The 223,461-nt window shown below is 34.1% G+C and overlaps 12 protein-coding genes and 2 long non-coding RNA genes across 14 annotated transcripts; 5 read left to right on the top strand and 9 right to left on the bottom strand.

The window, feature by feature from the left end:
- Positions 1–1,481: 1,481 nt before the first annotated feature.
- LOC106143523 (catalase) lies at positions 1,482–6,129 on the bottom strand. Its single transcript, XM_013345636.2, has 3 exons — positions 6,112–6,129; positions 3,747–3,842; positions 1,482–2,918 (listed from the first exon to the last, which is right to left on the bottom strand). The coding sequence occupies exons 2-3, from the start codon at positions 3,840–3,842 to the stop codon at positions 1,482–1,484; spliced, it is 1,533 nt and encodes a 510-aa protein (XP_013201090.2). The 5' UTR covers positions 6,112–6,129.
- An 856-nt stretch (positions 6,130–6,985) lies between these two features.
- LOC106143551 (dnaJ homolog dnj-5) lies at positions 6,986–25,697 on the top strand. Its single transcript, XM_013345673.2, has 9 exons — positions 6,986–8,705; positions 9,298–9,464; positions 9,853–9,970; positions 10,781–10,934; positions 11,687–11,811; positions 12,708–12,810; positions 13,940–14,041; positions 15,253–15,356; positions 21,535–25,697. The coding sequence occupies exons 1-9, from the start codon at positions 7,156–7,158 to the stop codon at positions 21,659–21,661; spliced, it is 2,550 nt and encodes an 849-aa protein (XP_013201127.2). The 5' UTR covers positions 6,986–7,155; the 3' UTR covers positions 21,662–25,697.
- A 444-nt stretch (positions 25,698–26,141) lies between these two features.
- On the bottom strand, positions 26,142–31,947 carry LOC106143577 (pre-rRNA-processing protein TSR1 homolog). The gene is made up of 10 exons (XM_013345706.2): positions 31,746–31,947; positions 31,402–31,672; positions 30,359–31,103; positions 29,724–30,044; positions 29,234–29,425; positions 28,489–28,755; positions 28,110–28,199; positions 27,422–27,529; positions 26,613–26,733; positions 26,142–26,317 (listed from the first exon to the last, which is right to left on the bottom strand). Exons 1-10 carry the CDS (start codon positions 31,840–31,842, stop codon positions 26,160–26,162), a joined length of 2,370 nt encoding a protein of 789 aa, XP_013201160.2. The 5' UTR covers positions 31,843–31,947; the 3' UTR covers positions 26,142–26,159.
- A 1,162-nt stretch (positions 31,948–33,109) lies between these two features.
- On the top strand, positions 33,110–39,989 carry LOC106143544 (protein transport protein Sec61 subunit alpha). The gene is made up of 10 exons (XM_060944918.1): positions 33,110–33,283; positions 33,426–33,493; positions 33,722–33,787; positions 34,392–34,602; positions 36,113–36,274; positions 37,001–37,096; positions 37,420–37,586; positions 37,898–38,038; positions 38,561–38,809; positions 39,502–39,989. Exons 1-10 carry the CDS (start codon positions 33,277–33,279, stop codon positions 39,763–39,765), a joined length of 1,431 nt encoding a protein of 476 aa, XP_060800901.1. The 5' UTR covers positions 33,110–33,276; the 3' UTR covers positions 39,766–39,989.
- A 2,829-nt stretch (positions 39,990–42,818) lies between these two features.
- LOC106143543 (midnolin homolog) lies at positions 42,819–47,474 on the bottom strand. Its single transcript, XM_013345663.2, has 5 exons — positions 47,108–47,474; positions 46,897–46,984; positions 45,239–46,725; positions 44,858–44,945; positions 42,819–44,696 (listed from the first exon to the last, which is right to left on the bottom strand). Exons 1-5 carry the CDS (start codon positions 47,305–47,307, stop codon positions 44,268–44,270), a joined length of 2,292 nt encoding a protein of 763 aa, XP_013201117.2. The 5' UTR covers positions 47,308–47,474; the 3' UTR covers positions 42,819–44,267.
- A 2,735-nt stretch (positions 47,475–50,209) lies between these two features.
- Positions 50,210–70,942, bottom strand: LOC106143554 (ATP-binding cassette sub-family D member 3). The gene is made up of 15 exons (XM_060945061.1): positions 70,741–70,942; positions 69,771–70,028; positions 68,443–68,512; positions 67,412–67,509; positions 62,441–62,621; positions 60,244–60,313; positions 58,560–58,654; positions 57,918–58,035; positions 56,212–56,309; positions 55,553–55,745; positions 54,967–55,093; positions 53,982–54,156; positions 53,356–53,529; positions 51,886–51,990; positions 50,210–51,024 (listed from the first exon to the last, which is right to left on the bottom strand). Exons 1-15 carry the CDS (start codon positions 70,845–70,847, stop codon positions 50,890–50,892), a joined length of 2,004 nt encoding a protein of 667 aa, XP_060801044.1. The 5' UTR covers positions 70,848–70,942; the 3' UTR covers positions 50,210–50,889.
- A 1,902-nt stretch (positions 70,943–72,844) lies between these two features.
- On the bottom strand, positions 72,845–74,994 carry LOC106143542 (heat shock protein 68). Its single transcript, XM_013345662.2, has one exon. The coding sequence runs from the start codon at positions 74,903–74,905 to the stop codon at positions 73,001–73,003; it is 1,905 nt and encodes a 634-aa protein (XP_013201116.2). The 5' UTR covers positions 74,906–74,994; the 3' UTR covers positions 72,845–73,000.
- Positions 74,995–77,244: 2,250 nt separating this feature from the next.
- On the top strand, positions 77,245–79,136 carry LOC106143510 (uncharacterized). The gene is made up of 3 exons (XR_001228893.2): positions 77,245–77,574; positions 78,401–78,513; positions 78,835–79,136. It is a non-coding gene; the product is annotated as an uncharacterized LOC106143510 (long non-coding RNA).
- A 10,737-nt stretch (positions 79,137–89,873) lies between these two features.
- On the bottom strand, positions 89,874–92,914 carry LOC132901954 (uncharacterized). Its single transcript, XM_060945320.1, has 2 exons — positions 90,590–92,914; positions 89,874–90,492 (listed from the first exon to the last, which is right to left on the bottom strand). The coding sequence occupies exons 1-2, from the start codon at positions 91,626–91,628 to the stop codon at positions 90,098–90,100; spliced, it is 1,434 nt and encodes a 477-aa protein (XP_060801303.1). The 5' UTR covers positions 91,629–92,914; the 3' UTR covers positions 89,874–90,097.
- A 22-nt stretch (positions 92,915–92,936) lies between these two features.
- On the top strand, positions 92,937–114,631 carry LOC132901955 (uncharacterized). The gene is made up of 2 exons (XR_009656956.1): positions 92,937–108,776; positions 108,820–114,631. It is a non-coding gene; the product is annotated as an uncharacterized LOC132901955 (long non-coding RNA).
- Positions 114,632–118,422: 3,791 nt separating this feature from the next.
- LOC106143557 (uncharacterized) lies at positions 118,423–165,066 on the bottom strand. The gene is made up of 3 exons (XM_013345681.2): positions 164,935–165,066; positions 141,802–141,829; positions 118,423–120,734 (listed from the first exon to the last, which is right to left on the bottom strand). The coding sequence occupies exon 3, from the start codon at positions 120,675–120,677 to the stop codon at positions 120,222–120,224; it is 456 nt and encodes a 151-aa protein (XP_013201135.1). The 5' UTR covers positions 120,678–120,734; positions 141,802–141,829; positions 164,935–165,066; the 3' UTR covers positions 118,423–120,221.
- Positions 165,067–168,509: 3,443 nt separating this feature from the next.
- LOC106143555 (calreticulin) lies at positions 168,510–175,539 on the bottom strand. The gene is made up of 7 exons (XM_013345679.2): positions 175,379–175,539; positions 175,112–175,216; positions 174,388–174,623; positions 172,491–172,688; positions 171,338–171,547; positions 169,676–170,014; positions 168,510–169,038 (listed from the first exon to the last, which is right to left on the bottom strand). Exons 1-7 carry the CDS (start codon positions 175,464–175,466, stop codon positions 169,018–169,020), a joined length of 1,197 nt encoding a protein of 398 aa, XP_013201133.1. The 5' UTR covers positions 175,467–175,539; the 3' UTR covers positions 168,510–169,017.
- A 3,021-nt stretch (positions 175,540–178,560) lies between these two features.
- On the bottom strand, positions 178,561–184,768 carry LOC106143511 (guanine nucleotide-binding protein-like 3 homolog). The gene is made up of 9 exons (XM_013345624.2): positions 184,593–184,768; positions 183,803–184,092; positions 183,160–183,349; positions 182,597–182,821; positions 181,907–182,090; positions 181,062–181,284; positions 180,343–180,450; positions 179,480–179,647; positions 178,561–178,927 (listed from the first exon to the last, which is right to left on the bottom strand). The coding sequence occupies exons 1-9, from the start codon at positions 184,609–184,611 to the stop codon at positions 178,598–178,600; spliced, it is 1,737 nt and encodes a 578-aa protein (XP_013201078.2). The 5' UTR covers positions 184,612–184,768; the 3' UTR covers positions 178,561–178,597.
- Positions 184,769–186,172: 1,404 nt separating this feature from the next.
- Positions 186,173–222,160, top strand: LOC106143546 (uncharacterized). Its single transcript, XM_013345667.2, has 4 exons — positions 186,173–187,250; positions 212,160–212,218; positions 219,965–220,165; positions 220,411–222,160. The coding sequence occupies exons 1-4, from the start codon at positions 186,437–186,439 to the stop codon at positions 220,600–220,602; spliced, it is 1,266 nt and encodes a 421-aa protein (XP_013201121.1). The 5' UTR covers positions 186,173–186,436; the 3' UTR covers positions 220,603–222,160.
- Positions 222,161–223,461: the final 1,301 nt, after the last annotated feature.

Raw genomic sequence — 223,461 nt, forward strand, 5'->3', positions numbered from 1 at the left:
AAAGAATAGGACCACTCCATCTCGTTCCCATGGATGTCGTAAAAGGCGACTTAGGGATAGGCTTATAAGCTTGGGGTTCTTCTCTTAGGCGACGAGCTAGCAACCTGTCACTATTTGAATCTCATTTCTATCATTAAGCCAAATAGCTCAATGTGGCCTATCACTCATTTCAAGACTGTTGGCTCTGTCTACCCCGCAAGAGATATAGACGTGATTATATGCATGTATGTAAGTTTTCCATATTGAATGGACATACATACCCACTACAAAATGTGAACTTCAAGCAAAAAAAGCTGTTGTATTTTAAGCTTTCGTATCGAAATCCTTCTCTACTAGCCACACGCGTCAAAACATTTCAAAATACAATGAGCAATTTAGTCGGAACTTGCAATAAGTAAACTTTAACCAACATTCTTTGGCGTGCTTATGCGCAACAGCTATTTTTCAATTTACAATACGCTATTTAATTTTATTTTTATTTACGGAATCGAAAGACCTATAAATAGTAAAAAGTACACATAAGTCTGCAAATTACTGTTGAGAAACGAAGAGAGAGAAGTTATGACATGTGTATGGCAAGGTATGTCTTGCCAACATTCGTGAATAGATGTGATACGTAAGTAACCCGAAAAGTAGGTAATAAACATTTTTGGTCTATGCGTAAAATACTTTTTTTTATATAATTATTGTGTATTGAAAAGTATATGCATATGAAGTGTCAGTACTTACCTCAGATTTACACCTTTCGGGTTCGACTCATCATTCATTCAGTCATTCAGTTTGTCAGTTACCTATTGATTTAATATGTACTCTATTTCCATACAACAGGTTTTAGAGGTCTTAAGTTCTTTTCCTACATACATTTTTAATGCGATAATCATATTCTTATGACACCTTTTTGGTTTAATAAAGCGAAACCTACCTATAACAATTTCATTTATTTTGTATAATAAACGTTTGCTCACGAAATTTGCTAAGGGGTCCTGCCAAATATTTAAAAAAAATCATACAGGAAAAGTTATTGTTAAAATTTTATTTTACCTAGCCATGTATCAAGATTGAGGTAAACACTTAGATGAAATCATACGTAATGCTGTATAAATACTTAGAAGTAGAAAACAATAATAATAAAAAAAGTTGGGCATGATATATGAAGTTTTATAATAATAATAACTTAAAAAACAACAACATTTTGAAGTCCTAAAACGTAATATAAATAAAAAAAATCTACGGAATTATCTTCTAACTAAAACTAATCAATAATTATTTATATTAAATTAATTAATTTAAAAAATATTTTAAATCACATGTTGCGCAAATAAATAGATAACAAGAGTTTGACAAAACTCTTATAAATAACCTGCTTCCCTTACTCAAACCAGTTTCGTGTATAATATGTGTAAATTATTTTCATTATACTAATTAATTGCAGTGAAACATTATATGTAAGTATTTCTTTAAGTTTGTTACTTATAAGTTAACTAATCATCCCAGTCAAATTTAGTTCTATTCACAGCTAAGCCTTCTGCTATTCTTTGACCTAAATTAGGATGAATTATTGTAAACAGCTTGACCGCCCTGTCCTGCAAGAAGGAAGCCGCACTACCTAGGCTATACAGAATGTTCTCCACAAACCTAGTTCTTTCATCAGTTGTCATCTCGTTCTCATACATATCTCTAGCTTGATCGAAATTATTCGGATCGTCCTGATAAATCTGAATCAAAGACGCCCTGTACTTATCCTTATAAGGAACAGGACCATTGAAAGTGTTAGGATAATAATTCGGTATATCTCTTTCGTTATCTTTCACTGGAGGTACACCATCACGATTGTAAATCAGAGGTTTGGTTTGAATGGGACAATTTACAGGTATCTTATTAAAGTTTGACCCTAAACGATAATACTGGGCATCTCTGTAGGCCAAACGACGAGCTTCAAATACTTTGTCAGGGCCTCCCAAAACACCAGGAACAAGATTAGCTGGACTAAATGCCAGCTGTTCTATCTCAGCAAAGTAATTTATAGGATTCTTGTTTAAAACAAATCTTCCTAGAGGTCTTAATGGATACTTGTTAAGTGGAAGCACTTTAGTCACATCAAAGACGTCAAACCCAGCATTTTCTACTTCATCTAAAGTAAGCACTTGAATACTGACTTTCCAACCAGGGAAGTTTCCATTGCCAATAGCATTATACAAATCTCTAGTTGCATAATCAGGGTCTACCCCAGCTATTTTTCTAGCTTGTTCTGATCGTAAATTCTTGATTCCCTCCTCTGGCGTGAAATGGAATCTGACGAAATGCTTCTCACCATATTCATTGACAACTTCATAGGTATGAATACCGAATCCAGGCATATGCCGGTAACCATCTGGTATACCACGATCGCCAAATACAATCATAAACATGTGTAGACTTTCTGGTCGCAAAGTCAAGAAATCCCAAAGCATATTACCGTCAATTAAATTCGTGGCTGGGTTTCTTTTCTGCGCTCTTACGAATGTCGTAAATAACAGGGGGTCTTTGTAAACATACATAGGAGTGTTGAATCCTACAATATCAAAATTTCCGTCTTCAGTGTAGAATTTGACAGCGAATCCTCTGGCGTCTCGAGAGGTGTCGATGCCACCTTTTTCAACAACGACTGGTGAAAATCTCGCAGCAACAGGAGTACGCTTGCCGACTTGGCTGAAGAGTTTGGCTTTGCAAATGTTTGTAATATCGTGGGTGACTTCAAAGTAACCGAAGGCCCCTCCAGCTTTGGCGTGGACGAGTCGTTCAGGGATTCTCTCCCGAACGAGATGCGTCAGAGAGTCCATAAAGTATTCATTAAATATGAGAGGAGAATTAAGTGTCACAGTTGCGTCGATTATGTCGATGGGAGCTCCGGCGCTGGTAGTCATTATGCCAACAGGTCCCTGAAAAGTGCGAAAATTCTAATTTAAATAAATTTCATTCACTGTTTGGTTTCTGATCTACTTCTTCTACAATAACGAGATACTTAGTCAAAAATACCTATACTATGCAATAACAAAAACTCTAAATGGTAGTGAAAACAGCATCATAATACATTGCGCCATTTACACCATTTACTTGCCAACTAAGTAAACGGTAGAAAGTAACAGATATTGCGAATTTGTCATTGTAAAAGTTCATTGACATTCAATCTATATTTGGTTTTATCTGTGCCTTTACTCTGTGTATTCAACTCACAATATTTTTTAAATACGAATTAAGATTAACTGCAAAGGTTGCGGAGGTCTGATGGGAGTCGCTTCGTGTAAAAACCTGACTTACCCAATCCATCGTTCATGGTCAAAGGCATACCCCGGTCTCCTATCCAAAGTGGTGAGGATGTAACTGGGACTAAAACCAGGAGGAATATTATGTAGGAGCGAAATAATTTGTCATTAAAATCCTGTGAGAGTGGAGACCATAAAAACATTATCATCATCATACTACAACCATAATAATACCTACCGCGTTTTACTTGAGGCTTTATCTTCTAGGGTTTACTTACACGAAGGTACCGAGATGTCACTCAGTGACCACGGATCATTGCATAATGATTCGAAACATCCAAGATAAATTAAAGGTACGTTACTGGCGCGTTTAATACCTGTATTAAATATTTATATAATGCAACACAAAAGTTTAAAATCAGTTACACGAAAGTTTTTGATGCGGTCAATTCACATCTACAGCTATTGTGTAACAAAAAAAAAAACAACCAAGATTCCACTAACCTCAGTTTTCTTTTTGAACATGACGATCTGCTGCCCAGCCGGATCATTCTGTACCTTCGCGGCTACCACCACAAAACTCAACACCAGCAACAGCATCTTGGCACTCTCACACTACCATCTCATAACAACTGTTATATAGTTCTGTCTGCACTCTTTATACTTCGCTCTGGTCTGCGCACGCGACCTTGCTCGCCAAGGCAGGCTGAGCCAGTTTCTCGGCAAATTTTATGGAGGAAATAGATAAGGCTGGAAAGAATTGGTTTTGATTCAGGGATTTGCGTAACCGAAAACTTAGGAGATGTAGAATCATAGTATTATCTTTTCTTTTTTGTGATGTGTGATTCATTTTATCAGAGTGATATCAGAATAGGGTCACTTTATCCCTTGCCATTCACGTCATAGACATAGGCTATGGGAATTATCAATTTCTTAACTAGGTTCAACGAAGAGAGACATATATGGTTATATCTCAATTCTATAAGGGAGTATTTGCCCCGGTAGTGTCTGCCCTGGGTCAATTTATGACCACGATCTAGAAGAAAGTCAGATTACCTACTCGAAGCTGCATTTCTAAGAAGTTAACAGATATAAATCTTCCATCTTCTTCGTATATCGACAAATAATATGTATTATTTAAAACTAATTAACACTTATTCAACGATACACCTGCGAATACACCTACTATTTATATAAGTCCATACTATAATATTAATAATATTATATTATTAATTTTCTATGGAACCTAGACATTACAAAAAAAAAATAATAGCATTGTTCCTAACAAGCTGTCCCCTAAAATGTCAAGCAAAACAACTGAAACAAATTAAAATTACTTACATTAAAATCCAATCAATTAAGATGTGTATCCAGGTTTCAAAGCCTATAATTCAATTACCTACATAGGCTACCTTAATGCGCAAGATTAGGTTAATTATGTAATTATAAAAGCGTATAATTATTAATTAAATATCTATAAGCAGACTTGGTTATCGACGTGGAATCTCCTTGGCTGTGCTGGTTTTCAAAGTGTTCGTCACAGTCTGATGATTAAACAGTTAGTGACGAAGTAAGAGTCGGAGAGGTTTTTTTGCCAGATTTTTATTAGGCCGGGGCCACACGACTGAAATAACCGCAAAGGTGGGTACACAAAGTATCTACCAAGTGGATTATTTTCATTAATCACCAAAATACCTATATAAAATCCTACGTAAATAAGTGACGGAATGGCAACGGTCATTACTGGCGTAGAACGCTGAAAAAAGGGGTACTCGATTATACATAGATATAATCACGTCTATATCCCTTGCGGGGTAGTCAGAGCCGTCAGTCTTGACAAAACTGAAAGGCCGCGTTACGCTAGCCACATGATGGAATTTAGATTCAAATAGTGGCAGGTTGCTAGTCCATTGGCACCAATAGAAAAAAGAATAGGAACAATCTATTTCTTCCCACGGATGTCGTAAAAGGCAACTAAGGGATAAGCTTATAAACTTGAGATTATTTTTTAGGCAATGTGCTAGCAACCTGTTACTATATGAATCTCGTGGTCTATCAGTCTTTTCAAGACTGTTGACTCTGTCTACCCCCACAAGGGATATAGACGTGACTGTGAAGGTATGTACATATGTATGCTAGTCCATCGCATATATGAAGAATCCAAAGTTTATAAGCCTTCATTTGAATACCTTACTTAAGGAGACCGTATTGATATGCACTAATGTGTCTACTACCATATCTCATATGACATCAATAGAGAGAGTCAATATCAGCAATACCCATTGGCGTACACTTGTATTACAATAGTAATTTATCCACTGAAACTAAACTGAACGTCGTCTTAGAGTGTTTTCAATATTATTGACTCTGGCAGCCTCGTAGACAATAAAGAGTGAAGTTATGTGAACTGCAAAATACGAAAAGCATTATACAAAATAATTTACCGGATCCTTAAAATCTGAGTTTCCTTAAATTCTGAGGTAGGCAAAGACTATTGATTTCCACTTGCAACGATTCCTTGAAACCTTTCCCGCTTCCTCCACTCTCATTAATAAATCTCATTTGGATAACGCATTTAATTCCACGTTTTAGTTGTTTATCTCTGAATTTTGGTCATATTTTTAAAGAGCAAGAGGGCAGACCTCTCTTTCTCTCTCTCTCTCTGTCTAGATTTCTCTCGATGGTCCCGATATCTAGTTCCAGAAGAACCCTCCTTTGGATATGTTTTTTTTTATTTACTTATTATACCTTTGAAAGGATACAAACAAATATGTCATGTGTGTGTTTGTCGGCAGAGAAAAAAAACCTAATTTTTTAAGAAAAAGAGCATTCCAAATCTCTAATAAAAGGTGAATAAGAGAATAAGGACATATCTAGTCAGTTTTAACGATAATCCAATATAGGTTTGGTTGCCAAGCAAAGTTTACGGAGGTCAGACGGGAGACGCTTCAAACAGGTTAGTACCTATAAACCTGATTTATCCATGGCGTGGTCACAAAAAGGACCCCTCCAAAGAAGTGAGGATTCATTCATACATATAATCATGTCTATATCCCTCGCGGGGTAGATGGAGCCAGCAGTCTTAAAACTGACTGATGATAGAATTGAGATTCAAATAGTGACAACTTACTAGGCCATCGCCTTAAAGAAGAATCCCAAGTTTATATCTAAGTGAGGATGTGAGCGGAATTAATGCCAGGCTGGAGGAAGAATAATAAATATTTAAAAGAGGCTTGGTTTTGGTCTATTCCTTGAGTTGCGAAAGTCGTTCTTTATGAAAACTAATAGGTTTCATTTAACGAGGTAGGTAGGTATATTAGACAACAATTCGGACTTTGATGTAATGCAACCAGAAAAACACAGATAATGATAAGTACGAAATTAAAAAGACCTTCCTTGGCCTAACGATAAACAAACCCCTCTTTGTGGCGAAGTCGGAATAATAATTATTTTTTCTTTTTAATTTCGAAAGAACGTATTCTTATACTTACCTACTTACCATACTTACTTATAGAAAATTTTCTCTGGGAAAATAAATTATTCTTTAAAACTTTTTACCTGTAATATGTACATATAATACTTACTTAATCATTGATTAATAAACAAAATCAGTAGCTGATGATGATGCCATCAATAATGCTGAATCTTAGAATACGTTCCATTATCCATATTATATTCAGCCATAATTATTTGATTAACTGTCAATGTCAAGTCGTCAACAATTATTATTATCTGTGCTCAAAATAATAAAAGCGTCAAATCGTCAATAAATTTTAATTCCACGTTTTAGTTGTTTATCTCTGAATTTTGATCATATTTATAAAAAATGCGAAATTATTGAGTGATATCAAACATTTTTTTAACTGACCAGTTGGTTTAAATGTTCTCAGTGCGTTAGAAAAACTAACCAAACATGCCAAGGTCGCCGAAGGATTCTGCAAGATACAATGATGCATGGAATTACAGTGCGGAAAACGGTGAAAAATGTGCACCTGGTGGATTAAATGAAAGAAAACAGACTCCTATCTCGTCGAACTCTAATGTTATGAATGAGAACAGTATGTATGTCAATGCAAATTACGCTAACGATATGTATGCAAGCAAGCGGCCGTTTAACGTCTTAGCGGGCGATTCTTCACAGAATAAAGACGAAAAGTTGGGATTTAACAACGTTCAAAATGTTCCTCATTGCAACCTGCAGAATTACAGCAGTGCTACTCTCAACTGGGGCGATGGCCAGTCACTTAAAGTGTACGTACATTATGATGAGAATGGGCAGCCGCGTTTAGTGCCCATGTCTGGTCAATACGAACTATTCAACCATAACCAAGGACTGCGCGATATGCCTTTACAATCCCCGTCTTCCCCTCTTTATGCCATGAATCAAGAATACACACCCAATAATAATGTCTATGTGCCTATAACAATGCCAAACAACTTTTGCCCAGATACAAATGAAACTAATAATATTCCAACATCAAATTACCTCCAAGATATATTGGGAAATCTTGAGCCCAATTCCACAGGCACATATTCTCCATTTGGTCAAAACTATCCTCTTAACCACCCTGATGCTCCTTCTTTGAACATCCTTTCCAATTCTGGTATGGAACCTAAACCTGGAATGAGAGTTGAGAATTCTCCTAAGAGGAATGAGAATAGTCCTCTGGCTGATACGAGTACTAAAAAACGTATTGTAGCTGAAGTCAAACCTATGCGTCCTTCTTACTCTGATGTACTGGCTAAAAATACCAAAAATGTTTCTCCTACTGAGACTACACAGAAGGCGAAACCGCATAATGTGGAAGCCAAGCTGTCAAACAATAAGTCTAACTCGAAGCCTGAAAAGCCCACAATAAACATCAAGCATAATGATGAAAACAAACATAAAAATGATAAGAAGTATCATTCAAGTACAATTTCATCAGGCAGTGAATCGGGCGACATCAATACTGATGATATCGAAAAGTCTCAAAAACCCAATAAGAAATCTAAAAACAAGCGCGGAAATATCTCCCGCAAATGGTCTTCTTTGGATGACATAACTAACGAAGAAGATGGAAACTACGAGCGTACCAACGAGAGCCAATTTGTTTTTATTGAAAACCAGGAGAAGCCTAAAAAGGAGAAAAAAGATAAAGCTAAGCAAAACAAGACTGTTGTTGAAGATGTGTTCAAAATTGAGGAGGAAGATCAATCTGAGTTTGTTATCCAAGAAAACCAGGCTGATGGGGCTAAAGCTAAAAAGAAAAAGGAGCATCGTAACTACCACAAGGCAAGCAAACCTGCCGTAGACAAGAAGAAGACTTCTCAATCAAAAGTGCGCAGGAACAAGCCGGGGTACTTGGGCATGGCTCAGAATTATTTGGAGCACTGGGGAGGCGCTTCTTGGAAAGCCGTGGTGTGGTTTGCGTACCTGCTGTCAGATATATGCCATATGAGTCTACATCTATCATTTGACTTGTAAGTATTGTAACAATTCACTATCTGGGATTTTTCATCTTATTGTTTTTGTGGTGTTAAAACTCTCATTCCTTAAAAATTGAAAAGGTTATGTGTTAATCATTCTTATCTTCCGGTACTTAACCCTTCTATCTCTTTCCCATGAAATCTCGTAAAAAGCGACTAAGGTAATAGGCAAATTTATATAATGCAGCTTTTACCATGACCCAATATGGATTATGTTCCCCTGTAAAGGTTGCAAAGGTCAGACTAGCTGCATGTGATAACATGACTAACCCAATCCAGGTTCATGAATTAAAAGGCACATCTATATCCCTTACGGGGTAGATAGAGCCAACAGTTTAAAAAAGACTAATAGGCCACGTTCAGCTGCTTGGCTAAATTATAGAATTGAGATTCAAATAGTGACAGGTTGCTAGCCTGTCGCCTAAAAGAATAATCCCAAATTGATATGCCAATCACTTAGTCGCCTTTTACGACATCCATGGGAAAGAGATGGAGTCGTCCTATTCTTTTTTCTATTGGTGCAAGGAGTGATTGTGTAAAAATTGGCTACAGACATCACTTTCAACATTACATTCCTCTTACTCAGATGCACCTCTGTATTCACACAAACCTACGTGAGTTCACAAGCAGTGTGGCGCAGCACCAAAGACTGGCTGGCCAAGATCAAGAACAACAAATATTTGGTGTACATCGACAGGAAGTTCGGTCACACTAGGTTCGCTTTCTGGAGGAAACTCAAGTGGTTTAAAACAGGTACTATACATATATTATTTGTTTTTCATTTATTCGTTGTAAGTATATCTGTTTCAAATATCTCTTTAATTTATTAAAGGGAATTGTCTGACCGCTTTCAGACTTTTTCCACATGTATGAAAGCATATTAGCGGAAAGTGCAACTAGGAACATGCAAAGATGAGGGATTTCAAAATATTTTGCAGTATGTTATTTAAAACCAATTAAAATTAAAGCAGAATAGTTTTAAACAAAAGATTAATCAAAAAAATACTTTTCTAAAATTTAAACTCATAAGATTTGTAATAAAATATACTAATTAATCATTACGAATCTTTGGCTCTGTTCTGTATTTTAATAGTTGTAATTCTTAAGATATAAATTAAACAAATGTGGTACTATTTTTCAGAAACGGAGGCAGAATCTGGTAATGATTCGACAAAACTAAACGCAAACATACCACTACCGGCCACTGGTGAGGAAGCTATGAAACGACTCTTGGCATGCAAAGGAAAAGATCCTTACAGGTATGTTTTACTACTTTCTTTGATGACTTTACTTGACGTTGTTGCCGTGTGGTTCCCAGTGCCAATAAAAAAAAGAATAGAGCCACTCCTTCTCTTTCCCGTGGATGTCGAAAAAGGCGACCAAGGGATAGGCTTATAAATTTGGGATTCTTCTTATAGGCGATAGGCTAGCAACCTGTCAAGCCATAAAACTGAATGGCTATGTGTAATTATGTTGATGACTACTTTTCACAAGATATTTTTAAATGTGAGGAATAACTGAATTAGCTTCAGCCTTGTCATGCTATCTCCCTAAGGAAACGAATCACTGACAATGATAGCAGGCTTTACTAATTGTACGTCTGGTTTTCCCTGAAACTTTTCTCTGTTTACATATACAAATAACACAACAACACAACAACACATGATCACGTCTATATCCCTTGCGGGGTAGACAGAGCCAACAGTCTTGAAAAGACTGAATGGCCACGTTCAGCTATTTGGCTCAATGATAGAACCGAGATTCAAATAGTGACAGGTTGCTAGCCCATCGCCTAAAAGAGGAATCCTAAGTTTATAAGCCTATCCCTTAGTCGCCTTTTACGACATCCATGGGAAAGAGATGGAGTGGTCCTATTCTTTTTTGTAATAGTACATATACAAATAATATTTTTTATTCTTCTTCAAAGATATTTTGAAGGTGAAAAGCATAAAAATATGTATGTTATTTAAGATACAACGGTTTGGTACTGTTTTTAACATCCTGATATATCCGTTTTACTCTATAAAGGTGCATAAGATGTGATAATAATAATCTCATTATATTTCCAGTATTCTCGGTGTGAGCGTGACATGCACGGACGAGGAAATAAAGCGTTATTATCGCCGACAAGCGTTCCTAGTCCATCCTGACAAGAACCAACAGCCGGGTGCCGAGGAGGCGTTCAAAATACTGCAACATGCATTTGAACTTATCGGGGAGCCGGTGAATAACTTTTTTTGACAAATTACACAGATTGACTTTTGATATATATATATATCATTCACTTGCTCATTCACATTGTTTTGTTTGCATAGCAACTTGTTAACCACATTACCACGCCAATGTTATCAATTTAAAATCTATGTGTGTATGTGTAAAAATGTGGATTATTGATGTCTATATTAAGTGTACTACACTAGCCCGTGTAGCGTAGCACGCGCGATGCCGTTTTTAACGCGCGATAAATTATTACTATTTCGACTTTTTTATTATAAAGTTAATCGTAACAGCTATAGCTATATTTTTGGCACGATAATAAATGCGTCGCGCGTGCCTGGGGCTGATACAAGTCTGCACAATAAGCTTATCGTTGGTCTTAAATTTAATAACTAACATGTAAAGAAATATGTGCTTATTAATTTGTGTACTATTTCTATAAAAAAGAATAGAACTTCTCCATCTCTTCCCCACGGATGTCGTAAAAGGCGATTAAGGGATTGATTTATAAAACTTGGGATTCTTCTTTTAGGCGATGGGCCAGCAACCTGTCACTATTTGAATCTCGATTCTATCAAAAAGCCAAACAGCTGAGCGTTTCCTTTCGGTCTTTCCAAGACTGTTGGCTCTGTCTACCCCGTAAGGGATATAGACGTGATGATAAGTATGTATATAAAGAAATATGCAGAATTAATGATATATTTGAACGATGTATGTATGTATGTATGTAAAGAAATGAATGATATATTCGAACCCAGGAGCGGCGGGAAGCGTACGAGCGGCGCGCGGTGGAGTCCCGCCACGCGGAGGCGGCGTGGGGCGAGCTGAGCCAGCTGTTGGCGCAGCTGCACGACAAGATGGAGTTTGCCGCGAACACCATCAGGTAAATGTTCAAACATTTATTTATCTTGTTCGCCGCGAACACCATCAGGTAAATGGGGATGTTGCGAGGGTAACAACTATGTGTTTGATGCGAGTGAAGTATGCAGGGATCGTGATGATTGGAAAGATGTAGTTTGTGCCTACTCCTCCGGGAAAGAGGCCTATCAGGGCTCCTCTCTCTGGAGCCCTGACTACCGAGAGTAAGGGTTCTTGCCTTCTGTCGATGAGTCATTGTACAATATTTTAAAATATATATATATTATAGTGTAAGTATATTTTAAAATGTAAGAAATAAATAAGTTGAATAAAATAAATAATAATAATATTTTTTTATTTTATTTGGACAATATAGATAATTTGTATTGTATTAAGTTGACGTTGTTGAAGAAAATGCTGCAGTGCAGTTTGTTACCGCTTCATCTGCACTGACGCTTTGGAAGCGGCAGTAAACTTTGTTTTAAGTAACTTATTCAACGTCAACCAATGTTGTGAAACCAAAAGAGATGACAAGTATTAAGTGACTAGCTGTGCCCGCGACTACGTCCGCGTTTAATAGTTATTTTGGGCATCATTGAAGCCCTCAAGGATGAACAATTTTTCCCGTTTTTTTTTTTCACATTTTCCATTATTTCTTCGCTCCTAATAGTTGCAGCGTGATGTTTTATAGTCTTAAGCCTTCCTCGTTAAACGGTCTATCCAACGCAAAACTCAATTCGAACCAGTAGTTTGTTTGTTTGTAAACTCTTTATTGCACATAAAAATGAATGTAACAAAAATAGAACTACATAGAAAACAAACAAACTCTTCAGCTTTATAAATTAGTATATAGATATGAATTATCCCATAATAATGAATATAATTTTAGAATTTAGAATGAAATGAGTATTGTCGTACCAGATGCACGAACTGCGGGCGGCGCCACAAGCGCGTGCTGACGGCGCGGCCGTGCTACGCGGCGCGCTACTGCGTGCAGTGCAAGATACGGCACTCCGCCAAAGAGGTCTAGTACCGACACTGTCAGAGATCGGAATAGGTAGATTGAATTGGGGTCAATGAACTGAAACGTATATATTAATATGGACTTGGACATGCCTCCGGTATTGAGGGATTTGTAAATTATTAAGATTTTTTTCCGGAATTTTTACAAGTGGGATGAAGAATGTATTAGTGGTAGCTGTTTTATCGCGACTTCGTTCACGTAAATTGTAGGTCCTATGTTACCCGCGGACAATGTAGTGTACTGTAAGTGTAAGTACTGAAATGGAATCCCGGAATAGAGGCTTATCCATGTTATGCTTTCTATGGTAATTCATGATGCAAGTACATAAAATCAATCTACCTATTCCGATCTCTGGTCATTATATTGTTTTTTTTTTTATTGTAATATCTTTGTAAAGGTTAGTTGGAAGAGATTGCTTAGCGATAAGTCCGCATTTGCTCAACATATTCGTAATGTATGTTTCTTCTACACATGTATCATTCATGTCTACACATGTATCATTTTTATAGGCATTAAAGATAATTTGTATTGTATTGTATCTTTATTGCACACAAATTTACAGTTAATAAAAATGATACATAGTTATAAAATAAATTACTTATTCTATGAAGGGATCCCAATTATTTTTATTTTATGATTATTACTTTATTTTTCTTTATAATATGAAGTATGAACTAATTACATATTTCCATCTTAAACCACGAAGGGTTTGTCTGGCCCCAATGAAATATGTTTACAATTACTTATTGAAAATAATAAATTTTATCATTGTAACTCAGATTTAAACGTCCGAGATGTACGTTAATGTACTACATGCTTGCATGAAGAGAGTTATGAATGTGGATGAAGCGAAGGAAATATGCAGAGACCGTGGCAAGTGGAAAGAGGTAGTCTCTGCCTACCCCTCCGGGAAAGAGGCGTGATTTTATGTATGTATGTTCCAAGTATGGTCTACGAGTGCAATAAGAGAGGATTTCTCAAAATTCCTGCGGGAACAGGAAAAATAATAAATTTTATCATTGTAACTCAGATCGAAAAGTCCGAGATAAAATAAATAGTACCGTACTATTAAGTGCTCGTTCAAATACCCGTAGGTGCTTATAAATAGTAATATATATTTATTGTACAGGGCGACATCTGGGCGGAGTCGAGCATGATCGGGCTGCTGGTGATGTACTACGCCTGCATGGACGGCGCCGTCTACCAGATCACGCAGTGGGCCAGCTGCCAGGTCAGAGTCGCACTTTTGTTCTTTCACATACATAGTTGTGTGAGTGGAGTACACGCCTGTCACCCTTTCCATCATGTCTCCTATCTCGGGTCTGCTGGAAGAGATTTCTTTTGAAATAAGCAGAACCTTTGTAATTTTGTTTCTTGTGTTTATCAGTCTGGATGTTTTCTGTGTACATAAATTAGTAAATAAATAAATACATATGGTCACGTCTATATCCCTTGCGAGGTAGACAGAGCCTTGAAAAGACTGGCAGGCCACGTTCAGCTATTTGGCTTAATGATAGAATTGAGATGATAAATAGTGACAGGTTGTTAGCCTATCGCCTTAAAAAATAATCCCAAGTTTGTAAGCTTATTCCTTAGGCGCCTTTTACGACGTCCATGGGAAAGAGATGCGAGTGGATCTATTCTTTTTTGTATTGGTGCCGTGAACCACACGGCACTTGTTCTTTTAATTTACTTTATTGTCTTCTTATTATCTCTTATTCTATCATTAAGCCAAACAGCTGAATGTGACCTTTCAGTCTTTTTGAGACTATTAGCTCTGTCTACCTCGCAAAGCACATAGACGTCATTATATGTATGTATGTCTTCTTCTTCCTCCTAACTTTAGTACCGGCTGCATCCTCACCTCTATGGAGGGGAGCCCGGGGTATGCCTTTGACCATGGATCCTGGATTGAGTTCAAGTCCCTTGCTTTGTAGACAGAGCCGATCAGTCTTGAAATTAACGAAAGGCCCCGTTCAGATGTAAAGAGGCTCTGTAATGGAATTGAAATTCAAATAGTGTACCAGTTGCTAGCCCGTCGTCTACAAGAAGAAACCCAAGTTTATTGGCCTATCCCATAATCGCTTTTTACGAAATCCTTGGGATCCTTGGGATATGACGGCCTCTGTGGCGCAGCCGTAGTACGCTTGTCTGTGTCAGCGGACGTCCCGGGTTCGAATCCCGGTCAGGGCATGATGAGAAAAGAACTTTCTCTGATTGGCCTGGCTCTTGGATGTTTATCTATATAAGTATTTATTATAAAATAAAGTATCGTTGAGTTAGTATCTCGTAACACAAGTCTCGAACTTACTTCGAGGCTAACTCAATCTGTGTAATTTGTCCAAAAAAATAATAATAATTAATATTGAATGGTCCTATTCTCTAGTGCCGGGAACCACACGGGCCCAAGATTTTTAATATAAATTACTCGTTTGTTTGCAGAAAAAGAATTTAAAACAACTGCGGCCCGATTGCCACGTGGTGCAGTACCGCATCGTGCTGGGGAACAAGGCGACCGCCGACACCGAGCCCAGACCCAACACTGGGTGAGATATGGTCACGTCTATATCCCTTGCGGGGCGGACAGAGCCGACAGTCTTGGAAAAACTGAATGGCCACGTTCAGCTATTTGGCTTAATAATAGAATTGAGATTAAAAATAGTGACAGGTTGCCTTAAAAATCCCAAGTTTGTTAGCCTATCCCTTAGGCGATTTTTACGACATCCATGGGAAAGAGATGGAGTGGTCCTATTCTTTTTTTGTATTGGTGCCGGGAACCACACCGGCAGAAACAGTAACAGGATGAAAGATACCCCATGTCTTACTCAGTAATATCAACTAACGTGTGTACGTTACTGTAAAAATTATAAAGATTGGTCGACTAGATAAATTTTGAAGGCTAGCTTTTGCGTGGGGCATCCCAGCCGTGGGATTTTCCAAAAAAGTAACCTATGCAACAGCCATAGGTTTTTTCTGTCCCTGTTCCAAAATATCACCAAAATCGGTCCATTAGTTTTTGAATTTATTCGATATGTAGGGGTGTATACACTCAGGCATTTGCGCCAAATCAGCATTCCTGTAGCCGATAGCTAAGTAGAGCCAGTCGTCCCGTGTCGGCCTACCGACCAACACAACACACATAACCTGTACTTCTATACTCTGTGTAATTTGTGTTATGTGAACTTTATCTTTCGTTTTCTCTATGTACTGTATGTGCTAATTATAATTTCGGTACCAATATAAGCGAAGCTTTCGTGAACTGCATTGAGTTGTTTTACTGGAACACTAAATCCTTCTAAACATTACCTGGAAAGTGATTACCTTAGAGACAGTGAAGTTAATCATTCGATATAGACATAATAGTAACAGACTAACAGTGGTGACACCCGTGTGCAGTAAAGTGACTTTCAGTGCAAGTAACGTTTGGCGGGGCGACTCAATTTCAAGCGTCGGTAGGTTGACTCACACTCGGTACCCTTCAGTTCACTCTCTGCGGACAGTGAAAAGTAACGAAGATGTCGGAGGAAGATAAACCGGAGGTTGTATTGATTTCTGTAGCGGCGCGCATTTCCGAATTTTGGACGGACCAGCCGGCGTTGTGGTTTATACATTTCGAAGCGGCAGTGGCTCCTCAAAAGGCCAACGATAACGCAAAGTACCAATTACTCATTGCTAAACTGAGCAAACAAGTTATACAGCAAGTAGCAGCGTTCTTGGAGACACCACCTGAGGACAAGAAATATGATGCTTTGAAAAAACATCTACTAGACATCTATGAAGAATCAGAGACTAAACGCATTCAAAAACTCATGGGCGAGATGCAGCTCGGCGATCAGAAACCCTCACAACTTCTCAGGCGTATGAAAAGCTTAGCAGGAACGCGCGTATCGTCACAGACGCTGCTAGTTTTATGGCAGAATCATCTCCCGACGGCATTGCGAACGGTGTTAGCAGCCACCACCTTGGAAGATGCTGACAAACTCGCAGAGGTAGCAGACAAAGTGATGGAGACGACCCGACCAATAGAAGTGGCAGCCGTCACACAGGAGCAGCAGTCAAATCACCTATCTGAGGCCATAGCAAAGCTTACTTTAGAAGTCGCAGAGCTACGACGAGGGAAGTTTAACACGCGCAGTCGCAGTAGGTCGAATCAGCGGTACAGAGGACGCGGTTATGGCCAAAGAAGAGATCAATCTGGTACGAGAAAAGAGAACTACCTATGTTTCTTCCACTACCGGTTCGGGAAGAAAGCGAAGAAATGTAGAGACCCCTGCGCATGGAAGTCGGAAAACTAGCAACCGTACAGTCGGCGACGGGAAGCTGTATCGAGGGAACAAACCGTCGGTTGTGTATCACGGATAAAAATAGTAAGCTAAGTTTTTTAATAGATACAGGTGCCAATGTGTCAGTATTGCCCCCCACGGCTAATAAACGCAGTTTCATGCACGATTCAAACGATTATGTTTTATTTGCAGCCAACGGGACTCAAATAAAAACCTATGGTACTCGCACATTGACCCTAGATCTTAACATAAGGCGCGAATTACGTTGGACGTTTATTATAGCTGACGTTAAACAACCAATTATAGGAGCAGACTTTTTAAGCCACTATAAACTGATAGTTGATTTAAATAATAGGCGTTTAATCGACACGCTAACAACTCTTAATGTTATTGCCAGTGTTCAAAGTTGTATTAACGCATCTGTCACGACTTTATCCGAAAATCATCCGTATCACGATTTACTTAAACTTTTTCCAGACATAACGAAACCCATGTCTTTTAAAGAACCTCCACAGCATTCAGAGAAGCACTACATCGAGACAACTGGACCACCGGTTCACGCTAGAGCAAGACCGTTACCGCCAGATCGTTTGCAGAAGGTAAAAGAAGAATTTAAGTTAATGGTAGAATTAGGTATTTGCAGGCCATCCAAGAGCGCGTGGGCAAGCCCACTGCATATCGTCCCGAAAAAGAATGGAGACATCCGGCCATGTGGTGACTATCGGCAGCTAAACGCCATCACCAAACCGGACAGATATCCCATTCCGCGCCTGCACGATTTCACCTACGTCCTGGCAGGTAAAACATTTTTTTCACGTATCGACGTAAATCGATCTTATCATTTTATACCCATTAATGACGACGACATCGAGAAAACAGCAATAATTACCCCATTCGGACTTTTCGAATTTACGAGAATGACCTTCGGACTACGAAATGCAGCGCAATCCTTCCAAAGGTTCATGCATCATACAGTCTTACAAGGGTTGGATTTTGTATTCAGTTTTATCGATGACGTCATCATAGCAAGTACAAGTGAGGCAGAACATAGGGAACATCTTCGACTATTATTTGAGCGTTTAAACAAGTTTGGATTAACAATTAATCAGTCTAAATGTTGTTTTGGAGTATCGGAACTAGAGTTTGTTGGTTTTCACGTTTCGGCACAAGGAATTCGACCTCTACAAGACAAGGTACAAGCCATATCAGATTTTCCTAAACCTACTAAGGTTAACCAATTACGACGTTTTTTAGGCATGATAAATTTCTATAGAAAACATATTCCACATGCGGTTCAAAGTCAAGCTATTTTATCTCAATATTTACATAACGCTAAAAAGAACGACAAATCTCCCATCAACTGGACGCCGGATGCTGACGCAGCGTTTCAAGAATGTAAGTTACAGTTACAGAATGCGGTCACGTTGTCACACCCGAGCAGCGACGCTACGCTAGCACTGTTTACAGATGCATCGGACACATGTACCGGAGGGGTTCTACAGCAACTGGACAAAGGTGCGTGGAGACCCCTGGGCTATTTTTCTAAACGTCTATCAGATACTCAAAAGCGTTACAGCACTTACGATAGAGAATTGTTAGCGATTTATTTCGCCATCAAACATTTTCGTAAGTTGTTCGAGGGAAGGCCGTTAACGATCTATACCGATCATCGTCCATTGGTACACGTTTTTTCGAAAATAGGTACAGAGTCAGAAACACCTCGTCGAACAAGGCAGCTTTTGTTCATAAGCGAATTCACAACGGACATACGACACGTAGCAGGCAGCGATAACGTGGTCGCCGACGCGTTATCGCGCGTCGCGACTATTTCCTGTCCCACAAGCATCGATTACGAGCAACTAGCTGAGTCGCAGAAATCTGACAACTACCTAGCGCAGCATGAAGCAGGAAACGTAAGTAGTAATAATGTTGTAATCAAACGTATACTTTTACCCACAGTTAAAAAAGAGGTGTATTGCGACATTTCAACTTCAAAAATAAGACCATATTTGACGGAGGCGTTCAGACGTTTAGCATTCGATAGCATACATGAACTTAGTCATCCTAGTATACGCACCACGCGTAAAATGCTATCGGACAGATTTTTCTGGCCTAACATGAACATTGACGTAGGCAGATGGGCAAAAAATTGTGTCAGTTGCCAAAAAGCGAAAATCACCAGACATACGATTTCAGAGTATGCCACATTTCAGCATGCACAACGCTTTGAACATATTCATGTAGACATAGTAGGGCCATTACCTACATCACCAGACGGATACAGGTACTGTGTAACCATCATAGACCGAGGTACACGGTGGCCTGAGGCTATACCAATCAAGGATATAACAGCAGAGACGGTCGCCAGAGTCATCTACGACAACTGGATAACCAGGTATGGATGCCCGGTCCGACTTACGACGGACCAGGGTCGACAGTTTGAAAGTCAACTATTTGCAGATTTGCTTAAAGTTTTAGGCATTAACAGGATAAGAACAACCAGCTACCACGCGCAGGCTAACGGCCTTGTCGAGCGTTGGCATCGCAGTTTAAAAGCGTCACTGATGTCTCGTTTAACCAATCAATCTTGGGTTGACGAGCTTTCGACAGTGCTGTATGGTTTACGCGCAGTAGGGCGCAGCGACAACGGCATAAGCGCAGCTGAGTATACTTTTGGAAAAACACTAAGGCTTCCGAATGATTTTTTTAGCTCGTCGGAAACTATACTTGACGACTCGTATACGTATATAGAAAATATTCGTCAGTCAATTGATAAATTACGGCCAATTTCAAACACTCATCGGGATAATCGCAAATGGTTTGTGCATCCGGATCTTAAGTCATGCACACATGTTTTTGTTAGAGATGATACGGTGAGAAAGCCTTTGAAAGCTCCATACGATGGGCCATTTAAGGTAATTAGGAGGAACGAAAAAACATTCGAAATTCAACTACCAAATCGCCGTTCAGTAATTTCGATAGATAGATTGAAACCGGCATACTTAATTAATAGCTCAGACGTGCAAACACAGGCGCCAAGTATAGTTATCGACACGGGTAAGCAGATGTCGCAACCTAGCATCGCGACTGACCCGGCAACGCAGCGAGTTTCACGCAGCGGCCGTGTCATCAAAAAACCCGTACGTTTTACTTAGAAATAGTAAGTATTTTAGGGCAGATATTTTTTTTCCTTCCGCAAAGATACTTTCTTCGGTCACAGTCATAACGCATCTTTGATCAGTTTCACTACTGCAATAAATATCTAATAGTCAATTTTTTTATTCAAAGACATTCATTCAACATGGGTCAATATTCAACTAAGTTAGAGGAAGTAAATTATACGCAAAACAACATAAATCAAGTCAACGATATGAAGTCAAAAATGGATAGTTTTAACGTCATTTTGATCTGCATAAGTGTCGGTACAGTTTTATGTATGGTTTGCTGCATTTATTTTTGTTTCGCGAGATGCACTAAAAGTACGAAGAACTGGTTGAATAAACGATTGACAGTATCTTTGGAGGAAGCCATTGAACAGCGATCATCACCAGCGCAGGCAGAGAAAGGTAAACACAGAGTGATTATCGCGTAAAGCTACCTACACCTGTGTCTGGAAATCGTTCAAGTTTATGTAATTTTAAGACATTTTTTTTATGTATCGTATTTTTTTTGTAGTCGCGATAAGTCCTTAAAACCCTGGCATTCTAAATTATAAATAACTTGTGATCATTGTAAAATTGTAGTCATAACATATTGTTGAGATCCTATCGCTTTGTATAATTTAATTCGTAGTTCAGCGCAAATATAGAAATAACAGATGTGGAGACTTGTACACAACATTTTTTTAACTATTGTAAAATTTGTCGATTTTTGTGTAACAAATTTTAGGAGGGGTGTGATGTAGGGGTGTATACACTCAGGCATTTGCGCCAAATCAGCATTCCTGTAGCCGATAGCTAAGTAGAGCCAGTCGTCCCGTGTCGGCCTACCGACCAACACAACACACATAACCTGTACTTCTATACTCTGTGTAATTTGTGTTATGTGAACTTTATCTTTCGTTTTCTCTATGTACTGTATGTGCTAATTATAATTTCGGTACCAATATAAGCGAAGCTTTCGTGAACTGCATTGAGTTGTTTTACTGGAACACTAAATCCTTCTAAACATTACCTGGAAAGTGATTACCTTAGAGACAGTGAAGTTAATCATTCGATATAGACATAATAGTAACAGACTAACAGATACAAACAAAATTACCAATCTATATTAATATTACAAAACTGAAGAGTTTGTTTGTTTGAATGAACGCGCTAATTTTAGGAACTACTAGTCTCTTTATATGGATACCTCAGATTTTGACAAAAAGTTTGTTTTAAAAAACTTTAGCTTACTACAAGGAGGTCTTACTCAAGTAATGTTAAACAATATTATTTTCCAGTCACGATCCGAACCTTGAAGAGTTTCTCAACAACTTATACAGCAAATCCGGCGCCAACAACGTCCCGACCAAACCTCCAGACTCGGGCGATGCTAAGAAACGTCGCAATAAAAAACCCAAAGCTTAAACAAAAAAAAAACCTTTCGCGTCCATGTTGGCCCCAACACGCAAATATTTGACGTACGTTAGCCGAACGTTTGGCAAATGTTCGATGATATACATCTAGTTAGATACTGCATAAAATATGTACTTCTATTACACACACATACCAAGATTTACATGTATACCTAGTAGATACCCGAAAATAATTTTTTATTGCAATAAGTACAATCGTCTTCAAAGATGACACCCTTTCGTATAAATACTTTAGAGGAGTAATGTTTCTCTACAGGCGACAGTACGTACATACATTTGCCACATTTCTGCCCCTAATAATATAGATCGCCGATGTTGGGATGAACCATTCATAATCCCTACTGGTTTTGGCATATTTAAGATTAAAATAAATCATGAATGTATTCTTTATTGTAGTATTGGTCTATCACGGGGTAAAGAATCCTTGGACTTAAAAATCCACACAGCACGTAAAGGAAGAAAATTGCACGATCTAACTAGATGTATGTCTATGGTCAGTACGCTTGAACAAACTTGCACCAACTAAACGTTGTTACCTGTGGCTTGAGAACTCTTTTACGTATGAATTATGAACAAAGAAATGTACATTATGTTTTTACATTATTGTTCTGTAATATCCATTACTTACATATGCACTCTTAGCAAGAACGCAGAATAGGAAAATAAAATTATCTTTAACCGCCTTCAAAAGAAAATATGGTTCTCAGTATGTTTTGCGTAACCGATTTTGATGCGGTTTTCGGGAAATTATTTGTTACACTTCGGAAAAAGTTTTAGAGTTTTATCTGACTTCGAAAAAGGTGAAAATCGATTGGAGGCCGTTCTCTATTTTACAAAATTTATTTCAATTACAATTTTTATTGTATGTACCGTGAGAACCGTTAGTGTTATATGAAGAATTATACTGTAGTTACAAAACTATTTCCTTACTGTGTGACTGAATAACTGTCTGGGTCTAACTAACCACTGGGTCTAGAGTCTTGAAATTTGCAATATAGATTCCAAGTGTGGTCTACGAGTGCATTAAGAGAGGATTTCCCAAAATTCCCGCGGGAATAGGAATTAATGGGATTTTTCGTTTGACCGGCCCGGCCGACATCGTCTATTATACATATTTATCAGTTGCGAATTCAACTTTAAAATAAATTAATTTAATTACCGCATAATGAGATTATTCCAGTATTAAACATTATACTATGTAGTTATTTAACAAGATAAATATATAAACCGAAATAAAAATTTAAATAAATGTGTAAGTTATGAATAAGAAATAATAAACTAATACATAAAAAGTCAAAAAATAGAATACCAAAAGGGTTCTCAAGTTATTGGTACATAATAGCAAAATCTGTGAAAAACCTGCCTTGCAAATTGTATAAATAAATTTATATCCCATTAGAAAATATAATGGTTGCCAATTGAGGTGTGAATTTAATATATTTTCCTGAAGTCCTGTCGCTCATTTTATAGTTTCAGTTTAAGAGCTTTGTAAATCTTGTTCGCAAACTATAATTTATACTTGAAAGTATTTTAAATAAAGTAAACAATCATCTAGATTAATTATGAAAAACCCTTTTACCATAGTAAAATTAATAATGAGCGACAAGTAAACTTAAGGCGAATGAAATAATTTCACGCTTCATACATATAGCAGTTCAGTATGAGACACTCGAAGGTAAATGAAAGGTTAAAAAAAGCTAGGTTTGCTGACGTACCTATTAGGTTAAAATCTTAACGATTGGCTTTTCAGAGCCTCTCGACTAACATTATTAATTTTCGTTATACTTTTATTATAATAATGATAATTTTTTATTTTTTAAGTTTGTGATAGATAGTCAAGTTTCGTTTTAGGGTGACGACTAAACATGAAAAAAGAAATGCATCGTATTTAATTTTTGTATTGATTCCGAGTTGTTTCTATTGATTTTATTTTCCGAGTCAAATTCGCCGCTGGATAGTAATAGTGGATCCAGTAGAATTTCAACGGTGACATAATACCACATACTAAATGTACAAGCTAAATAAAAGATTGTTCGGATTTCTATAACTAAAACGGAACTGTTTAACTTACTAAATAAACTAAACGCGTTAATGAAACTACTATTGAATAGTGTTGCCATAACAAGAAATCATTTTGTATTGTGATTATACATAGGTTACCTTCCTCAAAATGAGCTCATACCCTCATGACCTCGAATTTTGAATAACCAAGATAAGAACAACACATTGTCGACGTTAAGTATACATCTAACTATCCTAGTAGTAAAAAATCATATTCACGTCATCTTGAGATTGATAATCTATGATTATACCTACAGTTTCACAGCTTACTAAATAAGTGTTTAAGCTAATCAAAAATCTACCATCGTTCCCTTTACTTTTCATTTAGGTTTAATATCACTCGAATTTCAACATTATAATAAGAGATTAAAAAGTCAACCTTACCACTAATGTGTTAAGGTACTTTTTGACAAAGCAGGTACTGCTTATTTGGCGTATAAAATACTCTATGACCAGAAACAGAAGTAGTAATTACACTAAAATACTGTCTAATCACACCAAATAGTACAATGTTTTGCATTCATTATATTATTATTGATAATGATCTAATTGTTTGTATTAATTATTATTATTAACAGTTGCAGAAAACTGTATGCGATAAAATGTTAGGTTAAAAATTTATGATTGAGATTGAAAGCAAGAAATCATGATCTCAAATAGACAGCAGGTCGATATACTAAAGTAAAAGTCATGAAAAATATCTAAAATATTTTTTTCAGCAACACCATAAAAAGGGCGTTAACTACGTTTCTTTTGTTGCATTGTGTTTACAATTATTGTACATAAGTATTTTTTGTATAATGTTAAAAATAGCCATTGCTATATATTTGTTAATGCAAGGAAGTTTAAGGCTTTGCCACATAACGCCCGAATCTCCAAGCTCATTTTGAGCAAAGACGCACTCAACCAACTTACTTTATACGTCACTTTTAATATATCGACCTGCAGGGTTACTCATTACTGTTAACAAGACTTACACTCTTAATTTACCTCTCTCTCTCTCTCTGTTGCTTTCTGGTTAACTCCAGATACAGAAAAGAAATGGAAGATAAGACGTATGCCTTGTCAACGATAGTGAATAGCGCATAGCATATAGCTTGAAATCTGTGACAGCAGGATGGAACGATAACTATGACGTAGGTGCGAAAAGGACAGGCTATGAAATGTATGGATTTGACATCTGTCACAGAGATCATTACATTGCAGACTCTAGAGCCAACATCACAATTACAAATAGTTTTCTGCAACAACTGATCACGTGTAGTATTTTAACAAACAGTATGTCTAGTCTACTTGGATTTTAACGATTAGCAACTGTGTTAGCCTGTAATTTGATTTAACAATTTTATATTGACAATTATTACCGTGTTCGCTTGTTTTTGACGCTAGATGCTTAAATGTGTTTTTGTTATTATGTTACCCTGTAACTACGCTATGGTCACTTTTAATTGAAGAAAAATTTAAATTAATGAAACTGCTTAATGCGGTATTTGCAATCAAAGTCGATCTTATTATGAGAAACTACTTATCTAACGACACAAAGTTCTTAAGTTTCGCTCTTCAAACTGTTTGATATCTAAAGCTATTATCTTTTGAATTTTCCATTCTTATATTTTCTGTAACAACTCGCGATTCCAAAATCAAAACTTGAGTGTCGTTAGATTTGTCTGTGTTATAAAATTACCTGCCCCATAGCATGGCAAGCGCGACGCCTTTTTTATTGCGCGAAAACATTTACGGGAGCTGGTTTATAATTTTTTTTCTGCTATTGTATTAATTCGTTAATTTTGTCATTAAAACTCCATTAATATTTTTTTTATCATGTTTGTAAAACAAATACTGCATGTGATTGTAGCACTGCCTTCAGAGATTATTGGTTTAAATGTTAGGCTAGTAAAGAGATTGCTGTCTAAAGTTCACTGTGCGTAGGCCTTCGCGCTTCATGTGTCAATAAAGATGTGGAAATATTCTTGTGTTTTACTCACTTTGATAATCTGATTTGGTACTGTAATTCATTTATTTACAAACACAAACACTAGAAATAGTACATAGGTTAGATTCTGCTTGTATCTAAAGAAATCTCTTTCAGTAAAAATGAAGAGTTCTCAAATTCCTTATTTTCAATTATATATATTCAAAGTTGGTACTCTGATTACGCTACATAAGCATTCCGCGGCCGCCGTAGTGTGTTTCATGTGGCAAAAATATGAACTATGTATGATGGCTTAAGTTTCAATTTCCTTTACCCCATTACGAAATATCTTCTATCCGCGCTGTGCGGATGCGAGCCTGAATCCGTCTCTATGGTGAAAAGAAAGTTCAATAGTTTCAGGATTCAAAAAATTTTTTCCTGTAGGTATATTTAAAATACAGCAGCAGCAGGTTAAAGAAAAAAAAACATCTATTTAATTTTTTTTCTAACTTTATTTCTACGACTCCATCGTATCTACACTCTTGTTGTCTCTGTCTGTCACTATACAATTTTCGTAGGTCCATTTCGGGAACATTCGCTTGTAAAGGTTGAGAAGCACTGTGTCCTGCGACTTCAGCTGCGCGTCGAACACGCATTTCATGTGGCCGTGAGTTCCTGAGAAGAATTATGAAACAGTTAATTTGTGTTAATTATTTTGGTTAACGATAAAAACTCACTTTTCTTGGATATCGTAAAAAGCGACTAAGGAATATTAATAAAAAAGTAATTATAAAATTTGGGATTCCTCTTGTAGGCAATGAGCTAGCAACCTGTCACTATTTGAATCTCAATTTCATCATAAAGCCATACAGCTGAGTTTTTTTAAGAACGTTGGCTCTGTCTACCCCGCAATATAGACGTGTATATATATATATTTACTTATCTATGTAGGTCGAAATATATCACATACCTAATGGTTCCTTTATGTGTCCCGTGCGACCATACTTAGTTCTCAGTTTGCACGGCTTGAAGTATTGCACGTCTTCCCGGTTGAAGAACATGAAGCGTATCACAGCTGATCTCTTGTGTACCTGTCGCAACATATGAAAACGTATGAAGAAACTTTAAACTTTGACTTTACAGTGGCATGCAGCATAATCATTGTTCATAAGAAAAAGCTGAAAGTGGCCTATCATTCTTTTCAAGATTGTTGGCTCTGTCTACCCCGCAAGGGATATAGACGTGATTATATGTATGTATGTATGTATAAGAAAAATTAAAGCTAAACCAGGGATTAAGTTTTTTTTTTAATAAGATAAAGCCAATATATGTACATGCTTACGATTAAAGTACGTTAACTTAATACTTAACAATACTAATAAATATTGTTTTATAAAAGTTATGAATGTGGATGAAGCGAAGGAAGTATGCAGAGATCGTGGCAAGTGGAAAGAGGTAGTCTCTGCCTACCCCTCCGGGAAAGAGGCGTGATTTTATGTATACATGTATGTGATATAAAGGGCGGCGAATGGCGCGCAATTCATTGCTACAGTCAGAAAAACTAAGATATATATAAAACTAGAGGCCGCCCGCGACTTCGTCCGCATGGAAACCCTATCAATCCCGCGGGAACTCTGGGATAAAAAGTAGCCTATGTGTTATTCTGGGTCTTCAGCTACCTACATATCAAATTTCATGGTAATCGGTTCAGTAGTTTTTGCGTGAAAGAGTAACAAACATCCATACAAACTTTCGCCTTTATAATAGTAGTAGGATTACCTTGTATGGATGTCCAGAAAGAACAATCCTCTTTACAACGAGCCTGTCGGGGTTGCACGACAACAACACTCCCGATGCTAGCAACTGCAATTTAGTATTTCTTTTCTCCTGCAAAAATAATTGAATTGAATACATTTTTTTTTTTTTCAAAATTTGATACAAGGTTGATACCTTGTATTTACTATTTGACGTCACAACACTTTAATCTAATAATCATTTATTTTGAATGTTATTTTGAGTGCCGTGTGGTGGCCGGCAACAATAGAAAAAAATAATAGGACCATTCCATCTCTCTCCCATGGATGTCGTAAAAGGCGACTAAGGGGTAGGCTTATAAACTTGGGATTCTTCTTTTAGGCGATGGGCACTGTCACTATTTGAATCTCAATTCTATCTTAAAGCCAAATAGCTGAACGTGGCCTATCAGTCTTTACAAGACTGTTGGCTCTGCCTACCCCGCAAGGGATATAGACGTGATTATATGGATGTATGTATATTTTTTTTTTTTTTTGAAAATTAGATAAAAATTTTCACTTTTTGCCGTCACAATACTTAAATCTTATAATTATTTATTTTGAAATGTAATCATGAAATTGAGGCAAATATGGCCTCAAGCTTTGCAGCTTAAATTAAGCATTTTTAATTTTGAATGAATATAACTTTATTGAACAGAAGAAAAATATCATACCTTGAAACAAAGAACTGTTGAGGGGCTAAATTGGATTGGAGCGTAAAACGAAGCGACGCAAGTGGATGCTGGCTGGAAGAACCTCTCGTACTGCAAAAAAAAAGTAATTCATAATAATTATCACAGAATTATATTCCTTCTAACACACGAAACAGAACACTTTTTTCTTACCTACTGTATTTTATTTATATGTAACTTTCTTTAACTATCTAATTCTATGGACACAGAGAAGAAATATGCAAAGTTCCGCAGAACTGAACTGTCGTTTCTATTTTTATTTTTTTAAGTAATTCCTAAACATATGTATATAAATCTACGAAAACTAACAACATCATTAAATAACATAATAATTAAAAATTTAATGCTATATTTTCCTCACCTTATGTTTACTTCCATTAGTGTGCTGACTGAATATCGGATTCACGATGAACCTCCTATATCCCACTTGGAATATCAGCCTCTCTTTGCTCTTTATAGGCTCGTCACTTGCGCCTGTTCTCTTCAGAACTACATTCATAAGGGACATCTTATGTTCGTGAGGAAGAAGACCGAAGGCCGCTAAGGGAGCGTTGGGGTTTGAAGAGTTGAAGGCGTTCCACAGGTCTTGGCGGACGTCTTTAACGTGGACTGTTATGTAAAATCCGTACTGTAATTAGAAATGTGTAGGTATATTTAAAGATGTTAGACCTATTAATGCTCAAACAATTCACTGAAAGGTTTATTACGTTAGGTTGTTACAACATGTGCACCTGTTATGGAAAAACATGTGTGCAAATTCTAAAGGCACAAAATATCTTGTAGTCCCCATATTTAGATTTTAAAATTGAGACAACATACCTACAGGAACGAAAAGCACAAAACACTATGGTATGTTCAAAAGCTTCCATAATATAAAGTATTAATACATACCTACTTAAAATAACGCCTGTTTCCCACAGAAGCAGGCAGAGACTACATCATTAGACAGAGCCTACATCTTCAGACAGAGACTACATGTTTCCACTTGCAGGGCTCTTCTTTCGAAAACTGCCACATTCAAATTTCAACCCTTCACATTCATAAGTGTTTTCATGCAAGCTCGTCGGTTTCATGTGATTTAGTTACCATAATAAATTAATTCTTACCATATTAACAAGACTATCCTCATTCTCCTTAAACACCCTCCTCCTTGTCCGCTCGTAGTTCTCAAACTGGAATATCCGCGCGAAATCCGCCGGTAAATTCTCTTTGGGGTCCCACGGGGATGTCCTGAACGACTCCAAACCTCGATAGCGCATGAACCGCTCCCTTGCTGGCAAGTCTCGAGGTGTATCGACCTGGATTTGAAAATTCATACTCTTATTTCTCTTCTGTGTGAGAAATTTAGACTTGTCTAGTGACAGGCAGAATGTAAGTAATAACATGTAAATCTTAGCAAGGACTAAACACTACTTATTAAATTTTAATTATCATTTTATTTAAATTCAAGCAGAAAATTTTCTTGAATCCACCTTCGTAGCTGACCTTTGACAACTACATATAAAAGAACAAGGATGTTTTTCTTGTTCAATACACAGTTATGAAAATGAAATTTTTGATTGTTTTTGGCCAGATCAAAACACCAATGATTTTTACCTCATCTGGAAACTGTTGATCTTCCTTTGCCGCTACCAATTTCTGAAGCATCTCCTGTTCTTCTTGAGCATCAATTGTAGCATCGTACTTCTCATCACTTATCGCCACTTCAGATTCTGTCACAGATTCAAAATCATTATCTTCTTCAGCCTCTTCCACATCTGAGTTGTCTTCCTCGCAAGACATGAAGTCTTCTTGCTCTTCCCCATCACTGTCACTGCCTTCTGAAGCATCCCCTTCCGCATCAGATTCGACGATCCAGGCAGCTTGGTAGTCTGACCAGCCTTTTGGAACTTTCACTTTGAGCTTTTTTTTCTTAGTCTGTAATCACATATTTATTTACTCAAATTAAAAAAGTACTTTTAGTGAAAGTAATAATAGAAACCAATAAACATTTGACAATGAAAATTTGTGCTAAACATTTAGATTACACGAATTAAGTTACACTGTAGCAAACATCACAAATAGTTTTATGGATATCAATCCAATTAAATTATGGTGATAAACATTAATAATTAATACTTATGATTTACATTGAATAAATACTTTTTTTGCAAAATTCCAAAAGTTTTTTAGCATTTGTAATTGATTTTCAGTTAATTGGCTTTTCACAGTAAGATTGTAAATAACTTTACCTCCAAGTTAGCTTGTTCTATTTCTTCCTCAGTGGGCCAGGTTTGTTCGGCATCCATCGGATCCGGTATATTCTCAGAAGCCAAACTCTCTTGTTTAGCTGGATCTGCTACTTGCAGAACAGACACCTTCGTGACTTCTGCATCCATAGCATCTACACCAGACTTTCCATTTTCTTTACCCAGATTCAATGGATGAGGATCTTCAAGGCCATCAATCCTAGACATTTGGAAGTCACCCAGTCCAGTAATATGGATCAAACCATTAACATTAAGTGGCATTCCTCTTAAGTAACCACTAATTTTTAATGTACCATTTTCACCCTCTGTATCAGGTACATACTCGACTTCTTCAGCTAACATGTACGGCCTCTTTTCTCTGTGATGTAAGATGTTACGTTTCTGATTGCCAATCCTACGTAAAACATTCAAGCCATCTGAACTTTTGTCCAATTGTAAGACTTTTTCATTTGGCAGCCATTTGGATATGAGTTTTTGTACATTTTGTTTTTCTGATGTTCTTTTTTTGGGGTGTACACCTTCTATGTCCATGGCAACAACCACTGGAGTTGGCATGCCCTGGGCCATAGATAGGGCAAGGACCTTTTCCCCCCATTCATCAACAGGTTCATCAAGGGCAGAACTAACATAAAGAACAGTGTCTGCAATTTTCAAGGCATCCAGTAAAGCAAATTCATTGTGAACTTCAGGACAAATAAATGAGAAGCGTTGTTTGAAGTTTGGCAAACTGTAACAAAGATTAAATTGATATGAAAAACCAAATAAGTGGAAAGATGCAGTCTCTCTGTCTACATAAAGAGATGTGAATTTATGTATTTATGTATATATGAATAACGAAAAACTTGAAAAATGTACTAAGGTAAGCTAGTACCTAGATAATGTTTGTTTCTGTAAGTAACTTCTTTGTTTCTTACCCACATTATACTTGTTATTTGAAATGAAGACTCTCAAGATTATATTTTGTCATATAAGAATTCCTTGCCAAATACTTTAAGAGGTGCACTACTACCCTTGTATTAACTTACCTGACGTGCAGGATACCATTTTCTGACTGTGTTACAACCGCACCTTCGGAACAAGTCTTCAGAATTACAAGAGCGGACTGCACATCCAGCTGAGCATTTAGAGGAACCACGCAAACCAAAAACGGAGGAAAGCGACTGCCACCTAAAGCTCGCTTTTTGGCTAAAACTTCCTCTCGCTTATTTTTACGAAGCTGCAGCGCTTGATGCCGACGCTCGTCTTTCTTAAGCACGTGGCGATTACGTCGGACATACTCCTTAACATTGACCTTTCCTGCAAAAGAAATAAGATTTCAGAACAGGGCCAAAACCTTTATCAAAATGTAGGTAAATAGTCCGGACATAACCTTTAACAGCCGCTGCAATCCCGCGCTTAGAACGATGGCGAGATTTATGTGCCTTATTGCTTTGCTTTAGTTGGCCAGGACGATGAGCTTGCTGCATTGTAGGAAATTATTTTAACTGTGTAAATTACATGTATATTTATCTACAAAATCAAAACACACATGGCATGGCAGAACGAAACCGACTAATACAAATTATATGATGTGACACTTGTGACAGGACACCGACAATGACAGTGACAATTTGTGATCGTTTATTCATCATAATTGCATAAATTCACGAATAATAAAATATAGTCAATAGATAAGCGGTCTCAATTAAGTCACACAAAATCGCTGAAGGTAAACCAAACGCTGATAATGATACTGAACCTTAATTCATATGTATCTGAGAGTCATAAAGTATAAATGAAAATAAATGTAACTAATTATAAATCTACATACATACATAAAATTACGCCTCTTTCCCGGAGGGGTAGGCAGCGACTACCACTTTCCACTTGCCACGATCTCTGCATATTTCCTTCGCTTCATTCACATAACTCTCTTCATGCAAGCTCGGCGGTTTCGGGTACTTTTGACCTGACCCTTCACCAGGACGTCCTTAATTTGATCAAGATACGTTCGTCTAGGTCTTCCCACTCCGACCTTTCCCTCCACACTCTCCTTGTATATCTGCTTAGTCAACCTGTTTTATTCATCCTCTCCACATGACCGAACCATCTCAACATATCCTATAAATCTAATGAATTGAAACAAATAAAATAATTATAAGTAAGATCGTTTGACATATTCGTAAACATTTTCCACTGACAGGTCATACGATCTATAAAATCTGATAGCGTGCCCAAAATAATGGCCGCATTGCCCCTTTAAATTGCAACACTTATTTTTTGGGAAAAGCTCTTTTTGCCTATCATGACAAATCTTGAAAGAAACGGCCCCAACGGTCCTAGCGTTTCCTCTGCAAACGGCACAAACAAGTTGCCTATATCGAGACTACTCTATTTGCGACGCTTGTGATATTCCGCCGATATTGCTGCGCCACATACGTTCTCACAAGTCTGTCATTCCATCATCGCGTAGTAGCCATTGGCTCTAAAGCAGCCGCTACGTTCGCGCTTTCAAAGGTCAATTGTACTGTGGCGTGCACTGCGACCGACATCATCAGTAAGATAAGCCGTGGTGGCCGATGCTATTGACTTTATCTCCACAAGTATCCGAGGTACCCCTATTCCCAGTGAATGCACGAGGACTATGCATAATAATCTATGTACTTGGAAATGCATGAATGCATCATTATTAATTCAATTATATTTTAATTATCTGGCAACATTACAAACGCCAACATCACAGGTCACGTGACATGACGTTGTGGACGTGTCATTTGTGGACAGCTCGTTGGCGGCGTTGCGCAGGCTCTTTCTTGCTAAAAGTCTTAGTGGAGTGTTACTAATGAACAAAAGTTGAATGGTTTTACTCGATTTGATCAGTTGATAATTTAGTTAGGATAGTTAAATCGCAATAAATCAAAATGGGAAGTGAGTATCCTTCGTATTTATATCTAAAAATAGTAATAAGCTAGACGACACGTATTTGTGTAATTTTGAGCATTTCTCTCACTGAAAAGTCACTATTATGTGTTAAACGTGCATTTTAACGTTGTTTTATTCGCGTTTTCAGTAAAATTCCTCGAAGTTATAAAGCCGTTTTGCAGTATATTGCCGGAGATAGCAAAACCTGAGAGAAAGGTAAGACCAACATTTCCTTCTTTATTTGTATTTTACAACCCTTATTTATAAATAGATCATCTAAATAAACTATTGTGTAATACCTTGATCTGTTTTATCATTATTTTTATGCATAATTCTTGAGTGAAAGTAACATAACCCTATCCAAAATGTATGTGGAATAAGTAACTGTACTTCACAATGTTTGTCTTTGCTGAACGATTTCTAACTTGAAACTTCCCTTTTCAGATCCAATTCCGGGAGAAAGTATTATGGACTGCAATCACACTATTTATTTTCTTAGTATGTTGTCAGGTGAGTGAATAGTGCCACATATACCAATTATTATCTTGTACCCATATGTTTACTTTAGTTAATTATAGTATTTACTTTAATTACATTTACATTTACTCTCCATCACAATAGTTCCTTTATCCAATTGAGTAAAATTTAATATTTATATTTTTTTGTTTCCAAACTTTAAACATACCTAATACCCTACATAAAGCAGACTGGTGGCTCTGTCTACCCCGCAAGGGATATAGACGTGACCATATGTATGTATGTATAAAGCAGCAAAATAAAGTAATTAAGTAGACCAGAGCAAACAGTCCTGAAAAGTCTGAAGGGCCACATTCAGTTGAATCACTCAAAGATATATTAATCATATTAAACACCTTAGGAAATTAGTCTCAAATAAATGAAAACATTATGTACAATTTGTTCTATAATTATTTAATCTAAAATTTAAATAGAAAGAACCATAATCAGTGTTACTTCATGTTTGACATTATAAAATAAACCTAATGTTAAAATAAAATTATTACTTTATTTATAATACCTGGCTGTTATCACATAAAATTTAAGAAAACTTTTTATTTCAAAAGAAATGTCTTTAAAAAATACTATCTTCTTCCAGATCCCCTTATTCGGTATAATGTCTTCGGACAGCGCGGATCCCTTTTACTGGATCCGTGTGATCCTTGCCTCAAACAGAGGAACCCTAATGGAACTTGGTATCTCTCCCATTGTCACATCTGGACTGATCATGCAGCTGTTAGCTGGAGCGAAGATCATTGAAGTTGGTGACACTCCGAAAGACAGGGCTTTGTTTAATGGAGCACAGAAATGTGAGTATTTAATTTCTTATTTTAAAATAATTATTTATTAGAAAATTCTCAAAGGCCTTCAGCTTGAGTCTTGAGAATTGTATGAAATAGACAATAGATGTTACCAGAACACCAGAGACAGCTTTACAATTATTGTACACTAGCTGTTGCCCACAACTTCGTTTGCGGTAAAATTTCACTGACAATCTCAATACATTAAAGTTGACCCCCTGTATGGCCCTTTAGAGTGGTGGGGGGAGAAATGTTTTTTTACCAATTTCTAAGTAGGACCAAGCATAACACACCTGAGGAAAGCGCGTTCAAATTGGAACAATAGTTTTTACAATAACAAACGTTACAATTACAAACATACAGACAGGCAGACATAAATTAAAAAATAATATTTGTTGCTTCTGTTGGTCTTCTACAGATTTTCCATATCGAATTTTTGGCAATATGTTTCAAGTAAAGACATCTGTCAGTTACTATTTTTTTTTTTTTTATTAAATATGTATTATAGATAAGTAAAAACAATTTTTCTTCATAAACAAACTTTTCCTCCCTTTTCTGTAGTAATTTGAATCTGTTCAGTAGCTTTGGTTTCAATGTTTCAAAAGATTAAGGATTTTAACATTTGAGATGAATTTAATAGTTAAGACGACGAAGTTATTTTTGAATGAATATCCTTGGTCATGACAGCACATTGCCAGTGTGAACTAAGTCTGGCACATTGCCATTTTTTGTATGATAAGGAATTGACAATGTTACTACTAATCTCAAAAGTACTTTCACTTTATAGATTGATGATTAAAGTTGTTCATCCCATATGGGGTAGATTTAATGATGGAATTGATATTCAAATAGTTACAGGTTGCTTGCCCATCGCCCAAAAGAAGAATCCCACGTTTACTAGTTAAAAATTAGTTAAAATATTTTTTCCCCGAACATTTGTTAAATTTTTTATTGGCCATAGAGAAATGACCAACCCACAAGTCTACAATACAAAGTTTGTTTATATACATATATAAGCCAAATAACATAAGAGGCTTTTTCTTTACGACTACATCTGCCCAAAGTACCTGCAACTTGTCTTTAGTGCCCCTTTAATTCTGTTTTACTTATTTTGAGGGGTAACCGTATGTTACGCCTTGCATGACCATGCCATCGCCGAATCTTGTATCATGCATGAAGACAGCTAAATATTTATAAAAATAATGAAATAATATTTAAACGATAACCAGTAAAATTGAATCACTTAGGATAAAGATGACATCTGCAGAAGTTATTTAACTGTGTCGCAGATGACTACGCCCACCTCCAGAATAAAATACATTATATATGTATATAATGCGTCTCCTCAATCATATGAATAATTTAATCACAACAAATACATATTCTTTAATGATTACTATATCGTGTGCGAATGTGTTGCGTGAAAGCATGTAGGTACCTGTGAGTGTAAATCCTAAAAGTCATGGTTTCTACACTTCTCCTATATATCTCAGATAAGTAAACTTAATTCCTATTTCAGTATTCGGCATGGTGATCACCGTGGGCCAGGCCATCGTGTACGTAATGACAGGCATGTACGGGGAGCCCAGCGAGATCGGGGCCGGTGTGTGTCTGCTCATCATCATCCAGCTGTTTGTGGCCGGTTTGATTGTGTTGCTGCTAGATGAACTTCTTCAGAAAGGTTGGTTCTTTAAATATTTTTTTTTATGTTGTCTAGTTGTTATCGGTGGTAATCATTTAAAAAAATATTTTCTGATGAGAAACTGAATAGAACTGGACCAAGTGGAAAGAGAACTTGGATGACGGATCGTGGGCCCCGAAACACTTCTGTGGAGGGTGTAACCAGCTTTAACCACGAGCTGATAAGGACTAAGTTCCCCCGCAAAGGTTGCAGAGGTCAGAAGGGAGTTGCTTTATGAAAAACATGTCTCACGAATCATGGTCATGGTCAAAGGCAAACCTTGATATTCTCACCAAAGAGGTGAGGTTGTAACTGGGATTAATGTCGGAAGGAAGAAGAAAACTTGCCATAGATTGACATTCTGGTTTGAGCAGGGTTTTTCATTACATATTTAATATTGTTTTAAGTTTAAATTTATTTTTCACCTGTGTGGTTTACACACTGAACTGGAACCCAATAACGCGCACACACAACATAGTTATTATTGTAAACATAGTAAAACTAATTAAATATAATCAAAATGTGGTGTTACCAAAACGCCGAAGCACTACATAGATAGTAATAGATTGCCCAAGCAGACTCCAAGCAGGCCCAGAAACAAAGTGGTGGAGGTTGCAACTGAGAACACGTTAATATTTATTTATGAAGAGACTCAATGCCTAGATTGATATCATAGGCGTCATCTTGATTATAATAAGAAGACTAAGCGATTATGTATTATTTCAGGATACGGTCTCGGCTCCGGTATCTCCCTTTTCATCGCGACCAACATCTGTGAAACCATTGTCTGGAAGGCGTTCTCACCGGCTACCGTCAACACTGGTAATTACGAGTTTTATTTTATTTTTAAAATTCACATTTTTTGTTCAGACGATAAAACAGCTTTTCCTACACATAATACAACTAAATGTGAAGTTCATCAGTTTTTGTTAATTGGTCACTAACAATATATTTTTCGATTTTAAAAAGGGTTAGTTTATAAGCTTCTGTTGTAAACAAATATTAAATAAAATACCTACCTTTAAGTCTTGATAAAAAAAGTATATCTTAGATAGTTTTTGACCATTGAAATTTGTTAAAAAAAATTGTTTTCTATAATAATAAAAACACAGTTGTGTTAATGAATCGAATTTTTTTTTTGCCAGGTCGCGGCACAGAATTCGAAGGTGCAGTGATAGCACTGTTCCACTTGTTGGCCACGAGACCTGATAAAGTGCGCGCCCTCAGAGAAGCGTTCTACCGACAGAACTTACCTAACTTGATGAACTTGCTCGCTACTGTATTGGTCTTCGCTATAGTTATATACTTCCAGGTAAGACCTACGTCATAATCACGTCTATAACACTTGCAATATAGAGCTAACAGTCTTAAAAAGACTAAAAGGCCACGTTCAACGGTATGGCTTTATGATAGAATTGAGATTCATATAGTTCTAAGTTGGACCAAATCTCAGACACATCGGAGAAAACCACATCAAAATCGGAGCAGATTATTAAACATCAAATTTTTGGCTTCTGCTGGTCTTATATAGATTTCCCATATCTATATTTTACTTATATGTTTTAAATACAAAAGGTCGGTTACTATTTCATTATATGTATGGAGATATAATGTTTTCCACAGGGCTTCCGCGTGGACCTGCCAATCAAGTCGGCGCGTTACCGCGGCCAGTACTCGTCGTATCCGATCAAACTGTTCTACACCTCCAACATCCCTATCATTCTTCAGTCTGCTCTTGTTTCTAACCTCTACGTCATTTCTCAGGTGAGTGTCTTGATAATAAATGTTTTTTATTTTAATATTGTAAGTGAAAGAAGGAATATATATCAATCATAGAAATAACTTTTTAACCATCAAATAATTAAAAAAGATTTGCATGGTGGGGTGTTTTTGAAATAAAAAATGATGCTTATGGTTCATACTTGTTTATTATCGATCGAGTTTATCCTTTTTTAACCAGATGAGAAGCAAAGATAACAGAGGACTGAGGTGTTACTCTTGAACTTGACAGTCCATTAATAGTTTTATTTGGATTATGCCAAATTTTCTCATTTTTCTCAAACGATTTTTTTTTGTTTTGTTTAACAGTATTTCCATTATTGGCCCTTTCAATAAAGAAAAAAGTATACTATCTATGAAAACTCTTCTGCTCAAGTCCAACATGCGAATAAATTTATTGGTTTTCCAAATTTGAACTAAGCACTATGAAAGCTCTTCTGCTCAAGTCCGACACGCGAACAAATTTATTGGTTTTCCAAATTTGAATTTAAAGCGCGTTTCCTCCAGATGCTGGCGGTGAAATTCAGCGGCAACTTCCTGGTGAACCTGCTGGGCGTGTGGGCGGACGTGGGCGGCGGCGGGCCGGCGCGCGCCTACCCGGTGGGCGGGCTGTGCTACTACTTCAGCCCGCCCGAGTCGCTGGCGCACATCGCGCACGACCCGCTGCACGCCGTGCTCTACGTCGTCTTCATGCTGGGCTCCTGCGCCTTCTTCTCCAAGACCTGGATCGACGTGTCCGGCTCCTCCGCCAAGGATGTGAGTTGTGCCATTGTTGAACATTGGATTGGGGTCAATGAACTGAAACGTATATATTAATTTGGACATGCCTCCGTCCGGGATTGGGGGATTTGTAAATAATTAAGATTTTTTACGGAATTTTTACAAGTGGGATGAAGAATATATTAGTGGTAGCTGTTTTCCCCCGACTTCGTTCACGTAAATTGTAGACCTATGTTACCCGCGGACAATGTAGTTTACTGTAAGTACTGAAATGGAATCCCGGAAAAGAGGCTTATCCATGTTATGCTTTCTATGATAATTCATGATGCAAGTACATAAAATCAATCTATCTATTCCGAGCTCTGGTCATTATGCTGTATTATATATATGGCAACAACTGAGTTGCATTAATACGTCCTCCGTATAGAAAATATATCTTTGTTGATATGTGTATCTAGCCAGTTAACAGAATTGACGTCATGCGTAACCGCGTACAGAGGCGCATTTAAAATAATGACCCCGCGTGCAAAGAGTAAAATCAGTTATATATACCTAGTTCTTACAAAACATTTTCATTACAATTACCCAATTTGTCCAATAAGAAAGAAGATGTCGTACGAAGTGATAGCATTTTTAAATGCCTAAACGAATTTAATTATCGAAAGCGCCAACATTGATCTACTTTCACAAGTGAAAGTGCACGATTACGACTCACTTTTCCTTCACAGGTGGCGAAACAACTGAAAGAACAGCAAATGGTGATGCGCGGACACAGGGACAACTCCATGATTCACGAGCTCAACAGATACATCCCCACCGCGGCCGCTTTCGGAGGCCTTTGTATTGGCGCCTTGTCGGTACTGGCCGACTTCCTCGGCGCCATCGGCTCAGGCACCGGTATCCTGTTGGCCGTCACAATCATCTACCAGTACTTTGAGATATTCGTCAAAGAACAAGCCGAAATGGGCGGGATGAGCACGCTTCTATTCTAAGGAGAAAAACTCACGGATTGGCCGAAAATTTCAGCCAATACGTAACTAAGTCGCGTCGCGGAAAACGCTGCGCAGTAATCGATTTCTTTTCTATTTTTCGTAACGAAGTTATCTGCGCAGCGTTTTACGCGGCGGAGTGGTGTTGTGTGCGTGGATACGCGTGTGTGGGTTATATGCTAATTTATATGAGATGAACTTTATAATAAAATAATTTACGAGAAGTACACACGTTGTTTTTGTCGATGCTCCGCTATAACTCCTTTCGAGCAAACTTTTTTAATACTTTTATAACTTGTTGTTCTTAGTTGTTAAGTAAATAAAATCCAACTTTGTTAAGATTAGTCTTACAAAACTTAATTATTTACTTAAGTTCGCGTTGGATTAGACTTTTTGTAAAAGACATTGTTAAAGCAGGTTTATTTGTATATATTTTGTGTTGTGAATAGTTATCGTCGAATGCATATCAAAATTAAGCACATATTATATTCTGTCGAGTCGAATGTCAGAACGAATATGTGGCCACATCGCAACCCATGACACGACCAGTAAAGTATTTATACCTAATATAAATTAGAACATTTTACAATAAATGTTTTTCTTTATTTCTAAAAACCATTCACTTTTATTTTCCTTTGTATTTTTAAGAGTGAAAATTATCGAGTGAAACCAAGTAATAGTTTTGTTATTTAACTTTATTCTCCTCACTAGACATGCAAATACAAGACAAAAGAAAACAATTCACAAGTTTCCCTCAAAACCTTATAACAAAACGTCTCACGACTAAATATAGTATTGGTAACAAATTTTTATATACAATAAACAATCTGCGTGCGTTGTAAGGGAAGGTCAATATTTTATCTGATAAAAAAGTATGCAAGGGGGAGTTGAGTGTGGAAAATAACTGAAGTTTGAACCAGATTGGTAAGAGATCGAACAAAACAAAAATGGGTACCTACCTAATCAAGGCAACATTTCTCCATACAAACGTATACATTATTTTCATCGAAGTTTGAACTAAAAGCTTTTTTACATCATACAAGTAACAGTAATTTCTTATGTAACAAATATTTTTACTAAAGCCCATAAGTATTTGTTTTTTTTTAATGACGTAGTGTATATACTAATCTACGTCATTTAAAAAAACTTTCGGTTTAATTTCGTATATTTATATCGAGTTACAAGTGTAGAGTTTATATCGAGAAATGTTTTAAGTATTCCATCTTCAGTGTATCTAATTTCATTGTCTACATTTCTAAACTTTGTAAAGGGAACTTTGAAGAATTTTTCGACCAAAACGAAGAAATGAGATTATGCAGACAATAGGATTAGACGAGTAAATAGGTTAATGTGCCATGAATAATGTACATTTACATTTCGTGAGCTTACTGATAAATGGCACAACATTAACGGCACCTTACATTACTTAGGACCATGTCTACCATTCCAAAATTAGGTTGTTTTAATGCCTTTTATCAATATTTGTTTGAATATTGTCATATTTTTTTAATAATCATATTTGTATCCTTTTAGATTTGTAGTTCAGTAAATTATCAAACAATCCATATCCATTTTAGAAGGTTAGACATAAGTCCAAATAGGCACTTTGATTAGGATCACCCGAGGAAACTTATTGCTTTGATTTATAATTTGAAGTTGCTCAAGCTTACGCTTGGTCCCTTACCATTGTGGGATTAGCATTTGGCAGTAACGTGCTTATTTAAGTTCTTCAAATAACCTAAATCCAAAGTTTTCGTAATTTTATAAAATTTTGAATTAACGACTGCAAATAAAATTCGAAATATATTACTTCTACTCTGGTTTATATTGCAACGTTACGGAAGACTTACTACAACAAATTCGATTCTACACACGTTTGAGAGCTTTTAGGGTCATGCAGATTGCATTCACTGGGCTATCGGGCGGGGGCGTGAAAATTAATACAAATTTTGAGAACGTAACCATGAACTGATTAGTTGAAAGGATGACAATAATGGACTTTCAATATTCTGTACAAAAAGTTTACTCGTCTCCACTGAAAAATATGTTCTCATGTTGTTCGATGTTACGTCGGATACAAAATGGCCGACGTAAATCTAATCAAACTTAGCGATTTTACGTTCGAATAATTATCACCTTCAATTTTGTGTGCCCATATGGTACGTCGATTTCCTTACGTTATCTGCACAACCCTAAGCTCCTTTATTCTATTAAACTCGGACTCTGTCAATCAAATTATCTTTAAATGTTAATATAATATTGATGGTTCTACTTCAACCAACTCTAAATTCGTTAACAGGGCAATATCGCTTTGAAAGAGCGTAAAGAGTAGTGTCGTTTCATTTCACCTCACGCAGCACTCGTAAAGATATTAATCCATCTTAGTTCATCACACTCAAGAGATCAGTCTCATTTTCTTAGCCAGGTGTCATCAAACCAATAAATTCCATTTTTCTAACAATACAGAACACATCGGATCGGATCGTTGAATATTCTTGTTATTTGTATGCACATTCGCTGCAGGCGCGCGTTGCCGCACTTGTATGAGTGTTCTACATACAAATACTAAGAAATACAACCGTCGTCGTATCACCGACTTGGATTCGCATTTCGGGTCGTATCACTCAGAACTTTGATCTCATTATAACGGTCAATAACAGTTAGAAATTAATCAATATCCCAAGCAAAACTATTCTATAAAATTTGAAACTTAACTTTATTTTGTTAATTCCATACCCATTTCTGTACTCCGTGTGAGGATTTCTAGTGATTATATTTCTAGTGCTCCAAGAATAAGTTCACAAACAAATCCTGTATTGTTTCTAATTCAACAATAAAATATTTTTCATGTAAATCGATTGGTGAAATCGTCAATAAGAAGCACTTTATCACTATTTTGCATAATAGTTATATACACAGCTTAATATTTTCTAGTGCTTCAATATTTGTTCTGTGGGATAGTGTTGTATTCATTACAAATTTGTGTAGGCTAATTTTTTTTTGAGTAAAAATATTTTTCAACTGTACAACCTTACTAAAAAACTAAACGAGATATGTGTGCAATGAAAACATTTATTAATTTAACAACAAATTTGAGAAGAAAAATAAAAATAACGAAAAGAATTTAAACAACAGTGCCAATCTACCTAATAGTTTGGGATATAATGTAACTGGAACATTGTGAAATTTCCATTGGTAAATTAAAAACTAAAAGTTGTTTACAATTTTTATCGGTATGTATTTTCGAGGCATAAGAGCAATTTGATATGAACAACTTTAGTGTGCTATATTATTAGTTCGGTTTTTAGTATATCGTACCACAGATAATATTAGTTAACTATGTGTTTGAGAGGACAAGAAATGCGCGATACTGCGTCGTCATAGTAACAGACAGATTATCATGATAATAATTCTATATATCTGTGAATATGCAGAAATAAATTAAATAGCAATAGTACGGAACCCAGTATGAGTGAGCCCAACCCGCAATTGATCTGTTTTTTCTTTGATAAAAGTTGCTCATACAGCTCCACAAGATAATATAATTTGACTCATTATATTGAGTTCCAGAATAATCTGTTAAAACAATTAAAAAGCAAAATGAGTAATATCAATACAATGGGCTAAAATTTCGAAACGTTTATCGATTGTCAAAAATATTAAACTAAGTATATGCAAAGTATTTAAAAAAGGTGACTGAACCAATAATATAATAAAATATAATCTAAAAAATAACAACAAAAACCAATTTCAAGCCGCACCAGGCAACTATCGCAGGACTTACTTAACTACAACGCTATAGTGATTTGCTAATTATCAATCTTTATCATTTGTACATGCGTATAATAGCACTTAAAATATTACCGCTACGATTACTTCTATGATCCGAACTTAGTCAGAATGGTAATTTAGAATGTCGTTGGCTGATCCATATGTAAACCTGAGGCATACATGCGTACCCAAGTCTACCTCCATGGGTACCCTATACAAAAACAATAGGCTACGTAATACTTCACAGTTACAAAATAAATTCATATTCATTGATAAATGTGAGAGAAAGTACCCATTCTTTTCAGAGTTGCAGCAACAATAAGCATTTGAATATATTCGCATGAAGCATATTCTGAAAGCTGAAAGTACATTTGAAATCACCATTGCAAATGCTTTTCGTATAAGCAATACATGGTGTAGTACTCGGATACACATGAAGGTTTCCAAATGCAGACAGGTTACAATTCTATACAGGCCTCCTTTAAGATATATCACACCTAAACACAATCTATCACTTTTTACAGTCACAATAATATGTTCACTCGGTTTAGGTATAAAACTATTTCGGAGGGCTTTAGTCTAACAATACAACGCCTACGACAGGAGACATCTCGATGCAAATTAATGCGCGCCATGCCGTCAGCTCGCCTCGCAAACACTGAAAATTTTTAATTTCCATACAAAGCAGCAAGACGACGCACCGTTAGTCTAGGGTATTACGTTAATATTGCGTGTTAAGCAACCGTTTCTATCTCCTCTGGGATGGGGGCGGGTTTGTCGGCCGCGGCCAAGTTCTTAGTTGGCAAATTGTAAGGCATGGTCTTCAATTTCCGCGCCTCGCGTCGCTGTTTCTTTTGCTGCATGACAAGCCTAAGTTGTTCCAATTTGCACTTGGTCTTGGAGTTTTCCAAGGCTAATATTTTGGCCGTGTTACACTTCTTGCACAATTCGCCAGACACGGACTTGGCCGAGCAGGACGGGCACACGTTGCGGTGCAGCCGGCCGCAGCGGCAGTCCCGCTGGTCGCAGGCGCAGGGCTGCGCGGCGGACGTGGACGGCGGGTGGCCGTCGCACTGGCCGTACGAGCAGGAGGGCTGGCTGCAGCCTAAGCATTTGTTCGATTCTGATTCTGTGTTAGATGAGCATGAGCGCTTGGTGTCCTTCTGAAAAGTTAAATTAAGTTTGAAACATTTTTTTTTGTAAATAGATAACATATTTCTTTTACTGTTTGTTTCTATATCCTTGAATTTATTTATCAACATAAAATAATTACTGAGACAAATCAGCTCAAGAACAGCAAATTACAATAATTATCAATATTTACCTGTGCCAATGCAAGAGGCGGCGCTGCACACAATAAATCATTCAGTATGTGAATGATTGTGGATATATCCCTCTTTGGTCGGCCATATCTGAAATTTCATATAAACTTGATTAGCTAGATATTCAGTTTTCATGTTGACGTAGTACTGGATAAATTTTATTTAGTTTATTGATTAAAGTTTCATAAATCAGCATAAAAATATAATTATAGGTAAAGTAAGGCAATACATCTAATAATTCTGACTCTCAAATCCTATAATGAGTACACAGCATCTAAAAAATACATCCAAAACCATCCAAAAATAAAGAATACAAGAACAATGAGAATGAAGATAACAAACATTATACAAGTTAGCAAACAGTAAAGTAAATTGATAATTACCTGTCTTGAAGTGCAGGATTCAGTGTGCCAGAAAAGGTCCCTGAATATATTCCTTTGCCATGATGTTTCATGGACTCTATCACAGCTCCAGGGCCAATTTTAGTGCGCACCGTCTCCTCTGCAGCTCTGAGATCAATCTTATTCGTCAATACCTCCTTTGACAGCTTCTTTAGCTTCTGGGTTAAGTTCTTTGATGCTTCTATGAGAGCTTTAGTATCTACAGGTGGCGTGGGTGACGCCCTTTGTGGTTTTTTCGGAGCATCAGGTGCTCGGAATGGAATCTGTTTTGAAGTTGAAGGAGTGGCATTATCTTCCACCTGCCCATTGCTTGGCTGAAGGATGAGTTTCCTTGAATTAGTAATATAAGGCTCCGTCCTCGATGTAGAAGGCTGAACCAAATTGCTATCCTGTCTATTCTGCATCCTTTTCTTGTGTTTGTTAACCACAGACTGCATGAATGCTTTCTGCTTGTTTTGTCCAATAGGGTGCTTGAATTTAGAAGTCTTGTGGAGTAAATATTGAAAGCGCTTATTCTTTAGTGGTTCATTTATACTCTGGAAAGATGGTAATGCTCCAGTGGTTTCCTGTGTCCCGTGACTGGTTGTAGCCAGGTTTGAGATCTCTCGGTCCATCATAGATTCATCATGTTCTTCAAACAAACCTTTATCCACAGCACTGTTAAAGAGATTCTCCATAGGGTATTCATCTATAGTGCTCTCGGCTAGGAATGAACTTTGATCAGTGAAATTATCACTATCATCACTAAATGAGCTATCAGGGGTGCTGGAGGACGTAGAACAGGCTTTGTCACAAATGGCACTTGTGGAAGGGATCCCTTCATTACCTAACTTATTCTGTGATAACAAATCTATCAAATTACTTTTTACACTGTTCACAAGGGCAGCATCCCTGCCTTCGGAGGTAGATACATCTATAGGACTAGACACCAAATTAGATAATGATTTAATTGGAGATTGTTCATTTTCTAATGATGTATCAGACAGATCTGAAAGTGTACAGTTTGTTGTGTCCATGGACTCATCTTTTTCTGGACTACTTTCAGGTTTTTCAGCATATTTCTCTTCTGCCATTGATTTGTAAAACTCAAAAGCATTCTGCAAAATTTCCAAGTCCTGTTTTTGCAGAACATGTGTCTGTGGTTCTGGCTTTGTATTCTCAGTTTCCTCAAACATTTCATCATTGTCTACTGGTTTTTGTGGGGTATTCTGAGGGCTGGGAGATTCCCTGGTATCACTTTTGGTGCGAGTTGCTGGAGTGGCGCTCTTTGTGGGTGTAGATGTGCGAATGGACCGAGAGGTGCTTGAAGCTATAGAATCAAGTGTTGATAATCTCAGCTGGATCAACATCATGTGGTCACCTAACCTCATTGTTAAATTTAAGGGTGATTTCCCACTCAGGAAATCATTAACCTGTGTGTCATTTAGGGATTCTAGCGCCTGCATCACAGAATTTTCAGGTCTTTGACTCTGGAAACAATGCAATCAGAAATTAGGGAAATAATTTTTAATTTAGACAATAGAAGCAATATAAACAGTTATTTATGAAATAGCGACAATGATTAGTTTCACATTGTTGTGAAATACGTGATTATCGTGAGGTGTTAAATAATTTCGAAATTCCAAGCAGCCATAACATACCAGGAGGCCTGTCTCCACGCTTGGCAGCAGGATGACGCGTGACCCGTCTAGCAGACCATTCTCTTCCAGAGTGCCATCCCTTAGTTGTCTGCGAAAGCAAAACTTCAAGTCAATATCGCAGAGTCAAAGGACGCGGATGCGTCATCGTATCGACGCAACTTATTTCCGTGATGTTTGACAATAGAAGCTTGGCGTCTAATGTTGCACTTACCTTTCGCGATGCAGAAGGCATATTCGATCTTTAGACACTTTCAGCTTCTTTGAAACCACTTTCTTGAGGTGCTCCACTGTATTTTTACCGTTCAAACTGATTGAAAAGTTACCACCAGTTGTCGTTTGTATATTCAGCGTTATGTCTGTAGTTTGGGGCGAGCCACACCCGTACACTTCTGTTCCAGTAGCACGTTCCATATTTTCCACATAAATAACACTAGAATTTGCTATATATCACGGTTTCAATGGTACAAGTCTTATCTTATATTACACAGCTACTTTATTGCTAAATAGAATTAACAGGGTCACACGCCAGACCCCCGGATTTTGATGTGGCCGTCGGTGTGACCAGTCTCCTTCGCGATATCGCGTTAATTTTTTTTTACAGCCAGCTGATGCGAAGCGAAGTAAAACGTTCCGTTATAAAACAAAATTGATTATGTAAATGGAACCTTAGAGGACCTGTTTTTAAAATTATTCTATAAAAACACAATATTTATTTTTTTACCTAAAACATATCATATCGACATTTTGTTTTGACAAACAATGTAAGATAATTGAGCAAAGTTAAAGTATTATTTTACGTAGTTTTCGATTAAATTGTGTGAAATGGATTTTACCGTATTGCTTACGTCACGAAGGAAAGAAAGCTGCATTACGCGCGAATTATAAACGTTAAATGCCACGCTTGTCTTTACATTTTACTTCCGAATAAATAACACGTGAGCAGACAGTTTAGTTCAGTCCAGTCCAGTCACAGGATCCTATGCTAAAAGGGTTTATATGATTTTACCACGTAACTGGGTAGAGGTAGGCTGGTAGAGGTCCATTACAAAGGAAAAGTCGCCACCATAATAAATATTATGTGGTTGGTATATTTTTAACCATACAGTTATAACATGAAAAATGTGATTTTTGGCTGCGTACACATTAAGTCCACACTGGGCCAACGACCGTTGGCACGCACGATGGTTTGCTCATGTTGCCATTTTATTGGGTCCAAACAGGGCCAACGAAGGCTAGCGAACTCCGAAGCCCTTCCTGTTTCGGAGTTGAAATCCCGCTTTTGACTATGATGACTACATTACGCCCATGTTGCACTAAGACGGTATGTACAATTAATTGTGCCACACAGTGCCAACAACACTCATGCCGTCGAAACTCGAACTCCGATAGCAATCTCCTGAGAAAGGACACACAAGCGATAAAGAAAACAAAAACATATCCTTAACCTTTATTTACCCAGCACCTGACACGTAATATACAACAAACCAACGACTATCACAGCATTGTCATACAAAAATATTATTATTATAATAATGTTTAAATAGCAATCGACTTCAAATCTAATAGTACGCCTGGTAAATAGTATTATTTTTAGGGTTCCGTACCTAAAAGTTGGAACAGGACTCTCTCAGTCTGAACTTATTAGGAGTGAACATGCAACGTGATATGTATTGACTGCGTTGTGTAGTGCTACCGATTTGCGCTTGATGGCGTTGTTATAAAATTCAAATAACCGCATGGCTTTTCTTCATATTTTTAATAATTTTTTTCTGTCAATTTAGGTACTAACGTAAATATATAAATAAATATTTATTACTATAAAGATGGCACGGAACCCTTCGTGCGCATGTCCTTCAATAAAATGAGAGATATTCGCCCCTAGCTAGCTTTAAGTAGGTACTTTTATTATTCTTTAATATATTTTATTAATTTTTTTCATTTAAGTTCATAATACATATGAAATCGACGGCTACTTAACATAACACAGAGTTAAAGAAACTAATTACAGTTTCAACAAAGTATTTCATCAAATGATTTGTTCACTTTCTTTTATTCTATACTAAATGTCAAAACAATAAACTAAAAAAATAATGATATTCAACTATTAGTACATATAGGTAGTAGGTAAATTATTATGATAAATCATAAGGTTGGATTGTTTATCATTATATTATATCACATCAAATACATAAATTTGTGATCACATAATACAAACATAGTTAAAGGACTGTAGACGGAAATAACAAAAAAAATGCAACCATCTTAAAATTGAACTAAAATATTTAAAGGTAGTGATCAGGATCAAATTATATATATAAAAAATATACCATTCTAATTCAAAACAATATAAATAAGTAAAATCACACCCTCTTCAGTGGGGTTTAGTGTAATAAATAATTATTCTACTAACAAAAGCAATATCAGATAAAAAATTTTTCATCATATAGGTATTGACATTTTAGTAAATATTTTTGTTTAAATTTTTCGTTGTACGAAATGAAATAAAGGTAGGTAGCTATATAATTAAACATATTATGACGTTAATAACATAGTGCTCTGCACTATAATTCTTAATATAACCTTATTTGTTAGTTATAAGCATCAATTTGCCGAGCATTTAGTATTAAATGTTTAAGGGTTAGTATTTCATTTATTAAATATATTTTGTCTCATGTACATTCCACGGAATAAATTGGGCATGATCGACAGTCATTTTTTGTTATTTTTTTCCACTAGTTTTTGCTTCATTTTCTCACAATAAAAAACAAAATCATAACACGGATTTATGGCAAATGAAAATGATATTCAGATATCATAAAAAATAATCAAATATATTTAATAAATGAAATCACTAACTTTATTTAAATTTCTACATAGTATAAAAGTAAATAAATTGTCACTTATTATAACATAAAACAAAAATACATATAAATTTTTCAAATTTAATTTTAATAGAATTCTGCACATTGCCGTACAAATATTTTGTACAATAATTAACGATCACAAATTAGTTTATAATGATGAAATTAAATTTCAAAGAGCCTGGTATTTAATAAAAATGCTTATACCGTTGGAGACTTGATAAATTGTATTGGTCTACTTAAAAACTAATAACTATCCTACACTTGATATCAAGAATGTATGTTATAATTAGCTTATATCCAGGAATAGTTTTCAAGAGGCTTTGTGTCAATTGAGGATCCTACTAAATCTACACTAATAATATGAGGAAATATTTGTTTGTTCTTAATCGAAGAATTGTAAAACTACTAAACCGATTTTAAAATAGTATCGGTGCGATTTCTGTTACCACATAGAGATTTCCCGATCACATTTTCAGGTGTTGGCTTAAGTTTGGCGTGGTTCTGCTTAAATAGCATGTATGTAATTACATTTTGCAAAGTGGTGCAAAGATTATACAGTTTTTACCATTCTTACAGTCGACCGGTGCATGACACCGATCATTCAAGTAGATTTTCGATACCCACATTAGAAATAAGTGTTCAGGAATGGGTAGGTCAGGTGACAAAATCTTATTACAACATTAAAGTATTTTCAAAGCCACGGTCGTGAGGTAATTTTATGCGAATAGCATATACAGCGACGAGTGCTTGTATCTATGCCATATTTTTTTTTAAAGTAACTAAACACATGTAACGATTCAACGTGTAACCAAGATACAATCTGGATATGATTCCATGTCTTATTAAGGTAATAAGTTAATTCCCCTGCCAATGAAATTTCTAAGAAGATCTATTAGAATTCCGTGTGGTTTTCGGCACTCTACAATTGACCATGGATATAATAAAAGGCGAATAACGGCTTTTACCATGATCCAATATGGGTTAGTTTCCTTTGAATTTGCGGAGGTCTGACAGCAGACACTTCGTGTAAAAACCTGAGTCACCTAATCCAGGTACATCAAATCGGTTCAAAAGGCGCATCCCGGACTCTCCTCCAGAGAGCTGACGTTGAATTTGAGTATAAAAAAAATCACGAGCCAAACTCCTGAGTGTCCTGGTCGATTTCCCCGAAGACGTAGCCTCCTCTGCCGTCCATTTGCAAGTAATGGTCGTGGTGTTTCCACAGGGACTTGCGATGCGACACCGTGAATAGAGAGATGCCCATCTGGGGAGGAAGATAGTATTCTTGTATTATTTTCTTGTACCATTTATTTATATACATACATACATACAGTATAACATGTCATCCCGGTACTCCAGTTCAGAAAAGTGAGGATGAAACATCACGTCTATATCTCTTGCGGGGTAGACAGAGCCAACAGTCTTGAAAAGACTGATAGGCCACATTCAGCTGTTTGGCTATATTAGATATATTATTGAGATTTAAATAGTGACAGGTTGCTACCCCGTCAGTTAAAAGAAGAATCCCAAGTTAATAAGCCTACCTCTTAGTCGCCACGGGGAAGAGATGAAATCGAATGGAATAGAATCTTTATTTGCTTTTGATAAGGTTTTACACAATTGTCGTATTCTTTTTTCCATTGGTTCCGGGAACCGCGCGGCATCATACACATACATATACATATAATCACGTCTATATCCCTTGCGGGGTAGACAGAGCCTACAGTCTTGTAAAGACTGATAGGCCACGTTCAGCTATTATACGCGGCATCAAAAAACAAAATAATTTAATAACAATATTTTTTTTGTGCCGTGTTCCCGGCACCAATAGATAAAAGAATAGGATCACTCCGTCTCTTTCCCATGGATGTCGTAAAAGGCGACTAAGGGATAGGCTTACAAACTTAGGATTCTTTTTTAGGCGATGGGCTAGCAACCTGTCACTAGTTGAATCTCAATTCTACCGTTAAGCCAAATAGCTGAACGTGGCCATTCAGTCTTTTCAAGACTGTTGGCTCTGTCTACCCCGCAAGGGATATAGACGTGACCATATGTATGTATGTACAATAATTTTTGTTTTTGTTATACAATACATAATAAATAAATATAATAGCTCCATCGTTACCTCTCTGCAATACTGGTACATTTGCCCTTCGACGTCCACCGACACGGCGCTGGTGCACTCGTCGAGGATCGCGAACTGCGGCTCGTGGTAGAACAGCCGCGCCATCTGGCGGACCATGCCGGTATCACTATCGCTATCATTATGCTATCACTATCACTACACTAGCTGTGCCCGCGACTTCGTCCGCGTGGAATAGTTATTTTGGGCATCATATTTATGTTTGCAAACATCCTCCTCGGCTTTATCAATTATAGCTGTTAATTGTTATGCGACTTGGCGACGACTTGGCCCACATCATTACCCGCGACGGAACGGAGACCGTATAGTGAGATGAGAGGCCTTTGCCCAGTAGTGGGATCTTACAGGCTGATACTTTACTTTACTTCAAAATAGTGGAAAGCTCGCAGATGGCCGACTCATTCAACTTTCACCTGCATTGTTGACGTTTCCCGTAGGAAATCCGGGATAAAATGTACACAGTGAAAGAATTATTCAAATCGGTTCAGTAGTTTCTGAGATTAGCGCGTTTAAACAAACAAACAAACAAAACAAACTCTTCAGCTTTATAATATTAGTATAGAAGTATAGATAGCATAAAGCAAGGTCGTTGCCCGCGTCTGTCGCTATGTCTGTATGTATGCTTAGATATTTAAAAGTACGCAACGGATATTGATACAGTTACATACATACATAAAATCACGCCTCTTTCCCGGAGGGGTAGGCAGAGACTACCTCTTTCCACTTGCCTTCGCTTCATCCACATTCATGCTTCAACTCCCTTCATGCAAGCTCGGCGGTTTCGGGTACTTTTGACCTGACCCTTTACCAGGACGTCCTTAATTTGATCAAGATACGTTCGTCTAGGTCTTCCCACTCCGACCATTCCCTCCATACTCTCCTTGTATATCTGCTTAGTTATATTAATAGGTTAGAGTGATTCTAGAGGAAAGTTTATACGTGTAAATGTTACCCGTGCGAAGCCTGGGCGGGTCGCTAGTCCATATCCATATTCATAATAAAATAGTAACTGACCGATGATTATACTTGATAGATATTGCCAAAAAAAGTCGATATCTATTTGAGTAACAAAAGCCAAAAATATAATTTATAGAATTTCTATATGTGTTAATGTTTGTACTCACAAAACGCGAAAAGTATTGATTTGATTTAAATGTGGATGTCTAAGATGTGTTAGGCTTGGTCCAATTTAGAAATACAAGGGGCCAGCTTTTTCAGTGAATCATTGCGGCGAACGAAGTCGCGGGCAATAACTTGTCATAGTCTCTTTATTCAGATACGATATAAAAAAGAGAGCGGAATTACGTTAGGTATGGTTTCGAAAATAGGCCTGTGTTTATGAAACTTAAGTGTGTATTAAAATTAAAAAGCGAACAGCTATAGCTAGCATAGTTTCACGAGCATTGATGCAAGAAAAAGACAGAGATATAAAGACAAAGACAGACAACTCACAGCTATTCGTTGTTTCTCCCCGCCGGACAGCACGTCCATCCAATCTTCAACGGCGTCCCAGCCGCCGTCCCTGGTCGTGAGATACGATAGCTGAACGATCTCCAAGAAACGATTCAATTGTTCGTCTGTTCGTCCGCGCCGCAACATCTCCTCACGCGTTTGGGGGTAGATCACCTGTGGAAATAAAAAAAATATTTTTATTAATTAATTAATCTTCTTCCTCCTGGCATTAGTCTCGGTTGCATCCTCACCACTCTGGAGAAGAGTCCGGGATATACCTTTGAGACTGGGTTGGGTAAGTCAGGGTTTTTATACGAAAGGACCCCCGTTTGACCTTCGCAACTTGTTTGGCTTAATGATAGAATTGAGATTCAAATAGTGACAAGTTGCTAGCCCATCACCTAAAAGGATCTAAAGTTTAAAAGCCTATCCCTTAGTCGCCTTTAACGTCATCCATGGGAAAGAGATGGAGTGGTCCTAATTTTTTATTGGTGCAGATTGTAAAACTCAGGCGAGAGTAATGTCCATCTCGATGCCAATCTATTGGCTCTGACTATCCCTTAAGAGATGAAGATGTGACAAATTCATACGTTATGAATCTCCAGTACAATAGTAGGTGCACTAACCTGGTCTCTCAAAGTGCCAAGTGTCATATACGGTCTCTGCGGCACATAGAACAGTTTCCCTTTGGGCGGCTTGGTCAGAGTCCCACCAAATATCGGCCACAATTCGCCCAACTGGCGGAACATGGACGATTTGCCGCAACCGTTCGGACCGCATACAAGTACGTTTATGCCTGATCTGTGAAAAAAAAATTAAAGATGTTTAATTTTAGTCCAGTGGCTTAATAATAATTAACTATCGTTTCGAGAGTGATGGTTTTCTATGCAATAGTATAGACAAGTAAAGACATTATTAATTTATGTTCTTTATACGTAGAATACGTAGTAAGTCACCCTTGACCAAAATATAACATAAGTACTACCACATTTACCACGTCCGAATTTGGAAATGCAGAGTGGTTACCGGCCCTTAAGAATAGAACCACTCCACATCTTTCCCATGAATGTCATAAAAGGCGACTAAGGGAACGGGCTAGCAACCTGTCACTATTTGAATTTCAGTTCAATCATTGAGCCGCAACAGCTGAAAGCAGCCTTTTAGTCTTTAAGACTGTGAGCTCTATCTACCCCGCAAGGGATATAGACGTTATTATATCGCTTGCGGGATGTATCTCTGTATGTATGTATACATATAATCACGTCTACATCCCATGCGGGCTAGACAGAGCCGCCAAAGGATATAGACGTGATTATATCGCTTGCGGGATATATCTCTGTACCTATGTATGTATACATATAATCACGTCTACATCCCTGCTAGACAGAGCCGCCAAAGACTGAGAGCTATAATTGAAGGACAACATCCTCACTTGACGCGGGCTAGACAGAACCGCCAAAGACTGAGAGCTATAATTGAAGCACAACATCCTCACTTGACGCGGGCTAGACAGAGCCAAAGCCGCCGCTATAATTGGTGGACAACATCCTCACTTGACGCGGGCTAGACAGAGCCAAAGCCGCCGCTATAATTGAAGGACAACACCCTCACTTGACTTGGAAGCTCAGCTCCCTGATGAGCACATCGCCGTTGGGGGTGACCAGCGGCACTCGGTCGAAGCGGATCAGCTTGTCCTGGTACACGATGCGGCCCGCGCCCGGGGACAGAGTAGGGGGGCCTGGGGGACATTAATAAGGACATTGGATCCCAACTAATTCTAATTCAACATTTACGTCAATGACTTATTTTCTTACATGTATGTACATATAATCACGTCTATATCCCTTGCGGGGTAGACAGAGCCAACAGTCTCGAAAAGACTGATAGGTCACGTTCAGCTATTTGGTTTTAAGATAGAATTGTTATTATATATGTACTTATTTTCTTTACAAATTAAATCTTACCTAATTAATATGGAACTTTCTGAACTAATAAAAAAATGAATGGTCGACCATGGTCCTAGTATATGTATATTCTTTGCTGGACCTCTTCTAAACTAATGAAATATTTTCATTTTCTTCAAGCACAGCTCTCTATTGCGTAAACCTGGCTGTTAGCTAACTTCATTCATCATTCATGTTATAATATTGATTAGGATAACATTTCTTATTAACAAATGAATGGTTTAAAGTCATACCGTTTCCATTCTGAGCGTTCCTATCGACCATGGTCCTCGTATATTTCCCGCGTTGGACCTCTTCGAGTACGGTTCTCAGTTGCGTCACCCTGGCTGTAAGACCGGCCAGTTTGTTCATCTCCCTTCCTGATAGAACAAGACGGCCGATACCTTCAGCCATTTTCACCATCATACGACCGTATGTGTAGTAGTGCTGTGAATTAAATGTTAGATATTATTTTTAAGGTATAAGGCAAGAAACTAGTATAAAATGTAGCCGTTTAAAGGTCCTTAAAAAAGTTTTAGTTCAGCACAAAAAAGTGCTTACCTTACTGTCCAAACAAAATGATTTCGAATTCAACGCAACACTTTTCTGAATTACCTACATTAGTTTAATCGGTAACAGTAAAAGAAAACACCGCCAGGGAAACTAGCAACTAATAACCATATCTACTATATGTACTATGACCTTAGGTTAAAATGTTCGGTCCTGATTACGAAATCAGAGTGAATGCTTCGTATAATCACATGAATTCGATTAATTCATGAGTTACCCGCTTCTGCCTGCTTCGTTGTCTTTGGCAGACAAACAGCTAAACGCAAGATGGTGAATATTCTTAAATCTATCGTGGAGAAGCAATTTAAAAAAACAAATGCGTGTTTTGCAGTTATACGAGTACCTTAAACCTGTCATTTTCAGTGCCCGTAGTGAGCAGGTTATGATCCAATGCGAAGAATGGCCTCGACACTGCGTAGAAACCAACCGTGATTGCCACATCTGAAAACCACAATTTAAATTTATTCAATTAATCATTTTTTCTTTAATAGCGATTCAGAATGTCTTCTAATGTACGGCATTAGAAGACATTCTGAATCGCTAGTATTCTAAAAAGTATTTGAATTAAACAAATACAACTTTATTCTTCACCATCGCCACTCAAGATACGCATAGATCCTTGATTGTGTGAGTGAAATTTTTACTAGAAGCGACTCCCATCTGACCTACACAACCTTTACAGGGGAACCTTAACAATATTAGATCAATCATGGTAACACATCCAGTTGCCTGAATGTGCAGGTTTCATTACCATGTTTTCCTAACCGTAAGAGCATCGGGAAGTATTATAATTAATGTAATGTCGTGCCGTGTGGTTCCCAGCAGTGCCGTGTGGTTCCCAGCACCATTGCAAAAAAGAATAGGACCACTCCATCTCTTTCCCACGGATGTCGTAAAAGGCGACTAAGGGATAGGCTTATAAACTTGAGATTCCTCTTTTAGGCGATGGGCTAGCAACCTGTCACTATTTGAATCTCAATTCTATCATTAAGCCAAATAGCTGAATGTGGCCAATTAGTCTTTTCAAGACTATTGGCTCTGTCTACCCCGCAAGGGATATAGACGTGACCATATGTATGTATGTATGTGTAATGTCGTGATGTGTATTTACGAATTAGACTTTTGGGATTAACGAAAACTTCTTTTATTTCTGCACATTCTCATAACTTGGGATTCCTCTTGTATGCGATGGACTGACGCTATTTAAATATCAATTCTATCATAAAGCCATACAGCTGAACGTGGCCAGTGGATTGTTGGCTCTGTCTACCCCGCAAAGGATATAAACGTGAATATATGTTTGTATATATGTATATGTCCACGGGAGCAAAGTCTAGGGAAAAACACGTGTGTAATATGATCGATCGCGTGTGTAGATAGATAACTTTAGTTGGAGTTTACGATATCTCGTGATAAACATACATAATTAAAACTAAACACGTTTTATTTATATCGCCCTTAATACCTACTGATAAAACATAAATCGACATAAATATATTTTTAAAGGTTGTTATAATTTTGTCGCCTCTGTGTAATTATTGTAAGCGATTTTTTTTTTGTTATAGTTGATTTTAATGTGTTCAACAGTTTTGAATTCAATTTTAAAATTGAATTTCATTCATATGCTTTAGATTTTATCTTTTCTCTAGCTAATATATTATTAATCAATAACATATCTATGAAACAGACATACATGTCTAAAAAACTTAACTTGGAGAAAGCTCAATAAATAAATAAATAAATATATATGGGACAAATAACACCTCCAATTCCAAAAGCAAGCTTAAACAGCGATACCAAATAATTTTCGCCATTTTAGTAATATATACAAAAACTAGCAACGCCCCCCAGGGCGCTAAAGTCCCAACTTTGTACCATACCTCTAACCGTGTATTTAATTTCATGAGAATCCGTCCAGTAGATTTTGCGTAAAAGACATAAACGCACATCCACATCCCTATAAACTTTCAAAAGTAAGTACAGTACAAAGGCGGTTCATATTTATAATATTTACTCAAATTTAAATCCATCTGCGATATAATTACTCACATTTAGCCACGATATTGTCGATGAAGCCCATAATGACTCTAAACTGTAGGAACTTCCTCAAATGCCGAGTCAGCTTGTAGAAGCTGGCGAGTAGAGTCAGCTGTTCTCTATGGTTGCCCTGGAATTATACATTACGTACATACATATAATCACATCTTCATCCCATGCGGGGTAGACAGAGCCAAAAGTCTTGAAAAGACTGATAAGCCACGTTCACCAGTTTTGGTTTAGAGCTGGAATTATAATCATACCTACATTGGGAACCGGGAACACGCAGATATGAGCGAGAGAGAGAGTGATTATTCCATATCTTTTTTTCTAAATATAAAGAAGACACCAAACCAAGTCGAGTGTTATGTCTACCTTAATTAAATACCGTAATGTTGATGCCATGTTCATGTTTTTGAACGTTTGATATTGATAGCAACCAAATCATTTATTTATCTTTCTACCGAGGCGGGGTCTAGAGATTTGAAATTTGGCATGCAAGTTTCATATGTGGTTCAAGCGTGTGTACTAAGACAAGAACCGTTATAAGGGGGATTTTTTATGTAAATTGGGAACCGCGGGTGTAATTTACTTTTTCTTTAAAATCGTTCCTTCCATCCAGAGTACATTATTGAGTTGGTGGACTGAACTTACCTGATAGAATGCGATTTCCTCCGAATTAGTAATAAGTCTGGCGTTAACGTATCTGAACTCCCCTTCTAGTTTCTGTTCTTGAACTGTCATTTTTGCTGAAATTGAAATTTATAAAAAATTATGCAAATTATATGGCTTGATTGGTAGAATAAATTGAGAGCCTGTCACTATTTGAATCTCAATTCTATTATTAATGGCCTATAAGTCTTTTCAAGACTGTTGGCCCTGTACATCGCAAGGGATATAAACGTTATTATATGTATGTACGTTGTGAATAATAATTAATAATCATTCGTCATATACTAATATTAACTCGTACAAATTTCTATGTATTAAATGAATTTATTGACTTTTATAAGTAGACTAGCTGTGCCCGCGACTTCGTCCGCGTGGAATAGTTATTTTGGGCATCATATTTATTTTTGCAAACATCCTCCTCGTCTTTATCAATTATAGCTGCTAACGTATTAGATGTAAGTATTAACTGCACGCGTATTAGAAAGAACGCTGGTTCGCCGTATTAAATGTTTCGCTGCAAATTGCTTATAACGACTATATCTCAAAACCTATTCGTCTGATTTATATACTGTAAATGGCAATTTTAGTCTACATGAAAAGCCGAAAGTAATAAACATATTTATTTGGATAAGGATTAATACTGAATTAAAGAAAATTGGTTTCAAAATAACTTATGTTTATAATGAAATAATAATCTTAAAAAATGAACATAAAAGTGGTTATTGTAAGTAAACCTTAAGAGATAGATATATGCTCTCGCGGACTTTTTTGTGGCAAAAAATGAGTACTTCACAGCTTTAGTACAGTGTTTTACTATATATTTGTTGGTTTGCGCAGCGTTCGCGTGGAAAGCTCGCAGATGGCCGACTCATTCAACTTTCACCTGCATTGTTGACGTTTCCCGTAAGAAATCCGGGATAAAATGTACCCTATAGCCTTCCTCGATAAATAGACTATCTAACAGTGAAAGAATTATTCAAATCGGTTCAGTAGTTTCTGAGATTAGCGCGTTTAAACAAACAAACAAACAAACAAACAAAACAAACTCTTCAGCTTTATAATATTAGTATAGATAAATTTTTAGCAAAATGTTAAAAAGTATACTGGTGGCAACGCCTGGTAATATTATTATTAAGTAGGCACAATTTATTAAGGAATTAATTTCCAAAAAGAAATTGGGCGCGAGAAACATGTAGCGAATATAATATACTTACGTAATAAATTAACTGTAAAGATACATTATTTTACACTCTGTGTCAAAATGTTCAAACAAATGTTATAATATTTTTATGTTATTACTTTCACGTGTGGTACCAAGAGAAAAAAGAATAGGACCACTCCATCTCTTTCCCATGGATGTTGAAAAGGCGACTAAGGGATAGGCTATAAGCCTAAACTTGGGATTCTTTTATTAGGCGAGAGGTAGAGGTTAGCAACTAAAGCTGTCACTATTTGAATCTCAATTCCATCATTGGGCCATACAACTGAACATAGCCTTTAGTTTATTCGAGACTGTTGTCTGTTTCTATCCCATAAGAGATAAAAACGTGATTATATTTATTTATGCGTATGAAATATGAAAGAGAAAGCTTCACACTCTTTAATGAAAAATGACCCCTTGTTCTTTAAAATGGAAGCTATGAATTATTATACAATAGATTTATACCTGTCGGCTTTCTCAGGAATGTGAGGAACATTCCAGATACAACTAGGTATGCGACCATGATGCCGGGTGTCTGAAAACAAAAAGAAATATTATGTGAATATAAATTCTTAAATCAACATTTCTATAGCTGAAATTGTCATTAAGATATGTAATTATAGCGACATTATCCGCTTTAGAAAGATATGAATTCATGAAGTGACAACAATGTTTGTTTGATGAAAACTTCGAAAAGTATTCGTATATGTATATAATCGAAGGCCCATAAATGCTTAGGTTCCGTCGTATTTATGTATAATGAAAATAAGAAAATAAGTGCTGGGAATCAAACCCAGTAAGTGCGAAATAGCGATCTACTGTGTGTGATAACCAACAAGAGAAGGTCAGGATCCTTTGAGCATTTAATTAAAGCGTTGAATATGTACATTAAAATTAATTACTATTATAAAAATAACTTATAAAACAAAAAAAAAACTACATAATCGGACACGTCTATTTGCGTCATTGTAAGTATTTAATTTAAGCAATTCGTATACGTATTCTCACAGTTATATAAGTATCAAATATTTACTTTTTTAATTGGGAAATAATGTTTTTGTTTGAAAGTTCAATTTTAGACGCAAGTGTTAAGCTGTGTCCGAAGCTTTCATAATGTTAAGCTAGCTAAACTAAATATACTTTTAATACGTCGGGGAGTTCATTGTAGAGAAAGTTTTGAAAAAGTTTATGAAATTCATTGTTCAGTAGGTTCGATATTATTAAGCTTTGCGACACATACTATGTGGCAAAGCTTAATAATATCGGGACTTTGGCACTTATTATAATAAGTGTTTAATTCATAATTGGTATTCAGTTTGTCTACTAGTTATTTTAAAGTAAAAAGTAAAAGTAAAAATCTTTTATTTTCTCCAACAATCGTACATGAAAATTACATAGGTTGATTATAATAAATTGTTGGTACCAACACCGATTGAAAGAGACTGGAGACTGATGAAGGCAGGGCCTGTGTTACAGTACTCCAGTGCTCCCGCCTTTGGATGTGGTATTTACATAGTAAGGAAGACTTATAAACTATAACTATTGCCAACGCAATTTAATAATTGCTAATGTGAAATAATAATTAACAAGTCCAAGAAGTGCGAATACAATAAAAATAACTGCAATTGCATTAAACTATACACTACAGTACAAAACTATAAGGAAAAGAAAGGAAAAATAAATTATTGGAGAGTGAGCAATAAGTTTTCGGTATCATGATAGGTCAGCGTTAGGAGATATCTAAAAACAAGTAGTTTACATGAGTAATTTGGTAAAGGTTTTCATTTTCTTGAAACCCATATTGCGGTACCTTTTTAATTTTGGTACAAACTCCCATTAAGCTAATATAGTGTAGGAAGTTACGAACTAGTTATTGAAGAGCAAAGGTCAAGCAACTGTGACGTAACACACTTATTATGAACATTAGACAACTAATACACCTCATAAAGTTTATTTGCACATCAAACCGGTACCACAAAATTGGCTGCAAATGAATATTGACCAACAGACGCACGCATTAGATTCCAAAATCGTATTACCTATTGTAGTCTATAACGTCCATGATTGTTAGAGAAGTTTTATTAATAATGAGTTGGGTTTTCTGATTATACATCTTTTGGAAGGGTAGACAGAGACCATGTATGGGGAAGAGAGAATATCAACCAACAGACTCAGGCATTAGTCATATAATTTGAAAATTTGAAGACATTTGAAAATCGTATAATAGCAATAAATTATATTCTAACGTCCCTGATTGTTAAAGAAGTCCTTATAGAAATGAGTTGAGTTGAATAATAACACCTCTTTTTGTAAGGGTTAACAGAGACTACATCTTTCAACTGCCAAAAACCTTGTACCTTTTTTTAACGACGAATCTAGTCAGTTTAGGTTACGCTTGACCTGGCTATTCACCAGAATTTCACAGAATGGATCAAGTTACGTTCACGTAGGTCTACATCATTCAACGTTTTCATTTAGCTACACCTTCTATAAAAAGGGTTATATAGCCTGAATGCCGACATAATAACCTCTGTATTTTAGGTGAATTTATATAGAATATCCATAATCTGTCCAATAGACTGTTCCACATCCCCGAAAATATTAGAAACCTTTATTCTTATCATATCACACTTTAAGGTTTATAATTGCATGTAATACTTACAGATGCGCCGAGGTTCGTTGTCAGTCTGTATAGATATATGCCGATGTCCAGAAGTGGCTTGCTGATATTGCTGTACAAGTCTATGATGGTCTCGCAGAATTTGTCTATGTCCGTCGTCAAAACTTGATCGGCGTTCGCTATCCGATTGTCCAGATTCGTCACTTGGTAATAAGTAAAGCCTCTGAAATAGGATTACCATTCATTACACATCTATATCTACTCGTAACATGATCTTTATATCTATATAATATGAATATAAAATTAATATGTATCTCTTCCGTTACTGAGCGACGGAAGACAACTCACAGACCAAACCGCTTGGTTCAGAAACATGAAATTTTACATGCAGGTTCGTTATCATTTCCTAAAGAAGGTTATCAAAATTTCCTCGAGAACAGCAGAATTTTGCTTTTGACGCGGGCGAAGCCGCGGGCGCTCGTAGTTATATATATATATAAAGAATGTTGCCTAATTCTTATATCATTTAGTGGTGCACTAAGAGAAACCTTCGTATTTTTCGCGGGAACGCTGAAACTGAATAATTCTGTTATTGTTTCATTTCACGGGAATAGAGTCGCAGATGTATCGTAGTATAACTAAAGGTTTACTATCATACCCATCACTTTCCTTTCCAATCACAACTTGATTTTGCATGAATACAAATGACTGATCTTTTTTTGTACGATTTCTCTTGTTTATTACGGTACCTGATTTCAATAACAGGTTAATTTCTATAATGAGATTATGTTGTTGTGTTGTGATAAAATAAACACCTTGAAAAATATGGTCACATTCAAGATCATTTCTGTTGTCACGATAATATTACAGCCTAAATTTATTAACTGACCTTTTGCAAATTAAGTTTAATATGAACAGAGATTGTTACGAAAACTACGGTCATTTTTAAATATGCTTTTCTTGTATCGATTTTAATAAAACAAACAAAATGCAGCTTTTCACTTAAGAGGTATATGAATGTATGCATTATGCCGTAGAGAGCCCTAATGTGTACAAGGTTTTAACGAACGGTTCGTCAAATTGGAAAGTAAGTACATATACCTATGCTTCAACACATCAACGTGCTTTTTAAAATGACTAAGATCAATCATTTGGTTGGTCAGTAAACGTTTTTGGTTTAGTTCGGGAGTTTCGGAATGATATCACGGTAATGATACGAGTACATTAATTACCATTAGTTACATATTGATCAGCGTTACTCATGTAAATATTATTTTAAACTTTGCACTATTGATGACTTTCGCCCAAATTTCAGGCTGATAATGGGGCAACAGTCCGATAAATATGGATATAATTAATCTTAAGTTTAAAAAAAATATTGATCTTTGTATTGTAGATAATTTAAAGTCCAATTCTTTTATCACCTAAATTACGTAAACGTTTTGATTGTTAAACATTGCAGGTTCTTAAGGTTTATTAAACATTATTTGCCTTCTTCTAAAATTTAAGAGAAAAAAATTTAAAAAACGTACTTATATAAAAACATACATACATGTAGTCACGTCTATATCCCTCGCGGGGTAGACTGAGCCAACAGTCCTGAAACGACTAGAGAGACCACGCTCAGCTGTTTGGCTTAATGATTTTGACCAAATTCAATATGATTGACCACGAAATGACAAACTTTCATACCTTTTTTTATGTTTTATCATTTGTATTTATTACTATTAGGTAATTAACAAAGCATTTTAATTTTCTAGTAATTATCTAGTTACCTAGTTGTTTTCGAAATACTTTTATAGTAGCGGCTTGCTTGTATATGCCACTTTAATCAATAACTGTAAATAACTAGATAAAACTGATAGACTACAAAATTTATATCAGCAAAGTTCCGAATCTATGTTTTCAATAAGTTTTAAAATTGCAGTGTTTAACAATCAAAACGTTTACGTAATTTAGGTGATAAAAGAATTGAAGAAGTATGCATGGAACGTGGCAAGTGGAAAGATGTAGACTTCGGCTATACCGCTTCGGGAAAGAGTTGGATTTTATGTAAGTACCTAATTGATAAAAATTCATATGAACTTTGCTCCTCAGGCTATGCCTAACAGTTATCTGTCCAAAGTACAATTCGGCAGGCGTTTGATGGTCCGATAATTTCAAGGCTACGAAGCGTACCTTTCGCTCGTTATCTTGGCTTTTGTTGTATCACACAGTTATGGACTGTTTGCGTTGCCGGTCAGAGTTACGATGCTCGTTTCATCCTTAAAATGGCGCTCATTCTTTAATAAATTGAAAGTGTGTAGTAGAGTAACGGCATAATATATTTATTTTTTAAAATGACGAAAAGTTACAAGTTTAATTTAAATACATAGTCAAACAGACAGACAACAGTATTGAAATTACTGGTAGGCCACGTTCAGCTGTTTGGCTTAATAATATAATTGACATTGAAATAGTGATAGGTTGCTAGCTTAAAGAATCCCAAGATTATAAGCCTGTCCCGAAGTTGCCTTTTACGACAACCGTTAAATTTTTCCTGTAAAAGTTAGGTAACTATAACACGCCTATGTAAATTATAGTAAATAAATAGTAATTACAGATAAGATTACGAGAATCTGCGATATTCAAGGATAGTTTTCGTGTGTGTCCGCGACATTTCACCTTTCCAAACTTTCTTCGCCACAGGCAAAGCGGCGCAAGCGCAAATACAGATTTAATCTTATACTCGCAGCTGCTTGCTCAATAGCTATTCTATGTTTACATAGAACCTTTGCTTTTTGCGTGCCTATCTGTAGACTCTATTTAAACAAAATCCAAATTCTCTAAATCTCATGCTTTTACTGTGAAACTGACTAGCTTTACAAGGAAATCTGATGAAAAACATGTACATACATACATATAATCACGTCTATATCCCTCGCTAGGTAGACATGAGCCAACAGTCTTATAAAAAGACTGAAAAGCCACATTCAGTTTGGCTTAATTATAGAATTGAGATTTCAATAGCAAAAAAAAGAATTAAAACAAAATCTTGTGTCTAACACAAGTTTTATTAAACACGTCAGCTCAGCGGATTAGTCATAAAAAAAGGGACAAACAGACTGTTAATTCCGCTATTTTTAAATTAAGTAGTAAAGAAAACATTTTTTTTTGTCTGCTGTTTAGCATAAATACCATGAGACATCGCTCAATCATCACCAACTTTGAAGACTCATTATGCAAAATCTGTGTAAAGCATTGTCTTTGGGTGGATGAGCATTGTTTCTTTGTTTTATCTTGTGGCGCGGCTTTCAACTATAATCTAAATATACATATAAAACACGACACTATCTAAAATATCAATGCACAACCGAAACACTTAGAAAAGGAGTGTTCTAAGAGCGGATTTGTCGGAATTCCCGCGAAAGGGTAATCACCTAACAGATTATATTATAAAATTTGTCCTATTATTTGGGTACACCGCGGGAGTACTTAAGTCTAAATCTAAAGAATATAAAGCACCCCTTTTTTCTCTTACAACAATGTAAGATAGATATATTTCTGAGTGTGTATGTATGTATGCGCTAATTTCGGAAATTTGCGGACGGAATTAGTTTCCGTGTGGTTCCCGGCATCAATAATGCCGTGTGGTTCCCGGCATCAATACAAAAAAGAATAGGACCACTCCATCTCGTTCCCATGGATGTCGTAAAAGGCGACTAAGGGATAGGCTTATAAACTTGGGATTCTTCTTTTAGGCGATGGGCTAGCAACCCGTCACTATTTGAATCTCAATTCTATCATTAAGCCAAACAGCTGAACGTGGCCTATCAGTCTTTTCAAGACTGTTGGCTCTGTCTACCCCGTAAGGGATAAAGACGTGATCATATGTATGTATGTATGTATTAGTTTCTGTTTTAATTGTTGAAAAGAGTTTTCCGAGGAAGGTTTATCTTTAAATCCTAATCGTGCGAAGTCGGGGCCGATCGCTAGTTTAAATTATATTGCAGTATAAATTGAGTAAAATTTTTACTCCGTGATATTGTTCAGATTATTTTAGCTCAATTAATAGATAGTACCATTTTTCTCAATGGAAAACAGCCTAACTACTTAAATAATGCAATCTATTTTGATTCACTGTACCTATCAGAAAGAATTTGATGTCAAGTTGCGAAATGTTGCAAAAAATGCAAAATGCGAAAGTTGAATGTCTGTTTATGAACCTTGATAACATTTTCACTGAATGGGATTTCGTGAACTTGTGGTGTTAAATATATATAAGACTTAAATAATTAATAATATAGTAATAATTATCATTATATTTGTCTACATTTATGCATATATCACGTGTTTATCCCATACAGGGTACAATCTTAAAATTTCCATCCGCTGATAGAATAGATGACGTAAAGAAGAAATCTAAGAGTATCCTAATAATCTTAATTTTTAATCTTTTTTATACAAGCGAATTGGGATCGACCATGAAATTTTAATCGCCACCGCGTTTGAAGTCGCGTGCAAAAGCTAGTACCTATATTAATAGAGGCAAGAGTAATTTGTAAATTATTTTGAGACAATGCGAAGATCAGCAGTGTCACCCTCAACCATTGTTCGTTTCAGACGATAATGACTAATTCATGAAACATCAATGTTAGTGTACTTATTAGAATTGATCATAAGAAGTTTTCATTACCTACTTATCCGGAAACGAACGATGAACTTGCCACTGAATCATTGAATTTCGTAATTTATAACTGAACTTTTAAAATCAATTGTTACACGGTTATATATTTTTTTTTAATAAAAATAATTTCCGTTCTTTTGTCAAAAAATTATTTTTATCATATTTGTGCTGTGTGCCATTTCTGAATTGGGTTTGTAGAAGATATTACTATTAGAAGGACACAATCAGGACAAACGCTAGGAAAATTATGAATGAATAGAAAAATTATTCATTATCGATGATGGAATCGGCCCTTAAATATTATAATTTGTATGATATTTTTCAAAGGATATACTAATTATACTCACTTTAGATACTGTTGATACATGTGCAAAGTTAGATTGGTCCGGATTCTCAGTTTGGCTTCTCCTATGCTCCATTTTAAAACGTTATTGACTAACGATATCTGTAACAAGAGAAAGTTATTCACAAATTAAAATAGTTACTTAACAAACAACAGAATGTCTACAATAAACCTGACAAAATTGCTCTTCTGTAAGCGATGTTATAAGCAGGTTAGTGTGTAGAATCTTTCTACTTAAAAGTACATTAAAATAAAACCATTCGAACTCTTCATAATGAATATTATAGTTACGAGTAGGAGGTTACGAACAAAAGTATTTAAAACCAGTGCATCCAAAATTTCCAAGGGCGGTTGGTGTCAGACAGAAAGCCATAAGCCAAAGCTAAACCACAGGAATTAATGAAATAGATGAAATTAGCGATGTTAATTTGTTTTATCTTACAGCGGGCTAAGTCGAGGGCATTAGCTAGTTTTGCAATAAAGTTATATACTATACAATTGCGGTAACAGCTAGCAAAGCTACGTATAAAAGAAAATAATCAGCATTAATTAATATTCGTCGTGTGGTTCCCGGTGTTTGAGAATAGGACCACTCCATTTCTTTTCCATGTCGCTTGGGATTCTTCTTTAAGGCGATGGCCGAGCAAACTGTCATTATTTGAAACTCAATTCCATGATTAAGCCATATACAGCTGAACGTTGCCTTCAGTCTTTGCGAGACTGTTGGCTCTGTCTACGCCGTAAAGGATATAGACGTGATGATATGTATCTATGGATGTATGTTCATTCATTCATATGCCTATACATAGATATTATAACCACGTGATCTTACGATGATAGTGTATGATAATTTTTAATCCGTACATGTGAGGTTGATAGTGCATAATATAAATAAGGGGGGAAATGATATCTCAGTAATTAAGATTATTGTTTAAATGTCAAATAAAAATTATATATGTACTATGGCAGTACACCTTGGCATAAATATGCGCATACGCACCCCCTCTACTTGTTAATTATAAGGTATTGACTTACCATGGGCATAGCGATGAATAATTGTGTTAAAAATCGCTTGAAGTTGGGTAGATTCATTGTTATAATGGATCTGTAATAAAAAAAAATCTGTGAGTTTATTGTACTATTATTCATTTATACATTATTACATTATATACATACACACGTCCATATCCCTTGCGGGGTAGATAGAGCCAACAGTTTAAAAAAAAACTAATAGGCCACGTTCAGCTGTTTGGCTTAATGATAGAATTGAGATTCAAATAGTGATGACAGGTTGCTAGCCTGTCGCCTAAAAGAAGAATCCCAAGTTTATAAGCTTATCCCTTAGTCGCCTTTTACGACATCCGTGGGAAAGAGATGGAGTGGTTCTATTATTTTTTGTATTGGTGCTGGGAACCACACGGCACTGCACTGTACTATTAATTCATTTATACATTATTATATCATTAATTTATTTGTCTTACAGTATAACAGCCACATACCTACTTAAATAATAATGATCACATTTCATCAAACAGGTTCAGTATCAGATTCTGGGTTAATTTATTAGAATTAATAATTAAATCATAATTTAAAAGAAACATTATGTAAAATACAATAAGGTATAAAATTAATTTGAAATCCCAAAAAGTTGGAAAAAAATTAATAAAAAGTTGCATGTAATGACATCAATTCTTTTATTTATATGGGAAACTGCGGTCAGTTCGATACACTATTCCAGTTATGATGATAGATAATAAACATTATTGACTTTTCATTATATTGTATTAGTGAATAATCTGACAATGACACAGCATAGCAAATACAATACTTTGCCATGTTTGCATACAATACCATATAATGCGAATGAATTGTCATCTTTAGCAATTTAAAGTACATTTTAGTTCATTAAAATAATAATTGATATACAAAGTCAACGGTTATATAGTTACTGGCACTTCAGAATAATTCACTCTATCTCTTTCTTTTTTAGAATGCTTTTTGATTCTACTTTAAATATGGACTTGAAACATTGACCATCTCTCAATATCATTATCCTCCTGATACATACAATTTTTTTTAAACATTATTGTCTCTTAGTTAAATGGCCAAACCTGCATAATAATTAAACAGAACTAAAGTGAAAATTATGTTTTTGAGTTTAGTTCTGGTTACATTCTCTTCTCTCAGGAAAAGACTCTGGGTCAGCCTTACACCAGGATAATCGTACCAATCTTACAAATATTAGATCATGCCTATATATTTTCACTATAGATTTCCTCAAAATGATTTTCCTTGCTGCTAGAAGAAGCCTGTTATTTAGTTAATTAATTTAGAGTAGTCTTAAAAAAAAATCGGATACCTACCCCTCAATCAATGTTGTGTGCTGAATAAGCCACAAATCACACATGGACCTTGAGATCAGTGAGAATGCTATCAGCACCATGAGTCCACTTTCCTTGGACCAGAGCCCCGGAAACATAATCTTCCATAGTAACTTGAGTTCTGCCCAAAACCTCGCATCCACTTTTGCCTTTGGTCCTTTTTTGTCTCTCTCTTTAATCATGTATTGTATCTGTTCTTCTGGTGATAATTTTGTGACTCTTGACACATTTTTGCTTTTACTAAAAAAACAAATATTTTTTTAATTAGGTTACTACTTAAAGAAATGATTGAGTTAATGTTTAAAAACAAAACACAAATTTCTTTTATTTATACTGAATAAAGCATATTGACAAGTTTTAAACCCACTTTATAGGGTGGACAGTTTAAAAGATAAGTTTTTTTAAGTTAATAAGCAAAGTTTTGTACATATAGATTTTAAAGATGACAAGATATGATATAGTGAAACAACAAGGGTTCTAGCCCATATCAGAATTCCTGATTTTATTTACTTATTCCTGTTTTATATTTACTGCTTATAAGAAGTTCTATTAACATTAACAAGATAATGATGACTTGTTGATACATAACAAATTAATGTTTGTTCAAGTAGTTATGTGCAGCAGTTGTAGATACAGGATTTCTGAAGAGCTAAAAATTTGCAAAGTCAAAAATATACCTTAGTTTTCTTGGTGATGTACATACTATTTTTATTAGATAAATTGTTAACCAGTATGCATAACAAACAATTTTATCAAGAATATTTTGAAAACTTTCTTTTTTAGTCTTTTTCCAAGACAATATTATAAAACCTTCTTAGAAGACAATATTTATATATATTATTTATTCCATAGATTTAAACCTGTGTCTAAAACTTACGGCATTAATTATCATCGTTAAAAGTTAAGAAATTTAATTTTAGTCTATCGGAAAGTTACTCTCATAGATTGTTACCTTGAGTTAAAATAATTTTTAATGCACCATGCACTAAGAGCTGCTGAGGCAGCAAGCGCAATCTTCACATCTGTTCTTTGAGTAAACTTACTAAAATTCGGCGCCATTATTAGTTATAATTGCTTAATGAAAATAAATATTGTACACTTGGATAAACCGTACACTTCACTACGAGCACTGACTATCAATGACTCAACTCAATGTCCATGTCCAACCAGAGAGGATATTATCATCACTTGTCAATGTCTACGGTACGGACGTATGGATTTGAGGTACGAACACGGAGACGGAACTTTGACAACTTTGAAACTTGACTCTTCGATTTTTGGCTTTGATTATTCGTTGATAGGTAGGTACTAACTAGGTACCATTTACCTATGTAATTACTGGTACATAATACATAAAGTGTATGTTAGGCGTATTTTTCCTTTTTGGCTTTAGTACAATTTCTTTAGTATCGACATATTTAAAAATAATGCAATCTATGTCAATTGTCAACGCCAAGTGATGTCAAGTCAATGTCAAGTAAACAATCGTTGTCAACCAAGGTTGCCAACTTAGTGCTAATGTTACATTGAAGTAGAGCAGCCCACTAACAGCAATCAGGCGATTTTCAAATGATTGAAATGAATTTACTAGATGAATGTGCGCCTATGTCCTTAGTCACATTTTTGTTATCCATGGGAAAGTGATGAAGTGGTCCTTTAAAATTCTGGAACCACATTACAAGTGTTTCTACTTTTATGTAGTTAGAGATTGTGAATTAGAAGTTTTATTTTATTACTTTTGAAGAATTCTTTGCAAAATACTGTAAGAAGTATTATTTGTTGTAGCTAGCGTAAATAAATAAATTACATTTAGTTTAACCGTTAACTTTTCAATGAAGACAGTTGGCAAGGCAACAGAGTAGTGACGTAGTGACTGACACACTCCAGTGATTCGAATTTTGAACTCGAGTTCAAAAAGTTTTGTTTGTTTGTTTTGTAAATTTACAACTTGGTCTTGGGAGCACTTGGGGATTGTTTCAATAAAATTAAATATAATTATTAATTCGTATTGTAAACTTTATTTTTTTTGTGCCTACTAGAAACATTTTTGTTTAGACATTTGTTCGAATTCTATGCACGAGATGAAGATACATAATGGAGATACATACGGTATAGTTAAATTCTTTCAAAAAATTAAAATTGCCATTGTACATATTGAAATTGTTAAATTAATATGTTCAGAAGACTTAGTTTTTTTATGCACCAAATGACTCATTTCTTATTAAGTTTCTTGATGAGATGATAATCTGGATGGCATGGCACTGCATTTACAAAAGTTTTAACTATATATTTGTTTAACTATAGTTTGGAGAAATTGTATAAGTTTTATGTTAAAGTTTATTATAATTATTTATATTAAGGTTTTGCTTCCATATATTAATGTGAAATGTATTGAAGTCTGTCTCTCTGAATGTGTAATTTGTCCAAATTAAGAATAGAAAAATTATGTATGTAATGACGCGTCCGAGGTTTTAGATTTACTAAAACCACTGTCAGGTTTCAAATAAAATTCAGGAAATAATGGAAGACATATTATTACAGATTACACTCAGGTATCGGTGATCTTACCTACTGCCCTACTAACTTGGGCTACTGTTTATCATTACATGAATGCATTTCCATTATTGAATAATAATCTTAAAGGCATGGGCTCACTGCTGCACTGTGTCATGGATTTTTTTATTCATCAAGCTTTTGAATATTGTTTCAACAAGTTTTAGAATTCACATTACTTTTTCGATACCATGGTGCTGTATGTGCTGGTGTGGTGATATCATTGAAATAAGATTGACAATTATGCAGCAATCATTTTGGTTATCAGAGTGTAGTCCGGTAGGTTCAACCTACCATACTTACCAAATGATCAAAACTATTCCCTTAAGACTCTTATCAACCATTATCACCACATCATTACCACATTTATTTTTTAAAATAGACCCTAGTATTTGGCTATTCCCAGGACACCAAGGTCTTTCTTATTGGTGTCAGGGTGCAATTCATGTTCATAGACTTCAATTAATTATGAAATTTAATTAGAAATAAAATAAAACAAAAAGTATATTTTAACTATTTTATTCTTGCAGCAAGGTGATCATTTGTTGGTACACTTACAAAATACTAACTAAATAAATAACTATTTACAAAACATTTTAACTAGGAACTATCCAAGGTGGGACTAGAGATCATATTATTTGGTTCGCCTGTTCTTTGATTTAGTCAACTTCTTCTACTGTAGGCCCGGAATGTTGTTGTGACTGCTGTTGATAGTTGGCTCCGCCCGCTCCAGCGCCAGCTCCATGCATTTTACTCATCAATGGCATACACACCCTTTGAAGCTCCTTTAGCTTATGTTCATACTCTTCTTTGTCTGCCAGGGTGTTATTATCAATCCATTTGATGGCATCCTCACACTCGCGGCGAGCCGTCTCCTTGTCTTGTTCATTCAGCTTGTCTCCAGCATCGTCAAGGGCTTGTTTCACATTGAAGACATAAGACTCTAACTGATTGCGGGCTGCAACTCTATCTCGTTGTCTTTCATCTTCTTCCTTGTACTGCTCCGCTTCGGAAACCATCCTATCTATTTCAGCTTGTGATAAGCGGCCCTTATCGTTCTTGATTACTATATTCTTGCTTCGGCCTGTACTGTTTTCTTTTGCAGATACGTTGAGTATTCCATTGGCATCTAGATCAAATGTTACATCTATTTTGGGTACTCCACGAGGCGCTGGTGGTATACCTGTGAGGTCGAATCTACCCAGTAGGTTGTTATCCTTTGTCATGGCACGTTCTCCTTCGTAGACCTGGATAGTGACCGCAGGTTGGTTGTCCGAGTACGTAGTAAATGTCTGTGATTGTTTGCAGGGGATTTTCGCATTTCTTTCGACGATTTTAGTCATCACTCCTCCAGCAGTTTCTATGCCCAGTGATAGTGGTGCAACATCAACTAATAGAACGTCTTGAATCTTGCTGTGCTGTTCACCACTAAGTATGGCTGCTTGTACTGCTGCTCCATAAGCGACGGCTTCATCAGGATTTATAGATAGGTTCAACTTTTTGCCGGAGAAGAAGTTCTGAAGCATGCTCTGAATTTTCGGAATACGGGTTGAGCCACCTACTAATACAACGTCGTGGATAGAACTCTTGTCCAATTTTGCATCCTTTAGAGCTTTTTCTACAGGCTCTAATGTCCCACGGAATAGGTCCGCGTTGAGTTCTTCGAAGCGAGCGCGAGATACTCTAGTGTAGAAGTCAATACCCTCATGGAGTGCGTCTATTTCTATTGTCGCCTCTGTGCTTGAAGACAATGTGCGTTTAGCCCTTTCGGCAGCAGTGCGCAGTCTGCGGAGTGCACGCGGATTGGACTTCATGTCTTTTTTGTACTTGCGTTTGAATTCATCAGCCAGGTGGTTTACCAATCTGTTGTCGAAGTCTTCACCACCCAAATGAGTGTCTCCTGCAGTGGCTTTGACTTCAAACAGAGATCCTTCATCGATAGTTAGAATAGATACATCAAATGTTCCACCGCCCAGGTCGAATATTAAGACGTTGCGTTCTCCTTTCAAGTTCTTGTCCAAGCCGTATGCTAGTGCTGCTGCTGTGGGTTCGTTGATTATTCGCAGGACATTTAACCCAGCAATGGCTCCGGCATCTTTTGTGGCTTGTCGCTGTGAGTCATTAAAGTAGGCAGGAACAGTTATGACTGCGTCGCGTACAGTTGTTCCGAGGTAAGCTTCAGCAGTCTCTTTCATCTTTGTTAAGACCATGCTGCTGATTTCTTCTGGTGCAAATCTCTTTGTTTCACCTTTGAATTCTACTTGTATCTTTGGTTTCCCGCAATCATTAATAACTTTGAATGGCCAATGCTGCATATCCTGTTGAATTTTTGTGTCGTCATATTTTCGACCAATTAATCGTTTCGCGTCGAAAACTGTGTTGCTAGGATTGAGAGCAACTTGATTTTTGGCAGCATCTCCAATCAAACGTTCCGTATCAGTGAAAGCGACGTATGATGGTGTCGTCCGGTTTCCTTGATCGTTTGCGATGATTTCCACATTCCCATGTTGCCAAACTCCAACACACGAATACGTTGTTCCAAGATCAATTCCTATAGCTGGCATTTTTTTACTTTGTTTTGAATCACTTCAATAAAAACTCCTTCGAAAAGTTCGTTTGGTTTGGTGTTTCCACCGATTATTTCTTTGTCACTTGTTTTCAAATACTGAATGCCTTGGCGCGCTATCGGGCTGCTTTTATACCCCGAGTCCGCCAGCCAATAAGCTGTCAGAACAATCTCGAACGCACCAGATGGGCCAATCCACATCGTCAAGGGGTGGATCTTTCTAGAAATGCATTTATCGACGCCAATAAATGGCCTTGTTAGAAAGACAAGGACGTGTGTAGCTATATAGAAAGAGATGAAATTTAATGATGTTTCCATCTTGAAAAATGCCCCATAATTTGAGGAGACTGTTTAAGCTAAGATAATATTATTAATATTATTTTTTATAACATTAAATCATATTGTTTAAAAAAATCACACAAACAAATGTTCCAGTAATGTTATATTTAAGATATATTTTTTAACTTTGTTTTCATGTAATTTAACCATTATTTTAGTAAGTTGATAAATATAATTGTGTTTATGATATTTTATTCTATTTCAACTAAATTATATTTTAACAAAACATAAATTTTATTTTCATGCACTTAGATTGAAATTTTATTTAATTCATATTAAATGTAGAAACGAAATATGTTCCAGCACATTTCTTTTTCATAAACTAAATTACATACACAAACATATTCATATCTATATCCCTTGCGGGGTAGACAGAGCCAACAGTCTTGAAAAGACTGAAAGGTCACGTTGAGCTGTATGGTTTAATGGTGGAATGGAAAATTATTTTTTAATATTTCTTTTGTAGATCTTTTTATTATAAACATGTTATGCATTTACCCGCTGCTATATTAGTTATATTTATAAAATCTTCTCCAGACTTCCTTCTCCTTTTATAAAAAAGATTGGTTCAGAAGATAACGCGTGAAGTAGAACAAACAAACAAGCTTACTTTCGCATGTATAATATTATTTGGGATTGTCCTCTTGATCTTAAAAGATGTTGACTGATACTGATACAACATAAACGCATTTAAAATTATAATGGTCCGTTGAGAATTTATGATGTTACTATTGACATTTTAAAATTACATTAGCATAATTATGAAAGTAATAGCAGCAGTTACTAGATATGATCTAATTTAGTACAAAACACATTGTCCCTATTTCAACAGTTATCTATGAAGATAATAAATTACTGTAACGTGTTTTTATATTTTTTAGTTAACTTGGTGTAAAAGAAGTACGCACTTTGATTGGCAATAGAAAACTAATTTGTAAATAGAACTATGTAATTTTTCACTAAAGTTTTAGGGACTTCTTATTTTTAGTACGGAAACATTTTTCTGTAGACGTCTAGAATATTCCAATATTTAGTGATTAAAGACAGAGATATCTCTACATTTATCTCTTTCTGTGTTTATTATGCTGTCTGGAATATTCTAGAAATGGTAAGATCCAGTGCTTTTCAAACATTTTAAATGTTTGTGATTTATTTTAAGAAAGTAGTTGTTTATTGCAAAAAAAAAAAACAAAATCTTACAAATGTCAGTTAAGTATATTTATTGCAAAAAAAAAACAAAATCTTACAAATGTCAATAAAACAGGATTGATTAATTAAGATATTCACATTACATATGATAAAAGTATCGAGATAAATTACAAATGTGATAATTTTTTTTATAAGAGATAATTTAACAAATAATTAAAAAAAAATATTAGGAGTCGATCATAAAATAAAGTTTGTTTGCAGTATTTCTTAATAATAGAATAAAATTGATCAATGATTCCCAGTAGTCCCCTTTAACCTGTCCCCCAGGGTGACAACTAAGTGAAATTATATTAAAAATAGTAACCTTCTCAATTAATAATTCTAGCTTTTTTAAAGTGAAATACGCATCTGATTCTTTATTAGTTGGCCGAGTTTTTTATATTTGTAAATAGAACTAAGCTAAAATCTGAACTATATCCAAGGAAAAAGTTTACGGATGCAGAATTTATTAATTGCATCATTGATAAATTTTATTCTGTACTGTATATTGCTGTAGTTTTGTGTGTAATTTTTCCTAGTTTTCTTACAATGTGAAATTCGTTTTGGGAACCACTGGACAGCTGCGCGATGACGCTTCTGTTTGCAGCAGTGCTAAAGTGAGACAAATCAATGCTCAGTAGAGAGAGAGAGAGATACACTTAAAACTTAAAAAGTGTTTTCATTTTATATATCTTTGTCTTGCTCTATAACTGCAAATATTGTATTGTAGTGTATATATCTGACTCACTCATTGCCGCTATGGAATGTTCTAGAGCGATGACGACACGAAGGATATATAAGGGAAATACGGGGGGCCGCCCGTCATTCTAATTTCGTAGGTCTGATAGTCAGGTCGTTAATTGTATTTACTACATTTTATTAAGGAAGATTTTATATCCGTATAAAGCTGTGAAAACGTTGAAATAAAGTGCAAAAAGTTAAAATGTGTAGAAAAAATAAGTTAAAACACAAAGGCGGCAGTTTTAGAACACGGCTAAGGTATCAATTACGGCCAAGTTGAGGCAAACAAAATGGCGGCGTGTTCGCCGAGTTGGAAAGATTTCGCTAAATTCGTATAATCCAATACTGGTTAAGGAACATAATGTATAAAAGAAGGAAAATAGAGGATTATACATCGAGGTACGTAGTAAAATTTATTGTTATACAAGTATATTATTTAATAGAAATATAATTTATAGGAAAATTTTTGTGACGCAGGTAGTTCGACCTTGAGGATATTTCCTCAATTTGATCTTATTACATTATTCTACGTAGGTATTTGGTTGAAATCTCTTTAGTATATAAGATCTTAGTTTATCGTAAAATAAGTGCGAACGTGTTCGCCCTCGAATACCTACCTAGTTATTAGTAGCCGTTTATGAAATATACCTACAAGGGACCATTTACTCAAATTAGTTTTAAGTAATACATAGCCTATGTAGGCTAATTTTTAGTTATAATTTACTCTTACTACTCCTCTTAGATATTAATGGGTATCTAGATTAAATATAATAATTCGAGAGTTTTAACACACATGTGGGTTATTGAATACGATAGATATCCAAAGCAAATAGTCGCCATACTTATTAGGTAAATAAATTAGGTATGTTGCCTAGGCGTTCACATTTAATTTTTCGTGATATTTATTACCAATAGGTTTCATTTTAGTAAGAGCACGTACCTACGTGGTAAGATGAACTTTCAGCGAATGGTTCAAACATTAATTTAGGCAGGCAGTTATACGTTTCATCTATTCGATGGACCAACCTAGAAATGTCAAAAAAAGCCCTAGTACATGATAATTGTAGAGCTATAGGTACTTAATATCTCTCGAAATGTTATATTTGTTCAATTTAACCCTGTTAGTATAAACCATAATTACAGAAATTTATTTAATACCCACCTAACATAACATTCCCATTTCAAATGTGTTTTTTATCATAATTTTACTGTGCTAATTTTTCAGGAAAGAGTACCTACCAATGGTTTTACTTATACCTACTCGTTTTTAATTCGTGACGGCCTCGACAACTTCAAATCTTTTCTTCGGACATCATTCTATTATCGTGTTCATTCTTGGTAGGTAACCCAAGATTTCTAACGGTATAGTTCAGTTAACTATTACATATTTTATAATTTTAATTATTAAAAATAAAAATCACTTAAATATTTATTTAGGTATAATTTAATAACTGCTCAAAAAGATCGAGTAAATACCTATATAAAAAATATTTACTAATATTTTGATAAATAAACATCATGTAACTAAACGCGCAATAGACGCTAATACGCACACACGCATTGTGTGTGTTATAAATAACATACACTAGGCCATTTAAGAATTCATTAAGGAAAATTTGAACATCGAAGTACGTGATTGCATTGATATTTGATTTTCAGATCATTTATTTTAACGTTGGTGTTGAGGGTCCAAGCAGGTTCCAGAAATCGTTCGCCAAAGTAGATTCGAGTTAAACAAAGTATAAGTTTTCGTCATCAGTAAAAATAATTGTGAAAAATATTAAACATTAGTTTTTGAAGGTAAAGTAATTTTCTTATATTAATAATAAAAAATAACTATAAAATGTTAAACAGTTTTTGATAATTCTAATCCACTCAATTTGTATTTTGATATTACCTACCTATTAGGTATTTGTAAAAAATGACAATACATATTACAAATCTTAAATTGCCGTCTTAAAGTTATTATTTTCTTAAATCCCTAGAACCTTTTCAGATGAGTAATTTAGATTGCATCATATTTTCAAATGTCGTGAAATAATGGCGAAACGCGAATGATTTCATCAACGTAGTTAACTAGTTGCATTGTTGTTGATTTAAAAATTTAATCTTTGATCGGAGAAAACATTGCCAACAAGCACATGAATCCTTCGACGTCATTTATTTGTTTAAGTTTTCTACAATGCCAGTATGTTCTGTACCAAATTCGAAAACTCTTCCCGGAAATATAATTTTCACCTAGAAGGAAATATATGTATCTACCTAAATGCAGATCAATCATTACACGAATCTCCTATGGATCCAAGCAATTTCGAAGTTGCTTCAGTAGAAGTGCTGTTTACTGCTGACCTATTTTTGGAAATGACAGAATTAAAAAAAATGGTTTTCCTTCATTTCTTCTACACAAATGGATTACAATATTCTTCATAGACCTTTAACATACATATAATAAATTAAAAAAAAAATCTAGAGCCCAAGTCCCGTAATTTGCAATTATCACGAAGCTAATTGGAAAATTTGAAAATGACAATAAGAATAATTAGAATAACGTTTACTTTTTTATGCTCTTTAAGATGAATGGTTAAGTTAACAAAAGTTTATTACGTGATTTGGTGCTCTAATATTTAGTAAGAAAATCTAAAAGGTACCTATATGCAGCACGGTTAGCAGTGAAGCAGCACTATTAGGACGTTTTGGCAGTTTCGAGAGGCGCGGAATATTTGACTTTGGAAAAAAAAAACAGGTAAAAATATTTTAGGATTAATAAGATAATTAAAACCACGGATTATTGCTTATGTAGGTATATACTTAGGTAATTGTGCTACCTTTGATATCTGAAACAAATAAGTACATACGGTTCGAAACTTCACTATAGGTATAACGTAAAGTACCCAATGTCCGACAGACCACCAATGATCGACACATAAAAAGTAAAATAAAAAAAAGAAATACCTGGTTGACTGGAAGAAATCCCTCACAGGGATAAGTCCGCCCTTGTACGTCGTTATTTTTAATGTTTTTTATGTATTACTTATAAAGAATTTACAAACAAACAAACAAAAGGATATACTAATGTTGTGTATTTGAACGTAAACGAAGCATAGGTTTAGACAAGGTTCATCCAGCTCTCATTGCAAGTGTCACTTTTTACATTCGGTTATTTTGATAAAAATGGTGGAGCTTTAAATATCGACCGGCAGAAGTTTTTAACGGAAAGCCAGTTTTATTAGCGAAATCACTAAGGAAGTGAGTTAGGTTTATTGCTCATAACTTTTTTCGGTTTAAAGCTACCATTCTAAATTTTTAGGCTGGGTGCACGATTAATGGACCGTTAAATATTTGGTGTCCATAAATAGAACATGTCTATTACTAGATCTCGATTATTGGAACATGTCGAAAACCGGTTGTCGGTAAATGGATTTCTGCAGTTGAATATTAGGCCAAAAATACCATTAATATATATTTGTATATCTTGTAAATTTTTATATCACATTCATTTCTACTTTAATATATCATGCAAAATACCCTAAAATTTTACTCAAAACTTCAAAATATGATAAAATAATAAAAATAATACAAATATTGTAAAAATACTAGAGTTCGTGCGTTAAAGTGTCGATGATTGGGGGTTTTACCGTAATTAAGAAACACGTTCATACATAATTGTTATAAGATTCCGATGGACGACTTGTAAACTTATTTTTTTAATACGTACTATGTAGTTGTTATAGAGGCCTTACCAATAGCATAATTTGAGGCAGTACATACCTACACATCTGTGTAAACAATTTTCGTTTTAAACTGAAGTACCTATAATAGGTATGTACTTAATTGAAGAGTTGTTACATATTTGAAAGGCTCTACTATTATATCTCCTTATAGTAAGACGAGTGTATAAGCGATAATATTTTGGTAAAATAGTATTTATATCAGAACAAAATTTACTTCCATAAGCTAGGTAGGTGGGTATCTAAAAGAAAGTTGTCTTCATGTTCACTAGATTGAAAAATTGGTTTAAGTTGTATACGAAAATTCTGTTAAATCGAGTTGAAAAATCGGTTACATAATAAACTCGTTAAAGATATACCTATGTATTATAGATTACCTATACTGTTACTATTTATGGAAAACACAATAATATAAGTGAAACACCAGAAATACACTGCATATAAAAGTTATTATACGTACAAATTTAAGAGCACTACAGGTATAACGTAGGTACTTACGTATTCATAGGTAGGCAAGTACTTACAGTCAGTATTATACCTAGTAGCAAATTTAAATTTTCATTAATATTACATGCCTTTTACATATTTGCATCTCGTATGACATAGAAGCATTTAGCAAAAGCGTTTTTACTGCGTGGTTTCTTGCGATTTCTACTAAAAGATTATTAGATTTAAAGACTACTATTCTTATTAAACGTACCTATATGTTAAACAAAACAAGACCAATACTGGACTGAGTTTCTTTCGGCGTTTCTTCTCAGCAGTGGTCTTTCCGAAACGCTGGTAAATAAAAATAAACAATCGCATAAAAAAGAAAAACTAAAAACCGGTAATAAAATATAAAAAAAAAATCGAATTAAAATATTGCAAATTGAAAATAGTTTTACAGCATCCAGATATGTTATACGTTTAATTTAATATTTTGACTGGTAAAGGAAAAATCGTTAATATCCTGAGCGGAAGCGGAGGCCCGTTGAATAAAATCTTATAAGTTCGTCATATAGTTTAAAGGCATTAAAATATATTTAAACAAATTATTTTTTTATTTTGTTTTTAAAACAGACCAATACTGTTGAGTTTCTTTCGGCGTTTCTTCTCAACAGTGGTCTTTCCGAAACGCTGGTAGAAGTATTAATAACAACAGTTTGCAATGACAAAATATAAAATTAATAAATTAAAATTAAACTTTAAACAAACATACATTATAAATATAACAAATAAGAAGAATTTTACTTGGTATTTTGGAAAATAACAGTCGAGTGAAAAGTAAAAATACTTATAAAGTAGAAAAATAATTGAATGAAATACCAACAACAGTGTTACTGCAATTGATGTAAGACGAACAAGGAGAAAAGAAAAACGAAAGAAAAAGAAAGTGTTACTAGTAGCCTTTGACTTCGGAGTACATACATACAGTACATAAAATCACGTCTATTGTGTTGCGGATTATTTTTATTTATTATTAATATGTATTGATAAAAAAAATTCATTCGGCTATTACTAGCAAAAAGACAACCTACATAATTAAGTGCCAATATAGTTTTAGAAACAATTTGCGAAGAATAACAACGCATTTTCTAGAAAAAAATATTTATTTTAAAAACAAGAATCGTATCGGAATCAAAAGTTTACTAGCCATAAGTATGCGTATCGGAAAGTTGTAAGGTTAACTTATCGTAAAATCAATAAGAATAATAAGAATAAAAAATGATAATTTAATACAATAATATATAAGGTTGATAATCGAATAAGCTTTATTCTAGTAAGGTTAAAAAAACAAGAGTTTGAAGTATAGGTAAGCTTATTCCAGCAAGGTCAAGAAGCATAAGTTTACAAGTGTCGGAAAGCTTATTCTAGTAAGGTCGAGGAACAAAAGCTTAAAGTGTAAAATATTTAAAGAGTAAGGTTGATTGCAAGTAAAAGCTAAATGTTTAGAATATGAGAAAACCTATTCTAAGTTGAAAAACAAGAGTTTAAAATACCGTAAAAACTAAACAGGTTGATAAACAAAAGTTTAAAGTAATGGGAAGCTAATTGTAGTAAGATTGAGAAAACAAGAGTGCTTATTCTAGTAAGGTTTAGTAAAGCTTTTAAAAGGTTCACTAGGAGTCAGAGAAACTCATATTTAATGAATGTTTCAAATACCGGTAATTTAAGCTTATTCAATTAAGATTGAGTACAAGTTTTATAATCAAGTATTGAAAGAATCGTGAAGCCTTATCGATTAATGTTAATTACAAAATAAATAAACGAGAAACAAGTTTAGGAACAAATGTTCTGGAAAGGTAGAAAAACATAAGTCTGAAAAAGCTTATTGAAGAGTTAAAAATATTGGAAAGATTATTTAAGTAAGGTTGAGAAACAAGAGTTTAAAATATGAGAAAGCTTATTGAAGAGTTATTGGAAAGCTTATACAAGTAAGGTTGAGAAAAGAAAGTAAAAAATTTTGAAAGACTTATTCAAAATTCAAAATTCAAAATTTTTTATTCATTATTATAGGATATTATTATATCGCTTAATAATTGTCGTATGGTTTAACAACTTGGTTGACGTCAAATATATTACTTAAAAACTAAGTTTACTGCCGCTTCCAAGGCGTCAGTGCAGAAGAAGCGGTAACAAACTGCACTGCAGCATTTTCTTTAACAACGTCAACTTCACAATATTAAATTATACTTAGAATATAATGTGGACGGGAGAATACATTGTTCACGGGAGATTTATATATTTATGAGATTTAATATTGAAAAAAGAAAAATATATATATATATTATATATATATATTTTATGGATTGCCAATTTTAAAAAGATTTATGTACAGAGTGTACTGAAATTTTGATTTAAGTTCAAATTAAACTACAATTAATTACGAGGTTCCTGTGCCAAGCTCGAGCCAGATGTTTTTATCATTAAGGTAATCATCAGTCCTATAATAAGCCTTCTCACAAAGTACTTTCTTTACATACTCTTTGAATTTTCGGTAGGGCATATCAAGAACAGACTCCGGCAACCTATTATAAAATCGTATACAGTTCCCCATAAATGATTTACTGACTTTGCTAAGCCTATGAAACGGTATGACTAATTTATGTTTATTACGTAAATTTCTATCAGTTGTGGCACTAACTTTTTGAAAAAAAGAGGTATTTTTCCTAACATACATTATAAGATCAAAAATGTACTGGGACGCTACTGTAGGTATGTTTATTTTCTTAAAGAGTTGTCTTAATGAGTCTCTTGGTCCTAAGCCGTAAATTGCGCGAACGGCCCTTTTCTGAATTATAAAAATAGTTTGTATATCAGCCGCGCTACCCCATAAAAGTAAACCATAAGATAACAAGCTATGAAAATAGCTGAAATAAACAAGCCTAGCTGTAGCTACATCTGTCAATTGTCGGATCCTCCTAACAGCATAAGCGGCAGAGCTAAGTCTATTGGATAGTTTAGAAATATGAGCACCCCACTGTAGCTTTGCATCAATTATAATTCCTAAAAACTTTGTATTTTCAACAAATTCTAATTTCTGGCCTTCCAGTATTATGTCAGTATTGGCCTGCCTTACGTTTGGAAGGGTAAATTTAATGCATTGGGTCTTATTAGCATTTAAAAGAAGATTGTTGGTTGAGAACCAGATAGATATGGCCGACAGTATATTATTAACCGAACTTACATTTTCGCTATGGCGATCTAATTTAAATATTAAAGAAGTGTCATCGGCAAACAGCACTATACCCGCCTGTTTTTCCACCATAAAAGGCAGGTCATTGACATATACCAAGAAGAGGAATGGTCCTAAAATTGAGCCCTGAGGAACACCCATTGAGACGCTTGATCCGCTTGACTTTACTCCATTAATATCTACAGTTTGAAGCCTATCAGTCAAATAGGATGCCATTAGTTTAGTTGATTTGTGGTCAAACCCATATTGACGAAGTTTACGCAAAAGTGTCTGATGATCTACGCAATCAAATGCTTTAGAGAGATCGCAAAAGACTCCAACTGAATCCTGTGAACTCTCCCACGCGTCATAGATTTGAGTAACAAGTGCTACTCCCGCATCAGTGGTGGACTTCCCGGCAGTGAACCCATATTGTTGGGAATGGAAAATGTTATTGATTTTAAAATATTGTTGCATTTGATTAAGCATCATCTTCTCAAACACCTTGCTCAAAACTGGCAATATAGAAATAGGTCTATAATTGCCAAGGACTGTTTTCTCCCCTTTTTTGAATAGAGGTATTAATTTGCTACATTTCATTAAATTTGGAAAAATACCCTCATCAATACATTCATTAAATATAAAAGCTAGATCAGATGCAATAATATCTATGATTTGACTTATGATACTAACAGACATACCCCAATGGTCTTCAGACTTTTTCAAATTAAGTTGTTTGAACGCCTTTAATATAATATCAGAGTTAACATATTTAAATTTAAAGACAGATTTGATGGGAGTTGTGTTATTATTAAGTAGGGTTTCAGCGCGCAATGGACAAGAGTCAACGTCAGAAGTTAGCTCCACAGGGATTTTTGCAAAGAAATTATCAAAAGCATTTACTATGTCCTGAGTTTTAGAAATACTTTTGTTACCGGATGATATTTGTTTAATACTGTCTCTATCTTTGATTTTGCCAGATTCTTTATTAATAATGTTCCATGTTTCTTTAATTTTATTTGGTGCGTTGTTTATTTTACTACTTATGTGAAAAGACTTGGCTTGCCTGCAAACTTTTTTAAATAATTTTGAATAATTTTTGACATATTCTACAAAACTGGGGTCAAAATTGTATTGTTTCTGGGCATATAAGTCATATAACTTATTCCTACTCTTGTGAATACCTAATGTAGCCCATTCACTGAACTGTAATCTATTACGAATATTGACTTGTTTCTGCTTGAACCTTTTTGAGTATTCAGCAGAAATCATATTAAATAAATTGTTATAATGTTCATTAGGATTATTTCCAGAATATGTTAAAGTATTTAATTGATTTGCAATGTTTATTTTAAATTTTCTTATGTTTTTGGAAGAAAGAGGTCTACACATAATTTTATCATTATTTAAATTGTTTAAGGACTCTTTCTCAAAGGTAACATATTGACCGGTGTGATCCGAGGGCAATTTGTGAATAATTGATTTCCGTATAAAAAGATTATTGCAAAAAAAATTATCCAGACACTTGGCAGATGTAGATGTTATTCGGGTTGGTTCGAAAAAAACATACTCTAAATTATAAGATTTAAACAAATTAATAAATTGTATACTAACAGTTGATTTAACTAAAATGTCAATGTTAAAATCACCACAAATAATTAATTTTTTGTTACATTTTGAGGTAACATGTAACACTTGATCCATTATTTTTAAAAATTGTTTAAATTCACTGTTTGGGGGACTGTACACACAAACAATTATATGATGATCTAGCTCGGCACAGGTCACTTCGGCACACCGCTCAACCGAAAGTCTGGTTATGTCTGTTCGCTCTTTACAGCGAAGACCGCATTTGATAAATATTATAGACCCACCTCTAATTGCAGACTTTCTGTTTAAGCAGCTCACAATATTATAATTGTTTAGGCTGAACATCATCTCCCCCTCCATGAGCCAATGCTCAGTCAAACATAAAATGTCCACATTTAATTCTTCTAAAACTAGTTGTACTTCTAATTCTTTGCCGGGAAGACCTTGTATATTTTGATGGATAATTCTTAACCCTCGAGGGTTTCCCGTTGTATGAGTATTGTTGTTAGGTGGAGAAACAAAGAGTTAAAAGTATTGGAAAGCTATAAAAGTAAAGTTAAATAAAAAGATGTATAAAGTATAAGAAAGCTTATTGTTGTTAGGTTGTGGAACGAGTTAGAAGTATTGGAATTCTTATTATAGTATAAACTACAAAAATACTAGTGATGTCAAGAAACGAGAGCTTAAAGTATCTGAAGTCGCATTGTGGTATAAAATTTTAATATTAAGTAACAGGAGCTATAAGTATCGGAATACTTATTATAGTATAACGACTCAAGCAGTAGTAAGGTTAAGAAACAAAAGTATAGTATCGGAATTCTTAATATTAGTATGAACAAGTAAAATAAGGTTGAGAAACAGAGTTAAAATTTCGGAAAGCTTATTCTAGTAAGGTTGAAAAACAAGAGTTAGCTTAAAATATTGGGAAACATTACCTATCAAAGATGATAACAAAATAAAGAAACTAGTAACAATTGTATTGAAGTAAAGAAAATATTATTTAAATTAATAAGTTGAGAAACAAGTGTTCAAAGTATCGGAAAGCTTATTCAAGTAAGTGAAGAAACAAGATTTTAAATTATAGGAATCTTATTTAAGTAAGTTTAAGGTACGAGAAAGCTTATTGAAGAGTTATAATTATTAAAAAACTTATTTCAAAAAGGTTGAAAAAAAAGTGTAAAAAGTAAAAGAAAGCTAATTGTTGTTGGGCTGAGAAACAAGAGTTAAAAGTATTGGAATTCTTATGACAGCACTAGCGACTAAAATTTAGTAATGTCAAGAAACAAGAGGTTTAAGTATCTTTTTATAGTACTAAGTTCAAATTATAGTATAAACGACTATAATACTAGTAAGGATAAGGAACAAGATTATAAAGATCGGAATACTTATTATAGTATGAACGACTGAAACAGTAGTAAGGTTAAGAAACATAAAGTATCGGAATACTTATTATAGTATGAACGACTGAAACAGTAGTAAGGTTAAGAAACATAAAGTATCGAAATACTTATTATAGTATGAACGACTGAAACAGTAGTAATGTTAAGAAACATAAAGTATCGGATTACTTATTATAGTATGAACGACTGAAACAGTAGTAAGGTTAAGAAACATAAAGTATCGGAATACTTATTATAGTATGAACGACTGAAACAGTAGTAGGCAAGGTTAAGAAACATAAAGTATCGGAATACTTATTAAAGTATGAACGACTGAAACAGTAGTAAGGTTAAGAAACATAAAGTTTCGGAATACTTATTATAGTATGAACGACTGAAACAGTAGTAAGGTTAAGAAACATAAAGTATCGGAATAATTATTATAGTATGAACGACTGAAACAGTAGTAAGGTTAAGAAACATAAAGTATCGGAATACTTATTATAGTATGTACGACTGAAACAGTAGTAAGGTTAAGAAACATAAAGTATCGGAATTTTTATTATAGTATGAACAACTGATATACTAGAAAGGTTTAGAAACAAGAATTAAAAGTTTCGTAAAGCTTATTGTTGTTAAGGTGAGAAACGAGTTAATTTAAAAATTATCATGAAGCATTACCTATCAAAGATGACTACAAAATAAAGAAACAAGTAACAATGGTTTTTTAAGTAAAAAAAAAAATACTTTTGTATAGTTAAGAAACAAGTGTTCAAAGTATCGTAAGCTTATTCAAGTAGGTTAAGAAACAAGATTTAAAAGTATAGGAAATCTTATTTAAATAAATTTGAGAAACAACAGTTTAAGGTATGACAAAGCTTATTGAAGAGTTAAAAGCATTGAAAAATTATACCAAAAAGGTTGAGAAAAAAGAGTAAAAAGTAAAGGAAATCTTATTATTGTTAGGTTGAGAAACGAGTTAAAAGTATTGGAAGGCTCATTTAAGTAATGTTGAGAAATAAGAGTTTAAAGTATAAGAGTATAGTACTTAGTTAAAATATTGGAAAGCTAATTCAAGTAAGGTTGACGAACAAGAGTAAAGTAACGGAATTAATATTAAAGTATCAACGACTAAAATACTAGGAAGGTTTAGCAATAAGAGTTCGAAGCATCGAAAATCTTATTTTAATGAGATATTGTAAACAAGAGTGCTTTTTCAGAAAAAAAGCTTGATGTATCAGAATTCTTACTATAGTATAAACGACTAAAGTACTAGTAACGTTTAAAATAAGAGCTTAAACTATCGGGATTCTTATAATAGTATGTAACTATAAAAATTCTATTAAGGCATAGAAAATAAAAGTAGGGGAATTTTTAATATAGTATCAACGACTAAAACACTAGCTAGGTTAAGAAACAAAGAGTTCATAGTATCGGAACGCTTATTCTACCGATACTAAGGTTGAGAAACAAGAGTTTAAAGTATTAAAAAGCTTATTTCAGAAGGGATGAGAAAAAAGAGTAAAAAGATAATGTTTTAGGAAACCTTATTTTTGTTAGGTTAAGAAACAAGTGTTAAAAGCATTGGAAGGCTTATTCTATTAGAGTTGAGAAACAAGAGTTTAAAGTATAGGTAATATTAATTTGAATTTATAATAATATTTGAATTTATGTTATATCAACGATTAAATACTAGTAAGATTTAACGACTAGAGTTAAAAGTATAGAAAAGCTTATTCTAATGAGAGAGTGCTTATTCCAGTTAGGTTGAGAAACAAGAGTTAAAAGTATTGGAGGGCTTATTCTAGTAGGGTTGAGAAACAAGAGTGTAAAGTATAGGAAAGTTACTTGTTCTTAGGTTGCTAAACGAGTTAAATGTATTGGAAGGCTTATTCAAGTAAGGTTGACAAACAAGAGTAAAGTATCGGAATTTATATTATAATATCAAAGACAAAAATACTAGTAGGGTTTAGGGTCAAGAGTTTATAGTATCGAAAAGCTTATTCTAATTAGACAGAGAAAACAAGAGCTTAAAGTATCGTTATTCTTTCTCGTTTCTTCTTTCTTATCGGTAACCTATCACAAACTAGATTTGTTTTTCTTCGATTTTTATTTGTTCGAAAACGGTACAACGAAGTTTTAAATGCCAAATGGGTTCTTTACCATATTTTCTGTTTATATAAATCCAATAAATATATTTTTCGTCTTCAAAAAAAAACTATCTACCGAAAATCAAAGTATGTAATTTTTATTTGAAAATTTATTTGGTAACAAGAATTTTATTTTCTAGAAGTATTAATGATAGAAATAACTTCTTCCAAATTATTATTCACACAGATTTTCAATAACTTCTATTTTATTAACAGTAATTTCGTACATGCAGGATTAATATATTATAATAAATGACACTTATTTAAGTAACAATAATATAAGTAACAATAACTTTATTTTCTAGAAGTGTTAACAATAGAGGTAACTTCTTCTAAATTATTATTTATACAGATTTTAAATAACTTCAATTTAATTAACAGTAATTGTGTAAATGCAGAATTAATATATAACAATATTCAAATTATTTTTGAAATTTCTTTCAAGTATTTTATTTCATTAAGATTTTCTTTAATTTCTATTATTTTTTTCAATTTTTCATCTTTAATGATATACTTTCTTCTTTTTTTTTCAGGCGGTGATCCGCATAACATCTTTTCTATCTCTGATTCCTTTATTATTGTCTCTTTTATAAGTTCTTTTATAAGGTGATAAAATCCGGGAGATTTTTTATCTATTATTTGGTTAATGTGATGATGCCAAGCTTCCGCTGAATTTTGAGTTCGTGGCAATTTTAATGTATTTATCAACTCGCAGCTCCAAAATTCCGGAATATATCTTGCGGGGGCACTGCAAGTGCCACTAACATAATTTTCTTCAAACCAATGGGCTAAAGAAATAATATCATCGTCGTCTGAAAAAAAAAAACAATAGTAAAAATTAAAACTTGCCATGTTATATGTATAGCAAAGTATAAAAATGAGACGTAAAAAATGTAGTTATATATTTACCTTTATAACTGACGAGTAATTTATTAAAATATATAGGAATCTCGTTCGGAGGCAAAAAACTCAGTGCCAAAAGACATTTTACATCTGTTTTAAACTTTATATCACTTGCATATCTTTGTGTTAAACCCCTTTGTTGAACTTGCCGATATAATATTTGCCCGAGATGAAAGTGGCAGCCATGTAGTATCACATTCTCAAAATTAGATTTTAAACTTTGGATTGCCGCCTTTTCGAAGTCCAAAATACATATTTTTGGATGAAATTCTAAATCATTTTCCACTCCGTATTCTTGTAATAATTCAAATATCATGTCGTATGTTTTCTTATCTTTGTTTGTGCATAAACAATACAGTAAAGGGAACGTTTTTGTTTTATTTCCTGTTACTGATAAATTACCATGTATGGTGTATAATTGTTGAAATATGTGTGGCACAATCTTAAATGTACCATCAAGGACCCAAAAATCTGCTTGTTGCAATAATTGCATCATGTTTTTCGTTGACAGTAACAAAATTCGCTTATTATTATTGTAAATCCGATCTTTGATGACAAAACATTGACCATTTATTTGCATTTCACTTTCATCTATTTCAAATAAAATATCAGTGGGCTCTTTCTTTTTTGGGACCTTTGATCTAGCTCTATACATCACCTGCTTAAGAGCTGATTGACTAGGTAAATGATCTAGAAATTCTGGAGTGCAATCACTTTGATTATTTTGCAAAATTTGGCATACCTTTAATCCGGTTCTTGCATCCTCTTTCAATTTTTGCCTAAAATCCGAGATTTCTTTATCAAGTGGATTTGGCTCATGATTGTGCTTATTACTGCATTTTAAAACATTATGTATCATATCATTTGCACTATTTACTTCTGTAACTAATGTTGCACAACATTTATAAATGTAGTGTTTTCGTGAATCACAGCACCAGTAAAATTTAGTATTGTTCACTTTGTTTTTATAATAACTGAATCCTTCATAATGTAATTTTAATCCACCTCTATTGGATTTATACACTTTTGCTAAATTATCAGACATTTTAATAATAATGATAAACAACAATATGTGTATGAGATGTTTAGACAGACAATGATGTTTATTATCTAACTACCGTAAAAATAATTAATAATATTAATTTTACAGCAACACAACAAAAAATGTTTTTGCTCCATTTATTTTACCAGGCTAAATGTTTTACTTTAGAAGATTAACACTATGTATTTAAACATTACGTTTTTGGATTACTCTATATCACATTTGAATCTTGTGACAGAGCGCTATAGGTAGGTTTAGGTTGCGGCGGGGTGGCCCTTGGGCCTTGGGGGTAACCTATCACAAACTAGATTTGATTTTCAATAACTTCTATTTTATTAGGACCCTAAAGGCCGAAGTAAAGTGAACCTGTAGAGTTATAAAAATAATAAGTGTTAGCGAAAAACAGCGCCGTAATTTTTTGAATGATTCATTAAATATAATATAAATATATATGTCACAGTCAAAACTCTTAACCAGTCAAAAGTACTATTGACTAGCACTTAACCAGTCAAAAGTACTATTGACTAGCAAAATCAGTTAAAAGTACTTTTGACCGTTGCTGCATGAAGCAGGTACGCGCTCTTACTAACAAATAAGTAGTCGTATTCTTTTCGGACATTGTTCTCAGACGCGACATGCATGTGATAGGTTCGAAGGGTGATCGCGAGCGCAGCGAGCGATCACCCTTCGAGTGTTAGGTATTTTTTTTGTAAACCACCCAAAAAGCTTTTTTGTTGCTAGTCAAAAGTACTTTTGACTGGTTAAGAGTTTTGACTGCAACATATACATGGATAAATCACACAGATTGAGCCAAACCCAAAGTAAGTTCAAAACTTGTGTTATGGGATACTAACTCAACGATACTATATTTTATAACAAATACTTAAATAAATAAACACCCAAGACCCGGATCAATCAGAAAAAGTTCATTTACACACAAATAGAACATAACTACAAAGTATATACTCTGTATATATAAACATTTTGGATTTCAAAATTATGATTGAACTTATTTGGTATTTGTCATGTTGTATTTTAATAATAGCGAAAATAATTTTTAGTTTAAATAATTATTTTCTTTATGAAACGTACAGAAATAGTATCATCGGTTTAACGTTAGGTTGCAATGCAAAGCATATACATTTAAAAATATAACCACCGAAAATCGGAATTTCAACCAGATGGAAATAAGATATTTCGGTCAAATGAAAATATTGAAAATAAAAAAAATTACGAAACGTTTTTGGTATTTTCAAATTCGTAACTAAAGAATTCTAGTTTGTGATAGGTAACCTTCTTATCGTTTTCTTATTATAGTATAAATGACTAAAATACTGGTAAGGTTAAGGCACAAGAGCTTAAAGTATCTGAAATCTAATTATACAATAAACGACTAAAGTACTACTAAGGTTTAAAATAAGAGCTTAAACTAACGGAATTCTTATAATAGTATGAACTGAAATTCTAGTAAGGTAAAGAAACAAAAGTTTAAAGTTTCAATTACTAAAACACTATAAAGGTTAAGAAACAAAGTGTTCAAAGTATCGGAGAGCTTATTCTAGTTAGGGTTAAGAAACAAGACTTTAAACTATAGTAGGTAAAAGTATTGAAAAGCTTATTCAAGTACGGTTGAGAAAACAAGTTTTGAGTAAAAATACTTTATTCCAAGAAGGATGGAAACAAAAATTTAAGATATCTTAAACTTATTCCAGTAAGGTTGAAAAACAATGTAAAGTGAAGACAATTTTAATTTATTAATGCTCATAAACAATAGTTAAAAGTCTCAAAAAGTTTTAAGAATAAGGTTAATTGCGATTGTTGTTTAGAGTGTGTAAAAGCTTATTCTAAGTTGAGTAACAAGAGTTTAAATATCTGAAAGCATATTTCCGTTAGGTTGAAGAAACAAGACTTTAAAGTATCGGAAAAACTTGTTTGAGAAAACCAAAGTGCTTTTTCTAGATAGGTTTAGTAATACTTTCGGAAGGTTAACTTGAAGTCAGAGAAACTAATATTCTTAGGATAATAATGTTTTTAATAACGGAAATTTGAACTTACTCTAGTTAGATTGAATACGAAGTCTCATAATCACGTATTTGAGGTATCTGTTAGCATTACCTATTAAAGTTAACATCAAGATAAATAAAGGTAACAAGTAACAAAAGTGTTTATTAGGAAAAATGATTTAAGTAAGGTAGAGAAACAAGAGTTAAAAGTATAGTAAAGCTTATTAAAGTAGATAAGGAAACAAGATTTAAAATTATAGGAAATCTTATTTAAGTAAGTTTGAGGACATCAGTTTAAAGTATGAGAAGGCTTATTGAAGAGTTAAATTATAGAAGTATTGGAAAGCTGATTCAAGTTATGTTTAGAAACAAAAGTTTAAGAATAGAAAAACTTATTTGTTAGGATGAGAAACAAGAGTTAAAAGTATTGAAAAGCTTATTGTTGTTAGGTTGAGACAAGAGTATAAAGTATAGGAAAGCTTATTGTTGTTAGGTTAAGAAATAAAAGAGTTAAAAGTATAGGAAAGCTTATTTATCTCAAGTTAAGAAACAAGAGTAAAGTATCGAAATTCATATTATAGTATCGACCAAAATATTAGTATCCAGTAAGGTTAAGATAAAGAGTTTAAAGTATCGAAAAACTATAGTCTAATGCTAAAGCTTATCTTAGTAAAATTGAGAAACAAAGAGTCTATAGTATAGACAAGCTTATTCTAATGAGGTTAAGATACAAGAGCTTAAAGTGTGTAACGAACCCCCATTACTCAACTTCTCCATTTACTAAACAATTTTTCATATTTATTTTCTATTTACGTTTTTATTTCTAGACGGCACTAAATTGCAACGCCTTAACATAATAGTTAATTTAAACATAATTTGGTAAAATTAAGGCAGTTATTTCTTAATATGACCAATAACACCTGATCTCATAGTGGTAGTTGGTGGTTACATAGCCGATATAACCTCAGCTTCTGTGAAATGGTATTTTATAACGTATAAGAGTACAGAATGACATGATATTAGCGTTTGAGCTTTCAGGTATTGGTGATAATCCCCCTTCGCTCATTCATATTTTTTTCGAATCAATAAAATACAATGAGACTGAATGTCTGTCTGTCAATACTGTCTGTAAGTTGATGTCCTGTCAAGGAACAAGAGGAGAGATAAAATGTCTCCAAGCCGATATTACGTTATCCTTCGATGCAGCATTAGCTTAAAATTGTATTGAGGTATTTAGGTATAGATAATTAAAGCTTATTTCAGCTACGTTGATTGCAAGTCTTCAAACAAGTAGGTATTTAAGGTATCGAAAAGCTTTACCCTAGTAAGATTAAAAGTATCGTTAAGCTTAGATAAAGCTTAGGTATGGTATGGTTAAATACATGTCAAAGAAACTAATATTTAATGAATTATATTTTAAGTATCAAATTCAAGCTTGGTGTAGTAAGCTTTCGTACAAGCCGTAGAAACAAGGTTGAAAGCATCGGAAAGCTCAAATAAGATTGAGAAATTAGTGTTTAAGGTATCGGAAAGTATGAATGAGAAAAAAGAGTTTAAATTATCGGAAAAGGGCGAGAAACAAGTATTGGACTGCTTATTCTGGTAAGGTTGAAAAACAAGAATTTAAATTATCAGCAAAGGATAAGAAATAAGAGTTTAAAGTATCAGAAAGTTCTTTTTTGTGAGAGTATGGAATTCCATACCCCATGCAATTGCATGTCCTAGAAAAATGCGTTAAGCAACAAGAGTTTGATGATAACTAATTTATTATCTTACGTCGTACGTCATTAAAGTTTCGGAAAAGTCGTTAAAAGTTGTATAATTACAACTTTTTAAAATATCGTCAAGCTCAGAAAATGTTTACGTAGATTGTCTACTAATATTTAAAGAATATTTTTTTTAATGTCGGAAATGTAAGAAGTCGTAGGAAGGAAGGGTTCAAAGCATCGGAAAAATTAAGACAGATTGAGAAACAAGAATTAAGCTAATTAAGTAATTCTAGTGGAAAACTTATTCTAGTGGATCAACTCCACTGAAACAAGAGTTTCGAGTTTAGTAACGATGACTAAAGAACATTTAAACTTGTGCTTAAAGTAGGTACTAGAAAGCTTATTGCAGCATGGTTTTCTATATCAAGGACTAATATTTTAAGAGGCATGTTTTAGTATCAGGGTTTTAAGTTGTTTCAGTATCAGGGTTTTAAGTTGATTATAGTATAATTCGATTTAGGTGGTAGGTAGTAAATATAATTATATTTAAGCGATGTGACGTCAATAAGTGAAACCTTGTATCCAATTTTGAAAATAAATTTATTCTATTCTATAGTTCAATACAAATATGAAAAGGCAACAAAATAGTGGGAAGCATATTTGATAAGGTCTTAAAAACTAATTTGTAAAGTTGCGGAAAGTTAAAAAAGTTCTGGTAAGGACGACTAAGTTAATTAAAACAGATGTTTATATGCATGGGAAAGCTCACGCTAGTCAATTAAGACTACAAACCAAAAAAATTAAAGCGTTTAAAAAAGGCACATATAGGAAATTTAAAATAATCCTTTTTTTAAATAAGGCTCTTAATGTGGATGGGAACAGGATGTGGATACATAAAGTTGGATGTAATTTTTGGTAAGCTTCTTTGGATTTGGCATGCCTGTTATTAAAATTAACTAACCTGTTAATTTTTTTAAATGAAAACTTTACAATGTGCTTACTTTGGGAGATTGTTATTTAATTGTGGCTGTTGTACAAGTTCAATGGAAATGTCTGGTCTATACCTATTACTCGAAGTTCAACTTCTGTGAAAATCATTATATTTCGGATCGAAAGTTTGTTCTCTTTGGTTCTGTTTAAAATGCTAAAACTTTGTAAATATGTGTTTTGTGAATCGTTATGGTCTTTATGTATTTAGTGCATTTCTTTGTTAAATTTTATTTGGGAATTAATAGAAAAATAAATTTCCATTTCGCTGTAAGTATTTGGAGAAAACTACCTGGAATGGTGCGTTTGAAAATAGCTTAGCATGGTCCAATGCTGTTTCTATTAGTATCAATAGTGTTAAATGTATAACAAAGCTTTGTTTTTATTTCAATATTCATAAAACAAATATTCTAGGTTGACGGTACAGGATAAGGTGTAAAAGGTTTAGAAATAAAAAGCTAAGAAATAAATGAACGGCTGTGCTTTTTTTGAGTGAGGTTGAAAAGAAAATATAGGTACTAGTTTACATTTTGTAGATAATAATGATAACGTGATTACGAGTATTGGAAAAATATCAATCGTTCAAAGTTTTAATAAAAAATCTAGTGTTATAGAATAGAAAAACTTGTCCTAGTAAGGTTGACTTAAAGTGTTAGAAACGAGCATAGCATAGTATCGAAACGTAAATGTTTAAATCTGGACGAAAAGTTTTAGAAACGAGAGTTGAAAGTATTTGATAGTAGTCATATTAAAGAAAGGTTGATTACAAATCTTAAAACAAAAATTAATAGTTATATAGAAAGTTTGGAAATGTATAATAAAAGAATCGGATTGCGTAAAAAAAAATAACAAACTTATTGAAGAGTTTTGAAAAGTTTATTCTTTTTCTAACAAGTATAAAATAAGTATTAGAAAAAGCAGTAAGCGTAAAATGGACTACGTATTTTAAAAAGAGGTGTTAAAAGTATTGGAAAGAAGATTCATGTGTATGTGAAAATATTTGGATTTATAATAAGGATTCATAAACAACGTAGTAGGTAGTTAAAATGTATACCAGTCTAAAAAAAGAATTGAAAGAAGTGAAAAGCATTTCTAGTACAAGTCTTAGAAAATTGTTACAAGAATATAAGTTTGAGTAACATTGACTACAAAACTAAGAAAAAAATGTTGAAAAAAAAGCAATTTTCAGAAATAAATTAAGCCTTCGTTGGTTAATTTATAAGAGATCTGAAATGTTTTATTTTAGCTAGGTGCGAATCAGCCTAATTATGTCATGTATATGTATATTTTTAGAATAAAGGTATTTTGTAAAACACAGTGACACGATAGTCAAAAAATCACCTAAGTCATTTAGGTACCTACTTTAGTAAAATATAATTAAATTATGTTTATTATAGGTACAATATATTTATAGATCTGGATTAAAATTTGATTTTGGCTTTTGTGTCCGTTTCTGAAGAATGTGTAGTGTGTAGTCATTGTAAACAAATTTCTATGGTTAATAAAAAAAATAATTTACAGACGAAAGATTATTCTTGTGTTTTGTTGTTAAAATAAAAAAGCTTGATTATTTTTGACGTGATGTAAATGGGTCACAAATGTAACGAGTCCTGCATTTCCGTGTGCTTTGCGTTATACATATATTATATATAAGAAAGGTTTTTCCGGTAATCAATATAGAGTTAATTACATCTTTAAATATCATTAAAGTGTAAATAATTTTAGCTCATTCCTGGAACGGTCCCCTTGACAATGGCTTAGCATGGTTTTTCAATAACATGTCTAATCTGATGTCTAGTTACTTGTCTAACATTTACACAAAAATTACAATAAGGTTAACAACCATTTGTTTGCTTGATAAGATTGCCAAACTGGGAAAAGTAATTTAATAATAAATCATACTTGAATAGCCTAGAAAAAAAAATCGTATAAAGTACAACTGTTATCATATTTATACATACATACATACATAAACTCACACACTCACACTCATATTTATAAATTATACATTTATAAGTAATCACATACCTGCCTAGGTGTAGGAGAGGAGGATCGGGTAATAAGGGGGGAAGATAGGAACTAAATGAAAAAAAAACATATTTGAAAAAAAAGGAAAGATAACAAAATTTTCAAAGGTATAAAAGAATAAGTGTAAGTGAGACTTTTTTGTAATTATATCGTTGATATAGATACTAATGCGAACTAGATCTAGATGGTAACCTCAAATGAAATTGGTTGTACATAAAAGTTTTGAAACAAATAAGTATTGATTACGAGACATAGAAACAGGTGTTAACGGTATTTAAGTGAGGTTGGCTATGAGTTTAAAAAAGTTTTCAAGAGCGTCGAAAGTTATATAGATACAAGCGTTTAAAGCATCAAAAAGTATATTTCTAATGTTATAATATCTTAGAAATAAGAAATTGAAAGTATCGAAAATTATATTATAGTAAAATAAGACTGCAAATCTTAGAAATAGGCACTAAAAGTATTGAAAATTAAAGTATAAGTAAGATAGATTGCGAGCCTTGGAAATAAGTACTGAAAGTATCGAAAATTATATTATAGTAAAGTAGACTGAAAATCTTAGAAACATGCACTAAAAGTATTGAAAATTATATACAAGTAGATAGATTGCGGGTGTTGGAAAGAAGTATTTAAAGTATCAAACAGCACATAACAGTTAAAACTGCAAGCCTTAGAAATAGGCATTAAAAGTTTTGAAAAGTAAATAAAAGTAAGATAGTATTGGAAACATGTATTGAAAGTATCGGAAAGCATATTATAGTGGACTGAAAGCCTTAGAAACGGGCATTAAAAATATTGTCAAGTAAATTAAATATAAGATGTATAGCATATTATAGTGAACTGAAAGCCTCAGAAACGGGCATTAAAAGTATTGTTAAGTAAATAAAAATAGGATAGACTGCGGGTCTTGGAAACAAGTATTGAAAGTATCGGAAAACTATAATATGGTTCTATGTGAGCCTTAGAAACAAATTTTAAAAGTATCGGAAAAATGAAGGAGACTAAGAATTAAAAACAATTATAATATCTAAGTAGTACCAAGTACTCAGGTCAGATAGGATAAGACATATTATTTATGAAGAAATATGGAAAGTGCACATGTTACTAACATGACGTACCTATTCTTTAATAAAATTAATTTAATGTTGTAATGAACTAAATACACCTTGTAATTTTCTACGAGATATAGAGAGCCTTGAACTGCAAAATAATAATTATAATTCTTCCATACTGAAAACAATACGCTTCACCTAAGCTTCGAGCACACTATTTCACCTTAGTATCTATTTCTGTTTATTCGTGTGATTGTGATTCACTTCAATTAATATTTATGTCGGCAATTGGTATGTATGTATGTTTTAAGAGGTTGCTTAGCAGTTATGTTTTCACAAGCATGTATAAAATTTAATATTTAAATGCGATGTGAACTGAACATGCTAAATAACGCACGTAGATACTTTTTTCGAAACCAAATTGTTTTTAATTGTCTAATTTTCAGAATATTTCTGCATTTGTGTTCATCATTGTATTTAACTAAACAAAATTATTTCTCAAAAAAAAAAACTATTATGCGTTGCTTTGTAATTACCATGACTTGATATACGTATATGAAATGGAGAAGAAATATTTTTGGCCATATAAGGCACACGAATAAGTCAGTTTATAAGCCTCTTAATCTTAGTAAGGACTCATAAAAGAAGGACAATAGCACACATTAGTTAAGAAATTAAACATCGCTTCAATGTTTTATGTTGAACATTTAACATTTATTAGGTTGATAATTTTGCTTACAAAACTGAGATAAATTTCTTATAAAATCAATGTAAAAGGGTTAAAAGCCTAAAGTTATTAAAAGCACAGATTCTTACAGTCTGAATAGATTGAATATATCGGAAAGCTCGTACATTTTATTAAAATGTGGTTGCCTACTATCCTATAAAATCAATTTCAGAAATATCAGACACCCAAGGTATAATAAAGTATTTTGCTATAAAAATTTAACATTATGCTCATTAGCTTATGAAATGCAAAGTATTTGGAAGCTTTAACCCCTCATCAGTCCAATTGATCAAAGTTTACTTAGTTGGACCGTTGACCACATAAGTTTAATACCATAAGTATTCCATAAGAATCTAGAAGTGATCACTAAAGTCATTTAAGGTATTATTCAAATATATTTTACGTCAAATTCTGATCTCAGAATTTTATCAGTGATAATCTCCAATAAAACTGATTAATTACTCAATTTTTAAAAAAGCCTATAAAAAGCTCAGGTTTACTTGTGAGATACAAAGTTATATATTACATGTTCTTATTATAGTGACACAAACGTTAAATCTTAGTTGGTAATCACTTTATGCACCTCGTAGTAAAAGGTACGACGTAAATTGACTTTACACCTTCAACTTAACACAACAACGTAAAGTGAAGTAGCTACTTACTTATTTTGATTTACTAAAGTTGTTGATAAATTCGTTTTCATATTGTGTTTGAAAATGTCTTGAAATTCATTTGACGAATTGGAAATCACTAAAACAAAACTTGGCACATGTGAAAAACAAAATATATAGGTACGCTTCACATAAAAAAGCACATAAGTCATACATAACAAAGTTTGTGTTTAATTATTGTTTAGGTTTGCTTTATATTACTTAATTCTATCTATTGTCACAACTTATACACAGTTAAACTTAATAAATTCCTACTAGAATTGGTAATGCGCTTTTAATTAAAGTTCAGCAAAAATTTTTCTTCGTTTTTTTAGCATGAATCAATTTGTGCAAATGTGGTGTAAAGACCTTAGCCATCGCACTTAAAAAATATCCTTATTCACTTTAATTTATTATTTCATAGGCAAGTTAACATATATTTAAATTTGTTTTTATATGAAATACAAATATTTTTTTAGACACAATTGTGTTGCTTTTTACAAACATATTATAGGTATTTAAGTTGAGGTTAGGATTGGTTATTTAAGGAAGTATCGAAATGCATTAATGATTTTAGTCAATTTGACTTTCCTATATATCGGAAGCGTATTTAGAAAATAATTCGAATGTAACGTAACGTTATAAGTGTATGCTATATCGGAAAGCTATAATGGAAAAGAAGTTGGATTCTAGGCTATATGACTAAGTATTGGAAAGCTATAAGTGTAAGAGCGAAAGATAAAGTAATAAGTGTATACAATGAAGTGTATCACACAAGCTATATGTTAGTAAAGTGATTGGCTACCTGTCTATGATATAAAGTGTGTAAGATATAGGACAGCTTTAAAGCAAATTGGTTGGCAGCTAGGGTTTGTGTCGGCATCGGAAAGCTACATGTTTGAGAGGTGAGCGAGGCTGTGTAATAAAATATAAGAAAGTTAGGTATTAAGACGTTGGCATCTTGACTATGGGAAAAAGCATATACAGTATTGGAAAGCTATACGTAGGTACATTGAGGTACAGTAAGGAGGTACAGGAAGATAGAGGGGTAATGTATCAAATAGCTATATGTTAAAGAGGTTGCTTACTAAATCATATCACGCGTTTCTATTACAGTTATAATGAACATATTATTAGTTATAATGAACATATTAGTTGTAATCAACTTAATGAAGACTATTATTTTATTGTATGATCATCACGGTTAAATTTTCATATTTGTTTTAATCATTTAATCGTGTAGTCTGAAAATTGGTATTAATTTGGTGTTTTACATGAATTTTTTTTTTGCAAAATAGTTCTAAAATTTAGACAACACCGGTAAAAATTGTTGGATATACATATGTCTATTAGTCCATATGTTTCACATATGCTTAAATCACATGACTCACACATACCTACCCTTTGTTTGTGTTTAATTATTGATTGGGTTTGCTTGAAATACCTACTTTAATTACTGTACTGCTCTTGGCAATTAGTTATGTGCTTTTAACGGGGAAGTTAGCAAATATTTATGTCCGTTTTGTTAAGTAGCATGAATCAATATCCCAAAATGTGATACAATTAACCTCACAATCGCACTTAGATTGCATTTTAATGCTCAAATTCACTCATTTATGGTCATTTAAGTTTATTTTATTGACAGTCAGTTTTACAACGAATAACTGCAGGTTAAATTAATTTATGAAAATAATTTAAGACTACATGAATAATATTTTTTCTTGAAAATCTAATAATGTTTCTAGTGACACTTTAATATATGGAAAATAGAGTTTACGCTGTATTGTAGATATTTATTTGTTAAAAAATGCAAATAGCCTATCAGTTAAAGTATTGGAAAGCTATATATTAACGAGGCTTGCTACTAAGCTACGTGATTAAGAAAATAATCGGAAATCTATATGTTAAATAGTTTGGCTTCTAAGCTATATTATAAAATATCGGAAAGCTATATGTTAAAGAGGTTGCCTACTAAGCTATGTAATGAAGTATCGGAGTGTGAGGTTGTTCTCAGCATTTGAGATAAATCATGTCTTTACACAAAGCATCGTAGAGCTTTATAAATATATTTATTTGACACTAGGTATTTAAGTAAAACTAAGTATCGGAAGTGCAGTTGGCCAAAAGATAACGTTAACTATTTAAGAGCGAGATAGGCTACTGGGCTTTGATATAAATCGTGTGAAAGCCATCGGAAACCTCCCAGAGGTTTAACTCTATGCAATTGCCACTAAGCTAAGATATGAAGTACGAGTATGTTAAATATAGGAAAGTTAAATTGGCCACTACGTTATAATAAGAAGATAAAGATAACGTAACGTATTGGCGGGCGAGGTTGGCCATGTAACAGAGGTTAGTTCTAGGCTATATGGGACAAAATGGGACAAACATAAAGTATAGCATCGGAAAGCTTTATGTTAGGTAAAAGGATTGAGATAGTGTTTAAGATATTATACATCTACATATATAGCAAATAGAGAGAGATGGATTATTCATATTTTACACGTTGTCTTACCTATCGGAAAACTATAAATGAAATAAGTAGGTTGGCAACTAGGGCTGATGATAATGTATCAGAAAGCTATAAGTATGTTAAAAAATAAGGTTATGAGACAAAGTGCATTACTAATTGGAAAGCTATATATTACATAGATTAGCAACGTAGGATGTGTAATAAAGTAGCTGGAAGGTATATGTAAAAGACGTTAAATTCTTGATTATGCGTTAAAGGATACAAAGTATTCAAAAACTATAGGTAGAAACATTAATGATAGAGGGATAAAGTATCGGAAAACTTAACTTAATGAAATCTATAATAGTACGATAAATTTTTTATCACGTTTGAATAATATTATCTTTTTCACATTTGTGTTAATAATTAATCATGTATTCTATACATTGATCTTAATTCGGTGTTCGAAAATTGTATGCAAATATTTCGATAATATTGACAATATCGAAAAAAATTATATCTTTTTATCTCGGATCTACGTCTGTAGTACATACAAACCTTTGACCTACCCTTGTTTGTATTTAATTATTGATTGGGTTTGCTTGAAATGCCTACTTTAATTAATGCATTGCTCTTAAAGATTTTTTATGTGTGCAATTGGTTATGTGCATTCAACGGGGTGCTTAGCAAATATTTTATCTGCCGTTTTTGTTAGTTTGCATGAATCAATATCTGAAAATGTTATGCAAGAAACCTGGCAATCGCACTTAGTATTAGAAATGCTCCAATTCACTCAATTATGATCATAAAAGTTTATTATAGAAGTTTATATACTGGTTAGTTTGACAACGCGTACTTATAGGTTTAATTAATTTATTAAAAAATATAACTAGATTACTTACTTAAATAATATTAACTTGAGTAAATTTTTTTTTAAATACTTAAATTATTAATTAGATAAGTAAAGAATCGAAAAGTTTTGTGTTAAATAGATTGGCTACTAAGCTATTCGCTAAAGTAAGGTATCTGAAAGCTATGTATATTTTAAATATATACTAGGCTATATGATCAAATGAAGTATCGGAAATCTATATGTTAAATAGTTTGGCTTCTAAGCTATATTATAAAATATCGGAAAGTTATATGTTAAAGAGGTTGCCTACTAAGCTATGTAATGAAGTATCGGAGTGCGACATTGTCCTCAGCCTTTGAGATAAATCATGTGTAAAGCTTTATAAAGAGCTTAATTTGACACTAGGTTTTTAAGTAAAACTAAGTATGGGTAGTGCAGTTGATAACGTAAACTCGCTCTTAAATGAGCGAGGTTGGCCATTGGGCTTTGATATAAATCGTGTGAAAGCCATCGGTAACCTTTTAGAGATTTTAATACAATTGCCACTAGGCTAAGATATGAAGTGTGTTACGTATCGGAAAATTGTTAAATATCGGATAGTTAAGTTGGCCACTAGGTTATAATAAGAATAAAAAGATAACGTAACGTATTGGCGGGCGAGGTTGACCATGAAACAGAGGTTAGTTCTAGGCTATATGACTAAGTAGAGTATTGGAAAACTATATATTATATTAATGGAACAAACATAAAGTATAGCATAGGAAAACTATATGTTATGTAAAAGGATTGACTACCAGGCTATGACATAGTGTTTAAGATATTTGACATCTATAAAGCAAATAGAGAGAGGGGATTATTCATATTTTACACGTTGTCTTACCTATCGGAAGACTATACATGAAATAGGTTAGCAACTAGGGCTTGTGATAATGAATCAGAAACCTAAATGTTAAAAAGTAAGGTTGTGAGATAAAGTGGATTACTAATTGGAAAGTAATATGTTACAGAGATAAGCAACGTAGATTGTGTAATAAAAGAGCAGAAAGTTATGTTAAAGACGTAAGCTTCTTGACTATGCGATAAAGGATATAAAAAAATGGAAATCAATAGATAAAGTATCGGAAAAATTTACTTAATGAAATCTTTAATTGTACGATGAATCTTTCACATTTGTGTTAATAATTTAATCATGTAGTCTATAAATTGGAAAATTGTATGCAAATATTTAGATAACATTGACAATATCGAAAAAAATTTCAATCTTTTTATCTCGGATCTATGTCCATAGTACAAACGTTTTACATAAGTTTAAATCACATGACTCACACTTACCTACCCTTGTTTGTATTTAATTATTGATTGGGTTTGCTTGAAATACCTACTTTAATTAATGCATTGCTCCTTAAGAATTTTTATGTGTGCAATTGGTTATGTGCTTTCAACGGGGTGCTTAGCAAATATTTCATCTGCGGTTTTTGTTAGCTTGCATGAATCAATATCTGAAAATGTTATGTAAGAAACCTGGCAATCGCACTTAGTATTGGAAAAGCCTAATTCACTCATTTATGGTCATAAAAGTTTATTATAATAACTGTTAGTTTAACAATGCGTACTTACAGGTTTAATAAATTTATAAAAATTATTACAAATTATTTTTTCTTGAAAATACTTTATTAAATACGTTTTAATGAAGGCAAATGGGTTATGAGATAAGTAAAGAATCGAAGAGCTTTGCGTTAAATAGAGTAGCTACTTAGCGATTCGATAAAGTAAGGTATCTGAAAGCTATGTATATTTTTAAAGTTAAATAGATTGGCTACTAGGCCATGAGATAAAGTATCGGAAAGCTATATGTTAAATAGGTTGGCTACTAGGCCATGAGATAAAGTATCGGAAAGCTATATGTTAAATAGGTTGGCTACTAGGCCATGAGATAAAGTATCGGAAAGCTATATGTTAAATAGGTTGGCTACTAGGCCATGAGATAAAGTATCGGAAAGCTATATGTTAAATAGGTTGGCTACTAGGCCATGAGATAAAGTATCGGAAAGCTATATGTTAAATAGGTTGGCTACTAGGTCATGAGATAAAGTATCGGAAAGCTATATGTTAAATAGGTTGGCTACTAGGCCATGAGATAAAGTATCGGAAAGCTATATGTTAAATAGGTTGGCTACTAGGCCATGAGATAAAGTATCGGAAAGCTATATGTTAAATAGGTTGGCTACTAGGTCATGAGATAAAGTATCGGAAAGCTATATGTTAAATAGGTTGGCTACTAGGCCATGAGATAAAGTATCGGAAAGCTATATGTTAAATAGGTTGGCTACTAGGCCATGAGATAAAGTATCGGAAAGCTATATGTTAAATAGGTTGGCTACTAGGCCATGAGATAAAGTATCGGAAAGCTATATGTTAAAAAGGTTGGCTGCTAGGCCATGAGATAAAGTATCGGAAAGCTATATGTTAAATAGGTTGGCTACTAGGCCATGAGATAAAGTATCGGAAAGCAATATGTTAAAAAGGTTGGCTACTAGGCCATGAGATAAAGTAAAGTATCGGAAAGCTATATGTTGAAAAGGTTGGCTACAAGGCTGTGTGATAAAGAAAAATATCGTAAAGCTATTTGATGAATAGGTTAGCTACTAAGCCATGAGATAAATTATCGGAAAGCTATATGTTATATAGATTGGCTACTCGGCTATGTGATAAAGTAAAGTATCGGAAAGCTATATGTTATATAGATTGGCTACTAGGTCATGAGATAAAGTATCGGAAAACTATATGTTAAAAAGGTTGGCTACTAGGCCATGAGATAAAGTAAAGTATCGGAAATCTATATGTTAAATAGGTTGGTTATTAGGCCATGAGATAAAGTATCGGAAAGCTTTATGTTAAATAGGTTGGCTACTAGGTCATGAGATTAAGTATCGGAAAGCTATATCTACACTAATATTATAAAGAGGAAAACTTTGTTTGGTTGTAATGAATAGGCTCAAAAACTACTGGACCGATTTTAAAAATTCTTTCACCATTCGAAAGCTACATTATCCACGAGTAACATTTGGAAAAAAATAGGGTTCCGTAATAATATATAAAAATAATTGGCAAAACAGCGTTTGCCGGGTCAGCTAGTGTTATATAAATTGGCTACTAGGTCATGAGATAAAGTATCGGAAAACTATATGTTAAATAGGTTGGCTACTAGGCCATGAGATAAAGTATCGGAAAGCTATATGTTATATAGATTGGCTACTAGGCCATGAGATAAAGTATCGGAAAGCTATATGTTATATAGATTGGCTGCTAGGCCATGCGATAAAGTATCGGAAATCTATATGTTAAATAGGTTGGCTACTAGGCCATGAGATAAAGTATCGGAAAGCTATATGTTATATAGATTGGCTACTAGGCCATGAGATAAAGTATCGGAAAGCTATATGTTATATAGATTGGCTGCTAGGCCATGCGATAAAGTATCGGAAATCTATATGTTAAATAGGTTGGCTACTAGGCCATGAGATAAAGTATCGGAAAGCTATATGTTATATAGATTGGCTACTAGGCCATGAGATAAAGTATCGGAAAACTATATGTTAAATAGGTTAGCTACTAGGCCATGAGATAAAGTATCTGAAAGCTATATGTCAAATAGGTTGGCTACTAGGTCATGAGATAAAGTAAAGTATCGGAAAGCTATATGTTGAAAAGGTTGGCTACAAGGCTGTGTGATAAAGAAAAATATCGTTAAGCTATTTGATGAATAGGTTAGCTACTAAGCCATGAGATAAATTATCGGAAAGCTATATGTTATATAGATTGGCTACTAGGCCATGAGATAAAGTATCGGAAAACTATATCTTAAAAAGGTTGGCTACTAGGCCATGAGATAAAGTATCGGAGAGCTATATGTTAAATAGGTTGGCTACTAGGTCATGAGATAAAGTATCGGAAAGCTTTATGTTAAATAGGTTGGCTACAAGGTCATGAGATTAAGTATCGGAAAGCTATATGTTATATAGATTGGCTACTAGACCATGAGATAATGTATCGCAAAGCTATATATTATATAGATTGGCTACTAGGTCATGAGATAAAGTATCGGAAAACTATATGTTAAAAAGGTTGGCTACTGGGCCATGAGATACAGTAAAGTATCGGAAAGCTATATGTTAAATAGGTTGGCTACTAGGCCATGAGATAAAGTATCAGAAAACTATATGTTAAATAGATTGGCTACTAGGCCATGAGATAAAGTATCGGAAAGCTATATGTTGTATAGATTGGGTACTAGGCCATGAGATAAAGTATCGGAAAGCTATATGTTATATAGATTGGCTACTTGGCCATGAGATAAAGTATCGGAAAGCTATATGTTATATAGATTGGCTACTTGGCCATGAGATAAAGTATCGGAAAGCTATATGTTATATAGATTGGCTACTAGGCCATGAGATAAAGTATCGGAAAGCTATATGTTAAATAGGTTGGCTACTAGGCCATGAGATAAAGTATCGGAAAGCTATATGTTAAATAGGTTGGCTACTAGGCCATGAGATAAAGTATCAGAAAGCTATATGTTAAATAGATTGGCTACTAGGCCATGAGATAAAGTATCGGAAAGCTATATGTTAAATAGGTTGGCTACTAGGCCATGAGATAAAGTATCGGAAAGCTATATGTTAAATAGGTTGGCCATGAGATAAAGTATCGGAAAGCTATATGTTAAATAGATTGGCTACTAGGCCATGAGATAAAGTATCGGAAAGCTATATGTTAAATAGGTTGGCTACAAGGTCATGAGATAAAGTATCGGAAAGCCATATGTTAAATAGGTTGGCTACTAGGCCATGAGATAAAGTATCGGAAAGCTATATGTTAAATAGGTTGGCCATGAGATAAAGTATCGGAAAGCTATATGTTAAATAGATTGGCTACTAGGCCATGAGATAAAGTATCGGAAAGCTATATGTTAAAAAGATTGGTTACTAGGCCATGAGATAAAGTAACGAAAAGCTATTTGTTAAAAAGGTTGGCTACTAAGCTATGTGATTAAGTAAAGTATCGGAAAGCTATATGTGAAATAGGTTAGCTAATAGGCTATGTGATAAAAAAGTGTCGGAAAGCTATATGTTAAATAGGTTGGCTACTAATCTAATTTATAAAGTATCGGAGAGCTATATGTTAAAGAGGTTGGCTACTAGGTTATATCATAGAGTATCGAAAAGCTATATGTTAAAGAGGTTCTCTATTAAGCTACGTGATTAAAAAAAGTATCGTAAATCTATATGTAAAATAGTTTGGCTTCTAAGCTAGCTAGATCTAGATACATTAAAGATAGAGGGATAAAGTATCGGAAAAATTAACTAATGAAATCTATAATTGTACGTTGAATTTTATATCACGTTTGAATAATATTATCTTTTTCACATTTGTATTAATAATTTAATCATGTAGTCTATACATTGGTTTTAATTAGGTGTTCGAAAATTGTATGCAAATATTTAGATAACATTGACAATCTCGAAAAAAATTCTATCTTTTTATCTCGGATCTATGTCCATAGTACAAACGTTTCACATAAGTTTAAATCACATGACTCACACTTACCTACCCTTGTTTGTATTTAATTATTGATTGGGTTTGTTTGAAATACCTACTTTAATTAATGCATTGCTCCTTAAGAATTTTTATGTGTGCAATTGGTTATGTGCTTTCAACGGGGTGCTTAGCAAATATTTCATCTGCGGTTTTTGTTAGCTTGCATGAATCAATATCTGAAAATGTTATGTAAGAAACCTGGCAATCGCACTTAGTATTAGAAAAGCTCCAATTCACTCATTTATGCTCATAAAAGTTTATTATAATAACTGTTAGTTTAACAATGCGTACTTACAGGTTTAATAAATTTATAAAAATTATTACAAATTATTTTTTCTTGAAAATACTTTATTAAATACGCTTTAATGAAGGCAAATGGGTTATGAGATAAGTAAAGAATCGAAGAGCTTTGCGTTAAATAGAGTAGCTACTTAGCGATTCGATAAAGTAAGGTATCTGAAAGCTATGTATATTTTTAAAGTTAAATAGATTGGCTACTAGGCCATGAGATAAATCGGAAAGCTAAGTTTATGTTAAAAAGGTAAGCTACTAGGCCATGAGATAAAGTATCGGAAAGCTATATGTTAAATAGGTTGGCTACTAGGCCATGAGATAAAGTATCGGAAAGCTATATGTTCAATAGGTTGGCTACTAGGTCATGAGATAAAGTATCGGAAAGCTATATGTTAAATAGGTTGGCTACTAGGCCATGAGATAAAGTATCGGAAAGCTATATGTTAAATAGGTTGGCTACTAGGCCATGAGATAAAGAAAAGTATCGGAAAGCTTTATGTTAAATAGGTTGGCTACTAGGTCATGAGATAAAGTAAAGTATCGGAAAGGCCATGAGATAAAGTATCGGAGAGCTATATGTTAAATAGGTTGGCTACTAGGCCATGAGATAAAGTATCGGAGAGCTATATGTTAAATAGGTTGGCTACTAGGCCATGAGATAAAGTATCGGAAAGCTATTTGTTAAATAGGTTGGCTACTAAGCTATGTGATTAAGTAAAGTATCGGAAAGCTATATGTTAAAAAGGTTGGCTACTAGGCATGAGATAAAGTAACGAAAAGCTATTTGTTAAATAGGTTGGCTACTAAGCTATGTGATTAAGTATCGGAAAGCAATATGTTAAAAAGGTTGGCTACTAGGCCATGAGATAAAGTAACGAAAAGCTATTTGTTAAATAGGTTGGCTACTAAGCTATGTGATTAAGTAAAGTATCGGAAAGCTATATGTTAAATAGGTTGGCTACTAGGTCATGAGATAAAGTAACGAAAAGCTATTTGTTAAATAGGTTTTCTACTAGGCCATGAGATAAAGAAACGAAAAGCTATTTGTTAAATAGGTTGGCTACTAAGCTATGTGATTAAGTTAAGTATCGGAAAGCGATATGTTAAATAGGTTGGCTACTAGGTCATGAGATAAAGTATCGGAAAGCTATATGTTAAATAGGTTGGCTACAAGGTCATGAGATAAAGTATCAGAAAGCCATATGTTAAAAAGGTTGGCTACTAGGCCATGAGATAAAGTATCGGAAAGCTATATGTTAAATAGGTTGGCTACTAGGCCATGAGATAAAGTATCGGAAAGCTATATGTTAAAAAGGTTGGCTACTAGGCCATGAGATAAAGTATCGGAAAGCTTTATGTTAAATAGGTTGGCTACTAGGTCATGAGAAAAAGTATCGGAAAGCTATATGATAAAAAGGTTGGCTAGTACGAGATTGGTATGTTAAAAGATATTAGGGAAGTATAAGAACGCTTTATGTTAGAGATTGGAGTATCAGAAAACTATATGTAAAAGAGGTAAGCTATTATATTATGAAAAGAAGCGTGGTACGCGTCGGAAAAATTTATATAGAATCCTTAAATAATCCTTAGTACGTGTCCTTAAATCGGAAAGAGTATAGTTAAGATAAGTTTAGAAAAACGATTAAAAAATAAAGTCATTACATAGAAAACTAGTACGGGAGGTAGGTATGTAAGTTTGAGTGTAAGTGTTAAATAAGTTTTCAAACTATCGGAAAGCAGTGTATAAAATAACGAAGAATATTATTTGACTTAATATTAGGTTTTAAATGCATCGAACGATTTAAAAATAAATATTCTTAAGTAACTAAAAGTAGTTTGTTCAAATTATTGAAAAGCGTGTAAAAGAAGTTTTAAGTATTGGAAAACGTAAGAAAAATCTGAGAGGGAGGAATATCTGAAAAAATACTGTGTACATTTGAAACATTTGAAAAAAAAATAACCGCTGATAAATTTACAACGATGACGTTAAGGAAAGGTTAAAAAATCTAAAATGTGCATTACATTTGCTTTGGTAAACTACATTACCTACTTATTTATTATAAAAAGAATATGTGTTGTAGGTATGTAAGGATTCAACGAAATCATACTAGTTAATAACAGTTAAAGTAGATTGATGTATAAACAATGATAACTGCTGTTCGATCGTTATAAGACTACGCCGATCATTAATAACTTTCGATTTTAAAAACAAGTGCGAAAATGTTAATAAATAATAAAGCTTTTTATAATTTTTTCCGCAAAAAATCTTGTAGGTAGAAATTATGAACAAAAATATCTGCTTACTTTTGTTATTACTGACTCTATCTACTTATATGTTTTATTAAGTTTGTTTATAAAACCACCTGCGACCTGTTATTCGTTTTCTTGATTTACAGCTTATGTGTATTTATTTAATGACAGCTATTCATCATAAATACAGAAGTTGACTGCATCTGAGAAGAAAAGGTTAAAATAGTTGTACGACTATTAAATTACTTATATTTTGTTGTGTTTTATGTTTAACCAAATTATGCACAAACCCTTTGCAATATTAGTTTGACCATCAATTGTAAAAGGAGGCTTGAAATATATTTATCTACAAATTATACCTAAGTATATATTATAGTATCAAGTTTGCTATCATTGTGGTTTGTGGCTTGTGGTTTGACACAAAAAAAAAACAAATATAAACCTCGTAATACCCTTAAAACGGAATGCTTAAACGTTTTTAACATATAAAGTCAAAAATTTAGAGATGTATCTAATATTTATATCTACTTATGTTAATATTTGAATTTTTATGTTAATTTAATCAATGTGTCCTGTTTTCCAGTATGAGTAAACTAATTAATAGCAAAAATTCAGAATTCCATAGAAATATCACTATATTGGTTTTTGTGTTGACTTTTTTTTTATCCATTATTTTAGTTATAATTCCCTATACATTTAAGTAATATACTAACATCAGTATACCTTTAATGTTTTAATGTATTAATTATTATATTATATTAATGCTACAACAATAATCAAATTAATACATACATACATACATATGGTCACGTCTATATCCCTTGCGGGGTAGACAGAGCCAATAGTCTTGAAAAGAATTAATCAAATTAAATAACTAGGTACTAGATAAAAACTGTGAGTTCTTAACTATGCATATTTCGGTAACAAAATATAGGTTAATAATAGGTAGATGTTATGGAAATAAAAGCAGTAGGAAAATGTGGATGAATTTATTCGTGTGGGTACTGATTAAATAAGAATAGAAATGCTTTAAACATAATTTTTTCTTTGTATTTTAATTTGTAGGTATATATTATATGTGTGTGTTGCTTTAGAATTCTTCCTAATCTTGAGCTCTGTTTTGAATGTGCGTTTAAAGATTTGGAGTAACACTAACAAGCATGGGTCGTGAGATGGAAGGATTAATTTGCCCGCTAGTATCACAAGGCTATTTTTTCAAAAGAATAATTGATAGAATTAGAAGTTTGCTTCAAATCGTAACCATCTAATGTGGTCTTTTTGAATAATGGCATACAAGTATGATTAATTGCATCTGGTAATATTGGGTAAATTATCAGCATAGAAAATGAATTGCTTGTTTCAATTTAATAAAACATTAAAAATAGGCAATTATATTACTTAGATGAATGCTCATTGGATTGAACATGTTAATTTAAATACTGCAATCGTTATAATTAGTGCCGTGTGGTTTCCGGCACCAATACAAAAAAGAATAGGACCACTCCATCTCTTTCCCATGGATGTCGTAAAAGGCGACTAAGGGATAGGCTTACAAACTTGAGATTCTTTTTTAGGCGATAGGCTAGCAACTTGTCACTATTCGAATCTCAATTCTATCTTAAAGCCAAATAGCTGAACGTGGCCTATCAGTCCGCTCAGGACTGTTGGCTCTGTCTACCCCGCAAGGGATATAGACGTGATTATATGTATGTATGTATGTATGTATGTTATAATTAGTTAACGTAGATGTACGCGTAAAAGTATAGAATTTTGTATTAAGTATTATATAGGTATTAGGCATGCATGTAAGTAATTTTCCCCATATAGAAATATAAATCTTGTCACATATAAATGTTTTACTATGTGTCGATTGTAAAGGTCTTGAATAGTAGGTACCCAAATCCTTCAAGTGCATACGAGTAGATACCTACATAAAATAAATAACAAATATATGCACGTTGTAAGAGTATGTACGATTAGATAGGTGTGTATGTTAATTTTAAGAAAAGTAGGTATATACAATTTTATGTAAAAGAATGTTCTGTCTTGTAAAACCAATATAAGTATAATAATAAAAAAACTTTCTAAGAGAGCCTATGGCTAGTAAGTACCTACCTAGTGAATTAAGTTGGGTAAAATACTTAAATATTAAATTTCTTGACTCTGCGTTAAAAAATAAGAAATCTTTAGCAGTCAGTCAGTACCTGAGGATGAAATAAGTAGGAATTAATGAACGAAATATGGCGTATCTATACGAGAAAATCATAAACGTTATAAAATGGCATTAAGATGGAAAGATATTCTTGAAAAAAAAAATAAGCATAATACATTGAAATATAATAAATATGTAACAGAGTTAACAAAAATATTGAAATAATGTTAATTTATTAACGCTAGGAATCGGAAATATCTTTAGATGCAGCATTAGCAAAAACAATTTTTTATGGATAGCCACATAATAGGTATTCAGAATATTTTATTACATTATTAAGATATCTGACTTGTATGTTTGAAATATCTTTATGGTGTAGACCACCATGTTAGTATGACTACAAACAATAAGCTCGAACATGCGCAAGCGCTTTATTGAAAGTTAACTTGAAAGGAAAAGATACTGATGAGATATTAGAATCTGAAATATCGTAACGGAACAAACATAAAAATATCAAAGTGCAATATGCAGGCAACGACTTACAATTAATGAAATAAATAACTAACAATTGCTTTAGTCAGAAAATCTACAGCGTATATCGGAAATAAATCTTTACATATACATCATATATATGGTAAAATTCTTTATATCTAGAACCGAGGACCATGATAAATATTTAGTCAGTAAGTAACAGACTCATGTCAATGTGACGAATGCTTTCTAACAGAACCACTTAAGATATTAAAAACACAAAAATATGGGATTATATCTAAGTATATAAAGTCTATATTAAGTGAGGTATAAAAACTGCAAAAATGTCTGAATTATTTTAATATGAGATAACTACGCCATCTATAACTTTCTATTTATATAAAAAAATTATCCGTTGACCTATGCGTAAGAAAACGTATCAAACTTATTATGATAGTGATTGAAGTATTTCAGAATTTAAGAACTAAAGTAAATCGTTTTACAATAAAAATTCATAGAATAGAAACTATACTGTAGATTATAATAAAAGAGAACTCGATATTAAAAGTAATGCTATACACTATATTCTAAAATCGTAACAAATTTATATATCAGTACGTACAGGGAAAACATATACCTACCTACATTTGTTAAAAAGTTAATAAGTGCTGATTACTGCGGGTTTATCCTAATGGAATCTCTTCCAGTAGAGAAAATTTTAGGAAAAAAAATGAAAAAAGTGAGTGTAAAAATACATGAGCAAAAATAAGAACATAACAAAAGTTCAAATACCCATTTAAATAACAAAACGTATAAAAAGTGCAAACGTCTTAAATTATATAATTTGTAATAAAAATAACATCAACGGCCTCCGTCTGCGTCAATATTTGAATCTATGAAAACGCAAAAACTCAAAGAAAAAAAACAAAATTCAATAATAATTAAATTAAGTATTTCTGAAATATTTGTAAATGAAAAATATACAATGGATGACAAAATTATAAAACAATAAACTTGATTGACACCAATAAATACAAATAAAATATATAATGTACCTACCTGCTTAATATTAAATTATGCAAGTGTACTTTCTTTAAAGATTTGAACTTTTTTATATTTTGTTGCAAAAATTGCGGATTTCAATAATTTCAAAATTTAATTAATTTTTGATAATGTTATTTTGATTTGTTTTGCATTTTAAAACTGATTCTAATATTTTTAATTTTGTTTAATTAATATCTTCTTATTTATTTATTATTAATATTTTCTTTTATTTTATTATTTAAATTTTGGTGAAATGATCTTGAAAGATCTAAATGTACACTTGATCGTCCTAAAATAATATAATTAAATACATAAAAACAAATAAATGCCTTTAAACTTATTCTCTCGTTTTATTTCCTCACCCACACTCCATAGACGAAAAATAAAACTAACCTTAAATATTTACCTACTGTCCATTATTGTGTATATTATTGTTTTCTTTTTATTTTTCGTCTGTAGAGAATTCTATAAATCTTAAGTACAGTCAATCGCATATCAGATTAACCTACATGGAACTTATGCACTAACAGAGGCGAATTTGCAATATGGTTACATACATTATATATAGCATTGGGTAGGTTGATATGCTTTCGACTGTACCTAAAGAGAATCTGCAAACAAATGGCAGTTCTGTGCCTAATTTAGTTTTGAGGAGCCAGTTTATCAGGTGCATGCTGTCTATAAAATTACATTGCGAGTTTGTGGGGAACCATAATTAGGGCCTCTAAAACTTAACCAGGGCCCCAGAATAACGCAAAATGAGGACGAAAGAGAAAAAATCATGTTCGCTCTACTTTTCTCTATGGAATGTTCATTTAGTTTTGAGGAGCCAGTTTATCAAAGGTGCATGCTGTCTATAAAATTACATTGCGAGTTTGTGGGAACCATAATTAGGGCCTCTAAAACTTAACCAGGGCCCCAGAATAACGCAAAATGAGGAGGAAAGAGAAAAAAGCATGTTCGCTCTACTTTTCTCTATGGAATGTTCTCATTGAAAATGTTTTTCAAGATGTAGAAATGAAGGACAAAAGCTAGTTTACAAAAACCCTAGGTACCGAAACATATTGTTCATTAATTTGAGCGTAAAAGGAAATAGGTGCATTCACCTAGTGCAAAGCTTTTACCATGATCTTTAGTATGGTTTGGGTTGCCTTCAAAAGGTTACGGAGGTTGGACGGGAGACGCCTCGTGTAACAACCTGATTAGGTAACCGAATTTAAACCATGGGCAAAATGCGCACCCCGGGCTCTACACCAGAGAGATGAGAATACCGAAAATAGAGCCAAAGGGAAGAAAAAGACAATGCGTATGTTGAGAGAGACAGAGAGCGTTCTGGATTGGTATTTTAGATAGTGGCTCCCTCTGTCGATCTACAGTGGTACCACCTTATAGCCAGAATGTGCGATGTAGATTGTAAATGCCTATAAGTACCTAACATGCAGTAGTACTTTCTGGAGCTGGGCTGGCTGTAAGTGGAAAACATGTAGAAAAAGAATCATCAGAACAAACAACTGAGAATTTATTTAGTAACTTTGCTAGTTTTCATTAATAGATATACCTACCTAATGCCTGATACCTAGGTGATTATTTGGTAAATATAAATTCGCCATTTTGTCATCGATCTCAATCTCAAGGCAGAACAGAAAAGCATGCTCTTTGATAATAACTAATGCTTTAAATCGCCAGTAGATGGCGTAATAGGTACTATTTTTTATAAGAGAAGGAGGAGAGGTGTTTCCAGTATGCCTGACGATAAATCTTGTTATTAGGTTCATATAATAACCAATTCTTATCAGTGGCCTACTTTCAGTTCTAAATCCACAAATCCTAACAGCTTTTCTCTACATTTCATCATAATTAATTTAGTGATTCCACATTGATTCGATAGGTAAGTATAGCGATACTTTTAAAAGTTTTAAACAACATGTACCTAACTGTGGCTGTAGTATCTCTAAACACACATGTACATTGACAGGAAAATCACGTCTTTATCGCTTACGGGGTAGACAGGCCTAATAATCTTAAAGATAAACATAAGATTTCCATTTCTATAAATGGAAATCTTATGTTTATCTTACCGCACAAATTTTCAAAGTCAATCAAGGGCCACGCTCATAAACTTGGGAACCTTCTATAGGTGATGAACTAGCAAGCTGTCATTATCATTAAATCTAAATTTCATCAGCCATTCAGCTAAATGTAACCGAGATGCATTCGAGATTTATGTCTGCCTTCCCCGTTATTGATAGATATAGTGGTGGTGAGGTAGGTATGTACTTATCAACCGCCTCTCTAGTCCTTTAATTTAGCGGTTTTATTATGAATTGTTTTGGGGTCTATTAAACTCCCACTGGACCAAGTTCTTTGGCTACTCATTCCTAGTTTGGGGTGTGTTGAAACTCAAATACTTATCTAAAAATAATTATTACTCAAACAATATGAACTTACCTGATTCCGATTTTTATGTGCGCTGTATCGATACAGTATGACACTTACATATTTTGGGAAGGAATGAAACACAACGTGAATGTGTAAAATTATGTATATTGAATCATAATAACTGTCACAACAAGAAATTGCCTCGAACCTACCTTACACACTGCGGCTGGCGTCACTCTTACCTTAATCACTTATATACTATCTTAATCAACTTAACTTTACATCACATTTAGAACGAGATATTGTTTTATATATAAGTAACAATGGCCGACGATATTTATATCACCACAGAGCAATTCGTAACCATAGACATTGGAATAAAGACTGTACAAGTGGTAAGTAATGGTGAAATGTGTTGTCCTGTCCTTTATATTGCATCTCAATTCTAAGATTAATTGACGGCATTGCACTATGTAGAAAAATACTTACGATGAGTCAACGACAGCCGGAGTGGCAACATTGGGTTGACCTTCCAAATCATCGATATGCAACTGTTTCAGAAAGACTTGGTTCAACTAGACATTGGCTTGAGCGCGATTTAAGCAAAAAGCCATTGGTGCGTCAAAAACATACCTACAATAATTATTTATACCACTTCTATTGTCTTAAATAAATCTAAAATCTACGGCGGCGATCTCCATTGCCCTGTGGGTACCACCTTACTCCGTTTTCATCAATTCTTAGCCCTAATTCAATATATATTTACTCATGTTAGCCGAAAAGGGTAGATAAATTAATATTCAATACTTAGATAAAATCGTAAGAAGGTATGTCTTTTTTTTAAATTAAGTATACTTAGTTATCTAACAAAAGGAACAGGTACCTAAATAAATTTGAAATTGAGTGCGAATATAATCAGTCGAAAAACAAAACTTCATCTTTAATATAGATATTCATAAACATTTAATTTTTTTTTTATATTTTAGGATAATTAATAAAGACCGTTTTCTACATTATTTAACTACATCAACCCTTACTTTAGCCAGATTTTTTTAGTTTGTACGTCTTGTCCTATGCCTATGTCCATATAATTATACTTAGGTACCTATGTAAGGGCCTTGTGAAAATCGCATAATCAATTATTTTTATACAAAGATTTATATAAAGAGAAATAAATATAAAAAAATAATCACAAGAAAAGCTATTGAGACAAGACAACATTGCTAATCCTTTTTTACGTTTTTTTTTCACCTGAAACTTATAGGTACTTAAGTATGTAGTAAGTAATTTGCAATTCTCCAAATAATTTTACTACGTATACCATCTTTGGCAGACTTGGTGTTATTTTGGAGGAACAGCCTACAATATTATCGTGAACAAACATTTTGTCAGTGAAGGGAAAGGTTTAGGTATATACTTGATATTTTACTTTAAAGCGATGGGTTAGCCAGTAATTTTATTTCAATTAATGTGCAAAAGTTCAAGTACCTAGTTATCGGTATATTTTTAAGACAAAAATATAAATAAAGTTGTGGATGAACTTTTGCTTTTTTGTATTACATTGTTCCCTCCGTCCTATTAGTACAATATTGATTCAGCAAAATTCCGGAAAACCGGATTACATTTTATCTATCCCTTCCTTTAAAAACATAACCCTTTCCGGCCAACTTCTAGAGAAAATTCTCGTTATAAAAAGCGAATTGTGCGTATATATTTTGCTTATTATAATAAAACTAGTTTCATCAACAAAAATATCACCTTACAGCGTACATATTATGCGAAATTGTATATGTTGGCTACATTTCAGTCAGTCTTAGTGTAGCCGATTACCTAAAAATGTATGAATTGCAAAAAGTTCATAAAATACGTAGTAATTGACATAGAACACACAAATTGGAAAGGAGACGAAAGGGAGTAAGGTGTTCGCGCGGCTGCCTAACAGTTTTATCTTTTATTTTTATTCTTCATGGTGAGACGCCGCCAGAAGCTCGTCTTCTCCGCTGGCGGCTGCTCCTCCCTGGTCTCCTCTGCTCTGGTCTCACCCCGCAACATGTCTAGGAACGTGGGGTCGTTCTTTCGTACGTTTTTCTCGATCTTCACCGCTTCCGCACTGAGTTCCGCCTTCAGTTTCTCCGGGCTCGTGTTTTCGACCTTAAACTCGTTAGGATCTTCAACGAACGCCTGCTGAAGGTCACGCATGATCTTTTTCCGTATGGTCTTTTTCATACTTAAGTGCCTCTCTAGAGTTTTGACGTCTCCATTAGCGTAAGAGCGGTAGTCTTCCTTTTTCTTCTTGGTCTTTTTGTTTTTATCTTCGTTGTCGTCGAAACTCTTGGTGTCGTATTGTTGGTTGAGGCCGAAGATGTCCCTGAGGTGAGGGATGGCCCGCTCCGACGTCATGTTGGAAGGTGGCACCGCTCCCGCCCGATGTGTATCACAGACACATCATCGTGGATCCTGGAATAGAGAAAAGAAACACTTGAGTAACACATCAAAATAACTAACAATGGTCACTGGGCTGACAAGTGAAAATGAGAATCTGAAATTGCTGCTAATCTCATAAATCAAAATTCAGACACAAATGAAAGTAAAGCGCCGTGGAAAGATTCGTACAAATGAAACTGATCAAATATACAATCTGAGTCTCGTTACAAGTGCAATTCTTTGCAAACGTCCAGTGGTTAACACGCGAGATAAATTTTTGCCGACATTGGAAACCGTGAGACTGTCATCCTAACAATAAAGTTGCTATCCGGCTTCCAAAAGCAATAAATCAAATGCTATTACTTGATATGCCACGCAAGTATGCGTCTGTTGGCTGCCGGTGTTAGAATATGTAAAGGGTACAGAAGTGTAGTTTTCATTCAAATCTGTTGGGTGAATGACTTATTTATTAAGTTATGTAGGTACACAAAACATATAGGAGCCTTAATTAAACTGGACCCCTTAGCTATTGATTCTCTATCTATAACTAAGATATTTGTTGTCTGACCTCATCCTATATACTTAATCATTTCTTATCTGTTTGTTATTTCTAATGGTTGATTGGCGCGATGCTAATGGTAATAAATATACTGTTTAAGCTTTGAAGTACAGTAGGTACTTACAAATAAACCCTACATATTTCCCTTTGATATTCTTATTGTTTTTCCTTTTTCCGTAAAAAGAAATACATAGAAAAGACATTTTGAATAGATATAGAATAGGAGCGAGTTTTTTTAATGAAAAAAGTTCATTTTGCCAAAGCAAAATTTACTTCACTGAAGCTTTAGTTAGGTATAACTAGTAAAATAAAAGCTATTTTATTTTCGTAATATCTTATTCTGTATTCTCATTGTTTTGTCCTCTGAATGTTAGCAGCTAGTTAGCACACGCTCTCAGTTCTAACACACAATGGCGATAAAGAACAGACGCTTCGTACCGTAACTGCGATACGCACTGGGTACAGTAACTACTTCCCTCGTGGCAGCTTACGTACTGCCGAGTGAAAAATGCTTTCCTTTGAAAGCTTTTCACGTCTCTTTCTCGTTGATACAGAGCCTACATCCTTTCACTTGTCACGATCTCTGCTTCATTCCCATTCATCAATCTTTTCATGCAAGCTTGTTTGTTAAGGGAGTCTTATTGTGACCTGACATTTCAATAAGACGTTCCTTGATTTGATCAAGGTAAGTACGTTCGTTTTGGCCATCCCGTTCCAACGTTTGAAACATGTAACAACAAATAATAAAACATCTTCAGTTTGTAAATAAAATTATAAAAATTGGGAAGAGACGGGTATGTTTTTCCAATTAGAAACCACAGAGCTTTTAGATAACAAACTTCATCATCCTAATTTTATTTTCTTGTTGTGTCAGGAGCCCGTTTGCCACCTATGACCACGATCCAGGAATATTACGACATTAAGTATTTAATCAATTCAATTTCATTAAGCCAAATAGCTGAACGTGGCCATTCAGTCTTTTCAAGACTGTTGGCTCTGTCTACCCCGCAAGGGATATAGACGTGACCATATGTATGTATGTATGTAGTATTTAATCTAAGCATCTTTCATCTGACCCTGATAACAGACGAATCTAATCCAGCTTGGATCATTTTTGTTGGACTTGATGAAAGTAGTTCTTTGTTCGCCTACTTAATAATTTATACTTAAGGAAATATCGTCATCTGGAGATTTTTTCGGTACAAATAATTTTCGTGTTTTTACTGGAAATAACACAAGAATGTCTGGAGTTAGCTGTTCCACTGTACATAACAGCTCCCTCGCAGACTGCATTGTTCGAAATTAATAAAGTTCGCTTGACTGAGCCTCTCGCCGACTGAGCCATACAATGCATGGCGTTATACCGCCATTTCAAATCTTAGGAAAGACAGGAAATTAACGAGGAACAACTATTATTTGGTTTGATTTGATGGGTAACTCCGAAGACGATGCTGCCTAGTCCTGTGGCCTAGTCAATGTACAATTGCCTACAAGTAATTATGATTAAAAGTAAGATTTTGGTAAAATCAAGTAAGTCATAATTCTAATAAATAAAGATGGAGCAGTTAATAAATCTGTCGATCCTTTACTTCAGACTTACTAGGGATTTTTGTCAACAATAAGAAAAATCATATAAATTTCATAGAGTATTGACAGATGAAACAATACCAACTATGTTTAAAAACTAACTATTATTTATATACATAGCTATAATATACTGCACGATATTTTAAACGATAGAAATATTGACATTTAAATAATCTTTTATTGCTACATATAATTTTTTTAATTAAATACATTTTATCATATAATTTATTTATTTTAAATATAATACAACAATTTTTATATTATTGTTATATTCACCATAATGTTGTTCATCATACAGGGTTCATATTGTACCTACTTGTAAGCAGTAAATTAAATAAATATTTTGAATCGAATTGGATTCCAAGCCACATTTCCAGCAAAAAATCAATCGCAATATGATTTCGACACTCATTGAAAAGCTTTACTGTATCTTGGAGAAACTTTCTTAACTTTCCATGTTAAATTTATCCAAGCAGATGCTGAATGGTAAAAAAAAATTAATGTAATACCATTATCGTCAGCATGACTTATTATTGTGAGAGGTTTAGAAGTGTTACGTTTCTTATTTTTACCAATAATGCGCTATAATGAAATTCTGCTAGGTACGAACAAAATAAGGTTTTCTTTTTCGTCTGTTTTTACGTTTTCTTCTATGTGTAGATTCATTAAGATTTATTGTATTTGTGTCAAATTTTATACTTATTTTTTAATTAGTACTTGGGTACTTTTTTGGCTACAAGAAATGTTTTGGGACTACCTTTAACTACTTATCCCACTTATTTTTTTACTTTTTGTTGTTGAAAACAGTAAGTAGGTATTAGTTAACACACACATACATACATATAATCACGTCTATACCCCTTGCGGGGTAGACAGAGTCTTGAAGAGACTGATAGGCTAGTGCTATCCTTTTTTGTGTTAGTGCCGAAAACCACACGGAACGACACGGTAAAGACACACAAACTTAGTTACATCAACTTGTATTGAGTAGTAAACCAAGCCGTACTTACCTCGGACATTAGTGCTACTTACAGCTATATCGTAAATCTACGACCGATAATTGTGTAAACCGTTTAACAGCTGACATTAACATTGAAGGGGTCAGTGTACTACCTAACTCCGGCTAGGATCGGCGGCCATCTTGTGTGACGTCAGATTTAACGATATTTTCGTTTTATGCCCGTCTCTAAAAGGGAATGAGTGTGTTTACTTGTAGAAACTTGAACTTCGAAGGAAAGGATCATTTAACATAATTATTTACGTCGGAGCCATGACTAACTAAAAAATAAAGTTGAATGTGGTCTTTCATTACTCCGCTTTGAACTATGAAATTGGATTTAATTTTAATGCAATAGTTTTGAGAATCAACCAGGCTTTTATATTGAAGTGTCAAAAGCCAATCTGTAAACTATGATTTTTGCTGTTGGTAGGTACTTACAATCTATCCGTGCTTAAATACTTATTGGTTTGTGAACATTTTGTTACTTAGTAGGTAGCGTCACGCACATCACTATAGCATGTCAGTGGTTGTAAACCTTAGAAATCAGAATTAATTCAAACACATTAATGGTGTAAACAGTCAAATATCTTTTAAGTACTAACGCAAAGTTTATGTTTACATTTCATTGTACCTCCGTGTTGACGAGCATAACACGGGCATGTCGGAACATGTACTCTCTGTTTGTTTGTTTGTTCAGGCATCCTAAACCAACACAGCATTTGACAACGTCACGCGGCTTAGCTCCATTTCCTAAACCAATTTAGCTGTATTATCTTAAGATATTAATAGCTTGCGAGCTATTTTTGGACGAAATAACATTTGAAAGGTAGGTATATTCTATATTATTAGAGATTATGAATTTGCACATTATTTGAAATGAAGTACGTAGATTTATTTATATTTTAATCTAAGAGTTGTTGCTGCGTGATTTGTGAAATAATAATTTGGTCGAACATAATCAAATAGGTGACTTTAACGAAGGGAAAGGGAAGCAATACCTACCTACTATAACCTAACTAACTAATATTAACTACTTCATGATTGACCGATAAAAAATGCCTCAACACATGCTGAGTGGACATCGTATTACATACATACTTATATATAATCACTTCTATATCCCTTGCGGGGTAGACAGAATCAACAGTCTTGAAAATACTGATAGGCCTCGTTCAGCTGTTTGGCTTACTGATAGAATTGAGATTCTTATAAAGTGACAGGTTGCTAGTCCCTTGCCTAAAAGAAGAATCCCAAGTTTATATACCTATCCCTTAGTCGCCTTTAACTCCGCCTTTGTCCTTTTCTTTTTATATTGGTGCCGGGAACCACACGGCACACGTATTACAACTATTTGTTTTTTCTTTAAATAGTTTTTTTCTTTAAATTCTTTAGCGTAAAATAATCGGGTAATGCTTTTATTCATTAAGTCATTCATTTATTTCATGAATTCATTCAATATACATATGTATTCGCGTTTGTCTGATTTTCAGCAGTCAAGCCTCATGTTTGGTAATCACAAACGCGGAAAACTTAGAACCCAACTTGTCACGTTTAAAGGCGTGAAATTATTTGAACTATACAATAGAATCTCTAGTAAGTGTAGTAAGACACCATGAAATTGACGAAAATATACCTATAGTGAGATATGAATGGATATAATGTAATTTTGTGTAGGTAAAAATAAGGTTGCAAAACTGGGTAAGAGCGAAAGTTAATACAAATTTAATAGAAATAGTTAATATAGATTAAATATAGTTTATCGACTGAGCATATTCTGTAATAGTACTCAGTTAATTAACATAGAGGTGAGATTTAAGGGATGAAATTAAATAATTCTAGGAACTGGCTCTATCTGTGTAATTTGTTGCTAAATTACTATTTTTCATTGTCAAAATGACCTCAGTAACAATTAATAGGCGTGTGATAAATTCGGTTCACACAAAACATAGCAACTCACTGGTAATTAAAGTGTTATTGTCTGTTGTTACTGGGCATTTGGGCCTATGGATAGGGCTGCCATCTGTCCGGGAGTTGACCCAATTTTGAGGTCGCTCCCGGGTTTGTTGGAAAGGGGTTTTAAGGGATGCCGTGTGGTTCCCGGCACCATTGCAAAAAAGAATAGGACCACTCCATCTCTTTCCCACGGATGTCGTAAAAGGCGACTAAGGGATAGGCTTATAAACTTGAGATTCCTCTTTTAGGTGATGGGCTAGCAACCTGTCACTATTTGAATTTCAATGCTATCACTAAGCCGTAGTAGCTGAGCGTGGCCAATCAGTCTTTTCAAGACTGGTGGCTCTGTCTACCCCGCTAGGGATATAGACGTGATCATATGTATGTATGTATGGGTTTTAATTCTTTGACAGCCATCAACACCTTTCTATTGGAAACTACAACTTAAAATCCTTAGGAAATCGATTTAAAACACCTAATTATTAAAGTTCTGTGATGTATTGTATATTAAGGTCTGAGAATTTTAGACACGCTTGTCAGTTTTATTTGTAGCAATCAAGGGCCAGAAATTGTCCCGAAGTAGGTAAAATCCAGATACTATATGTGTCAAGGGAATCCCAATTAGTTGAAAGAAATGTAAAAGTATTAGGTAAATGTCACTTAAATGTCGAGGTCTTAAAAGGTTTTCCTGGTGTCGTGAATAAATGGTAGCCCTATTTAGGGCCAGTAGGTATGTAGGTCAGTGGACTGCTGTAAAAGTGGAATCATTGGCGAGAAAACTATTTGGATTTGTTCAACGTTTTTAATTGCTTCGTATTGTGTTCCGAATTGATCGACTACGGCCGCACAGATGGTGTTATACAAACTGTTTTAATGACGTCAGTTGAGATTGGGATAACTTTAGTTTGGTAATTATTGTCTTTTTGCCCAAATTGAATACCTAAAAAAATTGCCGTGTGGTTCCCGGCACCAATACAAAAAAGAGTAGGACCACTCCATCACTTTCCCATGGATGTCGTAAAAGGCGACTAAGGGATAGGCTTACAAACTTGGGATTATTTTTAGGCGATGGCCTAGACGTGACCATATGTATGTTAATTACTAAAAATGCATTTGCTATCACTGACTGTAAGCTACCGATAATATAAATAATATTAATTCAAAGTATCATTATGTTGCCTCATAAAGGTTCTAAAGGTTTTAAATACATACATATAGTCACCTCTCTATTCCTTGCGCGGAAGACAGAAGGTCCTTACAATAATTTGGGTTTGTCCATATGGATTAATTGTAGGAGTCATTACTCTTATTACTCCGGAGAAGTGCAAATTGGTTTAAAGTCAACATTATCATTCAGGCGAGTCTTGATAAGTGTAATGCCAACAATGTCCCCGTTTATGTAGCAATTGTGAGAGTCGCTAATTGCAGGTTATTGTCATGATATACCTACATGGTTATTTATATAACACACTAGCTGTGCCCGCAACTTCGTTCGCGTGGAATAGTTATTTTGGGCATCGTTGAAGACCTCAAGGATGAATAATTTTCCCCGTCTTTTTCACATTTTCCATTATTTCTTTGCACCTTATGTATAGTTGCAAAGTGATTTTATATAGCCTAAAGCCTTCCTCGACAAAAATGGTCTATTCAACGCAAAAATAATTTTTCAATTCGAACCAGTAGTTCCTGAGATTAGCCCGTTCAAACAAACAACTCTTCAGCTTTATAATATTAGTATAGATATCCCTTACGACTAAATAAAGACAGTAGCAACAAGACTCAAAAAGTCTTATAATGGAAGTACTTAATATGAAAAATTGTATCTTTATTTCTTTTCACAAAATAAATTGCAACAACGTGCATAAAATGACAACGTCGCCCTTGCGGTTTTACCTGTATCATTGTTACACCCATTAAATGTTTGTTCAAGTGTTCGCATAATGATCGCATTTGTTGTCCCAGACAACACTTTTTAGAACAATAGTATTCAGAATACCAATAATTAATTGATCTGAAATACTTAATTATTTGGAAAAAATATTCCAAAATAATAAGAAAATGGAAATACATCATCTATAACTGGCAAGAAAGAGAAAAAATACCTTAGTGTGCGGCATTGCAAAAGTAAACTTATAACTAGACAGCATTCTATCACTAATCTCTGAACCTCACTTCCAAGTTCAGTTACACGCGGCTTTCGAGTCCTGCGACTGTTGGCTCTATCTACCCCGTAAGGGAAAAGTCGTGATATACTCGTATTTTAGTATATGTGTTTTAATAGATATAAGTACACTACAAGATGCCTTTAATCTATGCTGACGCTACGTGACGACTCACTCAGCAATATAATGTGGAAACATCATTTCACTTAAATTAATATGGTAGGTACATTTGTTACGCCGGTTATTAGACACAAACAGATGAGCTATCCCCGCGATGTGTATCTGACAGTTATTTATCGCACAAATTAGTCCACGCGAGTGGCTCTCGCCCAAGAATAGAAGACACAGATGAGGCGCTTCACGATTTACATACATACATATGGTCACCCTTGTGGGGTAGACAGAGCCAACAGTCTTAAAAGATTGATCGGCCACGTTCAGCTATTTGGCCTTAATGATAGAATTGAGATTCAAATAGTGACAGGTCGCTAGCCCATCGCCTAAAATAGAATCGCAAGTTTGTAAGCCCTATCCCTTAGTCGCCTTTATGTCGTTAAAGCCATGGGAAAGAGATGGAGTGGTCCTATTCTATTTATTATGTTTGACCACCGGTGAATTTATATCAAAAAAACCATAACAGATTTCCCTGGGAAATCTTCATCAAAGCATAGGTACTGATGACAACTAGGTATTATCAATCCGTTCAAATAATTCAACTCCTTTTATGGCTCTTTTTAGGGTTAACAAATAGATAAACGGTCTTAAATGTGTGTGGTTTTACGTTATTTTGTGGTTCAGTATAACGCGTCGCGCCCTACTTATCACACGCACACGAAGTACGCAACTTTTGTTTTCAAATATTGTTTAAAATACTTAACTGTCAGCGTTTTATAAACATTTTATAAATGGCGATTAACCTCGAAGATAGCTGCGAAGGCTCAATACAAAACAATTGATATTTATACAGTAATGGGAAATATGAGTTTCCTACATTGAAACAATGTAATTTTTTTTCGCCACGTTTTGCAGATCTGAATTTCAATTTTAAAGTTTAATTTTACACTCCGCTGTTGGCCACATTGACATTTCATACTTATAGAAATATGAGTACCTAATGAGGTAATAAAATATTTTCTTTTAAATATTGCTTTTATAAATTATTATTTTGGATTGATGGATTAAAGTACCTACAGAATCAAAACCTTAAAATTCTTCGGTGTATTTCGGGTTGAACTTATTACTTTTCTTTAATCTTTGTGTATATTTGGATAGAAATTTTATAAAATTTATCGAGATCCCGACAGAAACAGAGCATCTACATATTTTCTAACATTGAAAGGAGGTTCGGTTCACTCGTGGGTGCAGATTTAGCGAAGACAAAAATGGAATTAGAATTGCTAATAGCTTTTGTTGTGTCAATAATATAATTCACAGACGAAAGTGATCGTTGTCACCCTACGCTTTGCTATTGTTATCAATGCTGGCATGAGTTTGTCTGTACATGTTGCATGATGTTCTTGCATTTTCATTTGCAACGCATTTCAAAGTAGTAGCGAGGAAGACAAAATTAAAAAAAAAAGACTACTGATAAAAAAAATAAAGTTAAAATCCAACAGTTTACAAAGAGTTTCTAATTTCAAATTAAAGTTTTTGCCTGAAAGATCTTATTTTTTTTAAATTTATTTCGCGCCAGTCAACTTTGTTTAGTGAATGGTTGCATACAATAATGCCACATAAGATTATAATAATACTAGACGTAGGTATAATAACCTAATCTAACATAAAATAGCAGAATATGTTTAGCTTCCACTGACCAGGTAAGTAGGTATAATTGAGAACAAAGACACCAACCAAGTACATACAACATTCATTTATTTTTCACAACAAAATTTTCCCCATTTACTTAAGTAAAAATTTGTGTTACACGTATTGTATTTTATGTGACAAAGGTTCAATAAATTGATATTGTTTTCAGTACTAAAGACCACGTCTTATAATAAAGTGCTTTACTTTATTTTTTTATCACGTTTAATTTTATATTCATTCAATGATTTATTTAACTCTGTGTCATGGTCTTAGACGTGACCCACTGTTCTCTCAAACAAAATAATGGTAAGTTTCGCCATGTAAATAATCATTATGGCAAAAAGTTACGTGTTTCACGTCATTCTTGAAACTGCTTTGCTTTGACTCACCAAAATGATTTCTAGTAGATTTTTGTAAAACGAACAGCTTTATTTTCTTTTAAAAGTAAATAACTAATTTAAAATGTCATGGTAATTATTATTTTCGAAAACGGTTTATGCAATGAGTGTAGCCCACTTGGCTTGTCTCAGACTGATTTAACCGTGGCTTCCGTACGGTGTAATACTCATGGTATTATATCTATAATAAGGTTTCGTATGGCTATACTTTATTTTTTGTTTGTGCCGTTCAGAATAAATTTTATTTGATGGTCAATTTAATTTTGAGAACAGTGCATTTTATCTCAACCTACCCACTGCTGTTATAAGACGAGGCATTTCATCATAAGACTTTGAATCATAATACACCCTTTCTGGCAGAAACTATAACAGAAGCTGTTACCAAACAGATCCTTATTAAATTATGCACTTAATCGATTATTCGACAACATGAAGAGTTGGTCCCCAAAATCTAATACCCTTTTGGATTCGTTTTTAATTAGTTTTTTTAACATTTTGATCAGAATGGATCAGTTCGGACAAAAGTAATAATAAACATAATGAATAGTGCATCCGTTTGAGAGATAAGACCGGCTTAACTAGAAAAGAAGACCAAATTTTCGTGTACTTAATCCCCTGACGCCTCAAACGAAACAGAAACCAAACAGTAGTATTATGACAAGACGTGGTTCCCACGGGTTGGTTCTTATGGTTGGATAATAAGATAATAAAGAGTTACTTAACCACGAGCATTGACTGTTGCGCAAAGAGCCAAGGTTCCCGACGTGTGATCTTGGTCACAATGGCTGCGATGTCTGTCTGTACGTTGTTCGTTGGCGATATAGATAAATTAATTAATTGGGACATGTGCTGCCAAATTAGTTTGTGTGCTCAGTTGGAACCATAGAATATCTGTTAGGTACATCGTAGGCTACCTATTTTTGTATGTGATTATATATCTTTTGTTGTCATAGATGCTGATCTATTAGGTATTTGAGCACATCCATATAAAAATATTACTTAAGTTCCTAATATGAGTTTGGTGACTAAATTTAAGAAGAAGAAAAGAAGAATTACTTAAATATTTTTTCAGGCAAGTTAGGGACAGGGACTACACAATTTACATTTCATAATGGGTTTTTCGTTTCTCTTTTTATTATAATAAATATTCTTTAATCTTAGTACATTTCTATTATAATTTAAAAAAGAAGGTTACTTCCTTCTAACATAGATAGGTACTTGTGCAGTGTACGAGTATGATCACTTGATATAGATTGATCAAGATCATGATCATTATCTTAAGATTTGAAGTAAACAACTGAAAATTTAAATGTACATTGCGTGTACTTGATTGTTTGGATAGTAAATCCACTATGATTACCCCGTAAGAGATTAAGACGTGATGTATGTGTTTGTGTGTAAGCGTTTTAATTTTATGTTTTTTGTTCATCTTACGTAAAATAAGTTGTTAATTAAAACCCCAAGTAATTTACGTCTCTTACAACAGATACCGCCAGCAATTAATGCAGCCTTGAATCTGCTCCACAAAGCGCGATGATTATGAATTATTACGATGATGGTGTGGACTGATCAGATAACAGAACCTCGTTAATTGTGGTCGTAAACCCAATGACTTTTTATTGATGTGGATCGTGGAGTAAGTGTCAAGGTACCATTTTGACGTAATACACAGTCAGAGATTTTACATACAATATATATACATACATACATAAAATCACGCCTCTTTCCCATATATGTATATATAATGTCATTTTCAATATATATAATGTCGACTATATCCATTGCGGGTTAGACAGAACTTACAGACTTGAAGAGACTGATAGTCCACGTTTAGATGTTTGGCTTAATGATAGAATTGAGATTCAAATTGTACTACAGGTTGTTAGCCCATCGCGTTTATAAGCCTATCCCTTAGTCGCCTTTTACTTCATTTGAATATGTGTATAAGGAAACTGTCGAGAGTAAAACTTAAGATATTTTGAATATTTAATTAATAACCTATTTGAGAGCTTCTGAGAAATATGATGTTTTTTTGTTTGTCAGCTTAGGTTGTTGCTTGTGGTTTCTGTGTAATAATATTAGAATCCATTGTATGGTAATAATTCGTATAATGAGAGAGATAACCGAACTAACCAGTTTTACTTCAAATATTTTGTTTGAATGGTATTTTTGGTGAAAATCGTCATACATACATCCACTGTACAAATGTGCAAGTAAAAAGTCTTTGTTAGGTTAGGTACCTATTATTGACTTTTAGAAAAATAAGTTTGAGCTGAGCATAATAAATGAAGCAATATTAAATATATTATATTCGGGCAAGAAGCATGAATAGAAAACTTTTTAGCAAAGAAATTATGTAATTAACTAAAGGTACGATTCTAAGTCTTTTTTAAACTAATAACAATATTTTATTTCATAGCCTATCACGCGATAACCTTTATAAAAAAGTTAATTAAATTTCACCGATAGCGAAATAAAACCCTTAGGGAATATTGATAATCCCAATGTTAATTATCCAGTTAATTTACTAAATGTAAGGGTGCGTGAGGTGACATTGGCTTTGTTAATGGATGTTATTAATATTTATTAATGACATAATTAATTTGACAAATACACCTATATGGCAAACGAACCTATAATATATTTTGTATGGCAAAAAAATCCTGATAGCTGTCAGGACGATACTTTTTAGTAAGCAAGTATAAAATATTAGTGCAAGAAGAAGTGCAGAGAGAACTAAATTAAAGCTAATAATGAAATAATATGCTCTGTCTTCCCCGTGGTGAGAGAGAACGGAATGGTAGGGTAATATAATTCATACCTACTATATATTTTATCACACCTTTTCTCTTCCCACGGGGAACGCAGGCTATAAAACCCAGATAAACCTCATCAGTCTCAAAAAGATTTGTATGATGGTCACAATTAAAACCCGTTCAAAAGTTTTTTTCTTTTAATCGGAAGCGGACACCTTAGTGCTTGTATGATCTAGATTACGTGCCTATGATATAATCAAATGATTTGAAAACTTATTAATTAATCGATTATGTGTATTAATTAACATTTCTATTTAAACAACTATTGCTACAGCACTTAAAAGCGATACGTTTGTAATCGAGTTACATAATAATGCATTATGCATATCACAATGCAGCTTATTGCCAAGTGGCGATCATTTCGGACAACCACTTTTCTAGATTACAATTTTGAACATTTCCTGTTTGCGTAAAACGAACGTGCATATAATTGTGTTATTTAGCACTTTTTGGTCGATTCTTAATTAATTTTCTGTAGTTAATTTTATTTTAAATTTGACATAATAGGGTAATATCTATATATGAGTAATGGGTATCACCTATAAACATATCTATCTTAACGCAATTTTATATTTGTCGAACGACAAACTATTAATGGTATAATTTTGTAATTTGTCTTTTAATTTTTTTTATTGAGGTTGGCAGATTAGGTACTAATTATATCGTCGAATAGTTATTTTAGTATAGTTATTTATCTACGTTTTTTTCACATTTTCCATTATTTCTTATAGTTGCAGCGTGATGTTATATAGCCTAAAGCCTTCCTCGATAAATGGTCTATTCAACGCAGAATTTTTCAATTCGAACCAGTAGTTCCTGAAATTAGCGCGTTCAAACAAACAAACTCTTCAGCTTTATAATATTAGTATAGATTAGTTATGTCAATATGTGTATCTTAAGTTGCAATTATTTTCAAAAGAACTAAATAAGTTTTATAGCTTTATATACAATATAAGCTAATACTCTCGTACAACTTACAGCTTATGCGCATATGTTTTTTAGTAAATTAGATGCTTACTTAATTGTGTTTTAAAATAGGATATAAAACAATGACCCCAAGAAGGTAGGTACTTGCCTGCCCGATGGCTAATCTAGAATGTGTTATAAAACGAATGTTATGGCATTTCTCACGAAAAAAGAAATGAACTACGTAATTCTAGTAGGAAATGAGTGTATATCTGGTTTTGACATCGCACGCCGAAAACTGATGGTAAGATAGACACGTGGGAACGCCGGCCAGAATATTTTGAAAGATATAACTGTTACAGTTAGTAAGTTTATTGTTTTGTTTATCCTCGGAAATAAAATGTTTGTTAAGTGTCAATCTGACCTTTATTATAATAATAATTAAAAATATTTTTAAAAAATTCAAATAGTAGGTATTTTATTCTGAAGTATGATTAAACGGATATCTTATGAGGGGTAGGTTACTTATTAAACAATTTCACAAATATTCGTTCGCCATGATCCATGCTTCTTTTATTTAATTTAGTCCCAGCTTAGTCTTCAATTTGATCAAGGCAAACTCCCATTAACGTTCTAGGTATGCTTTTACGAAACAAGGGTGCTCACCTAGTGATGAAAATATTTGCTAATTAGGAAACTAAATATGTACCACGATTGTACACATTTCTGCTGTTCAATTGATTCATGCAAAATATAAGACTCATAGATGTCAATGAAAGACATCAACGCGCCTTAAATACAAAAAAGTAATTTAATAGATTTAGAATTCACTGTCCACGAAAAGATTTGGATTCTAGTCTGCCGCGTGATCTACCCGTGTATTTTTTAAATACATTAAGTGGATATTAAGATAAAGTCTATAACGTATAACTTGGAGAATGATGTACCAAGACTCAACGGCCTCTGTGGCGCAGCGGTAGTGCCCTTGTCTGTGTCTCCGGAGGTCCCGGGTTCAAATCCCGGCCAGGGCATGATGAGAAACGAACTTTCTCTGATTGGCCTGGGTCTTGGATGTTAATCTATGTATTTATTATAAAATATAGTATCGTTGAGTTAGTATCTCGTAACACAAGTTTCGAACTTACTTCGAGGCTAACTCAATTTGTGTAATTTGTCCCGTATATACATATAATAAAAAAATAAAAATTAAGCGTGTCAAGAAAAGACCATGACCTGGACTAGATGGAACCTAGGGCCTCATTCAGGCCCAGTTCAGAGACAAGAAACCGTCCACTCTGCCATAGAAGTATTATTAGAACAAGGAGTTATTCACGAACTAGGATAATTGTTACGAGAACATCCCTCTTGCTCTGTAGTTAAAACTAAAAAAGTAGAAAGCAAGCGAAGATGAGATTTATGTCTTCTTTGAAAACAGACCTCCCAGATGAATAATTGCACATATCTATAGTGACTGCTGTAGGTACGCATCAAGGATGCACCTGACTATGCAATTATACGGAAGCTGGCGTCATTAATGCAAAGAGAATATAATATTTAATGTAAATGATTTTTTTTATTTCCTTTGATGACCATAACGTCCATTTAAGAGCCCCGGAGTCTGCGTGTGAGTAGGTCCGCTGTACACAAAGCGATATTTTGATACCAAACAAATAAAACGCTTAAATAATAAGTACTTTAACTAAATTTTTGTAGATATTATGTATATGAAAATTCTTTTCTCTTCGTTCGATAATCAGTTTTATATGTTGATGTCACAGGACGTCTTTAGAACATCCCAAGATTCCTGTGCTGGTATATCAACAACATATAAAGGCATCGACTGTAACATACTTTCGCAATATAATTTCAACGGTGTATTAGCTGGACGTCGATTTCGCACGACGTCGACTTTATCGAGACCTAAGTACGCTTTTATTCGCATAAAATCGATCCAACAGTTATTACCTGGCTCTTCTTCGCATTACATCGATTAGTCCAATAAAATTTTAGAACTTTATAAATTAAAAGAAACTACAATGTTTTTGCAGTACAATCGTGCGAAAAAAGAATATATGTAGGTAATAATGATTTTGTTGTATTCTTTTAAATGTGTACCTGCCTGCACCTTCCATGCAAGTATTTATGAGAACTTAAATATTACATAGTACAAACAGCTCTAACAGCACACGACGTTGAACACACGAGAGAACTGCGCTTGGTTTAGAAATTTCCTGTCGTCCTATTGGAGGATGACAGTCGTACGACTAAATGTCGAACCAATGATACGGTAATAAAAAAATCACATTTTTTAAATGGTAAAAACCTAGCTTTGATTATGTTAGTCGTGTTCCTATTGATACTTATATTTTTTTTAAAGGTTTAAAGAGTAACATTTCAGTTTTTTTCTGTAAATTTATAAAAATCTATGCGTCTGGGATTTTTAAGTAAACGGCTTCTAAACTAAATCTTTCCAATGTCTCTGGATAATTATACAAAGGTCGCTATAATCTGTTTATTTAACGTAATATAACCTGTTGATTGAAATATAAAAAATTAAATAAAAATATTGTGTTTAACTGTACCTTTCTTATGTTGGAAAGTAGTAAAATAATAGAATCTACTTTATGAGAATACAATCATAAGCGGATCGACGTCACGAGAATGCAAACATGGATGGATCGACGTTGTGCGAAATCGACGTCCAGCTAATACACCATTTCAACGTAAGTATATTTTTACATTGATAATGCAAAAAAGATTAAAAATTTAAGAACATTAAACTGTAAGACGCGAATAATGCTGGCTGGAGTAATATCTACGTTTAAATTTAGAAAGTGTGAGCACAAATAAATAAACGGCCTCTATTCTATTCCAATTTTAAATTAATTCTATAAAAACTTTTTATCGAAAGCTGAGTTATGTACCCACTAACTACAATTGAAACTGTGATAAGCAAAAATAAAAAAGGTACCTGTTAATGTTGCGTCTTAAAAATTACTTACAGAACAAGTTTATCAGTAAAAAATATGTGATTGAAAAATTCATTTAAAAAGTAAATAGTCTGAATGTTGACTTTTAACATTTCTCACAATTCCTAAAATACTGATTAGAATGACAGCAAGATAAAATATGTTTATGAAGGTACAGCGACAAAGATAAATGGTCAAATTTATATGAAGTAATCAATAACAACGCACAAAATTCTTATAAAACATTTTTGGAATATCGGGCTACGATTCTGCTACTTCTTGACATAAAGATCTTACTATATAAAAAAACGCCACCAGTATTTGGTAATTGTACATAAACTAAATCATTAAGTATAGGTCCATATAGGTATCATAAAAGTTTATTTTTTTAAAGGATTGAAATCTTTTTAAGCGATATAATATGTTTGCCCAAAGGAGGTTTCATCAACTGTTTTTTTTTATTATTTAATATTTATTTTTATGTGTACACTGCGGTTTGTGTGGCTAATGTAATTAGCTATGGTCGCTCACGTCTCTCTGCTGGTAGATTGAAACTGATCAATCAAACCTCGGATGTAAATCTTCGAGACGCTGTGTCATCACCTCTCACTTCCTTTTCATAAGAACACTGAGAATTTATATGAATATTGTATATCTGTCATCTCTGTAATATACTACAATAAAGTAAGTATGTATATACTAGGTAAGTCAGGACGGAGTTCTTATTGAAAATGTTTTTAACGCAAGCTAGGATTCCTGTTACTTAGTGAAGTAATTTTTTGTTGTTACAATATTATTAGCTGTCAAAAGATGAAGTCTCGACCTACCTATCGTATTTAAATCAATATCACCAGCTGCCGCCATACATCAAAGCAAAAAAATTTATTAACAGATTTACCCCGGCCTATGTGTTGTACAGAGAGCGACTCTGAAGTGAGAAAATTAATCTCATTTATTAGCACGCAATTACCGCTAAGAACAAAAGAACAGTCGAAGGTACATTGCAAAATAGATTATAAGATTACCAAAGAACAAAAGCCTGCAGGCGAAACTAGTCGACAACTTGAAAGTCAATTACTAGGTTTTTTGAACAATATCTAGATCAAAGGCGATAAGTATCGTGATCCATTGAGTTAGAAATATAGGAAAAAAGTCCAGTGCAGTGAAAGTCCGCAAGAAATGCCTTCTGTGAGCTGAATGAGAGGTTTTCTCTATTGCATTATAGACGACATTAGGCCGTACTTTACTCGAATGTTCGCTGTTAGGGCTTTTGTGTCTGTAGGTGTAGGTATATCAGGTGTGGTTAAGAACATTGCTAGACTATTTGCGAATTTGTTAAAATAGTCGTATGAATCGCTTTTAAAATAAATCAAGTTTTATGAAAATGGTGGTTTAGCTCTGATCAAGTAAAAGGGAAATGGATTTTATTTACTATGTCAACTTGATGATGATCAAAGCCTGCGATTATTTGTTCAAAGATAGCATGAGCCTATGTGATATTAAGGTCAGGGTAAGACAATTTCATTTTGGTTGCCTGCCCTGTCCTCTTGAATTAGATAAAATAAGATTAAGACATATATTCCCTCGATGTAATGGCCTTAAAGAAAATACACAAATCTTCTATAATAGAACAAAGGTTTTTTTTCAAAGATTTCATTTTCAATATTTGTTTTTAAGTTACTAGAAAAGAGTTGAATTCAGTGTGCAACAGCTTTATTCTGTGGCTTTACTTTTTGTAACAACTACCAAGTCAAGTGTGGAGTGCGTGCATAATAATTACATGTTATTATTTACTGCACTTAAACTTGTGAGAATTTAATGAGATTTTCTTCTTTTCTTCATTTAAATGCTAAGAATTATTCAAACCTGATTCAGTTTTAACCTTATTAATTTTATTATTCTTTATATTATTATTTAGTTGTAACTTGAAATTTACATTCAAGTGATCACCTTGATTACTGAAAATTTAATACTTTTTCAAATCCTTTATCTAGTTAGTTAGTTACCTGCATCAAGTTAGTTAGTAGTTTACTTGATGTAGATAAGTCGAATGTCCTAACTAAATACACAATAGCTATAAATTGCTACCAATCTATTCACATTAAGTGAGAGTATCTTTTATATGGGAATGTTGCATAATCATCTTCCTTACTTGACGTCGCTTAGGCGTCATTTGCACTATCTAAAAAGATAATCTTCATCACTGTACAGTCATCGATGTACAGTACACGCAGAAGTAATCAGTGTGCTTCGATAAGCTAAAGATAAACTGGAGATATTTGTGGTAGGTACTGTATGAGAAAACAACATGAGAATGATGAATGAAATGAAGTAAATATCATTGAGTTCCAGATTTAATTTAGACAAGTCAGTAGACTCAGCAAAACAAGAGTTGATTGGTTCATGGACATAGTTGTTATTTTTCCATAGACGTAACATTTTGTTTTCATCGTGATAAGTAAAATAAAAAAATCTGATTTAATTGGGGCTATAAGAAGTGTATAATCGCCTGCAGAGAAACATGACACGACCACTTGTAAATACAAACCAAAAACATTACAATTTTTTTTCCGTTATAGTAATATATCTTCTTGACATTTTTCTTATAACAAAAAGAAAACATAAAATTCTTCGAAAATAATCTATTTTACTAGCATAAATGCAGGCTAGTGTGTAATTTCACGGCGACCGAGCACAATACATCATAAATTCATGCAAGTCTTGCTTTGATAAATTTACTGTAAAAGTTGCATCTAGAATAACTACATAAATATGTCAATATTTGCATATGCTTAGATTAGTATGCCAAAAACGAGCTGACTAAAAATAGCAATTTGTCAAACCGTATCCTTCCCAGATAAAAAAAACTTTCCTGTAAAATATAACCGCTTTTCATGCCGCAGGCGGGTAAATATAACGAATTTATCCTATCAAATTTAATCCAAAACGAGAGTAGGCTAATCGAAATTGGAATCCTTTGAGAAGCAGCGGATTAAAAAAAACGAGTTTTATTTTTTGTGCGTATTTACAGTTGTTAGTATTCCATACAGCCAGCCCACACGTGCGCGCACTGCATATTTTATTTTTTAATCTGTGGCGGATTGAGATTACCTACTCGTGTGTGCGCAGTCAGGCATAATAATTCTAAATTCAAGCATTCTATAGTTATAATAACATACTGAATTCTATCATAGAAAAAGTTACTAACACAAAATGTTAGTCCGGGATCAATTAACTGTTTTTATAGTGCGTGACTTCGTCTGATCTCCGTAGCCTAAATGTTTCTATTTGATTACCTAAAAACCTATCAGGTTTATTATTTTGTTATTTATCTTGTCACTCTAACAAAAAACCCAGAATAAAAAAGCATTAATGCATAAGGACATTTTAAATTCCGTGACTAAGTCTTATCCTAAGTCATAGTTGTATATCTTCTTACTATTACTAAACAAACGTTCGAAGTAGCAGATTTGATTTACAACTACACGTAGGCGTAATATCTTGTATTTATGTAGGGGGATAACTGTAAAATGGTCTTGCCTGAGAATTTATCAGTACAACAGACTGTACTAGACTAGTGAAAGTAGTATCTCTAAGAGTTATTGATTCTAGTTCACTCTGTAAGTGTTTAAGACAACGAAAAAATTATAGATTAATTTACACAGATACACACACAGTAGATTAATAATTTTTATAACAGATGGAATCATCAATTTTGTAAATTGCCGAGTTTAAGCTTAAAAGTTATCCTGAATAAAAACATTTATGTACATGCTTTCAATATTATTCATTTAAGATACATACATACATGTGGTCACGTCTAAATATCCCGGGTAGAGAGAGCCAACAGTTTTGAAAAGATACGATAAGCCATTCAATATACGGTTAGACAAATCTTAACCCTAATCTAAATTGTAATTGAAGGTTATTTATGCACAAATTTCGTTGTTTATCCTTAAAAATTTTCTCTTATGACATAGACTTAAGTTTACCCTGAACGTGACATACAAGAGGGAAAAAGAATGATAAAACCACACAAGAATTTTCCTTTTGAACTTTTGTACTTACATTGTTGAAATTTTCGTAAATGTTTCTTACAAGGTACTTTTAAGGAAGAACACAATTCCAAATATACATAAATAACACAGAAAACCTTTATATACCTATATACAAGATAACACACACATACTACGTCTTTATACGGGGTAGACAGGGCTAATAGTTACATGACTCTTTGGCTACGTTCAAATGATGGAATCAATTCCTAAGATTCTAAAGATTTGCTAGGCCATAGCCTAAAACAAGTATCACAATTCTTTAGATTATATTTAAGAATAAAAAAAAATACAGATACTTTATAAAATTACTTTTGCAAGTTAAAAAAATAAATATATCTTTTAAAGTCTTTGTTTGAATGGTCCGTAATACGCCCACAATCTGTTCTTCGCTGGCCGCAGACTTGAGCACTAAATTTTAGGTAAAAAACTAGACGCGCCGCGCCGGCCAAAATTGTGAAACCTGTTCTCTTTCGCGATGTTACAGCTATCGGTAATAATAAGTTGTTTATGTGATTTCATCTTCTTTGAAGTTTAATTTACTTCAACAATAAATAATCTTTAAGAATCTTTAATGTGACCATTCTATTCATGTATGGTACCGTATCCTTCCGTATAACTTAACTGGTTGAGAAACCTTTTGTGTAAAGTGTCAATTTTGACCTGAAGACTAAATTTCTAAAACCCGCTAAAATACCTTCTTAATATCTATTCGGCGTTTCAGAGTGTTAAAATTACTTATATCAGATTCACTGCCAACCTTAAAAATAGCAAACAGATAAGAAATGTTAATCGTTTTTCTGACTTTTCGTAGGTACCACACCAACCACACAAATTGAAAGTCAACTAAAAATATTATGGGAACAAAATAAATTAAGTGATTACTTACTCTATTGAAGGCACCAACTTATTTAAATCTGTAAAAAAGGAAATAAGTATTAATTAATAAAACAATTGCAAATCAGTAAGAAAACTATATTTCGTAACTGAAATTTCATTGCAATGCATCAGTTTGAATTATCTTTGCCCAACTCAATTATAAGAGATAAAACCGTTTAAATGAAATTATTTGCCTTTAGGTACTAATATAAATAGTGAACTGTGCCCAGCAAACGATAATTATCGCAGATGTTACGAATTTGGTTTTATTAGCAGTTTTATTTTTGGCTTGAAGATTATCGCAACGAGTGTAGAGGCCTCCGCCGCCCACGATCAATGCAATATAAGCATCATTACTATGGTTGTTTATTTACTTTATGACTTCATTACCGTAGGCTCACCTATAGTTCTACTTGGTTATGTTCTTGGATATTATTTGTTGATATGATGAAAGCCGTGTGGTTCCCGGCACAAATAAAAAAAGAATAGGACCACTCCATCTCTTTCCCAAGGATGTCGTAAAAGGCGACTAAGGTATAAGGCTTTTCAACTTGTGATTCCTCTTAGGCGGTGGGCTAGCAACCAGTCAGTATTTTTATGTAAATTCTATCCTTAAGTCTTTTCAAGTTTGATGGCTCTGTCTACCCTGCGAGTGATGAAAACGTGACTATATGTATGTATGATAAAAGTCAAAGTTTGTAAATGTTTGTTACCGATTTGAAGTTAATACATCTTGACGAATTAGGATGTAACTGTGCAGGAATATAAAATAAAACATCATGGGTAAAAGTTAGTCATCTCCCCCCTGACGTGAATCCTGGTATCAACTTCCTGACTTTTATGGTGAGAAGCATGGTGTGCACCTTTTGATGATGTCGACTAAGGTAAGTCAGGTTATTATTATTACACAAAGCGAATTCTTCGCAACTTTTACAGGGGAACTATACCCGTGTTGGATGATAGTAAGGTGCAAAACATGAATGTGCGTGCATATTCAAATTCAAAATCATTATTGCATATCATAAAGTAACATCAGTTGAATTACAGTTACTTCTTAAAAATAGGTTGCCCTGTTGGGCATCGCAATTTTAAAATAATATGGAACTATGTCGAATATAACAATAATAAAAAATATGTCGCATTATTTTTGAAGTTAAAACCAATAAGCAATTGAAAATAAATACAATTTATAAGATATATTGAATTGATAAAATGATAATATATAATAATAAAAAACAATTCAAATGTCATTCCCTTAGTGGCAACGACATCCATGGAAATAAGAGTCAAAAAAGGATTTGACAAATGTAAACGACCGCTTCTTGCCTGATTGGCGCCTTGAGAAAACTTGCTTACTTATTGCCTATGTAAATCATGGTGATCAGTTAATAACGGTGTCTGATAACCATTAAGTAATATTGAACCACTACGTAGAAACCGGCGGGAAAGTGTCGAGAAAAATCGTAAATAACATGTCATTGACATAATGCGTCTACCTAACCTATGTATGTATATAGTATGGGATAAACAACGATTATATAACACTAGATTAATACCGCGATTTCGCCCGTGTGGGGATGAAATTCCTTTGTTATTGCTCCCCTGCTGAAGACATCCCGAAATTCCCGTGGGAACGGGAAACATGCATGATTTATCATTTGAAGGGGGTGGTTGCTTAGTTTATTTATTCATTAGTACATTAAACAGTAAATTTGGTGATTAGTTTATTTATTCATTAATACCTACATAAAACAGTAAGTTTTGTGAATATTAGTAAATATAGAAATAGAGTATTTTTCAGCCATTTTGTTTTTCGGCATAAGACGCTTATATTTTTGTTTTCAAAGAGTGGTTCGATTACTTAACCTGAATACACAATCGGGCCTTTCTCACACTAAACTGACTGAATTCAAAACAATGAAACCTGAAATAATATTAGTTTTTGAAACAAAGTGGGAATATCCGTCCCAAAGCAATGTAAAAAGTCCATTCCAAAATAAATATTTTTTGCACTATACACTAATAGCAGTCGAGAATCGGCTTTTTTACGCTTATTGTTTTGTCTCATAAATGCACAAGTTAAATAAAAAAGCCCGGTAATTGTGTTAGGACTTATAGAAAAATCCTCTCTCAAAACTCAGGCTATTTCGGTTAGTGACGGTTATTACATGTGAAGTTTTAACGACTTTCCAATCTATCTTGGAAACAACTACTTATATAGTTTCAGTATGTCCATGAAGTATTCGAGTAAGTAGGTAGTATATATATTTCAAAATTACAGAAAAGGCGGATATTAATTATTTTAATGGTAGAAATTCAATAATTGAGTAATTAAATTTGTTACCTAACGAATGTGTAAACGCATTTAGCACGACGGCGCGGCGTCTTGAAATAGTCACGTATAAGAATCGTGCGCAGAATTTGTGGTGTACCATCGCGTTATGTCATATCAATAGATAGTGTTTTCCGCGACCCGACCTCTGTATTAAGAAGGTTTCCGCTATTGTAACAATTGCTTCTATTACTGCCACGAAGAATGTGGGAAGACGAGAATACGAAAGGCTATAAGTTATGACACTTAGAATTTGATTGCAATTAAGTTCTTGTTGTTACTCAGTAACCTATTTCACTTTTGGGGTAGACAAAGGTGGTTGAAAAGGCCACGTTCATTTGTTTGGCTTAGTAATGGAATTGAGATTCTAATAGTCGTATGACAGTGTATAGGTACTTTCCTTAGCTTCAGTAAAAAATTCACGAATTTTGATAAAATGTACTTCTTATCAGGATTATGTATCGGAGCAAAAGAGATAGGGAAAAAATAAGACTGCCTTATGAAAGTTCGGAAATTGCCGCACTGAGTCAGCCAAAAAGCGGTTAACTAAGGTTTGGTTTTTACTTTTGTCACCAGACAGTAGTCCAAATTAAGTCACTAACAAAATTGGTACGAACACATTCATACGTAAATACTTTGAAAATAATTTGTAGATAAATTTATAGCAGTCTTATTAGCATCGTGTGAAAATTCACTGATAACGCAGAAGACAGTTATATGCCGCAGTTACGAGTCAATTAAACAGCATGCAAGGAAATGAATTTAGAATCTTATTCCATCTAGCGGCTCGTTTCGGATCGTGACCTTAACAGACCGGTTCCCACTTGGAAATCACGATCAAACACTCAGCCGCCGCAAATCGATACGATTCTGAACGATTTTGTTTTTTTTTCAGAGGTTGCACGAGGAAATTTGCAAGTGGTTTTACAATAATCATTGCTGAAAAACGTATTTTATTGTTGACATTTAAGATTTACGCCCCTTGTTTATTAGTAATTTCGCAAGAACATTTGCTATAGCATCTTACAAATTGCTTTTAGTTCATGTCGAAGTTAAATGATTATTGTTATGTGGTATTCTATAGATACACCATCCACATATTAATTGATACGCATAGTTATTTAACTTTTATTATTGCTCAACTCCAATCCTTAAAGTTTGTTAAGAACGCTTTTCGATTGTTCTAATGTGCAGATGTACTTACCTATTGCGATCAGACTTAACAAAAATCAAGATAATAAAGCCAGACAAAAAAGGTTTAAACAGAGTACAGCTTATTTTTAACCAACAACGTGACTATAATTACGCCGGCTGAGACAGTAAAATGTCCTTGCTCTGATTGCATAAAAAAAGTAATGGTCATTGTCTCTGCCCGTTCAAGTGCGGTGATGAGTTAGCATTGGGCTTTGGTTTCTGGAGTTTTGGCGACATTTGCCTCGAGAATGAAAAAGGTTGAAGGTCGTTCTGCGATTTGCTTCGATAGTGAGGAACAATTGATTCTATTTCCGTTCCAATATTAAAATCGAGATAGCGTTTTATTGAAGGTTTTTGCCTGTCTGTATTCAAATGTCGATGGAACGATATTCGTGATTATATTATAATTTACAATATTTGAAGCCCAATTTATAATTGGATGTTTGATTTAAAAACTATTACTACGTAAGTATCTTGATCATAGGTATTGGGACGTTTTAGTGATACGTCACATAAAGACAAGAGTAGATACCTATCCCTCATAATCGACGAACTCGTAAGTTGGGAAGTAAGGGGAATGTGAGAAAAAAGTGCGGAAAAAGTTGGAAATATGTACCCCTCCGGAAAAGATGTGTAGGTAGATATGGATAGTTTTTGGTGGTGACAAAAATATAAATAAGTAATAAAACTAATATAAGCGACATAAAAATACGATCCTTAAATTAATTGTGATGAGACAAAAAGAACGTTCGGTGAAGTATCATTATATAAAATTAAGTATGTCATTATGGTGTTTGTTTGTTGTGGCAAAAAATGTCACACAGTTTTAAAAGTACCCTAAGTACAAAAAAGTGTGTAATAGGCCAATTTCCAACTTGATTGGAGGCTCATTAGCTGTTTTTATAATGTTCACTTAGTCATATATTTTTTGTGCGTAATTTGAGGCAAAAAAACTGAATCTGAATGTCTGAATCAACAGAATTAAATCTTTTCATAAATGGTGGTATCTATTTTAAGATATCTATGCGAAGTGGCAGTATTTGTGTAATAATTAAAGTCATGGTTTTTTATATCATTCAAGTATATTTCAGACATGAAATATTACCATATTTATCTTAATTTATTCGTTACATTTCTGTTGCGATAAGCGATAAATAACGTTTTTTTTTATCTCCTTCAATAAACTTCCAACTTTTTACGTAGGATGCTTTAGGAAAAGCTTGTATGTACCTAATACGTACTTAAAAATTAATTCAAATTATTTTTTACACCGACTAAAGAAAGGCACCTTTTGTGCATAATTTTAAGATATTAATTTTTAAATGCAATAAATGGTATTCATTCACGTATGTAATATCTATTCCCAAAGAAAATTTTGGTAACTAGGTGAAAAACCTGTTAAAATTAGTTATGTGGTTTTGCAACTGTGTAAGTATAAGCATGCAAAGTCAGAGGCTTTAAATTTTTTGTGTTAATAATGTTATGGAAGTTAAATAATAGGTACTAATGTCACGTCTCACCATTCTTCCAAGTCGTCATCTGTAAGAATATGATGGACTGCAATTGAAAAAATTTAACAGTACTAAGGTACATACTTATTTGTAATTGCAATCAGACGTAATGACACAAAAATATGGTTTATGCAGCGAGAAAGTTCCATAAAAGTGATGATTTATCGAACTCAGATAAGTATAAAACAAAATCGATAATCTTAAATCGGTAAGTGGTGCAGAATCGCCTCGAAACCCGTTTTAAACTTCGAAAGGCTGACGTGAATACTGTATTGTACATATAGTATGTGGTCTGGTCTGACATAATGCGGCCTTCAAACATTGCAACTTAACAACATCATCATATCAAGATGTTACATTAATATATGTAACTACGTACTTTATTCGATGTTTAAATATGATCACAGAAATATTATCTCATCAATCAATGTTCGCAGATCGTAAAAATCCCATAAAGTTTTACTTTTAAATGAATACCTAGTAATAAACTGTTTACCAGGATAGGGCAGTACAAAATTAAGCTTCGCCACTCGTCACAGCAACCAATCACGCGACGCTATCAGCCAACAGCAGCGAAGAATCTAAATCGCGCAACCAAAGATTTCACGGATTGGAGCATAACTACAACCTTTGACTCAATATCGTCGGAGCCGCGATTCCCCCACATAGCCTTGCCGAAGATCTTCCCATTGGTAGAGGTCGAGCTGAAACATCGCTCCCGCTACAAGCTTATCACATATTTTTAAAATAAAGGTCTGGTTTTACCCACACACCTACAACCCAAAATTATTCGGATTTCTCAATAACCGTTAGCTGTATGAGAAAAGCGTGACATATAGTGACAATACATGAGTAACAGTAAAAAATAAGCAGCAAAAAACGTAACAAAGCTGCGATCCGCCCAACACATAGCAGATAATACCCACTCAAAACAATACGGATTACACTGATCTCAGATTCATTATTACTGGATAGAATATGATTCGATTTTTCAACTTGGAGCGGTGGTAGAAGAACCGTTTCGCTGCCCGAATAAAAACCATGTTGCCGGTCTCATCCAGGTTCAAATCCTAATGTGGCCATGTAAACATGACTTTTTTCTGAATTATGTATAATTAATAGGTTAATTAGGCTTACAAACTTGGGATTCTTTTTTAGGCGATGGACTAGCAACCAGCCACTATTTGAATCTCAACTATATCATTAAGCCAAATAGCGTGGCCATTCAGTCTTTTCAAGACTGTTGGCTCTGTCTACCCCGAAAGGGATATAGACGTGACCATATGTATGTATGTTAATTCCTAACCGAAGCTCTTACGGTGAGGGAAAACATAATGAGGAAACTTGCATATGTAAGGTTAGGTTCCCCTGCAAAGGCCAGTCGGCAGTCGCTTCGTGCTACCCAAGGATCGTCGTCGCAAACTGTATTTCTTTCCTCTTCATCCCAAGATTATCTGAAAGAAGCCGCTATAAGCGATAAGACTGTCTGTTGGTAAAATTTAATATTACTTTACTTATGAACCTATTATCTAATTGTGTGCTCTCAGTCCGAACTTCTTCCCATACCCGATTAAACATGTTCACGATTACCTTTGGGAAGATATGGCTTTTAAAATGACAGTTTGACGGTATAAGAAAGCGACCATACAAAAAGAAAGCGAAGAATTTAATAGATCGTCTATTAGATACTTAAAATTAGCAAGACGAATACTTTTAAAATAACTGCTCTAAATGATGTAATCTTCAACATGATTTATTGGCTTCAGTTGTACACGTAACTAAGATGTCATATAATGTATATTAATTAAATATTAAAAGACCCAATCGTTATTTTACCACCTACATACCTATTTTTTACTACAGATAGAATAACACAGTACGCAAGAAACTATTGCAGGATCTGACGAAATAAATCGTTGGTATTGAAAATGGATGAAAGATGCAATTAAAAGTTTGCCACTGTAGAGAATCTACAAAAGCGTCTGTAACATAGAGTTTTATAAAAATACGTATAAATTAAAACCTTATCATAAGATATCTAAATATATCCTCAACACAACAGTTCTTTCGCCGATACCGATAATTTACTTGTTAAAAGGTTTTAATATAACAAAACGACACTAAAACTTATTGCTCAAATTCCGGCGCCAACTTTTTCCTGTCGGGTTTAAAATCACCTTTTTATTTGTAGATATTGTTGATCGTTCGAATTTTTGGTCGTAATTTCTCAACCGAGGCAGTGAAAGGCGAGACAAGGCCAGTACACAATGGGCGCCTATGCGATGCAAACGGTCCCGGGCCGGAAAGACGATCCTATTCATACTGAAGGCTTTGTTACAGAAGCCTTCTAGAATCGACTCTAATCTAGATTTGTGAGTTGTATCCGAGTTATCATAAATCTACGTTTAATTTATTAGTTAGGGTATAATGGTATTAAGAAGGTATAATAGTTGATTTACCTTTTACTTATTACTTAAACGCTTTTACTTATCTTACTTGTCCATTTTCAGTAAAAAATATTGCTCTTTTTAAGATACATAGATATTATTATTATTATCATTGGCTTAACCGATTGGGATGACAATTATATTTTGCTCGATCAATGAGCAATTCAAACTCAAAAAAGTTGGTCATTAAAATTGTATATTTTACAGAGCGTTATCTTTTCTTCTTTTTGAACATAATACAATAATTTTAAACAAAATAAAAATAAATAACCTTAAGATTGTAACCTAATTCAGTAGTACTGAAAAAAGTCAAAGTCGCTGCACTTAGCAACACAGTGATCTAAATTATTCAGATTTCTGTGGTTAACTATCACTTTCCATCGATAACAGTAGAATGAAACAAAAGTATACCACAACACCACATAGTCATGAAATTAGAGTTTATATTTTATAATAAAGAAAAAAAAAATGCTCCAAATAAAAATAAGGTCGTTATCAATCGTAACAAAAACTTTATCATTTTAGAGTATACAAAAGATGAATAGAAGATAAAACTGTAAATAGGAACGTAGGTACTTACATTCTTCGCGTCGAGCTCTAAAGATTTAGGAGATACCTATTAGTGACTGACAAATTCAGAAAAAAACACTGAAAGCAATGAATACAATTTTCAAACGATATGTACTACTTTTGTACCAAAAACTCTGTGTAGGTAATGGTAACATCTGGTTTCATAGTAGTTAGTTACGGTCTTATGACTTGTGAAACATCAACAGCTGATGAATTTAATAACGACATGTGACTTTATCTGGAAACCCAAGCCATTCTTTGTGATGTCCTGACGTTAATATACGCTTAGATTGAAAACGTCAATAAGAATTTTAAACAGTTCTTGGTGGTATTGGTTGCTTACGTTAGCGCTATATTTGATACTGACTATGCAAATATACGTATTGCTTTTAATAATAATATTGAATTTTTCTGCTAACAATAGAAAAAACTAGCAAAGTCATACGAAATCTGTTTAAAATGTCGTCCTAAAAATAGCTACAACAGAGTTCATCCTTTGGTAGGTCAGATGTTATGCCCCAAAAAAGTTTCTAGCACACCTGTGTCAGTGATTTAAGGCAGAATCTGATTTATATTATCTGTGGCGTGTTTGACTTCAAATTCATTGGCCTCTTCTATTTTGGTGCGGGGCTAACGGCCGCAGGTAATTTCATATAATTTACCTATTATTGAAAAGATACCATCGCACCCAATTGAATCAGGCTATTGAACCGTTTCAATCTACATTATAATCTAGAGAAAGTATTTGTTTGGGTTACTCCAAAAAAATAGTGAACCAAATTTAAAAAACCTTTAGTAAGAAGCTTGCTTTAGTTTTTAGAACAATATACTAATAGGCGAGTAATGTAATGTTATGTCTCAGGAAAGAGATAAATGGAGGAAAAACCAACATTTGGATAGAATATTTAACTAAAATCTAACAATCTCATTATTGTTACATTAGCAGTAGAAATAATCAGTTGAGACCTCAACTTGCTACGTTCTTCTTAAATGTCTTACCTACTGACTTCATAACTTGCTTGCGAAAGACTGTATCACAACTTTGAACAGGATGTGAAAGAACTTTGCCAAACCTTCCCACAGCATGTAATTTTAATCCTAAACGTGGATACAAAATTTTAATGAAGTCATCAAAAATTTATGTGCAGACGTAGGTACTGAATACTTACAATACTAAAACTCTTTATTGCACCACAATAAATTACAGCAAATTCACATGTATTAAACACATAGTAAAAAAAGGCGACCTTATCACTTAAAGCGATCCATTCCGGATAACCTATAGATTGTGTATAAAATTTCATCCAGAGAAAAGAATTGAATAACATAATTAATTATACTTAAAAGATCAAGAACTGACTCTAATAGTCGGGTATCACAATGGTAACCAATACCACAGAAAATTTAAAACAGCTTTATTTCAATGGAAACCCACAATTGTGTATAATGCTTACAATTACGTACTGAACTTCTACCTTCGCCCTTCCCAAGTCACGACTGACAAAAACATTCGTGCTACTCGTGACCACGACGCCCTACTTTTTCTATTTCCATCCAATAGTTTCAAGCATTTTTAACATTTAAACTAAACACAATAAGATCCAGTTTCCTGTTACATAAAACCGTTGTAACATTTTCGACAATAAACTTAACGTTTCTGTCTGTTCTTCTGAATGTATTTCTTATTTCGTCGCATTAAAGTAGATATCTGTAGTACTGATAATTTTGCAGAACCGAAGCCTTTACTAAGCCCACCTGATCCCAGCGTAATAGGTTACATAAGTTTAAGTTTCCGGGAGTAACAGGTCGGATCCAAAGCATGGTAAGTTGGAGGATTGGTTAAATAAATTTTATGGTTCACCGCTGTTTGAATGTCTACTTCAGTGTTCAGGTAGGTATATTGGTGTTTTTCATGAGCTTCTATGTAAAGATGAACCTTGCCAAACCTTTAAGCAAATAATTTTTCTTTCTTATTGCTTTTTTTGATAGGTATACAAATAAGAAACTTTTGCAAAATCAACGATTTATATAAATTATCTAGAAAGTTGGTTCCCATTTTCATTTAACTCATTGTTTCGATATTTGTTAAAAGATCTTATCTTAAAACACTAAATTGTTAAGTATTAATATCTGATTATATTACCAGGAAATTTGATCAGGAATTAACCTACATACTTATTAAAACAATATTTTTACTTGATGATCTTATTTAGGCTTACGATGATTTATCATTACTTAATTTGCAAGCGGTTCTTACCAATGTTCGTACTAATATTAGATCTTTTAAGAGGCGTTAAATGAAGCTTAGCAATTTATCATGTAGGTACTATTACGTGAGCAAACCAGAACGAGATATTTGAATGATAGTCATCTACAAATGGAAATAAGGAAACTTTATGATTGATTATCTCATTGGTGCTTCCAACGAAATATAAATTACGGATAATTCATTCGTACGCAATTTTAAAATAATTGATATCATCATTATTGCATATGACGTTTATCAACTTTTTATAGATATTTCTTTGGTTTTTCTATCACTAACCTCGGAGACATGTTTTTTAAACGTTTTTATACGTATTTAATTTTTTTCTTATTATATCATTATTTTTATTACTTCATAGTTTTTTTATATGAGGATGCAGCGGTGGAAAAGTACTGTCTTCTGTGTGGTGTTATCATATACGGAATTTTTAAGTTTATCTCATCCTGTCGTAGCTACCCGTTTGAACCATCACCTTTTAACATCAAACCCTAAAGGACTGCTTCAATGTATTCTAAATCAGGATCCTATTAAGTACCTAATTCCTAAAATAATTTATATCATGCAACTAGTTGGTAATACTAATAATAGATACCTACTGAAATGAGATTTTTAAAATTATTCATACTGTAATAAATCTTTCAACTTATTGGCCTCAATGTTTGTTTGTCCGTCAGTATGCGTATCTATCTTCTAATCATCAGAAACAAAAACCAGTTTAAACAATAGCAGAAGTTAAATAACTGGAAACAGTTATGTAAAACCTATTGGGAGTGATTGATGGTCGAGAGGAGGTCAAGCTTCAGCATAAATATTATCTTGTTTGTTCAGTTAAATGTTCCAATCGTTATGTTTCACAAGTCTGAAAATAATATTACTTAGTCAATAAATTCAACATGTAATTGGACTTTTTTTGAGACTGCTCCGTATTTGTATCAAAACGTGACAAAACATTGAGTTAAACTATATTTTATCAGTAACTTTATCATTTTAAAGCCCGCTTCACTCTCAGAGTTGGTTAGAAAATGCTTAACAGAAGTTATTAACAATTTGAGTAAGTATTTCGGTGTTGTTAAAACAACGAAATACGCATACCGTGTGAAGTAAAGTCAGTAAAACATTATTGTGATTACAAACTGATTACGACTTAAGCAATTATTGATAAGTTTCACGACAAAAGCAGTACGAAACGAAACGTAATATTAACACACAATTTGCGAAATGGTTACACTTGACCGGACATGTTCAAGACATTTCTGAAACTGAATGTTAAACCTACATATTGTAAAATGTCGCACTTATTCCTAAGCAGATAAAGTTTAAAATTTAATTAGAGTACTTTGATGTATATTCTCAATGCCGTATGTAAATAGTCAATTATTCGAATTATTCACAGTATTGTTAAATTAATAGCACACGTCTCATCTGTTTGCGAAAGTGGGGTAAATGTCTAATAGATTGATTGTTGTAATGGAACAATAGATTGTGTGTTTTGTTGTATTTACATTGACAACGATGTCTATCAAACAGAACTCTAGAAATTTTTCCCGGAAGAATGTTTGTCCTAGGTACTTTGGCTCGCAACTTTATAGCTTATGTGCCTCCGAATTGAACTATTTTGATTTCGTAGATTTGTAGTTAGGTATGCAAAAATTTGATAAAGTGCGTTTAAATTCGTCAGCGGTGCTCGATTGAGAAATTAAAGAAATGCAATGGAAAGGAAAAAGCTAGGTACATTAATACAAATACAAGTATTTGTATAGATTATATTTAGCAGAGATTGGTGAAATAAATAAAACAAATACCATTATTATAAACAAGAGGTCCTAAAACTACTGTTATATACTTACCTTACGTCTTCAACTTTGTGTAATAAATCTACCTACTTGCTAGCTTATTTGCAGTAGACATAATGAATACTAACTGTAGATAAATAATATGTAAATATACTTGGCTACTCTTTGTGGCTACTGCATATTCAAATTGGTAGTTAATAGACTGTGAATTATTATGGTGAGAAACAATTTAATGTCTGGATATTCTAGTCTCGGGTAGAAATTATTTTCGGTGATTATACAAAATATTTATTTATGTGGCTGTACTTAAAGAGTGCATGGATTTTATAAGTTTATAAGTAGGTGCGTGATGTAGTTGAACGAAATTCTTACGATGAGAGAAAAAGCGTGAGGAAACCTGCAATTTCTGACAAATAAATGTAAAATCTGATCCAATCTGGGTAATTTATGTCAGAATGATGAGTCGCTCACTTTCATTACCAGTTCAAATAGTTCAATGAGTTCAAAATTTTATATTCTTAATATGAGTTCAAATTCCAATTGAATCGTGGTCATAACATTTTAAAGTACATGTTACAATATACTGTTATAACATTACAATTAATCTTAAGTCTTTTAACACCAGAAAAAGTGACAGCAGCAACAAGGTACTATAAGAAATCCGAGGAAGGGTGCCAGTAGCTCGCAGCCCGGCTCCGCTCCGGTTTCGTGTAACCCGGCCCGCGCCAGCCAGCCGGCTCGGGTTGCATGCGCGGGCGCATTGGACACATTCGATTTCTAAAATTAACGTGGTTTAGGTTTATAACTAAAACTTAGGTTTACAAGAAGCGTAAATGTAAGTCGAACGAATGGGAATTGTGTTTATACATGCGTAACTAAGTATATTGGAAGCGGTAGTAGTTATAATTAGATTTAAGTTATGTGACGTCAATAAGTGATACCTTGTATCCAATTTTGAAAATAAATCTATTCTATTCTATTCTATAGCCGTCTATTCCTTCGTCAGATAATTTCTTTTCTTAAAATAAATGTATAATGACATTTTTATATATATATTAATTCAAATTGAAATTAATTTATTATTATTCAGATATCATGATCCACTTTGTTAGTAGTAATTTTTGTTAAATAAAGAAAATATCATTAACTTGTTAAGTGTAGGTTAGGTGGTAAGTATTACTTACTTAACAAATTTAATGTCGGGAGACATTCACAGTTTGTTACAGCCTTTAAACTGTTTAATCCTATTATACCTAATGCCCTTTACGTAAATGTGCCGAAACTACCTGTGGAGAATTTATAGCCGGATCCATAAAGAAATGCTGTTCTAATATTATAATCCCTGGTTTCATTGTACTTATATTGGTAGCTTTTACATATTCCTTTTTTGACTCTATTTCCATCAACGTACATACATACATTATGATCACGACTTTATCCTTTACGGAGTAGACAGAGCCATCAGTCTGGAAAATACTGAAAGGCCACGTTCAACTGAATGATTTTCTGAGATAGTTTTTTTTCAACTACAAAAAAAAAATAAAAAAAGCTTCGTCAAATGGTAACACATTTGACGAAGCTTTTTTTATTTTTTTGCATTTTATTTCTTTAGTTACTATTACTAATTAAACATTTATTATTATAAATACCTAAATAATAACCAAACGTGACTTTTACAGCAACATCTAATGATTATTATTTACATGCTGTGAACAGGTTACCGAGGTCAGATGGTAGTCGCTTCGTGTAAAAACCTGACTCGCCCAATCTAGAATCATAGCAAGAAGGCGTACCCCGGACTCTTCCCTAGAGAATTGAGGATGTAACCTAGATTAACGGCTAGAATTATTTGTACTCATAAGTGTTAAAAAAACACGAGCCAAACTCCAAAGTATCCTCCTTCGTCGAGCCTCCTCTGCCGTCCATTTGTAAGTAATGATCGTGGTGTTTCCACAGGGACTTGCGATGCAACACCGTGAATAAAAATATCTGGGGAGGGAGGAGGTGAGGATATGACCGGTATTAGTCCCGGTCATATCCATAGCCGTGTGGTTCCCGGCACCATTAAAAAAAAGGAATAGGACCACTCCATCTCGTTCCCATGGATGCCGTAAAAGGCGACTACGGGATAGGCTTATAAACTTGAGATTCTTCTTTTAGGCGATGAGCTAGCAACCTGTCACTATTTGAATCTCAATTCTATCATTAAGCCAAACAGCTAAACGTGGCCTATCAGTCGTTTTAAGACTGTTGGCTCTGTCTGCCCCGCAAGGGATATAGACGTGATTAATATACATATCCTCACCTCCATGGCGTTAGTGCCAGGAGAAAAAAAGAGTATTTATCTCGCTCGCTCGCTCGCTATTCATTTGTCCTCATATCGTCCGTTCGACACGGTGCAGCGGTTCAGAGAATGAAATTTTGCGGCCAAATGTCATTATAGAATTGACCTCGGAACAACGGAAGTAAAACGGATGGAAATGGTTATGTTTGCTGTTTGCCTTTTACTGAAGGTCCTACAAGATGATACCTATTACTGCAATAGTGTTTAGTTTCCGGTATAAGTAAATGAGACTAACTAGTCGTATTATGAATATTTACTCATGTCGTAGGTATACACAGAAAGAATAAAGAAATGTTTTATTTACTAGGGGTAAGGCGATGAACAAGGTAAATACGATGTATAACTATCCGGTATTTTTCGGAAAGAACCAGTCCATAGGTATCTTATCTTACCCATGGATGTCGTTATAGGCTTATATATCTACTTTTATTCATCTTTAAATCGATGGGCTAGCAACCTGTCACTATTTGAATCTCAATTCTATCTTTAAGCCAAACAGTCAGAATGTGGCCTATCAGTCTTTTTAATACTGTTGGCTCTGTCTACCCCACGTTACTATACGTATGTATGTGTGGTATACGTAGCTTACGGGGTAGACAGAGCCAACAATCGTGAAATGATTCAAAAGGCCACATTCATCTGCATGATTTAAATAGCGACAAGACTAAGCGATTTTAAAAGAGTGGCTGAGTGTTACTCAAAAGAAAATATACCTAAGTTTGAGAATTATTAACTCCTTCTTCAAGCATTCTCTTGGGAGCTCGGACCAAGATTCTTGAGTGGGTAAATCAGATTTTTATACCAAACGTCTGATGATATAATATGTATAAAACGACATATAAATAAGATTAATTACACAGCGATGTGTCATGCTTCATTATAATCCCGTCATTATAAAGTTATTTATAGAAATATGCAAGTATATGCATGACCTTTCAATAATAAACGCTGTTATCTTATAACTAGGAGGTAACTTGCGACATACTAGATTCTGATTGATATCTATGATATAAATAAGATAAACTCACTGCTGTGCAACTAAATCTGCTATTATTACTTATAATTGATCTAAACATAAGTTGATCATTAATAAATAATTATTTCATGAATAAATACTTGTTTTTTCGTGATCAACTTTCCTAAATTAATTTTCCTAATTTGGATTTTTCTTTAGAAGTCTGCAGAGATCGTGGCAAATGAAAGTAACAAAATGAAGTATTAGCCTACACTTCAGAGAAAGAAGCGTGATTTTATGTATGATTGTATGTCTTTGGCAGTCCGACATATACTTACTAAGCTAACGAAACTTAATGATCGAAGAAAAATAAATACCTAAGTATTTACACATTATTTCGTACCTGTATATCTTGTTAAATTGCTTAATAAGTAAGTAATTTATTTTTTAAAACTTTAACTCTCGTAAAAACATGTCCAACAAGTGGATCATTTATAAATAAGTTGAGTTAAAAAAAAACTATGTACTCGTAGGTGTGGTTTATAAACGAATCTTCGGTTTTTGAAAGTCGTAATCTGTTATTTATTCTCTGTTCATTCCTCCATGATAAAAATTAGCTATAAATCAATTTTCCAACATAACTCGGTTAATGCTATTTCAACATCAGTACTCAATACTAATAATTTTCACGAGATATTTATATGTTATACCCAGGGCAGCTCCTAGTCATATGTACCTACAGTCGCCTGTTTATACAAATCAAAACCATAGGACGGTTAAGGTTACCTGCAATCGACTGTACATTTTTACTGTATAGGTAGAACTGTATAATCCACGCTTTCCTACATAATTTTCCTTTATACCATCGAACTGGAAATAATGGCATTATATATGGGTCAAGAGTAGAGGGTCGCGTCGTGTCACTCAATGTGGACGCACCCCTATGTTCATCTGTTATTATTTGTGGAGTGGGGATCGGCTGACCCTTTTGGAAATAGGTCATATTATGTTTGACATTGTTTTACAATTATGGCCATTTTCGTAAATTTTGATGTGGAAATCCACGAACGCCCTTTTGGGCTAAGTTCACTTTTATTACCTACTTTTTATTCTAAATCAATTTGTAACTATACGACCGAAATATGATTATGATAATTAATGGCCAAGTAGGTATATGAAATAAGTTAATAAAAGATTAGTATCACGTAGTTATAATAATAGGAAAACGGGGACATTATATTAGGGACAATATTATAAGAAATTCGCGCGGGCAAAGTCGCGGGTAAAAGTTAGTGCGACATAAATCTTAAACGTGGATTTTTATGAACATAAGTACATTGCAATGTCGTGATTGACTGACATGTATCTTAGTCACTTTATAAATAAGTATCTACTCTTTCGACTTTCCACGCCCAAAAAAGAACAATACTGCATGATGCACTCAATGCAATGCATTGCAATTCGATGTCTATCGGATCGATTCGCAAATAGAAAAAACAATATACCTACCGGCTAGTTTGAATCACAGTGATGAGTCATACACATTCGAAGTTAAATTCTAGAAATTGTACTTAATGTTTTCTCATTGTGTGCCTTTAGGTATTATTCTTGCATAGGTATCTTTAAATTGCACTGCACACTCCGGTGTACTTTCGTGTTTAATGTTAAAAAAACATTACAACAATTTTAATTGTCACGCAAATTAAAAAAGACTACTTTCTGGTGACAGAAACTAAATCAAAAATACAGATGAAACATAACTGCTACAAGTAAGTGCAGAAAGTAGAAATTCGACCTTTTCTTTGGATTCCTAAGATATCAGTAATATTCAGTAATTCTTACAGCACGGATAATAAAAAAGACTTTTACGGTTACGCGAACAAAGTTGCATTGCATGCAAATATAGTTTAAACTTAATATTATGCATTAAGCACACGACCAGTCTTTCAAAGACAACTTACATATACTTTAATACTTGTCTATCTGAACTGTCGCGTCTGTTGTCATACAATGACTCACCGCCGCCCAAGTCGCGACTGGCGCTTCCTCCTCAAGCTCTTAAAACCTGTACATGTACCGACAACTGCACATCGAGATTGCAAATACTTAGTATTTTTTATCATCAAATTCAAATTCAAAATTTAAAATTCAAAATTTTATTCATTAATATAGGATACTTAATATCGCTTAATAATTGTCTTCATCATTCATGTCATCTTTGCGTTTTTCAGGCTCCATCATGCTTTACAGCTATATATTTAATTCTCATCTTCTTTGCGTGTTCCTAAGGAACTTCCTATTTTCTTTGGGACCTAGAAACGTCTTTCCGACATTATTTTCTTCTCTTAACCCTCGACATCCTTAGTTTGCAGACCATTGACTAGCATGTAATTTACAAGCAATGTAGATCGAAAAATGTACATTTTAAAAACTATATAAGTATTAAGTTTTAATAATACGAGTAAGACAAAATAATTTACATAATGTAATTTAAATAGTATGAGAAATTTTTAAGCTTCCCGGTAATGGAATGAAGTACATCATAAAGAACTACTATCGGTGCAGCCTAATGTGCAGTTCAGTGTACATGCTAACGTTACCTTACACATTAGAGGTCACAGTAACCTGGTAAGACGCCGGTCTGAATAAAGTACAGATGACAGAACCAAAAGTCGGTCCGATTCATTGCATTTTAGGCATTATTACGGTGTCGTAAGATCCGCTTGATGTAACATTCTATAGTTGTGTGTACTACAATTATGCATATAAATGCACATAATCAGATATGGCAATGCGGCTTACGACAGCGTGCACGAGATTTGGCTTATTGAGGTCGTATAATTGGTTAAATTTAATAATATAGATAGATAAGCAGTAGATTTAAAGAAATATAAGGTAAAAAGGTCGTTTGTCTTTTATTTACGGGGCATTACAAAGTTTCCGAAACATTGGTGATGACTGATTCCATTCCAGACTCCGTTCTTCCTGAGGGAAGCTCACAGACCTTTGGTCAAACACAGTAAGTGCAGGTTTCAAGTCCGCCTGTTAAACTTCGTATATCGAAGATAAAAAACATAGAGAGAAAAATGATGAACAGCAGAAATTAAAAAAAAATAGGCATCAAACAAAAGCTTTTAGCAGTAAACGAATTTATAAAATTACGAATGACGTGTCAGTCAGATATAAGTATATACTCTAGCCAGGGGACGTGGCTTTGTCTGCAAACAATACGAAGCCTTCGCCATATGCAGTTGTTCAAACGAACACACGACCAAACCGGTCCGCGGCAGATGCAGCCGCGCTTTACAAATTTTTACTGTTCAACATGATGTATATTATATCTGTAGTAGAAGTGGAAAAAGTAGGTAAATTTAGCACACATATAGAACCAACAGTCACGATACTTAAAGGCCACTTTTTGCTGGACCATTTATTACTCGTAGCACAAGAAGACACCTCTATTTCAGAAATAAAATACGATTTTTTAATGTGTTTATTGAGTCAGTCTAACTACCTAATTGCTATTTCTTAGTTATTATTTGCAATCTACCTTATAATAAATAACAAGTAGGTAGATATATTAACAATTTCCAAACAAGTTACAGATAATTTTACCTATATTTGTAACAGAAAAGTGACACGGAAAAAAGCACAACATAACAAAATTAGTGTTTATTAGGTTGCAAAATATAGAACAATGCGTCGCCGAGCTTGCACCAATGCACTATCTGGCTTGAATCAGAGATATTGCAATGTTGCCCTCGATGTGACGTATCTAGCACGGCTCGGAGTATTCGTGCCATGTAACTTTTTGAACTAAATATATTGTATTTATGTATTATCAGACATTATCAGAGCACGTTCAAATATTAATCAATCCATACGATTATTATAAAGATTCAAAAGTTTATTTGCCAACTATACAAAATAAGTGATATGTATAATGTCTTACTTGTGTGATGATTGTACTGATTTTCTATAAATTTGAGTTGTTGGATGGATAGCGGATAAGACATGCTACTTTTTTGGAAATTCTCTTCTGAGTACTTAAACAAAGTTTCATTACTAAAAGATAACTGACTAACTTAAAGTCAGATATAAACCAAGATTTTCGATTTTACACAAAATATGAAAGTTTAGAGGACATTCATCTACAAAACCAGAATAGAAGAAATCAACAAATAGAAATACGTACATAAACCTCTCGTTTTATCTCGAATTATTTGTCATAGTATTTTGTTTCTTATTTTATCTTGTGTAAACCTCCAATTGAGGAGCGATTAGATAACATTGCTATCCCATACTTTTCTTTATCTCCAACAGAATTTTGTAGATAAAGTAAATTAAAAGAATTCGTCTTCAAAATATGTATGTTTGGTTGTCGAAATTCCATCGTTTTATTTGAACGGTCGATCAAAAATTAAATATATTTTCCGTTTGTATGACTTAATTATCCTAAAGATCCATATTATCCGAAAGAAGTTATACTAAAGAAAATGTTCGTATCATGAAAACCGCATAAAATTACACATTTAAAAAAAACATAGCCAATTAAGAGAATCTGTGCAAATCTTCACAAGCAGAGCAGCTTGAAAAGCAAGGTGGCAATTAAGTATAAAACAAGTTTCAAGTAAAAAATCGCGTAATCCGCATGACTGACACGGACCACAAACAAATAATTATTGCACAGAAATTTATACAATATTCATAAACGAGAAACAGAGCTTGAAGTGTAGTTTTGACCCTAATATTTTGAATGATTTAATTTTGTCGCTTTGTATAGGTAGATATATTTAATATAAATTCACATTTTAATGTCTCCTCTTTTACTTTAAACAACAACACCAATTTTAGTTTAATTTTCTTGGGTTAGCACTCAAGCTAATGTTCATATTTGAAAGAAAAAAAGAGTTATTGATACTTGGCCATGATGAGATTTGAACCTTTGCCTCTATATGCATAATACTAATCATTTTCAAATCAGGTAACTTATCGATTCGACCAACAATGCTCTAATTCACTGTATCTAATTAAAAAAAAGAATTGGATTTTTCATCAAAACTGCTGAGATCAATTCCTGGACAGAATGTTCGTATTCTAGCGTCAGGAATCGGAATGCCGTGTGGTTCCCGGCACCAATACAAAAAAGAATAGGACCACTCCATCTCTTTCCCATGGATGTCGTAAAAAGCGACTAAGGGATAGGCTTACAAACTTGAGATTCTTTTTTAGGCGTTGGGCTAGCAACCTGTCACTATTTGAATCTCAATTCTATCTTAAAGCCAAAGGTGTGGCCTATCAGTCTTTACAAGACTGTTGGCCCTGTCTACCCCGCAAGGGATATAATCATGATTATATGTATGTATGTATTTAAGGAATCGGAAGCTCTTCATCTGTTATCACCATTAATTTGCAATCAGCCTCAGTCACGGACATCGCGACTCGTTTCCACCTCATTGCTATTCACGACCCGTCCGGCGATTACCACTAGCGACTGTCAGTCCGTTTGTATGTGTCAACGAACTAATTGTTTAACTTCACAAAGAATTGCAGAGTGCACGCCCTAAGTTCTATGAAGATCACCTTGGCGAATTATGGCATAATGACATGTTACGCCTACATCGATGCCAAGTTTGAAATTTTAGGTTTTGTTGTGTTTGTAGTTTTTTTTTTTTTTTTGCGTAACTCAAGAATTTGGTCTGGTAACGCCTCTGAAGGTCTAGTCCATGTATGTGTTTAAGAAAGTAAATGTTTTTTTTAGAAACAATGTTTATATGAATTCAATTGTTTTCTTTGCCCATCGAAAATATAATAAAAATTTTCTCCGGTTGCTTCAGCAACTGAGTGTTTTATACAGGTCCTAGCTATGCAAGGAAACCATTTCTTACTGAAGTTCCTCTACTGCTGGATTCAGGTCAAGACTACATGAAATCATCAACTGTAAGGAAGCAAACTTTTAGACTTTGAAGGCCTAAAGTATATTCCCGAAGAATTTACGGATATCCACAAATGGGGTAATCAGGATTGGTCATAAGTAAGTGTCTACAAACCCTTTGTAAAAGCTCCGAAAATTAACTACCTACTTAAATGAATAAATTTATTTTATAGGAAACTCATTTCAATTATGTGAGTGTTTGTGATTTGAAATAGAAGTTTACTAAAATTTCGGAAGTACCTACTAAGAAAAATGATTAAGCAATTGCGTTTATCGTAAAAATATTTGACTTTTATAGCTGACTATAATCCTTGATGGGGACAATTGAACAGACATAAACAGTTTATAGAGCTATAAACTCCAAGTTCTGTTTTATTTTCACAATCCCTGGATTCTGGGCATTTTGCTTTCAGTTGTGTCCTGAGTAAAATCTATGGTCATAGCCAAGACCATAGATTTCCACGGTACACGAGTACCTACCTAGGTCGGAAAATTGCCGTATGACCTCTGAAATGCTGTGCACAGAATAAACATGGTTGAACTGGGATTCCATTGCTTCTTTTTATTTTAATACTAAAATAAAATCTAATACGAAATGTGAAAAAACAATTTTATTTCAAAGTATGACATAGTACCTAGTTTGATAAAAAGATAGGTAACTAGTTTTTTTATGTAATCTAGCTGATAAGTAGAAATACCTATTGCAATCAAATGAAGCAATACACTCTAAGTGTAAATAATTGGACACCAATTGAATAAGACTTGAAGCGTGTGATATGCCTAACTTATAATTTATTTAGGTATCTCACCATCATATGCCCAAACTTGTAAAGAATATTGTACCTAAATAAGAAAGTTTTGAAAAAAATTGGTAAAAAATAATTATGAATGTTTTCAAAATGTGATCAACCCAGCAGTAGGAAGTTTTAATCTTTTAAGTTTCGTTAAAAACTCGCCCTTCGCGCATAAACCATCATTGTAAATAGCCTTTTTAACCTAATTTCTTACAAAATGAACGAGATTATTCATGTCAAACCCCGCATTAGCCCATGTTTGCGTGGCCATCCCCTCAATTAACAAGCTCAGCTGTTTATCTTCCGATAAGACACCCTGGTTTTAAACGCTTTTATGAGCTGCGTGTCGTTAAATTAATGATACTGTAGAATTAGGGAGTTTTTAGTGATGTGCAGTCACGATACGAGCAATGATCATCGTAAAAATGATGAATTTTTCGTCCTGTTAGTGCCTTACCTGGGGGAACTAGGGATTGACGTGTGAAAAACAGCGTTAGAAAACTGCACATTCAGGCAACAAAAGGTGTAACCGTGAACCATTATGAGCAACATTCCTCGAATATGCCGTGTACCTTAGAAAAAATTGACACTACCGCAGCCTGAAATTTACAGCTTAAGAAGCTTTAACCAAAAACTGTGTGAACTTCTGCGATGAACTTACATTGTGAGATATTTTTTAAAAATGTTCCTTTGGTACTAAATAATAATTGACTCACAACTTGTTTTTTCTTCACTGTGCACAATAGGTATAAAAATCTAGGCACGAATATACTACCCAACAAGTTTATTTAGATTTCTATGAATTAACAGTCACGTAGATAGATGACATCAGCCTCGTATTTCGAAAGATTCAATTAAAAATGTACTATTTCCTGCTCCAAGCACAATCTCCACCGATCTACAACAATGTGCAACAACACTAGTTGCCAGCCCGACTTCATTCACCTTTCCCATAGAACCTTCAAAACTTTTATAATAAATGAAATTAATTGGATTACTTACGGAATTAAAAATCCAAGAGCCTGATCTGTATGAATACTTAAATAACACAGCACGGTTTTTTTTTTGTTATAAAAAAAAATTAACTGTCAATCGGCACTTTTGGCGGGAAAACGTACTTTCCTAGCGGAGGTTTAGAGAGGACTGAGGTCGCCCTCTCTGAGAGTGGCGGGACTTAGCGCCTGCGTAACGAGGAACAAATGTCTGATAATAATAACTTGAGTTTTACTTACATTGCTGCTTTGCTTTTATTTAGTTTTGGTAGAGATAAACAAAGATAATATTATATAGTTTAGGTGATGTTTTAAAGCCTTTAAAATTAAATGATTAGAGGACGAGGATTTTTCATCTGGTCTCACAAATCAATCGCTGTCAAAGCTATAGTTATCGAAAGTGCAGGTGCTGTCCCTTAGACCAATATGCCTAGATATTCTCAAAGTTTGGATTGACCTAGTGCAGATCTCTAATTCTTCTATTTATCTGATAAGCTATGGCACCACTTATTAAGTCCAAATTTTAAACTTGATTTATCGTAAGTTAATGTGATGTGGGTCAAGTCGGTCTATAGCCCAATTTTACTATAATCGAAGTAGTTTTTGAGTTGACTCTAAATTTTTTTAGTATAAATGTAACACGAAATCGTTACACGGATTGAAAAAGTAGTTATTGAATTACTTTATTTGTTATCTAACTTATAATATGCCCTTTTAATTTGATAAAATATATAATTTATCATAAAAGGTTATAATATATTCCTTGACTATAGGTACTATGTGTCTTTGTAACTTTTTCTTTCTTCGATTGCAAATAAAAAAAAAATATAATTATGAAACGAATTTTAAAAATGTAACCAAATAACGCAATCTCACAATTCCAATTTTATTGTCAAACAGCGATGTACGCTATCCAATTCCCAACCGTTCTGTATGCGACTGTACCACATAACTTGGTACGGGCGAGCACGGCCGGTGACACGAGTTTCGGCTGCATGCTGCATTGTAGCGGAACATTTTCCCAGCAATATACTACATACATACAAAAACGTCTTTATCCCTTGCGGGGTAGACAGAGCCAACAGTCTTGAAAAATACTGAAAGGCCACGTTCAGCCGTTTATTAGTGTTTTCCTAGTAGCCTTAATTTACGACATCCATGAAAAAGAGTGAGTTTTTCTATTCTAAACTTAGCTGGGAATCACACAAAATATTTCTGAATGGAATTCCATTTATTGCACATAAAAGTTACAAAAGCCATTAAATTGGTATGTAGGTACGTGGTAAAAAAAAAGGTTTGAAATGCGGATGTAATGTACTCATTATTCAGTTTTGGAAAGCATTAAAATGGATACCTATTAACCCCAACTCCCATATCGCATTCCAACTATAACGATAATGCGAAGCGTGAACGCAGGCGGTGCAAGTCGCAAGGCAGTACTAAGTCAATACAAGAAGAATCATTCAAATTACCTATGCGTTTATGGAAGATCTCCACGACTAGCTCTAAGGCTTCCTTTGGTAGGTACAGTTTAAAACTTTACAAGGACAGCAAGCGAGGCTTGGATTTTTTAAAGTCGGCTGTTTGCCAAACACAAAACGGCGCGGTAAATAAAAAAAATTATTCGATTTTTTAAGTCGCCTCCAACGACATTAAGGGATGATTTGCCGCTGAAAATCTTGTAGCACTTACCAGCGATATAAAGGCTATATTATTTTCCACTGAAGTACAGCCACTCTTAACCATGCGACAAAATAACAATATCGGTTTTAGTTAGTAAGTAAGAAGGTAATAAAAATGTTAACACGGAATTGAACCCAGACCCAATCAATAACACGCTTGTAGCTAAATCGATTCCAACTCCCCTAATGTCCGGAAGGGCATAAAATCCCTAACGTCTTCTTTGTAATAGGAAACTACTGTGCATAATATGTGTTTACGAGAACGATAATAAAATGAAGAATCTCGGATAAACTAAAACTTTTGACTGCGACTTTACTTCGTTGAAACTTTATGTAAACAATTTAGTTCTACGTTAATTAGCTCTAAGTACCTACGCTTAAGCATCTTCAAGAAAATATTTTTTATAAATTCCGTGGAAACCAAACTCTTAGCCAAAGATAGTTACAGCAGTTACAATATCTTTAAATAAATATAAATGTATACGAGACAAATCACACAGATTATGTAGCCTCGAAGTAAGTTAAATGAACTTTAAAAAATATTATTAATTATTCTTTCAATTTCGACCACCAACGCATTAATATTTTTAACACCGGATATACAAAGCAAATTGGGGTAAAATCCTTACTGTGTTGACATTATATGTTATCAACCAGCAATAAGGGAACCGTAAACTCACGCCCACACCCAACCCCATTCATCCCTCACATCCAAATACTTATATTTTAAAAACGATCTTATAAAGACAGAAAAAGGTTCGTTTTAGGTTTTGTTACTTAGTAGAATCGGTAAAACATAAAATCTCTCAAAAATATTTTCCTTTTTTTTTAATTTCTTAGGGTAAGTAAAATTATATCCAGGATGATACTGATAAGGCCTTATTTAAATTTTTCTCTCGCATAATTCGACTAGACATTTAATATCGCCCTTGCTTTCAGCCCGCAGCTCCGACCGCGTTAAAATCCGTAAAAACAGACACGGACTATCGCATTTATAATACGTACTAGGCGATAGACGAGATGATACTCCTCGACACTCATTTTAAATGTCATCAAAATCTGACCATAGGTTCGAAAGACATTGCGTTACATACATACACATACAAAAAATGTATTTTCGTCCCAAGTTGATTAGTAGATCTCATTCGCTTCTCTCGCTCGATGGGTTGAATCGGCAAGGTGCTCGGTTAAAATGCGTGATGCGCTTAAGAAGCACAGTTGGTTGATCGGTTTAGTTGACAGCTCGTCATTATACGTATTTCGGCATTATCCTAATACGTCGCATTATTATCACGTCTCTTGGCTTAACTAGACAACATCCCATCCCGGCCATGAAAATAGTAATTGGACAATTACCACATAACTTGTTTTTTGAAAATTGCCCAGAATATTAAAAAAAAACAGTTATGTGGGAAAACGATGTAATAAGGATCCTAAGGTTGCAGAGGTCAGATGGAATCGCTTCGTGTAAAAATCTGACTCACCCAATCCAGAATCATAAGCATACCCCTGGGCTTTTCTCCAGAGTGGAGAGGATTCAACCGGGACTAAAACCAGGAGGAAGAATGTTGGCGATGAGAGACTAGGAAAATAAAGAGATTATTGCCTTACAAGATGTTATTTAATTACAAAACAACTGTTTTCTGCAGGATTCAAATCCCCCCTTTTTTATTAACTCTCAAGTGTAAGTAAACTGATGTAAACAAATTCGTATCGAAATACCTATCGATGAGACCTTGGGTAACCAATCATACCATCGATAGTATTGTAGTTTATGATGCTATTGCACCAAACTGAGCTATAGATACTATTCTAGATGATTTCAGAGGTCATAGTTTCACTATCGATAGTTCTGAAACGCTACCCAAAAGAAATACATCAGTCACGAAATAAAAGACATAAAAAAATTATATATTAATTTTAATCAGACTCATTTCACAACATAAAAATGAGAAAATAATTCGCGTTCCGTTTTACACCGTCAGCGTGCATTAGCTGGCAACACTGACGGTGCAATTCGACCCGCGAGGGCACACAGTGCCGCAAAAATAACTTTCATCCGACCACGATTATCGTATTTACACACAGAATCAGTACGACCCGGACGCGTTCACACCTCGCGCCCTTCATGGAATACCCTCATAAATTAAACTTATAGACGCATGTCCAATTCGCAAAAAGTCTCTTCTCCATGTGGTAGCTAAAAGTATATAATAGGCATGGTCAAAGACCTCAATGTAAATATGTGACATTTTGCATATCGGAGCGTCTTAACAAATTAAACACAAATAGTATTGGAATTGAACGCAACGCACAAACAACTAAACATTCATCCGATGGCTACGTCCCGCGCACTCACACATTGGTACCGCGTTGGTACAGTATTGTCTTTGCACACACAGTCATGGAGTTTACAGTTCGTCGTGTTCGTCCTGTGAACAAAAAAAAAACATGACGTCAAGAAGAGTTCAGTTGATTAATATGAACAAAAAACAACATGACGTCAAAAAAATTCAGTTGATTAATATTTTTATAAACTACATCACATACCATTACAGAATTAAATCATTTATGTGTCTACATTAAGTATTTTAACTTATTTAAAAATAATGAAAGCCATTGCTGTACACCGTTTCTAATTCTTTGTTAGTTACGGCCAATGTTGACTTAAGTTTGATCGAAACCTTGTAACAGTTTCATGTTGAAATTATGTAAATCAAGAAAAAACCTAAAGCCGCTTATCATTAAACTTTTTTAATTCAGGCAATCAAGTACACTTTTATCAACTATAGCTAAATTAATACAAACTTATGTATTCTTGGTGGTTACGGTTGAAGACCTTAACTTTTGCTTTAATCACTTGTCGTAAGATAATGTGCTGACTGTTACGCCATCAGGAACAATGTACTGATTGCTGATGAAAAAGGCATCAATGCAGTCAGGTATTGTCTATAATTTATGTCCTCTTGGCTATATGTCTCAGTTGCTAATTCATACACAAGCATTTATAAAAAAAATTATACATTTAGAAATATTTTTTAAAAACTTATATGTTAATCAAAAACTTACCGCCGGAATAGCGTCACCAGCCTCATCATCGAGATCCTCATCGTCATCATCATCCACTGGCTTCTCCGCCTTCTCCTTCTCTCTCTCCGCCTCATCTTGAGCGTTCTTCATCTTCTTCTCCCCCTCAAGAGTCTTCTTGAGCGCCTCTCCCCTCTCTTTGGCGGCTTCAACATCGTCCGTGAAGAGGAAATTGTCAAAGATGGTTCCCGACTTGACCTGCCAAAGGTCTAGACCGACTGCGCACAGCTCGTCGCGTTTGTAAAGGTTGGCGTCTGATGTGTACTCGGGATTATCGATCTCGGGGTGCACCCAGGGTCCCTTGTATGCTGGGTTGTCAATCTGAAAGCATAGACAATTTAGGATTAGATTATTGCTGTAGTCATTTTGAACTAAAGATATTTTTGTGGATCTAATAGGATCGGGAGAATCGGCTGAAATTGATATATCTATGAATAAATAATAGGGACAATGTCTGCATGTTGTACAGTTCAAATTATTTGTACAAATGAGTAAACCTAATATTTTTCTTTTATGATAAAGAAGATCTTTGTGCCGTGTGTGGTGACCGGCACCAATAAAAAAAAGAATAGGACCACTCCATCTCGTTCGGGAATCTCACTAAGGGATAGGCTTTTAAACTTGGGATTCTTCTTTTAGGCGATGGGCTAGCAACCCGTCACTATTTGAATCTCAATTCTATCATTAAGCCAAACAGCTGAACGTGGCCTATGAGTCTTTTCAAGACTGTTGGCTCTGTCTACCCCGTAAGGGATAAAGACGTGATCATATGTATGTATGATAAAGAACGACCAAGTTCGAAGTCGTTAATAACCAAGCAAAATATTAACAATGTATCACCACGTATACCTATGTATGTAATATATCTAATATGCTACCGCTTTTCATATGTAGGTAGTGGTAGACGTTTTTTTCTGCCAATTCCAATTACAAATTTGCAAACTAAACTTATCATGATAGTCAACATAAGTAAATCTCTGTACCCACTATGAAACTTTTTATCCTATATTGATAACAACCAGACGCTAAACACTTAAGTCATTGACTCCGCCAGTTACTGTTACGAGGGTCAACAAACTATCGGCTCGTCTCAACTCTTTAGCACTTCGAGTGACATCATCCGTTGCTATTTCCGGTCTTCCGGCACGCGGTTTTTAAAAGTGGGAGTTTTTTTCAGTTACAGTGAAAGTTAAACTTTCTATTGATTGATTGAAATACATTTAACAATAGCGTTGTGCTTCGCTTAATTATGATTTAAAATAGTTCACGATATTCTAATGTTGCAACTGTTGTCATTGGAAACTTGTGTTTAAATTCTGAATAGAATAGATTTATTTTCAAAATTGGATACAAGGTATCACTTATTGACGTCACATAACTTAAATCTAATTATAACTACTACCGCTTCCAAAGCGCATGTGTAGAAGAAGCGGCGGAACAAACTACACTGCAGCATTTTCATCGGGCGTCAATTTACAAATATAGATTTGCAACACTACACTTTTCTACACGGAATAAGCCAAGGCTTTCAAAAAAGACTTCTTCCTTCCTCTATCAAAGACTTGACTTTACTTTTTCGTTTTCTGCTGATCAACCAAAATATCACAAACATACAAATAAAAATAAAAATTTTCATAATCTAACCTGTTTAGGTGCCCACACGCCCTTGTAGTCAGGGTTGTCGATCATGGGCGGCTCCCACTCCCCGTCCATCTCGTCGTCCCAGTCCTCCGGCTTGGTGGCGTCCGGGTCCGGGATGTGCTCGGGCTTGTCCCAGTCCTCGGGCTTCGTGTCCTCCGGGTCGGGGATGGTGGGCTTGTCGTCCCAGTCTTCCGGCTTCTTGGCTTCAGGGTCCTGTGGGTAAGATATGGCTCTGAATAATCCGACGAATAAAGACAACTGACTTGTGTTTTTCAGATAGTTCTTTTGTTATATTATTGAAATAATAATCCAATTCCATCATAAAGCCATACAGCTGAACATGGCCTTTCAGTCTTTTTCATTGGTGACTACGAAAATATAGATCTTCCAAGAGATTCAAATCAAATGATAGGCATTCTTTGACCTGTTAAAATTGAGAAAATGCGAAATATTTTACCATTTTATTTACCAGATTAATTTACTAGTAAGTTTTAATTACACGTCACAAAGCGGTGACGTGTAGTTAAAAATAATGTGTGCGACAGCTGAGAAGAGAAAATAAGCGACAAAATAACTTCATTTGTTGAACTGGAACTAAAATTATTTTGAATTATGGATTGTTGATAAAAAAAACATCAGGCGATAATAATGTCAGTACGATTTTTTTAAGAGAAGTAATTTTAGAGGATGTGGGATAATAGTTGTTTGACTATGCGTGTGAATTTCTAATCGAAAACTGTTCAATGTTTTTCGGAATTATCGTTCCCGTAAAAAACGTCCAAAGATCTGTCTTTGACGGAAGCCTACGTCATTAATACATACTATATGTATGCTAAATAATGAGTCATTCAAAAGGTAACTGAACTATTCTTACATTTTTCCACTCTTATTTTATATAGATACTTTAACTAAACACAGATTCAGAAGTTTTTCTTTTTTCGTGTAAAATAACTATTTCAAATCGAAATAAAATTTCAGTCTTTTCAAGACTGTTGGCTCTGTCTAACCTGCAAGGAAAGACGTGTGTCGAAATAAAATTTCAGTCTTTTCAAGACTGTTGGCTCTGTCTAGCCTGCAAGGAAAGACGTGAGTATCTGCATGTATGATTCTTTTCGTGTCAAAAATACCTATTCAGATTCAAAATAAAACAACATACCTTGATCTTCTTAGGCGGTAAGAAGTCCCAATCGGCCTCCAACTCTCCAGATTCCACCTTCTCATTGTCGATGAGCACCTCGTAAGTGTTGTCCGGCTTCACGATCAAAGTGTACAAATGGGTGTAAACGTCGTCCTTGCATCGGATGTCCTTCTTGATGAGGTGGTTCTTGCCCTTGTAACTGAAGATCACGTGGACCTTTGGAATAAGAAAAATAGGAATTTAGTGAATATGTTCTTTGTCCTTGCAGTTTTGAAGTTATTGAGCGCTGCTAGCTAGTTGAAGAAATCTTTTCAGTGCATTATTTTTTTAAGGCAGGCCTTGATTTTAATTAAGAAGTATTACACTAGGTCGTATTAATTATGGATAATAATCGAAAAGGGAAATCAGCAGATTAGTATAATTGCGAAACTTCAATTTTCAAGCGTTACCTGCACTCTATACCTACTTAATGGCTACATGATTTTGAATATACAGTGGAACAGAAAGGATATCAATTTGTGGCTCATTGTACTCTCTACAAAATACATACATAATACATATAATCATCACGTCTACATCCCTTGCGGGGAGTCAAAGCGAATAGTCTTATAAAGATCTTATAAAGCTGAAAAATAATTGAAGGAAATTTGAATAATAATTAGTTAAACTTAAGACCACGTCATTCAGTGGTACACAGATGTATTAAATTTTTATAGTTTAAATATACTGACAAAGCCAATTAGTCACAGTACTATTCAAATATCACCTGCGACCTTGATCACCTTTAATTGTAACTAGTGACGCGCCCCAGCTCTGTTCGGGTAGGTACAGTACACAATTTATAAAATGGTTTTTTTTAATTTATAAGAATAATGAAAAAAGTATTACTTAGTTATGTCAAATACTCTTATCAGGGAAAATTTTTATGGGTAATGGGTATGCAACTTTATTCAATATTGGAATAGGCATTTGTCTCTCATCTAACCTGATGGTAAGTGACGATGAAGACGATACAAGATCGATTGATTAATATCAATTTTAATCGGCAAAATTCTATTTTTGTCAGTATTACATAATGGACAATCTATTACACAAAACTGAATCTTTCAAGTTGTCACTTCAAGCTTTACTGACTTAATGTTTTCTTTCAATAAAAATTACAACATATTAATATTTATCATACAGGATATTAAAACAGATGCATCTACAGAGGTAATAGTGGCATTTTTTTATGATTTATCAATAAACATCTAGTTGATAGAAAACATATTGTGAAGGATAAACACAAACTGATATCTGATTGTTGTGTTTAATGATAATGATACTGATCGACAAGGCCGCACTAACACGAACGGTAGGGATGTACCTACCTACCTACAAACAATGGTAGTTTACAAAGTTTTGTTTAACCAACTCGTAAAAGGAAGTCATGTATGTGTGAGACACATGATGTATAGATTGTATCTTTTCCAATAAGAATTGTGTATGCATACTTTTCCTACGTTGAGCATATCTTATAAGTATTTTTTATAAACAATTCAATTTTTTTTACAGAATGACAAAACAGCAATCATCAAAGAATATGAAAATCACAAGAATATGGAATAAATTAACAGAATAAAAAGTTACTTCATTCCACATTCCTGTGACTAAATCAGCCATAATCAAATGACGATTAGATAATGATCTGTGATTGAGAAATTACCAAGGCATGTTACAAAATGTTAAAGTTAAATGTTTATTTTCTTCAAGTAGGTACATATTTACATTATTACAATACACAATTTAAAAAAATTGTAATTCCTGTTTAATATCTAATTTATAAGATATAAGTTCAAAAACCAGTTATAAGCGATACTTAAAACAAAATCTCCAGGGTACCTGAAAGAATAATCTTTTAAAAAAAAATACTTACTTTCTTGGTGCCAGGTCCACAAATGTCAGGTCCAAACATAATCTCGTACGGGGACTCTCCGTGCATATCCTTCTGGTCCAGCTTGCAGTCAAACACCTTGATGTAGCCACCTCCGCAGTCAATCTCCTGCTCGTGTTTCACAGTAAACTGGATAATGAGCGGCTTGCCCTTGTTGCTGAACGGCTTGAACTTCCTGGACAGAGCGTAGAAGCGGGCATCTTCGGAAGTCTTGAGACCTGGAAATGTTAGTTTATTATAATACTAGATTTTGCCAGGGACTTCGCTACATTGGTATTTTCAGTAGCCTATATTTATCCAGAGGTTTTATAGTCAAATCTAGTCTAGCCGACAGACTTTGCATTTATAATATTCATATTTTAGATTGTTAATTCTTTTGGCAGTGCCATGTGTATCATCAGTCTATGTTTGTGAGTAAATTCACCATCTGGTATAGGTAAGTACCTACAAGGGACCTTATCCAATTATTTCGTGAAACATTATTGTAGAACTAGCTTGAGAATATTTATTAATCAGTTATAAATTGAGCTTTATTTAATGAAATAATTTTAATGTAATTTCAAGCATTAATTACTAGATTTCAATTAGAATCTAATTAAAATTGAAATTGAAAATTACTGCAAATTTAATGAATTAAATACAAAATATGCCTAACTTCTGCTGCTTCTACATTATGAGACAAGGAAATGCGATTAGAGACACCCACCTTTATCTTCCTCCGGGTCATTATAGAACTTTCCAGCAGTCAACTTGAATTTGCCGAACTCCTTGCCAGGGTGCTCGCTGTATACCCAAGTGGATTCCCATGAATCTGTAACCAAATAGATTACGAGTCTAGTAGGCAATATACTATACACCCCCAAAATAAACCGGCAAAGGGACAGATAATCGATATCACACGCGGCAAGCCGGTGCAGTACCGCAAGAAAAATGCATCTTCTGGAAGATCAAACAACATTATCAAATTACTTACCATCGGGGAACTTCTCCTCGAAATATATTTCACAATTAATTGAATAAATTGTCAGTAAACTGACAAACGCTAAAACTAATGATTTCATTTTGGATTCACAACAACCAACCTCGCGAGTAAACTGGCCACGAATAACTTGAAAATTGCCGAATTCCCTATTATTACTTCGGTAGACTCCGATTGTCTATTTCACCTACACGAGGAGAATTTCATAAAAGTGAATGAAATAAATATATAATCAGCATTCCGTATCTAAATGAAAGAAAGACAAGGATAGATTTTAATTTGCTATGCGGGTGCTAAAGTATGACAGAGAAAGAAAATTAGAATGTTTGACGTTTCAACATAAAGTAACGCTAGACAGATGGACACTTGTGATTGGCTAGCAGGCAACAAATAGAAATCGAACACACTATACGAACTTTATTCGTAAACGCGGGAAGGTTTAAACTTGCGTTTATTTGATACAGTGTTATTAATTACTATTTTAAGTATATGGATGCATTATTGTAAATATTTCAGATTATACAATTGATCTAACTGTTATCTGACTTAACACTTAGACATCATTTTAATTTCCCTATCAAACAAGTGAAGATTTCTAGCTCGTTTCAATAAATAATTATAAATTGAATCGTCGTAGTTTTTTCAATGAATATTTTTTGGGCCAATCACCTCTGCACAAAACGTGAGACAAGGACATACACATATATAAGTTGGTTACAAGAAAGAGAGAAAATTAGTCAACAACGTGGAAATGCCTGGTGGGTGGGTGGTGACTGTAATCAGTTTACCTTCGACTTTTCAGGAAATGTTTAGGTACATACCTATCTATCTAGATAAAAAAAAAACAATAAAACTAAATAAGAATCCATTGTATGAACAAACAGATAACATATGTATTGATGCGGTTGTTGTTTTTAGGGAGATAGTAGTTACTTATAACAATTAGTAATCTATGATAAAAAGCAAGATTTATGCTTTAATTTAATTTACTAAGTACCTTTACTTCTTTCGTATTAAAGAACATAGGTAAACATGTTGTTAAATAGTAGAAAAATACAACTTTTATTCAAATACAGAATTAAATAGTAGGTAGTTAGGTACATACATACATATTATCACGTCTCTATACGTTACGGGTTGGACAGAACCATCAGTATTGCAAAGACTGAAAGTCCACGTTCAGCTGTAGGTATGATGTAAAGATGGGATTATGATTCAAATAGTGACTAGTTGATAGCCCATCGCCTAAAAGAAAAATCATACGTTTATTTTAGTTTACTTAGAATACGTTAGACTTTCTTTTACGTAAGTAGTTAGTTTAGCCTTTAACGAAATCCATAGAAAATAGATGGAGTGGTCCTATTCTAAAGTGTTGGAAACCACACGGATAAATAAATAAAGATACCTATATAGGTACCTACTTAATAAAATTACAGTTAGTAAGTACTTAGTTCATGTAATGAATTTTTTTTTATCAATCGATTCAAGGTCCGCGTTTAATCCAACATCTGTTACGAGACATGATCGCATTCACTTTCACGCACTAATAAGTGGGTACGTTACAAATCTGTCTATTTATCACGCAATCGAAAAGACGAAGGGTGTGGCCCTTGTATGAGGTGAATGGAACGGCGGCATTGGCATCTTCTGCACTGACGCCTTGGAAGCGGCAGTTAACTTAGTTTTTTAAATTTATTTCACGTCAACCAATGTTGTGAAACCAAAAGATTTGACAATTATTAAGCGATATGAAGTATCTTATAATAATGAATATATTTTTTTTAATTTGTATTAGATAATTAATTTGCAAGTACTTACCTTTAAAATTTTGCCCGTAGCATCGATCCCGTGGAAATCATTAAAAATTCAATCTAAATCCGTCCATTGATTTCTAAGTTAGGTAGGTATTCTTTCGTAGATTTTCAGTCAGTTATTTTTGTTTGGGACGTGACTTTCATATAACAACATAGGTAGAATGAGGTACTAGGTATACCTAGGGATTCGCAATATCAGATATAAAAGAAAGAATTACCTAAGTTTAAATTATTAGATACATAGGTACCTGTTAAGTACCTATCTATTACTGAGATAACAAGTAAGAGTGTTTAAAACATCGATGGGTGTATGTAACTATTAAATCATATCGTTATGACAACTAAGTATTATTTCTCAAGTTTGACCTACATGTCGTGTTTTGTACACGACTACTGTAGTTTTGTTTAAACTAAATATACGTAAAAAGTGCAGCAGGTGAACTTACCTAATGCCATAAGGCATTTCTCTATAGTCGAACCTTTGAACCAAACTGAGATGTATTCATATCTTTCTTTTCATACATATAATCCTTTGCGGAGGAGACAGAGCCAGCAGTCCCAAAAGACTGATAGGCCACGTTCAACTGTTAGGCTTCATGTAATAGAAAAAATAGAATTGAGATTCAAATGAAACACGTTGCTAGCCCATCGCCTTGAGGCGACATCTCTATGCCACACGTCACAACAGAAAATCACACAACTGTCAATCATCGCGAAGAAAATGACGCACTCAGCCAATAGCAGCGAAGAATCTAAATCGCGATTACAAGGATTTCATGAATTTGAGCATAAATACAACCTCCGGCTCAATATCGTCGGAGCCGAGGTTCCCCAGGCATAACATCTAGCCTGGCGGAAGATCTTCCCTTTGGTGGCGGTCGAGCCGAATCATCGCTCCCGCTACAGCCTAAAAGAAGAATCCCAACTTTAAACCTATCCTATCTAGTAGCCTTTTAGAACATCCATATTCTAGAACCTACAACTACACGGCACTGGTAAGATGTATGTCTTTACTAATCAATGAAGGAAAAAGTGATTCATTGCATAATTATGATACTGATGACATATATATAGATTTAATATATGAAAATTACCGCGAAATTGATGCCTTAAGGAGTTGACGATCGTTGACATAAGGTTTATTATTATGTCGTATCTTTCATCTTTCTTCAACTCGGAGGTTGACCATTAAGTTAGAAAGAGATAGACGATAAGACATATGCCTGTCATCATTCGTAAATAGACCCCTTGGGCAAAAGTTAGTTCACTATAAATAATCATAATAATTCTGGTGTTGGTCTCGGCCCCGTGAGACCCCAGCGTCCATTTATAAGGAGAAAAATTAAATCCGTTATACACTTTTTTAACATTTATTTGTAAAGACTAGACAAAGCCAAGGCTACAAAGAAAAGTCTTCTTTGAAATCGTAGTCATCCTTCTTAAAACTGGTCAGAGTAACATTTTCTAGAACGCCCGCCAAATCTACCGCCTTTTTCTCATTCCTCGCTTTATTCTTTTTATCCTTTTTAAACTGCATTTTCCTTAACTTATTCTGTTTAATATTTCCTTCTAACAGCATTTCTGGGTCTGTTTTGTTGCGTTCTTTCGCTTTGTTGTTTTTGTCTAATTTGGACCTTATGTTCAGGGTCTTAGGAAGTATACTTGAGTCTTCGCCGTCAACTTGCATCTCGTCTTCGAGCAACGCTTTGACGGGACCGGTGCTTGTTATCTGTAATAAGAGTATAAAAAAAATATGTATTTAGGTTATGGGCAGTTTGTCGGTCCATACAGGAATGATTGAGAAATAAATAAATACGAGACAAATCAAATAATCGATTGATTTTTAACGTACTTCAAAAAAAGGAGGAGGTTCTCAATTCGACCATATTTTTTATATTTGGACTTCAAAACTCAAGGACCTTAGAAAATACCGAGTGAATGATATTTCACATGATGTAAAAAGGTTTGGCTAAGTGATATAATTATATGTTCAAAGAAATTTTAGATGTTACACAAACTCCTTCTTGTTATGTTCTTGTTTATCTGTGGTGCGGCGTCCCATGTGCGCGCATCTTAAAAATACATGGCATTCGTGTCCAATCTATCCTGTGGTTTTATTGCATGAATATTTATAAATATCTATAAATATACCGTTCACTAACTCTTACGTACACTGTACCTACTGGAATAAACACTAGGATCAATATGAATTGGGTCTGCCTATCCCCTAAGGAATAAAGGCAGGATATTATGTGTGTGTGATAAATTGATAAAAACATACCTTAATAGCGTCGACGTCAGTTCTATGCGCGTCCAACTCTCCCATGGCCTCGGTCTCCATGGCCTCAAAGGAGTTAATATCGAACTCCTGCGCAACCGCCGACACGATCTTTGCGTCAACGTGTACATCCGGGTCTAACGTCTCTGGTGGCTCGGTGAAATATCGAACCTGTAACAAATTTATTTACTATCAGCGACGTCGACCGCTAAACATACTCCTTATATTTGACTGATGACTTGGAGTCAAACTACCTTCATTCCAATGTTCATAAAAATCGCAGTTTTATTTAGCGACAAGAGGACGAATGCGTATAAAGAAAAATCACCATAATTCCTGTACCCGCGGGAATTTCGGGAAATCCTCTCTTAGTCTCTTAGTCTTAGACCACATAAATAACTAACTAAGCCAAATTTCAAGTCTCAACACCCAGCTGTTTGAGCTGTGCATTGATGTCAGTTAATCATTCACGTTTTTCTTTTATATATGTATTTAGGGATAAAAAAGATAGATAAAAGGCACAACAGACAGACAAATTGCATTTTACTTATGGATTTAAACAATGTCTACCCTGTAAGGGATATGGACGTGACTGTATGTATGTATTTAAACAACCCATTGTTTAAGAGCGAAGGTATTTTGAAGGTACTCATTCCTCTGAATAACGGGCACTGATGTGTATGTATGTAAATAAACATCATCTATTTTTACGAAGCATACAGTATAATAACTCTTTATTAACCAAATCTGACCATATTCACATTAATAAACATTACAAGAAAATGCGACCTTAACACTAAAAGCTATCTCTGCCGGATGAAATTCCCACTTGGCAGAAGCCAGTGGCAGCAACTATACATACATACCTTTCCTGTATTCCAGTCGTTTAGCAAGATCCTGGCGGCTGCGTCTTGGTCGGGCACGCCTCCTTTTTTGAACCTCCCCATACGGGATGCGAGCTGAGCGAAGAATTCCTGGAAAAAAATAATAATGAAATTTAATACACAAGAACAGACACCTCTTCTTCTACCTGGCGTTAATGACGGCTACATCTTCAACCTTGGATTGGGTCAATCATGTTTTTTCATTGGGGAATTCGTCTCACCTCCACAACCTTGGCAAGAGAACCACCATATTGAATCAAAGTAAGTGCCTCAGACGAAGGCAGATTCTTCTGCTTTCACCTTCTATGTGTACTTTCCTTAATCGCATTTTACGACGTTCATAGAAAAAAATTTAAAAAAATACTCATTTTTAAGTGTCTGAACTCGGGAACTCACAGCACTGAATCAAAACCATAAGATTCAGCACATCTAAATCCTTTTGTATAAATAGGGTATAAATCGCTTAAAGGTTATATGTAAACTGGATATCATATAAAAATTCGAAATTCAAAGATATAAAGAAAGATAGTACTAGCCTAATTATAAGCATCACCTAAGAGAGGATTTTCAAATTTATAAGATGGCGCACTTTTATTTTTCGCCACTGTTTACCGTAAAAATGCATTGATAATAAATTCATAAGTATATATTTTTTTGCAACATGTAGAATAGATAAAATAATTCCTATTTAAGTAACTAACCTGCGGTTTACTAAACTCCGGTACACTATACAAGTCCATCAACGTCTGTTTATTCGCACGTTGCAATATGGCGGTGGCGGGGGTGACAGGATCTTTCAGACTTCCCACACGAATGGCATTCTTCAGGGCCACAGAAGCGTCCGTGTCTGCGCCGGAGTGGAACACTATGCCCGGGCTGTCCAGGATCTTTATCTTGGAGTCCAGTTGAACTGTTTGCATTTGTCTGTAAATAGAGTTACGATAAATAGAAAGTTTTCCTTTCTGATCTAAAAAATGGTCGTAAAAATACACTTTGTGGTGTCCTAATAATTTCCTAACTGACAATCGAAACGCAGAAGTACAAACAAATATTTATTTACAATACTACTTATATACGATTATATATGTTGTAAATGCGAAAGTAAGTTTATTTGTTTGTTACCTCTCCTTCTTTATCTACTGAATCTTCTTGAAATTTTGCGTTTATATAATTAAGGTAAAAACTAAAGGCCCCTTGATATATGCGAAAATTCTGTATTCTTGTGTTGGTAGCGCTAAATTCGCGCGTGTAGGTCTTAGAGTTTATACATAAATATATGACAAAATGGTGTGGTGGTATGGTTGAATAAATCATCTAAAATTGCGCGGGCGAAGCTTCGGGTAAAAGTAGTCTAAATATAAAAATAAGAGAAAACTGATTGACTGACTGCATAAATCAACGTCAACACACAACCCATACTTCTGAGTTTAGAGATTTGGAATAACTACTACTAAAATCACTAAGAAAGGATTTCCAGAAATTCCTATGACCATGTAGAGAGATTTTTCATTCTATGAAAACGAAATATTAGTTTTGCGAAACTTACTTCGTAACTCCGGGAGTGCTTCCAACATTGCACGCTTTAGATCTGTTCAAGCTGTTGATGATGGAGCTTTTGCCGACGTTAGGTAGACCGACCACGCCCACTGTGATAGAAGTCTTTATGCCTTTGTTGCGACAGTAGTTGCCTAGCAGACTCATTAGGAGCTCTGCGCCGACGCATGACGAGCCTAGAATTTGAAAAATAATATTTTGGCGACATTACTTACGTTACACGCCATCAGCCAATCACGGCGTAGAATGAAATGTTATTAGCATTGATGATTATATTATTGATGTAGTCTCTGGGAAAGAGGCGTGATTTTATGTTATGTTTGATTATAAATCGCGCATCAAATTAAGGAGCATTAAAAACATCTACTCAACATCGTTGGAGTTGCGATTCCCCAAAACTTCACGCACGCCGTTTTTATCGCGCGGAAACTCACTGTTTCGCTTTTTATTATGACATGAAAAGGGACAGCGATAGTTTTTTCTAAATAAAAACGCCGTGGCGCGTAATGTGCGACTTGGCTAGATTGGATTAGTAAAGTTTCTACAAAAAGTGACTTTCATCTCCTCAACCTCTGCATGGGAACATTACCTATATTGTTCTGATTCTTCGGATTCTTCTTATTATTCTGATTTATCAGCTTCTAAAAAACTATTATATTGTACTATCTCGTATAAATCATACCTTTCATTTCTTTCTCTTTAACAATATGCTTCATTTTCTTCCTTCCCAAGTTATGTTGCTGGTCTTGCGTAGATGCTTTGAACGGAACAGCTGGTGCGGTACGTCGAAGGTACTTCAACCACGCTGTGAGGTTGTTACGAGGAACCAAATCAGCCTTGTTTAGAACAAGGACAAGGCGTTTCCCGGATTCCCTCACTGCTTCCTCCACTTGGGCACAGCGAGTTCCTATAACATGAACATTAAAAGTGTTCCAGTGGAAACTATAAAGATATTGGCTATATGCCAGAAAAATAAAACTTAATTCTAGGTATACATAAAAGATACTGTGTATATAACACACCTCTATTCTGAAGGGATGGGCAGTCTACACTTTTTTTTGCGTCATCCATCAATCTTTGTAAGTTCTTAGAATCTCATTAGTTTAGGGTACTCTTTAGGAAAGTATGTACTTGATTTGATCATAGTATGTTCATTTTGCTATGCCTTCACCTTCCAACGTATCTATTTAGTTGATTTGCTTGTTTAAAGTAGAATTTAAAAAATATTTATGTAAAATAACTAACCTAAAGGATCTCTCGAGTCCACAACCTCTAAAATGACCTCAGCCTCAGAGATGACCTTTTTGAATTCTCTGTAGTATGTTTTGAGTGAGTTTTCTTGTTTTCTGTCTTTACCTAGTTCGGCCTCATCGCCACCATTTTGATTGGCTTTGAATGCATCGTGTACTTTGCCACGTGTTTGAGCGTTGGTCACCTGTAATTGTAAAAAAATATTTTTGTACCTAATTCCTTGATAAGTGCCATAATTATTGTCATGGTAGTATCATCCTCGGAAATGATCCCACAAACTCAGTTTCATTCATGCGTGGTAGATTATTGAATCATAGAGCAACACTCATCTGACAGCTCAGATCATGGTTGTTTATCTTTGCTGCAAAAAATATGTGGAATATGTGCGATATAGCAGTCATAAAAAGATCAAATGGATATAATAATACTTTAAGGTTGGTACTATAAAGTACACATGGACATAAAACAATAATTATACAGCTAGGGTATGAGAAAATTTATACATTGTATTTTTTTAATTCTATTTTTCTTTATTGTGGCTTTAATAACTTGGCATGACTATGCCAGCCTCATGAGGAGCTTAAATTCACATTTTCCCATGTTAGCCATAATTAAGAAGTGCTATTAAAAATATTACCAAAGTGTCCATGCTGACATTGCTATTCTTCTTCTCTTCCATTTTCTTTTGCTTCTCCAACTTCGCCAACTCTTTTCTCTTCAACCTCTCTTCCTCTTTATGCTTTTTCATAGCTTCCACTTCTTTCAAAATGTCTTCTTTAAAAGGACAGACATTTGGAATTTGTACTGGTTTTGGTTTTTTAGATTTGGGATTTTTCTTCGCTTCTTTTTTAAGTTTGCGATTGTGATCCTTTACTTTCTTCTCTATTTTGTAGCGAAGACGTGCTGGCTGGCGCTTTGATTGTTTTTCTGGGAAATTATTGATAAAATAAATATATCTGTTTAAGTCGCACTGATTGAACTGGCTCCTTACTTGGGAATCCTTGTGATAGGGTATATAGTGTAGGGGTATATTCAACAATTGTATAATTTATACTATATATCAAACATAAAGAAAAACAATTATAGGTTTTCACTTATCAAAGTAAAAGGTTAATAAATAAGTGAATTCTGCAAATATAAATTCGTTATTTGCATTTAATAGTTTCCCTTTGTTTTAATCTACAAAATACTTTATAAAGGATTTACAAATCAAATCTATTATGCATGAGAACTTAGATATTCAAATCAAGAAAACGAAAATATTGGCTTATTGGCCATTATAAAGAATCGCTTTGCGTGGAATATATTATGCGAATTACATAGATGTGAGAGAAGATATAGAAATAATTCCTTAATATAAATGTTTTCATACCTCCTCATTGAACATAACCTATAAATATACTTTGAAATGTTGAGCAATAACTTACTCAATTTAAATTTTGCCATCTTGATCTAAAATCTTCTTTACTCTTAAAGCTAAACAGTTAAACACAATGTTTATGTGAATAATAAACTAATAAATACAATAAATGCCCACAATATTTTCAAACCACAATCAAAAGCACGTCGACGGCACGGCACTCACTATTTTGACGTTATCAGATGATAAATAAATAAAAAGAATGACACTGACATTTTAAAAGATTTTTTTTAGTTGAAGTCCATGACCCATATTGCATTCCACGGAATTCATTAGTAATCTAATGGAGTCTTCTTTTAGTTAATTCAAAACCCCATTCGCTAAAACTCACGTTACTATCATTTTACGCATACAGAAACATAACTTCCTACACAGAGTAGTCATATTTTTCTTGAAATCAATGTGGAATAATATTCATCCACATAAGCCAGAACGCTTCACCTAGTTAAGATTCGTGAATCTTAACTTCGGCTTGCTTTTCCATACTAGATCACAACGATTCAAATAGACTTTCGAGTCTGACGAATGAACTTGAAAAAGCATAAAGAGGAAGAGAGGTTGAAGAGAAAAGAGTTGGCGAAGTCGGAGGCAGAAGAAAATGGAAGGGAAGAAGAATAGCAAAGTCAGCATGGACACTTTGGTAATATTTTTAATCGTTTGGGCTACGTCTTTAGGTACATGAATCATGATCAGAAAAATTTGCTGAGGTTGTATACATTCGACTTCGCCAGCGTAGAAGCAGCATTTTTAGGTTTCCGTAGCCAAATGGTAAATAGGTACGGAACCCTTAAAGTTTTGTCATGTTGTTCGGCCCATATGTACCTACTAGCCGGACAATATGATTTTTATAAAAAGTGTCACCGAAGTCTGCATTTTCACCATATGCATATCGAAATAAATTTATCCTGTCAAAGCTTATAGGTATACTTATAATAACTTTTTCCTGCGGCTCCATGTATAGTGCCCTATAGCCTTTTCCGTACTCCACACTATATTATTATTATACAAAATGTTATGAATATCAATTCGTAGGTATACTTCGTAATATTGTCATTCGTAAAAAACAAGAAAAAAAAATTCTTATCAAATAATTTATTGGGATGGGAATTAATATAGGCAATGGGAAATTTGTAGGAGAATGAACTTAAACAATGTCAATGTACTTATATTAAGTATATTAGTAAATTTTTCAGTTTATGTTCTGATTATAGGTCTTCTGACTATTCTATTTTTGATTTCTCATTGAAACCTATGCCCAAGATCGTTATCGTTAAGAACTCATTTACAGCAAAATTCCGAGGTAAATGCATCTGTTTTTGATTGATTGAGAGTTGTACGAGTATTTAACTATTTGACTCTGTCTACTCCGTTAGGCATAAAGACATGTAATGTTATGCTACATCTACTTATCTAGTCAACTCAGTACCTCAAGTGAACAAATATTAGTTATTCAGTAGCCGCTTGCTAAGCAAACCACGTCGCGCTTCATTCACTATACGTTTTCGTGAATGGAGCCCTACGAGGTGTTGGCTGGCGTCGCCATATGACGCGCTTTGTTCCACAGCAGCTGCCAGTCGCAAAACGGTCGGTTGTTACTTACCTGCACAGGTAACAGAAGCAACAGGTCATTTCTCTACTGAGGGGGGGCTCCGCCCGTCGAGCCGCGCTGCCGGCCCGGTCTCCACTCCAGTCGCGCTCCGCATTTCATACCGATCGCTCCACGTCCGTGCGTCGTCTGATTACAACACGATACTTTCCCGCGACCGTATTGACGCGGTAATAAGTTATGTGCGCTAACGCACGGCGAATAGTATCGTCGGTTCTCGTCGGTGGTCGATCGTGACAGCTCAAATGTCTCCCAGTTTAGAAGGGATCATGTTCAATAGGAACACGAACCTGTCTGCGCGTCGGCCACTGTTAGTGGAGGCGCAAAAGCCTCTAGTGGTGCCTCCACGCGCTCCGCCCCGCGACACCGGCTCGCGGAAGCCTTTGCCTGCGCCTAGACACGTACCAAATGAGTATCCCTACGAATACCGACCGGATTACTGGAAACCATCGAACGTCGAACTCGAGAAACGATTGCAGGAGTCGCGGGCTCGCGAGAAAGTTGGCTACTTTCAAGACAAGGTAACGTCTCCGGAGCTGAGCTTGGACCGGAGAGAAGCGGAACTAGTTTTCAAGTTCGACCCTCACGCTTCGGCAGAGTACCTTTCGAGTCAGTATAGAGCTCCCACAGTGCACTATGCGAAACCCGCAACGCCAGTAAACGGGTTTTCCAACCGTCTCCCCGAGAGAGACGGTCCCTTTGTGTTTGGCGTGCACAGTCCGAGCCAATTCCCGATCCCACGACGGGACGAAGACGATTACGATTATTCTGAAGTGGCCGAGGAGAATGGCCGAACCGCAGTTCGTGACGATGTGTCGGAAGACTTAAATTGCTGTGATAAAGTGAACGAGTGGGCTGTACGCGATAAAAAATGCAGAAGGACCTTGAATCGGATGTTCCAAATTAAAGATAGGAGGAAGGTGAAAGGTGGAAATAAAGAGAAGATAAAGTGTGTGTTGGTTGGTGATGGAGCAGTGGGCAAGAGTTCTTTAATAGCTGCGTATGCGCAGAACAAGTTTCGGGATGAGTATCAACCGACTGCATATGACACATTTAATGGTAAGTTATTTTAAGGTGTTTGGTGTAAGGTTTCTACCTTAGAAATATAAGGGTCCTTTCACGAATCATAATGCATGTCTTTACCCTTCCTTGTTTTTATTATGTAAATAATTCTGGTATTCATTCAAAAGAAAATTCTGCTCAACAAAAGTGCAAACGAAAATAATGAAATTTACAAATCATGTGATTTACCGCTACGACCCTGATTGGGTAAGACCGTAATTACTTTAATTGCAATACAAATCATCATTAGTAGGTGAGGCAGGCAGATAACGCGAACAACAAGAAAATAGACTGCTGTTACCGAATACGTAAAAGTTGCGTCCATTACTTTTTCCAATTGAGTGGGTTATGAGGTCAATAAATCCTGCACATCTTGGAGAACATTACGCATGCCACCTATTTATGGTTTTTCTCTGGTTTTAAACATAGAATTTCACTTACTCAAGGGTTTGCTTGAGGATGCATACCCTAACATAGATCTGATTAGTTTTTTTTTATCCTACAGCATTTTGTGCAAATGTAGAACTTTAACAAAAGCATTGGCTATTTTGGCAATATTTTTTTATTACCAAAATAGCGAATGCTTTTGTCAAAGTACAAAGTAAAATACCTGACATTTTCAAGATCAAGATCCAAGCAACAGAAATTTTAAAGAACAGAGTACCTATTTCATCAGATTATTCGATGCGTACAATGTTGATATCATCGTTTTCCTGTTCATGCTTCAAATTGTAAAATAACGTTTCTATTACGTAAAATTACACTTGACTTCAAAGAAACCCGTAACTAGTTATATTTGTGTCCGATTTTAACGTTCGTCGAAGTGTCATCGAATTGAACCTGGATCCATTAATACCACGCTTGACTCATTGTGTTGCTGACCAATGCTATCTATAGAACAGAATGACACTTCAATGTTTACCAAAGGATGAATGTGTTCCTTGTAAATTATCAGCAATAACTGACTATACCTATATGAGGATAAGTTTAATAAGTAGTAGTAGTAGTAGTACCTACCTTATAATTTTCACCTTAAAACAATGATATTGTTGTATAGTTGCACTCCGTTTGTACTCTCTCTAAAAGTAATTCAATTAACAAGCAACTTGTCAATATTGCAAATTTTATTCTTCTTTGTGTATTGAAACCCCCTATTTTGTGAATTTTGTCATTTGGGATCTCTTTATTCTCATGAATGTCAGAAACGTTGGTTTCTATATGTCGAACATAAATCATACATGTCATATCCTGCTAGTTTATATCACTATTATCTTTGATAAGAATAATATTTGAAGTACAGTCTGTCTATAGATTCGTCATAACTACGATATGTTATTGCAAACTGTAAAACTGATAATGTTGATGATCTTATCAGAAAGGAAACAGAACAAAATAAGTATATTTCAATCGTAAGAAGTACAATCGTAGGAACTAATGATAAAGATTCAATGAGGTTAAATGTAATAATTAGTAAGTACGATAAATGGTGGGTTTTATAATTAAAAGTAAGTAAGTACCTTATAGACAGTCATCGATCGAATACAAAATTGTCAACTATTATGTACTAAGGCTGTTTTGTGCAACACAGATTAGCGTTTCCAATATCTAGAAATGTTAATACATTCATAATCATACCAAACCCACTGACACACAAAATATTTGCATTCCACACACGCAGACTGCAGCACTTATCTTTTTCAAGAAACATTAACGCAAGTTCGTTCGTGCGAATGCATAGAGTTGGCGAAAGCTCTTTGTCACACTAGCATGAGCTTTCACATTAGCATGCCTATTCTTTCGAAATTATCAATAAATTATTATTGCCCATGACAGATATTACCAGTTGCTTTTATCCTCCATTGTGTTGCAGATAGCATCTTCAATGTAGTTAAGTGTAATTTAAATTTCTTTGCTTTTACTGTTGCATGGATAATTCTTTATCCGGAAAAGAAATGCATCGGTGTGACATTGAAAAACATTCGTAAATAGAATAGAAAAGATTTATTTTCAAAATTGGATACAAGGTATCACTTATTGACGTCACATCACTTAAATCTAATTATAACTACTACCGCTTCCAAAGCGCATGTGTAGAAGAAAAATATGGCATTTACTATTTAGACTGATCTTTGGACACACATTGTGATCAGATTATTTAAGAAAAATTTACCAGATTTTTATCACTCCGTAAAAATTATGCTGTCAGAACTCTTACATTTCTACATGAGGTAACTCATCCACAATAGCTAATCAGCAGTACTTAAAATATTACTTTGTTACTTGAATCTACTCCTAATCTGGTATGACTCAAGAAATTCAAATCGGACAACCGGCACAATGGAATTAAACATATTGTTGAAGTGAGAATGAAATCAGCTTGCAATAAACGTGTAGTTTTTATGGTTTGTTTGTCCATTTCATCCATCATCAATTATCCTTTGTTATATATTTATAACATTATATATTATGCATGTGTGTGGTTCCCGGCACGAATACAAAAAAGAATAGGACCACTCCATCTCTTTCCCATGGATGTCGTAAAAGGCGACTAAGGGATAGGCTTACAAACTTGGGATTCTTCTTTAGGCGATGGGCTAGCAACCTGTCACTATTTGAATCTCAATTCTATCATTAAGCCAAATAGCTGAACGTGGCCATTCAGTCTTTTCAAGATTGTTGGCTCTGTCTACCCCGCAAGGGATATAGACGTGACTATATGTATGTATGTATATTATGCATAATACATTTTTTACGAATGAATGGAATACGAATACTACATTTTACTTTTGCAAGTTTTATCATCATGAGCAAGTTTATATCTAAATAATACAGGTATACAGGTAATACGCGCACGTAGAATAAAAAATAAAGGTACGTTTGTTACCTGTATTATTTATAAATAGGATAATGCAACGCAAGTTTAAAACTAGTTGAGATAGTTTGGTCTCTTTTGCCAATTCTCTAACATCAGAATATGTCATAAACTCTCTTACTCTAGATTCTTAAATTCCAAGTTTCTGAAAGTTATAATCAGAAATGGCAAAATATTTATGAAGATATTTATTTTGTTTAGGAAGCCAGCCTTGGTTTTCTAAACAATACAATATGCATGTTATTCCGAATCTTTTACGCTAAGGTCGACACACATTGCTAATTGTTTGGTGTTGTTGAGTCATTTGTAACATCAAGGAGACAAAAGACGTGCTTTGGTATGTTACATGGTATTTACGGTCTTACGAACCATCAAAGATAGGAGATACAATATTAACTTTCGCTGTTTTTGTGGCTTCTTTGTCTTCATGAACCGTTAAAGGGATTTGTCTTTTATTGGTTTCTCAGTTGTCTTGAACTACCTTATGGTGTATTCCTTTATATTAACAGGCAGGTAGTGGTTTTTGTCCAGTGACAAGCTAAGTTTTACACAGGGGTATGAATAGTGACGTATTTGTATCCTAAGTAAGGAGAAATAGAAATTAAACAACGCACACATTAACATGTAAATAAACTTAGATCTTCTGATTAACTATATTGTTCCTACCTTAGTATATGGTTTAATTTAATATAAAATTTCATGAAAACCTTGTTCGTAAAACTTATTTATCATCTTCAAATTCATCTTTTGAGACAAACAACCTAAGGAGTTTGACATTAAAACATCATGATTAATGAAGGTCCATGCTCAAACGGAGTCATAGACTATATCACTCAGAAATGACTGTTTTGTATGCATACACTGAAGTGGAGGACCATTAATTACTTGAAGAGATTGAGAGAACATATTAAACAGGGTCATAGACCCTACAGACGTGAAGCTATGGTGGGAATTTGATGTTTTTGGTGTTTCCTATGTTTTTTTTGTAGCGTCACAAGAGGCGAGGTGAATACTGATTTTAATTTGTTTTAGGTAGGTACTATCCTTTTGGTAAATGGATTGTAAAATAAGTAAGATTCATGAAATTTATGTAAGTTATGAGGGAAGAGAAACAATTAAATCACCTGTTTATGGTTAAATTACACCTGACGTTATTTAATACCCTTGCTTTATACAAAGTCCTAACAAAAAATTATTTTAAGATAGCGTTCTCCACTTGAATGAAACGGAACACTACTTATTAAGAGAATACTAGAAATTTGTTTTATCCTAGTCATTGATGATGTTAACATCTTTCATAATCCCAATGTAAAAATAACGCTTGGTTTACTAAACCTTCTTGGAGTTTATTGTGTATTGCAACACGATTTTGTCCTATATACCGATAAACATCGTCTGGAATTAGGTATGTTGCAATCTATCCAGGTCACAAATCAACTCCCCGAAGTCATCAACGACCCAGTAATCCAGTTAATATTGATACTGCCCAAATGAACTTATTTTTAATTTACCTCCTTGCTTTCATTATCACCAAATTTCATTGACTTTTTGCCTATATGACGCTAATTAAAATTCTTAACCTTAAATTGTATATAAATCCGTTCTCATTTAAAAAGAAAGTAGGTAGCTACGAATTTACACTTTAAGTAACTGAATTGTAGAATTAAAAAGCATTCGTTGATTTCGATAAAAGGTTTTTTATTCTGTCTGTACACAAATAAATTTCTCAGCGGGTACACCGAGCATGAATTTAAATTTCTTTCATAAACTCGTGATGATTATAGAAATAAAATACAAAAGAAACCATGGTGGATAAATAAAGATCTGACACATCAATTTATTATTAACACAAGTGTAGAAGCAGGCAGTGTTTTGTTACAAAAAGGCGCCGCGATAAGTCCATCTGATACAAGTCTAGATATAGGTTGTCTAGGTGTTTTAGCGAACATGCAACTCGTAAATCTAATTAATGTTCAACTAACTGCATGATAATGTATTATTAATGCTATTTATTGAAACTATCGTTAATAAAATTTGTTCTTATCACGTTTCTACTTTCGATCTTTGTCCGAATAAAGACAAAAATTAATAACAGCTTCCAAATTATTTTCTTTATTAGCACAAGCGCAAAGTGGTAAATTTTTTCAAAGTGGTTAATTTTCTAGTAATAATATTCTTCTTTCATTACATTAACATGATGATGAAAACTTTCATATGGGAGTTAAAATTGGTATTGTTTAGCGCGAAATTAAGCTACTGCGAATGTCGCCGTCTGAATGTTCAATTCAATTCTTGTCAACTTTACCTCTTTTTAAATTGTAGGTAATATATCAAATCCAAGCAGGTGACTTATGTGTATGAAAGATCCTGAATTTATTTTTAATTTTATCCGTTTAGCTGCCAGCTGTACTTCGGCAGCTGCCTCAACTCTTTGTGTCTATGCGTTCCAAGAAAAAGTAAAAAGCAACCTCCAAGCGATTACCTTTTAGAAAAGGCGCCCGGTGCAGACGTACCTTACCATTTTTTATAGATCGTCAGCCCATTATGACCGGTGCATTTGATTCGGAGCGAGGAGATGCTCTTAAAAAATAAAACACAAAATCTAAAGTACTGTTTCAAAGTGGAATGTTAATTGCAGGATTGGTCCGTTGACCACAACTTCTACAAGGAAATAAAGATAAACAGGGATAACAATACGTAATGTTGTAGGAATTTTTACATTTTCTAAATTGTTTATTTATTACATTAGAAACTGACTGAGATGGTACCTATAGCTGTATGTCTTTTATTGTACTTCAGCTGGATCTTTCAAATTCGCATTCATCTCGCGTAAATTTTAATGATATTTTCACGCTAGCTAAAAAGCTTTATAAGTGATCGCAAAATTTGAGTTTGAATCAATATGTTAAATATACTACTTACTATAAATAACTTAATTCTTTTATTAAACCATAGAGCTGAACGTGGCCTAAACAGTCTTGTCAGTCAAGACTCTTGGCTCTGTCTAAGGAAGGGATATAGACGTGTTTAATGTATGTAACACTATTGATTGTCTACACATTTCAATGCCAGTTCGTATTAAATACCCAATAATTAAAAGCCATGATAATATTTACCTTACTTTTAGAGTGCTTCTTATATCTAACCTAACTGGAACGTGTATTTATCGCATAAATTACCCAATTAAGAAAAATAACATACTTAAGTCTTCACCATAGAGGAGAAATTGAAAAAAATAAATTGTTTTCTACAGATTGATATTAGCCACTTTCTCGTGTTCGATATAATTAATAATTTCTTTTGAATTGTAGAAAGCGCGAACCGCTCTGGCGATTTGTTTAATTCTAACACTAGGTGATGAAATTGATATGCTTTAACGGCACGCGTATCTTGGTTACTTGATATTGTTACTAAACTGTGTTAATGATCTCTTTTATTATGATTGTGACTATAACAGACAACAAAGTTTATGCTAAAAGCAGATAAATAAAATTAAATTCATTCATCTTATTTTTCAAATAACTTGCCAAATAAATTAAGTCACAATATTTAAATTTATTAACAAGGCTTATTTTTAAATCAGTACTTAAAATACTTAATATGAGGATCATGTTTAACATTTCTTTTTTAGTTCCCACGAGTCTAATCCATCTTAAAATCCCACCTATAAAAATATTTAACAAACCGCTTTGTAATCGTAACATACTGGCTTCTCAGTGTTTACAAATTACTCGATTCAATCATAATAATCGTATCGCATGCAATGGCAGTATTTTATATTGAGTACCTATCTATCGGTCTATTCGATTCATTCTCATGACCTGGCTGAGTCTCGACCATCATAATCCATTGCATAATAAAAAGCATGCGGGCTTGTCTATGGTACACCGTTACGTTTGAATGCCAGCCGGTTTATAAATAAAATTCATGCGCATAAAAATAGGTTGCAATTAGAACTTCAACAAGTAGAATATCATCTGAAGAAACTAAGAAAATTAAGCAAGACAATAATAAAAACAATGGGAAAGCACTTTTTACAATAAAAGCAAATCTTTTTGAAAGCAGTTTACTAAGAATACCTACTAAAAAATAAGTTTATGACCACAACCCAAGGGTGAATGATGATAACATTGTCAGAAATGAAGCTCAGTTGAATACGGAGTTTGACAATGGTATGACCTAGGCGAGTGCACAAAACAATTAGGTCACTACCTCCTTACCGATTCCTTTTGTTTGAATATGAATATCATTGTGGAAAATAAGTTAAGCATGCATTTAATTCAAGAGGTGTATTGAAGGCTGAAATTTTACCGTCGATATTTATCATTATAATATTAAAAAGAAGAAATGTTAAACAAAATAGAATTACAGCTGATTCAATCAACAATGCAGCCGCATTTTAACTCCTGAAGTTAAAACGTTTGTACAAACGATGAGTCAAACTTTGTAACCAACTTCAACTCGTCTGGCCAAACCAGTTTGGATGCTGGAACACGTGCTGTGGAGCCCGCAGACTTGTCGTGACTAGGTAACTGTCAGACAGACGGATTTCTAAGTTTTCTACACGGAATAATGTTGTTGTCTTTGTTCTGTTTTGCATTTGTTTCTTCACCATGTTTGATTCGCAATCAAAACTGTTTTGTTATCGACATTTCTATAAAACATTTTGTTATGATTATTGCATCATGTATGTTTATCATGTACATATATTATTCTTCAATTGTAATATCAAAGCTGTAAAAATAGGACCACTCCATCCATTTTTCATGTCATAAAAATATATAGGTCTTGCTTACATCGCACTTCGTACCAAAGCCTTGTCTTATGAATTCTTTTTCAATGATAAACCGCACGTTGTAAATGTTTTAGTTGCTTTTCATATCAATGGTATTTTCCCACACTATTGTGTAGTACTCTTATTATTTTCTTTGAAACGGGTTAACAGATATTTCTTACCGACTTTCCTTATTAGCATACGAATATTCATCTACGTTTGTATTTAGATGGGTAATCTTTACCAGCATGTACTATTACGCTTAAACTTATGTAATAAGTCAGGTGTGTAATGAGTTGCTGATAGGAAATAATTAAACTTGCCAAATGTTAAATTTCATTTGGTAATGAACATCTTGGAGCAACATTTTAATTAACTGAATGTGTTGGTTTTCTAACATAATTTCAACAACATGCAAATGCGTCAGCTTACAGCCAACTTCGCTTCCACGTTGATGTAAATTTTAGATATGTAAAATTACATAATGTACATCATCGTACACGTCTTAATTTGTCCTATGGGCCGAATGGAACAAAATCGCCTCACTTTTCCACTATGGGACAATTCCATGGGACTAGTAGAATAGACCGAACTCTTGAAGTTACATTTTGAGTCTAGTCCTGATAATGAGGCTATAAGATATCATACTCATACTCTACAAAAAATAATGCCTGTTTCCTGGAGGGTTAGTGACTAAAAGATATTCAAAATACTGTAGATAAGAGGTTACAACAAACAACATGACGGCTGGAGCCGCAGCCCGCGTAAAACTATAATTCCCGTGGGAATTATTAGTGCACCCCAAGACTACGTTAGGAATCTACATGCCAAATTACAGTTTCCTACGTCTAATATGTCTGTCAGTAATTGAAGAGTTTTTTATATATTTGTATATTATTATTTTTTTCTTTTATAATAATATCGATGATTAAAATGTTCTATACCTAAAACAATTCATCGAAACGACTGCAAGGTTAAATTAAATTTGCAAACAATCAAAGTTATAGGTTAATTATTAAACAACCGATAATTATAGCGTTGTTTACTATGAAGCGATCTCGATACGATGTCGCAGCGATTACGACAATCAAGTGGTTAAATTGTCCCAGTTAATGAGATAAATTGTGCGGGGTCTCGGGTTCAATGGGCTCTATCAAGTGAATCTGAATAGCGGTTGGTACCGATGAAAATTGCAAGTCTAGCCATTAATTAGTTCTTAAAGTTTGATAAAATGTGGAATTTTATTTTTATCTAAGTATAACTTATGGACTCTTAAATTGAAAGAAATCAAAGGTTCTGTTGCTGGCTTGATAGACCTAGTTAAACAATAGATTATTTTAGGGAAAACCCAGATCCTGTCAACAATCTGCTGAATTTTCTACCTAGATTTGGAAATCTTAGCTGAGCAGTGCAGTGTTGGCCAAAGAAGTTCTTTTATTAGCACTTTTGACTAATGATTACTTATAGTAATTATAATACGTACTATATTTGCTATTAATAAAACTTTTATAGAAATCTTAATATATAATATTAAATATTAAATAAATATAATATTAAATGATAATCCATTAATATTTTACCGGCATAAAACCTTTTTGTTTACTTACCTAATATTTTTAACCTAAAATTCTCTTATTAGACAGACTGTGTCCTTTTGTACAGTACTGAAGTTTATGCTAATAAGAAGATTATAATTATAAGTATTTAAGACTATCATAAAGACCAGCAAAGGATTTATAAAAGCTATTTATTTAATACGATCATTATCAGGATTATCTCCTAACCTTGCGCTAAGGTCTAGTCTAGACAGCCAGTAGGTCGTCGACCCGCCTTATTAGTAAACATGGAGGACGTTCAGTTGATGCAGTGGCCATTCCTCGTACGTCAAGGGTTTGATGCATATCAAAGACTTCCATGGAAGGATGGACGAATTTAGTACCATAGGCATGTAGACACAGGAAGAAATTCCACCTTGCAAAGTAATGGTAGGCACACGAATGACAAATTAAAATGTTTCATCAAATCGGGAACTTCCTGGCTAAAGGTCACGCCAAGAGTACACACAGTCAGGCTAAATCTTGCTAGGATTTACGGTCGCCTCTTTCGGTACTTCGAAACAATGGCAATCTATGAAAAAATCTTTAAAAATTCATTGTTCGTAGAGCAAGTTCGCAAAAGACAGGACAATAGGCGGCAGTAGTCAATATTTTTCTTGGATGTACTGTACAGTCGAGTGCAAAAGTGATGTAACCAAAAATTATGAACAATGAAACACGTCAATGCAATAGTTTGTACTAATGTAGATTTCTCAAAATCATTCCATTTTCAAAAATAATTAGCTAACGCGTAGCCATGTTTTTAGTGCCCCAGAAAGATTTCCTCGTTTCGCCATCGATCTATCAACACACAGTCAAAATAGTGTTTGTTTGTTCCTGTCGCTGGAAAGACAGATTAAGTCAAGACTATCAGGCTCATAATCATAAAACTCTTAAATAATTCTTACGTAATCAGACTCTTTGGACAGAATAACTTGAACCTATTTTAAGCTCTGATTTGGATGATTCACTTAAAAGAATTGAGTTATTTTTAAACATTTATTTCTTTTTGGATCACCAAATTAGTGACAGCACTGATTCATTTAAACTTGCACGCCTGTCACCTTTGTAAACATGTAGTGCTTTCAAATTTACTACACCACAAAACAAATGTTTCTTTTTCTTATTTCTTTTAATTGTCTATTAAAAAAATTAAGAAGATCTCTTTCCGCATACCGTCAAATTTTAATATGCTAATGTTTAATTTGCAGTTTTATTTTTAGAACACTCAATAAATATTAAACAGTGGAGTAGGTAAACTTTTAATAAGATGGTACTTTTTTGTGAGGAAACGAGCAAACTATGTAAATTAAGGCATTGTTTTTTCAATTCATCAGCATTCCTGAAACTGACCGTCAAAAAATTAGATGTGAGAATTGTAATTGCAAAATGAAATAAACTGAAGTAGCAGACTTATATACAAAATTAAGTATCAACTCCGAAACATGGGTAATCATTTGTAACAAGCAGAATAATATAAAAGTGGGGACACGCATTGCACATATGCGCTCACCCCGATCTATTACGTCAAGATAATTTTAGCTCACAAAAAGAAGAGAAAGAAGTACAATCACGTATAGAATTACTTTGCCCAGTACACGTTTTGAAATTTTTTCGTTACTACCTATATAACATCTTGCCCATCGTCAATTCACAATTTCTTTAAGTCATAAAATACAAATTAGAAAATCGTAGGTTTATATCGAATGAAATCAGAAATATCGTTAATTTTACATCTGATCGACTTATTTGCTCAATTTCTTGAAAATTTAACATATTTAATAAGCCTTAATATTATTTATCCTATATGAAGTATATTTAGGTACTAAGTTAAAATTATGGTAGGTATTTATAAATATCTTAATTAATTTTCTTGTCGCTTCAATAATATAAATAAATGGTTTTGACAGTATCTGGCGATACATACATTCGTAATCACAACAATATGGTTAGGTAAGTAATTTTAAACACTCTTTCTTGATCGTTTAATGATTATAAAATAATAATATATGTTAGTTGTTCAGAGTCCTTCCAACAACAGCTGCATTACCTCTCATTATAATATCAGAACGACTGGTCACCACACATTTTTCTGAACAAAAACACAATTACTGAAGGATAAAAAGCATTATGGCATCTCTTTGCGGTTTAGTGCAAACAATAATAAACTTTATATCGCCAGAATAAGATCATATTTTGAAAGATTTAATCTCACGCAAGTACTGTTTCCAGTTTCTCTCGTGAAGATTGTGTAGCAATTGCATCTGGCACCTGTGTTTAACGATACGTGTAGGTAATGTTAGTGTCAAAAGTTGTTTAGGTTCATTATTTTATTGATACAGGAGGCGGTCTCACTCAATCAAGATGAAAATGCTATCAGTCCAGTAAAATTATTTAGATATTTTTTGCCAATTAACGTCAATTAATAGAAGCAGAAATAATACAAGTTGTGTTAAACCAACCTGCGATTTTAAAATAATATTTGTTTGTAATTCATCGCTTATATTTAGTGCTCAATGATGTTTGACTATCTGGTTGTGTCAACCCAAAAATAAGTATATGTCTAATGGATAAAAACCGTTTCAAAAGAATTTCTTTTCGACTGTACACTACATTGATCCGGGAACCAGTTATGGATGTATGATTTAACAACTAGATGAGAATTCGTATGAATAAAACATCCCTAACAGGTGTCAGACTGTTCTGGTTGTGAAGGCACCTGGCAGGAGACTGGGTAGGCATTTAAATGGATCTTGACCACAAGAGGATTACAGACTACATTGTATTTAATTAGACATGTTTTTATAGTAAACAGCGGTACTTACAGCATGCTAAACACTGTAAATTAACCAATCACCTGCCATTAAGCTTCGGATACTAAAGTTATTTTTAACTTGCATGGAATATTATTATGGTATGGGAATATTATTACCAGTAAAAAATACATAAACAAATTTCTGAATAATGTATTTTCTCTGAGTGGTTTGTTATATAAAAATATGTATGGCTTCCTAAAGATGTACAAAACTAATGTAAATAATTGAGAATACAGTTGTATGGCATGACATGAACCAAATTAATTACGGATTTTCGATTAAAATTGAAAACTTAAAAACGTACTACGCTAGTACTGTTGATAATCATGTTTTACTTAAGATTTCCATTAAAATTACCTATTAATTTGAATTTATTTTTCCGTATGCTAATCACGGCAAGTAAGAAATGAAAAATCAATCGATAAATCACGTCGAAACGTCACGCTTCGGGTACTGCAAAACGCATTTACTCGTTCTACAAATTTATTCCGATTTTTATTCATATCTAATATCTTAGTATCAAGGTTTATTTTGGTTTGATTGGCTGATGTGTATGTTTGTTTGTACATAACGGTTTGTTAGGAGCACTGCGTGACGGTTAGTGCGCTCATTTTCAATACGAAGCCGCGATGCGCGGGCGCATGCATTCTTGCCTTGCTGCACAAGCGCTGTAGTCAATGCGTATTGCTTTATTAAATTATTAAACTGGTTTGGACACATTCTGACATTGATGAGGCGGTATATGTCGAAGCAAAAGTTGGTACTGATAGTATGTTAGGTGATATTAGTGCTTCTCTGAGTCCTTGATTTGAATTAAATATAGGTATTTCATATCTGTTGGACGAATGAAAACTTAAAAAAATCAACATCTTAGAGAGCACTAGTTCCTTCTGACCTTTCCATATTGTTTTTTTAAAAAGATCAAGGGGCAAGCCTTGATTTGAAATAAAGATATTTCCTGAAAGATGTCATACTCAGTAACAAAACAAGACGTAGTAGGTAAGTATTCAATCTATTTTAGTCCGCCACTGTTGTGGAATAAAGGTGGCTTTATTTAACCCATTACTCATTACACCAAGCAACTCATTGCCAATTTGGGAAGAAAAACGAGAACAGAACCTAACTGGCGCCAGCATGCTGCAAAAAAGTCGCTCTTCGACAAAAAGGTCGCGTGGAAACACTATCAACGGTAGTTGAGCCTATTAATACGTTACTTTTTTGCATAACAAATTACAACTATTTATTTTTCTTGTGTAGCTTTTTCATATGCTCTGGTTTCCCCTCTCTTTCTGTCTTTTGAATATTTCTAACGAACGTTCCCTATGAGATGTCCTTGTGGTGAACCGTCAAGGTGTTTCGAAGGGGTTTTTTATAGGTGACGTACTTACTCGTACATATAGCGTATCCGAAAATTCCATGTTCTATGACAATTTATCCATATCCGTTCTTTGTGATGTCGCTTAATTTTTTGTTGCTAATAAACGTTTCGTTTTTGTTTTTGGGTTAGAAAAACTTTAAATATCGTCATGCTTATTTTTAGTGAATATGTTCTTTTTCAATATAATAATTTGGAAGGAGGCTACCTTATTATAATTTACCTAAAGATTATGTTTTATAAAACGGTTTTGAAAGTCGAAAATGTATTTTTTACATTTGTTCATTATCTTCTAATTAATTTCTCTACACAGTTCCAAATAAGTCCTAACTAAATAAAAAGTAAATTCCGCTATAACATTTCAGTTTAAACAACTTTTCCCCAAAATTTAGATAGTGTTATCAGTTTGTTTTAAGATTATTTGAATTAGACTTTACGACTGGCATCAAGTGATAATGACCGTCTATGTGGTGGTATGATTATGACTTGCTTAGAGAGTAATAATATTAATGCAAAGATTTCACTAGTAGTGGAAACTCCCAGCAGAATACGAAACTATGTTTCCTTACACCGTCTAAGGTGGCTGAACAATGTGAAAATATATGCAGAACAGTCGACATTTCCATGACTTTCTTATGTGTACGCTAAGGTGAGCTCATATACGATTTATGATTTTAATAAACCGCTGATGGCAATAACGGAAGGAGCCTTCTACTCTTTGGTGAAACGATCTTGTCATTCGATGGTAATGAATCAAAAGTTTCAGTCACTGCTTTGGCATTAAAATATGTTTTAATTTTAAATAAATTATTTGTATATTGAAAAAAATGTTTTAATTTCAAATAAATTATTTCATAAAATACATTATGTTAGTTTGCACCAATTAACAAAATCAGTATTCGTTTTCGAATATCAAATTCTACGATTCCAGATTAAAATCGTAGATAATATACCTATGCATACTTAGTTTATGCATAATATAATAGACTCATTAAAAAAATATCTCCGCTCTAAAAACGTTACTATACTTATAAAAACGATTAAAAAGAAACGACCCACAAGTTATCGACATGATCTGATTACGTTATCGAATAGATTACCATGCCGACGTAAATAATTACAATAATCTGCGGCGCCGTATGTTATCTTTTTATCGAGGTCCACAATTCACAGCACATCAGATTTAAATTTTGGAGCTGTCAATCGCTATCAAACTCTGATCCAAGGTCTGGCTAGGCTTGTCAGTCAAACTATGGTTTCTTGTTTCTTTAGGTATGGTTAGATGTCATTCGACTGGTATTATATTAGTTGTACTAACTGGTTGCCTATATTCAAGTGGTCAAAAATTTTGTAATGAACAACAATGTATTACTTTAGTAAGTACCTACTCATGTAAAACTTGGGTATCAGACTTTACTAATAGTTTGGCCGACATAAATACTTGTTCTTGTACGCCATGGTGCAGATTTATATACTTTTGCAACATCTCAATATCAGCCTGCTAATTGAAATGAAATTTTATGAGAATGGTTTAACTATAAATCAGATAGCTGAAATGCCACTCCTGAATAGTATCGATTATAAAGTCGATGAGAGAGTGTCCGCAACAATTGATGTTACGATCATATAAAATTAAGAGGTTGGGTCATATAAAGGTGCAATTATGGCTAATTTCCGACTACGACGTGACGAATGCCTGAAGTAAGTGCGAAATGAATGTGAAATCAACTGCCCTTTTCTTTAACCGGTTTTTTGTTTACAACGGACAAGAGAAACGGAAATGTTTTAAGAATGAAAATTGTAATAACTTAAGTATTGCAAAGATTGCGTGTAGTGTGTATGCAAGTACAGTTAAGAAATTGAGAAATTGCGATCATTGTACAATAATCATTTTTTATTTTGTTACCTCGTTTATGAAAATTCTCGAAGTAAAAAATGTCACAACAATAGCTTCATAGGTAATATAAAGTATGTTGCCAGCGAAATATGAATAGTTATATATTATTATCAACAGCATGTGATACCAAAAGTATCCTCAAGCTAAACAAGTAAGTACTTAGTTAAAAATACTGTATAGTAGATATGAATTTCGATTGGTATTCAAACCTAGTATAGATCATCTTATGACCGTAGAAGGGTGGTTGGCGGTATCCCACACATGGTACGTTATCGCAGGGTACCAGTCGTGCTTTGAATCTATTATCTCGATTCTTTATATCAAATTTAATTTATTCGAGTTCGACGTATCGATTAGTGCCTAATGCAATCTATTATTATTTTTAAATGACAATCTATTGGCATTGTTTTGTTTATTCAGGATCTTGATTGATTGAATGGTGTACGTAGGTACCTAGGTTACATTTTCCTTTCGTTGAAATGAGATTATAATACTTTCACTGATATGTCTCGCTGGATATAATATGCAGCTGTCGCGTCAGCCATCCATTATCAATATCACTATCTTTATCATTTCGTGATACCTATTTGCAAATCACATTTACTTTCTTTTCTATTCGAGTTAGATAGGTAGGTAATGTGTTAAGAAATACCTAATAATAATCCTTTATTACTTTCGGATAATGGCACACTTATGATGAAATATTTTTAGCGTAGTAAAACTTACTACAGAAACAAAATCGAATAAGTACCTACACAAAATGTGGACCCAACAAACATTTGAGAGAAGAATCAAGAAACTCGTTAATTATGGACCAATAACAACTTTTTGCAATAGATAATAATGATTACATATAACTACATGACGGTCTGACTTGATACCTACTGCAGTCACACCTGCAAAAAATATAATAACTTATCAAAAAGCATATAAAGGTTATGAGAAATCTTATCTTGTAGATATTTACTATCAAGGTTGTATATTGATAAAAACGCATACAGTTACAAGAAATAAAAAATAACCAATCACAAAACAAACAATGCTTATAACTTTTTAAAGTATTTTTATTAGTTACATCTCAGTGCTTATCTTTTGAATAAACACATTCTGCAAGTAGGAAAATGGTTTGAATTTATTTTTTGTCTGATTTCTTTAAATCTCTACTTCTAAGAATTCATCTTTTAGACATTTTATAATTTTATTATTGTTTTTTTTAATAATTAAATACGTATATACTAAATTTAATTTATTTTACATTACAAACTAATTAAAGTAAACTAAAACTAAATACATTTAGCCCTTTTTAGTTTAGGATTTGTGGAAATATAATTGTTTTTGTGATCAATTACAATTTTTACCTTTTACATATAAAATCATTCCTTCTCAAATCTTGTATTGTTTTGTTGTTGACCAGCTTTCATTTTGTTTACACGGTTAGTTGCCCGATATTGCCAGTTTCCGCACGAAATTTTTATATCACCAAAGAATATTCATTTTAAACCTAATCATCTCAACCCTGCATTATTTACTTCAAAGGTCTCAAAGGTAGTACATGTCTATCGGTCCATTAGAAGAATTGCAAAACGTCTGGCGCCTTAGACAAGATATGAGTCTGTTCAACAAATATGGATGTGACCATCGACTAGTACCTTATTTATTTATGACTAATAGTGATTCATATTTTTCCGTGTAAATATACATATTTTTGTTCGAGTGCAAATAAATGTTTGTTGATTTTTTGCAGAGGGCTTTTTGTTGAAACGAGGGAATTTTACGACATAAGTACTTATAGAATTTATTATTGTTTGGTTAGGTATACTTTTAAGTTGTAGCCTAACTGTTAATTTATGTCTTAGGTACTTCAAATGACCTAAGTAACCTATGTTATTTGTATCATTTAAATAAAAATTTAAATGTATTTCTAAGTGCAAAGTTTTTTGGCGGTATTTATAGAAGTTATGTCATTCTTATCTACAGTTGCAATCAGAAATTGTAATGACATATGTTGTTGACAGCAATAAGTACGTACCTAAATACTTAACCGTAATTATTACAGAGTTAAAGCATTCGTAATTATACTCAACAAAGAAACTTCTGTGCATTGTCGAAAATGATTCTTGTTAACTAAATTACTCACCTTGATTTGCGAAATAATATTGCAACAAATGTTTTTGTTTGCACGTGAGGTTTTGTTAGGACTTTTTTTAAAGAATTGTCACACACATTTTCTTATACGAGAAATCTGTTTTAATTCAACACACGTAAGTTTTACATGAACCACATTCCGGACATTATAACTGTCCCATGCCTTATTTTAGTATTATATAATGGTGTGTGTATACACCGCAATATCAGCAATTTGGAGGAGGTAATGTAAATTAAAATATAATATATTTTGAACTTTCCGAAGACAGGTCTATAGGACCTAGGTTTAGGTCTGTGAATAAGTTTTCCTATAAGTAGAACTAGAAAAACGAAATATTAAAAATATTGAATAAAGTAGAAATTTATAAAACTGTTGTATCTATTGGTCTAGTCAAAAAATTCAGTAGGTAGGCGGTATCTAGCTAGATAAGACTGAGCCTTGGCTGAGCATATACGTAAGTAGTTCAGTCAATAAGAGTCTTTCGGCGCCTGTTTTTACACGTTTCTATAAATAATCATAATAAAATATTGCCACTACAAGATAGAGCACGATAATTTAATATTGATTTGGAAATAATTGTAGGTCGTGCGTCTGCGCACCATATCTATCAGGCTGCCCATATAAGGCTTGCCGGGGTTTGTGTTGGCTTTATTTAATCTCTGAGATGTATATTGTGTATTGCCCAAGCTTATAAGGGTGCAAATAAACGCCCAGACGATGTGAGGAGACTGTCCAAGTTATGAGTAACTTTATGCTTTTGTTACCTCTGCATATTGTCTTTATTGCTTTTATGAACAATATCTTCGAAACTTATTCTGATTAAAAACTGTGTTGTTTCTGGTTATTTAAAATTAATAGGTACAACTCTCTCGAATGTGGTAAGATGTGACTTAAGGACTTTCACCTAGCGCGACAACAACAACCATAATCCAAGCTTGCGAACCTCACGCGAGAGTCACTTCAAGTAATAATTTGACTTACCAGAATCATGATCTCAGAATATCAGGTTCCTCCACTACAGGACTCTGCGTTAAGTATTACATCCCCAATGTTTAAAACTCCGCCTATTGTTTGTGATTGTAATTCCAAATTTAGTACCTATTTCATTCTATTATATTGACGCTAAAACTTATAGTTTGTACCAAACCCGGAATGCCTTCTTTGCAGAAAACATTGCTTTACCTTACACCATAAATGGCTCATGCAACGTTGGTGGTTCCTTCTTGAATTATAGCTTCCAAGTTAAATTTCTGTTATTTTCAGCCATTATTTTCTATTGCGATTCAAGTTAACTCACCTATCTGTTCTTCAAAAAGTTTTACCTCTATTTTTTTAAGATCAATATTTTATTCCTGTCATGATTTTCTTTTCATTTTCAATACTGTTCAAACACAAACATTGTGCTCTTCGTAGTTGTAGATTCTAACAATGTCGAACTCGTAATATACATATATATATTGGAAAAATATGGCACATATATATGTGCCGTGTGGTTCCCGGCACCAATAGAAAAAAGAATAGGACCATTCCATCTCTCTCCCATGGATTTCGTAAAAGGCGACTAAGGGGTAGGCTTATAAACTTGGGATTCTTCTTTTAAGCGATGGGCTAGCAACCTGTCACTATTTGAATCTCAATCCTATCTTAAAGCCAAATAGCTGAACGTGGCCTATCAGTCTTTACAAAACTGTTGGCTCTGTCTACCCCGCAAGGGATATAGACGTGATTATATGTATGTATGTATGTATTGGCAAAATATCACCGAAATCAAAGTTATCCTTTTAACTACAATAATAAAGATTGATGAACAGGACAAAACACAATGAAACACCGAGTGTGAGCGCGTCAATGAATGGGACCTGAGTCGCCTGACCTCTGCTCCTTGTCACTCGTGATAAACGGAGCATGTTCCTATGCAATTATTCTGATTGCCATTGCCTGTCGGTTCGTCACTTTCTGCCCTGGAAATTATAACGATTTTTTAATATGAACTAAAGCTTCTTTATGAAGCTAATGGTTCTCTATCAACGCAAGAAATAGAACTAAGTACTTACTCGTAATAAACACTAAACTCGTAAAGTACCTAAAGATACCTAAACGATGACACCTTCATAATCACGAATGGTGGTTTGACGGTCTTAATTATTACTTGGAATGCAATAAATTATTGCTTGTCTGCCTTGCATCACCAGCCTAAGAAATTTTTAATACTTATAATTTATAATGTTATTGTTTTTATCGCTCCCTATGACAACCACAGAACTGGTGTTCTCAAGTCATGATCCACATTCTCTTGGACTAACTTATATCCTCCGCTTTGCGTCACTCCTCAATGCTGAGGGTCGTGACTACCTCTTAATAACTTTTTTTGCCACGTTCTTCCTTCGTCGATCTATCTCTGGCTTTAAAGATAGTGGAATCTATCATGGTTTCTGTTCATATTTATTTTTATTTATTTAAATGTACATCAAGGGAAAAAAGAAGAAAAGAACTTAAACTAACTCAAGAGAAATTCTGTACAAGTGCGCTACTTATTTCTAGAGAAATTTCTTCCAGTAGGCTCACAATGTATTTATGTACTTACACTTGTTAACTATGAGATAAACATATGTATAACACATCCTTAACCCGTACAGAGTAAAAATATGAGAAGAAGATTGGATAAAAAAACATACCAAACCATAAAACATCTTAACTAAAAATAAATGTTGATATACATATCTGTAGTTTGCCTCTGTTTATGAATAAAAGGCGTGATAAGAGAAAGGACCGCATTATCGTTATCAGTGTCCTACAGCCTATTGAGGTCGCAGAGGAACATTCCTTGTGTTAATGTTATTACATTAACTGCTACACGCTGTGAAGAATGTTTGTTTGTTATTTTTTTAGACACTTTATAATTATAAAGATACTGTATTCGCTATTTTATTACGATAAAGTAGTTTATTTTCTGCTTCTGACGTTGTTCCTAAAATTTAATATGAAGTATTTCTTCAAGAGTCAATATTACTAAATTCCTTTTTAACATGATCTCGATAATATAGAAGATATTCTGATTTTGTTTTTGGTTGCATTCTCAAAACCATAACATACACGATTGTTTGGATTGACAATTATAGTAAACATCTGTTCATGCATCAGTTGTTGTCGAAGTTTATGGTATGTTTTTTTTTGGTAGAGAAGAGATTGGCGATGCGTATGTTAAAACTTATAACCTATTATACATACAATCACGTCTATATCCCTTGCGGGGTAGACAGAGCCAAGAGCCAAAAAAAGACAACAACCGTAGAAAGGCCATGTTCAGCTGTTTGACTTAATGAAATAATTGAGATTCAAAAAGTGACAGCTTGCTAAGCCATCGCCTCAAAGCAGAATAACAAGTTCACAAGCCTATCCCTTACTCGCCTTTTACGATATCCACGGGAAAGATATGGAGTGATCCTATTCTTTTTTCTATTGGTGCCCGAAACCACACGGCACTTTACAAACGAAAACTTGTAAAGAGTAAATATTCGTAATCATTGTAAGAGCAGACAAATTTCGTACATGTGAACTATTAAAGTAAAAATAAGATTAATTATGAGGAAGTAATTAAGGTTAAATATATTATATACTTACCTCTAAAGAATGGAACCTATGGAAACATCGCTAAAAACCAAAGAAACATAATATATGAATCATCTCCTAGTGGGTCGTAAAGACCACTACCACTACCCCAAGCCACTATACACGATAAAGAAAGCAACAAGAGATTAAAAAGAAGATTTGTGTCCGTAGATCTAGGTTCTCAAATGAAAGGGCCTCTTTAAATGTTTTATTTTATGCCAGAGGACGAGGTGTCCGATGAAACGATTCAAGACAAAAGTTAAGTGCATAGATACCTTCCACTTTAATTTTAGTTCAAAATTTGGTTTAAATTTTATCGGTTTCCTTGTAATGAGAACAATATAACTACTGACCGAACAATTTAACGTTCATACGAGCATATGTATAATACATTTTAATACGTAAGTGCTCTACTTATGGAAAATAGTGAAGTAATTTAGTAACGGAAGCTGTAATAATTATATTTATTATTATACGCACTGTTAAAATTATTACCTACCTAGATTTAAATGCTCGTTTCCCGAATGAGTGGAAGTTTAACTTCATGAACAATGTTGGTATTTTGCTAGTCCTTGATATTTAAAACTTTTATTCCTTTCGCCTAAAAAGGGTAGGTACTTATCATTAAAGTCTAACCTAGTTATGATATTCTTTGCATGCCATATCCTTTGAAATATAAAAACAAGTTAGATATATGTAGTGTTAGTAGTAAATATTTCTGCTTGCTGAGATCCTCACACAAAACACAGAGATACTTTTCTGATTTTTTTAAATCTTTTACTTTATAAAGTATAACCTCGTTATGGAATTCTAAAATAGGTAGTAAGTAAAATTTCTGCCCGCTTAGGTCCTTAATTTATGGAGGTACATTTTTTAAAACGTAAGTAACTGTGAAGTATCAAAACATTTCTCGATCACAAGAAATTATTCTTACGATCAGATCTCGATTATACCTTTTCGGTTCGAATCATTATAATAACTCGCGGTTTTATCCGCCTTGTCATAAAATTTATGCTTACCGTTAAATCATTAAGGCCCGATGAATGCAACGAATTTAATAATGTGGCTAACTGTAAAATTCAGCATTTATTTTTACTTGCTATTTCCTTGCTTAACAATTTATCTGACGATGTGAATCAGGGAAGGAATAAATAGGAATGTCGAACTCATTCATGTTTTGCAAGCCATAGAAATAATTAACCTCGTAATTCCCATGATACTCGAAGAAAAGGAAGTAGACAGTCTTGTACTGTACCCTATACATGTATGTAGGGGGTTATGCTTTTACCAAGTCTAATTTTTTTTTCTTACTCATTGAAGAGGAGGCCAATCCATTTTACTGACAGGCCTAAAATATTATGAAGGTAAGCATATAGTTATAGATCTATCGTCCCTATTCTTATAACTTAACTATTAATTATACAGTCACAAATCGTTATAGTTATGTGCCGAATATTTATTAATAACTATAAATTTAATGACAGCAAATGTTTAATGTAAATGTAGAAATATATTTTTCTGTTCATCTACTATCATCGTTGAGCCATCAATAAAATTAACGTTATATCCCGTCCCAATTCCCTTAAAGTAGGTTGATCGGAATTAGAGTTTTTGCAGGGAAAGGGAAGGTCACAGTGGCGCCATCTAGACGGCAATCATAGCTGATTATAGGCACAAAATAAAGATAGAAGAGGACAATAACTACTTAGATACTGTAACAAGGAGGCAAATATTCTTTCTTAATATTTAAATAAAGAACGGGTTCGAAAAAAGGTTTGACAGATTGAAAAACAAAAACGGTGGCTTGCTTTTAGCGGGGGACATGGACACGGGCTGGGAATGTTCTGTGCTCTGTCCTTCTGTTGTGTTTGAACTCATAATTTATACACTGTCTTCACACGTTCTCTGAGTAGTAAGTATCATCAAAAACGTTACAACTTAAGTAAAAAAAACTGTGAAACATGAAGAGATAATTTTCGTCTTTTATAAAATGTAGCTTCATCTCACGACCTATTCTCTGTTTAAATAATAACATAATGAGACCTCACTTAAGTCTAAAACACGAGTCTAAAATATCCAGAGTACAGAATACTTGATCTACTTACCTATTTGCAATAAAATCTTTATTTTACTTACCGAAATACATCTAACGCCCAGTTGTTCCATTTATTCTGGAATTAGTAGTTTGATGGCTAGGTTTTTATGTAAGATACATATAGGTAGGTCAACTTCATCCCCCGTGACCAAGATCCTACCTCTATAATTATATGTACCTATTTGACACTTTTATTTTGATTATATTTCCTCAATAATGTCATATTTGCCCCGTGTCTTTTTAGTATATTGAGTAAGAAATTGACTCTTCTCTATCCTTTTTATTTGTATCTCATTCGTGTCGTGTCCATGATCGTAGGCCCACCATGCTTTGCTTTGCTTTGGAGCACACTCCAACCACACTGACTCATAGGAAGTGACATTGGATATTTTAAACCAAATTACACCGTAGAACCACTAAACTGATTGTTGTCATTCCGCGTAATTTTAAACTCGTTCCTATCCAATTTTTTTAAATCATCATTATCAGCTGATGCGGATGTACGGTCAATTCTGTTGTCGTTATGCCTAAAGGGCAAATATTAATTAAGCCGTTTCACACTAATTGGTAAAGAACTTACGAATTAAGATCTCTACTATAGGTATTTAAAGTTTAGCATAGAATATAAGGCGTAATAAAAAATACAGGTATGCTAAATTGGCAACACTCGAGTAGTATCCTTGTAATGAAGCCTTAGCAAAAACTCTGCGCAAAAAGCAGACTTTCGTTTTCTCACAGACTTTTTAGCTATAGGCTATCACTACGGAGGTTTATCTGATAATGTAACGATCTTCACGGATGTAACTGAGCGTGACTGTCATTACCCAGTTTTAAGATGACGATCCAAAGTCCAAACTTTGATCAGACAATAGAACGGCCGTTGATTGTGATGTCTAAATCGTGATTAGTGTCACGTGTCTAAATGAGGATTTGATCTAGGAAATGACAAAGTCTATTAGATTTGCTTCTCTAATAACTATTTTAAACAAATGGTCGAACTCCGATAAAAGTTGTTAGAACTTCCAAAGTTGTTTTCCTAATCTCTTCTCTTTTGATCTTACTCATCATAGTATGATGGGAAAGATGAGATCGCAATTGGATTGTTTTGATTTGTACGTAATATCATCGGTTCAGTACAGAATTATTATAGTATCTACACCCAGGTTCAGTTGCTATGACAGAATGTCAAGTATTGCTGACTGTTTTCAAATCAAACAAGTCAACTTTATCTTCAAATATCAGTATCTTGAATTCTCGTTTTGAATAGAAAAAGCCGAGGAGTTTTAAGTGATCCTGTTACGTTTCGCCCTGTTTGGTAACCACGGCCGGTAAAGCACGATGTGAGCGCCAACCGAACATCCTGCGTTTTGTTACACGCAAACCTGCCTAACCGGTGTTCTTATGTCATTTCATTTATATTTTTTATTAGTCTATGTACGTTCATAAATCTTATTTACTAAGTAACTAGTTAGACATTATCTACTTTTATATATATATTTTTATTAAGAACAATCTTAAATTCCCAAGAAGGGTGAGGTGAGATGGGTCAGAATCTTTTTTCTTTTTGGTAGAAACCGCAAATGTGACATACTTACAAGCTGATACAAGAGTGAAATAATGATAATATCCTCATATCTTTTTTTTTAATAGTAGAACTTAGATCTTATTATAATATAAGCTTAGTAGTGAAGAATAAAAAATAATGGGAGTATTTCTCTTATTTTCAGTCGCTGTGGACGTGGACGATCGGCAGGTCCGCGTGGAAATCTGTGATACTGCTGGACAGGTGAGACTAACTTATCAATATATTCTACAAATAAATACAGTAGGAATCAACGCTAAGTTTCTTTACATTATTGAGATAGATAGACAATAATACACCCAAATGAAATGCTTTTCAGAAAAGTAGACCGTTATTGTAAATACAAAGTCTAACGTTACATCAATATGAAAAAGTATTCATTTGTTTATCTTTTTAAACTTAATGCACGAAAAAATTGAGGTGAACTTGATGCCATAAGGGATTCTCTGCCAGTCGAATCTTAGGACCAAACTGAGATGTATGTAAGTTTGTATGTACTGAGTCTTGGAAATAAGAAAAGGGTTAAGACTATATTCTTGAAAATATTATCTAAAAAGCAAGTCTGGCTTGAAAAAAGACAGAGTCAAAACAGGCATGAAAAAAGATTTTGTTATCAGAAAGACAAGAATATTAAACTAAACGCAAAGTTATCCGCAACAAAACGTGGTAGCAAACCACTGCCACGTGAGTCAGTGGTCGCACATCTTGGAATTATTACTTCTACTACTTCTTGGTAGGCAAGATTGATATCCTTTACTTTATAATTAAGAGATCAATCAAGTCGTTTCTCACTATTTTACAATATGATATATAATTGCTGAGTCTCGCACTATTTTAAGAATAGCTAGTATTCTCTATTTAATCCTGAAAAATACAATAACTATATAATACTCTTCAATTTATTGTTACAAGAACAAGGTCTACGTCACACAATTTTTTAAATAAAGTTTTATCTTCCCAGATTACGTAACGTAGGCTCGAATTGAGAATACCTACATATACTTACATATACTTTTTTTACGACGCCGAAGGAAATAAGCTTTTTATTAAAAGCCATAACGTAGCTATAATTTTTTTGGGTTTCCTTTCGTATATTCTTGATCCTACCAAAATTCATGATAGTTGCGTAACTCAATTTCGCCTATCCCACGACACTTACCTGTGATCTGATTCACACGAAAAAAACAGCACGTGCATCTCATGAGAGGTATTGAAGCTGCTTCAAACATTTTATCTTTTTTGTCCGTCACTGGTCGTGTTCACATAGATAGTTTCTCTACCTGACATTGCCATTGTACGATGGGTTGCGTATGTCAACATTGCTTCCGTCTCATTCAGCTGTGAGAGTTTCGCACGATTCCTTACATGATATCGTAGGGAATCGTGAGGTTCAAACCACGAAAGATAGTCCATATAATAGAGACCATTGACTATAATAATTGATCAGATTTACCATTGATCCTTTGGGTCATTACCTCAAGACACATATCTGTTACACTGTTTTAACTTATATGTAGGTAAAGTTATAACCTACCTAGCTGTGAGTTAATAAGAAAAGTTAAAAGTTAATGTTTTATGAAGTGGAAGGTTTAGGGACTAGTTTGATAAATGTAAATTCAAATTAGCTATAAAACCTTATTAAAAATACCATCCTATTGGTTTATAAGGTTTCACATGCAATAGGGATGTGGACTGTACTCAAATAAGTATAAAATTTTACCACGAAAAGGTAGTTTCTATAGTAAAAATAATAAAAAAACACAACATTTTCCTCAATAAACAAGGGATTATTTTTTTATTTAATAAAATGTAATTAAATATTTCACCCTCAAGTCACGTGACAATGAACACCAATCAAAATGCGTGATGTCACGCGTTGCAATACAAGAATTTTCGCTGTCAAATACTATGGTGTTTGTTGATATTTGGATCATATTATTACCGTGATTACCGTCCGATTCACTGGTCAACAAAAAGAATAAAGTTGGTTGTTTCCTGTGAGATTTTTTTTGTTTCTGTTTTAAATTGACGCGTATTTATCAAATACGGCAGCCATTTTCTCTAACAGCTTTTGTTTTTGAGTTATAGCTAACTACCCTCACTTGATATTTTTATTTAGATTTTCGTTTTTTTTCGGGTACTAGAACACATTTTGTTGTCGGTTTCGATATGGTTTCCTCAAGAAGATGTTGTCTGCTTAATCCAGATTGTTTTTGCTATATTTGTGGTGAATATGTATTTAAAAAATATCGAAAACCTATATCGGACTTTGTGAAAACTGCGTATCATCAGTATTTTAAAATAAAATTGTGTAATCAAGACAAGCCATGGGTTCCTCATATTGTTTGTCAGAAGTGTGTAGTATGTCTACGGTTGTGGTCCAGTGGAAAAAGAGATGGAACAATGTTCGAAACACCAATGATTTGGCGAGAACCTCAAAACCATCATAACGACTGCTACTTTTGCGTTGTGAAAATAAACGGAATCAATCCTGGAAATCGAAGTAAGTGGCCTTATCCCAACTTAGCTTCTGCTCAACGACCTCAATTAAGATCACGAGAGGTACAACCCAGCACATCTAAATCTTCTGATGATCCAAATATTTGTGAATCCGAACGAAATGAACGAAATATATCAAGTGAAGATTCTGATCCAGACTACAAATTCAACCTTTCAGAACCTCAACCATTCAATCAGAAAGAATTAAATGACCTAGTAAGAGATCTGAACTTACCGAAAGAAGCTTCTGAAATTTTAGCATCTCGTTTAAAAGAAAAAAATTTGCTTACTCCGGAAACCAAAATCACATTTTATCGTACGCGAGAAAAAAATCTGTTACCGTATTTTTCTCAAGAAAAGGATTTAGTTTTTTGTAACGATGTTAGCAGTATTTTGAAACAGATAGGTTTAACAAAGTACCAACCTAGCGATTGGCGTCTTTTCATAGACAGCAGCAAAAGAAGTTTAAAGTGTGTTTTGCTACATAACGGCAACAAGTACGGTTCTATACCTATTGCACATTCGACGACTTTAAAAGAAGAATACGCAAATATTTCTAAGGTTATGGATAAAATTAAGTATAAGGACCACAAGTGGGTCATTTGTGTTGATCTAAAAATGGTTAATTTTCTATTAGGTCAACAAGGGGGGTACACAAAGGTCCCTTGTTTCATGTGTCTCTGGGATAGTCGTGACAAACAACATCATTGGTCACAAAAAGTTTGGCCAGTGCGGGAAGAGCTGGTGGTTGGTACAAAAAATGTAATAAACGTGCCTTTAGTTAGTCGAGACCGCATCATACTTCCACCTCTTCACATCAAACTTGGCATAATGAAACAATTTGTGAAGGCACTTGACAAAAATGGAGAATGTTTTAATTTTCTTTTTCGCAAGTTTCCAGGATTAAGCAAAGAAAAATTGAAAGCAGGTATTTTTGATGGGCCACAGATTAGGCAAGTCGTAAAAGACCCCAATTTTGTCGAATCAATGACTGAAGTGGAATCCAAAGCTTGGAATTCATTTGTTTTGGTTATGAGTAATTTCCTAGGCAACAAGAAATCTGACGACCATGTTAAGCTTGTTGAGAGCATGCTATCAAACTTGCAAGAGCTAGGGTGCAACATGAGCATAAAAATCCACTACCTGCACTCGCATTTAGACCAATTTCCTGAAAATTTGGGTGATTTTAGTGAGGAGCAGGGTGAAAGATTTCACCAAGATCTTCGGACAATGAAAGGGCGATATCAGGGAAGATGGGATTCACATATGATGGCGGACTACTGCTGGAGTTTGAAACGAGATCTACCTAACGTCGTTCATGCAAGAAAATCATATAAAAGATCATTTGATAGTGTTTAATAGATATTTTGTTGAAATATGTATTAGTTTTTTGTCTTTATTTGGTCGAAATTATGAAACTGTATATTTCAAAAAGTAAAGCTGTTGGCAATCTCACAGTATTTTTTTCATAGTCAGGACCATAGAAATAACCAATAAGAGAGAAAAAAATGAAGGAAACCAGAATCGTGTTGACCAGTGTTGTCTTAGCCACGGAAATACTTTGTGTAGAATGAGTCTGTTCTTTTTCTCTTTCACATTCCGCTATCGATTCCAATCTTTGCCTTTTAACTGCTACTTAATAGTCGAGTTGTTATGTTTTCGATTCGTCTTTTCTATCGGGTTGACATGCAAACTTTCTTGGCACACAACCTGCTCTCAGTCTGATCTGGGATACTGTGCCCATCAAATGATATTTTGGATAATTCTCCATATCATTGGCAACTATAATGAAACTACGAAACATTATTTACTTTATTTCTAACCTAAAAATTCGAGTTTTCGTCTTTGAAAACTTGAAGAGTTAAATTATTTTAATACAAGTAAATGTAACAAATATTATCAAACTTACATCAAAATGATCCTCACAGAAATACATTTTACTTTGTGTAGATACAAGTGCCGGATCCCGACGGGCTAATTGAAGCCAATTTTTCAGCATCGTTTTTGTACGTGGAACGTGAATAAACACTTTTTCAGGTGTTTTAATAGTTGTAATTTTACACTGTGGCACCGCACAATATTTATAAAATTTTGAATTCATATTATTATTACACAACTATGAAATAACTATTCATTACATACAACTTCGACAATATTTTATAACGCGTGACGTCACAGCGGCCGTTTGACAGGTATCACTTCAAAAAAAAAAATTATAATAAATAGTTTGGGTTATATTTGGTACTTATGCATGGTTTTAAACACTTTCCCAAAAATAGTCCACATCCCTATTGAAGTTACAGTCTTTAAATCTGAATGCGTCTTCAATAAAACTACAATGAACTGACGAGTCACCTTTCACCTATCAATACATACTACTACATGATAAAAATATTACTATTACTAGCGACCCGCCCCGGCTTCGCATGGGTAATATTTATAGATATAAACCTTCCTCTGAAAACCCTCTTTCCAATATTTCAAACGGCAACAAAATCCGTCCATAACTTTTCGAGATTAACGCATACATAGACAAAGAAATTAGGGGACTTTCTAATATGTAGTGATCAATTCTGTAATACTAGTCTCCGATATACCTATCACTTAATCTTTTACTCTGTGTACATTTCAAACATTTCATCGGGTTACAAAACAGCTTCGTTAGACTGTGTGTTCAGTTGAGCAATGGTTTGCTAACGAGCTGGGATTATCAGCTAGAGGCCCTAATTCCTTTGGGAAACGTATAATAAGCTTAACAAGGCGAAGTAAAAAGTTACAAGTTAATCTTGCGATAACGATTTAAAATTCTAGACTAATTATTCAAGAAGTGATACACTAGCAACCTGTTAACACTATTTAATTCTCAAGATAAATTTACCTACACAAAAAACAAATTGATAGATATATTGGACTGTGTATTGTATAGAATGTTTTAGTTTCTTAATATATCTCATCATAGTACAAGGAAGCTTGTCTAGTAGGAAGCCTTAGGTATAAGTATTAGTACGTATGGCAATATTTCAAAATGCAATCAATATGCATCGCCCATCCATCAATACTTTCATTGCGCTGTCTACACTTGAACCATCCCGATTGCATCCTTATAACTTTGGATTTAAAACCATTATTGAACAGAGCTTCATAAGTGAAATTATAAGTATTAGATAAGACCATGGTAATTGGAGAATTCACATAAATAGAAACTATGAAAGTAAAAATATAAATTTAACAAAACAAAGTGATAAAAATATAGGTAGGTACCTATATAGTTCGGTATATGTTCCCGTGTAGTAGGGAAAGAGTCCTTCGTTACCTTATGCCAACGCATAATGTAAGGAAAGACCATGAACCACATGAATTGGACACAAATCATTCAATGAAGAAACAAAACCTGTAAAATTAGTAGGTACTAAGTACCTACATACAATGATAAGCAGAGAATACAAAGGTACCTACTAACTACTACCTACTCCTTTAATTTGCCGACGAAACCTGCATACTTTTTGCTTTCAATCAGTCATTAATATTTTCATGCAAGCACCTTGGTTAAGGATACTATTGACTTAATCTTTCACCAGAACGTTAGCCATGTTAGCCTGTAGGTAGGTATGAACCAAAAAATGAATTTAATTTTCGTTTCGACATTAAAAAGTGATGTTCCATGAACATTAGGCAACCTATTCCTCTGTGTGATGGAATCATTCAAATCGAAGGGAGCACTTGCGTAATAATTTCGGCAGATATTGTAACGTTAAGCAATGGCTCAATTGTTGAAGTCTGGGCGAATCAATGGCTACTTTCACCCATGGCCGCCGCTGTGTCTACCGCGCTCTCTAAATATTCATATTCTTTTTTTATTGGCCATTGCGCAATTTTAACGAGGGCCAGATCGGCATGCCGTCATGTAGCGTAAGATTTCACGCATATTTGGCTCGGCATAACAGCAGATGTAATTTTTATGTAGGGGAAGTACGTCCAAAATGACATATCGTTTTATCAATCATCAATAACTTTAATATTATTCATCATAGGAACATATTTTTTACTTACAACTTTGCTTATATTAATTGGTTAACAGGAATCATATAGATTTTTTCAGAAAAATCAACACTTACAAAAATATTTAGTATAAAATGAAGATCAAGAAAAATCCGTTTTGTCCATACCGTATGGACAAAACGACACGAGTCGTATGGACTAAATGACATACACAGCCATCAACATAAAAAAAATGATAAAATATGAGACAACAGTAAAAATTAATTGCACAATTCGCAAACAAAATTTTTGGTACGCTTTGGCAAATCAGCACAGGCTGCGTGAACCCAACGACTGCACCGCCTGCACCTCAACCACCCCTCACCAGGCTTGGAACGTGAGTAGAGATCGTTGCAATAAATACAGGCACAATCATCTTCTTCGTCTTCTTGATCAGAGCGCTCTTCATTTGAGTCATCATCAATGTAAAGAGACTTAGTAACTGCTTGTTTCCTTTTACGAGTTGGTTTTTCAGATGCATTCTCTCTTTTGTATTTTAATTCTGCCATATTTGGTGATGACGTAAGTAGGAATGTCGTCGTTCGTTTCTTTGGCTTTCTTTTACCCTGTCACTTACAAATTTACCACTGGGCACTGGAGAAATTACATTAACTCTCTTACCACCGTCTCTACGGACAAAATGACACATTATGTCGTTTTGTCCATAGTGGTTGTATGTCATTTTGTACATAGCCTCAAAAAATATTACAATTCGAAAAATAATCTTGTTGCAGTGACAATAATGTTTTAAATTCAACGCGATCACCTCAAACACAAATTGCTTCGAAATATAAAATTATAGGACAGTACAATAACAAAAGAAAACTTATCAAAAAACAAAAAACAAATGACCACTATCAAATTTCTTTCCAACCTCAAAAAACAAATGTCAACATGGCGTCCGTTCTGTATTTTAAACGGCTCTCAAAACTCGAATGGTATATTTCCGGTGTAGGTGCTTCTTGATGGGCTAACTTTTGACAGTTTATACCGTGCAGGTTTTCAAATATCACTAATGTGTCGTTTTGTCCGTATATGTCATTTTGGACGTACTTCCCCTACTATTTTTATTTTTATTTTTTTGAATATGTAACGCTTTATTTTGTTTTCTTTTTCTGCTTTTTCTATTCGACGATAGCGTTATGAAAAGGCTTCGTCTCAAAAAGAAACTACAAACCTGGTTAAGGTTCTATGAAACATCAAAATTCTTGCATGAGCTACTTAAGTATTTGGACAGTATATCCGTAGGAATGTCTATAAAATTTAAATCTTTACTTGGCGTTGCCTAGTTTACTCTTCTTAAATTCGGTTTTTTACCATCGTGAAGTCCCTTAGTCTTTCCACATTTACCACTAAAAACATCTTGTATCCAACAGCCCTCTTATCTAAAATGGTCTATTTTCGCTTTTCCAGGACTCAATGTCGAAACTCCGTGAGTTGTGTTACCCTGGCACCGACGTTCTGATGCTGTGCTTCTCCGTGGTCCGGCCAGAGACGTTTCGCTCCGTGGCAGAAAAATGGACAAAGTCCGTTGCTGGTGTGAACGCACCTTTAATTTTGGTTGGAACGCAGAGCGACTTGGCGCTAGACCCGAGGGTGCTGCAATCTTTGCGAGTAAGTTTTCAATCACATTTCTGTCGAAATTGAGTTGTTTTTATCAGGCTGCACTTCCACCATTCAAATAGAAGGTAATAGGAATCAAGAATTACAATTTATTTCCTTTTATTTTTCAATTTATATTATACTCATATTTTCTGGTTGAATACTTCTCCTCCATAAAAAGCAAGAGCCATGAGGTTCCGAACCACAACATATGAATCCTTCAATAGAGATTATATCGATCATTACTTTTATTTCAGGCCCGAGGAGAGCATCCGGTTACGGAAATGGAAGCGCGATCGCTTGCCGCGAAAATCAACGCCAACTACATTGAGACTTCAGCCAAAACTAGGAATAATTTGAAAGACGCATTCGACGCGGCCATCTTGGCCGGGTTGCCAGTGAGAAATAATAGGAAACCCTTTTGGAAGAGGTTATGTTGCATGAGCTAGGCAATTTAAAAAATAAATCTTCTATGATATGGTTTGCCAGGTCTTACTCTGAGGTGGAGAGATTTAGATAACAAGATTTCAAGCACTGAAAAAATGGTACTGAAGTGATCTTACTATGAATCCGAAAGTTGATCTGTTTTAAGGAAAAAAAAGGTTAGGTACCTACCTACACGCATTGTTTTGAAAATGAAAGCCTGATAAACGGATTAAATACTGCAAACCCTGGTGTCAGAGTTTACAATTTATACAGATTCATATCCTCATTATGTTTAGTGGACGACACAGAAAACGATACCTTCATAGCATAGACGTATTGTAGGTAGCATGTACCTTTATTTTTGGCCCACTGTACGTAAATACAGATCAATAAATTTAAAGTTTTATACCAAAGTTAATAAAGATCAATGAAATTCTAAGCCCTTAACTTCTAAGCCTGGGCTAATGTTACATTAGTACCATAAAATAGTGCTAAAGGTGGAATTCACGCAAGGGGTATTTATTTTATCAATGGTTACCTACATTAGTTCTGTTTTATCCACCAAATTTCTAAAGCATAAAAAGGAAAAGTGGTTGCCATGCTGCTTTATGGATAAATTATAAATCGGGCAGTTAGTTATGAACTTATGACTTGGGTATTAAGGCAGAATATTTGGGTATTTCAAGTGTGTAACCCCAGGCAAAAGTTAATTATGACTATCACTAGTAAATATGGACAAAGTCGCTTCACCTGTATGTTCTTAGATTAGTATCCCTTTTGACCAACAGCGTGATAAGGGAATGTTGTGATGTGAAAGAAGATGTAGTTACAGGAATAGAAAAGGGTATGTTGAGATGGTTCGGTCATGTGGAGAGGATGAATGAAAACAGGTTGACTAAGCAGATATACAAGGAGAGTGTGGAGGGAAAGGTCGGGGTGGGAAGACCTAGACGAACATATCTTGATCAAATTAAGGACGTCCTGGTGAAGGGTCAGGTCAAAAGTGCCCGAAACCGCCGAGCTTGCATGAAGAGAGTTATGAATGTGGATGAAGCAAAGGAAGTATGCAGGGATCGTGGCAAGTGGAAAGAGGTAGTCTCTGCCTACCCCTCCGGGAAAGAGGCGTGAGTTTATGTATGTATGTATTTGACCATGGTCCATTGGGTAAGACAGGCGGTTGCCAACTTTTACAACATATTTAAGTATATCTTGTTACTTATGAAAAATATCTACTTACAATTCCTTATTAAGTACGAGTATTACTTACTAAGTACTTTGCAAAAGTAAATAAATTGTCCTTGAACTAAGATAGGTATCTACTTAATTCAATAAATATAAAAATAATCAAGCACGTATAAAAGCAGTGAATGTAAATTGCTTGACCTAAGAAATATTTTGTACTAGCTTTTACCCGGAGCTTCGCGCGCGTGAATTTAGCTCCACCTACAATCCCACGGTAATTAGATATAGTTTTGCCTGGATGAAAAGTATCCTATGTCCTTCCCAGACTCTTAATTATAAAGACGCAAAAGTTTAAGAAATTGGTTCAGAAGATGACGAGTAAAGAGACAACAAACAAACTTACATTCGCATTTATAATATTAGTTGGGATCTGTGGTTGGAATAAAATAAACGATGAAACAGAAGTGCCTTAAAATTTTATATCAAATTTTTTATTGAATGAACTTATATATTGAAATGTTTGTTAACCTTGTTGTAAATAATAAAGATTTAAGGTAATATGAATTGATTGTTGTTGGTATTATTGAGCAAGTGATGGCATTGAATGACTCAAAATAATTTTTGAGATTTATATGTTTTAGAATTCAGATAAAATAGCGCCTGTCCGTCATGGATATTAAATTTCAGCTTTCAAGTAATAGATACCAATATTGAAGACTTTGCAATTTTTATTAACTACTTAATTGTCGATAAATATTTAACTTCAACACAAAGTCGGTTAAAATGGTTTTGTATTTTACTCTAGGATGTGTAAATTTTACTTGTACAGGTTTATTAAATGCCTAGATAATGTTATGTTATTTGTATAATCGATTTGTCTGTCTGTATATAAATATTGATACTTATGTTGTTTTGATACTCAACACGAACTGATAATTATATTTGAATACCTAATTAAAACGCCTTTCAATTGTTCGCCTTTCCTATACCTATCCCTAAACTGCAGGGTGACTGACATTTATGGTAGGTACTGTGCTAATGTTTTGGAATACCTATGACATAGTGCCATAATCAAATATGAAAATGTATGTCCCTAAGAGGACAATACATCAGGTCAGCTTTTTTCAGCTACTAGCTGCAACAGCTATTAGGCAAAGATATCTTTGAGTTAATTCCCATATTTTAAGAGAATATTTTCGAAGTGACTTTAGTGCATGCACGGCTCGTTAGTGTGACTATGGAATTTATTAACATAAACAGGTCTATCAAAATCTAAGATCAAAATAGCTGGGAATTCGTGAACTACTTTTTCATATTTTTTTACTGATGGGCCAGGCATCTTCTATCCATACTTCTTTCAATAATAAAAATATGTAATGAAAGAAAGAAAGAAAGAAAAATCTTTATTTGGCGCAAGATGTAACATAACATTTTCATTCATAAACAGAGATAAAATTAAAAATACATGATGCGACTAAAAGGGTTTCCACTCAGCATATGCATGTGTATGATGAGGTTACACAATGCGCTGATTTTCAGTGGAACCTAGTACGGAGGCTTTGCCATTCAATATGAAGGATACATATTAAAAATATCAACACAAAATAACAAGAAGACAGCAGTGCTAGGGAGTTAATATATGTTGAGTATGAGCGTGAGTGTAACTATTTTGTATAACTATAATGTATTATTTTTCAAGC

Source organism: Amyelois transitella, chromosome 7 (genome assembly GCF_032362555.1).
Source record: "Amyelois transitella isolate CPQ chromosome 7, ilAmyTran1.1, whole genome shotgun sequence".
In the NCBI taxonomy this organism is placed as follows: Eukaryota; Metazoa; Arthropoda; class Insecta; order Lepidoptera; family Pyralidae; genus Amyelois; species Amyelois transitella.

Coding starts and splice junctions, on each gene's coding strand:
- LOC106143523 (XM_013345636.2), bottom strand. CDS start 3,842: ATGCTGTTGCTGGTGTTGAGTTTTGTGGTGGTAGCCGCGAAGGTACAG. Junction 2,919..3,746: donor TGTTCAAAAAGAAAACTGAG/GTTAGTGGAATC, acceptor CGCACTTTTCAG/GGACCTGTTGGCATAATGAC.
- LOC106143551 (XM_013345673.2), top strand. CDS start 7,156: ATGCCAAGGTCGCCGAAGGATTCTGCAAGATACAATGATGCATGGAAT. Junction 8,706..9,297: donor CTACATCTATCATTTGACTT/GTAAGTATTGTA, acceptor CCTCTTACTCAG/ATGCACCTCTGTATTCACAC. Junction 9,465..9,852: donor ACTCAAGTGGTTTAAAACAG/GTACTATACATA, acceptor ACTATTTTTCAG/AAACGGAGGCAGAATCTGGT.
- LOC106143577 (XM_013345706.2), bottom strand. CDS start 31,842: ATGCAGCAAGCTCATCGTCCTGGCCAACTAAAGCAAAGCAATAAGGCA. Junction 30,045..30,358: donor TAGAACAAGCTAACTTGGAG/GTAAAGTTATTT, acceptor ATGTGATTACAG/ACTAAGAAAAAAAAGCTCAA. Junction 26,318..26,612: donor ACACATAAAGGAACCATTAG/GTATGTGATATA, acceptor AATTCTTCTCAG/GAACTCACGGCCACATGAAA.
- LOC106143544 (XM_060944918.1), top strand. Junction 33,494..33,721: donor TAGCAAAACCTGAGAGAAAG/GTAAGACCAACA, acceptor TTCCCTTTTCAG/ATCCAATTCCGGGAGAAAGT. Junction 37,097..37,419: donor ACCGGCTACCGTCAACACTG/GTAATTACGAGT, acceptor TTTTTTTGCCAG/GTCGCGGCACAGAATTCGAA.
- LOC106143543 (XM_013345663.2), bottom strand. CDS start 47,307: ATGGAACGTGCTACTGGAACAGAAGTGTACGGGTGTGGCTCGCCCCAA. Junction 46,726..46,896: donor GCGTGGAGACAGGCCTCCTG/GTATGTTATGGC, acceptor CATTGTTTCCAG/AGTCAAAGACCTGAAAATTC. Junction 44,946..45,238: donor AATCCTGCACTTCAAGACAG/GTAATTATCAAT, acceptor ATGAAATTTCAG/ATATGGCCGACCAAAGAGGG.
- LOC106143554 (XM_060945061.1), bottom strand. CDS start 70,847: ATGGCGCCGAATTTTAGTAAGTTTACTCAAAGAACAGATGTGAAGATT. Junction 53,530..53,981: donor TTGGCACTTTGAGAGACCAG/GTTAGTGCACCT, acceptor TTATTTCCACAG/GTGATCTACCCCCAAACGCG. Junction 51,991..53,355: donor GGGAGAAACAACGAATAGCT/GTGAGTTGTCTG, acceptor ATGGTCCGCCAG/ATGGCGCGGCTGTTCTACCA.
- LOC106143542 (XM_013345662.2), bottom strand. CDS start 74,905: ATGCCAGCTATAGGAATTGATCTTGGAACAACGTATTCGTGTGTTGGA.
- LOC132901954 (XM_060945320.1), bottom strand. CDS start 91,628: ATGTCTGATAATTTAGCAAAAGTGTATAAATCCAATAGAGGTGGATTA. Junction 90,493..90,589: donor ATTACTCGTCAGTTATAAAG/GTAAATATATAA, acceptor TTTTTTTTTCAG/ACGACGATGATATTATTTCT.
- LOC106143557 (XM_013345681.2), bottom strand. CDS start 120,677: ATGACGTCGGAGCGGGCCATCCCTCACCTCAGGGACATCTTCGGCCTC.
- LOC106143555 (XM_013345679.2), bottom strand. CDS start 175,466: ATGAAATCATTAGTTTTAGCGTTTGTCAGTTTACTGACAATTTATTCA. Junction 174,624..175,111: donor TGACCCGGAGGAAGATAAAG/GTGGGTGTCTCT, acceptor TAACATTTCCAG/GTCTCAAGACTTCCGAAGAT. Junction 172,689..174,387: donor GTGGACCTGGCACCAAGAAA/GTAAGTATTTTT, acceptor CTTATTCCAAAG/GTCCACGTGATCTTCAGTTA.
- LOC106143511 (XM_013345624.2), bottom strand. Junction 180,451..181,061: donor CGGAGTTTAGTAAACCGCAG/GTTAGTTACTTA, acceptor ATTTTTTTCCAG/GAATTCTTCGCTCAGCTCGC. Junction 178,928..179,479: donor CTGACGTCGACGCTATTAAG/GTATGTTTTTAT, acceptor CTCTTATTACAG/ATAACAAGCACCGGTCCCGT.
- LOC106143546 (XM_013345667.2), top strand. CDS start 186,437: ATGTCTCCCAGTTTAGAAGGGATCATGTTCAATAGGAACACGAACCTG. Junction 187,251..212,159: donor TGCATATGACACATTTAATG/GTAAGTTATTTT, acceptor TCTTATTTTCAG/TCGCTGTGGACGTGGACGAT. Junction 220,166..220,410: donor GGGTGCTGCAATCTTTGCGA/GTAAGTTTTCAA, acceptor CTTTTATTTCAG/GCCCGAGGAGAGCATCCGGT.